At 45.0% G+C, this 246,714-nt stretch overlaps 6 protein-coding genes and 1 long non-coding RNA gene across 17 annotated transcripts; 2 read left to right on the top strand and 5 right to left on the bottom strand.

Annotated features, from left to right (window-relative positions):
• Positions 1–4,065: 4,065 nt before the first annotated feature.
• On the bottom strand, positions 4,066–52,448 carry ATP2A3 (ATPase sarcoplasmic/endoplasmic reticulum Ca2+ transporting 3). Of its 3 annotated transcripts, XM_084493539.1 has the most exons (23): positions 52,253–52,448; positions 36,800–36,817; positions 36,223–36,305; positions 32,286–32,390; positions 31,760–31,898; positions 29,262–29,342; positions 28,614–28,699; positions 27,279–27,743; positions 22,166–22,254; positions 20,261–20,363; positions 19,783–19,914; positions 18,301–18,426; positions 16,920–17,138; positions 16,096–16,431; positions 15,805–16,025; positions 14,924–15,126; positions 14,750–14,835; positions 14,113–14,246; positions 13,767–13,884; positions 13,088–13,205; positions 11,128–11,200; positions 5,747–7,768; positions 4,066–5,552 (listed from the first exon to the last, which is right to left on the bottom strand). In XM_084493539.1, the coding sequence occupies exons 1-22, from the start codon at positions 52,368–52,370 to the stop codon at positions 7,693–7,695; spliced, it is 3,129 nt and encodes a 1,042-aa protein (XP_084349665.1). In that variant the 5' UTR covers positions 52,371–52,448; the 3' UTR covers positions 4,066–5,552; positions 5,747–7,692. The 3 variants fall into 3 exon arrangements, with proteins under 3 accessions (XP_084349665.1, XP_084349666.1, XP_084349667.1); XM_084493540.1 differs by lacking the exon at positions 11,128–11,200; XM_084493541.1 differs by lacking the exons at positions 31,760–31,898; positions 32,286–32,390; positions 36,223–36,305; positions 36,800–36,817; positions 52,253–52,448 and adding an exon at positions 29,740–30,233.
• A 3,193-nt stretch (positions 52,449–55,641) lies between these two features.
• Positions 55,642–64,845, bottom strand: LOC311421586. Its single transcript, XR_014684912.1, has 4 exons — positions 64,729–64,845; positions 57,893–57,960; positions 57,707–57,792; positions 55,642–55,728 (listed from the first exon to the last, which is right to left on the bottom strand). It is a non-coding gene; the product is annotated as an uncharacterized lncRNA (long non-coding RNA).
• Positions 64,846–73,380: 8,535 nt separating this feature from the next.
• On the bottom strand, positions 73,381–133,371 carry ZZEF1 (zinc finger ZZ-type and EF-hand domain containing 1). Of its 2 annotated transcripts, none has more exons than XM_084492848.1 (55): positions 132,835–133,371; positions 128,398–128,542; positions 127,092–127,286; positions 126,005–126,176; positions 125,132–125,331; positions 123,836–124,046; positions 122,320–122,436; positions 121,157–121,335; positions 120,019–120,117; positions 118,892–118,983; positions 117,716–117,864; positions 117,067–117,178; positions 115,586–115,801; positions 114,522–114,622; positions 114,014–114,183; positions 113,100–113,233; positions 112,743–112,813; positions 112,173–112,287; positions 111,345–111,504; positions 110,319–110,440; positions 110,125–110,235; positions 109,054–109,220; positions 108,326–108,407; positions 107,506–107,707; positions 106,181–106,329; positions 105,652–105,892; positions 104,007–104,086; positions 102,636–102,729; positions 101,575–102,070; positions 100,742–100,906; positions 100,038–100,157; positions 99,064–99,225; positions 98,290–98,419; positions 97,898–98,036; positions 97,526–97,691; positions 96,670–96,932; positions 95,488–95,660; positions 94,758–94,911; positions 94,033–94,172; positions 93,195–93,472; positions 91,906–92,080; positions 91,240–91,372; positions 89,357–89,553; positions 88,701–88,820; positions 87,659–87,847; positions 87,192–87,292; positions 86,554–86,689; positions 85,112–85,471; positions 83,158–83,301; positions 82,088–82,256; positions 80,093–80,191; positions 79,109–79,274; positions 77,612–77,762; positions 77,006–77,077; positions 73,381–76,501 (listed from the first exon to the last, which is right to left on the bottom strand). In XM_084492848.1, the coding sequence occupies exons 1-55, from the start codon at positions 133,216–133,218 to the stop codon at positions 76,427–76,429; spliced, it is 8,943 nt and encodes a 2,980-aa protein (XP_084348974.1). In that variant the 5' UTR covers positions 133,219–133,371; the 3' UTR covers positions 73,381–76,426. The 2 variants fall into 2 exon arrangements, with proteins under 2 accessions (XP_084348974.1, XP_084348975.1); XM_084492849.1 differs by having other exon boundaries at positions 94,033–94,169.
• A 152-nt stretch (positions 133,372–133,523) lies between these two features.
• Positions 133,524–140,259, top strand: CYB5D2 (cytochrome b5 domain containing 2; the record flags this gene model as incomplete). The annotated part of the gene is made up of 4 exons (XM_084492912.1): positions 133,524–133,749; positions 133,828–133,968; positions 134,290–134,476; positions 136,047–140,259. 4 exons carry the CDS (start codon positions 133,524–133,526, stop codon positions 136,258–136,260), a joined length of 768 nt encoding a protein of 255 aa, XP_084349038.1. The 3' UTR covers positions 136,261–140,259.
• ANKFY1 (ankyrin repeat and FYVE domain containing 1) lies at positions 139,265–172,600 on the bottom strand. Of its 4 annotated transcripts, none has more exons than XM_084492909.1 (25): positions 172,515–172,600; positions 167,346–167,538; positions 165,686–165,804; positions 163,103–163,238; positions 161,579–161,702; positions 160,092–160,241; positions 159,174–159,339; positions 157,251–157,455; positions 156,441–156,509; positions 155,528–155,727; positions 154,943–155,040; positions 154,338–154,560; positions 153,122–153,220; positions 151,711–151,864; positions 150,298–150,466; positions 149,646–149,764; positions 149,125–149,281; positions 147,663–147,863; positions 146,426–146,602; positions 145,852–145,999; positions 145,503–145,593; positions 144,508–144,632; positions 144,155–144,301; positions 143,587–143,677; positions 139,265–143,130 (listed from the first exon to the last, which is right to left on the bottom strand). In XM_084492909.1, exons 1-25 carry the CDS (start codon positions 172,522–172,524, stop codon positions 142,998–143,000), a joined length of 3,504 nt encoding a protein of 1,167 aa, XP_084349035.1. In that variant the 5' UTR covers positions 172,525–172,600; the 3' UTR covers positions 139,265–142,997. The 4 variants fall into 4 exon arrangements, with proteins under 4 accessions (XP_084349035.1, XP_084349036.1, XP_084349037.1 ...); XM_084492910.1 differs by lacking the exon at positions 172,515–172,600 and adding an exon at positions 172,076–172,100; XM_084492911.1 differs by lacking the exon at positions 172,515–172,600 and adding an exon at positions 169,030–169,181.
• A 3,184-nt stretch (positions 172,601–175,784) lies between these two features.
• UBE2G1 (ubiquitin conjugating enzyme E2 G1) lies at positions 175,785–200,960 on the bottom strand. Its single transcript, XM_084492939.1, is given in 9 exon segments — positions 175,785–176,974; positions 179,076–179,199; positions 182,864–183,042; positions 184,127–184,224; positions 187,063–187,165; positions 200,612–200,669; positions 200,672–200,743; positions 200,746–200,846; positions 200,849–200,960. Coding segments are annotated over 8 exon segments (795 nt in total). The 5' UTR covers positions 200,946–200,960; the 3' UTR covers positions 175,785–176,974; positions 179,076–179,112.
• On the top strand, positions 200,910–245,050 carry LOC311421246 (protein spinster homolog 3-like). 5 transcript variants are annotated; one of them, XR_014684765.1, is made up of 17 exons: positions 200,910–201,009; positions 201,405–201,608; positions 203,264–203,386; positions 204,948–205,020; positions 210,235–210,374; positions 211,851–212,092; positions 217,031–217,408; positions 220,952–221,017; positions 221,448–221,584; positions 222,086–222,237; positions 223,116–223,182; positions 224,489–224,679; positions 226,596–226,748; positions 231,305–231,494; positions 236,742–236,807; positions 238,119–238,286; positions 242,827–242,925. XR_014684765.1 is itself a non-coding variant. In XM_084492931.1 (17 exons), the coding sequence occupies exons 7-17, from the start codon at positions 217,201–217,203 to the stop codon at positions 244,900–244,902; spliced, it is 1,497 nt and encodes a 498-aa protein (XP_084349057.1). In that variant the 5' UTR covers positions 200,910–201,009; positions 201,405–201,608; positions 203,264–203,386; positions 204,948–205,020; positions 210,235–210,374; positions 211,851–212,092; positions 217,031–217,200; the 3' UTR covers positions 244,903–245,050. The 5 variants fall into 5 exon arrangements, 4 of the variants coding, with proteins under 4 accessions (XP_084349057.1, XP_084349059.1, XP_084349060.1 ...); XM_084492931.1 differs by lacking the exon at positions 238,119–238,286 and adding an exon at positions 244,735–245,050; XM_084492933.1 differs by lacking the exons at positions 236,742–236,807; positions 238,119–238,286; positions 242,827–242,925 and adding an exon at positions 233,119–233,565.
• The last annotated feature ends 1,664 nt before the right edge of the window (positions 245,051–246,714 follow it).

Here is a 246,714-nt window from a genome sequence, read left to right as displayed (position 1 = left end):
CCGGACCCCCAGGTGGGGGCACTGAACCCCAGCAGTGGGGAGCCAAGACCGTGGGGCAGCCAGAACCCCGGCTTGGCCCCCTCCCACAATGAGGTCGCCCTGCTGGGGCTTGGCTGCTACCCAGTGCTTGCCCAGGGGCTGATCCGGGCACATTTCGAAGCATTTTCAGCATTTCCAGCATTTCCTGAAAGGCCCCTGGGAGCAGGGCTGGCGGGCACACCCTACAGCGAGGGATGGATGCTGCAGCACCGTGGTACGTGGCCAGCACAGAACAGGGCTGGAGCTGAGTGTGCCAGGCTGAAATCTGGGGCCTGACATCGCCGCAGTGGGGTTTGGGCTCAGCGCTGGGCAAACCAGAGAGCTTGTGGGTGCAGGACCCCTGGGGACGGGGCACTGGTGGGGGATTCCTTTGTTGGGGAGCACTGGGGCCGGCTGGGTGGAATGGAGGATGCTCTCCCCAAAATCCAGACCACGTCTGCTGACACCACCTGTCACAGCCCAGGGCCCTTGGCTCGGCGTCGCCCCGTCGGCACAGCCCCGACCAGCGTGAAAGCAGCAGAACAAATTGCTTGCAGTGCTGGGCATGGGGAGTGTGGTGGGGAGGCAGGCCAGCCATTTATCTGCGGCCTCTGGGCACCCCAAGGAGCTCGGGTCTCCAATTCCTGCACTCCCACGTTTCCAGTGGCACGGCCCCATCCCAGCTCCCCACCGCGGGGCTACGCGGGAAGCTGTCAGATGGGCGGCCAAAAGCAAATGCTGATGCTAATCGTGTCAGATTGAAGGCTGATCCTGCTATTGAGCAGAGCAGACAAACCTTATAAGCTTAGATATCTGTCAGGAGAGCAGCAAATAACTTACTGTATGAAACGAGGCCTTTTAGGGAAGGCTGCTCACCCTTGCCAAGGCCATGGGGATAATGAAAATAGGACAGCTAAATTTAACAGCAAAATGACTTGTAAAAGAGTCACTTCTAACCTTCCTCTGGTACTTGGAGTCAATAAAATGGTTAGAGCATGGATTTAGCTAAAATAGTTTCCATCGGGGGATAACGGGCAGTTAAACTGGGGGATAATCTCCCAGTTTAGTCCCTCCTGGAGCCGTGGCGCAGACCGCGTGGTGGTGCCGGCACTGGGCATCACCTGCCCGTGAAACCCCAACATTTGCAAACCAGCTCCGAAACCTCAGCTCCTGCTGCGCCCAGCTCACGTCACTGCCGTGCACACCTCGCCCCCGGCTGCTCCCTCCCCAGGTTTAACGCTCGCTAAATTGCTTTACAGCAGGGGTTTAATGGCCAGGGGCTGGCATTGCGACGTGGCACAGGCGGTGCCAGCTGGCCGGCAGGCCCCGGTGCCATCCTCCCCTATTTGCAGTGACGTTTCCCCCCATGATAACGCCATGATCTGTTATCAACACCCCGTCTGCAAGGTGCTGACTGCAGGGAAGCGGTGTGCCCTGTCCGTAAATTAAATGGTGATGGTGTGGGGCCTACCTGCCTGCAGGAAGACGCCGAGTTCACGGGGCCGTAGTGCTGCGCAGGTGCTGGGGTGTCCCCATGCCGGGGGAGGACTTTTGTCTCCTCTCCTGTGGCTAATATCTTACTGCGAGGGTTAGCAAAAGATTTACAAGAATAAATCAGCGGAAATGGTGCTTTGTGGGTAAGGTGCAGCCCAGGGGTTGTGGGGACCTCGGGTGGCTCTGCAGCTTCTGCAGTGCCCGGCCACTTCCTTCTGCTGGCTTCGTGCTGGCAGCACCCAAAACTGGGACCAAGCAGGGCAGGAGAGGGACACATGGGGACAGAGGGCACAGCCAGGTATCGAGGAGAGCGGGCTGCACTTCGGGAGGTGAAGTGCACACAGCAAAAGCACGTGCAGCCTCGGTGACCCTGCATCAGCACCCAGGACCAGGCCTGAGTGCTGCCCAACCCCAGCACCGTGCTTGGCCACATCCAGTGCCCCCATCAGCTCCCCTGGGCCAGAGCTGGGGGCATCGAGGGCTGAAAACTGACCTGAGGGCATCCCTGGCCATGCTGCTCCTCCTTCCCTATTCCTTAAACTCTGCCTTTGTTGGGGCTGCCTAGAGAAAAATACAAAATGTAATAATATTTTTTTTAAAAAAGTATTTTTATATTTTTAACGGAGACATTTGGAAACATGAGGGCACCCTCGCTTCAAGCTGGGACCCTGGCGCAGGGGATGGAGAGCCACTGGGGCATGAAGGGGGTGTCTGAAAGCCTCCGTGCGGGGCACGAGCCCACCCACACCCCGAAAAGCAAAGCCAGGGTCAGAGCTCCCAGGGCTTTCCAGGCTCTCAGGCGCTGCTTTTTGGAAAAAAAAAAAAAAAAAAAAAAAATCTTGGGGGGGGTTGGAGTGGAGAGGGGGGAATAATAATAGATGAAGCTCATTACACAATCCAGACTCACGCTTGTCAGCTTCCAGCACGGAGCTCCGAATTTCAGCACAAAAAATGCACAGCACGCTGCAAATCTGGGGGCCGGGGGGGAAGGGGGAGAGAAACACGGTGGCAAGTGGATGTAAAATATGGTGGTGGGTGCAAAGGGGACCTGCGTTGGCCAGGTCACCGGGAAGAGCCCCCACGTGCTGGAGGCCGTTCCCAGCGATTTTGGCTGCCGCGGCCCCCTTTGCCCCTGCCAGCTGGAGGAGATGCTCCCACCGCCCCGCCGTCGATGGGGAGGGCGGGGAAAGAAAAACCAAAAACTGGCAGATGTGAGTGAGCGAGGGCTACGAAACGGCATGTTCAGCTTTCTTTCCAATTTTAACTTGTCCTTGACCTCCCTTCGCTCCTTCCCAGCAGTGTTGGCTCCTCTCCGCGCCCGCCCCGTGACGCCCCGGTGCGGATGGATGTTTTCGGTGGTGCTCAGCCCACGGCAGCGGCGTTTGCATCCCCGGTTGCCGTGACAACCCGCATCCCTGGCCGTGGGTTTGGCAGCTCCAAGGAAAATGGATGATGCTGGGATGCTGCGGGTACCGGCGGGTTTGGCGCACCCCTTCCCATCGTAGCCACAGGCGCACGCTCAGCCACACGGGGTACAGAGAGCCTTGGGGTTATTTTGGGGGTAAAACCTGTTTTGGGACTCACCTCCAGGGACATGCATGACCCCATTGGTGAAAGGTCCAGGGATGGGTTCAATGCAAAGAGGGGGATTTGGGGGATTTTGTGCTCACCGGTATGCGCCGAGGGGATGCCGCAGCCTCAGGAGCAGGCGGCATGAGGGCTACACCCAGCACAGCCACAGTGGTGCTGGTTGGTGCCGGGCTGGGGACGGCACATCTGGGGGGATGATGCCAACCAAGGTCCTCTTCCAAAATCCAGCCTTCATGGTGCTCCACGTCTTGGGACCCCATCAGCACCGCGGCACCTTTCTCCTGCTTGCAGCCTTTGGAAGGGGCACACGGGGCCACAACCCCCCAAAAATGCATCAAAAATGCATGGGGACGGATGCCAGCATGAGCCCAGATTTGCTCCAAAGCACGACCCCGGCTGTGGCAGGAGTTTCCATTCAAAACACGACCACGGGGAGAGCCGCGGGTGATCTGGAGATGGAAACACATGGCCCTGAGTGTCCTGTTCCACTCCCCAGAGGAGGCCAATCGCTTTAATTATCCTTTCTTTATTAATTATTTCTTTCGGAGATGATGGCAGGGCTTATTCAAACCTACACAGCCGGGGGAAGCTAAGGTGAGGACTATTCTGGATGCAGTCAAAATTAGCACTGTTATTTGTATTCTTGTGCCCCACGAACGAATTAGCTGGTACTTTAAACATTCCCCACAGTCGTATCATGCCACTCCTTCCATCTCGCCTTTGTCGTCCGATGCCAGAGACAAGCTCAGCTCCATTTCTAGTTTGGCTGCTCTGAAAACCCACAAGAAATCCCGATCTGGTGAGCACAGCTCCTTTTAGGGCTGAAGAATGCCCTCAGGCACCGCGCGCAGCTCCGCGGGCTCCCGGCCGCCCCCCAAATCTGCCACGAGCGGGCAGGGGAGGAAACAGCAGCAACACCAACCACCAACCAAACAGCAAACAACAACAGGAAACCCAGAGTCGTCCGGTAAAATTGCTTTTATTTCTGGTATTTCCGAAGTATAAAACACATCAGCCCAATATTGTATGGACAGAGGGGACGGTGTGTGTGTGGCTGTGGCGAGCCTGACCGCGGCCTCCCGGCACACCTGGCTGGCCGCAGCCGGGCACAGCTTGGGAAGGGGAAATTTAGTGGAAAAATATCTCTTGTATAACAAAATAGGAAACCTCATTTTTCTCAGTTCTATCCCCTCCTCCCTCCCACCCCAGATTGAATGATTTACCTTTTGCTATGAAGCACAAGCTCATTTTTCTACACCGCGCTGTTCAGGCAGCCCATAATGAACCCAGAGGCACGTTCCCAGCCCGAAGCCACCCAGTGAGGGCTTGCTGCTTGCCTCCCCTGGGCCCCACGTGCCCACACAGACCCAGCAGTGCCCACTGGGACAGGAGCCTGCGGTACCTGAGCCCCCATCACTGCTGGTCCATGCAGATTTCGGCTCATTTAACGCCCTGCTCCTACCAAAAGCTGAGTGGCACCAAGAAGGCAGGTCCAGGGAGCACAGCTGACCCCCTGCGTCCCCTTCCTCACTGCAGACACTAACCCAAAAAGCCCCTGTGAGCTCTGCACGGGGTGAAGCCCTGCTCCATCATCCCACACACCCCGCCACAAAGTGCCACTGCACGAGGGGAAAGAAAAAAAATCCCAGGTGGGACCGAGCGGGGACATCCAACCCTCTGGCACCTCGAATAAAGGACAGTGGCCATGCCAGGACCAAAAACCACAGTAACACCCAGAGCTGGTGCTGGGAACGGCTGTGCTGGAGCACCAGGAGCGATGTGATGCTCACCCCATGGTAGGCATCATGCTGGGACCCCAGGGGTTGCACAAGCACCCAGCAGGTGGCACACGCACCACCACCACCACCTGCTCTGCTGCTGGTCCTGCCCCTTCGCCAAGCAGAAAGGAAAGGCAAGCAGGTCTGCGGGTATTTATCACCACAGCTGACCTCTGAGCCTCTGTCACCACGGGGTGGAAGCTGGCCCCAGGGGATGAGCAATTAAAGGCTGGGGGAAGAGAGAGATGTGGTTCAGCTGGGGGGAAGGGAAAGGGGATGCCTGTTCCACCACCTCATTTTCAGATGAATTTAGAGGTTTACAAGGAAAAAGCAAATGCTGGGAGAAGAAGCCTTGCCTGGGCCACAGCTCTGCTTTCTCACCCGTGATGGCTGGGGTTTGGTACCTCGTGGCACAGCCAGTGATGCTAAAATAACCCAAGCCTGGCTGCTCTGTTAACAGTAAAATAACCAAAACTTGACCTCTCTTCCCATTGTCTTTCTGCTAATGGGTTTGGGGATGTCTGCTCCAATCACCCCCCTCTCTCTGGTGTCAGAGGAGACCAGATGAAAACCACCTACAGGAGTTTAATAACGAGTTAAAATGTCATCAGTTCATCTCTCTGACCTGAACCAGAGCTCCCGAGACAGCTTGAGGCAGAGACCCCCACCCATCTCTTGGAACCCCTTACTGGGACCTTTCCACAAGAAACTCTTCCAAACACGTCTGTATTTAGGTAGGATTAATAATCCCACACCTGTGAGCGATGTAAGGCATGCGGTGCCATGCGGGACTGAGCAGATCCCCGCAGGCACGATGGATGGATGGACGGACGGATGGGTGGATGGACGGATGGACAGAGGCAGACACGTCCCAGGGAGAGGCCAGCGGGCAGCTGAAAGCCCCACTGGGAGCAAATGGACAAGGCTGGGATGCTCTAAATTGGATCCAGCCTCTCCCAAATTAATTTCCAGCCCCAGGGAAACACAAAAACAAACCTATTCTGAAGTTCCTGAGCCGGTACCAGTTGGGTCCTGGGTGAAATTCCTGCTGGTTATTTCCCCAAACAGAGGGCTGGAGGTGTTCTGTACCAAACCAAGGTGAAATCCACCCATTTGGGGAAGGGAAAATCCACATTTACTTACTAAAGCCTTCTTTTGAAGGTTTAGGCAGTACCTGGGGCATGCCCCGTGCCCCTGTGCCGGGCTGAGTCTCGTTCATGGGAAAATCGCCTTTAAAAAGGAATTGGTTGCCCCCATGGGATCACCAATGAACTCAATTAGACATCGTATGTTTGAAAAATAAAACTTCTTCAAGACAAAGTATAATAATATTTTTAAAAAATCAGCAACACCCTTCTTCTAACCACAGAGTAACTATAAAGACCTTTTTAAAGAGCTCCATATTAAAATTTCTTGAATACATTATATATTAAATACAGTAACAACATTTCATGCAAGGTTTTCTGTACAAGTAGATCAGCTCAGTAGTATAACAATTCTGTACATTCCCATTGGTCTGGGGGCTCTGCTCATCTTCTTCAATGCTGGTGATGGAGAAAAGAAAGGAAGGATGACTTTTGGCACGTACTGTCCAGAGAAAGATGCACTCTTGCCCACGTGAAAGAGGAACAAGAAAAGCGCAGGAAGCTTTTAAGAGGCAAAAAAAAAAAAAAAAAAAAAAAAAGTAAAATAAAAACCCCAACAGCAAAGAGCAAAACGCTATCCCGAAACCTGGCTCTAGTGCTGCCGCATCCTCCAAGCTGGGATTTAAGAGAAAGCTCAGGCAGGAGTCCGGCTGGCCCGACACCGTCAGGAGGGATCGTGGGGAGAAGCGAGGATGGCAGGAGGGGGCCCTCGGGGGCTGAAGAAGAAACCACCCCCAGTGGCTTCCCCCCTGGGTGCCCTCCTGGCCCCAAGCAGCAAAATCCCAGGAGGAAACTCTGCTGCTGGTGCCCTTCAAAAGGGATGCTACGAGAATACCACTCCCGGAGGAGGACCATGGGGGGCTTGGGGGCACTGCTGGCTTGGGGGCAGCTCACCGCTGCCAGGGCTGTGCTGTCCCCTGAAGATCTTACACTCTACTCACTACTCCTGCCAGGGAAATAGCTGAAAATCAACCGAGTGAAGGGAGCGTGGCCAGGAGCGAGGGGCAGACATGAGGAAGGCCACGGGGCTCATCCCCTGTGCCTGGAGCGGGCGCCTCTGCACGAGCCTGGCTTTGATTTAGCCAGTACTGGAGGGACCTCGGGGGGCATCGGGCAGAGGACAGGCAAGCCACCACCTCACTTTGGTGTGGGATGAACCTGAGAAGGAGCAGGGCTTTCCACGGCACGGGGATCACACCAGGGAGCCCTCCAGCCTCCACCGAACACGCGGCCGTGAGAGCCTCAAGGCCACCGGCACCTGGCCTCGCGGCTACCTTCAGGCCACCACCGCGTGTCCCCCAACCCGTCCCTCCAGCCGGGCAGTGCACAGACCCCACAGCACCCCGGTGACCCCCCGTGAAGGACGCCTTGACCGAGCTCGCTCCACCAGGGCAAAGATTGGAAAAAAGGGGGTCTCAAATTCTGCAGGAAGAAATCCCCAAGGAAGAGCGTTGCGATGACCCTGTGGCCCATGTAGAGCTCCATCCCCAAACCCTACGCCAGATGTCCAGTAATTGCACTGTTATGTACAGGAAAAAGAAAGCTACGAAACAAAACAAAACAAAAAAAATTGGTATTTTTCTTTTCGACGATTCACCCGCTTTTGTCTGGTAGTCGGACACATGCATGTCCTGCTGGCTTCTAGCGATGGTCACGCATGCAAGACTTCAGTCCGAGTTACAAGTTAGGGGTCCTTTAGCTAGGGGTGCCTCCTTCGTGTCGTTCACTTCTTGTCCTCTTCTCCTAAAACGAAGGAAAATGAGAAAAACAAAGTATTGGCGGGGGGCTGGAAGCAAAGCAGCTCCCCGCTTCTGGCATCAGGAGAGGGTCCTTCCTGCTCGGGCTGGGTGAGGAGGAGGAGGATGGTCCCTGGGGGAGGAAGGGCTCAGCATAGGGAAAAGGAACGAGCCAGAGGCAGGCAGCTGGGGATGGGATGGGACGGGATGGGATGGACAGGATCCCTCGGTCTTGCCCCCAGGGAAAGCAGAGCAGGAGGCTCTGCTCTGCCTCCCCCGCTGTGTCCCGATGGATGGATGGGCGCTGCTCAGCGGATAGGCACGCACTGAGCATTTACACCCACGTACAGCTCCGGGACAACGAGCAAGGACTGAACTACCCATCACACTTCTTGGGGTTTTGCAGGCGCAGCTCTGTGATGCTAAATCAATCCATTTTCCTGCTTGGGAAACCGAGGCACGGCCAGCAGGTGAGACGGCTCCAGTCCATGAACACTTAGCAGAAAGCAAAGGAGCAAACCCAAAGCTTGGGACTGCCACAGCCCCAGGGCTGCCCTTCTTCAGCCTGAGCTCATGGGAGCAGGCTGCAGACCTCAACTCACACCCACCTGATCCCTGATTTTCAAGCAGCCAAGAGCAGATTATGGAGGTGGGAGAAAACCAGATGCCCAGTCTGTGCAGTGGAGTTACTTTCCTGTATTTCCTTTTACTTTTTTAATTAAAAACAAACAACAAGGAAAAAGGTAGCACTTCCTGAGAAGAATTATACAATCCCTGCCCGTGAATCTTTGGGCTGTATCTCTCTCTCTCTCACCCCTGCATGTGACAACAAACACATCTCTGGTGGGCTGCTGACACTGTGCCCTTGCCAACATGGGTGCTGCCTGAGCTTACGGCCAGGGAAGTGAATAAATAACAAGAGAAAAAGGAGGAAAAAAATAGAACAAAAGAACATAAACTTTTCCCCAACTTCTGCCAGAATACCTTCCCAGAGCTGGCTGCAGGATTCCTGCCCGAGAAGACACGGATCCCACCAGCAGCATCCCCTGGGCTGACCTGGCACTGTCTGGAGCACGCCAGGGATGCTGCTGGAGCCCAGGGCTTGTGCTAAAACTTCATTGCAAAACCCCCAACCCCTCTGCTCTGAGCTGCAGGGGCATTTCAGGCAGGTGGGTAGCTCGCCAGCCGCATGGCTTCCCCCACATGCTTTATGTCACAGCACAGGGTGTGCAAGGAGGCAGGCGCGGGGCAGGGATGGGGACAGGAAGGGGACCCAGCTGCGGTGCCAGCAGCGACCGTTTAACCACAGCCTTGGGCCCCCAAACCTCGGCTGATGCTCGGGGAAATGTTCCTGCAAGCAACAGAGCCAGCACGCAGCGTTTCTGCAAGAACTGAAGCCAGAAATGGGTCTGGCACCTGCACAGGGCCAGCGGGACCCCGTCCCTCGCTGTGGGCTCTGCCCCAGGGACACACTGTGGGGGCTCAGGACCGCTCACATGGGGTGGTCACAATGTGCTCACACCCATCTGGATCCTGCCTCTCACCCCCACGTCCTTAAACCCCTGCAAATCTGCATCCAGCCTCCGGCAGCTCAGCTCCTCCGAGATCTGCTCTGCACCAGGCGAGGCTCTGGGATCGTCCCCTCGTTTTTGGCTTTAGTTTCAGTGTGCTACTGGAAGGGGTGATGCTGGAGGGATGCAGCCCAGCACCAATCCCTCCCTCCACCCAGGGAACTGCTGCAGCTGTAGGGCTCTAAAAATCGCACAGACCCTGCTGCAGTGGGGAAACCCACAGCAGAGACCCCAGGAGAAAGGGAACCCCCTCGTCCCCTTTTGCAATGCCGGGGCAGCGGCACCGCGCGCTTCCCTCCGCTCTTCCGTTTCTAAAGTGCGTGCACAAATGCCAAAAAAAAAATGGGAAAAGAAACCAAAGCAAGGCAACAGAGCTGTAAAACCCCATCCAGAGAGACTCACGCACTGAAAGGTGCAGCACTGACATCCCGTGCACACACACACTACCCTACAAGGGCACGCCAGGATGCTTGGGGCTCTCGCTGCACTCCCGCAGCAGGGACAGCTCCAGGGAAAATGGGGCTGTGGCAGCCCCTGGGCTCCTGAGGGAGTTTTAGGGACTGCGACTGTCCCCAAGGTGGGTACACGGGGGGTCTTGCTGTGGCTTTTTTGTGAGCAGACACGGAGATTTCAGTCCCTGCAGGTTTTAGGCTGGCTCTGGTTCAGGCTGGGATGCGGAGCCCTGGTGGCAGGGACAGTGGCACGCTCATAGCACGGCCTCCTCTGCCAAGTGCCCTCCTCTCGGAGCACCCAGCACAAGGATGCCCCGGGCTTTGCAGATACGAGGGGCCCAAATCTCCCGTGGTGGTGGTGGGGACGCTCACACAGCTGCAATCCCAGCTGAGGTGGCAGGAGGCTGCGGAGCGCGGCGTCACTGCTGGGGAGGGGACAGGCACCAGTGGCACGGCCACCACCTTGGAAATCCTGAGAAATCAGCCAGGAGCAAAGCCAAAGAGCTACATAAGTGCTACAAAAATAGCCAAGGTGCTCCTCGGGCAGGGCATCACCTCGCTGCCACAGCAGAACTGTCCCCAGAAGCACTGCTGGGGCATTGGGGTTTCCAGGAGCAGCACCGCTTCTCAACTGCCCCGGCTTTTATCATGGCACAGAGGAGCCCCTGCCGTGGCTGCGCTTCCAGGCTTGGAGCCAGCGCCTGCAGTTTGTACCTCCTGAAACCCACTCGGACAAGAGACTTCTGCAAGATCCAGGCACAGATGGCTGGAAACTTCTCTTCTGCACACCACAGTGCTCACAAAGAGCAACACGCTTAAGAAACAAACACCAAAAACATCGGGTCAAGAGGGGGGGGCCACGTCCCTGTGCCAGGAGCAGAAACCTGCGAGGGCCAGAGGTGGATGCAGGCAGCGACCCTACACCCTGCCTGCGAGATGGAAGCAACCTGGGGCTGGGGAGAGGAACGCAAAACACGGAGACCACGGTGAAAACCACGAGCCTCAGCTTCCTGCAGCTCCCAGGACGAGGAAAACCCAGCGTAATGGAAACGCTGCTTATCTCAGTCTGATCAAAGGAGAAACTTTTCCATGCAAAACCCGAATCAGCAGAACCCACAGCTCAATATTTGCACCTGACAAACAACCGCCCTTGGCCACCCCTTGGGTTTTGGCCTCTCTGCTGGCAGCTGCAGGAGGTCCCAGGCTGGAGAGCGACCCCGAGCCCTGCCCTGCACAGGGCTCAGACTGGCCCAAACTCCACGCCACCTTCACCCAGACGTGCTCTGGATCCCCCCCGACACGACCAAGGCTTGGCAGGGGATCAGACCCCAGGGGACGCCCACCCTTGCTCTGGAGTCCTGCAGGTTTTCAACTGGTGCTCCCCGCTCCACGTGTTTCTTACCGTCCTGAGAATGCCTGGTAAAAAAACCACAACACCGCATTTAAAAGTGGCTTTTTAAAAAAAAAAAAAAAACACGTATCTGCCCAGAGAAACTAGGATGATGTGAAATTTTAATGATTTCTTTCAAATGCGATGATTTAAGCATGATTTTTCCCCGTAGCCATGACTGAGTAGCTGCATCCAAACCCTTGTGGGATGAGACAGAGCGAACCAAGAGCATGCACATGCTGTGACCGAGGGGATCAGGGTGCTCGGAGGAGCCAGCGCTGTAGGAGCAAGGCCCCGGGGGGAACAGAAGCAGGGAATACTCCAGGCTGCTGTGACAGGCTTCAAAACGATCACACCTTCTCCAGAAACCGCCTCCAGACACCCCGCTACGCTCGGAGCTGGGCTGACAGAGCCGATGCAAAGCCCTTCCTCCAACAGCGCTGGGTTGTTATGAAGGAACACAAAGTGTGGGAGCAAGAAACACTCATCCCCGGCTCACAGATGGTGGAGCGAGGACCAGGGGCATGCAGGGATGAGGCAGCCAAGAACTGAACCAGCTCTCCTACGTCCCAGCCCAGTGCCACGCCGGCATCGCTGCTACACGACAACACATGCCTGGCTGGTGCAAAGCATCTAGCAGCCCATCGAGAGGGGCAACAATTGAATAAAAATAACCCAGAAACGCTTTCCATCTGGTCAGTAAAGGCAAGAGCACCTCCAGCTCTCAGCAGAGCCTGGCAGGATGCTGCTGTGGGCACCCCCAGCGTGCTGGGATCTGACGAGGGGTGCGGTGTTTTCCTGCCTGCAATCATTCCCCATCCATCCTCTAAAATGCCCGAGATCCCTCCCCGGCAGGGCTGACAGCACCTGCCTTTAGCCCCAAAATGCAAAAGCAGCTTTGGACAGTTTGCACGGGTCATTGGTAGAAGGTGAAGGCAAAAGGAAGGGATTGCTAGGATGATGGTTGCTAAAGGGGTGGGAAAAAGCCTTGGAGCAAGGTGACGATGTGGAAGGACCTCCAGCCCCTGCCCAGGTTGCTCATCTCTCCCCTGGCTACTACCCTCACCCCACAGGCAAGGATGGGGTTTTCCTGCCTTTCTCCCCACTGCTGTTCCCCTATCAGGTAGCAAAAGGTGGGGGACAGTAAAAGAACACCTTTAAAAATGAAAAAAAAAAAGAGTCTGGTTTCATAGCAAGGGGCCACCCTGTCACAGGCACAGTGCTGCTCGGCAGCCCCATGGCCCTGAAGGCTTAACTCAACCCAGAAATGACCCACAGCAGCATCTTCTGCAAGAATTTTTGCAAGAAATGAAAGAAGAGGATGATATCATCCTCTCAGCAGGCTGTCTAAACACATGCTGTGATTTATGGCGCGTGGGAACCACTACCCCGGTGCAAACGGGCTCCCATTGTGCCTGCCCTGTGCCAGACCCCAGTGGCAGCCCCATTAAAACCAGTTTGCACATTGCCACAGCTCCCATTTGGTCTTAAAATAGATGTGGCAACATGAGACAGGGACAGCCACGGAAGGGTGGAAAAATCAAGGGGAAAAAAGGAAGGATTCCTGTTGGAAACCAGTATTGGACTCCTTTTGCTTTAAAGGAAGGGATCCAGTTCCCCGAGGTTCAAGAGGAGCTGGATAAACACGCATGGCAGATTTATCTGTTGTTCCAGCTCCCGGGGAGCATTTCCAGCAGACCTGAGCATCAACTGCTCTGCCTGGTGTGGCAGCTGGGGAGGAAGGGGGTCGGAGGAAAAGGCCCTTTTTGGCAGCTGGGAAAGCGGGGCGCAGGGACGTGCAGGCACAGACACCACATCAGCAGGGGGCACGGGTGAGGTGCCCACCAGGCCATCGCCCGCCCAAGCAAAGCACCACGGAGCCAGCAGCCAAGCACCGTGCAGCCCCTGCTCACCGTCCAGGTGGTTGCGGGACAGGTACTTGAGTCCTTCGTCGAGCAGGATAACGGGCAGGGAGATTTTCAGCACCACCACCCACTGCGGCCAGCTCAGGGGGGTGACCTGGAAGATGAGCTGCGAGGCAGAAAAGGATTTGACATGTTAATAGGGAAGGAGACGGGATTTCCTTTTGTTTAAGATGAGCTTCTGTTGCATGACACAGATTGAGAAAAAAAAATTGTCCCAGGTACAAGGAGGGATTTCCTTAAGGTTTGTCATGATCCCAAGGAGGGTCAAAATGATGCCCCTCACTTCTCCCTCGGATGGGAAAAGTGAAGCACAAGCTAGGACTGGGTGCACATGGTCACGGAGGTGCTCAGCAGCAGCACGAGGGAGAACACCAGCTCCCGGGATCAGTGACCCTCTCGATGTCACACACCCTTGGGAATTAATCGAGATTGGACTGCAAAGGGAGACGATGCCTCCAAAAGGGGCTGAGCCTGGAGGCAGCTACATGGCTTTGCCTTGAGGAGAGGGTCTGACTTGTTGGGCCATGGGGACTCCTGGGCCCTGTGCTGGTTTGAGTCACAGGACCTGGCCCTGAGGGCACTCCAAACCCCAAGGTTGCCCCAGGAGATGTCCTCGCCCACAAGCAGAGTCCCCAAGCTGCACACAGAGGTGGCGCAGGGCACTCACGGGCATGGGCTTGACGTAGAGGATGAAGAAGTGCAGAGCCATGGACATGACAATGGCCCCCAGCAGCCAGATGTTGAGCCATGGGGGCATCCGCAGCAGCGACTGGTTCTCGGAGACACTGCGAAAGCAAGGGGACAGCGTTGGTGCAAAAAGCCTCCTGGTGCCCACACAGCCCAGCTCCTTGCTCTTCCAGGCTGTTCAGCTTCAGGCTTTGCCATCATTTAGATCCAGACACCCAGCAGAATGGCTCTGCTGAGCCAAAACAAAGCCCTCGGCCACTAACAGATGCCCCAAGAGACCCTACAAGAAATGGGTTGTGTGCAGCATGATCCTGTAGCCTCCCCACCTGTTCAGAGCGTTGCACATCTCGATCGTCACCAGCACGGACAGAGCCATCGTGGTCGGGTATCGGGACTCGAAGATTTCACAGTCAACTCCTTCAAAGATGGGGTTGTCCTCGGTGCACCTCATGAAGTTCCTCTGCCAGCACAGGAAACCGCTCGTAAGAAGCTCGTGGTAGGGGAAGGCAGGGAAGGGGAAGAAGGAGGCAAGTGCTTCAGGGCAGCTGGGGAACCTTACCAGGGCCACCAATAAACATCCAACAGCTCGGAACAATTGACAAAAATGTCCTCAGCTTCTGTATTGTGGCTTAGAGATTTTCATGGGTGGTTAATAGGGTGCTTGAGCATACACAGATCTCCAGCAAAAAATCCTTTTCCACTGCACGCCGCACTGGGGTGAGGTGGCACACGGTTCCCCACCATCCCATTCAGAGACGGCAATGCAATAATTGACCCCATTCAACGTGGGTTTGGGACCACTTTCAGCTTCTTGGGATCAACTCCCCCCCATGCTAGTTGCTACCAGAAGTGAGGCTGGAAACAAGGCCCCGAGGGGGTGAATTCGTTTCCTGAATGACTTTTCCATCAGGAAGGTGGGAACGTCACAACCACAGACAGAGGCAGGGGAAGACCCCAACTCACCAGCTGATGAAAGGAGACCTGCGGCCCCTCGGCGTCGTACAGGAACCACCAGGTAGCTGCGCCCACCGTGGCCAGCCCCACGTACACTGCGGCCAAGAGAGAGATCCCTCAGCTGGAGCCCCCACCACAGTCCCCCACACCCCCTGCCTCATCCCCCTGCCCACCAGGGCTCACCTCCGATGGCCAGGTAGCGAAAAAAGAGCCAGCCGCTGATGAGGGGCTCCTTGGGGTTGCGGGGCAGCTTGTCCATGATGTCCAGGTCCGGGGGGTTGAAGCCCAGCGCGGTGGCCGGCAGCCCGTCCGTCACCAGGTTCACCCACAGCAGCTGCACGGGGATGAGGGCCTCGGGCAGGCCCAAGATAGCCGTCAGGAAGATGCTGCGGGGGGAAAACACCAGAAGCTGAGTTAGACGAGCTCCGGGGGCAGCCAAAGAAAGTGTGTGGTGTAAGGGGAGAGCGAGCAGGAACACCGAGTCCAAATGAACATTCGAGCAAAGCTCTGCGGATGAACTTGTGGCCCCCAAGTCAGCAGCCTGCAAGCCTGGGCTGAGTTTTGCAGCTATGATTATTTTTGCTGGTAAAACGTGCTTTGCAGCTGGAAGGAAACCACTGAGCTCGTTCCCAGTACGAACACACCCAACACACACTCAGAGGTTGGTGAGGCACTGGAGCAGGCTGCCCAGAGAGCCTGGGGATGCCCCATCCCTGGAGGTGCTCAAGGCCAGGTTAGATGAGGCCCTGGGGAACCTGATCTGGTGGGTGACATCCCTGCCTATGGCATGGGGTTGGAACTAGATGATTTTTGAGGTCCCTTCCAACCCAGGCTGTTCTATGTCTCTATGAAATGCAAGGGCAAAAGATGCTCAAGCTCTCCCTGCCCTCTGCAGGGCTGCAAATGTGCTGCAGGGGATGGCAGGGAGTGGCTGGCAGGGACAGGGACAGGACCTGGTGAGGAGGGCATTGGTGCCACCCGTTGCCACCACCCCACACACAAACACCCGCCTCAGGTGCCCGAACCCACGTCCCCACCGCTGCTCCCCGGGACGCGGTGCTCACCAAACGACCTCGCCGACGTTGGAGGAGATGAGATAGCGGATGAACTGCTTCATGTTGTTGTAGATGGCCCTGCCCTCCTCCACGGCCGACACGATGGTGGAGAAGTTGTCGTCCGACAGCACCATCTCAGCAGCCGACTTGGCGACGGCCGTGCCGGACCCCATGGCGATGCCGATCTCGGCTTTCTTCAGGGCTGGGGCATCGTTGACGCCGTCGCCCGTCTGCACGGAGCCGTAATTAAAGGGGTGCGAGGGGAAGGGCCGGGCAGGGAGGAGGAGGCCGTGGACTCACCATGGCGGTGATCTCGTTGAAGGACTGCAGGTACTCAACGATGCGGGACTTGTGCGCCGGCTCCACGCGGGCGAAGCAGCGGGCGTCGCGGCACGCCTGCCGCTGGGCCTCGGGGGACAGCTCGTCGAACTCCCGGCCCGTGTAGGCCTTGCCGGCCACGTCCTCGTTCTCCGAGAAGATGCCGATGCGGCGGCAGATGGCCACCGCCGTGCCCTTGTTGTCGCCGGTGATCATGATGACGCGGATGCCGGCCTTGCGGCACATCTCAATGGAGGAGGTGACCTCCTTGCGGGGGGGGTCCAGCATCCCCACGCAGCCCACGAAGGTCAGGTTGGTCTGGGGGGGGACAGCACAGACCACGTTAAACCCCGAGAGAATGCAGCCACATCCCTCTGCACCATGAAACCGTCCCAGGCACAGCGATACCGGGGCACTTGGGGACTTCTCAGGGTAGGAAACCCTTGGGACATTTCCTGTCAATGGACGCACCCCGTAATCCCAATGCAAGGGGATGTTCCCACCCCCTCCAGTGCTCCTCACACATTTCTACTCTGCTCCCATCCCTCCTGGAGGTCCCCAGATCCCTCTCGGCAACCACCCCATATGGATGGACGCCTGATGGGACGGCGGCACCATTGGCTTTGGGATCAGCCTCACTGCACACAGCTCTGCAGTGGGGTTTGCAGAGAAAGAGCTGAGCCACCACACCACCTGGCACCACTGGGGAAACCAAGGGAGAAAACACTGCTGGGGCAGCGGGAAGGGGGTGGGAGAACTTTGGGAATAAGGAGAAAAGCCCCCGGAGCCGGCCGGTCGCTGCCTACCTCGTAGTGGACGAAGGCGGCGGAGTCGTGGAGCTGCATGGTCTCCCTGCGGACGGGCGAGTCGTGGGTGGCCAGGGCCAGGCAGCGCAGCGTGTCGATGCCCATGCCCCAGTCCCGGATCCGGCTCAGGATCTTCTCCCGCACCGGGGCCGTCAGCGGGACCCGGGCCGTGCCCACGCGGACGTGGGTGCAGCGCTCGATCACGCTCTCCGGGGCGCCCTGAGGAGGAGCAGGGGGCTCAGGAGATGCCTGCTGGGGGGTCACTGCTGGTCCCCCACCCTCGTCACCCTGGCACAAAGCGATTCTGTGCACAGGGGATAAATCCTGCCGCGGGCAGAGCATCACCCCCTGAGCGTGAGCCTGGGAGTGAAGACTGAGAAAGGGATCGACACGACGGGAACATGAGCCCAGAGATGGAGCATCTCCTGCCAGCACTGTGCCATGGGGCAGGGAGGCACAACATTTGGGAAAAAGAAGGAAATCTCCCCAAAACGGGAGCACGCATGCAGCCTGGTGGCACGGCGCACTAGATGGCAGCCTCGACTCGAGCACACGGCCAGGAAGGATGAAGCTGCATCGGGTCAGAAGGCATGGGATCTGCTGTGCGGGGATCAGCCTTGCTCCTTCCAGCCCCCCGGCTGCCCACTATGCTCCCAACCCCCTGTCCCCAAAGGGGCAAGGGCCGAGGGGGGCTGCCAAAAATACACACTTCCCACAGGATGCTCAGTGTGTGCTTGCAATGCCTTTGTGATTTAGGAGAACACGGCCTTTAGCACTGCAGCATCTCACCCTGTCCTTTTTTGACCCTGGCAAAAGTTCCCCTTTCAGACGAAACCTGCAATCTTTCCATTGCTCCCCTTAAAATAGTGGGGCAGGACGGTGGCTCCACTCAGTCCCGACCCAACCCAGAGGACAGAGATGACCCCAAACATCTCCGTATGGGAACACCAGGACACAAAGCTGCTCAGGGGCAGCGGAGTGTAATTCCTGCTGCACCTCCTCTGCCCTTTTCTCTTGGGAAGGAAATGCCCTTTAAGTACTATTTTATTTCTGGTTCCAGTGGAAAGCTGAACCCTTTGAGCTTTGTTGGTGTCTGCAGGGTCCAGGCATAAAAGCAAGAGCTGACTTTTGGGCAGGGGCAGCTCCCCTGCCCCCTGGAACCAGGATGCTCAGAGGTTTTCCTCCCTCTAAACCCATTTTTCTTAGTTCTTTTATTTTTTTCCCCCCATTGTTTCTGCAAAGACTCCCCCCTCCCTGGCCACACCACTTTACCTGATGGTTAAACACACAGCAAGGCAAGAAACAACCCCCAGAAAGCACCAAAACCTGCTGGGGTGAGCACTGAAACCTGCTGGGGTGAGCACGGGGACCCTGTCCCTACCTTGACGAACATCTTGCTGCCGGCAGAGTTGTGGCCAGGGCTGGTGGGCGTGCAGTACACCGACATGGACTTGCGGTCGCGGGAGAACTCCAGGGTGCACTCCTTCCTCATCAGCTGCTTGATCACCTGCAGGGACAGCACAGGGCTGAGCTGGGGTGGCTGTGGGGCTGCCGCAAAGCAGAGAGGCGGGGGCCCATCTCCACCCACCAGGTGGAAAATCCCCCACCTGGGCAGTACCTCGAGGTCTGCACAGTGAGGGCTGTGTTGGCAGGCAAGGCAGGGTGCACACACACATGGGCAGGGGCACACCAACTGGCTCGTGCACCCCGACACCCCAAAAGCCAGGCCAACGTTATTATTGTTGTTATTATTATTATTATTGCCAACATTATTAATTTCAGAAGCCAAACGCACAACAGGACAGCAGCCAGTCCTCATCAGACCAATCCCCTTCGCGCACCAACATCAGCATCACAGCAGCTGAGCCAGCTCCTGAAAGGACGCTCCCAAAAAAGCCATTTACAGGGCATTCGAGGCCAATTTGAATTATTTTCCAGTAAGGGGAGCAGGGATGCTGATGCCTACCTTGCTCACTGGACTCTCTGCATGGCTGCACTGTTTGTGCAATTATTTTATTTTTTGTTGCTAGGAGGGTGTCGTTTGCGACTGGACACAAACAGCTGTTTGCACAGGACTTTTACAGCTACTTAAATCTCGATAAATCAGCAAAGGAGTAAAAAAAAAGAGCTGCTTTTGTGGCAAAACCTTGCAAGTTCAAAGTTATAAGGGCACAGCCCTCCTCATGACGCTGTGTGCAGGAGCAAGGTGGGCACAGAGATGTGCAGGGAGATGTGCTGTGGTTAATCATGCACAAAGGGGGATGCTGGCGCCTGCATTTGCTGCCTGTGGATACAGCAGGCAGGCAGCGAGGCCAAAAAAACAGTGCAGGAGCAAACGGGGATGAACACAGCAAGCGCACGAGGCCGGGAGAGGCAGAGCGACAGCACCGCATAACAAAGCAGCTGCTGGACTGCCAACAGATGGGAAACTCCATTTTCCTCCTCAAAAAGCAGTCCAGGGATTTATGACAACCTGCTTGGACCTATCCACGGGACAAGCAGCACAACCGAGCGCCCTTCCTTTGAGCAAGCAAAGACGTGGAGAGGCCTAGCGGCACGACACCAAATCCAGCTGGGAAACCAAGGGCGTCTTCACAGGAGGACGGGGAGACCCCCGTGAGCTGGAGCAGCAAGAACTGAAGGTTCACATGGAAACCAGAGGTGTTTCCCAGAGCAAGTCCCAGGGGTGGAACTGGGATTTGGGTCGAGACCCCAGGGTCAGCCTAAACTGGGCACCTGAGGATTACTGAGGCTCGTCCCCCCGTCGGCCCAGCAATGGCACCCTTGTGCCCGATCCGTCCTTTTTTCAACCCAAGTGGCCATGGCTCATCCCCAAGCCCTCCCTCCCTCCCTCCCCGCTCACCGAATTGCAGGCGTTGGCTCGCTCCACCTTGGAGAGTTTGCTGGTGTCGGTGTCGAAGACGTTCATCTTTTCCACCAGGCACGTCAGGGCTGTTTCGGTGGCTTCCCCCACCTTCTCGTAGACTTTTTTTGACTAGAGAGCAGGGAAAAAAAATAAGTAGAGCTCAAGCTTTGGAGCACAGCCCCCTAACACATCTCCAACCCAGGGTGCTGATGCTTGCTGGGTCATCCCAGAACACCATCCCCATGCGGGGGGACAGGCTGAATCCAGGCGGGGGCTGTGGGTAATCCCCAGGGATGGAGACCAGGAGGTGCCACATCGCGTTGGTAGCATCCCTGCTAAGGATGGGCTGCGCTTGAGAGAGTGAAACCCTTGGGCATCCATCACAAGAGGCAAATCTCCACTGATTTTACCCCAAAAAGGCCCGAAGGGAAGGGAAAAGCATGTCAGGAGCCAGAAGTGACCCGGCCCCACGCACCTCGTTGTAGTCCAGCGAGGAGTCGTTGCAGAGCGCGCAGATGGTGGCCAGCTCCACCAGCCCGTCGTACTGCCCGCACCGCACCGGCTGCTCGTCCTTCAGGCTGCGGGGGGAAAGCAATGGCTCAGAGCCCGACGCTTCGCCCAGCCACACCATAAATACTGCTTAGCTTCTCCCCACGTAGCCCGGGGAAAATATTCTGCAGAGAGGGGGAAAGAGCCTGCGTAAGGCTCAGGGCACGGCGATAAATGCTTGGGCTCTTGTTTTGTGCTTTAAGAAGCGGGGCAGGACTACGTGCCAATAGATGCACTGAGCAAATCACCTCCTGAAGTGCCCCAGAATAAAAGGGGCTGCGGAGGAATGGTAAGGACTGACAGCAGCCTCTTACAGCTCCCCCTGGGTCACTGGCTGGCTGGCTGTGAAGGTGATGGACCAGAAAAGAGGAAAAAGCACCCCGGGGTCTCCAAGTGCTGGGTGTCCAGAGGAGCTGCGGGACCTGCAGCGTGTCCCTTCTCCTCCCTGCTCCATGGAGGGCACCCGAGGGAGACAAATTTCACAGCGGCATCGCTGGGGCTGTTTCTGAGCAGGCAGCAAAATGTTGCCTCGGGTGAGGGCTTCAGAAGCAGCAGCCCTGTGCTATGTACAGGAGCACAAATGTGCCTGGAAGCAAGCAGCACCGAAGTTGGATGCTCCTCCTTGCCCGCCTGCTGCCCAATGGTGGAAACAGCCACAGAGATTTTCAGGGGAAGCGAAAAATGATCCGGGCTCCAGGAGAGGTAACTGCAGGTTAGGGCTGTGCAAACCCAGCCGCTCGCCCGCTCGCTGGAAAAATAATTTGTCAGGCATTTATTAGGATCAGTTTATTCCACTGCTGGTTCCCAATGGAAAGAACATTTTGGAGCCCTTCTTACAGCTCGGGAGCGGAAAACAGGGAGCGGCCAAGAAAATCTGAAAAATCTGTTTGCACAGGGACGAAAGCACTTTGGGCTGCATTTTGGTGTTTGAGAAAGCAGAAACATTTGGGATGGTTTTTGTGGCGTGTGATGCCCTGGAGAGAGCTGGGAAGGGACAGGGGAACATGCCCATTGCTGGCTGTCCTTGCCTGGAACCGGGTTGGATCATGCTGGGAAAGGCCTTGGCCAAAGTGCTGCTGCCCCAGTGCTGTGAAAGAACCCAAAAAAGGGACACTGCAGCTGCACAGGGGACCTGACCCCAGCACAGCTCCTCGATCCTTATTTAACCAAAATGCAATGATTAATACCAGCTTATGACCTGGCTTGCATTTTAATGGAGATTCTTACTGGAGGATCAAATTGGCTTCATAAATATTCATGAAATTAAGTCTGAGGCTAGGATGAAGTGCAGCCTCTGCATGGCTCAGCGGAGGGGAGAGCGGCAAGGATGTGTCAGGAGGCATCTCCCCACACCAGGGGGCATCTCCCCGTGCCAGGGAGAAAACCTGGGAAGCTTTTTGCCTCCCCCAGATCCTCCCCGGATTCCCTGCACTGATTGCATCTTCTTCTGGGAAAAATAACCATGCTCCCTAAAATGCATAGTTCCTTCCCGGAGGGATGCAGCGGGGGCAGAAGGGTGCCCTGTTTGACCCAAGGACAAGCTCAAAACAGGCTGGGAAAGCTCTGCTGAGAAAGGAAGCAGCTGAAAACAGCTTCTCCCAGCTGCCACCAAAAGTGAGGAGCACGAGGAGCAGCCACCTGATGCTTGCAAGCCCAGCAGGGCTGAAAACCAGTGCCCAGGTGGGGTTTCCGTGTGCGGTTCTCAGTGTGGCTGAGAAATGAGAGCAAAAGCCCAGATTGCTCGCAGCCACAGGGGGTGAGGCTGGGGTCCCCCCGGCGTGGCCACCAGCTCAGCCCTGCCCCGTGTCCCCACGGTGGGGACCGTACTCACATCTGTCCCTCAGGGGCGTAGGTGGAGCCGGTGATGCTGAACTCATGCAGGCTGCACTGGGTGCCCTCCACCTTCTCCATAATGAACATCTGCGAGGGGGACAGGCAGATACGCAGCGTTAGGCGGCGATTTTTGGGTGCCCACCGCTCCCCGAATCCTCCCAGCTTTCACACCCACCTCCTCCAGCGATTCCTGCCTGTTGCAGAGGAGCAGGGCCCAGCCAGCTTCTAAGCAGCCGCCTCTGCTTTTCTCGGAGCAGGGGTCACGTCCCTGCTCCTGCTCCAGGAAAGGAAGGGAAGGATCCGGCCAGCTGTGAGCTTTGGGACCGGGCTCCCCGTGCCGCCCCCTCTCCAGCCAGCTCCCAGCCACCAGCTCGCCTGGTGCACTTCTGGGGTTATGGCCTGGTTAATAAAGCCCCAGGGAGATGTAAAAGTCCCACACGCTCTAATTTTAGTGATTTTTGCCTTTCAAATGCCTTCCAGACACTCCCTTGCCATTACAGTGAGAGCAATGAAAAAAATAGAAAATGAAAACGTCATAAAAACCCGCCTGTCCCCAAACTCCCCTCGGCTCCATCCCAGCACATCCCATGCTGTGGGGCAGCTCCCGGCACCAGCAGCGCCCTCAGCATCACCTCTGGCACCAGCAGCACCCGACCCAGCCGGGGCAATGGCTCAGCACCACTGCTGGCTGCCTGATTGTTATTTGTGTCCCATGCTGGAGCCAAAAACTAACATAATTAGCAAAGAGAATTGGTTTGATGAATGCATGTCCCCAGCCATGGGGGAGCAATGCCCTCCTCGATCTGCTTGGTGGCTTGTGAAAGTGGTGCAGGGACAATTGTCCTTCATCTCCAGATGATTTAATTAAACCCTTCCCACGACCCATCATTAAGGCACAGCTGCATTTAGGACACCTCCTGCTGTGATGCTTGCCCCGTGGCTGAGCACTAGCAGGCACCCATCTCCCCGGGAACAGCATCTCCACATCATCCAAGGCACTGAAAATCTCTTTTTGGTTTTTAATCCCTTAGGAGAAAATACCATCCTGGATGGCCACACTACCACGGTGCAGTCACACCTCATCGGTTCAGCAAACTCAAAAAGTGGCATTTCATCAGAGGATGCAGAGGTGGTGGGCTGAGGAAACCTTGCACGTGGAAACCTTCGCAAGCTGCCACATGTCCCATGCAGCAAATCAAATATTTTGGCTCCACTCCATGCTGCAGTAAGTGTGGGGCCAGGTGGGACCTCATGCTGCCAGCACAGTACTGCTAGGGGCACCCCGGGCACCACTCGTGTCCAAATTTAGGGTGCTCCCTGTCTCAGCAATTCTTCCCCATTTATTTTCCTCTGCTCATCCTCAGCACCAGCAGTGCAGCAGCTCCACGTGCCGCCCACGCTCCCTCCGGCAACCAACAAAGGTTAATTCATTGTTATTATTATTAATTATTGTTGCTACGATTTTTAAGGCTCCATTTCTGAAACGGCATTTTAAATCAGCCAGGAGGAATTCACCTGGGCCTGAACTTCCCCCAGACTGGAAGCCCCAAGGTGTTTGCAGTTGAAAGCTGAAAACAACCAGCCGGTGGTTAATGGGGAGCTGGGCTGGGGTCTCAGCCCTCACGTCTTGGTCACTGCATCCCTGCTCCACCCTGGGATGAAGGCAAACCCCCAGTGTCACAGAGAGGGGTTTCCTGTGCCGGGATGAGGCACACTCACATCCAAAATGAGCCACAGTCGGCACAGGGCACTCTGTGTTCAAAACGTGCATCCCATCTCCTAGGGGAATCCTTCTGAACCCAGCCCAGCCTCCACAGCAGACTAGCCTTTCCCTGAGCCTGTCCTCGAGGCCTCTCAGCATCCCTGAGGGGTTCTGAAGAAAATCACGAGGCAAAGGGTGGCAGAAGAGAGCTGGGACTCCACGGGTCCTCCACCCAGGAGGCCAAGATAATGAACATCAGAAACAGAGGCAGAATGGCTGAAATTTCCCAAATCAGAGGCTTTGGCAATGCATTACCTGCTCTGAGACAACACCGAAAGCGATTTTTGAAGGGGGAGCATCCTTTGTGCATTTTTGAGATGTCCAATGACATCAGCCTTCAGCTGAGCCAAAATCTTGTGGGCCCTTCAGAAAATAGATTCCCATGCTCAGAAACACAGACTGGACTCTCATTTATTAAAAAACCTGAAAACGTCCACCCCAGCCACTGGTGTTTTTGCCTGATATGAGCTCTTTTGTTTTCAAGCACAGCCACAAAACAATCAGCACTTCCACAATAGCAACTTTCTTAATAGAAAAGGAAAAAAAAAAATCATTCCATGCCCTTTATTTTTCCATGCCTATTTAAAAGAGGTGCCGTGAAACCCACGGCAACCAAAGGTTACATCAGATTTCCTGCCTGCTCCCAGCTTGTACAGCCGACAGAGTGGCAAGCTGGAGCTGAGGGGGAGGTGGGCAGTTTTTGGGTAGGTGTTGTCAAATTTCCAGGTTGAAAAGCGGGTAAGGCGTGAGTGATACATGCCCGCATTTACGTATTTTCTGTGGCATCTTTAAAAAAAGCACTCATCAAAAGGCAGACGAGGTAGGAGAGCTGTCTGGAATAGTAGAAGGTTGTAATCAGCATCATTCACCCATCTGCCAGCCCACGGAGCAGCGTCATTTTCCTCCCACGCTGGAGGTGGCCCCAGCTGACGGCGCCCACCCAACGCCAGCACGGCACAGCCGGCGATGCTGGGAAACCCCCGAGCACGACAGGCACCAAGTCATAACCACCCGGGGCTGTTCAGACAGACGAAGCTGCTGAATCAAGGCACAGCAGCACATCCGAACCTGTGCAGCATCTCTGCCTCACTGCCTAACTTCCAAACACCATCGTTGTGCTCCTTGACAATTTAGTCGTGGTGCGTAAGAGCGTGCTGTAAGATTTAGGTGAGTATGATGGAGAGTAGGGTAGAGTAGAGTAGAGTAGAGTAGGAGTTTCATTTGGAAGAGCCCCACAAGGATCATCGAGACATACCATACCCTCTTCTGGATGTGCTCAAGCACCTCGTGGACCTTTTTATACCAGGGAGCGCAGAACCACTCAGGGCAGCCCCCCAGCCCTCACCCCCTGGCTGTGCCCATGCCCAGCCCTGCTCCGTCCCAGGGCAGCACCCGGCGTTCCCTGTGCTCAGCTTCATTCCCCTGCTCATTGCCCGCTGCCCCGACCTGGCCAGATCCCCCTGCAAGGCCTCTCGTCTCTTGAGAGTGAACAGTACCACCAGCAAACTTGCCAAGGATGAACCCCGGCCCTGCACCCGGATCAATGACCATGACATTTTAAAATCCAGCCCCAAAGCCAATCCCTGGGGAACGCAGCCAGCCAGACATAGCCACCACAACCCTACCAGTCCGCCAGCTCTTCACCCAGCATTGCATGAACCCACTCATCTCGCAGTTGGGCATTTTGTCCAGAAGGGCACCATGAGGGACGGCATCAAAAGCCTTGCTCAAATCCAGAAAAACGGCATCCCTTCACCCACAGAGCAGGCGCTCCGATCACAGAGGGCTATCAACTGCTATTAGACACCAGAGAGCCCAAGCCGACCGTAAGGTGAGCGATGCAAACCACAGCTTCCAGCTGACACACGGAGTGGGTTTGTGGCTTGACTGCCTCACCGCAGCACTGTCGGCTCCAGCAGGTTTGGGGCTGGTGTCTGGTGCACCGAGACCTGACCGCCCCGTGCACGGAGCACGTACGAGCACATGGGATTAACACGCTGCATCCCGCTGAGCTGCTCTGCTGGCACCTTGGCCGCAAGCACCCCTTGGTTAAACACCGATGGATGCTTCTCGTGCGCTGAAGCCAGCCTGGCTGTCAGTACTGCACCCTGCGATGCAGAATTCAGCCAAACAAGTAAAAGGGATATCGGAAATGTGGCAGGGAGCAGGATACTTTGAATTTTATTTTTTATGTATTGCAAACGCACTCTTCTGGGCAAATTGATATCAAGTTTGGGCTGAGCTCAACAACAACTGATGCTAAAACCACCTCATGGCATCGCCCTGCTCTGCCTCCCCCTCCCAGGCATTGCTGCTGCATCCAGCTGCACCTCTGCCCGAGCCCAAGGAGCAGGGTCCTGCAGTGGGAAGGGGCCGGGGGGCAGCACTGCCACATCCTACCTGCCTTGCTGCAGAGCCCCCAGATGCTGGGGGTGTCCATTATTTATTTGTATTTATTAATTATTGATTATTTGCTTAGAGCTGATGGGAACCTCCTCCTCCTGCATGGGCAGCCCCTCACTCCATTGGGGTTTCCTTTTAAATCCTTTATAGGGCAGAAACATCAGATGTTTCCAGCCAGTTGGAGTTTGTGCTGAGCAAACCAAAGCTTGTGGTCGGTTGCTGCTACACTACCCAAAATTCAGAGAGCAGGGACAGTGGCCAGGGCCATTTTTCCCCTTGGCGACACATTTTCCAAGGTTCTCCTATAAAACTGACGTGCCAAAACCATGAAAAAAGCTTTCCTGAGGAATAATGGGGAAACTGAGAAGCACTGGGATGGCCCAGTCTTTCCTAACAAACCACCACGGACAGCTGGACCCAGGCCTTGCACTGACCCTTCCATTTTGGCCTCGCAGATCCAGACTTCCTAGTTTTGCACAGTCCAGAATTTCTCACTGGCTTGGTCAAAAACAGAGGGAAAATGGGCAAGAGAGCAGAAGCGGTGCAGAAAACGTTGGCTTCTCCAGGAGCTTTGCCTTAATACCGAAACCCAGCCAGAAGAGATGCTCTGTGGAGTGGGAGCCATGAAATAAGTCAACAAAACTGCACTTCCATGCTGGTGCTGATGAAAAAGTGAGTTTTATATTCAGACCCCACCACAGTAAGCCATAAACCTCACCCTAAGTTGGGTAGGAAGGAAACTCGTGGCTCCTTCCACCACCCAACAAAACATCTTTCAAGCACACCTTGAAATTCCTACTGAGCAAAACGCAACGTTTGCACAGGGACAAAACAATCCTGAGCTTTGCAACCGGCTGGTGGAGACATCAAGCCCCTTAATCCCGGGATGGGGACGGGGCCATCCTCCAGCACCCCCCTCACACCCCAAAACGCCGCCGGCACTCACCCGGCAGACGGACATCTGGTTGGTGGTGAGGGTGCCGGTCTTGTCGGAGCAGATGACGGAGGTGCAGCCCAGGGTCTCCACCGAGGGCAGGCTGCGCACGATGGCATTTTTCTTGGCCATGCGGCGCGTGCCCAGCGCCAGGCACGTGGTGATGACGGCCGGGAGGCCCTCGGGGATGGCAGCCACCGCCAGGGCCACCGAGGTCTTGAAGTAGTAGATTGCACCTCGAAACCAGGAGCCGCCGTGGACGGGGTCGCTGAAGTGGCTGATGTTGATGACCCAGACGGCGATGCACACCAGGAAAATCACTTTGGAGAGCTGCTGGCTGAACTCATCCAGCTTCTGCTGCAAGGGGGTCTTCTCGGGTTCTGTCTCCACCATCTGGTTTCGGATCTTCCCGATCTCCGTGTACACCCCTGTTGCAATGACGACCCCCACGGCCTTCCCAGCGGCAATGTTGGTGCCCTGGAAGGGATCGAAGGGAGCAGAGTAAATACATGGGCACGAAATCTCCCAGCCTGAGCAGGGAAATGTGTGGCTTCTTGTGAAGGGAGAATACGAGATCTTAGGGAAGGAGAAAATGAGACACCAGGCCCCACAAGTTCTCCATCTGCTAAAACGTGGGACAAATCTTTGTCCATCCTAAACCCACACACAGTCCCTGCCATTACTCGGTTACGGAGGAGTGAACTTCATCTCCTAATTTCTTTCAGTCATAATGAGCCTGGATGATTTACGTTGAATGGCATGAGTCCCGCCAGCACGAAGCGAGGGGCAATCCAGCTCTTCAGGAACCCCAAAGCACCCAGGGCAACCTGCCCGTTTCCCAATCCATGCCAGGAGGAGTTTCTATTTCACGTGGTTCATGGCTGTTTGGGACTCTATAAAAAAACACCCCGAAGCAGCAGGTGACTCCTGAGAGCACTCTCATCCCTCCCACGCTTGACTTCTGTCCAAGGGGCATGAGCAAGGAGGAGACCCAAACCTGCAACAGCCCCAGGTTCAACCACAAACCTTCTCTCCTTCTTAGGGTAATATACCCTAATAATACACCCTACATATAATAAACCTTCTTAGGGTAATATACCCTAATAATACACCCTACAAGATGAAAAAACAGCTGAGACTGCTCAAGGTGTTTCAGGGAACCACATGCCACAACCCAAATGAAGTCCTGTGGAAGCAGGTCCCCATTTTTACGGATTTGGGACCCTTTCTATGGACCTGGGTCTTGCACATGCAGCTTCTACTGCACCCAGCCCAGAGACATCCTGTGTCCATGGGGCTCTTTGCCCATCATCTCTTTGCAAAACCACGAGTGAGGCAGTGACTTACAGAGAACAGCATGTTCTTCTTGTCCTGGTTGACAGCACGCAGGTCGGGGATGGGGTCCGCGTGTTTGATCACTGACATGGACTCCCCTGCCAAGACAGGAGCGGGGAGATGAGCTGCTCAACGCCTCCATCACAACCCCCACAGCAACACTCGGCCACAAAAATCATCAGAAAATCCACCATGGGGATGGCAGAGTGCTCTGAAGATGGGGGCTGCAGAACAATGACATTTTTATCTCCAGGATGAGGAGCCTTTATAATGCCCCGCTTGATAATTTTTGAAATATTATGGGTTATCAGCTTTAAGGGCTTTTCCACTGCTTATCACAAAGATAATGTAATTAAAAGAAAGCCCAGCGGTGTCACATCTCCCTAATGTCATGAGGTCTCGTGCACCAGCGGCTCTCATGGGACGGCTGCACAGGGGGGCTGGGAACCCCTGGTTAAGCAGCGCATGGGAACACCTGGGAACCCCCCTCGCTTTGCATTTAGCTTTAGGTGAGGTGCTGAGTCCTCCCCAAGCCCCAAATCTTCTTCTTCCACTTGTTTCTCACCCCAGCAAAGCGCTCAGTTCAGCGTCAGCCCCCAAAATTTGCTCTTGGCAGAGGATGGGGGGGGCAAAGTGCCTTCAGCACCCACCCCAACGCACCTGTGAGGATGGACTGGTCGACCCGCAGTGTGGTGGAGCGGATTTCGATGATGCGGATGTCTGCTGGCACCTTGTCACCGACTGCAAGGAAAAGAGCAGGACAGCTCAGTCAGAGGCCAGGAAGGGGCACGGCGAGGCCCTGGAGGTGCTGCAGAGGCACCAGCCTGGCCAGCAGCTCTCCAGAACCTTTTGAGGCCAAGACAAACAGCCGCCCGTGGGTTCCCCGGCACGGCGGTTGCGGGTGAAAGCAGCCTGGCCGCCTGACAGCCATTGTTTGCTGCCCACCGAAGCACACGTTAGCAAACAAAACAAAACCAAAAAAAAAAAAAAAAAGTGTTGAAAACTGCTTTTCCTGCTGGGTTTCCTCCTCCCGGCTTCTTGGCATGTCACGGCTCTTCCTCGTGCTCCCTTATCGCCTGAACGCAACTGCTTTTCGGAAACACTGAGGTCAGCAGAGCCCTCGCTCGCAAGGACTTACATCACACCGCGCAGCGCCTGGCCGCGAGCGAACGGCGCCGGTCCTGGATTTCAAGGAGCAGCTCCTCACAGGGCTCATAAACCCTGCTGAGCTCAGGGCCGGGCTGCCCTGGCGCTGCTCCACGCTGCAGCTGTTTATCCCAGCTGCATCCCCACACTTCTGGATGCCAAACGGGGACCCGCAGACTCCCCCAGACCCATCAGGCGCAGGCTTTGGAGATGCTTGAGGGAGCCAGAGCCACTCAAAAGGGGCAAAGGGCTCGTCCTCCCCCGTGGGAAGGGCAGAGAGGGTTTGCAAAACCTGAGCTGGACGTGCAGGCTAATGATCTGCTGACGGCATCTCAGGAGACCGTGTCAAGCTATAGGGGTAGCTCCAACTCCAGGGCAGGTAGCATGAAAACCTTGCACGGTACACCAGGCACCCTGTACCAACCCAGCAGCTGCTGTCTGGGGGATTAGCAGAGATGTGCCATGCTGAAAGCCAAGGGAACGGGAAGAAAACAGCAGCAAACACTGGTTTCTTTAAATGCTGTTCAGCTGTGATGAGTTTAACCCATCTGCAGCTGCCTGCACAACGACTTGCTTCAATTGGCTTATTATGGGCTAAGTTGACTTGTTTTAAATTAATTGCCAGTTTTTCAAACCAAGAAAGCCTCCTTGCCACTGCCCAGCCCTGCTTGTCTTAGTTTCCAGCTTTGCCAGCTGTCTGTCCCCTGCAGCCAGGAAAGCCTCCCCTGCGTGCACACACCACACACCTGTGTCTGGGGATGTACGGGCACATCATTGGTACAAATCTATCTGGAATTTGTGGCCATGGTTAGGAGCAGAGCATCTTGTGTCCCTGGTGGGCAGGAATACCTACCCACCTCTCCCACCAGGCAGCCTGGCAGCCTCCTTGCCCCGTGCTATAAACCTGCTAAAACCAAAACTTGCCAATTAATTTGCTATTAATCAGCAACCCCCTCCAGAGGCCAGCTCAGCTCTTTCCCTCCCAGTCATGACACAGACAGTGCCATCAAAAAGAAATGTTCAGCAGCTGATGGGTAGGCAGCCAGCCCCTGATTTGGGGCGAGGTGGCAGGGCTGAATTAAGCTGTCCTGTAGCGGGCAGGCGGGTGCAGGTCCCTGTGCTGTTTGCAGTATTATTTCTCCCCTGTCTTGGTGAACAGAAAGAAATTGGGCCTGGGAGAGCTTGTGAGAGACACCCGGAGCCAGTCCCCAGGTGCCACAGGTCTGTCCCGTGTCCCTCAGAGCTTTTTCAGACCCCAGGGCCATGTCAGCAGCTGGGGCCCGTGGCTGGAGGCACTGCTCCACTCCAGCCTCCGCACAGTTTTTATGTGCATCTTCCAGCTGAAGCACAACTGGAAGACATAAATAACAACGAGCTGGCTCGGGGCGGGAGGGATTGCAGCTTGTTTCCACTAGCAGGGCCACGAGGAGGAAAGGGGAGGATTAATACAGGGGCTCTGGGGGTTTACAGCATAGTTTAACGCACAAACAACAGAGGATAACTGGAACGCATCGCTTCCTAACTGGTGGGGCAGGTAGGAGACGCTGAGGCACCCTTAACCAAGGGCAAAGCCCAGACAGGAGAGCCGGAGGGGTCCTGCCATGTCAAAATCCAGATGATAAGCTTGATGGGCAACGCGGGGGGAAGTCTCTTTTCCCAGAAGCCTCCCTGAGACACAGTACCTGTGCCTGAAACCCCCTCTTTGTTGCTGCTCTTTAATCAATACGCACCCTACAGATGGGGTGAAGCCCTGGCAGGTTGATAAGCCCTGATTTTGGCCCAAATGTGTAGCTGGATTTGACAGCAGCAACTAAAACCTCAAGTGTGCAAAACCAAGGGGACTCAGCAGCTGGGCCACCCCGTGTCTCCCAAGGGCATGCACCCCGGTGCTGCTGCTCTCACCCTACTATGACAAGGAGCCACGGGGCACAGGGTGCCATCATCCCCCAGCCAGCATCCCCATCCCATCCCCAGCTCCCTCCCCTCCGTGCCGCTGGGTGACGGAGCCCTACCTGCCACCTCCACGATGTCCCCAGGGACGATGTCCCGGGCACGGATCCTCTGCACCCCGCTGCGGTCGGCGCGGATCACCTTCCCCATCTCGGGCTCGTACTCCTTCAAGGCCTCGATGGCGCTCTCGGCGTTCCTCTCCTGCAAGAAGCAGAGGAGCAGAGCTGCAGCAGGGGGGCCATCAAAGCAGGGAGGCTCCTTCAAGCTGCAGAGATGGGTGCACCCCGACCCCAACCCCACCTTCAGCACCCATTGGCACCATGGCTGGGAAACATGCTATGCCTTCCCGAGCTGCCCCTGCTTGCTCTGAAATGATCTCTGCTGGGTTAAATCACAACAGTTCCTGGACACCACCTGGATCTTTGGGTCTGGTTTTCCCACTCTTGGTTTGGGAAGCAGTATTTCCCACCTAGATGTATTTTTCACCAGCCAGCAACGTACTTTATCGCCTCCAGGAGCCCCACTTCCGATAAGGTGTGGATAAATAATCCCCCACGCAGAGCAGAGAGACACGGGGCTGTCCCTTACCTGCCACACGCCCACCACGGCGTTGGCGATCAGGATCATGATGATGACGATGGGCTCCACGAAGGCCGTCATGCTCTCCTCTCCTTCTTCAAACCAGGCCAGGATCTGGTAGCAGAAGAAGAGGAGAGCAGAGCAGTTGAAAGAACAAGCACCAACGTTTTAAGAGATACGCAGAAAAGGCAGCTAACACATGGCAGGGACCGACCCTGCAGCTCCTTACTGGTGAGATCATCCCACTAAGACCCAAGGTAAGAGACATGAAGCGTGCACACACCAACATTTTCACTCCATTTAACTGCTTGTCAACCCCTGCTGTGTCAATACAACGCCACCAGGCTGCTCTGCTGCAGCGAGCACTGGCACAAAAACCTTTGCCATGGGGCTGTGTGTGTGCTCTGAGAGCTGAGCCACGCCAGGAGACTCAGCCATCGAGCAGATCACCAGCAAATATGTCACCATGTGCTATTGTGGGAATGTATTTTTATCTTTTAGGGGTCCAGCCTCCCTCCTTACCTCCCCACAAGTCCTACCCCCGCCGTTCACTTTTCCCATGGGTGCCCTACCAGCTGGGTGCCCTACCACCCAGTGCTTTCAGACCAGTGGGACGTACAATGCCGGCACTAAAACCTTTATTCAAAATGTCATGACTACATGAGGTGGGATCCCGAAATAAGTGTCGCACGACTTAGTCCAGCAGGAGACAGTTCGTGCTGCCAGCACCAGCGCTGCCCCCGCTCTGGGCTCAATCACAGCCCCACGGGAGAAACACCACTGGTGGTGACATCTGAAGGGCGCACTGCAATGTGTCACTGCAGAGGTTAGCCCAAACACATCCCTGCACAGCCTCGAGGGGATTTGGGAAACCTCCCCATGTCCCTTGTGCCCCATTAGCTCCAGTGTTTCGCTGCCAGGGATTCATTGTTTGGGAATTGTAAAAGCATCTTCTCATATTCACCTAGAAAAAATCTCGGTTCTGTGCCTCTCCTCCATGCACATGCCGAGGAGAGGGTGAGCATTTCAGCTCTTCCTCCAGCAGAGACAGTAACATGGCCTCCCTTTCCTGGGAAGCTTAAAGGAATTGCCTATTTTTTTAATTAAATATAAATAAATAAATTAAATTATTAAAATGAAATTGGTCAGCTGGCTGCTAAGTTAGCCAAAAGGAGGAGACACGAGACACGTTCTGTCATCCCACTGCCTTAGGTGGCAGAACCCAAATCCCACATGTTTCTCACCAAGCTGATGGAGGAATATCTCCCCACGGAGCTGCTCCCAAGGTAAATTGTGAGCAAAACCGAGCTAATGGCAACCCCTGGGGAAAGGTTTCCATGAGCAGATTTCACAGCAAAGGAAGCACTGCAACCTCATCCAGGCACAGCCCCGCCAGGAACCACTCCCCAGTTCAGCTCATGGGGAGCAATGCTCGGGCACCACAAAAAAAGGACTAAAATCAGCCAAAAAAAGGATGCTCAGGGTGGAGGTAGTGAGGCTGGGAGCATCTCCCCCAGCAGAGGTGGGCGAAGAGCCCTGCTGAAGCCGTGCTGCAGGAGAAGGCAGCGTCTGGGGACAAGTGACAGCACCGTGTGCTGCCGTGGGGCTGAACGCTACCAGAAGCTGCTCCTGGTGACATTCCCAAAAGCAGAGGTTTAAAGGAAAGCTGTACCCCATGCATCGTGTCTGCCCATAGCCCTGCCCCTTGGATCTGTCCCGGGATGCCCGAACCCTCCCGGCCATGCCAGCAGGACGGGAAGGACGCGAGCAGCAGCAAGAGGCAGCTCCCACGCGAGCAGCCGAAACGCTGCCAGGCCAGAGGAAGAATAAAAAAAATAAAAATTAAACAACAGATTGGATTTTCATTTTGAATCCAAAATCTGAATGCCTCCACGCAGCAGCAGAAGGGCTTCAAGAGGGAGACATTACTCCCAGGAGAGAAGCCACAGAGGGCTGGAAATGCTCCCAGCCCCTCCTGGCCTCGGCACGTGCATCAGCCCGGTGCCCATCGCTGCTGGCAGCACCTGAACACAGCACGGGGAATTTCGGGGCTCACTTCACGTATCCATGCTGCTGCCCTCACCTCTCACCACCCACCCAATGCCTCCTCAGGGCAAGACCAGGGGGTTACTTCGCAGCCGAGCTTTGCCTCCTTCCCTCCTCTTCCTCCTCTCGTGCTCTCCCTGGGGGCCACCTGGTGTTTGCTTGCCAGATAGGTACAGATATTCCCTGAGCACTCGCAATTGCCCCGTGGACAGACATCTCCGCAGACCCTTTGCCTTCTCTCCTGCCCTCAAAACCCTCACTCCATCCTGCATCACCATTTTTTGCCAGAGAAAAGGCGCCGTCCTACCTGACCCCAGCAGCACAGCGACGGCTACCGAGTCATGGCCAGGCTCCAAGGCAGGTGCTGCACACACACCTTGGGATGTTTTTGTGCTGCCAGTCCTTACTTTCCAAAGCTCCCAAAGAAAAGATGCAAAGGGAAGTGGTTTTCCCTAACTATTTAACCTCCATGCACGCAGAGGCACAGCACACGTTGTGCTCGATGAAAAGTAGTGTTGAAAAGAAATTCGGGAGAATTAGAAGCAGCGAAGGGACACCAAAAGAGGCTCTTTGGGCCTAAATCAATGAAAACATTTAGCACAGTGCTAACAAAGTAAGGGGAAGAAGGCTGAAATCCTGAAAAACATCAGTGAATGCGTCACAGATTCACACGGGCTGACAAATGGGGAAATCAAAATGCTTCCCTCAGCCTAGGAAATTCAGGAAAAAGGGCTGATGCATGTTCTGAGCCGACAATGAGAACACACACAACCCATATTGCTCATCAAATTAGGGTCAGACAATACAGACAAATCACATGAAAAAGTTCTGGGCCCATCTCACTGTCCCCTGGCAGCCCCTTCCCAACCCACTCCGACTGGGACTCTGTCCCCAAGCCCCAGCCCTACAACCCCAGCACCGCAGTCTTCTGGTAGCCCCAGGGGGACACGACAACAGCCTCCAGAAGAACACAGTCTGCTCTGCAGCTGGAAACACACAACGGGATCTCCTTGCCCAGGTCTGAGGCAGGAAATAGCACCAGGGCTCAGCAGGCAGTGCGGCAGAGCCAGGTGTGATTACTGCCAGGGTAGCGAAGGGCTCGATCCACCTCTGTCAGGTCTCCACCATCGGAGATCCCCATCAGAAGTTTTGAAAGACACTCAGTGAGCAACAGGATGGGTAGCTCTGACGCTTCCCTTGGACTAGGAGTCATCTCCAGATCTCCCCTGCCCATCCTTGGTGTTATTTAGTTGGGCTCTGGGTCGTGTCAGAAGTCCCAAGCTGAATGAACGGGTGGGGACAGAGCATCTTCCAAAGGAACTGAGAGAAACCATCCAGCTGTGCCTTCTTCAACAGCTTGACATGAATTTTTCAGCACGGATTATTTGAATGAAAGGAGTCAAGGCTGCCAAGATATCATTAAACTGCGGCAGAAGAATCTGGCAGTGGCAAAGCTTCAAGGCACACAGATGACTCCAGGGCTTCTAATTTAATTCACGCTATTGGCATTAACTTTAAGTAGCAACACTGGGATCAGCTGATGGAACCGTGCCCCTGGGCCCCTTTCTGCCTTAGGGTCTTAGGGAAATGTAAGGAAGGCTGGAGAGCTGGGGGATATCGCTGTTGGATGGCTCAGCAGTGCTGGGAAGTCCTCCAGCCTCACCTACGCACGTGCGGTGCCATCGCTACGACCGCTGTGCCCGGCACAACCACATCCCCTCCATCCTTCACGTGCACCCCTCTGGCCTCTTTATTCCCCCTAAAAATAAACAACCCCGTCCTATTTCACCAGTGCTGACCTGAAATGCGATGCTCTGTTTGAACACGGCACCTTTTAAGCCCCCCTCACCCCAGCTCCCACCAGCACCCAGGGGTGCCGCAGCCCGCCCGCGGTACTCACGAAGGAGAGGAAAGCGGCCATCAGGAGGATGCGGACCAGGAGATCTTCAAACTGCTCCAGCACCAGCTCCCAGAGGGACTTTCCTAGGGGGAAAACACACGAGCTCAAACACCATCGGTGCCCAAAATGCCCCAGAAGGCAGGGAATTTGGAGGCCAGTAGGGCCCACAGAGCCTGCAGCATCGCTGCTCCGGGCACTGCAGGGGACACCCAGTGCCAGGGGCAGCGTTGAATCAAATGAGAGTAAACATTCATGTCCTGAATCTGCCGTTGGCATCACCAGCTCCACCTGCAGCAGTGAGGGATTTTTCTCTCTAATACGAAATGCCTTCCTTTCTGGCATTGCCCTGTTTCTACTACACTTGTTTTTAACTAAAGAAACCAAATCCTCTGTGTTCCTACTCCCACCTGGTAGCCTTTCCGTCAGAGGAAGGCCCTGTTCTCAGCCCAGCTGTCTCTGGGATTAAAATTGAGATTAGAAGAAATGACCCCGCACACTCCCCTTCCTCCAGCAGCCTCATCCCCAGCTTTCACCCCCCCCGTCCCACCCACACCTCCGGGCACGCACCCCCACTTACCTTCTTCTGCAGGGAGCTCTGGGGGTTTCCATCCATACCCCAACCAGCAGAAAGGGAAAAAAATGGGAAGAGAAAAAAATATATATTAATTTGGGAACAGCGTAGCAATCCCTTATACCCCAGCAGTTCACCAAGTACCCCAAACGCAGCTCGTGCTGCACATATTGCCACAGGAAGGCTGCTTGTGATCAGACTTCAACGCCTGACATCAGGCAGGCAGCGCCGGGTGCTCCCCGTGCCAGGAAATGTCATTTCCCTGCTGCAGCCGGGGCGCGGCAGCATCCATCCCTGCGCTCAGCCTGCCTAAAAACGCTCGCCTCCAAAGAGCCCAGCACCCTCGGGAGCTGCCCTCTCCAATCCTGGGGCAGAAAGCTCTGAACATCCCATAAAACGCACTGCCAGGGAGCAGTAGGGACCTGCCGGGGCCTGTAACTTCCCCACCACGTTTCCTATTAGCCCCTTGTATTTCACAGCCCGCAACACGCTGGGAAGGAAATCCAATGCTGTGCTGGTCCAAGCCGTGCTCCTGCCACACTGCTCCCAGCAAGCCGAGCCCAAAACGGCACCAAAACACCCCAATAGCTCCATGCACCCGTCACAGCCCACCTGTCCAGTTTGCCTTACCCTATATCAATAAGATACCTGCAGCTGTCTAGCAAACCAAGGCGTTCCTCCAGCTCCTTGGGTTTTTAAGGGAATAGGGGGATGAGGGCAGACGCGGGGTGCCTCCGGCCACCCCAAGCCCCCCGTGCAGAGCCCTACGTGTGAGAGCAGGAAGCGAAACCAGCTCGGCTGTTTTCCACCCTCTATTTTCATTCAGAGAAATGAGAAAGGAAAAAAAAAAAAAAAAAAAAAGAAAGAAACACACAACAAAAAGCCCCAGCAACCTTCACTGAGCAAAACGGTGAAAACAAGCACCCTGCGTGTTCACCCCTCAACTGCTGGCAGAGGCGCTCACTGGGAGGTTTTTTAAGCCTGAGTCCCTCCAAAAATCCTAAATAATGAAGCTCCAAAGCCCTGCCACCATGAGGAGGGCACAGACCCCAACGTAACACCCGTAGTTATTCTCACAGTGAAAAAAAATGAAATTCTTGGAAGGGTTTCACCATTTTGGCTTGTTCTATAGAGCACCAGAAGGAGAGCTGCTCTTCTCCCTTTTGCAAGCAGCTTCCTCCCCGCCCGCAGCTTCCTCTCCCCAACCCCAAAATGAAGGGCAGGGGGCACCCGGGGCCGTTTTCCCCATCCAGGCTGGGTTTTTAGGGGTGCGACCACGCAAGGTGACAGACCAAGGGGCACCTGGTGCTCAGCCAGGTCCCAGCTCCACCGTGGCACCCCGTGGTGACGTTGCGCCCCGAGCAGCCGTGCGTAACGCCGCCGGCCCGTTGTGCCTCTGCCGGGCATCGTTTGCATGAGGAGTCGCGGCGAGGCTGTTTGCAGAGCGGGGACTTTGCATGAGCTCTGCAGAGGGGGCAGGAAAATGGGTTACCATGAACTCAGGAGGAAGCCAACACCCCGCCGGCAGCACGGGTCTCACCGCCACCAGGGTGACACAATGACACTGCTGCCACCAAACCCCAACCAGCAGCAGTGCTGTTGCAGCTACTTCCCCCCCCCAAAAAGTTGATTTTGAGCATACTGGGAACTAGGCAAACCTCCTCTGGGTGGTGCCCCTTTCCACCTCCCTTCACACGACAGCTCAGCACCCACTTTGCACCCTGCAAAAAAGGGCTGGAAGCCAAAATGCACTGACATTTTTGGGTCTGCATCCACCTAAAACCACCTGAAAATGAGAAAATTTGGGGTTGAAGCCCCCTTCTCTCAGTTCCAGCACCCCACTAGAAATAAGAGGATTCGCCCTGCTCTCCAAACCCCAGGTTTTATCGGGTCAGCCCCGTGGTACCAGGCAGCGCAGCGCAGCCGGTGCCATGCCGTGGCCACAGTGCTGCCGTGTCACAACAAAACCCAATGCAGAGCAGCAAAAACCCAAATCCACGAGTCCCGTGGGACAGCACAGTGAGTGCAGACGGGCTGAAATGGGAATCCCTGCTGCCAGACTATATGGGCGTGGGATGCTCCAAGGGCAGGCACGAGGCAGAGGTGGGGCGGGCAGGGGGCCGGTATCGCCAGCTCCTGCCAGCTCAAACAGCGCAGCAGGGCTGGCACCGGTGACGTGGAGGGCACGGTGAGCAGGTGACAGCGAGGCAAAGCAGCCCAGGTACCACCTGCTGGCAGCGCGGTGCCAGCTGAGCGCCCTCGGAGAGATCCGGCCTTGTTTTCCGGGTCAGAGCAAACAAATAAAACACGGCAGGGTGGCACGGGGGGCACTGCAAGGAAACGTTTCAGGTGCACACTCAGACCTGGAGCGTGACCCCTGACAGTGAGCATCTGAACACCTTTTTCCCAACATTTCAGTAGCTTCCCCAGAATAAAGTCAGATTTCCCTTATGGGAAACAAGCCTGCTACCGAGCAGGGAGGGAAGGGTGATGCCCCAGAGCCAGGCAATGCGAGCACCGTGCATCCCCCTGCGCGCAACAGAATCACAGAATCACAGAATTTTCTAGGTTGGAAGAGACCTCAAGGTCATAGAGTCCAACCTCCAACCTAACGCTAACAGCCCTCCACTAAACCATATCCCTAAGCTCTACATCTAAGCGTCTTTTGAAGACTTCCAGGGATGGTGACTCCACCACTTCCCTGGGCAGCCTGTTCCAATGCCTCACAACCCTTTCTGTAAAGAAGTTCTTCCTAACATCTAACCTAAAACTCCCCTGGCTCAACTTAAGCCCATTCCCCCTCGTCCTGTCACCAGGCACGTGGGAGAACAGGCCAACCCCCACCTCTCTACAGCCTCCTTTAAGGTATCTGTAAAGAGCAATAAGGTCACCCCTGAGCCTCCTCTTCTCCAGGCTGAACAAGCCCAGCTCCCTCAGCCGCTCCTCGTAGGACTTGTTCTCCAGGCCCCTCACCAGCTTCGTCGCCCTTCTCTGCACCCGCTCAAGCACCTCCATGTCCTTCTTGTAGCGAGGGGCCCAAAACTGAACACAGTACTCGAGGTGCGGCCTCACCAGAGCTGAGTACAGGGGGACGATCACCTCCCTAGCCCTGCTGGTCACGCTGTTCCTAATACAAGCCAGGATGCCGTTGGCCTTGTTGGCCACCTGAGCACACTGCTGGCTCATATTCAGCCGACTGTCCACCATCACTCCCAGGTCCTTCTCTGCCTGGCAGCTTTCCAACCATTCCTCTCCCAGCCTGTAGCTCTGCTTGGGGTTATTGCGCCCCAGGTGCAGGACCCGGCACTTGGCCTTGTTAAACTTCATGCAGTTGACCTCAGCCCATCGGTCCAGCCTATCCAGATCCTCCTGCAGAGCTTTCCTACCCTCAAGCAGATCGACACACGCACCTAACTTGGTGTCATCTGCGAACTTACTGAGGGTGCACTCGATGCCCTCGTCCAGATCATCGATGAAGATATTAAAGAGGACCGGCCCCAGCACCGAGCCCTGGGGGACGCCACTAGTGACTGGCCTCCAACTGGACTTGGCTCCATTCACCACGACTCTTTGGGCCCGGCTATCCAGCCAGTTTCTAACCCAACGAAGCGTGCGCCAGTCCAAGCCAAGAGCAGCCAGTTTCTTGAGGAGAATGCTGTGGGAGACGGTGTCAAAAGCCTTGCTGAAGTCAAGGTAGACCACATCCACAGCCTTTCCCTCATCCACCCAGCGCGTCACTCTGTCATAGAAGGAGATCAGGTTCGTCAGGCATGACCTGCCTTTCATAAAGCCATGCTGACTGGGCCTGATCGCCTGCTTCCCCTTCAAGTGCTGCATGATGACTCTCAGGAGGATCTGCTCCATGAGCTTTCCTGGTACTGAGGTCAAACTGACAGGCCTGTAGTTTCCTGGGTCTGCCCTCCGGCCCTTCTTGTAGATGGGCGTCACATTTGCTAGCCGCCAGTCGATTGGGACCTCCCCCGATAGCCAGGACTGTTGATAAATGATGGACAGCGGCTTGGCCAGCTCCTCTGCCAGTTCCCTCAGTACCCTTGGGTGGATCCCATCTGGCCCCATCGATTTGTGCACATCTAAGTGCCGTAGTAGGTCACCAACCAGTTCTTCATGGATAATGAGGGCCACATCCTGCTCCCCATCCCCTTCCACCAGCTCAGGGTACTGGGTATCCAGAGAACATCCGGTATTGCCACTAAAGACTGAGGCAAAGAAGGCATTGAGCACCTCCGCCTTTTCCTCATCTCTTGTAACTAAGTTTCCCCCCGCATCCAGTAAAGGATGGAGATTCTCCTTAGTCCTCCTTTTTGTGTTGATGTATTTATAGAAACGTTTTTTGTTATCTTTAACGGCAGTAGCCAGATTGAGCTCCAGATGAGCTTTGGCCTTCCTAATTTTGTCCCTGCACAGCCTCGCTACTTCTTTAAAGTCCTCCTTAGTGGCCTGCCCACTTTTCCAAAGCTTATAAACCTTCTTTTTCCTCCTAAGATCAAGCCACAATTCTCTGTTGAGCCAGGCCGGTCTTCTTCCCCGCCAGCTCGTCTTTGGGCACGTGGGAACAGACCGTTCCTGCGCCATTAAGATTTCCTTCTTGAAGAGCGCCCAGCCTTCCTGGACCCCTCTGCCCTTCAGAACCGCCTCCCAAGGGACTCCACCAACCAATGTCCTGAGCAGCTCAAAGTCAGCCCTCCGAAAGTCCAATACAGCGGTTTTACTGGTCCCCTTCCTGGCCTCGCCAAGAATAGTGAACTCCACCATTGCGTGGTCACTCTGCCCTAGACAGGGATCAGGTGGGACCAGGACCTGGCTCGCCCTGCACAAAGAAGCACAGCACCCAGCCTGGGACTAAGGACCAGCATCACCCCCACCCTCTGCTCCAAAACTTCCTTCAGGCTGTATTTCTATGCTGTAAATTCTTTTTTTTTTTTTCCCCTTCCTCTAATTTATTTTTCTGTACGCAGTGAAGGGGAAATGGAGGGGTAAAACAAGCGACGCATCCAATTCCCAGACTTCGCCAACAGGCAGGAAAAAAGTGGTATAAAGAGTAAAAAAAATAAAATAAAATAAAATAAAATAAAACATCCCCAGCTGGGACAGCAGCCTCCCCCAGTGACACAAAGCAGGACTTGCTCTGGGATCCTTCACCCCACAGAACAAATTGTTATTTCCAGCAGCACCACAAGGCCCTGCTCCCTGCCCCGGTGGCGGCCGGCACTGTGCGGGGTTTTGCAGCCCCCAAACCCCTCTGCTGGGTTTCCCCATCCCCTGCTCGGTGGGAATCCCACCTGGGGACGGGTGCTCAGGTGCTTTTTCACCACCACCCTTGAGTTGCAAGAGCACAAAGCGACGTGTTTGGAGGCTGATGCGTTGTGGTAGCGTTATCGTGGATGACAAGCACCCGGAGGCTGATGGTGCGATGCTCGCAGGGGACAACGCAGAGTTACCCCATTCGGCTTTCCTTTCACGTGCAGTTTTGTGCTGGAGCCTCCCGAGCACGTAACACCACCCAGCCTGCTCCCAGGTGCCACCCTCCCCATGGGGACAGCCCCAAAAGCTTTGCCACCCGTTCTCCCCCCCTCCCTGTAAGCAAAGCCCTGGGTGCGCCGTGCCGGGGGGAGCCTGATTTGCCTACCGCACCGCACCTGCCTCCTGCACCCCCAGCACCCACCTGGTGGAGCAGGCACCGAGATAAAAGGGCCAAGGGATGAGCACCCCTCCCACGGCAAACACCCCAGGATCGCTGCTCCGGCAGCGTCCCCAAGCTCTGCAGGATCCCGGCATCCTGCCTGGAGGGGCGATGGCAGCCCCAAAATAAGGAAAATAAATAACTAAATAAGGAAGTGTTCAGGGCAGGGCGATGGTTCAAGCAGCGAGGGTGGCCCCACAGACCCAAGAGCTCAGCAGAAGGCATCAGGATAAACCTGCCTGTCCCACCCCAAATTCCTTTTCCTTTGCTCCTGGGAATGGCTCATCCCCAAAATGTTGTGAGCATCCTGCAAAGGGCAGCTCCCCTCCAATATCGTGCACAGGGATCCTGCAATGGGGCCACGAAGCCCCACGCATCCTCCTCCATGGAGGAAAGCAAATTATTTTGTACGGAAAACCCACATGCAAGTCCATTCTCCTCCTCCTCTCAATGCTAAGAGAACAAGGGGAGAATATTTCACCCATTTCCCCTGAAAAATCAAGTCACCGGTCAGGCCAGCAGCCTTATTTGCAAAACTGAAGTCCCTTTAAAAATGCCTGGGGAAATTTTGGGGAGAAACATGGGGAAATGGGACTCCCCAGCCCAGGGCTGCACCTGGTGGCCTTGTCCCCCCGGTGGTGCCTGCTGGTCCCTGGGGGACAGGGGGTGCGTGGCAGAGGGAGCGCACAGCCCTGGCCTCAGACGGGCGATGTGAGCAGGCTAAAGGCAGGTTTTGTTCCCTCCTGCACCAAGGCAGTGGAAAGAATTTCCAGCTCTGGCTCCTGGGTGGAAAAGCTAAAAATCTGCATTTAAATAGTAACAGCTTCGGGGGCATTCAAAAATAAAATAAATTAAAATAAAGGCAGGGGAACAAAATAAAGCTTAAGATGGGGCTTTTTTTCATCCGATTGCACCCCAAACCTTGAGGGGACAATCCCCACAGCCAGGCACAGCTTCCCCTGCCCAGCTCAGCCCCGGCTCAGCCTCACCCACGGGCTCGGTGAGGGAGGCCCACTGCCTCCTGCGAGCCCAGAAGCACTCTGCGATCCTCTTCTTGCAGGTTTCATTTTTTTGCCCTACAACTATTTTTTTTTTTTCACAGAATTTCCCCCTGATGCTCCAGTGCTTGCTTTTAACTCAGTCGGTTCTGTTGGCACAGAAATGGATTTCCATCCCTGCGGGCTCTGCCCTTGGCCACCATCACCATCAGCGTGATGCCTCCACTAAAATCCTTTTTTTGGGGAGTCAAAATCTCCCCAAAACAGCAAATGTTCAGAAACCAAAGCCCCATCCATGCCAAGGCAAGCAAAACACCAACTTCGCAACACTTCTGGGACTGCCACACCATGCTGCAAGCCAGCCAGCGAGTCAAACACCCAGCGGCATAAAATTTAATAACGTTTAGGATTAAATAATGCTAACATAACAGCTTAGCAAACCAAACACACCAAGCTGCAGAGGCGGTGGTGCCCGAGCCCTCACGATGCTGGCTCAGCCCCTGCAGGCTTTAAATATCCTTGGGGAGGGCATTTGGTGCTGGAATTGCACTGCTGCCTTGCAGCTGAGTTCCGTGAGATCTGGGGAAGAGCCGGGCGGAAACGTGCTCATGGCTTTTTTTTCTTAAAAAACAGGAGAAATGGCTTAGTGGGCTGCAAAGGTAAGAAAAACAGGCAGGAAAATGAGAGCAGGGTGCACAGCCAGAATTGGATGCACTTGCTCCTGGCGGAGCGATGTCGCTCAGCACGCAGCGAGGGGCTGCTGCGGCATGGGGCAGGGGGACAGAGGCAGAATGAGACCAAGCTTCCCCCCTCACAAAGGGCTCTTTGCAGCACTCTTGCCCACCAAAACAACCCATTTGCTTTTCCACATTTTTTTGCTTGACCTCTGGCGCACTGCAGGCTTGGGACTGAATCACAACCAGCGTGGATGCAGCGCTACCAAACCAGGGGGGGATGTTTGTAAGGTGTAACCCCCCAAAATTCAAAGCCAGCAACCTAAGTAAATACCTGAAGCCCTGAAATATATTGCTTTTCAACCCAAACACTGCTTGTTCCCTTCCTCATCAAGGGAAAGCCTTGGCTGAAACTGTGGGCTGCCGGGGGCTGACCCCATCCCAATACACACAGGCTCGGATGGGGTACGGTGTGGATTTTATTTTTGTTGTTCTCCATTTGTTTGTTTTCTGGAGGAAACGCCTCCCACTCCTGAAAGCGTTTGTGAAATCCGACAGCCGGAATATTCACATCTCGAGGCGACTCCCATCTGCTGGCAGAGCAAGGCGGGCTGGCAACACACGGCCAGGCTAAGGCAGCACAGCGCCCACCGGCCCTGCCCCGCACGGCAGCTAATGAGCTGCTTTTAAACTCAATTAACTTCAGCAGAGATTATTATTATTATGTTTTGCTATTTTTTTTTTTTTATTATTATTATTTTTTACAGAACTCCTTGCCCCAGCCAACCCCGCTCCCCAAACACACGCTGGCTTTTCCTACTCCCCGCTCTCTGAGCTATTTTCAGCGATCGCCTTGGATGGGTGTTCGTGGAAAACGAAGTATGCACAGCACTGAGTTTAGATTATATCAGAAGAAAAAATAAAATATATATATCGTGCAGAATAGAAAAAAAAAAGTCTTTCTGGATGGGAAAAAGGGATGAGCTGGGCAATTAATACTTTCAGGGATGAACTCTCCGGGGATCACGCATCCCTGTGTAGGTGAGCCCGTTCCCTTCCCACAAGGAGGCAGGTTGCTGGAAGAGTTGAGCCCATTTAATCTTATTTCTGTGACCTTCTTCCCATTGTGTATAATGTGTGCATGTAAGGGATGGAATTTTATTTTCATAGATACACACATATGTACATGATATATACACATATCTACAGATACAGATGCGTATAGAGTAGACTGGTTCAGTTGGAATGGACCTACAAAGACACAGATACCTACGCAGAGACCTATACACAACAAACAAGTTTAAGACTTAGTGTTGAGAAGACAAGTGTCAAGAAGAGGTGAAAAAGGGAAAAACCATGCAGGAGTGCAGAAGAGCAGCAAAACCCAAACCACGCGGAGCCCTGGGGAACGCTGTCCTCCACGGAGCGAGCGGGAGGCTCAGGGCCACCTCTCCCCTGCAACTCTGTTTTCCTTTTTCCACTCGCTCACCACATTTTCCTTATTTTAGCGCGTTTTGTTGACTTGGAGGTTGCAAAATGGAAAAAAAAAAAAAAAAAAGAAGGGAGCGCAGGCAGGTAACGGCGCCGAGCAGCATGAGGGGTGTCCCCACCTCGGATGCTGGCTCCATCGGTCCAGCTTGGCCAAGGGTAAGCGCGGGCAACCAAGCCAATGGTTTTGGGGCAAAACCCTGGGGATTTGGCTTCCCTGGGCAGGCAGAGGGGACCGAGTCACTGCTGCCCGAGTTCCTCCTCGCAGCTCTGCACTTTGCTCCCCGCAGCTAAGGAAGAGAAGAGAATCTCCCCCGCCCACGCACCCCTCCCAAAAAGGAACCAACCGATTTTTATCAGCCACAAGTGAAAAAAAAAAAAAAAAAAAAGTTTCCAAAGCAGAAATAATAACAATTAAAAAATAAAAATTAAAAGGTGGGCACAGCGCTGCACAGGCTGGGGTGAAGGGGGTGATGGCAGTGGGATGTGGGGGCATCTGAGGCATTTTAGAAAGGAAAAACAGGATAAAAACATGGGGAGGGGGAACCACAACCAACCATCACCCAGCCTTAGCTCCTCATATTTGGCTGTACCAGGGGCAGCCCTGCCCTGTGGCCCACAGTAACACCCATCCCTTCTCCGCCTCCCCCCCCAGGGCTGGTTTAAAATACACCCGGTCACTAAATAGCAGGAAACACCCGATGCCAAAACACCGCCGACAGGAACCCCGGGGCGCAGGGGAGGCGCAAGAGCAAGGAGCGGATTTCCTCCCCAAAACGTCGCAGCGCCGACGGTGCCCCCAGTGTGCAGGGCATGCACCCTCCGAGCCCCAGCCGGGCACGGGCACGGCAGCTCTGGCTAGGAAAGAGGTCTTTTTTTTATTGCCCCTGGGTTGTTTCCCCTCCGTTAGGGGATCTTTGAGCCAAAAGGCCACGGTGATTTGCAAACGCAGCCCAAGCGTGCAGGGGGGGGGATGAAATAATCAAATGGGGTGACCTGCATCAGCATATCCAGCTGCACGAGCAGCAGGTATTGGAAAATTTAAATTTTAGGAGAGTTGCTGTGAGCACAGCAGGGGTACCTACGTTTTGGGGTGCACGAGGTTCAGACATCCCCAGAGAGGCTGGGGCTGGCGTTTCACCCCAAAGAAGCACGGTGCTGGTGACTGCACCCAAGCGCACAGCCCACGGGGACGTGCCTGAGCCCGGGGGTGCTGCAGGTAACGGCAATGGCGGGGAAATAAATAGGCAATAAAATGAAATAAATAGAGAGAAAGGGCTTTTATAGGATGATAGCAGCCAGACCTCAGTGCTGGGAGGTTCCCACAAACACCAGCTACAGGCACGAGGTGAATCGCCGGCGAGGATTCATTCAACACACAAAAATCCCAACAAAAGAGCAAAATTCGGGACACGACCCCTCTCCCCTTTCCCCCATGGGCTGCAGAAGGTGAGCAGCACCCCCCCAACCATGGCTTCAAGCCCCCGGAAAATATCCATTAGCACTAATTGCATTAATCCCAAGAGGAGCAGGGAGCCTCCCGCCCCGTCGCCCATCGCAGCAGCCCTGCCTGCAGCCGGTTAACCCACGGGGTTCGACGCCCACGGAGGCGGCGCGCTCACGTCATGGAAACACTCAAGTAACCACAATTTTCTCTATTGCTTTTTGGCTCCAGCCCCTCAGCACTTCCAGCCTTCTCCCGCTACCTGTTTTACAGTGCGATAATCGCTGCAGACGCTTCGCTGCGGCGCTTGGCAATTTTATTTTAGTTTCTTTTTTTTTTTTTTTTTTTTTCTTAATGTAGGTTACTGTTATAAGTTCTGCCTCCGATACTACAGCACTGAGATGTTGGGAAAAAAAAAAAAAAAAAGATTGTGAGTCATGATACCAACAGCATGTCACACACGCAGTAATAGAAGTCGGTGGGGACGGGGTGCCTGGGGGGCTCAATGTGCTGCCCCATGGACCCCCCAAGGGGGTGCTCCCTGTCCAGCACCCAGCTGGGTGACAGGCATGGTGTGCCCGTGCTGAGCTTTGGGATGATGGTTTGCAATGATTTATCCTTAAAATAGATAGATAAATAAATAAATAAAAGACATTTTGGTCGGGCATCACCATCCCACCCAGGTCTGCAAACACTGCACGTGGGAGAAAAATCGAAGCTGGTGCCCGCAGAGGTTTGAGCATATGAAAAAGCACCAAAAATTCTTTTAGAAGCAGATGAATGAAAGCATTACAGGGCAGAGAACCAGCTGGACGGGGGGTCACCCAACATGCCATGTACACGTGGTCCCAGGGGACATGTGTGGATAAAGGGCTCTGCAAGCCCGGTGCTAGCAGCACGTAGCAGTGGTTGTGCAAGCGGTGATGCCGGCCACACGTGTGTGCAGGGCAAGGATTTGCCAGCACAGAGCGAACCACAGGACAGGGAGCTGCATCGGCAGCATGGGGCCCTGCTCTCCCACCAGCAGGTCTGCAGCAGGAGAGAAAGCACGAAGCAAAAAACACAGCGATACGCACGCTCCTCCGGCAGAGAAAATCTCTCTGGTAGAAAGAAATCCAAAGCAACAAAATTGTTTTGTGTTCGAGGAAGGAGAAAAGTGAAAATATTTAAACTAACTTGCAACCTAAACATCAACAACATTTTTTAAGGCTGAGCAGTGAGAGATGATTGTAGAACAGCGACTCGGTGGCTCAGAACTGGATCTGGTGACTGCAAGAGGCTGAAACAGGCAGACAGACCAAGCTGCAAGGGGGGGAAGAGCAAGCAGGCTTGGGGCTGTACGGCACAAACGGCACCGAATGGGCCAAAATCACTCAGCTCTGTTAAAACAGACACCTGAAATACTGGGACAAGAGGATCCATGTGCGTGGGGTGCACTTTTGGGAAGCCGTAGTGCACCCCGCTCCTCACTCAATGCTCTGCAGCACAGCAGTGACCAGCCCCCAGACCAGCAGGAAAATACAAATATTAAAGAAATAACACCGGTGCAAGAAGTTCGGGGGGAAACCCCAAGGGTAAACCCCTAGGTAAAGGCAAGGCCCGTGGGTGCACCTGCACAAAAACCCCTTCCACACCAGTGCTGCCCCTGCCTCTGCTCGCCCTGGATGGATTAAACTGCTGCAGGAGCCAGGCAGGACAGGGTGGATGACAGGTTTTCTGAATGTTGCTCCTTATTCACTTTTTTTTTTCCCCCTCAATAAAAAGGTAGGTATGGAATTGGGTAACCCCAGAGGAAGGTGTGGGGCTCAAACCCCAAATTTCCTACCGTCCAGTTAGGAAAATTACGTGGTCTCTCCACAACCCTGAAGGTGCTCACACTGTTTGAGTGCATCAGCATTTCTCCTAAGGGAAAGGATTTGGAGGAGGAGAAAAAAAAAAAATAAAAGAAAGAAAAAAACACACAAAAAACCACGTAGCGTGTTTATGAATCAGACTGCTAAGCGTGTGTTTCGGGGGTGGAAAAGGTGGGCGATGCGCAGAGGAACAGAGAGCAGAGTGAGATGAGTCAGAAAATGCTGCTTTTCCCCTCCTTGCCGGCACCTCAAACGTTTCAGCACAAAACAGAAATTTCTCTCTTTTTTAAAACTGTCAGGAGTGAGCCGGAGCGATAACCCGGGCTGGGAGGCAGCCGGGGTGTTTCCCCGGTGCTGGAGCTGGCTCTTAATAATGGTCTATTAATGATAATAACCCTTAGGACAGCCAGCAGGTAATGCCGTCACTGTCGCATCTCGCAACGGGGTGCACGAGGCTCTGGAGGCCACCAGGCAGGGTTTTGGGGTCACCCCTGGCACCGCTGGGGTCCCGCAGAGGGTGGGTGAAAGGCCAAGGAGAAGGGCCTGATCCTGCCCGCTGCCATCGCCACTGCAGAAGGGATTTTGCTTTGGAGCTGGAGGAGGTGGCACGCAAAGAGATAAATGCCCCTATGCTGCAAACATCCCGGCGCTTGACTCCGCTGACATTCACAGTCCATTTAGGTTACTGATGAGGCAAATAAAATTATGCATATGCATTAACGTTGGCAATACCGTGCCCGAAATGTGCGCTCATTTACACATGGAAATCCATTTAGGAAGAGAAATCACGGCTATATTTAAATCAGAAAAATCACTCGGCTGGCCGCGGGGCAGCTCCGGCTTACATCTGTCACTCCTCGGCAGAGCTGGAATCATTTCAGAGCAAATTCAGCCTTTGTTTTTTAAGTTCAGAAAGAAAAGAAAAAAACACATTGGCACTCCCGTACCCTCCAGCCCTGTCTATTATAAAATTAAAAAAAAAAAAAAAAAAAACACTAAAATAAGAAGGCAGAGCTCTTGTTTCAGGTGGCCTGAAAGCAGCTGCAGCGCGGAGCTCGAGGGCTCGGGAGCCTTTTGCCAGTGGCCACGGCGAGACCTCAGCGCGCCGCGGCTCCTCCAGCTCCCCTGGCAAACGAAATCGCCGTGCTGCCAGCGCCAATGACAGATTTGAAACTCGAACATGAGCTCTTCCGAACAGAGAAATATCTTCTCCAAGCCCAGTAATCTATAGCGCGCTGCTCGGCTGCCAAGCCGCTAATTGGAGATATTAAATAATCAGCACTGCGCTCTGCTTCCTCCTACAAAGGGAGCTGCGAGCGCTGGAACTGAAAAGCAGTTTTAGGCTCCTAAAGAATGTGCCCCCCCCCAAAAAAATACATATACACAAATAAAGGTGGCCCCCCAAAATACCTACACACACTAAAATAAAGCACGCCAGCGGCCACTGCTTCTCGCTCAATGGTGCAGCTCGCTGCAGCTCTTATTTCTGAAATGCATCAACCCAATCAGAAATAAAATAAAATAAAATGAAGAAGGCAGCTCCCCAATGTATGTCAGGAGACGTTTTTACGGAAGATGCTGTATTTCGGGCCGTGATTCACACCGCCACTGGCAGTTGGATTTCAGGTGTGGAAGGAAATGAATGAACGTGAGCCGGGAGGGTGCGAAAATGAAACCCGCCGGAGCCGCGGGGCTGCTCCGCGCTGCAAGCGACGCGAGATTTGAATTTTCTTCCCCCTTCTGAGCTCTGTGCGAGCTCAAGCGAGACGCCAAACTGCCCCGCACTTCCGCTGCCAAAATTTAATTTAAGCTTAAATTAAAATGCAATTTAATACGAGCCACCTTCGAGCCCACCGTGCTGCCCCACACTGCTCCCGCAGTAGACTGGGTACCCAGGGCGTGCAGGTGCCGGCTCCTGCGGCCAGAACACAGCCTGTAAGCCCTCACCGTGCTGGAAAAAAAGGCCCTTTGCTTAAAAATGAGCTTTTAAAACAAAAAGAACAAGCCACACAGGGTCCCATTCTTCACCATTTTAACACAAAAGCAGTCACACCTGAGCCACACACAAGAAAAATCCAAGATTTGCACAAATGCGCAAAAAGCCATTATTTTTTGAAGCCTTCTGCCACATTTGCACCCATGCTGCTGCCCACACGTTGCACTGGGCAGCAGGCACAGGACTGTGCCGTGAAGGCGACAGCCACGGGACATCCCCAGGCGAGAGGCTCTCACGAATCACCACTTTGTAAAAAATTTGTGGTCTGGAGCAAAATTTGCTGCTCCGCAGATGGAGGAGACGAGCGCACGGCCACTGCTTGAGGGAGGTGAGGGGGTGAAAAAGAAACAAATTCAAAGAGAAAAATTTATTGCCACTGCTAAGCCTTTGCTTGGCACCTACGCCACACGCTCGAGGCACCTCTCTGGAGGCAGAGAGCCCGGTGCCACCGAGCAGCCTGACTCAGGGAGGATGATTCACTTGGGCAAACAGGAGCAGGCACCGCGAGCCCCGCAGCGGCCAGGCCTGCAGGTGACACTGCCCCACGGCACGGAGAGCCCAGGGGCCGCCCTGGGGCCGGGGGGAATTTGGGGAGTGATTGTAGCTTGGGATCAGGACCGGCACTTTTGAGGGGTTCTGCCCCCAAAGCAGGCAGTGGGTGGGAGGCTCTGATCCCTGCGGCTGGGGGGGCTCAGGGCTGGTGCTGCTGGGCAGGATGGGACCCCCTGGGGCTGGGGTGCTAGCCAAGACCCTGTCCCCACTCAACGGGCTGGGGGAGCCCAGTGGGTCCCTGGGCTGGTGGTCGTGCTGAGAGCTTCCAGAGAGATGCTGCCCTTCGCTGCTCGCCCAAAAGGAGCCGCAGCAGCACCCGATGGCCACGCAGGGACCCAAGCCCTGCTGCCACCCCACACCTTGCTGCCACCCTGTGTCCCACTGCCACCCTGCTGCCACCCCACTGCCACTCCACGTCCTGCTGCCACCCCACACCCCGCTGCCACCCCATGTCCTTCTGCAACCCCACTGCCACCCCGCTGCCACCCCACATCAAGCCAGCAGCGGGCCCTCTCCGGACCAATTTCGGGGCAATCCCCGCACCCCGGCCAGGACAAAAACTTCCCCCAGAGCCCCCCCAGCCCCCTCCACACCCACCCCAAACCTCCCCCCAGCCCTAGCACAGCGCTCGGTGCCCCCGGCTCCCCCCATGCCCACCACCGGGAGTCCCTCGGGGTCCCCCCGCGCATCCTCCCACCGCACCCCACAACACCCCACCCCGTAACCCCGCACCCCACGGCACCCCACGCTCACCATTAGGGCCGTACTTCTCCCGGCTCCTCCGGACCTGCTCGGGGCTGAGCCCGCAGCTCTCGGCCACGCCGAAACGGCGCAGCACGTCGAGCACGGGCAGGCTGTGCGCCGCCTCCATGCCCCAACAACGGCCCGGGGAGGGGAAGGGGGTCCGGGGATGGGGAGAGGAAGGGGGGGGGGGGACGCAGGGACCGGCCGCCGGGCTCCCGGGACCGCGCACGGAGCGCACTCGGGGGCCGCCGCCGCTCGCCCTCCGCCGGCACCTCGGGGAGCGGAGCCGCCGCCCGGCCCCTCCTCCCGGCCCTCCCCGCCCCTCCCCGCCTCCCCCGGCCCCCCCCGGACCGTGCCCGGGTCGGCCCGGGACAGCGCTGCCCGGCCGCCCCCCTCCACAAGCGGCCCGGGGGTCCCCGCTCCCTGCTCCAAATGTCCCCCTGTGCCGGGGGGGCTGCGCTTGCCGGCAATGCTCTGCTGGAGTGAGGGGTTCTTGCAGCCAGATGTCAGCTTCTGGTAGCCAAATGTCAGCTTCTAGTAGCCTACTGTCAGTTTCTGGCAGGCAGGCATCAGCTTCTAGTAGCCAAACGCGAGCTTCTACTAGTCAAACGTCAGCTTCTAGCAGCCAGGCATCAGTTTCTAGTAGCCAAATATCAGTTTCTGGCAGCCAAACATCAGCCTCTAGTAGCCAAATATCAGTTTCTAGTAGCCAGCCATCAGCTTCTAGTAGCCAAACATCAGCTTCTAGCAGCCAGACATCAGTTTCTAGCACCCAAATATCAGTTTCTAGTAGCCAAACGTCAGTACTAGAAAGTAGCCAGACAACAGTTTCTAGTAGCCAAATGTCAGTTTCTGACAGCCAAACATGACTTTGTGGCACCCAAATGTTACTTCCTGGTACCCAAAGTCACTTTCTGGCACCCGAACATCCCTTCAGCAGCCCTCCATGTGCACAGGACGAGCTCCCCTCGCCTACACACACGAGGCTGCCCCAACCCCTGGGTACAACCAGCCAAGGACAGTGGCCAGCCCGCACCCATGGTGGCCCAAACCCCGTGCTCCAGCGGTGTCCCTGTGCCCCGGCCAAGGTGGGCTTCCAGCAGCCTCCCCCAGCCTCTGGGTACATCCAGACCTCACCCCACAGCCTCTCCAGGAGGAGGCTGGTGGCAACAGGGGCTGGTGGGCGACGGAGCCGAGCCCCACACAACCCCAGCCCCACACAACCCCAGCCCCACACAACCCCAGCGGGTGGTGAGCAGGAGGAAGTGGCGGCGCGCAGCGCAGGGAGGAGCTCGGGTTATTTATTTATTGGTGCGTTTATTTATGGAAAGCCTTTCGCCGATCCCACCGGCGTGGAGGTCCTGGAGGAAGCGTGGCTTTTCGCGTTTCTCAGCCCACTAAATTAAGTTTTCCGGCGGGGTGGGAGGCGCAGGGCTGCGCGCCGCGGCCGGGCCCCCCCTGCGGCCCTGCTGCAGGAAACGCGGCTCCGAGCCCTGCGGCCTGGCCTGGCTTCAAGCGGTCGCCTGCCTCTCGTTTGGGGGAGAAAGTAGTGTTTGGGTGTTTTTTTTTTCTCCGTGTCGCTTGCCCTGCCCTCGCCGTGCTCTCCCCTCCCCTGAGGGTGCCAATAAATAGAGCACGGCAAGGGGCTCCCCCCGCCTCATCCCACTGCTCCAGGGCACAGTTTTTGGGAAGGGGAGATCTCGATGTCCTCATGGACACAATTTAGGGATGCTCCCACACCACCAGGGACCAGCATCACCTTCCCTGCACCCGCCAAGGCCCGTTTCGGTGCTGGGGGCACAGAGAGGCAGAGCCCCCCCGGGGCCATATGGGTACAGGCAGGAGACCCCCGCTCCCTTCCCCAACATCCCCCAGGGATTTACCAGCCGAGGTGTGGACACCAAGCCCCTACCCCCGTATTTTCCACCAGCACGTGCCCTTGCAGCTCCTCGCGCTTTCCACGCCTGCTGCATTTTGTTTGGGACCGCCAGAGGATCCCCCCTAAACCCTCATCTTGGCAGCCCCTAGGGTGGAGAGCATCGTGGATCTGCTGGGCACAGCACCCAGACCATGCTGGGGCTCCGGGCACCTTCCAGTTTCACGAGCTGCTGCCAGTCCTGGTGCTGGAAGCCAGCAGGAAGGCGATGTCCGGGCCCCAAAGGTTAAAGTTTCACCGAGTGGCAAGCAAGCGAGAATAGATTTACACAGGGAACCAGCTGGCAGCCCTGGTGAATGGCAGCACCATCGACCCCACCTGTAATTAAGCAATTCCTGAGAATTATTAGCAGCTTGGAGCAGTAAATTAGTCCAGTAATGAGCAATGAGGGAAAATGGTCTGGAGGGAAAACAGCCTCAAAGTGGCCAAGGAAGGGCCTGGGGGTGCTTGAGCAAGACCATGGGGTGGGGGACGGAGCCCCCTGGTTTGGGATTCCCCCCTGCAGCACATCAGCCCCATGTTTCATCACTTTCAAAACAAAAGGCAAACCTCCTTATTTGTCCTGTCTTCCCCCTAGTAGTAAATTTTGGAGGTAGAAAAGCTTAATGGGGTCATTAAAACCCCTAAATTAACAGCATGATTTTAACACCCCCAATCTCGTGAAGCCCTTCAGCCAACACAGCACCAACGCTCACCCAGGGCCTGGAAACCTGCCCGTGGTTTTGATTTTCCTCCTGGTTTTACAAAGGGAAACCGGGAGGAACTCTACCAAAACCCTGGGATTTGCAGTGCTGGAGCCAGCTCCTGATCCCATTAGATATTGCAGGATTTTTTGCAATCTGCGGGAGATTCTGCATTTATCCTCATGCTGCTCCCAGAAAATGGGGAAAAAACGAGGTTTTCTGGCAAGGCCGAGAGCAGCCAGTGCCGGCGCCAAGCCTAGGGCTTTGGAAGCAGGGGCTGGCAGCAGGGCTGGAGGACGGGGACAGCACGGGCCATACTTCACCCGTGTCACTTCTGCAGCATCACACCCGAGGGGCTGTCCCTGTGTCATCCCACCAAAAGGAATTATTCCACAACAGGAGGTGATGGGGCCACGTCTCCCACCCCGCTCCCAGCCCACCATGTCCCCTCTCCCTGTGCCACGAGCCCCCATCCACAGGGGAAGGCCGGGAATGGCTTTTTTTTTTCCACAGGAGCTTTGATATTTGCTTTTCCTACGGAGAAAAAAAAAATAAAAACCACCTTGAAATAACAGTTTGAGGCTCTTCTAAATGTTACACACCGGCCGACCTTTCGGAGCCAGGCTTCGGGTGTTATTTTTAATCCCCCAGCCAGGACTCCCAGCAGCTGCGGGTTCTGCTCCCAGGGGTCTGGATCCCAAAAACCACTGAAAGGCACTCAAAAATGGTGTCAGCCCTCACCTCAGCCATGCTCAGGGCTGCAGCTCGAGTATTTCCATCCCTGCTGGAGACATATCCTTGCGTCCCATGCTGTCAACATGTGCAATCCAAGGGGTCGTAGGAGCATGGGTATCATCAGGATTTGGCTTCTTGGATATAAATACATATATGATATAATATGCTATTATCTTAGAGAATAAATTTGGCTTCTTGGATAATAAATTGGATATAAATAAATATAAGATATAATAAATTAGTCACTTGGATAATAAATTTGTCTTCTTGGATAATAAATTGGATGGGGCAGGGCAGGATTCTCCAGCTGTAAACCACGTGCTTTTTTCTGGGATTAAACTGAAAGTGGGGTTTTCCTCTGCCCTGATCGGGGCAGATCTGGAGCACCCAGCCAAGTCCGGAGGCTGTTTCCCGGTGGGAAGCTCCCCAGGGCTGGCGTGGAGTGAGGATCCCGTGTTGTGGCCGAATTTCCTGGCATTTGCCCTGAACCCAGCAGCAGCACTTCACTTAGGAGTGTCTGTTTACAACTCCAGACCTATATTGGGCCATAATTATTGTTTTTTTTCTACACCGTATTCCGATCTCTCTCAAAGGTAGGAAAACCCATTAATATCCATTGAGGGGGAGCTCCGTGACACTCGCCCTGACGCTCTAATGCTTTTTTTCCCCTGCTGTAAAATACCTCCTGGAAAACAAAACAAAACAAAACAAACCCCAAACCTGCCTTTCTGGCATGCCATTCCCAATGGTTTTGCTGGAGTTTAGGAAGCAGCAAAAGCAAACAGCCCCAAGGAGGCTCCAAGGTGGCGGCGAGCCCTGCGGGGCTGCTGCACGGGGAGGTTCCCGCAGCCCCCTCGCTGCTCCAAGCCTTCCCTCCACATCCTCCTCCAGTGAAAAATTCCCAGTTTTGGGCTGGGTGAGAAATTTGGGCTCTCCATGGAGATGTGATGTGCAGAGGGTGGGTAAGGGCTGCCTCCTGCTTCCTTTGCAGCTGTGCTGCTGCCCTCCCTCCAAGCGAGTGGGACCAAAAGCCATGCATCAAAAACCATCCAGGATCCCATGGATGGACGATGTGCTGTGCCCTCCTCTCCTGGGGGATGAGCAGCCACGCCAGCACGGAGTGACCCTTTTGGTGGCAGGATGGCCATGGTTGTTGCCTCATTGTTAAGGGCTTGCAAGCAAAATGGGGGCAGGGAGAGATGCGATCTGCAAGGAGCCCAGCGCCCTGCTTGCACCACGGGGCCGGGACAAGTGACCTTTCACGAGCACGGGAACCCCGGCCGAGCCCACACTGCTATTTTTAACCCCGCATCAGGCCAGGCGATGGCGGGTTTCCTTCCTCTTTCTCTTTCGTGCGCGCCGAACAAAGGAAAACCAGATAAACCTCCGCTCCGAGGCAGGGAAGCCCATGAGAAAAAATAAAAATAAAGAAAAAAAAAAAAAAGGCGATGGGCAAAGCACGCTTCGGTGCAGCTTCAGGGTGGAGGGGGCAGGCTGGGTGCTGGGGGAGTGCACGGGTCGGGAGAGCACGGCCAGGGCTCTGCCGCTGCCTTCTGAGCAGAAAATGCACCCAGGGGTAAGAGGGTTGGGTTTGGTTTGGGGTGGGGCTGGTGGGGGCAGGCACTGCAGGTGGAAGTAAAAAACAGCAGCAGAATTTTGTTTCCAGCAGTCCAAGGATCTTGTTCCAACCCTTCCTAAATGAAGGAGTGGGAATTTTTCACTATCAAGACACGCAGATTAAGCTCTGTTTAGGAAGGGTAGGGATCCACCGTGGTAAAAATTAAAAGTTGTGTTTGGTGTAGCTCCCTTTCCTGAAGTTTTTGCCTTATTTTTCATTCTGAGAGTAGAAACCAAAGCAACCCCACACCACTCTGATGCCTGCCCCTTTCTTTCCTCCAGCAAGTTTCTCTCCACACTTCGTGCTTCCTAGAATTCCCTAAATACCTGCTGAAAAATCCATCCTGTGTTACCAGCATGCATCTACAACCCCAGAACCTTCCTCTTAGCGCAGCAATATCCCAAAACGCAGGGGTCACATCCCCCCCACCAGCTGGGACAGACAGGACCCAAACCCCATTGGTTTTCCCTGGAAAATAAAAAGTTTTGTACCAAAAAGCTTTAGAGAATTGCCTGTCAGTCAGTGGTATGATTCCTGCGTTTATGGCTTGTGATAGTGTCTGTGTTTTGCAGGTAGTCTGCAGAAAAAAAAAAAAAAAAAAGTGGAAACATTACAAGGAGGGAGATATATATGTATTTATCTATATATAGCTCACAGATACAGCCAGAGCTACCTACGCGCAGCACAAAAGGAGCTGTTTGCCAAATACTTCATGGGCTGCTGTTGCTTTCCCCGATCCTTCTCCCTGGGAAAAAAAAAGAAAAAAAAGAAAAACAAAAAAGAAAAACACAACTTCTGTTGATCAGTGAGCAAATATATATCATTAGCTGTATAGGGCTACAGGAACAGATCTGGGCTCGGCGCAGGCGGCACACATGCGACTGCTCAGTTGGCGTCGCTTTGGATGATGCCAGGGCCCTGCACATGGCAGGCTGCAGAGGGGAAGCTTTTTTTACACCATTTTTGGCCTCCCCATTTCCAGCTGGAGGAAGCAGTGGTGTTTCCAGCCATCGCCCCAGCACCCCTCCAAGGCAGGAGCTCTGGAGGTCCCTGGGTTCTGGGTAAGTGGGTCCAGGCTGTGCCTGCGCCTCCCCCAGCAGCCAGGGGAGAAGGAGGTGGAAAATAAAGATGATGCCCCAAAAAAACAGCTCATGGCTTTGCACAGCTGGGCTGGGGGAACGTATCCCCCAGATGTATGGGGAATCCTGAGAAATGGCTCCGTTGTTGCCCAACACTCGGAGCCTAATCTGAGGGGCCGTAGCAGAGCTCTGGGGGACCAGCCAGCTTTCTGTAGCACAGACCTGATCCCATTTCTACTGAATTTCTGCTGGTCCTGCCCATGGGACAGATCCCAAACCCAGTAGGAGTGCAGGTGTCCACCAACAGCATCACAGCCTGGTGCTCACCGTCCCTAGGCCAGGGCTCTGCACAGACCCAAACCTCTCATGGAGCTGTTGGGGCTTTACTGAAGGGAACCACCGCCTCCCATCCTAATAAATCCATGGGGCTGATTTCAGTTCCTTTTAAGCATGGCCAACTGTTTCACTCCCCCCTCATGGCTCCTTGTCCTCCTAAACCAGGGTGACCCAGTCCTGCCATGGCCACAGAGGCTTCTCATGGCTCCTGCCCTGGCTGCAAGAGCAGAAACGTGCCCTCTTGTACATGTGGCAGTGAGAATCAGGCCCAGTAGCCATGGGACTGATCAACTTCTGCTGATTAAAACAGGCTTCCAGGTGCTCACCACCAAGAAAGTGATCTCCTACACCCTGGGGAGCCTCTGCTCGTGTTGGATCCCAAAATGGGAGGTCATTGTGGTGCCCCAGGGGTGATGGGGAGGCTGGGGGTGCTGAGCTCAGCACAGGCCTTTGGGGCCATTTGGTCCCAACCTGTCCTTCTGGAAGCCTCCCTCCGCACCCTTGGCTTTTGTACTCTTTTTAAATCCCAAATTTGTGGCTGTAGCCATGCAGCAAGCGCTCTCTGAATGCAAACCCCAGGATCCATCTCCTCAGAATCCAGGTTTTAAGACAAAAACCCCAACACATTCACTTCTGTAGGCCCAAACTCATATTCTGGAGGACAACTCCACCGGGAACAGAGGTCCTGGGCCTTGCTGGGGGGGACGTGGCCATGGGGCTCCCCCTCCTCGGCCTCCACAAACGAGGCCAGCTGGGGCTCGGGACACATCACCCCCTTAGTAGGCTGTTCCCCCAAGGCTGGGTTTTCCTGGGGATGGTGAACGCTGCAGGTGAAATCGTTCAGCCCCAAAACACAAAAGTAAAGCCCACATATGTTCCTGTCCATGTTCCCAGCTGCGAAGTGCCTCCTGCCTGCCTTCAGGCTTTCCTACTGACCTGCAGGCCAGAAGCTCTCGCTGTCTGCTCAACCTGAATGTCACAACCACAAAAGTCCCTGGGAGCACGTTAAGTAAAACACAAAAGAGACAAATTCACTTTCCAAAAGCAGGCATCCCAAGATGCACAAACCCCAAGGGAGCTCCTGAGCTGCCCAGCTCTCATCCCTGAAGACCAAGACAAGTTGAGCCCCTCTTCTCCTCATCAGAAGCCTGCGATAAAGCCAGAAAAGGATGAAAAAAAAAAAAAAAAAAAAAAAGATCAGGAGAACATTTGCTGCTGGAAACTGCTGAGGGGAACGGCGCGATGTCTGGGAGGCGTCTGAGCACGCAGCGTGCCTCTGGGCGTTTGCCAAGGACAGGACGAGAAGTGATGGCAGAGAGCCCCAGGGGAATTTGGGGCCACCCCGGGGCACCCGAGCCCCCTGCACCCCAATTCTTCATAAGAAAACCCTCCCGGGGAATGTAATTTTAACGGGGTGAGTGGGAGGCTGTCTGCAGATGGCATCAATAGCAGACCCGCTGCCAGCTCGGCGGTGTGTCATCGCTGCCGCGCAGCCCTAAGGGATGCAAATATAGCAAACAATGTCATTGTTGCTAGGATTTTCGGGCTCTGGCTGCCTGGCCAGCCTGAGAGCGGGTGGTGATGCTCGGGGAAGGACGGCCACGAGGAATGATGTTGTTCCAGATGAAGAGGGAGATGAGTAACTTTTCTCATCCAGGGTGTGAATCCATTTTTAGGCAGCTGGGCTCTCAGGTGTTGGTAGCTCTTGTGCTGCAAAAAGCTGTGGATTCCCCTCCGTAACCCAAAAGCAGACACAAGTAGCTGGCTGGAGCACTGTTTTTTAGCAGCCACAAGCAGTGGATTCCCCCTGACCCCACAAAGCACAGAGCTGGGTGCTGGCACCCACAGGGCCGGAGTTTGGGGGTGTTTGGGTACCACGAGGCTCACTGTGCTCCTGGTGCTCCAGCTCCTAAAGCAGCCACACAGGCTCTCAGAGGAGGTTGGAGAGTTTTTGGAGTCTCTTCCAAGCTCCCATTTGGCGGGGGGGGTTGGGGGTAACACCATCACTTATTCAGAAGTGGGATTTGTTTTTAATTCAGCAGGAAAAGCAGCGCCAACAAGCACTGACCCCAAAAGCACTCGGATGGGACACATCTCCCGGAGGCAATGTCCCCTCTTCTGCACTCCCCAGGTGCCCGACCCCACCGCAGGGCTGGGGCAGGTGTAAAATAATTAATTCCTGCCCAATTAATAGCAGATCCCTTTACAGAACCGGGGAACAGCAGCAAGAGGCCAGTTTGGGAACCAATTCACTCCTGCCACCAGCAGCAGGACGGCGCGGTGCTGGGCGGGGAGGGATGGGGCCGGCCTCGTGCAGGGAAAGAGTCCAAATATCTGACATCCAGCCCCAGCCCCACGGGCTTTTTCTTCTCGAAAGTACACAATCCTGACCTATTTCCAGCACCGTTTAAACAAACCCCTGATAAATGAACACGAGAAACCATTTCCTCCCTATTTCCTTCCATTAGAAACGAAACACGGCCATTAATCACCAATAAAGAAATAAACCCCCTAAACGATCTGCGAGGGACTGCGTTAGCCTGATCCCTCTCCTCCCAGTGCTGCAGCACCCGGCTGAGCCTGGGAGCAGCGGGGCCAGTGCTTGCCCTGCTGAGCTGGCCCCCAGCTCTCTCCCACCGCCCCTCTTGGTGGGAATAAAGCCAGGATGCTCCGCTGGGTGAGGATGGTGCTGGGCTAGCTGGTGCTCAGCCCCCTGCACACCCTCCTTTATTACTCCCATCAGCATTTGAATTGTTTTCGTTCTGTGCGCCAGAGCCCTCTAGGAAAAGAAAATAATAAATAATAATCAGCAGGCTTTGCATCAATACCAGGGATGTTAATGAGAGCTGCTGTTCTGCAAGCTGTGCTGCAGCTGGAGGCACAGCCGGGCCGTAAGGACCGCTCGCTCCTCCAAAAGCCTGTCCCCAGCCCGAGGTGGCCACGCCAGCAGGGAGCAATTCTTGTCCCCAGGATGTCACGGTGGTGACGTGGGACACACATCCCAGCTGAGGGCTCTCCGCAGCAGCTTGTTGGTAGATGGAGCAGCTTTCCCCAGCCTGTAACTCTCCCCCGTCCAAAACTGGCCATCGGTGGTGATGCTGAGCACACGGAGGTGTCCTTGCAGCCCGTCCCTTCCCCCTGCATCCTCCAGCACCCCCCGGTCACACTGTACCCACACAGCACACCAAGCCCTGGGGATGCCCCCACTGTCCCCACCCCATTGTGGAGCTCCCAGGGCACTGCCCTGCCCCACTGGGGAGCTGAGCAGCATCTGCACCACGCTCTGCACCAGCACAGCCCCAGCAGCTTCCTGCCCCGGGCTTATCTCTGCACCCAGGCGGCCCCGAGGAAGCCCAGCACCCTCGTGGCATCGCTCCGTGCATGCACAGACACCGCAGGCCGGGGCTGGGCATTTCGGGGGCGATGCCAGTCCCCAGCTGGAGTATTTCAGGGCAGCATCTCAGGGCAGCAGCCTGACCTCCCCCCATGCACAGCGTGGGTGTCGTGATGCAGACTGGAGATAAATATTTTGGACTTTATCTCGCTGGTGTATCGTGTAGATCGGCGGGGACACGTCCTCGCTGCTCACCCGGTGATACTGAGTGACCAGAAATAGCCTGAGAAAGGCAGAGGAGCTGTCGGCCTCCTCCCAGGCTCCTGGGGCACGGCGGGTCCTGCAGAGGGACAGCACCACGTATTTTGGGAGGGAACAGGATGCGTGTGCCCTGGTGTGGGTCTCTCTGGGGACCCCACGGCCACCCAGGACAGGGTGGTGGCAGTGTCTGCAAGCAGCTGTGAGCAAGAGGAGAGCACGAACCTCTCAGCAAGCCTTGGCTGGCAGCTTACAGACAGAAATAGCATGGGATTTGCTACATCAGTCGTGCAGGAGGCACTTATCTCTGCGGAAATACCCACAGGCAGGGTGCACAGCCCCATTTGGGGACAGCCCTGCATCCCCAGGGATGCACCAAAGCCAATGCACACTCCGTACTCACGGTTATAGAGTGGGATTGCATCTTTCAGATGCTTTGCAAAGCAATGGAAATGATCCCTAAATCCCAAGGGCAGCTGGGGGAGGATCAGGCAGAGCCTGTGGCAGCGATTCACCACGCAGCACAGCCCTGTGCCCGCCGGCTCCATCACTTCTTTGCCTGCTATCTGCCCTGCCAGCACACAGCAGAAGCCAACAGATACAATAAAAAAGCATTTGGAAAAACACCTGGAGCCTCTGCTGGCATCTTCCTCTCCAGATTAATGGGAGGGGAAAAAAAAAAAAAAAAAAAAAAAAAAAAAAAAAAAAAAAAAAAAAAAAAAAAAAAAGAGGAAAAGCAACCCCCATCAAAGAGCACCACCAGCTTTGCAATTCTCCAATGAGTTTGACATCCACTTCCAGGGCGGGGAAACCCTGACCCCGCGGGCTCTTTCCTCATGGCACAGCTCCGGGGGGTTACGCAGGCAGGTGCCGGGGGTGGCACCCCGTGCCCTCGGGGACACAACCTCACTGCAAACAGCTCTCAGCCCCAGCACCAGCTGCAGGCTGAGCGCGGCTTCGCTCTCCCCTTGCACAAGGGCAGCGGCACTCTGAGCCGCACGCTGTGCGCCCTGCAACCGCCCCGGGGCACGAGGAGGTGCCAAGAGCATGCAGGGCCCCGATAAGGGCGGCGGGTAGGAAACGCGGCTGAAATCCTTGGGTTTCATAAGTCGTGTGACAATAGCGCGAGGCGCTGCCAACTTTCCTCTCGCGCACGGAGCGACAAGTGCTCGGAAACGGCAGGGCCCCGCGAGGAAAAGAGCAGAAAAGACAAAGAAACCCTGCCAAAGAGGAGCGCCTGGGCATGGTGCCTTTTTCTGCCATTCAGGTCCCTCTCTTGCCTGAGCTGGGACTGTCCCCGCTCACGGGAAATAAATGCCTTGAACCTCAGGAGCTGAGGGAAACACGAGCTGCCTGCACAAACCCCGAGGCTGAGCTCCGAGCTCCCCGCTGCAGCTCTCTGCACCCGCTCTGGGTGCCTTTTGCATGTCAAAGTCAGGATTTTCAATGCAAATGCTGCTGAGCCCCAGCCCCGTGAAGCTCAGGTGCTAGCACAGACTTGGCCCCGCTGGCTGCAAGCCACACGTTTCGCTGGGGGTGAATCCTTGGACAACAAGGGGCAGGCTGGAGGCGTGGGACGGTGCAAAACCCTCCTTGGGGTCCGCTTGGGCAGAGCCAATTCTTGGCCCTGGGGATGGTCAGGGAGGTTGTGCTGCAAGGAAAAGGCAACTTCTGCCCCCAAAGCCTGCATCCAGAAGCAGAAATGGGCTAAAAAAAAAAGCATCTTTGGGAGTGCAGCTGTGCAGCAGGACTGCACCCCAGGAGGGAGGCCGGCATCCACAGGTCGCATCCTGCCCCTTCCCGGGGCAAACGGCATCCCCAGCGGCAGCGATCACCATCTGCACGGGGCTTGCAAAGTGCTTTGGCTTCACATTTGCCTAAAATCAAGTGCTAGGGAAATGAAGGCACGCCGGTCCCTCAGCACAGCCCCACAAGAGCCCCGCGGCAGCTGCAGGGAGCAGGAGGAGCAGGGCTGCGACCTGCAGGGCGCTGGGGACAGCTCAGAGCTGGTCAAGCTTCATCCTCCCCGCTTCGGCACGGGATTTGTATATGGAAAAAAACCTGCCAGGAGAAGGACAGCAGCCCCGCTCCGTCTGGATAAATAGTTAACCAAGCAGTCAAAATAGCCGGTGCTACGAAACAGCTGCTGGGACAGGAGGCAGGCGCCGAGGGGAAGCATCGCTGTCAGAGCGGGATGGGAGGAAGGATGAATTTGGGAACAGGGGTGGCAGAAGGGGCACAGCCCCCAGGTGGTCCCTGTGTCAGCCTCTTCCCATGAGAAGCCCAAAAGCAGGTGCTGGAGAGGCTGTCCTACCCAGCTGCTGGTCCCCAGCTCACGCTGCTGGTGTGGGGTGCCCCATTGTGCCCCCCCAGGAGCTTAGCAGTGGGGGCTCACAGGGGGATCAGCGCTGAGTACAGCTGCACCATGACCCCAGGGCCCTTTTTGGGGCCTTCAGCATCCCCAAAAACCTGCATGAAGGACCTAGGGTGCATCAAAGAAGCTCACCATAGATCTGGAAGCAGCAACATGAGGCAGCACAGGACCCATCACCACACAACCTCCTTGGGGACATCCCAGGGGGCATCCAGACCCTGTGAAGGGCTTGTAAAGCCAGGAATCCCCCTTCTCCACCCCTGCTGAATGGGCAGGGCTTTGCCCTAAATCACGCACCTGAGCCAGAGACCCACACCTGAAGGCTGTGAGCAGCTCTCCCCCACCCAGCACAAGGGCACGTTACCCCCAAAAGCATTTTTCCAGCACAAAGCTCACCTACCCATGCAGGATCCAACCCAACCCCAATGCCCCGGGCCATGTGTGCATCAAAATGTGCTTCAATAACAGCAGGAGAGACTTTTGGGTGGGAAGAGGTTGGGTGTGCAGGAGCCTGAGGGATTCTCTGCCCTGGGGATGGATGAATTTGGGGCTGCAGCGCTCACACCCTTCTTGCTGCATCCCAGGGTCAGGACGTGGGAAGCCACCTCCCAGCCTAAAACCCCGGGCTAGGACACAGACTTTGCCACGACGAGACCCCACCGGAGCCACTTTATGTGTCACCATGGCATTCATCTTTCCACTTCACCCAAATAATTAAGCCTATTCCAAGCCCCAATTGCACTAATTACCCCAACCCCCAAATTGCTCCCATCCTCCCCCAGGCCAGGAAAATCATTGCTGCGACTCCCACACCTGGCGGGACGGCGCATCACCTGCGGGGGGATGCACACACACTCCCCAAACCTGCTGCTTGGATTTGCAATCGGGAAAGATTTCCTATTTAAACCGCGTGCTCTCCAGGCCCTACCTGCAGCGCTCCCTCCTTGCTGGCTGGTGAGCTATTTTAATGAATTACCGAAATGCCACCCAGCCACGAGCAGCATATGCTCCGGGTGGGTTTGAGCACAACGGGAGGAAGCGCTACAGATGGCTCCGGGCCGGAGAAACCGGCAGCAAAACTGCCTGACGGCCGCCAGCATTGATTAAGCTCCTCTGAAAGCCGTCATTAACCCCCGGAGAATTGCCATCATTCCTACAAGACGCAGCCGGGCAGCTGGGGGCTGGAGACTGCGCTGAGATTTCGGCTTTGGAAAAGGCCCCGAAATGTCAACTTTCCCAGGGAAAATTCACAGAAAATGAAAAAAAAAAAAAAAAAAAGTCATTCTGCTTCGGCCAGAACATTGTATTTCTGCAAAATCACTTTGTTTTCCCTTTGGTTTTTTTAAAGTGTGGTAACGGAGTGCAAATAAAACAAACGTTTTCAAAACAAGGGTAACTTTACAACAAAAAATGTAAATATTTGTCCTGACAGAGTGACACGGGCTGCTCCGACATTGTCAAGACCTTTTCTCACCCCTGTTTTCCCCCCAAGTGTGTTTTGCTTTAGTTTTTATGAGAAATCAACAGTTTTAGAAAGCTTTTGGATTTTCCAGTGGAAAAGAGCTCGAGGGAAGCTTTTTCAACAAGTTCCGCCAATTAGCTCTTGGCTGCCGGGCCCCAAGGCTGCTGTGAATTTTCCATTACTGGAAATCTTAAATATCAAAACTGGATGTTTTTCTACAAGATAAATGGGGCTGCGGGGCAAGCCGGCAGCTGCGGCTGCACAGCGCGTCGGCCCGCTCGCTCGCCGCTCCCTTCAGCCCTCGCTGCTTACAGAAACACTAAAATAAGAGCGACCAATTTCTTGCAAAGAGCTTGGTTTTGGTGTTTTCTTTCACCTGAGATTCACAGGGTGAGCGTGTGCAGGAGCGCTGGGGCAGTGCTGACAGCTCCCAGCTGTTCCCACCTCCTGCCTGGGTTGTGCACCCCAAACCTCTCCGTGCAGCCCGCAGCAGCTGCCCAGATGTGCAGCTGTGCTCCAGATGTGCAGCACCACAGAGCAATTCCCCAAGGGCAGCAGGTCCCGAGCAGCCAGAGTTTCAGGCCAGCTTGCTCAGAGGCTCAGGATGGATGCTGAGCATGGGGCTGGATGAGGCGCAGTGAAACCCGTGATGTTTCGTGAGGATCGTGGAAGGTTTTTATTTCTGCCAGCGGTAACGCACACCGTGCACATCGCACACCACGTTCATCAAAAAATACAATTTCAAAGGCATGAAATATTTAGAAGCAGCAAAGCAGCGGGACATTAGGTAGCAGTAATATTCGTGGGAAATAAGGAGGAGGTTTGGTTTAATTATTGCATTCCCAGCTCGCACCTTTTTGGCAAAAGGGCAGCCAAATCCTGGCATCCTGCGCCTGCCTCCAGCCCGTGCCTGGCTGTGGGGCCACGACGCCTCGGGGCTGGGGCTGTGTGCCCGTCAGAGGCTTCTCCCCTCTCCTTTGTAGCATCCTTTTGGGTCTCGGCTAGAAGGACAGAGCCCGGGGGTGGATTTCTCTGCCGGCTCCGGAGGTTTCTGTGCGATCTCAGCGCTGGTGTGACTCAGCCTGACTCAGCCTCGCCGAGCTGTGGCGCAGAGCGGGGAAGGCAGAGGCTGGCGGCTCGTGGAAGTGCTTTCAAGGGCCCTGCCTGAAGCTGCTGTGTATACGGATGCTGGGTTTGGGAGGGGGATTTTTTAATGTTCCTAAAGGGTGATGCCAAGCCCTGGGAAGGATCCTGGTGATAGGGCCAGCACAGGACCGGGTGCCCAGTGGGAAAGTTGCGCGGTGCCACCAAAATCAGGTGCTGGGGCAGATCCTGGGCAGCTCGGGGCTGACGTCCCCAAAGCACCAGTTTTGGGATCATTGTGCAGAAGGAGAAAAAAATATTCCACGAGAAAACCTTACAGTGCAGCTGCACAATCCCTGCTCCACCGCTGTCCCCTGACCTTTCCGAAGGGGACCTCGGCCTGCCTGGGGTTGCACTGCAACCATGATATCCTCAGCCCCGTGCCACCACGAACACAGCACTTTTAAGGGTGAAAACCAGAAATAACGAGAGCTGTGCCGAGGGCAGCTCTCCGAGCAGGCTGTTTTGCCTGCACAAAACAAGTCCCAGGGGAGCTGGGAGTTTCCTTAGGCGGGAAGGGCCATGAGAGCCACCGCGCAGGGCCAGGGCAGGGCTTTTCTCATTATTTTTATTTAGGTGGCAGAGAAATCTGACGGCAATAGAAAGGAGCTGGAAAAACAAACAGGTGTGTCCGGCACCGGAGGGGCCGTAGCTATAGCAATGGGACAGCCCTGTTGACAAAAGGCTGCACAAAAGACCTTCTTTATGGATTAAAAGTGGCTCGTAAGCTGGCCATGCAGGGCTGGGGAGCCAAAAAAGCAGCGCCGGGCGAGCAAGCGCTGGGTGCCAACCCACTGCGCCCGGCATCCCCTGGTGGCATTTCTCTGCGGTCCATGGAAATGGAGCATTTGTGCAGGGGGGGCTCTCCCATCACTGCAGGGGGGTCCCAGCTCTGCAGCAGGCAGGGAAGGGGTTATTTGGGGTGTCCCCGGGCACTGCTCTTCCACTTCCTCCTCTTGTGGTTGCAACCTGGGGCGAGTGCTCGCAGGCTTTTTGAGCTCTCCAGATCCTGGGTGCTGCTCGGTGCCTGAGCTGGATGCCTCCCCCTCACCGCTCCCACCACAGGCACCCCTAACAGGAGAGGCAAAAGGCTCCCGAGGGGCCTTTGGGTGCTCAGACAGCCCCAGTGCAGCTCCCAAAGCGAAGCCGTGACCGACACCAGGGTGAGGCAGTGCCCTGGACAGGGGACAGTGCCAGCCTCTGGGGCTGCAGCGTCCTCAGCACAAGAGGATTCGCATTCGGGGCGAGCTTTGCCACAGACGAGGGCTCGTGAATAATGAACCGAGCCGCTCGCAGGCTGGGGCTGAGCCGCAATTCTCCGTTTTGACTTATCTGAGCCTTACCCGAAGACGGGCTCGTAATTAAAGCCATAGATCAGCGCTGACATCTGCGTGACTCCGCATACAGGCGCTCGACGCCGCTTGAGCGGGGCTGAGAGGAGCCCAGCCCTTGCTATCCAGAAAATTTGGGGTGTGTGGGGGGGATATTTGAGAAAATGAGCAAGTGGCAGTGCCTCTCCCTCGGGCCCTGGCAGCCTGGAGGGCAGTGGCTCCGTGCTGGTAGAAAAGGCTGTGTAGGTGACCACAGAAAGGAGGAGGGAGCCGGTCCCCAAAGAGCAGGGGGATCCTGCCCACAGGAGGCTGCCTCCCCCAGCAGCCCTCACATGGACTCGGGAAAAGGGGGAGGTGGAAATCAGGAGCTGGAAGTCACCTTGGGCTGGACCCCTGGGGCTGTGCCAGCAGTGTTGCATGTCCCTCATCTCCTTCAGCTGTGCTGAAATGGTGCGAGGTGAGGGGAGAGCGGCGGTTCCCCAAAATCCTCACAGGAGGAAAGGGGCAGGAGCTGGGGAGTGCCCCAGGGGGTGCCTCGGGGCATCGAACCTCGCGTCCTGGGAGCCAAATCCCGGGGGGGGGGGGGACACAAACCTGGCCCAAGCCCAGGTAGCACCAGCACAACTGGGGCAAGGAGAGGGGAATTTCCCTCATTTCAGTGGGGAAATCAAGACTTCGCCCCACCACATTACTCAGGAGCCAAGAAATCAAACACGGATGGCGAAGCTGTCCGAGCGGTGACACTGGGGGGTTACAGCACTGATAAACCACAGATCCCGGGGATGCTCCTTGCTCCCGGTGCTGCCGGCAGCTGCTCCGGGGGCGTGCAGCCCCGCGGGGCCGTATGCTGCTGCTGCCGCCGCACCGGGAACAGGCGCTTCCCGGGCCCGCGGGGACAGGCTGTTCCCAGCCGGCGAGCCCCGGCGCTCGGCTGCCTGGCGAGTGCTCTGGGTGCTTGCAGGAACAAGCTGGGAAGAAACTGTGTGATTTTTTTTTTAATTATTTTTTGCAGAAGAAACCTTCTGACAGCAGCAGCCGGCGGTAGCACCGGCAGCTCCTGCACCCCGTGTAAGCTGTGCTGGCCCCGAGGGCACGAAGGGGCACTGAGCACCGTACAGAAAGTGGGTGAGAACCCAGAAGGAACAGAAAGGATCTATCTTGTGTGCTTCTGGCACCAATTCTGGCTGCACAGAGCAGAGCAGTGTCTCTACCTCCTGCCATGCATGTGGTGGGGCCAGGCTGGGCAGTCGGTGGTGGTGCCACCAGGCGGAGGAGACCTCCTGGGCACCAACCCCTCACCCATGGGCAGCCCCTCTGGGTGCTGTGCAAATCTAATTAAAGCAAAGCTATAGTCCGTCAGCAGCCTTAAGCATCATCAGAGCAAAATTGCCCAGTGAGTTCATGGTAAATAAGCAGCTATTTTAGGCTCCCTGGGTCCTGGCCCTGTGGGAGGTTTGCTTTCCCCAGTGGGATGGAAATGCAGGAACCTCAGGGCAAGCAAGGAGCACGGCCTCAGAAACACCAACAGCATTGAGGAAGCTGAGCCCCCTTCTAGCAAGCGAGGAGCCAAAGCTCAAACTCATCTTGGTGTACTTTGGACCTGGCAAACGAGTGGAGGAAAATGCTGTTCTTCAAAGCAAGGCAAGAAGGGTGGCTACTGGGGGCAAAGCCATGTTTAAAACCCAGCAGCGTACCCTGAATTGACCAACAGGATACGAAACACTCTCTTCTCTTTAAATATTAACGCTCACAGTAAGAAGGAACGAAAACATTTAAGAAAGAAAAATGACAATTGTTAGGAAGAAAAAAGCCCGGCCTGCCACTCACAGGAATGTGAAACCCAGGGTCTGAGTGGGAAGACGGCTGTGAAACCATTGACATTTTTGATTAATGAGCTTTCTGTGGGTGGTTTATGTAAAGGAGAAGGGTAAGAAACGCAGACATGACTTGTCTGAAGCAAGCTGATGAACTAGAGGTCTCCTAGCTCGAGAACTCATCCTGCCTTTTTTTTCCTGCCTGGCTGGATGTGAGAGCAAGTCCCACAGCCTGTGAGCTTCCTCTCAACTGCTCTGCTCGGGTTTCAGGGCAACAGGAGCAATTTAAAGCCTACCTTTGATCACTTAACTACATGTGCTTAAGATTATGCCTTGGTTCCTTGCTTAATTCAGTGTAAAATAAGTGTGAGGAGGGATTGAAGCCCTACTAAATGCCCAGCTTTACACGCACGATGAAGTCTCCTCCTGCGCCCATCGCAGGGGTGAGACTCCTGCTTGGAGAGAGAAAAAGCTCTGTGGGGTGGTTTCATGGATTAGAAAGCGTAAGGTCAGAAGGGGAAGCGTTTCCTGCGGTTCCTCAGGCACAGACATGGGATCTTTCACCCCAAAACCCCAACAGAGCCTCAGCAGCCCGGGGGCAGGAACGGCACAGCAAGCCACCGCCGCTGAACCCACTGGCAGAGGAAGTTCTACTGGGTCTGGCTAAAAATGCAGGGGGAACACATTTAACCAAAATAATTCCTGGTGTGGCACAAAGCCCAGCACACCACCTTGTCTCTCACTTCTGCATCCTTTTTGCTTTTGCCCACACGCATGGTGCCGGCACCAGAGGAGCACAGCAGCAGCAGTAGCTCCTTTGGGTGCTTCCCCGAGCTGCTCCATGGCCATGTGCATCGAGGAGGCCAAAACCTGTGGGTGCCACAGCCCCAGGAAGGCAGTGAGGTGGAATTTGTGCCCCCAACACCTCCACAGCAGCTCCTTAATGGTGACAACTCGTTACAAAGAGCTAGAAACCCTTTGCAGGGCAGACATTCGGGACAGCACAGCAAGAAGGGGGGCTGTGCTCCGAAGCCCAGCACGGCTCTGCCACCTAAACTTCAGGCCCTGGGAAGTGCCAAAATCCTGGAAAGCAGCTTGCACGAGAGTGCAGACACTTTAATTTTATATTTCTCTAGACTTTTTTTTGTGCAATGCAAGCTCACGTATTGCATAGTTGCAGTATTTATAAGGAATGAAGCAAGAAACCAACTTCAAAAAATTATGTGAATTGCCAGCTGAACACCAAGAGGAGAAGCTCCCCAGCAAACCACCCGGCTCAGGAGTGGAAAGACCCCGTCTGTGATGGTCCTGGAGGCAGAAGGGGAGAGCTGCTGTGTGCAAGGTGCTGCTGAGGGCAGAGGCAGAACAGCTCTGGTGCCCTGGCCATGCCCTGGGTGTCTGGTGGGCCAGGAGCCCTGCACCTTTGGTGCACCCCACACCACCACCCAGGGAACCCCATGGCCCTCTGAGTGGCACAGCAAGGTCTACTTTCAATTTGAACTTTGAATTTCAGTCCTTTTTCTACGTGTTTTCATGCACATCCTAAATCTAAATGCGCCTCCCAGCCCATGAACCCAAAGGGAAACAGCTCTAAATGCATAGGGCTGCTACAAAACTATGAGGTTTCCATCTCTTTGTCAGGAATGCTTACTGATGTTTCTGGGTAGAGGAAGGGAGATTTTTTTTTTTGATTTTTTTTTTTTAATGTATATTCTTCCCTGGATTGCGTACTCGCTTATGAGCCCCAGCACAGTGCTGCAGCCTGGCTTTGAGGCGGGTGGCAGCTTTTCATTATTTGTGCTTCCTTCGGTAGAAGGACCTAAATAAATCAGACCCGACCATCATGGAAAGAATGAGCTTTAATCTGATTTCCTTCACGTCTTGTTTAACTCCTTTCCTATTCACAGCAGCTCTCCCTTGTTCACTGGGCTGGGAAATGCCTTCTTGGCTCTAACCCCGGGGCGGGTTGTGCTCCTTTCCCCCAGAGCCCCGCGGCTCCTGCTGGATGCGGCCCCGATGCCCTGTGCACCCCCGGGGTGGCTGCAGGAGGGTGCCAAGCGCCCTATTTATGGCCTTACACCACTTTCCCCTATTCCCCTATTTACCTAAGGGCCAGTGGCTGCCTCAGCAGAGACCCAGCATCACTCACTCCTGTGTAAGCAGAGCGTGGCCGGCTCCTGAAGGCAGGTTAACAAATCTCCCCCTGTAAGCTGGCTGACAGCCTGAGCTGGAGCTTTTGGGAGAAAAATGGTTTTGACTCAGGGCATCCGAACAACAGCTCCCAGCCCTTTTGGTTGTGAGCTTTATGTTCCAGGGGCTGGGACCAGGCTGACTGTAGCTGCAGAGGGAGCTGAATCTGTTCCCCTCGTAACCTTGCTGACAGCACCTGAAACCTCAGACCTGGCTCTCAGTCCCCACTCTCCCACGACCCCTGCAATTTATTTGTATTTAGTGAAATCACCCATCGAGACCAGTCTCTGAGCATGTGGAACCAGTGGAAACAACTCAGGGCGTTGGGTAAATACAAGAATGGTGTTGGCTTCCTTGCTTACCCTTCCCTGACCAACTTCCCTCGAGCTAAAACTAAGCCACGGGTGCTGTGAAGCTAAGCCCAGGCGACGAGGTAGGCACCAGCCCTTGACAAATCCTGCTAATTAGAACAGAGGTCCTGAGACAAATCTCAGCTTAGCAGGAGGCAACACCTGGGGCCCCAGATTTGCATTTCAGGCTTGAAGGCAAACAACCACCGGCACTGAACCCCAGGGGTATCCATGGCAAAACTTTGTTTTTAGGATAAGGCCACTGGAATGTAAACAGCAGGGCTGGAATTTAAAAGAAGACTCCAGCTGTACGTGTCCTGCATAGTTTGATGCAATGGCAGACGTATTCCCACTGGGTGAGGATAAGCAGGTTTACTTACGGGCACCAAAAATGAAGATTCCTAAGAAAAACCTTGGATCTCACTGCAAATTCAAACCTTTAACACTCAGTGAGGAGAGGAGAGCAGGAAAGCAAACAAAAAACAGACGCTGTGTTGTTACTTTGTTGTTTTTATATAATTTTTACAATATATTTCTCTTCATTTGCATATTTTACCCACATCTGTAGCTTTCTTTTTACATGTTGAACTGAACTGGAATAAATCTAAAGGTTTGATATATTTTAACAACTGATAAAAATTGCAAAGTAGTAAACCCGTAATAAAAGAAATTATAAAACTTTTTAAAGTGTTTAATGAAAGCAAGTCAAAGGTATCATTACGAACAATGTGGTTTGTCTTAAACACATCATAGGTGATTCAGGCAGGACAACTATTTTATTTTATTTTATTTTTAATATTAGGCACATTTTTTTTTTCAGCATACCTGTTTTCCAGCCAGTTTTATACTACTCAATAGCATCATCACCTGCATCCAACTTGGAAGTGCTGGGGGGATTTTCAAGATGTGATTGATCATGAATATTCATTATTGGTATTCTCTTCTTCTTTATAACTACCAGGAAAAAAAAGAAAAGTGTTCCTTGTCTCTTAAAAATTCGTAATGAATGATTGAGTCGTAAGGCAGCAACAGATTCAGTGTCAACTCAGGTCACAGTCCTTCAGTTCCATCTAGTGGGTAGAAATAATATTTAGTGGACAACGTTTCTAGACAGTCCCTTCAGGGCAAGATGACTGACTCAAGGCCAGTTACTGCTGGTAGAGTAAGTAGGTGGTGCGCCTAGTAAGGAACACTGGCCACTCCTGTGTCATCCTTGCAGCCTCGTGTGTCTTCGTACAGAAAGCAAAAAGACAGTCCAACTGAAAATCGTGAGTATGGTAGAGCCGTCACAGGTTCTATGAATGGTTTATTTACAGTCTTCATCCCTGATGTGAAAAAAGAAAAAAGCCTTCTTTCGACTAAAACATAGGAAGATCTCAGCAGCATGCTACATGCCCTAGCAAATCAGCCCGTTGCATATCCTTGACTGCTTGGCCCTCGATTCCCACTGAGGCAGTGAATAGGAAGTCCTACTGCTCAAGAAGAGCAATTTCAAAAGCTCACCTGTCCCATTGATGCGACTCCCTAAAGCAGGCTTAGTAATAACATCTCGTTTTGGTGTAGCAACTCAGAATCTGTTCACGCTCCCAGGAAGTGTGAACTCGTTGGTTTCTCACGGATGGGTCTCTCAGACACCCTTGCAGTGAGACTGCAAACTCCAATACATTACTCAGATGTGGGAACAAAATGATCCATGCGTTCAGCATACGCCACAACTCCGATAATTCCCTTCCCATCACAAGCTCCTTCTGGAAGGAAGAAGGGCTTCGACTTTCAGTTGCAGTATACTCAGAGAGGGGCTTCAGAGCAGTATCTCTGCATCCTTTCGGTCTTTGATAAATGGCATGTTTTTCCTGAATTCTGGCATTCTCACTTGCCAAGAGGGCCTCTCCATTCCTGAAGGTAACTGCTTCAGCACAATTCGGTCTTCAGCTTTAAATCTTTCAGGCAGAATAATGACATCCTGATTGAACCTCATCCCCTGAAGCAGCACTCACTTTACACTCCCCTGGCTGAACAGAAAGAAGTCAAGACATCTTTAACTACAGCCCTAGAGGCTGAAGAAAAGGGGATGCATAATGCACAATTCCATCTCAGAGGGAGACTGGACCACCCTTAAAGTATGTCCAGACCCAGCTGCTAAGACCATCAATTCAGAGGTCACCCATGGAAGTGGTGCTGCTGTGCTCATGGCACAGTGATATTTAGGCACCACTTACCTTTTCACCAAGCAAGGTCAAGAAGCATATTCCCTTCTCACAGAGCCACTGCCTTCACCCAACTTGAATCAGTCACCTAGACTCCACTACTGAAGTTTTTGGTTGCCTTTTTTTGTATTTTATTGTTGAAGTGGGGAAGGGAAGAAGAAAATAATTCTCACTGGAAGTTCTCTGAATTGATGGTTGACAAGACCAGCTATAGGTACTGCATAATGGTGTACAAAATTCATCCCTAAATACTTCTATGTTCTTTGTAACTCTTTGGAAAGGGAATAACCAGTGTAGCTGAGCAGGAAGAAAGCCAATTTATTTCAACATAGAAGGTCTGCAATTCATTCCACCTTCATTAAGAGTAATGCAGTTATTGCTGTGTAAGACAAGACCAGATTGATAATTAACCCCCACCCTGAGTGCTGGGAGTCCAGGTTCCCACCATTGCTGAGAAGGACCTCCTTAAGCCACTAGTACCCAAATAATTAAAAGAAAAAAACCCTCATGAATAATTTCTTCAATGATCTTTGAGAAACATGCAAGTTCCTCAGTTCTTCATATCACCACTGCTTAGTGAATGGAGGCCTGCCTTTGCTCTCTGCCCTAGAATAAAGTACGATTTAGAATAATACCATCGGAGATAAATTAAGGTAAGAACAGATGATCCAGCTGATTGAATCAAAGAACAGGAGAAACATTAACCTCTTGCACAAGGATGCTCTGAAGCTGGAATTCTTTAACTGCTATGCAATCACCCGGCATTTGTTCTACAACCTGTAGTTTACCAATAATTAAAGTTCTTTTCCCTGGGTAGTAGCCTTCAAGGCAAAAGTAAACACAACAGGATTCAAGCGTGGACCATTTCTGCATCAGCCCACCAGATTCTGGTTTGCCTGTTTCACTCCAATGATACACAGGTGCTGCTGACTGCATCGTTCTAAGTTCAATCTTTTCAAAGCTTTCAGGTTTCATCAATTGTTTCCTTGGGAGCAGATGATACCAATGGGGGGCCTTCCATTCTCATACTTCAGCTACCTTCTTTCATTTACTTTCTTTGAATTTAAAAAAAAGGAATTGTTCTGTTTACTCTAACATGCTACAATATGTGCATACATAACTGTAGGCGACGCGTGAGTTACTTCAAGATGTGCTTTTTCATTGAAGTGCGCTTTTACTTTTACAAATTCTACATCAAGGTGGAAGGAAGGAAGGCTGCAGAGTGCTCATACACTGAAGCTGAAGGAACTTTTCCTGAACGGAGTTAAGATGTTTGTTCCAAGGTTCCTATGGACAAACTACTCTATCCCATGCACTCCGGCCTGAGCCAGTATTAAACATTCCAGAAACTTGTTGATTTGTTTGGGTAGTTAATGGCAAGGCTGATAGCAGCAATGTTTTTCAGGGCCTAGAAGAGAGAAGAAAAAAAGCTAAGTCACGTCACACATTCTCCCAGTTCAAAACTGCGAAGAAATTCTTCTATTAATTTAAAAGAAATAATTAATTAACCATCCTGTCTCTACCTGGTTACCTCCTGGTACTGCATTTATTGTCACACATCCACACAGTTTCAGTGAGGCAACTGCGTTTTCAGTGGCTGAAAGATCACCCCCACCCTACCCCCCTTTCCACGTTTTGGCAGTTGAGGGGTCAATACAATTAAATTAGATAAACCCTATTGAACTACTTGTATTAGAATGAGTTAGTGTTCTTTCCCAACAGTCAGTTTGTGACACATCATCTGACTATTAAAGGAGAAAAGCATTTGTGCACAGTTCATCGCAGACAAACTTCAGAGGCCTGTCATGGTATAATAAATGCCATTGGGCTATCAGAAATTGTTCATTATTTCCATCTGCCATAAAAATATTACAAAAAACACATCTCCGGGGTTGTGCAATCTTGTAATTACCTGTGCTGTGCAGCGATGAAGATGATCTTCAGTATTTAAGGCAAGCAAATACTCCTGTAGAGATCCAAGCTCCTGCAGGCACAAAGCATTCAATGAGCACCAACACTTCTACCAAAAATATCATCCTACTAACGAACATTAAAATGCTGATCACTAGCAGTCCCTACGAACCAAATGCATCTGAACTACACACAAGACTCTTAGACTAGAACAGAGTTTGTGATTACAGAAATCAGTTAGTTACAGACTGTTCATATGTAATACCCAAAATCAGCTGAAAGGGAACCACATTCAAATGCCTTTAAATTAATTATTTATTCTGAGAGGAATGCTGATTTAAGAGTGGCTTTATGGCCTATGCCTCAACTGCACAAGGAAGAGTCATGACTATTACTTACAGACCATGACAGATAAGGCAACTACATTCCCCTTAATTAGAATTTGCTACCAGACTCCACAAGAGAAAGCTGCTCATATTTCTAAAGCATACAAAAGCTCTGATGAACTTGGCCAAGATAAAGGAAAAATGCATTTAGTTTGACACTGAACTACATAACATTCCCCAGCACTGGGGAGAGGAGAGAGATAAATAAAGGAACTGCTTACAGTAACTCTGTTTTCTGTAACAAAAAAGAGTTCTGCAAGTGCACGATGAAGAGGAAGGAGAATACCAGGCTTGGTCACATCATGACACAAGTTGTTTTCCATATGGGTGAAAAGCTGCCAAAGTGGCTTCAACAAGGTGAGGTCACAGTCCCTGAAAAAAGGTCATTTAAATGAAATAGTGAGTAACCATGATCTTAAGCCTATTCGTAGGAGAAAACAAATCAACCATCCCCTCCCCCCCTCCAATTTAAGGGAACAAAAACATGCATTTCTGACAGTTAGATGTATAAAGCAAGGGAGAAAAACAAGAACCATTTTAAATCCAAATTCAGTCAGGTGTTTCAGCACAATGAATTTCATTCTGAATCAGTGAAGTGAAGAAAACCTTATATTCATGGACACATCTAAATGGCTCTTCTAAAATCGAGTAGCCTCCTGAAATGAGGACTTTAAAATAACTACATACATCATTTTGCTTAATGCTCTAGCTCAGCTGCTTGGAATTGTACAATATCAGCCTGCAGCACGGGGCAGCTGACATCCTGGTTTAGGGCAGACAGATAATTCTTTACAAACAGCTCCAGTCCTGCCTCCTTCCTACTCCCGAGTTAAAGCAAGCCAATTCAAATGTCACTAATTATACAGACAGAATGATAAATACAGTTACATAGAGGGGAAAGAATCTATCAGAATCTGTCATCAGATTAATACAAGGAAAGTATAAAATATAAGCACAATGGAGACTTGATCTTTCACCAGTTGAATTTGTTGTCCACAGGACAAAGCAGGACAAACTTTTTTAATTTTCTAATTAAAAAAAAAAAAAGAAGCTAAAAGAACTTGAAAATATCATAAATTTGTAATTACAAATAAAAACAAAATCCGTTTTTCAGACTTTGATGCAGATTGGTGTACACAAAGAGGTAAGCAATGGTTCTATGTAATTGTCCATTTTTATTACTGTATGCAAGTACACTTTGACTTCTTTTTATCAAAGTAAGCTAGTAGAATGCTGTCATTTTATTGGTTTTGTTTGCTCTAAACAAAGAGGGCATAACTGAGGTGTCAGCCGTGATGTGCTAATGAGTTAATGCAACAATACACTTTTTCAAGACTTTAAAAACTCAGTATCTTTTACAACATCTATTTTCAGAAATACTCAGGCCATGCATACTTGAGCACTATCACACCTATCCTTTCTGAAACTCAATTACAGGCTTTGCAATGGTACAACTATAATAATCATTAAAAAGTTATTTACTTGATTAGTGAATCAGATCATTATTTTCACCAGTTTATGATTTCATCCTCACCTTAATTCTGGAGGACAACTAATAGAAAGAGAATCAATTTCTAGAAAATCAAGTGGAAACTGTTTCGTTTTGTTTTTTCCTGTTTTGGTTTATTAAAAAAAAATAAAAATGGCAAAAAACAACAACAAAAACAAACAGCATACAACCCTGCCTTCCAGTGTACAAGGCAGAACAGGGTGCTTACCTCTGGGCGCTGCATTGCACAATCTTCAAGAGCAAGTGAATAGCCTTCAAACGCTGGTGACCAGTCTGGCGGCACGCTACCCCAACCTGCCATTCCCAGATTTTGGCCAGCGGGAGGTGAGGAACTACCCTTTCCTCAGACAGCATCTGCTTTAGAATTTCAAACCCTGGTAAAAAATAAAATTAAAAAAAAAATAAAAAAATCAAACAGCTATTGCTTTGTAGGGACCCATTTTGCTCATACACCCTGTAGGGACCCATTTTGCTCATAAATGGTTTTCTCCATATATTGAGCATTGCTCTGGCAAGCAAGAATAAAAATAAAGAACAAAAATCTGAGATAACTCCAGACTACAGTCTGACATAGCCAGTCTTTTCTGGGACTAAAATTAAGTAAAAATTTAGCAAGAATCCTATCTGAAATTGAAGTTTTGCCCCCAAGTAAGGAAAAACAAACACAGGTCCTCAATATTATGTGATACTCAGTAGAGTTTTGCTGATTACAAATCACCCACTATCCTCAATTCTATTAAAAACATCTAAACTCTAAAACAAACTAACAAAGCCTTCCATGCTATATCTACAAATTAGACCCAGAAACAGCCTATTCTAATGGACAACTACTTTTTAAAAAGACAATTAAAATGATATCTGTTTCCAATTATGGCACCTGGGAGTGCTTACTAAATCCTGTGTGTAATTACTGTCCTATAACGAGGCTTTGAATGCAAGTAATGTTATTATAATTGTTATCTCCAAGCCTCTATAAAGATTTGGTATTTCTAGCATACAGTGACAGCACATAAGAGCCATTAGCCAAGTTGCAGCTTGAACAAGACAAATTACATATTTCCAAAATTCTGAAGGAAGCAGATTAAAAAAAAAAAAGCCAACAACACCAAAAAACAGATAAACACAAGTCTGTCAAAGCTCCTGCAAAATAACTCCAAGAAGTCCTTTCAGTTACAGTCTGAACACCACTCACCTGTCTGAAACCTTCCAAGATGACCTGCGGTCACTGTAAACTTATAACCCCACTCAGTGTTACTCATGTCAGAAGTAAATCGGTAATACAGCGTGTCTCCTGTGTATGGGGGAAGGGGGAAAATACACATTACTACTGAGTTAGTTTTGCTATCAGAAATGCACTTTGTCATTAAAATAAACTAATCCTAGATATTGTCATTCAAGACAGGTGATTTTTTTTCCCTCTAATTATGAAATGTGCAGAGACTGAAGCAAAATACAGAATGATTTCCACTGTATAAAAACACTTGCAATGTCTCCTACGTTTTTGTCAACTACATAAAAGATGAGGGAGTTAAAGAACACAACTGAACTTCACTTTTCCCACTTGTGTAATGGATCAGTTATGATTTACGAAGAAACAACCTCTGAATGGGCAGCCAAGTTCACAGTCCACTAAGCAAAAGGGAAAAAATTGTGAAAGTAAAGTTGCGTTACTCTTATGTGTCAGAAAACAAAATTGCAGACTTCCACATTACAGAACAAAATAGTTAGCCACCTGAAGCTGGAAGAACTACCAAAATGCTTGACCAGTTTACAGTTGTGCAGTGGGACATTCAAGAAGTTTTTGTCATTGTAGTTATCTACAGCTTCACAAAGACGACTACTGGTAGTTAGCTGTAGTGCTAAACAAAACAGATCTTTATCTGTTGTGCTCTGTAACGTCAGATCTGGCTAAAACTTACAATTTCCTTCTTTTCCATTGAAAAGTCACTCTGGGCAGACATGCTAGTTTTCACTGGGTGTGGAATTTTCTAAGTTTCAAGTGGAGGAAAGACTTCAAAAACATTTGAAGAAAACCAAAACAAAAGATTTAAAAAATAATAATAATAAAAAAATAAACAAATCCATTCATTTTCCCCTTTTCACTATGAAATGGAGTCACTGTTCTCTCCTACTCCTACACAGCAGTGACTGCCTGGAGAAAGCCCTGCCATCAAACGTAAAGCCCAGAAGCTGCCTTCAAGTGCCTGGATTCAGCTAGACCCTGCTGAGTGAAATCACGAGCCTCAGTCCAGAGAGCTGTAGCTGGAACTGAAGTTTCACAGGGTGAGACTCAAGTTTCACAGCCAAGGCTGCTCCAAAACAATGGGCCTCAAAGTTCAGTTTCCTGGCAAACCTCTGCAACTACTTGGGAGGAAGAAGAGGAAGGAAAAAAAGTTCATAAAAAATCCAAAATATTTCTACAGAACAGACGTTGATTTCCAACTTGCACCCTGTAACCCAAACTCCTTTGCTGAGAAAGTTCCTAGATCTATTTACAGCTACTGACAATATGCAATGTCAAGTTTCCAGCAATGCCACAGAGCATTTAACTCGGTAGTTTAAAGCAGCTTAACATCAGAAGCATGAGATCTGTGCTGCTTTCTCCATACAGCCCCTCAGATCACTGGCATTTGGTACCGTGTTATAAAAAACGTGCTTACAGAATACAGACCAAAGTTGTCAGTGAAGGGACTGACTTTTTCAGCTATGCTCAGTGGCAACAACTGCAGACAAGGCATTGGCACTCTCTCTTTATTTACTCTGAGCACTAGTGTAGTACGGAGACGAGAGATAAGCCTATCTGTTTAAAAAAAAAATGTGCTTCCTGTGGAAAGTAAGACAAGGCAGAAACAATGTAAGTGAATATCATGCAGAACAAGGACTGTGTTGGAACAGAATCAAGATCAAAATTTGTTTCCAGTAGCTAAGTGCTTGCTTTGACTGAGGTGGGGAAGAAAAGGTCAGAAATAAAACAGTATGGAATGTGTCAAGTAGCAAAACAACAGATAAGCCCACTTCAAAAAAATAAATGCAGGAGATGCCTGTGAGAGCAAACACACAGGGACAAGAAAAGGAGGTTTTTCCCTCACACCTCTCAGTAACATCTGCATTTTCAGTAGTTTCTCTCAAGAGTGCCAGGTACCAGCAATTCCCAATACTTTTGTACTTTAAAACACTGCATGTTCACCTGGAAGCTCAAAATCGTTCCATTTCTGCGGAGACCCACTGAAGCTGTGCCGATCCTGCTGGAAATCACTGCTGCTGGACATGAGCAGCTCATCACAGCCTTCTTCTGTATTACACTGAGAGTCAAATTTGATTGAGAGGTAGATAGCACCGGGAATTTGAACTTTATCCTGAGAAATAAACACGTTATCTTCGTATACTGTAATGCTGTATTACCAAGAAGCTATTTAACTTTCACCTTACAAACAGAAGTGGTATAGAGAATATTACAGTACCTCCATAGCAAGAAAAAAAAGCCTTTGTTAGTTTAATAGGGAACTAATCTAACAAATGTAAAGCATGTCCTGTTGCTTGCACTAGATATTGAGTGTAAAAATTAATTACTAGCAATGCTAGTGGTGGTATTCGTTTCTGATATTGATTGTATTGCCAGATCCTAAAGGCTTACATGCCTTTAAAAATAAAGAAGAGAAGAGTCTTAGCTGCAGGGAAGTAAAAATCCCAATGCTGCCCAGAAGCTGTAATTACTTACCAAACTCTATTTCCATGAGCATGCTCAGAAAAATGCTTTCAAACAATACCAAGAAAAGAACAATCAGAAACTGTGTCAGAATATACTCTAAAATGAGAAATATAGCGAAAAAAAAAAAAAAAAAAGATTCCACTCCTAGCTTTCACCTAACAGCACAACAAAGTAACAGGCCAATAGAAACAAACATTTGGATGAAAAGTAGAAATATTTGCTCATTAAAGCCCTGATACCATTTAAGAATATGAACTGCTTCAAACACATGCATATTAAAACCATTTAAGTTATGGGCTTTTCATATGATCAAATTAGTATATTAAAGTGGCTATTAAAGTGCCTTAGTGAACATATTTCTTTGCAGGGCAAGTCTTCAGCTAACTGGCACTGACTTCAAAAACAACAGGTTATTTCACAGGTACTTCAAGCACAGAAGTCCCGTGGTTATACATGTGGAACACAGCCACATTTCTGCTTCAAACACCTTGATATTTTTCAGTCTTCAAGTCATGTAAGCCCATTGCACTGCAATAGTTATAACTTACCTCAAAATTCGTATTGTTGTTGTAAGGATGTTTAGACTCACGCATCTGGACTGCCATCCCAGGTTCCTCCATGAACTGGCAAGCTGTCAGCGCCATCGTTCCCAGCATGCTCCCACTGCATCCATGCAGCACTTTCTGCAGAATCTGAGGAGAAGCAGCATATTGTGTAAATGCAATTTGCTATCTAAGCAACATCTGCAAACTTACAAGCTAATGACTGATGCATTTCTAGTTGTTTAACATTTCAGAGTAGAGAATCCAGGTACCAGCAAGAAATGAGACAAATTCACATGTCTACAAGCACCTAGAGGTGCAGAAGATTTTACTTTGTCCTCTGTTTCAGACCTTTCGGCCTTTAAGTGATAAAAACATGACAGCTACTACCGACGTCTCTTTCCATAAATGCTAGAATAAAGGTTAATTCACAGTGAACTGAAGCTGTAAACAAGGAAGGTCATTTAAAAACTTTGTTAACATGCTAAACAGACACTTTTACCTTCCATATCTACAGGTTTTAATTTGAACAGAATGCATCCTATAGTTGTCAAAATGTACAAGTACACATATAAAAAGGAAGGATTAAGTATTAGTCAAATGGTTTCAGTGTTTGAAAGAGCTAGATGCAAGAGTTGTATCATCAAAAATACACATAGATGCCGTTCAGTCTACACATTAAGTAATAATTCAGAACAACCTTAACTCTCCACTGTTTCTTATTTTTCAAAAGTGCACAAAAGTTCTTTATCAGGAGTCCTATTACTCAAGGTCCTTCACAGGTCGTTCCAGCAACCCATTGCATTGCCTCACCTGTTATCTCCTCCAATAAAACTAGACATTATTAGCTCAGGCCAAATGTTTCTCCTCCAAATCAGCCAGTAATAGATTTTTTGAGAAAAACGAATATAAAAAACACAGGAAGTACACAGCGTGGTTCCATGAATACATTCTTTGCCTCCACAAACTTGTAGAATGGCCTAAGTCAAAGGCTACGCCTTTGTATTTTATATGCCTTAACAGATTTTTATTACATCAGTTCATCCTGTCATTTTCTGATCCTATATAAACACCCTGTGGTAACAACTTTAATGACATACTGTGTCAAACACCAGCTCTTTTGGTTTGTTTTGGACTTTCCACTGACTACCTTAATCTGACACTCCTTTGTTTTCTTACCGGGAGGGCCAGTGAATAAGACTTGATGTTTACTTTTTCTATGTTGCTCATGATTTTAAGACTATAGAGAAGGAGGAACAGACTTTTTATTATTTCTCCTCCCTCAGTACCCACAGGACAAAGATCCAGGGTCAAGAAAACTAGTTGGTTTCTCACATGGAAGTTATTCCATGGCTATAATAATCCCTGCCACTCTTCTGCAGACCTTTTCTAGTTGTACTGCATCTTTTCCTTAAAATGAGGGAGTCAGGTTGTGTGGTGCAGTCCAGATGAGAGCATAGTATTGGTTCAGTGGCATACTGATGCCTTCAGTTTTATTTTTAATCCCTTTTTTGAAGATTTCTAGCACTTGATTTGCTTCGACTGCTGTGAAGCATTCAACTGACATTTTCATTACAATATTCTATTCTAATTCTGAGATCACTTCCACCACAGTAACACTCAGCCCATCAACGGCGTAGCAGGTATTACAATACACACATTGAGATCGAACAAAAATCAGCTTTCAAAATGGACTGCCTAGTTTGCCAATTTCTCTACAAGATTTATCGCCATGTAACTGAAAGAGTTGTCTCCAAGGAGCTGTTTTTTTTCATTTTCTGTTTAAAAAAAAAATCAGTACATTAAGACACTGACAGATTCTGACTGCTTTTTCAGAACTAATTTAAATTTTGGAGTTTCAATTTAGCTGAAAAAAAGAACTGCACGTATTTTTGTTAGTCAGAGGCTTGTGGAATGTAGGCATAGGGCTTGCTCACATGCACAAGTGAAATTCACTTACTTTTTCCCATAACTGCTTTTCCTCTAGCTGCATAAGCATGTCCAGTATGTATGTCATATGGGCTGGGCCACTAAGATCTAGGATATCCTCATTTATTGCCACATCATCCGGCCATTCGGCTAACAGCGATGCCAGCACGTGCCTGGCATAAAGAACAGCAGTTGCCTCATTTACACGATACAAGTAGTCCCTCACAGACTTTTTGCTTCTGGAGTCCAGCTCCTTATGCAAGAGTATGGAACTCTTAGTGCGACGCTGCTTGGCATAACTAAGCTGAAGATCACTCTCCGTGTTAGTTATCAGTTTCTGGGCAACTGGATTGGTTTCTTCTGTTGCTTTATCACAGAGCACAGGCTTTGACTGAAAAAGAAAGAAAAAGTTTGAATATACACTCTCAACAATATCCTTCCTTGATTATGTTTGGATATCTGACTCATCCATCAGACTGCAAGCTGAATTTACAAATTACTGTATTTTACAAACAGAAAATTATATGATCAAAGAACACAAAGTACAATTTCTCATGTACTTGGACGAAATTTCTCAAAAAAAACTGTTTATATCAAGAGACTTCACCATACACTGATACTTTCATGATTGTACATATGATCAGGAACAGCAGTTATAATTCTAACCTGAAATGCTAATTTAAGCTGAACTACAGAGGTAAAGCAACATAGTCCCACACTATTTGTGACCCTAGAATAAAATCACAGAATGATGCAAGTTGAGAGGAATCTTTGGAGACAATTTGGTCCATAAAAGACCTGAAGCTGAGCCATATTCAAAATTATATTAAGTTCCTCAAGGCTTTGTCCAGTCAAGCTGGGAGCGTTTCCAGGGGTGGATATTTGACAACTCCTGTATGAACTGTTGTAACATCTAAAATTTTTTCTTCTAATTACTTGAAACTACTTCAGGAAGTCCTCAAACCAGTTCACTATGCAACTGATATAAAATTGTGCTGGTGATACGACCTGGCCAGGAACCTGCACCCAAATAAAGCAAAAAACTGGATAACCACACTATTGAATATAAAACCTCACCGTTGCAAGTGTAGTGTCTACTCTGCAAAACAACATTACTTCCTTGTTCTGCTGCAGTTACTGTGAGATAGCATTGCAATGGTAAAACAGTAACTGCACAAGCTTACAGCAATTAGATACAATCTCTCCTGTATAAGGAAAGGAAATCACAGCATGCAATCATAATTTGTTCTCCTGACCTGAGAATCAAGTTCTCTTGCTTCCTTACAGAAGAATTTAAAAGGAAGAAATGCTTGCTTCTTGTTGTATCTGCTCATTCATTTTGACATAAAACATTAACAACAGATTACTCCAGTTGTTAAAAAAAGCACTCTGAAGTTTCTAAACAAAACTGAAGTTACTAAATGCCGAAACTAATTATTTATAAACTGTGCCTTTTAGTGGAGACATACACACCAAACATGGTAAGATGATCATATCTGTATCTACTGCTTTTGAACTCTGCTCCTCCAACCTCAAACGCTTGCTGGGTTGCCATTTCTGAGCCAGTGTTCGGATCTTCTCATCTGTTGTAATTACATCTCCATCAAACCTTAAAAAAAAGACAAAAGAAAAAAAAACATATAAATGTGTTTGAAATTAATACAAATAAAATTAACACCATTAAATACAAATTAAAGTCTTTCCACTGCCTGTCACATTATGTTAAGTAACTTCCCAGCTTGAACAAGTAGAGGGTTTTACATGACATAAAATCGCTCATCTCTATGAAAACACAATGGCTCCAAGGCATGCTTTGATTACTAGAAGTCACAGGAAGGTCTGTTCATTCTTTCTCAGGATAACTTAGAGATATAGTAGACCTACATATGGGAGTTATTGAACTGAAAAGAACATGCAGCATATTTCAGAAGATGGTGACTTGTTTCCATAATTACAACTAAAACTCAACAGGAGTTCAATTCTTTACTTTTCACACATGTAAACCAAGTCACATACTTGAAACGATTTCTATTCAGCACCTTGCACATTTTAAGTTACAACCTCTATCTTACAGTAACCTTGTTTTTGATTGGACCCAGTCTTTCACATACCTCTTTTGAACTTCTAGGAAAAAAGAATCTGTTCTTTTCATTTGCAACTCATACATGGCTCGAAGAATATGTAGAGGTGCATTAAGTGCATCATGCGTCATCTGAAAGAGATTTAAAAAAAAAAAAAAAAAAAAAAGACATTTCAGGCAAAGATGAAAAATGTGTTTCTTTATGGGAGACCGAGGTATTATTTTCTATTTATCATATGCATTAAAAATTAATGAATTTAATAATATCTGAATTAGTAGAAATGAAGAGTAGTTTAGCAAAAACTTTTATAACGATTTTACAGCATTCATTATTGTGTTCTCAGTATGAAGTTTTATTTTCTGTTTCCTTCCTTTTTATTTCTTGAAATCACAGACCTACAGAATATAAATCTAGAAGAAAATCAGCCATACAAACTACCAAATATTTTATGCAATTAGCAAATCTATAGTGACTTCCAAGGAGGAAAAAATAAGTACCAAGAAACATATTTTGGTGGCTTCATCCAAACCCTCCAGAGGATCAAGTTTGTTCTGCTCTAAATCAGCAGAACCAACAATGGATTGCTCCACATCTTGATCTTGTTCCCTTTCTTCCAGTTCAGTATCCTCACGTTCAGCCAGGGAACTGATCTCTTTCTTTGAGGAATACAGCATTATTGACAAAATCTATACAAAAAAAGGTAGCATATGGTGTGACAGCTGTAGATATCATTAGTGTATCAGCAATCAGCATTTTAAGAACATTGTAAGACTTGGACAGAGTTTAGCACATACTATTCTAAAAGGAAACAACACCTAAATCAAACAGAAAACAACAGAAAAGGAACATGAATTTAAACCATTTCCCACTTCACAAATAAGTTACACCTTCCAGGTTACTAAAGACAACTTCAGTAATTAGCCAAAAGCATAAAAAAATTGAGAAAATATTTAACCATTTCAGAACATCAAAGGTTTCAGGATTCTTAGACAAAGACAGAAGAGAGATAACTATCACTAATAAGCCAGAGCTGCCCATACACACTCTTCATGCCCATGATAAAGCACAACTAATGATTGAACCACTTTTATCTTTCTGCAATTAAATATTCAGAAACAATGCACCCACATACGTATTGATGTCCCTATATCGCACAGCAGTAATATCTTGCACATGCCAGTGAGTAACACAACGAATATTTTTCTTTTAGATAATTTTTTTTTTAATTGAAGAATGGAATCTTCAAGAATAGTCTAAATAAAATTTATAAATGAAACTGAGTAGGTGATTAATGCCTCATCTTCCAAAATTCTTTCAAACATGATCAGATTAATTAATATCAGCTCCATCTTTAATAAAGTTAGACTATTATCTATACAATTATGACAGAGAAAGGAAGACCCAGGGATACAGGAAATGAACATTTTTTCAAAAATATTCTTAGCACTTTCTTCATAGAAGGAAAGTGCAATGCCATTAAAATTTCACGTCACCCTGTGAAGCTACATTTTGCAAGAAGTCAAAAGCTTATTTTCTCACCTCTAAGTCTCTGAGAAGCCAGGTCTTACTGAAGCCAGTTCCTTTGCTACATTTCTTCACAAGAAGCTTGAGTAAACCAGACTGAAGAAAAGCAGCTTGGACCTCCTTAAAACCATGAATCTGCACATACAGACAGACAACGTATCACAATGCTTGCCAGGCCTTAACACACAGCCTATCTATAGTACAAGTAATTTTCCTTTATTTCCTTAAAAACAAAAAACAAGTAAAAAAAAACCACAGAACCCCACTTCAGATACTTTAATAGTATAAACCATGACACACAGTACTAACTGTATGTCTGTTTTGCTCTGACTGTCCAAAACACTACAGACTTCTCTCATCATATAAATTAGGAATAAGAAAAGGGGCAAGTGAGTTTCAGTCCGTGAAGCATTATCCCTGCAATTTCTTCATCAATTTTCATGAATGATCAGCCCTCACAGAGGAAAAACAACCCAACTTTAGACTCACAAATGCTGTGTAATCTTTAGCTATAGTTTCAACCCCTACAGACAGGGAATAAATGGAGACAGAAGATACAGGAGCTTATGTCAGTTTCCCAATGGGCTTAATCAACATGCAAGTTGCTGTTGAGAAAGACAGAATACAAACTTCTGACACTGAGCTAATTCTACATGTCAGGCAAAAGATACCTTAAGTGTTCTGTAAAGCCCCTTTAAAGCAAGTGACAAGACCCATGTTGCTTCCACTGCCTCAGCATAACTGCTGTCCATGCTGGTTTGCAAAAGGTGCGTGGATATAAGAACAAAGTGCTGGAGGTATTGTCTCAGCTGGGTCTGGGAATCGCTGCCTTCTTGTCCACATTTCTGAATCAACTGGTAGTCTTTCACTACAAGAAAGGAAAGACAGAATTCATTAGGTTCATCTTAAAATGTTATGAAGTCATCTCTTACCAGTCCGTATTAGTAAGCCGAGACGCAAACACAACCCACATGTGAAGTGCATACTAATAACAAGTCCTATTAACAAGACTGAAATATTAACATATTAACATTATTAACAAGAACCACCTCTCTGCTTTGCTGTGGCAAAATTATGGCCTTGTTCAGAAATTATTTCAAATTCATTGAACAGTTAAGAAAATATTTTTATCTAAATAGAATAGATATCTTCTTGCAACAGTTGATTGCCTGCACGTACCCGAACACACACAGCTCAGTATACAAATCAGCTGGTGTCCTATTTTACAATTACTATGGGGAAAATTCTGACCTGCAATTGATATGATGAAATAAAATGTGCTGATAATTACTGCTCAAGGTATCAATTAAAAAAAACTATATATTTAAAAAAAAAATCAAGCTTTTACATTCAAATCTTTCCTTAGGATCAAAATGCAGTGTAGTTTGTTGGGTTTTCCAAGTGTCTTTTAAACGACTTCAATAGTTAAATTTGGACAACCTTTGCTTTATTAACTTCACAACATTAGGTCATGAATGCCAAAAAAAACCCTTGCTCCTATGAATCCAACTGATTTGCTGTATATTAAACATTTAGCTTGACAGAACCATTTAACAAGGTGAAACACAGAAAGAAAATTCTTTCTGGTACAATGACCCAGGAAGCAGCATCTAGAGTTTATTTGTTAGGTTGTTATTATTCTTCTTTTATTTTAAAAAAGCCTCTAGACACCGTAATAGCCAAAAGAGCCCATTGATGTATCCTAGAATGGTCTATACTAGAACACCCAGACACTTTCCCTGGAGTACACACTATTTCATGTCATCTAGCTCTTGACTTTTCTGTCTCAAATTTTAGGGTTATCAAACTGTTTTGAAAAGTTCTTCCAGACTGGAGGAAGGCAGAGCAAAACCAGGCTCCTGACACTTTATAGAAGACGTGATTAAGTAAGTTGGGCCTATCTTCATGGCATACTTTCTTACAACACCAGAAAAGAACAGCCAAGATGGCTTTGCTTCACATGGAAACAATAAGTAATGAGCTTGCTTTTGTTTGCTTTTAGTCTTCATTTGCTAGTTGGTAGCACACATCTTGCTGACAATGGAAACAGGCACTTCATAAAAACTCAGAGCAACAAAATGGACTATCCCATACACATTCAGGTTCTGCGTAGCTTGCCTTCACATAGCAGCACTTAACTACACAAAGGGAGCATGTGCATTTTTAAGATTTGCAATTGTTTTAAAACTTTAAGCACATGTTTACAAGTGATAAGATATAAGTAACAAGCAAACCTCAAAACAGAAATAGTTGCTTAATCAAAGGCCTATTTCTGAAATTACTCAATTAATAAAATGGTTGACAGTTTCCTAAAGCCTCTCCTGAATAAAAACTAATATCAGAGTTTTAAAAAGAAGAGAGATTTCCATAATCTTTACAGCAGAAGTGTCACAATTTGGATTAAACTATGAGCAGAAAACCAGGTGACTCAATAATAGAAGTCAAACTCTGCAGACCTGAATGAAGCGTTGTATTTCAAACATGCTTTTGGGTATTCAAGAAAGTGCAAGGAAATACTATGTAATCCCTTAATAAGATAAGAATGTCACAGAACCTGTTTTCCTCTTTCGGGTTTTGATGTCTACAACAACTGCCCTGTTTTTCTCAGTGAAATGTTTCAGGATGATCACATTATGAGGCTCGTTAGCATTATCCATGTACACAGAACGAGTCCCCATGCACAGCACCTGAAATTGCAACAAAAGATTCAGTTATGATTTGGAATACTTATTTAAAAATACACTGCCAATTTTTATGTTGGTTACATTGGCTTATACTTGGTGTTGTATTTTTTAGCTGAACAATCTGCTTGCTGCCAGATATTTGCTGATCTTTGGAAAACAGCAGTTAATTTCTACAAAGAAATGGCTACGACAAGTAACTTAATCCTGCACAGGCAATATATCAGAGTTACAACTATCAAGAATGAGATTATTCATTTCACTTGTACAAAAAGCCCTTTTTGATACTCAAATGTACTAAGCTGGTTTTCTCAATGTAGTTTAAAGCAGAACTCAAGGAAGCACGAAGCAAAAACAGCTACATTATTCTTCATTAGACAAACATTAATTGTGCGCAAGTGGAAAGATGTGAGCTCTGACATGCACCGTGTTTTAATGGTTTATAATGGATGTCTCCAATTGATAAGATCTGTAGTGTTAGAAACAAACCTAAAAACTCTAACCAATTTTGTTTCCTTTACTATCGATAGGCCACTTACCTCAGGAAACCCAACCAGCACCAATAAAGTGAAGATATTGGTGTGCTTTAGCTGGAAGGGCAGCTGCTTAATGCAATGGTCAGTGAAAGCAGCGATCACATTATGCCACTGCGCAGAAGAGTTCAAAGATCGGAGAATATCTGCCATGGAGCTTGCCCAGTCCAGACCTACACGACTGGAAAGCAAGAGCAGTCTGTATTAGGAGGGCCGACTACGCACTTACCTGAAACTATTTTTCCTCAAGACACCACACCACTGTTGATCTGTCAGAGCTTTCATATCATTAATACCAGCGTGCTTATCCAAATATTTGAGGCTTTCATGTCAGCTGACACATTCTCTTTTGTTTTTCATCATTAGAGCATAAATACTATTCTATTTTTGTTAAAAGGTTTACAGTCCCAAGTCAAAGTTTGAATAAATGCTGTCACCTTGAAGTCCTAATTTTAGTTTAGAGCTTGAGATTTTTTTCTTTGCACAACAGCAAGTGGTCTATTTCCCACACACATGACTACCTACTTTCTCTCTGTGGGCTACAATCTCTAGAGAGATTGGCCTCCTTGCTCTAAAATGAGTCTTTGAGAAACTCCTTTCTCTCAAATGATCCTCTGGATATTTTGCCTTTTACATGCTTTTATATTCATTTATGAACTTTCCCATAAAACACAGCTACAACAAGAATGAATACTGTCATATTTAACAGGCAGAATATTAATCTTAGAATGCTTAAGAGCTTTCTCAAGATCTTCAAAATGGAACATACTCCCTGCCCCTCCTGTTTCCAGTGCAATTTTACTATACAAAATCTCTGTCTCTAATACTCTTACATAAAAAGGCCAGATCCAGAACTCAGCACTTGTGACAGCTACCACATGACACTCCTCTTTCCCAAGTCACAGAAGGAGTATCTAATTTAAAATGAGAGAATTAACATCTAAAAAATAAAAAAATAAAAAATGAAAAAATGAAAAATAAAAGATAAAAAAGGAGGACTATCTTGTTTCCCCTAGAACTTCCAAAACCTTGCTTTCACCATAACATGCTATGTACATAAGCACATGAAGTTAAGCCATTCTTCAACAGACAGCCTTCTTTTGGAAGGAAATTAAAATATTCTGACTGCAACAAGGGCTGCAGATGCTATGCCCTTCCCATGATCAAGACGTAGGTTTAACTGACTTTCTGTTAAAAAAAAAAAAAAAAACAACAAGTGTATGCATGAGGCAAGCATGAAAGAAAACTAGTGCTAGTCATCAGAGAGCAACTAATAGGTTTAAATTAAAAAGCACCTGTCTAAACACACAGCTCCCAGACTGAAGAGAAGATGAGTTGTCTTCCAGCCTTCTGGCATTGTAGACCCATCTCCCGCAGCAAACAAATTATGTTTGGCTGAAAGGACTTTAGCCACTGCAGCATCCACTTCTGCAGGCATAAGTCTCAGGATTAACTGGCCCAGAAGTCCCAGTGTTAAATGGTAAGTTTCATTTAGGTGGCCAGCATTTGAGATGACAACCTGAAACATCAGTGGAAGTATCTGTTCCAGGTTAATCAGAGACATTGTAGAGCCCTATGGAAAAAACAAAACAAAACAACTCAGTAAGGCAGGGAAAGAAAACAAGATTTTTAGTCAAAATCATAGCACGTACAAAACCTTCTGTTCTAATGCTCCTTCCAATGGGACAAAAGGACATGAGAAACTAGGTTTCAATACACATTCAATACAAATATACATTGTCATAAAACTGCAAATCAAACATCTGTACACAGCTTTCTTACATCAGGACCTTCCATTTGAGAAATGTTCTGTCAAACTGAATGAAGGCACAGTATAAACTGTGTTTAGTAATAACACCTGACACGTAAATCTAAGGTGATGCTTTAAAGTTTGCAGGTGTTGAACACTTAAGGTAAACTTCTAAATTCTAGTTCCCTTCCCTCTCTCCCCACACAGGAACAAGGCTTACATTCCTTAGTAATGCGAAACTGTTTAAGACATTCTGACATTTGCATTTTGCTACACATAAGCAAATAAAGCCCATTTCCCACAACAATTTATTTGCTATGAATTTTATTCATGTTATTTGTAACACCTAGCAAATACAAGGATAGAAAGTAAAAAGAACTAACTGATTTGAAAGGTGGTAACATAGCAGCCAGCAATCCTAAAATCCTCTTCTGAGAGCATTCAGCAAAAACTTGTTCCTGGCTAGGTATTAAAACCTTCTCTGCTTGCTTCTGGGCTGAATCCTCTGAAGTGCAGTCATCTGCTTTTTAAATTAAAGCAAAAGAAGAAAATCCGACAAAATTACATTAAAATAAAAGAAGACGGTGATATTTATTTTTTTATGGTTAAAAAAATGCAAGGATGATTTTTGTCCAATTTTTTATTAAAAAAAATGATAAATCTTTATAAAAGTTAATAACATATCAGGTAAAGATATTTCCTTACACCATTTATTTAAAAGTGTATACAGGACAGCACTATGTACAGATCTGCTTTCTTATCCTAGTTCTAACAAGACTAGTCTTTAATAGAATAAGGCACCTATCTTCTGGTTCTGAGTATGTAAGACTACACAAGTATTGCGTTAGATCAGCAGGAAGTATCATCTCCCAGCATGAATATACATCGCTGGAATTCTACTCTGATTTCTAGAATCCTTTAAACAGATTGCAAGGTAGCAGTTGTTCAAAGAGCTATGCTTGGCAGGTTTTTACAAAGCAAACAGCTCACTTGCATTAAAGACATCTGCAAATACACAAAAATGGGTTAGAAATAAAGAAATACGGCTGTTTTCTTTGCATACGTACAGATATTCCTGTGATAAGGAAAATGAGAAATAATCTCTTACCTGTTGGAGAAGCATTATCATCCACAGACAAGTCTGATTCTTGTCTCAGAACAGCTTTCTTTGCTAAGACAGCGCTATGATTGCTTTCACTTCCTTGTTTTTGTACTTTATCTTCTGCAGGAGACTGGATTTCATTGTGAGTGTCTCTTTTCCCCTAAAATAAAACAAAGATACTGAAAGATTAAAACAAAATTTAATACTTGCAGAAACAGCCATGAAAAGAGAAAACAAGAAATCTGCTCTCAACAAACGTCTTTCCTAGAATACCAAAACCTTTCATTGGTTAGCAATTTCTTGACATATACATGTCTCAAGCTCCCATACAGTGAATATATATTTTTCTATTTTGCTTGTATCTATGCATAAAGTTATCCTGTCATAGCTTTACACACCATACAAAACCATAGAAGATCTTTTTTCATACCTAAGCAGTGCTAACAACTAGGGGAACCACTACCCTTTCAGAAATTATGTCCTTTGCCCCTTTCCTCCAAAATTTTTGAGAATCAAAGTTGCCTACGAGAACATAAAGTGATGCCTTAGTCTTTGACCAGTTGGATTTAATTAAAAACAAACCAACCAATCACCTTCCCCTTGCCTCCCAACTTTTACCTACAATTAAAATCATTGTTACCCATCATTTTGGCTACATTTCTGCAATAGGACATTTAAGCTTCTGAAGATAACACAGCTAATTGGTATCAGGGGTCTGCGTATAATGGGTACTTACATTGCAGTGCATATAAGAGCCTACACTTGGTTTCTCATCTTTTCCCTTCACTTCTTTATCACCAACACAGCTTTTTGGAGCACCATCTGTGGGAGGACTGACTGATACAGTGTCATTCTCTGAGAAGGATTCACCTTCTGGTAACATGCAGAGGAGAGCTAAATTTTTCAGACCTGAAAGCAAAAAAGTTACAAAAGCTGTTTAGCTTTTGAGTGGCAAGATAGCGAAAAAGCAGAACTGAAACATATTGAAAGAGAACTGCAAACTTCCCCTCACACTATTTTTTTTTTGTTAACATTGTTGAGTACAACTCCATCAAAAAGATGTTCCCCACCATGTTCACTTAATTGTGTAGTTCAATTAAGTGCTTCTGTGATGAACAGGTAGTGACATTTTTTGTCTGCCATCAGGGCAGAAGTCCTAATTAATTTTAAAAAGTATCAGGGATACCTCCCAGCAGTGTGAATTATGAGGGTTGACTTGTCTTCATTTTAATCTTCTGACCACTTAAATATTTATAGAATAAAATTAAATCGCATATTAAAAACAGATGAAATAATGAGTATGCATAAGTGTTTGGTGGTGGTGGTATTTCAGCAGTACTAGTGCTGCTCAAAAAATGCCAATAAATTTGAGTATCAGATTTTGCTATATTCAACATAGGTCTCTATTTAATCACCCTATTTTCTGTAAGTAGGTCTCAGTTCACAGAAATCCTCATTTCCAGGCAAAGCGACATCATCCCCAGCAACTTATCACAAATAAGGTTAAAAAATTCTTGCCAATACATAAGGAACAAGAACCATTTTGCACCAAGCTATTTGCTTTCCTTTGAGCCCTTCAATTGTCAGTAACACATTAGTAACAGAACATGAAGCTCTATTGATCCATTTACAACATTCATGATGGGAAGGAAGGGAAAAAAAAAAGAAAAAAAGAAAAATTACCAAAGAGTTGCCAAGTTGTCTTCAGCATTTATGTAAGTAGCACATTAATTTTCTCAAGCACCCTATTTTCCATGTCTCCAGTGACCCCGAATGACACTTGTTCTACATAAACAATTATTTTCAGTGAAGTACACAGTACCTTCCCCTTTCCTTTGGAAACTTCAAAGTGAGTAATCACAGACTTTTCTGACACTTGCTAGAAGCCATTGTTTCACTGAAGGAGGAGCTGACTCACCTTTTCCGTGCTGTGCTTTCATCAAACAATCTCCAATGAGCTGTATGCACTGATGTTGTAGAACTCTGGCATGACTGAGGACCTGTGAATCTAGTTTTTCTCCTTCTACTTCCTCCCCATTTGCCAGATCTGCACTGTAGAGAGTCAAAGCTGCAAACAACAGCCAGGAATAGTTGTGGACATATGGTTGGATGAGCCTCTGTCGATCACTGATTCGAATAGTCACCATTGGATACACTGTGATGCTGTGAGTGGGCAAGTGACTGAAAGAAGAAGGTAAGAAGGTATATAATTTTGAAATGCAGCCACATTCCTGACAACCAATGTAGTTAGTAACAAAAGATACCTTTACACGAAACTATGAAAAACCCAACTCATTCCATGGTTTCAAACTGTAGACCTTCAAGAGCTGTACACTATCAGCCCCTCACTGACATCAAGTAATGCTCATTTAACAGAGCTCGTACTGTGCTGCGAACTCCTGCTCTAGAAATAAAATTTGTGAACATCTTCGGTCAAACGTTGAAATCTATCTCGTCTAACCACAGCACTGTACGCACTCCTTCCATCCTATCATTCAGGGTGTACAATCCTCCCTCTGCACCTTACACAGCCATGGCTAGAAAACAGTCACAATTAAGTTACTTCAGAACTTGGGGCACATTTGCAAACTACAGAATTTTTTGCTGAACTGGTCCTACATTTGCTAACTTTCCCCTGAGGACAGCTATTAGATGTTCTGATGTCAGACACAACCTTGTAGGATGTGATATGAGAATGACTGACTGTATTTAGTTGCTAATTATCACTTCTGGCAAGTAAAGTGGAAGAGAAAAAAAAATGTCACATTTAATACCTGTCAGAGTATTTCTTTGCAGAGTAACATCCATAGCAAAGGTCAAAGTCATCACACACATTGCAGTTCATTCGCCGACCTATGATGACCCCTTGGCAGTGATCACAGGCATACTCCATGTTAACCATTTCATGGTCATCCTCATGTCCCTCAGGTTTAACTCCACCTGTAAAGAAAGATTTTACAATTCCCCTGAAAACCTTTGTTGATAAAGGATCTTTCTTAATTTCAACTTTACATTCAGATTAGGAAAAGAAAAGCCTAACATTTCTAAAATATCCGAGAAGAATCTTTGACTTTATATGTAATTTAGAAGATACTATTTTGCCTTCAACTATAGGGTATTGAGGGAGTCTTTCAAAAGATTCTTACCAAGAAAACAAGTTTTGCATAAATCCATGTCATTGCATTGCAGACAGCGGTAGCGATGCCATGGTGCGATTTCATCACAGCCATCACAGGATATGTCCACATTTAACAGGTCACAGTAACGGGCGACAAACATATGCATCTAGAGGAATAAATGGACATAATTTACTTGAGCATTATTTTCTGAGAGAGCGCTTTCTAGACAGAAAGCAGAACGCTCCCCCTGCTGAAAAAGGATGGGGATCTTTTAATCATTTTAGACTTTTGAAGGCCTACAGGGAGCCAGGGATCCAACTCATAAAAATTAGTTAAGCCAGATGCCTTTCTCTCCTTTATGCTTTTAAAAGTCTCCTATTTACCCCTTCTGCAGATAAATAAGCAAATCATGAGGTCACCTTTCTCTGCTTCTCTGGGTCAGCTTGAGCTATCTTTTCATACCAGGTCTCAAACATTACATCCTGACATTCATCCATCCACTCACAGTTTTGCTTGTAGTCTGCAATTTCATCTTCTTCACTCCACTGACTAAAAGAAAAGCAAGCTCAAAATTAAGTTTGAATGCAATTAGGCTCCCTTCTAATATAACTAGATATAACTAGGGATACCTTTAAAAAAAAAAAAAGAAGTGCTATAATATACTAGTAAAAACAAAACTGTAAGAACTTGTTCACTTGGTTAATAACTGACCACATAGACACCACCACCTTGCCTCTGTGACAAGTTCTTACATATATATGCAGAGCATAATGCCAAAATCAAAACTGCTTTTGGTAATGCTGGCAGAGCAGGTGAGAAGTTTTTAAAGCTTCTTGGCCTTTACATTTGCTCAGATGTAAGATATACAAGCACTATAAAAATATAACATGCAGCTGCTAAAAACATTTTATATTTATCAAGAAGAGAAACAGCATTATATATGTCCTTGTACACAGCCAAACAAGTGAAGTGTTCCAGCAGTAATCATATTAAAGACAAGATTTTAATGTTTTTAGCACCAGTAAGTATTTGAATTTTTTTCAGTATTAAGCACTTGAACACTGGCCAGGTTTTGCCATATTGTTAATAGTTAAACTTTTTACTTCTTGCTCCAACACAGTTCAGGACTCTTTCTTGGTAAAAATGGCATCAATAGTTAGTACCATGTGAAGGTTGCATTGTTCCTGACTCACCAAATCACACTATCATGAATACTTATGTTTTCTTGTGATGTTGTCATCAGAAGCTGGGGTAACTGAATCTCAACAAAGAAGGAAAGATCACTCGGTTCCCAACTCATATCCAAAAGATGAAGGAGAGTTGTCTGCACACATGACAAGGCAGGAAGTAATGATCTAAAAACCAAAAAACAAAACAAAAAATAGTATGTTATGAGAATTAAAAGGGGTCCAATTACTATCCACTGAGTTCCAAGGTTTACTACACATTAAAATGACTATGTGGCAGAACCTCAAGTTTACTAATGCACAAACTTATACAATTTAACAAGAAGCACAGCCAAGACATTTTGAAATAAAGATTGAATAAAATCCTATGGACTGAGTTGATATTACGCTATAGCCTAAGCATTAGCAAGAGGATCTGTCTTCTCTGCAGTACATTTCCTCAATACCCGTAGGGACTTGTTCTCTTTGAAAATGTTTGCCATTTCCAGATGAAACTGGACAAAGGATTTGGAAGTTATGAGTAGAGAAATTGGTGTAATATTCCTAAAATCCTCATTCCTCTAGGACACCTAGCTATAAATCCCAACAATTCTAATCAGAATATTACCAAAACATACGTTTTAAAGTTAGAGCATGGCTGCAGAACTGTTTCTCATTGCAATACTCCTGCCAAAGTGTTTTGCAATAAATTTGCTATTTCTAGTATGTCATTACTAAGCTTCAGAAACATATGGCAGAATCGTATCTACAAAATGCCATACTAAGTAGAAGTTTTAACACTGATAAACGTATTGCTCTTTCATAGTTTTAATAAAAATGTAATTTAGCATTCTGGACCACAAGATCAAGATTCCTTATTTAGTTGTGTAGGTAATGCAAAGTATAATCAAACTTCATTGAACATTAAACAATAACAAATGAGAAGGGAAGGGGTGAGGAAGAGAAAAAAATGTCACATTACTTAGGCAAAGTGCTTATACCTGTCATTAATGGTACTAAATCCCTTCACAGAGTTTACCAGGAACAAAACAAGCTGATAGTAGGACTCTCGAATTTCTTTGTGTAGCTCTGCACCACAGCCTTCCAAGTTTCCAAAGTAGCTAGAAATTAAAGAGTCAGTTTAGTAGTCTAAAATTCACTGTCACATCTTATATAAAATGCTTTGCGCAACTTTTACCAGTGGGCAATATTTTCATCACTTGCTGCAAGTGGAAAAGATGTTAACTTTGTTTAAAATGTAGCCTGTCACTTTCAAAGGAAAGTAAAAGAACCCTGTACTAGGAACCGGAAAAATAGGTTGGATTACCTCAGCTTTACTAGATGAGAAAGAAACCAATCAACAATTAGACAAAAATTTACAATAACCAGACCCTACAATCTTTCTGAGCTTGCAGGTTGGAATTGTAAAGGTGTGTGCATGTAGGCATCCACGCTGTGACTCAACTGCATGATACCTTAGAGCTTGAATAGGTCCAACTGAGTCCCACTTGAAACTAATAATTAATTTTTTTAGTTAAGCATGCAAAATATGCACAGTAGCCTAAAAGCTAATCTTCATGTCACATTTTAATTATCCATATGAATAATAAGCAACAACATTTTACCATTTTGAGCTTTCATGACTGGGAGAACACAAGACTCAAATAAATAGTATTAGACAAATTATTTTCTAATAATTACTTACTTTGTAAAATCTTTCTGACAGGCTAGAAGTTCTAAGAGAAAAAGTACACAGGGTGGATGAAAACAGTGTGGTCGCCCAAGTGAGTCTAGGCACTGGTGGATTGTCTTGAGCACTTCCATGATACTCTGCCCTTGGGATTTTCTCAAAGCAAGAACCTTTAAAACACTATGAGCAAAAACAAAACAAAGAATGAATGAGGACTTCAAAATATCTTGCTTAAAGTAATGCCCCAAAAAATCACAATTGAAGAGATTAGTACCTAAATTTTCAATTGTATTTCAGCAACCTTATATTACAGCAGTGATTTATTACACAAATATTCACTTTTACAACAGTTGGAATGAACAAGAAAACTTCAGATAGAATCCAGCATCTCCTGCACCAGTCTAAGTTTTAGAGACTGTAATACACACTGGAGGTTTCATTCTCCATTTACATTCTCAGAATACCAGGTAATTTAAGGAAAGGTACAACTAGCCTAGAATTTGTTATCAATGATTTCTAGAACTGATATACCATGTCTTCCCTGTTTGTAGATAGGAAGCAAAATGCCGCTGAAAACAGATTTCAGGAAGGAAGACAAGAAACAACCAGATACTGTTTTTCACATTCTGAAGATCTACATGATAGAAAGGAACCAAAGGAAATAATATTCTCTACAAGGTTTTACATGGATGGAAACAACAGAGGTTTGAAACATAAATCTGAAAACTGTTTAAGTACAAATTGTTTTTCGATGCCATCTTGCAACTAAAACACGTTTTATTCCATCTGAAGAGGTCTGAAGACAAGTTTCAGTATCTTATAATTGGCAGCATTTTCAATTTGCTTACCTTTCATGGGAAAGTGATTGATCCTTAATAAAGTCTAATATGTTTTTCAATATGGGATATTTCTCCTTCACAGTAGGCACTGGTCTTGGCTCTTCAATTGATCTAAAAGACAGCAGCCTTAGTCTTCCACGGCTGAACTGAGATTTTCGTGTAGGAGTGGAAGGAGGTGATGATACATCTTCTTGCTGTGAAGTTGCATTTTCAGCAGGCTTGCTATGAAATGCAGATGCTTCTTCTGTTTGGAGAGGGGCTGGAACTTGTTTAGTCTTTGTATCAGATTGTGTTATTTGCCCCCTCTCTATTGAAACAGGATGAGTTACTCTACTGGAAGACAATGAGGGTGCTGCCTGGAAGTCTGTTTCCACAACAGAACCTATTCTTTGGCATTTATCACTGACAATATCTTGGACTTCCGAACTGTCTGAAGAACTTTTCGTCTTTGCTCTCACAGGCAAAAAATTCAGTAACAAAAGGCTCTTCTGCATACAAAGTTTTGCTGCAGGATAAAAATTAAAAGAGTTAAACTCATGACAGCAGAGCACCAAACTTCCTATCTTTTGCCTAGGATGAAAGCAGTTTATCTTGTTCCTTCTGAGCCAAAAGAGACTGAAAATACCGTTCTTCTTATTACATTGGTCATGATTTTATCAGATATGTAATTCTAGATTCCAAATGCCTTGAATAATCACATCGAACCACACAAAGCATATAGTAGTCAATGTGAACACATTTTATTCTAATAACAATCAGCTGCTACTCTAACAGCAATTATTTGTGGTAATGAGTATCTCCAAAAATAGACAAATATAAGTTCAGAACTAGGGGACCCAAGTGATGGGGCATGCCCTGCAGAACTTTCTCACATACTATTCTCTGCAAAGAACAGCAAAACGCAATCTCAGATAGTTCATATAACGTACACTAGTTTCTCTCTTAAGAAATTAAGAAGTAACCCATGTCATTAACTCACCTTTCACAGGAAAAATAGTGACTGAGATTTACAAGGTAATGCTCTACTAAACCACATGGAACGCTTATACAAATGGAAAAACACCACTTACCAAGAGTTTCTGGGTTCACCTCACTTGCTTCTGTGTTCTGCTTCTCCTCAGTATCATTTCCCCTAGCCATCAGGGATTTCTGTTTCATTTCCAACTGTAGACAGGATGTTAAAATAGTTAAAATATGACTCTCCCCATATATCTATACAGCAAGGCAGTAAGAAGATTGCATTGCAATAAAGGAATTTAACTTTCGGGAGCAGATGACAGTATTTATTATTCCCTAGCACAGAAAAAAAAATTAATAGTGTAAAAGAGCTGTACCTAAGCTGGCAGAGCAGGTAATATAGCCTTGTACCAAGATGCTCACTGCTTGTTGGCTGTGAGCCTTCCCTGTCATGTGCCTGGATGTGCATCCTCTGCCCTATAAAAAAAAAAAAAAAAAAGGCTTCCCTACTATCCCTACTGCTCAGGAAAAAATGTACATCTAATCATGAGATAAGATCCTCCAAAAGCATCAAGTCATCTAACTAGAGAGCACTGTCAGATGTCATTGTCACTGGAGCCTCACCTACTATGTAAATGGACTGCAAATAGAATGCAAACATCACCTGTCATGTAACAGGTACGGTGCTATTACTCATCTTAACGTGCATCTGCACGCATCGTATCACCAGCCTATATTCATGCTGCAGGGAATTCTTGCAGGCAAGAAAGAGGAAGGAAGAGGTCACAAGTGACTCAAACAGTTAAATCAGCCAGCCTATGGCTGATGGGCTCACAAGAGCAGCAGCAGCAAATTGGGCCATAGACTGAATTAGCTGTTCTCAAAGGCCACAAAGTTGTTAACATTTAGAATTTCCTGCAGACTTCTGAAATTTAAGTGAAGTTTGGCTCTCTGCAGCTGCAGGTGGTGACGCAGACACCTCTCACCAGGTTGTGAGCTGATGACACCAGCTCTTGACATGAGCCTTATGTTTTAAAGGAAAATTATGTGCAAAGAACACATCCTGAACTACAGCCAGTTACTTGCTTGTCAAAGAAGCAATTATTCCCTTTCCTGTTAGTGCTGCAGAACTGAGGAAATGATGTTTAAGACAGATCTCTAAGCTATACCTCAAAAGAACTCCCAACTGCTATGCAAGAATATTCCTAATTAACAACACACATTCCCACTGAAAAATAACACAGATATAACTGATTTTGAGTCCAGCTCATGATCAAACATCTGGGGCTGCAGAAAGGAGGGGAGTGTAAGAAAGCATTTAAATGTTTAGTTCAAAGTTTAGAAGTGAATACATATTTTTCCTAAGTGAAAATATTTGACCTAGAATCACTGCTGGAAAACATGGCTCCACACGACTCCTTAACAGTGCATTGTAATATATTAAGGTAAACGACATCAAGAGATAGCCTCCTGAGCGATCTTACCATCCATATTCTAATTGAATCAGCCAGGGAATATACTTGTGCAAACTCATCGCTCAAAGGCACCTTGCCTCCACTGTTGACTGGAAATGAGAGAAAGAAGAGTCCTGTTTATTTACAGCTCCATTTTTACACAACTTGACTACTTAACTAAAAAATTATGCTAGAGCCTTTGTCTCTTAGTCAATACTTGGAATTATGCCTGTAAGAAAAATAGGGAATAAGAACTGCCAACTTTTCTGAGCCTTGAATACATTAACTGCACCACGACAGAGCTATTTGCAAAGTTAAATTATGAATCTCTCTCATCTCCTCCAAAATTGATGCCTGCAGTCACGGAAAATAAAAACTTCTCCCTATACATGCAAATATTACTAATGCAAACTGATATCAGAACAATCAAAACTGCTTAGTATTAACTTAAAGCTCTACAGATATATTTAGTTATCTTTTTTCCCTTTTCTTTTATGCTATCGGTTTCTAGAATAGACCTTCAAAATCAATTTACAGAAATTAAATACATGACAAAACAGTTCCCATCAAGAGTGGCCTGACAATGACTATGTGGAAAAAGATGTCTCAGGGTCCTGCTCAGGGTCTTCCCTCTCCAATTACTCAAATGTTGCCTTTTTTTTCCTCTCTCTCCCCCCACCCCCCTTCTTTACAGTATCAACTGTTCATATTTAACATTGCACAGGTCAACATGGGTCCTTAAATTAATCTGCCCCAGCAAGACTAAGACAGATGAAGATACTAACATAATAGTAGGACAGATATCTTATCCACTCCTTGATATATTCCTGAGTTACCAGCGTTCAATCTTACTCAGAAAATATCATCTGTCAGGCAATAACCACTTTAGTCATCAAGTCAATCTTTATGTCAATCATTTTTACCCATAACTTTAAAGTTCAAAAAGATGTTTAATTTCAAGATTGTGACAGAAAATGAAGGTGATTAGCTTCTCCTAAAATAAAACCCTTCAAAACCAAGTAACACCTTATTATCCAATATTTCAAACATATCAATAAGCTTCATGAAAATATGATGTAAACTAAGAATTTGTTTACTTTACCTACTAAAAATATACAAATTGTAATAACAAAGGACATTATACAAGTTAAAAGCAAATTGTTTTCTTTTATAAAAAACAAAAATCAACCAAACGACCAAAAAAAAAAGCTTTTGAGGGCACCAAACATGTTGGGAGATAATTCACACCTCCTCAGGCCCCAAAGTTTAAAAATGTGTACAAATTGATGGTAGCTTTTTAGGAAAGATACTATGAGACTATGAAATTATGTAAGAACTTCTAATCACTGGGATCCACATGCCTCTGAATTAAAACCACAGGGGAAATCACTGCCCGCTTTGGCTCACTTTTATAAGAAGACTTAGTCAGTAGTTTATGATGGTTATTAATATTTGGACAGAACTCTGAAGATAAAAGCATATATTAATAAAACAAACACTCTAAAGATAAGGCTTACCTAGTCTGCCTAAATGATGACTTCTTTGTACAGGACAAAACATCTTTTTAAAAGTCGTCACGCTAAACTGTTTTTTCAAAGTTTATAAACTGAACTATAAGACAGCCTCTTACAAACTTTAAGTCTTCATTATTAAGATAGTCTAATGTTAGAGTTACCATATTTTTGAAGCTTCTCATATAAATCTGGAGTGAGATACACCAAAGCAGCAAACGTTGAGTTCACAGCTTGATCAACAGTAGAACCAGCAACTATATCTGTCTTTGGGGTCTGTTTTTTACATGCCTGTATAAGTCCTTTGAAAAGTTCAGATTTTTGCCCACTGAAATCCTGGGCAGGATCTGATTTTGCAAAGTCGATAAGAAAGTTACGGCAGTCATCTTGGTGAGAGTTCCTAGCCTGGAAAGAACGTTAGAACACATTTACTTTAATATTGTCTGAAAAATTGCTGCAGCTTGTTTCTACAATTAGGTCAACTTGCAGTAAATCTACAGCAGTTTAAGTGGAAACTAATAAAAGGGCACAGAACAACAGTTTCCCTCCTCCTTGATATTTATGCAGTGCAAATGGTAACAACTGTAGCACAACAGCATATACTTAATGATGCATCAGCTAATTAAGGCTGAATGAAACTATGTCATACACAGGGATTTCAAGCCAATGAAATAAAAGCAATGGCCAAAGTACCTCTTTTTTATTTTGGTGCAGTCTACTGGTTTGACTGGCTCCTGGTATAGCCTCAGGACACATTTGATGCCTGAAGACAGGTTTCCACAAAGGAGAATTAAGAACTGATGTTACTTTCAAAGGAGGCAAATCTGCTTCACTACCTAGTTCTGCAAGAAATTCAGAACAGACACTTCAGTTACTAATTTTTTTCATTCATTTTTACAGAATGATGAAAATAAGATACGTTGAACACCCATTGGGGAAAAAAATAAAGCAAATAGACTGAACAAGTAATTGAAGAACATTTTCTAACTCCCATTTCTCTAGTGTGATACAGAAAACATGTACTTTATGACAGCATCAATATCTTGCATCACAGTGACAGTATCTTGCATTATGGAAGGATTTTCACAAACACTTTTGCTTTACTTATAACCATAGAAACTCACTGAAAAATTGCAAGTAGCTTTAAAGTTTTTATACTTCTCCTACTAAATACATACAATAATTTGCTAGGTGTAAGCATATTAACAAAGGAGTAACATATTCCATGACAAGAACAGTTCGGTTGGTTCCCTAAATTCACAGGTAAGAACATGACTGATTTTCCAAGGTAAGTACTGACCACTCGACTGCAGCAAGAACTCTAACACTTTAACCACTCTGAAGTGGTGATTGAATACAGATTCAGGAAGCTACCTAGAAGCGTTCTAGTTTTGAAATTAAAGAATAATCTATGTCTATTTTTTCTTACGACACCCATCTTACATCTTGTTATTTTCAGTTACCCAAATCCTAAGTGTGCTCAACTTTTGGAGTTAGCCAAAGTTTACTTGTGAATTCAAATTTAAATCAATACCAAATGCTCACATGAAGTATTTTAAATCACTGAAATTTCTGTTCTCTGTTCTGTATTTTTTTCAGCTTTCTGGCTCCATATTAACTCCACCACTAAGGGGTGAATCACAGCACTAGGGAACAATTTTAAAAGAAAAAAAGAACAGAAGGAGATTGGGCGAACCCTGATATTAATTTATAAATATAATGCAGCTTAATATAATGACTTCCAGGCGTCTGTCTCTTCCTAATACTGGCTTCTGAACATTAGAAAGATCACAGTGAACCCTGAAACATTCCCGGTAGTCAAGCAGAACAGCAATCAAGCTTGCTACACAGAGACCGCAAAACCAGGCTTAGCCCAATAACCAAACTTCGTTAAGCAGTCTTGCATCGTCAGTTAAGAGATAAATAAAAAGGAATTTCATCCTCACAAGGGATTCAAAACACAAGGTACCTTATCCTTATATGACACCACAACCTCTGGAGCTATCAAGTGCACTCACCTCGTAGAGATTTCAGTGCCATGCTTCGGGAAGCCAAGCGCCCCATCAACCGGGATACAAGAAGCTGTAAATCCAGGCCCCAAGAGACGGCAACATCTGGTAGGCCATAAGCAGTGACGGAAAACTTGTAGCCCCACTCATTATTACTGCTGTCAGAGTGAAAGAGAAACTGCAGCCGTGGGCCAGCCTTAAAGGTCACTTTCTACAGAGCAACAAAACAGTCATTTTGCCAAATGTACATGACAGGAAGACGTTTCAGGGTAATGAATTCCCTTCAGCAATCGTGGTTTTTCAATATTATCTTTTCTCCATAACGGATCTGATTTCCCCACCATGCAAATGAGAAACCCACAGCAATAAGCCAGTAATATTTCTAATCAATAGCTTAATAGGAAATTTTATAGTTGATTGAGCTCTTGAAGCTGGACCCATAAAACAATACAGAAGCAGTAGGTTTTGTCAAAGAAAGGGAGTAGCCATGGAAAGCATGTAGCTCATCTCATGATGTTAAAAATCGTGAGGGCAGAGTATCAAAGAATAAATTTTGCCCATGTAAACAGCTAAACGTGATTATTACTTTTAATTTTGACTGACTGCTCCTTCTGTAACAGGAACAGAAAGGGATTCTTTACTCATTTGCTCCTTTTATTTGCATCATTGCAGAACTTCTTCCCCACCTCCTGCCCCCATCTTGGAGGGAGTCTAAGCACACACATGCAGGAAAGCAGACGTATTTTTAAACAATAGGTTTTCCACAAGAATTGTAAGAATTTCCAAAGATTAGATATGTCACTGGGTTCAGAATTTTAAAGGTGCTCACCTTAGGCCACTTCTCAGTGCCAACCTTTGTATCGTAACGAGTTTTTGCACCCCTGGCATCAGTAAACTCCAGGTAATCATACCTGTGAAAATTGCAATTCATTACTTCCAAATTTACTTCTTAAATTCTGGGGGAAAATATTTCCTTCTGCATTTTCACAAGTGCTGCATCTCAGAGTCCAAGTATCCCACCACATGTCTCAGAACTACAACTGCATTGCTAAGGAATTTATTTCATGCCTCAATGCAATAGTCCTGGCAAACACAGACTTGCTTTCCTGTAGAACTTTCCCAATTCTTCAGAACTGGTAACGGGTACTAATTTTAACATTTGTCATATGCCTTAAGGAAACAGTAACCTACTATGTTATGAAACAAACAAACAAACAAAACAAAGAGTTTTGTCTAAAGAAGGCAAAATAAACACCACAATGAGAAATTTCATAAATTGGAGTAGTCACTACAACATTGCAAAACAGATCAAAGGATGCAAAATTCATACAAGCATCATGCCTGCACATTTGCCAGGACAGGTGCCTTTCAGCACAAGACTAAGTCATTCAAAATAACACCTTGTATATTAAGCAGCACATTGAAGAAACTGAGAAGGCATGCTTGGGGTGAAAGAAGTATTCCTTGCACAGTGGAACATGACTTGCCCCTCTGCACGTAGATACTGGAATCCTGCAAATAGATATTGATATCTAACACAGCACAAGATCAAGTTACCTCCTTTCAGTTTCACACTTTTCATCAAATTCCACCTCAAAGTAAGTTGCCCCATGACATAGGAAGACTGAGACCTCATGGCAATTATTTTCATAGTTATGAGGAGATTCCATTGTCCATGTTCGTAATACCACAGGCTGTTCTTGCTGCCAACTTTCCATTTCCATCTGTATAATAAAAACACACTCTTGAGATACAAATGGAAAGCATTAAAACAAACAAACAAACAAAAAAACCACCATACTAGATGTTTGTGTCTATACATTTAAGCTGCCAGATGTACATACGGGGTGGCATTTAAAAAGTTACAGCATTGATTTACACCTAGATCAGTCACAACAACATCCCTGATAAGCAACGTAGAGAAGCACTTCTAATGCAAGATTTATCTAGTCTACCAGTGGGGGAGACAGTCTCACCCCAGAAGTTCCTGTAAGTCTCCAATGACAACAAAAGCATCTGGATGACTAATGCAGATTTAAACATCTACACTACAGACATACAAACTCTATTAGCATCGCTACAAGCAATGAAGCTAAAATGCTAAGCATATGCTATTTTTAATTTTACTTCCTCTTTCATTCTCAGACTCCCTCCTCCTATCCACCTTCTGTTCTCATTCCAGTTGCATCTTCTGGTCACTTTGCTCAACTTCCATATCCAAAGAGAGAGATTTCCAGTTCTTTACTCAATATATCACTGCACATCCCATTACTTGTGAAAGCTTTCCAGCTCCTTTCAAAATGCTCAGTAATAGCTTTTTGAGAAACTCATCCGAGTTTCCTATGCCTTTCTTGCAATTTTCCTATTGTTTCACTGTACTTACAAGTGCTTTATTGCGTTTTGCAATGCACTGCAAAATTTTATGGTACAATTAAATAGCATTTATGCACACATATTATTAATAAGCATTAAAAATCACTTTTAGAATGCCCAGAAAAATTGACCAGAGTTCCAGTCAAGCAAAATACTCAAAAGCATTAATAAAATTTGTAGGGAGTAGATGCTCACAAAGAACAACCAGAGCATGAAATACAGAATTCAGAACTGTCTGCCTATATCTTTAGTTACCTTATGAGGCTCACTACAAAGGTTTTTCAGTGGTTCTACCAGAGTGCTGAATCCTTTTAGCAGAGTACAATACGGAATGTCTAAAGTGCAAAAATCCAACAAGAAGATGACCTAGGGGAAAAACACAGTTCTTGTTAAAACACACACGTAGCCATGTAACCTGGGTGTAGTACAAAATGCCAGTGGTCACTTACCAGCTGACGAGTTGCCATTGCGAAGACAGAGTTACTTATTTTTTCTACTATTGTTTTGCCACTATATTGGGATAAAAGTGACTGCAGAATCCTTCTCATATTTGACAGGAACTGGCCTACATCTAAAGAGAAACAAAAAACAACTTAATAGCCACCTTAAGGATGGTGGATAAACCTGTAGAGATTTGTTACCACAACCTGCTTTACTGAACACTATTTAAAGTGCACGGTGACGTGCAGAACAGGAAAGACAACCGGGAAGGCATCCGCTGCCCCATAAAAACTGACACTTGGGAGAAAGTTCAGAGACCTTTTCTGTGATATTTCTATCATGGAAACAACTCACACTCATCCACTAACTTAAGAAAAAGAAGAATGACCAGAACTTAAATCAAGCACTCCAAAAATGATGATAGAATCTTTGTGTAACCAGCCCCTCTTCAAAACTAAGAAAAATAACACTAATAAATATTAACTATAGCCTTACAACATTTTTAAAGGCAATACAGAGAAACAATGAACTTATTTATACAAAAATAACATAAATAAGAAGTGACTTTACATAAAATTCCAAGTACCACTTCTCTATTAAATACTTGGCCAAATTAACTATTCAGTACCGTACTGCTGCATTAAGAAAAATAAACGTAATTTTAAAAGATGCTGTTGAGATGCTGTTGCAGAACATCCGTTATAAGTTCCTTTTTTCTTGCTATCACAAACATCTAGGTTAAAACATACTACCACAACAGGAACCTATCAAAATAAGGGACATATAAAAAAGCCAAAATGTTCAAATGATATTCTGTAATTGCATTTTTTCTTTCAATTGTAAAACCCCTAACCTTACTGATATGTTTTCTGAATATTCTTCCAACTTAAAATTATCAGTACAGATAAAATTCTAAGTTGCTTGATATGCCAGGCAACTGCTGGTGAACCTTTACTATACTGCTGTTAATTAAATCAGATCATAAAGTCACATATTGTACCACATTTAATTCTGTATTTGGTCCCAGCACTTACAGTTTTTAAGTATTTCTACAGCAAGATCCTTGGCTGAATTATCACTTCCCTTAAGTTGCAGGTAGCACCATGAAAGGAGGCTACCTTGAACAGACCAGAATAAGGAAGACAGGACTGTACCACTCTCTTGCTGTGCAACATCCAGCATCATCATTTCACACTGAAAAATAAATATAACAAACGAATATTTTCTTCTGCTGCAGAATGACACATTGTAGAACTAGGTAAACTGTGACGGACGTAATCAGCCCACTCTTCCCACATAAAAGATGAAATGCAACTGACAAACTGCATATAACATCATGAAACCATATAACTTCATGAGGCAAGTAATGTATTTTGTTTTGATAAATCACAATTTTAAGTAGGAACAGATACATGTGAATCACTCGATGTTCTCAGCACATTTTTCTGCATATGTAAATGACTCTCCTCCATTTACACCTCCCTTAGAGGCACGACCAAATCTAACCTCTCAATATGGAATGACTACTTCTGTTTCCTAGTGTTGATAGGGTGCCATAGATTTTCTTAAATGCTACAGAAAAAAAAAAAAAACAAACATAAAAGCCCCACAAAACAGAAACAAAACACCTTATCCCATACATTACTTACCCTTCTATTACAAAATTTTAATACTTGAAGGAAAATATTTCAGTCATTTGGAAGACCTAGCCCTATGGCCCTTAGCAGATATTAATAGCTTCATCCAGAGGGACATTTTGGAAAACTAGTTTCTTTAAGCACACATCTAAGGCATGCAGCTTGTGTTTGCAGACAAAAATCACAGCAAAGAAGCAGGAAGAGGAATAATGCAAAGACACTTACCTCTCTTGCTGCCACTAGCAGAAGGGTTTCCATGACTGACAGCACTTCACTTATGTCAAAATCTGCGGAAACTCCCTTCTCTGGTAGCAGTAAGAGTCCACCTGGATCTTGATCACTACAAAACAAAGACCTTCTTACTAACCAAAATCAGGTAGCATAGTTCCAAAATATAAATGTAACTATCCTTGTGACAAGGATAAACCTGTAGAGATTCTATTGTATCATTACTATTAAAAGCGACTGGGTTCTGATGAATCCAAACTGATTAAAGCAATACCAACCATCAAGAGGGACAAATAATGCAAATAGTCACTTAAAAATTTGAAAGATAGCCTAGCAAAAGCCTTTGAGCAGCATACTGTGATTTCAGCACCAATGGTAATCCTTGAATATTTTATATCGCTATTCCATTAATAAATATCCTAACTGGCAGTATTGTCTAAAGCAAATCAGTTGACTATTGTGCAGAACTGTCTTCCAATTGAATTACATTTATAAAAAGGATTAAAAATAAATTTATTAACAGATGAGGGGTATCAGATAAATATTTTCAATTTCAAACCCCCTTACCTGAAGTGGGTACACAAGGATCTGAAGGCAAGATGTACAGATTGCTTATGTTCTTGCTCTGTGATGTTTTTCTAGAAAATGAAAAACATTTATTTTTATGACATGTTCTGTTTCCCTTGTCTATGAGAAAGAATTATAATTTCTGAGCTTTGCTATTCATTTTTGGTATCAAAAAGGCAAGTATAGCTTTTCTTTCTTTAGATAAGCTACAGGGGGATGGGGTGGTAAAAAGAGACAAAGAACATGTCACTTGAACCAGACAAAGCATACAATATTTGACAACAAGAACTCAGATTTGATGTTTTCTGCATAAAGAAAGCAGGTACTAAACAATCAATTTCTCACTTAATGGTTTACCATCATGGTGAAGAGCTGGTTTCGCCTGGTCTGTCTGTCCGGGAAAAAGATTGCTGCTCCACTGAGTAAGGTGTTCTTAACTTCCTGTTTTAGCATTTTCACTGGCATGAGGTTACTGTCCCCCATATCCACCACTGCTCATACAAAAAGAAAACAAAATGGTAAGTTCAAATCAATACATAATACGTTAGCGGCACAATTGAATTAAATGTGTAATTGTTACAACTTCAAGTCTTTGCAGTCCCATATTATACACCAAAAATGGGGGAAAACGTTTTGACTTTTAGCAAGAAAGATTTCTCTAAGGATATATTTATTCACTGAATAAATTAATTCAAGGAACATTACGGCTTGACAACTATCAAAGCTAATAAAGCTTTCAAAATGTGACAGATTCTGTATAAACTGGTTTATCTCCAGCTTACTTTTCAGGAGACTGTCAGCTAATTAACAAAAAAATTATACTTCAATAAAGAGGGTAAAAACCTGTTTCCAGCCAAATCTAATGTGTAATTGCAATTCTCTTCACTGGCTCCAGATTCTTTCATGTTTGTGTACACATTACAGGCTCCTCCTAAGAGCCTGTATTTTTATATACATGAAATATGTGAACTGATTGAACTTCATTCAGTTAAAGGATCACATTCCCTGCTGGTTTGAGCAGGTGACAGGTTCAAAAGAAGTTTCCTATTGCAGCTGCTTCCAAGCCATAAGTTGTCATAAAGCCTATAAAAACGCCAAGAGAAGTTTCATTGTGATAGACTAATTAGTACACACTGACCTGAAGAAGAAACAAAGGAATAGAGTGACTGGCTTAATCTTTAGAAATAAATAGATTTTCCCAAATTCTACCTACTGTAACACACTTGCAAAACAGAACAGACAAAACGGTTAATACATTCAATATACATTACCTTCACAGAGATGTCTGTAAAGCTCTTCTGCAGCTTCTGTGTGACCAGGTGTTTTGTTCTGAGAAGTTTCTTGAGGTTTAGCAATTTTATTGTCTCCAGTAAGTACAGAGAAGCAGCTCTGGAGCAGCTGCAACAGCAACGTTTGAGCAAAGATGCATTCTTCCCTTGGGCTGTAAGAACACAGAAAACAAACAGAAGCAAAAAGTAGAAAGGAGAAGCTCTTATATAGCAAATAAATAATGCTATGAGATTTACTATCTCAGATAGATAAAAAAAATGCTGACAGCATAGCCAAAAAAAAAAAGTGTTGCTAACAGCTAAATCTACATCTCAAGCTTCTCTACAACATCATAGTTAAAAACCCATATGGCCGAAGGAGGAAAATGTTATTTATGTAAGTGATGCACTTTAGGAAAAAAAACAACCTGCTGCAACACAACTAAGCATACTTTACTTACACATGCACACACAGATTAGTGCTTCCCCACACAGTAAAGATGCAACTTACTTTTGTTGAAGTTTATTGTAAAAATTCCAGAACAGCTGCAGGTCAAGGCCTGTGAAATCTAAAAATGACTTGTATTTTAATCCACTCTCCTTCTGATGAACCTTAAAAAAGACAAAGAAAATGCAGGATAGGAAAGTTAACTCTGAACAGAACAAATTCACAAAAAATAGTTATCTAAGCACTAGATTTAAAGCAGCCTACCTTGCTATAAATTTGCATCTCACATGAGTTCCAGTATAAGTTCTCTCACCATCAAAAATATTCTGGTGACTTTGGCTGAAATCTTTCCCTTTACAGAGCTACTAACAGGGACTGTCTCCTCTTTCCAGATGTCTAGTACAACATCCCTATCCTGCGCCACCCCATTAAGAGTCTTTACAACCCCTACCTCTTTTAATTTAACTAAGATTAAGTAATAGACAAAATAAGACCACTCAGGACTCAGAATCTAAGTTGAAAAGTCACTGAATCATGCTTGATATGAACAAAAACATGATTTTGACATGTATCCTTGAAGTAGGGTACATCAATGCTGACATAAATCAGTGCATACCAGCACTGATATACCTCTTAACTACATAGATCTCACCTTGGACACTGATGTTATTTGAAAGAAGGAGAACATGTTTTAATCTATACAACTTGCTTAGCTACCTCCCTACATATGAGGGTTTGAACTAGATGATTTTTAAGGTCCTTTCCAACCCAAGCCATTCTGTGACTATACCTTTCCCATACTTGCTTCAGAAATAGTTACACTAATAGACTGTGCAGTGTCCTTCTCTTGCATCTACTTCACCTAGCACTGATATTTCAGCATTGATGCTGAAAAATAGTTCTTAACTCTCTCCAGAACCCAAGGTGAGCATATTGCCAATCAACTTCAGCAACCATAACAGAGTGCCTTTTTCCAGAAAGCACTTTTTTTTTCCACAGCATGGTTCTAATAATTATTACTACTCACTTGTAAGACTTTGCTTCGTCCACTCACAGTTACTATCAGCATAGTTTTATTACTTTTAGCATGGAAAATACAAGCTTAAACAGAACAGAAGTGAAAATACCAGGTCTTGTGCAAGCTGCTGGATGAAATGAAGTGTCTTCAGGAGAAGAGTTGTGCCACACACTGTATCATCACTAGTTTTCCTGCACTGCAAGCAGTTCATGCTCCTGTTGGGCTCCTCTCGCATAGGCCGAAGATACCCAAGAACATTCAAGCCCTGAACTCCGAGCCTTTCTGCTGTGTCTTGTCTTGTGCAGAGGAACTTTATCATTAAGTACTAAAGGAACATAAAACACAGCACAAGAGTGGGTTTTAAAAGTTACTCTAAACTTGGCTTTTACAAGACATGGGAGCACATGTGTGAGGAGACTGCAGGTTTGGGAGAGAGACAAGCATGCCGTGTTCCCTGCCTACCACCCCCAGAAGTTCAAAATAATGAGCTCAAGATTCAGGCTAAACTTGGACTCTCGGAAAGTCCCAGTACTGGTTCTGTAACCTCTGCATGTATCTGCAAAGTTAGTTAATTAATTATCAGTTCCATTCATTCTGTATACTCTGTTTTTTGGCTCTATAGTTACAGCATTTTTGCAGGTAGAAAAACGTATTATCCGCATTTAAAAGCAAGCAGAGCATCAGCGTGTAATATCTAAAACAGTTTTATTCACTCTGTCCACATTAAGATACAAAACGTAAAGCTGAAAGGAAGAGCAAGTGTTGTCATCCAAAGGTATTTACTAACTCCGCTCACTCAAAAGTCTAAGGGGTTAATGGTTCCACAGACAACAGCCGAATGCTTTAACAAGCAATGATGGTTTCTGAGAAGTCCCACAACCACTTCTGCTAATTTTCAGAGTCCAAAAAACTTCAGGGGAATTATTCAACAGCTTATACCAGAAACAAGATAAATGCGACTGAAAATCAAAGCTTCCTACTTAAACATTATAAATCGAAACCCATTTTCTGCCCCTCTTGAAACAGGGAAGTCCCACATTCCTCAAGGTATTCAATCTAACTCATTGAACTGCTTACTAATTATTTGTCCCTTAAAACAAGGGTTGAAGAATCTGCCTCTAGAAGAATAAAATTTGTAACTATGCAGTTAAGATACTATATATTTCAACTAGATATCTAGTTAGCTAAATGTGTATCTATCTGTATAAATATAAAATATAAAAGTTAAAATATTTAAAATATAAAAACAGAATATAAAATAAAGATACTAGAATAAAGCAACAACCACATCATCCTTAGAAATATTCACTCATAAAACCACTGATCTGTGGATAATTACATAATTTTGCATTAACTCTAAACCTGAAGTACCATTTAACTACAACTATATATGTGTACATGCAGAGAAAAAGAATGTAACACAGAACAAAAGTCAAATCATCCTTTTATCTAGAAGCCATTTGACTCCTACCCAGAAGAGTTCTGCTTTAACAAAAAAAGTTATGTTTATTTCAATTGGCATAACAATAGAGCACAGTGATGAGCCTCTGGTCACTGTGACTGGGCTAATGGATTTTCATCATTTCTTACCTGGGAAACTATGCATTGTTGCATTTTGACATCCACTTCATCCCACTCTTCTTCCACTTCAAACCAGCCAACAGGATCATCATCTCCCAAATCATCACATGAACAGCTGCTTCTACGTATAGAAGAACATAAACTTTGTAAAGAAAAGAAACTGCTGCAAAGCTGAATATGCTGCCAAAATATTTTTAACACGTTATGGTTGTAAAGACGACAGAGAGGGAAGAGAAACTTTTGCATACCTTATATGTGCTCCAGTTTGTGTATTACAATGAACAAAGTCTTCATAGTCATGGCCCCTAACCTCCCCTCAGTCCTAAGCAACAATTCTGATAAAGTAACTTAATAAAACTAACTAAAATACATCTTTCTATAAATTATCAGAGATCTGCACTGTAAGCAGAGCATTTGTTTTGTTACATCTTTTTCTAAATAGGTTTTTAAATCAAGAGGTTGAAATCAACACCTACGTATATATTTCCTCAAACACATCAAATACATCAAAGGCTCATTAAAATCAAACAGGTAACCATTAAATGACACATGCATCATTTTTAAGTCATTTGGAGCAATTCTCAGTAGCTCAAATGCCATTGCAAAATGACCTCATATAGCATTTATATTCCCTTCATTAGGAAAAGTGCCCCTTTACCTGTTTTTTAAAAATTGTTTGAATTCCTGTAGCTTCCATTTGTCATAGCTTTCAAATCTTTTGAAGTGTTCCTCTGCATGGAACTTTTCTGAAGCACTATTGTAAGCAAACACTAGCCCACATTGGGCTCCAATAGCACCTCTTCGAACCTAAAAGAACAAATATAGAGAAACATACATAAAAATTACAACAAAAGAAGGTGGTGTTTTCACAGAAAAAAAAAGTTACAGTAAGCAACTAAGTACTAACAAAACTGATATAACTAGAATAACTGAAAACTGGAATAACACTTTTTAACCTAAAGAAGGAAATGAAACAGTTTGGAGAAGTGTTATGGAAGCTTTTGTAATCCATTGGATCATGTGCATGATTAATGTTTGCTACAATTATCACTCTGCTAATAACCTAACAATAACTACACTTCCAAATATTAATTTTCATTCTAATTTTTGTATACTTAAAATTGAAAAAAAAAAAAAAGAAAAAAAAAAGAATTGTATCCCAATATCCCTGCACTGCTTTGCAACAGTTCAGTTGCCTCTATGGCTCCAGTTTGAATTTAATTGCCAGAATTCCATTCTTATTTGATTCCCTTGGACATTAAAATATGCGTTCTTATTCCAGGAATTCAATTATTTCTTTGCCTTAAATAAATAAATTCAGCTGCAGAAATCTCACTGAAGATTTCTCCTGGCCACAAGATTTAATCACAAGATCTTGTTTTCAAACCAGATAAAATTGCACTGAGTGTTCAAATTACACTGATGTCTTTGAAAAGAATTTGAGAAACCCTTCATTTAATCTGAACTCACATACTATATCTTGAAACTCTGCAATTCAGAGTTGAAAAATTACTTTAAATACTATGTATATGATCTTACAAGTAAATTAATACTCTACACCTTAATAACTTGAGTATAGTACAAGACATAGACAAAAGCAAGAAAATAAATGTCTTGACTGCATGCTTGTGGCACTCTGAAGCAATTTTAGATCTCTGTTTTCTTCAGATCCCTGTGATTTACACAAAAGTAAAACCCCAAAATACCACTGTTTCATGATGAATTTAAAATTTAGTTGATACAAAAGAAAAAAAAAAAATCAAATTCAACTCTACCAAAAGGAAAAGAGAAAAGAGAGAGCCTTCTCCTTGAAAAACATTGAGAAACTACATACCTTTATTCTAATCTGTGTCACTTGAAATGAAGATTCAGTGCCAGTAGAAAGAATGATACTTGCTCTGGTCTTCCCGGTTTCAGTAAGAAAACCTAAAGCAGCAGTGGAAACAGAATGAGGCTGGAGGGACTGCTAGGGCAAAACATTTGAAAGAGAACACCAAGATGGTGGACTCATAAGGGGGAAACAAGAACAAGATGTGTTTCTAGTGAAATTCTGTAGCTCATTAGGACATGTTTCCAAATAACACAGTGAAAGACAAGTAAAAAAAAATGTATCATGTTAGTATACACTCCCACAGAGCATACATAGGTCTCTCAAGCAGTGTATCTCTTGGGACTGCAGTATTTGCAGCTACTTTCCGAGTGTTACCCATTAAAGGTTATTAGTAACACCCAAATATTACTTTAGCTTGTGGTTCTGCTCACTGATACAACTCACTGTTCTTCAAACTGACCTACAAAACACCAGAAACAAACCACAAAATAACTAAAAAAATAAATAATATGCCAAAGTATACAAAGGGGTAAAATAAATATTTAGAACATGCCTGATTTTCTGTCATGATAGCTTTCATTTATAAGTAGCACTGTACAAGCTGATATACAGGGTTTTTCTTTCAGAAAGATTATGTGACATTTCAGTTCACATAAGGTCAAGAAACACAACTCTCTTTCTTTAGGTTGTGTCCAGTACATAAAAACATTCTGTTAACAAAGATAGGCTTTAGCGAAGAATTAATAGGTATGCACAGTCAGTGAAAATCTCAGTGATTTCCACCATAGTTCTCCATCAATATTTGGGAAACCATCAGTGAATGATTCATGACTTCAAGCCACAAAATGTGCTATAGTGTAATTTTGTATGTGACAGTTTATTGCTTACTTTCACGCGAAGTATCACTAATTCTCCCCTAGATCATATCCTTTTGTTGTTTTGACAATAAACTGGTTCCTGAGAGATTCACCTTGTTGTAAAACAGAATTTTCACATCGTTTTTTGTTTGTTTGTTTCCATATCATAAAACTATTGAGTATTGCCAAATATATATATGCAATAGCTCCGCAGCCTTGTTAACAGCCTTTGTGTATGGTTGAATGTTCTGGATTTCAAGTCCAGGCTCTTACCATCCCCAGTCCATGGCTCTACAAGGAGGTTTTCAGGCCCTGATTTGTCTTCTTTTCCCTTTACATCACATGCTTGCAAAGTTAGTCGTAATGGTTTTCCTAAACAAGAAAAACAAGGTTTCTCAAATTCATAAAATATATAGCTTATTTGCCTGATTTAAGTTCTTCATACAAAGAGCAACTGAAAATATTGCAATACTATGAGCTTTTTACCACTGTCAGACAGAAAAAGTAGAAAAAACCTTATGTATAAGAAGTCATGTTAGATTACTATAGTTAGAGCTTTAGATATGTACAGAAGAAGGAAAATCATGACAACTATTGGTCCTTCAAGTGTTTGGAATTCTACATGATACTACACATGACACACCACTCTTGCCTTGCAAAAAGCAGCAGCTACTACAGGAAAAACAAAATGATTTTCAAAAATTTTGAAAGCAAATACTGATACTATAATTGTAAAATAATTAATGTACTCTTAGGCACAAGCCAAAAAATCCTGACAAAAGGTACTAAAAGGCAAACAAAGGGGAAAATCCTTCAAGAGATACTAATGATAATCTCAGGAACTGATACCTGAAAATACAGACTTATCAAACAAGCACAGTCTATACAGCAAAATCCTGCTGCCTTATGCCAGAGCATTTGTGGCTCTACAGTTATGACAAATACTCAGATTAATTTATAAAAGTAAAAACAAAAGAACTGTAAATAGATGTTAACAGCATTATATTTAAAATATTTTACATTTGTGTATGTGTCTGCAAGAGAGACCATTTACTCAGGCTAAACATACAAAAAATTAAGTGTGTTAGTGGAAGAATAAAAAGAAAATGGCATCTGATGTTTTAACACTATAGAAACACTGCCACTGTCTTGATAAAGGGCTCACTGCCTACAAAGTTCATGTCTTCTTCCTCAAGATCATGCCACCCGGTTCAATTCGTGGATCACAGAAAGCTTATCTAATCACAAACTCCTAGGGCAGTTCAATTGCACAAGCTCTATTTTCTCGGTAACAGTCATTACCTTGTAAGTCTAATATCACTTTAAACCCCAGCAAAACAACAAGTAAACCAACTGTGAAAGCTATTGTCTTACATACACACAGTAAAAAAACCAACAATTATTCAGTTACCGTATTTATACAGCAGGTTCTGTCTAACTGTTGCCATAGAAGCGATAAGCGATGAAGCCTTGTATGGAGTGTCCAGATGATCGGTGATTGTACAAAGCGAACTTATCACTTTAGCAACACTCCCCCTGGCTAAGGCAAAGGCCAAGAGTGTAAGTTCAACCTCTGGAGTAGTACAGCAACTGGGAAGAGGAAAGAAAAGAGGGGAAGTGGAACAAAAAAAAAAAAAAAAAAAACAAACAATATGAAAAGAAAACTCAGGACAAGCGCATCAAGTACAATTTTAATATGGGATATCTGTTTCTTCTGTGGTAACCTAATTGCTGATGTCATTAAACCACCAAATTATCAAATCTAGTAGCTGCGTGGCTTGTTACAGTTGCTATAATAAATATTGGGTATTTTAGAGAGAGTTCTGCAGAGGAATAAAGCATCCTGTTCTGTGCAGACCCAGTTCCCAGCAGGGAACCTATGACCTGAATTTGGCCATCTGGATGCTCCAACATTTCCCAGACAACATCATGACTAGCAAACACAGCCTGAACTGCCTGCATGGATGGACACTAGGTTCTTGGACTGGGCTTTGCAACAGTCTCTGTGAAAGAGTGGTTTCTTCAAACAGCAGTAACACAGTAATATTGGCACAATCTTTATTCCCTTTAGTATTAGCAGCCAGGCTCTGAGGACTTGAGGATATTTTTTTCTTAAACAAACAAACAAACAAAAAACAACAGTTATACCAGCTCAGTTTTCTTTTTCGTATTACAGTAGTCCCAGCTTGGCCTGCTGTCATTGCCTTCGGTGCTCCATCACAGTACAGCACCACGCAATCAAAACTAGTCTTTGACCTTTGAAATTACTAGGAGTTGAAATTTCTTTTCGTTGATCAAAGCTCCTCTAGCCCCATTTAAGCCACTGCACACCATCTTAATATTAAACTACATTAGCACACAACATTTCAAGCCAAATACAGTGGAGCAGACACTGCTTTTAAAAGAAGACAACCAACGCTCACACAGGAAATCTAAGGTACCTGTTTCTTAATGCCTTTAAAGTTTTCAAGATAGTAAAATAAAGAGCAGGTAAGTAACAAACAAGATACATTTGCTATACAAATTCTTCTAAACCCTTTTCCACTGTATCAAAATACATTAACACAATCTTACCTTGTTATTCTTATAAGGAAGCTGTCTACTTCTTGCAAAACATTTGGAGATAAGAAGCTTGAAAAATCTGTAGATCCTGGCGTTAGGGACAGAGGTGGCATGTGTTGCAGTGCTTTCCTAGAAAAAAGGATGGAATGTAACTTCAATCAAAGAAAATAGACTTCTACAATTAGACATTTAAATCTTTACACTTTTTACAAGTGGGTCTCTACAAATAGCTTCTGAATGAAGAAAGAATCTATTTACACAGATAATCTTCTCAAAAGTTAAAAACAGTGTTGTGTTGAAGGTAGGGAAATTTCAGTGATTGTTAGGTAGTCTCAATCTCACATTTAATGAGAAATAAATCAAGGTGTTTTGAATTAAATCTATGAAAGAATTAGAAATAACTTAATGTCTAAACACTACCTTATTTTAAATAGTTCCAGAATTGAGCAAGAACCCATTAACAAGGGGGAAAATTGATTTTAAATTCATTCAGACCAATTTCAACGTGATTTTTTGTTTGATTTCCAAAGGTAATTTAATAACCCCTGAAAATAGGAAATAGGAATTCTAGTTGGTTACATCAAAGGCATTCTATCCAACAACAAAGTTTGGTCTGGGACTTTATAACTCCAAACACTGAATTTCCAATTCCTGAATGCTTATATTTTTGCCAAGATTTCTCTTTTAAAACTGTTTTTAGGCCTTATTAGAAACATAACATAAATTCTGAGCTAACAAATACCTACACTGTAGCAAAACTGAAGGCCTTCAGTTTCAGTAAATCCAAACTATGTAGGAACTATGAACTACAGTAAAGTAGCTATGAACATTCCTCGAGCAGACATGAACACATATAAAGTCACCTACACTCTAAAGACTTTGAATAGATGACAGAAATTAAAGGTAGCATTAATGGACTTCAGCCTGCAGTATTCATTAGCTAATGACAGCGGTGCTCTTAAACGCAGAGGTATCACACTAACTAAGCTCTATAAAAGTCAACGTGGGTGTGTAGCGATGTTATTAGGATTCCAATCCTTCAAGTCATCAGGCAGAACTGTTTGGCAGTCAAACAAGGAAACGTTACAGAGAAAACAGCCAATCACCACAAGCAAGCATCTGCAGAGATATTGCATACACACCACCGTATTCCCATGTAATGAATGACAAGGCGTTACGCAGGCAAAAAATGCCGAAAAATGGGCTAAATCAAGCTCCGTTCGTAAGTGGAAGTTGTGCAATAGTTATAATCAATGAAATTAACAAAGAGAAATCTAATTCTAGGCTTCTTGAAAACATTACGAGTCAAAGCCATTCAGTCATGGCTTAACAACTAGATTAGTTACAACAGATATGAGAATTGTTCTGGTATGTGAAGGTGAAATATAAAAATTTAAACAATGTGATAGCTAAAAAGACATTTAAATACCTTAATGGAGGGAGTGGAAACCAGTTACACAAGGTAGATTAGTTTACAAAAGCTGGAAGTAGTGGAAAAAAAAATCCAACTATGAAGTTTGGTACTTACTGAGTATTTTGTAAGATAGTGTGAACAAATGCTGGATTTGTTTCCATGGAAGCTGTTACCAGAGAGGTCAGCAGAGACCAGTACCAGATAGCCGAAGCATCGCAGACTGAGACGCCCACCTTCTTAACTCTTTGATAACCAATCGCCCTGAGTCCATGGATTCTAGTGTCGCATCCATCACTAAGGCAACGCTTGATGTTTATCTGTACATCTGTCAAAACAGAAAGCAGATTTTTTTTTCCATTGCTTCTGTTGGATTAGATGTAGAAGAATCCAGATATTTAAAACCACAAATACTGCAAAACCTCAGAGAAAAATAGCAGCAGACATACAAGAGTACTCCCACATATGGGCAACTAGCACTTGTATGCTTCTTAACCATGCACACTGTGATTTGGAAAATTCAGCCTCTGAAATTGCTTATGTGATCCATTATATATTATACTACTACAAATTAGGAAAAAAGTAGTAAAAAAAAAAACTCAAAGTAGAAAATTATTACAGATTATTTCACCACTACTAATCATACCTTTTTACCTACATACATAGGAAGTGTCTTGGGTCAGGAGGGGCTGGGGAAGGTAAGGAAAGAGTAAAGCCTAAATGCAAACCATTAAATTACATTAAAACATTCACATAAGTTTTTGACCATTTCGCAAAGGTAACATTCTCTTAGTTACTTTTGAGGAACAACAACCCTGTTGCCTGCTTCTGTGGCCCTGAAAGTTTGTCTTTGGGAAAAGTATCTATTTGAGCTGAAGGCACAAAGATTCTGAAGCTTCAGAAAGGTCTTAGGAAGGAGCAGCTCTCCTCTGAGTGATTACAAGATAGCAATCGCAGATCTAACAGACTTAAAAATAACACTACTTAGAAGTCCTTAGCATATAAACTGCTTTACGAGAACCGCCTAACCAACTCTTCAGACTTTTGGTACAAAAAATAGCCTCCCAGATACAATTTTTTGCTTGATACTATTATCTAACAGCTTTCACTCTGCAAGCAAAGATATTTTAACATTGCCTGATGGCTTCAAACTGAGAGGCTAAAAACGTGTTTTAATCATTTTAGCTCTTTAACCCTTAACCTGAGTTACAGACAACGCGACAAAGGCTCAGAAGACTCTCTTACAGGCAAGAAATTAAACTACAGTTAAAACAATTTCTCTGACTCAAGGGTAAGGCCAAGAGCTTCTGCTCTAATGATCGACATTTCAACACATCATTCTGTAACCTACCCAAACTTTCACCTTCAAAAAAGCAACGAAACAATACACCAATGGTATCTTTATTGACTCACACATCTGACTAATGTTAGCGTTTTCCAACAGTGTTACGTAGCCAGTGATATTGCTTGGAATGTGAACATCTCGGACCTCCTGGAGACTGCTGGCATTCCTTCCCACTGCCACTGTAACTTGCTGTGGCATGTAGCTCTGGTCATTAGCTGCCACTGCAATGGACAGATGTCTCAAAACAACATCTGGTTTCATCTTTAAACTGCAAAGCAAAGAAAAAACATTTTTTGAAAAAGATAAATCAAGCGCTTCACTTTAAGCAGAGCCTCACCCAGTTTCCACTTTTGCAAACATAAATAAATCCACTGGGAGTTATCTAATGCTTCATAGGCATTACCAACCCTGTATCGTGGTATAGGTGTTAGAAAACTTGTTGTTGGCTTAAAAGACCATCACCTCTGATAGACAGACCGTATAATTTTCTATTGTTGAGCTTTTCAACTGAGAATTAATTCCTCAGGAATAAAAGTGTAGTGCTAATAATGGACAAAATTGTTTTGTTTTTAAATCTAAAACAAACAAAAACAAAAACAAAAACAAACAAACAAACAAACAAACAAAAAAACACCTAGACCAAAGAATCACTAAATATTTCTGTTTCAAGGAGCAGTAACTGTCTAGCTGGTGTCAAAGCACTTCCGTTCAAGCACTAACCACAGTAATATGGGTTGGAAAGTTTAGCTAAACAACCATGTGCATCAGCATGGAAGATGCTTGGCCTTTAAAGGCTTCATTAGGCCTTTAAACTTTATGCAGAAATCCATGACATGTTTTCAAATAGATTCATCTGTCACTCAGTAATTCTCAGATTTTTTCCAGTTACACTCCTGCTGTGAGACCTACAAAACTCAGCTGGACATTGCTGCGACACTCACCGTATCCAGTGTGAGCGAGCGCTCCCATCTGACTGCCAGAAGGACGTTGTTTCTCCATTTGTCATCTTGTCAATATCAGCAGAATTGGATGAGGTTTCTATGTGAGTATAGCACTTTGTGACAGACTTCAGTTTGTCCAGCTCCTGATTGCCATTCAAGTCACTGGGGTATTCTGAAAAAAAAAAATAATAAAAGAAATCACTCCTAACATTCTTATTTTCCTTGTTTTCAAGAATCATTATACTTTTATTATAATATCATATGAATTGACTTGGTGGCATAGGACGGAGCTCCTGGAGAAGTGTTTCTGACAGAAAATAAAAGACAGAAAACTTTTACTTCAGATGAAAACGCAATAGTCCTAATTTACCACTTGCAGTATGAAAATACCAACTTTATTTCTAGTTCCATCTCTATCTCCTCATTTCCTTTCTGGTCTCATCAGCACTTTTTATTTTTATGCCAAAATCCAAAAAGATGAGAGAAAAAAGTAACTTATGATGGAGAAAACCTTAATCCAGCTATTCTAGGGAAAGGACAAAGCAGACTGTTTCCCCAAGATGACTTGATCTGTTTCAAGAAAAGCGCAGAGATCTGAAAATACCATGAAATCAAGCTTCAAGAGGAAGAAAAGGATCTCTTCCTCTAGGGAAACCACCAAGAAAGTCTCATCTGAAATATAACAAAAGTTTCACTACTGCCACCCCAGAACAGTTACTTTAATACTGAACAGTCAGCTTCAGAAAACATTCATCCCCATATAGAAACTGTTTCCTGCAACTAGTAGAGATATTTGACTGGATAAAGAATAACACAAATTAGCAATTGCCATTCTGAAACGGGTCACCAAAAAGAGGAGAAACACCCAAGTGTGTTACTCGGAATGCTAGGCAGTTAGGAAATTAATTTATGAGCCTCAAAAATGTAAATAAAAAAAATAAGAAGTGTGCAGATCAACTTCATAAAAACATGAAGTCATGCCTGTTAAAGATTTAACAGTAAATAAAACTTGTTAATGTATCTGCAATCTCTTCTTCAAGCTATGGTTACACTACCATTCTGGAAAAAAAGAGAAAACGTTACATACCTCTCTCTTTTAGGAGAAGTCGATCTAAAGAATCCTTCAACACAGACGACCGCATAGTACAGATATTGTTGAAGTACTCCAACACCGGGTATGGGATGGCAGTACTAGAAATTCGATTCCGGTGCAAGAATCTCAATATCATTGATGCATGAAGACCAAGGCGCTCTTTTGATTCAGAAAATATATCAATGAAACCTAGAAAGAGATATTATTTCCACTTTTGTTGCAACATCTGGCTTGACCTTTCAGCAATCAGGTCATCATTTTTCCCCTTCACCTCTTACTACCCTGTAAATTCAAATGAAGCATGAGAGCTGATACTGGAACCATATTCCACCATATGCAGTAGCTCAAGTTTGCAACCTCTACAGCAGGACTGTAAATAACTTGCCAATTAATTGAAATGTCTGAAAGGGTTCAAAATAATCACCAAAAATCTTAGTTTTATACTTACTTTTCTGTCCCAAAAGTTCTAAACCCTTACCTTGAAGCATGCTGCTTGGCTGAAGAGGTGATGTATTCACATCACTCACCTTGAGCTACACTAGGCACTAGTGAATTTTGGCACTATGGATTATTCTCAAAGAGGTGCCTAATGTTTTCTACCACCTACGTAAGAAATTTCAGCTTCTTACCGGTGGTATTCTGAATCACAGCATATTTAGATGTATCAAATAATACCCCATAAGTACTCTCCGCTGACTTCCTTATCAGCCAGTTCTAACACTTCTTGTCTGATCCTCTAAGGCAAATCCCCTTTAGCCACTTAGCATTAAAAGCTTCGAAGGAAAGACAGTAACTGATACTTATCCCAGAATTCAAATTCTGGAAACTGACGCTTTCCAGAATATATGCTATCAAACGTGAAATATGTTTTAGCAGGATTCCAAAAGCTACATAACAATATAATGATAAAGTACATGACTCATCACCTCACAGACTCAGTGGAGGATTTATTCTTCCAGCTAGCAAGTACAAGACTATTACTGCATTAGTTAAGTACTCCCCAGAATTTTGCAAGAAACTGTTTTCTGTCTGCAAGATAAAACTAAACAAGGACAAGAAGCTCCTCAGTCACACAGAAAAGAAAATAATGGTTACTTATGAAAGTAAGTCAGCTGGATGTATTTATAGGACATTTTTAATTTACAATTTCACTTGTCTGATACTAGGGAGGCAAGAACAGCTCGGACTAGAGGTTTGACAAGATTAGGACAAGAAACACTATTAAAGCAGTTTATTGAAGCAGCATTCCTTATATAGAGGCAGGATTTGGGAAAACATTTTTGTGCCACTCTGTTCTCACCTGGAACAAGGGAACAAGCTTGCAGCTGCCTGATGACATGGCTCAGCTCCCCTTGAAGATTAGCTCCACTAGAATTCTTGAGAGCCTCCAGCATATTCTCCACATCCACGGTGCCATCTCCTTCAGCATCAAATTGTGCAAAAGCCTGAAGAGGAACAAAAAAAGGAAAATTTATTTCAGCATGATTACTTCGAGCAGAAATTCAAGGTATTGCATATAAGCCTTAACAGTAAACATTAAAACACCATCAAATGAAATCAAAATAATCAGTTTTCTGCGGTATTGAGTTAAAGACAATGGCAAACAGCCTCGTTGAAAATCTGCAATCTTTAGCAAGTTTTAAGGCATTTGCACGGCCTTCCTATAAAAGTCAACTGTAGTTATACTTAGGTGGAGACAGCACGTCTTCTATACCAGTGAATCAGCACTATCCATCCACCCAGCATCTGTGACTGAGAAGGAGCTCACAAAAGAACGTTAAAAATCTCCTCCATTACATGGCAAGTTTCTTCTAGAAGCAGTACAATCCATTACTCATTAGTGCTACACCTACCTCACTTTGAATGCGCCCATTCAAATTCTTTCAGGTTTTAAATCTTTATTTAAAAAAAGAAAGTATCCCTAGAACCAGGCTTTTAAAGTGCATTTCCTTCCATATGCTGTCCTCCTGCACTGAATACTAACTTCAAATAGTTTATCAAAGTATTTATGAAAACATTGGAACAAGTTAGAAGTCCGTAAGATTTCTATTATTATTGAAGACAGATTTATAAACTTTGACCTGAATATAAATTCATATTATAAAAGGTGTGTTGAGCACCTATAAAAAGTAATTTACACAACTATTTATTTCACGTCTTTGTGGTAACAAAATTACACGACGTTTTTATCCAGCTTAAGTCTATAAAAGAGAACTGAGTTTATAAATGTAAATGGTTTAAACTAGCTACTTCAGAGAACTCGTAAACCAGTGAAACGCTGAGATATATATATATATATCAGTATACATTATATATATAAACTAGCTATATTTTCACAAGTAATTTTGAAATGACCTTCTGTTTGATGCTCAAAAAAAAATAATATCTGAGCATACCCAAAGAAGAGAAGTGAAATTTCCAGAACCTTTTTTCATATAAACTGGGAATGGGCTTATAAAAGAGATTTAAAAAACAAAAAGAGACTCAAGTCTCCCAGCCCTGCACTCGGTATTTCACGTTCAGCTACACAGCCAGGTCAGGGTGGCTTCTGAGGAGGAGGCAGCTCGCAGGTGTCGGACAGGGCGAAGCCACGGCTGCTCTTTGGGCAGAAGCTTCTGCCTGAACCTCCGTTTCGCTGGCTGACTATCAGACCTCACGTACCATTAAAACACTATCCTGGAGAGAAATAATCCGAAGCGATTAGATCAAAATAAACCTGCCAATTAACCATGACATAATTACAGCACCTTAATGAGAGCAAAGTCCTCCGGAGGTAAGAGGGCTCAGTACCGTACCGGAGTGCCCACAGCTCCAGCAGTGTGTGGGTGTGCGGAGCCGAGCAGAGCCCGGCACGTTGGTAGGCTCCTGTCACAGCCTGGCCCATGCTAACACCCAGCCCTTCCCAACACGTCTGGCTGGCAGAGGGGGCTGGAGCTGGCATCAGGTAGAAAGCAAACCAGACCTTTGTTTGAGGTCTACAACGCAGAGGAATTAAGTTTAACATAGCTGCTGCCCAAGCAAATCAAGGTGCAGTTTCGTACCAAGGCGCTCTTGCCACTGCCTCACTTCTGCTTCTCTTACTTGAAGAGAAACTGTAATGTAATGACTGCAGCACGAAGTGAACAGGTGAGCAAGTTTTGTGATGCTACTGGTGAAAACAAACCGCAAACAAGACGAGGCTGGAGCTGCTGAGCGCTGCTTTAAGCCAGTATCTGGCGATTTCACCTGCAGAGAGATTGCCACGTGCACGCCTGTCTTCGCACAGGAACGCACCGGTCTGTAGCTTGCTTTGCAAACTCTTCCTATGACCTCAGCAGATCTATAATCTCACCCACCCTAAAGCCTAAAACTATTTTTGATTGTTTGGGATAACTAAAACTCTGTATTTGACAGAAAGCATGCGCAATTCCCACCGCTCAGCCAAGCTGCTGGGTGCAAGGGCGCTATGCACGGGCAGCCAACAAAACACACGCGCACAAGCCAGCACCTGGAGCTCCCACGTCCACGTGTGGGCCATGGTACAAAGGCAGGAACAGCTTTATGACGGTCCAGATTAATTTCTCTCCTTAATAAAGGCATTAAGCCTGTACGCTTCCTACCAAGTTCAACCATGCCCATGGAGAGAGGCGATACGACAAGGCAGCCATTCTCAGGAACGCGGCACAGGGATAAAGCTCCCCGCGCAGGGCAGCACCACAGAGCACTGCAAGTGGGACAGGAAAATTCTGTGTTCCGTCCCTTGCTCTCAGCAGGACCAAAGCATTCACTTCTCAAGCAAGAGTCAGGTATGTTACATGACAGCTGATGAAGCACTACCGGACGAAAAAGGATTCTGAGGTTCGGTTTATCCAGCAAACAGACTGTGTATTTTAACAGACGTACATGCTGCCCATAAGGCATTCAACATGTGTTCACAAGCCCCACGCTGAGAGCAGAAAAGCTTAATGGGAGATCAAAATGTAGTCCACGTACACGTCAGAGAGCCACACGCTAATGTCTCATCCCCATAAAACACATCCCAGAAATGTGAACTGCTCCAGCCCATGGGCTAGTGCCAGTTGCAGAAGCAATGACACCAAGGTTTCCCACACAGCTCCCAACATCTCCACGTCGCAGGATAGACGAGATGTGGCCACAAGTCTGTGCCATCATAAATCCTGCAGCAAGTCTTTTCCCACTCCCAAGAGCATGGAAAAACCCTGGACTCTCCATGCCGAGGAGGATCTGCACTACAGGCAACCCCCAAAGTATTTTTGCAGCCTGCAAAGCTCAGCTGCTTGTAGTACCAGAAAGAATCCTGATGTACTAATTTCACGCTTTTAGTGTTGTGACAAATGAAGAATTGTTGTTTATCGGTTCTTGAAAAGGAACTGGAAACTCAGAGGCAGCGTTTTAGCACACTACGTAAAACAGTCTGGTACAAATGTACCGACTCGTACCACAACATTAATCCCTTCCCAGTTTCCAGCAGTCTTGTTTCCATGTCAGCACTGACTTCAAGGAGTGCACGTGCAATTTAATACTCAGTTTACCACGCTGCTCTGCTACTCGGGAGCACGACAAAGGCAGAAGGAAGTCACTGGTGAGGCTCAGGAACTGCATGCAGTAAGAAATCCAGACACAACCACTTCCTTAACTGAGTGTGAAATTCCCAACAGGGCAGTCCAGCTGGGCTTTAAACCTTAGCTAGAGAGTAAAGCTGCACAACTAAATGCTCTAAATGTTAAGTTCCCCATACCCCTTCCCACAGGTGAAAGGAAACTGCTCTCCTCTACCACTAAAACCTTATCTTAAGGCCTTCTGCCTGCCAAGGGAACTGGTACTCTACTTGCTTCCAAGTTGTCCAACACTCTTACTTTCCAGCAAGTGACAGGATGCTGATGGGACAGTTGGTAATTTCACTGCTGGCTTTGAAAAGCAACAATAACTTTATGTCTACAAAACTTGGACTAGCTGCTCCCATTACGAGGTCCCTCTGAGGAATCACTCCCTGGGCTCTCCTGGCTGTGCCACCTGCAGTGGGGGCATCCTCAGGGGCACTGCTGATGTAAACGGGCTCCAACTGAGGAGCGGCTGCTGAGCACGGTCACTGGGAATGGGAATGAGTGGAAGGGACGGAAGGGACCTCAGCAGGCTGACAGCCGGCCCAACGGCAGCGTGGTGCCTCCTGCCTCACTGAGCACAGCCCTTTGCCCCAGGCCTGCTGTGGATCCTGGGTGGGGCTGACCGGGGTCCCCCCGGCCCCTTCAGCTCCCTCTAGACCCTGTCAGCACCCCCCAGCCCCTAAGGAATCCTAAAATTATCAAGGTTGGAAAAGGGGAAAAGGCCTCCAAGATCCTCTGGTCCATCCATTGCCCTACCACCACCATCACCCACTGAACCATGTCCCCAAGCACCACGTCCAGCCTTCCCTCACACACCCCCAGGGATAAACCACGTCCTTAAGTACCACACCTACCTGTTCCTTAAACACCCCCAGGGACGGTGGCTCCACCACCTCCCTGGGCAACCCGTCCCAGTGTCTGACTGCTCTTCCTGAGCAGAAATGTCTCCTCATTTCCAACCTGAACCTCCCCTGGCCCCTATGATCCCCCCGGAGACCCTATGAAGCCCCCAAAGCCTCTAACAGCACCCCCAGCGTCCTCTCAGCACCCCCAGCCCCTCTGAGGCCCCAGGAACCCCTATGAGCACCCCGTAGCCCCTCTCACCCCCCTGACCCCCCCCCCATCCCCCTCACCTCCTCGCTCTCTCCCCGGGAGCCCGCTGCCAGGCGGGACACGCTCTCCAGCACCTCGCAGAACTGCTCCAGGCTGACGGCCTCGTCGCCGCGGCTCAGGCGCTCCTCCAGCCAGCGCACCAGCGTGCTGTGGTGCCGCGACACCAGCGGCTCGGGCAGCGCCGCCTCCCGCAGCCGGGCCGTGGCCTCCCGCAGCCGGCCCTGCTCCAGCAGCACCTCAGCGGGCGGCAGCGGCGGCGCGGGGCCGGGGGGAGCGGCTGAGGAGGAGGCGGCGGCGGCGGCCGGGAAGGGGGAGCCGGGCTGAGGCGCGGCGGCCGCCCCCTCCATGCCTTCCTCGCCCCCCTCCTCCTCCTCCTCGCTGCTGCGGCTGCCCGCCGTCCCCATCAGCCCGCCCGGCTGCCCCCGCCGCTTCTCCTCGCCCTCCTGCCGCCGAGCTGCGGCTTCTTTTCCTCCTCTTCCTCCTCCTCCTCCTCCTCCTGCTCCCGCTGCCTTACTCAGCAACTTCCCGGCCCGGCCGCACCTGTCAGCGCCCGGCCGGCGGCGGCCCCGCCACACTGCCGCCAAGCGCTACCGCGCGCTGTCGCAAAACCGCCCGCCCGCCCGGCCTCGCGACACCCTACGGTGGAGGGAGGGAGGGAGGGGAGGCGCCACACCGCCGTGCGGCGAGGAAAGTGTCGCAAAGCGCGGCCATGTGGAGGGGCGCGGCGGCGGCGGCCGCGCTGTGCCTGGGCGCCGCCTGGCTGCTGGGTCGCGGGTTCGAGCCCCGCGGCCGCCTGCTGAGCGCGGCCGAGCTGCGGCGGCACCGTGGCGCCGAGGGCGAGCCCGGCCTCTACCTCGCCGTGCTGGGACGGGTCTTCGACGTGCAGAGCGGCCGCAAGCACTACGGCCCCGGCGGGGCGTACGAGGGCTTGGCGGGTGCGTGGGGGCAGCCCCGGGGCGGGCGCGGGGCTGTGCGAGGGGGCGCGGGGCTGACCCGGCTCTGGCTGCCCGCAGGGAGGGACGCGAGCAGGGCGCTCGCCACCGGTGATTTCAGCCCTGCGGGTCTGGTGGATGATGTCTCGGAGCTGAGCCCGGCCGAGCTGGCCGCCCTCCGCGGCTGGGTGGATTTCTACAGCGCCCGCTACGCCGCCGTGGGTAGGGACGGGGCTGCGGGAGGGGGGAGCGGTGAGGGGCAGGGGCTGGGGGACGTGGGGCTGTGGTGTGTGGGGTTGTCTGGGGGTTCCCTTTGGGGTCTGGGGGGTCCCGAGCTCGTCCTGCAGGGGTTTGGTGGTGTGGGGGCATCGCTGCGAGGCTCACAGATGGAGGGTGTAAGCCCATCTGCTGGGCCCGCTGGGAAGATGCTCTGGTGTAGTTCTCTCTTTTTTCTTTAAATAATGATTAAAAATAAAAACTAGCTATTTTCTGTGCCTTGCTGCGTTTCCACGTTACGGCGTTAATCGGCCCCCTCTCTCCAAGGGAAGCTGGTGGGCAGGTTCTATGACGAAGATGGGGCGCCGACAGAAGCCCTGCGGCAGGCGGAGGCGGCGATGGCAGAAGGCCAGAGGCTGAAGGCAGAACGCGACCGGCGGCAGCAGCAGTTCCCCCCCTGCAACTCGGAGTGGAGCTCTGCCAGGGGCAGCCGCTTCTGGTGCTCCAGGCAGAGGTAAACTTGGCTCTCCTGCCATTGTGCTCGGAGCCTGTGGAGCAGAGCAGGGCGCTTCTGCCCCTTTGCTTGGACACCCCGAGCTTTGTACTAGCAGCAGCGGCATGGGAAGATGTCCTGGCTCCTTCAGCCACCAGGCTCTGTAGTCTTGGGTGAGCTCTAGACGCTTCCCCACAGAAGAGCATAGGTTGGTCCTAATCTTTTGAGCGCTGGCAGGGCTGGGATATGGCAGCCCTGGTCCCTTCCACTGCCTGTGTTCCTGCGGCTGTGCTTTCTGGCAGAGGCAGAGCTAACCTGGAAGGAGCAGCAGTGCTGTTCTCTGCTGTGCCAGGTTTAACCACTGCTGCTGTGTGAACAGAGATTTCCTCTGCTGGTTCAGCAGGAGCTGAAAGCCTCCACACAGACCGGAGGAGCACACACGTGCAGGCTTGGCTGGTCAGTGTTTTCAAGCGGGAGGTAGCAGGGAGGAGCTCTGCTCACTGACCTGGTAAGCGAGCAAAAGGAAAATAAATTTTCCTCCTGATAGTTGGCGCTTCCAGGAAATTTGTTTCTGAGACAAACTCTTGTTGCACTGGAAGCAAAATCATGTTTCAGAAGTTGCCACACGTGCACGTGATCCACCTGTTCTCAGGGAAGCAAGCCAGAAATCCCACTGGGACTGCTGGCAGCAGTCAGGCAGGCTTTCTCACCTATCAGGAATCCAAGGATCAACTCATGTTTTTCAGGCTGTTTTGCAGCCCGTCTCACAGGCTATAGCCACAACAGTTTTCTCTTAAAGCTACATTAAAGTGACTTTGAACAGTCATTTCCTACTTGTCATATTTAGTTGTATACCTCCCTCAGTTTAGGGACTGCTTTGTTCTTAGCTGAAATCATGTTGCAGACTGCATTGCAGGGTGCTTGGGCTTCACTTGAAGTACACAAGTACACATTAGCACTGCGTACCTTGGGAATCTGCTCCTATACATGAATGAGCCTCTTTGCAGTCTCTGGACTGGGTGTTGTGCAGTGGTCTCTTGTGTAAGAGTTCACTGCATCTTTTTTTAAGCCAGGAGTTAGGGGAACAGGCAGGATTTAGCCTGCGAAGAGACACTATGAAATACTTGGAGAAATAATTGAGGCTTTCTTTGCTTTTGCCCTAGTTCTCAAAATCAGTGTTCACAGAAGAAGGCATGTGGTCATCTGTGAGCAATTAGCTGCCCCAAAAAAGGCATTTTTCCATTAGGCGCCCTGTGCTAAGTAGAGCTATATTCCTTTTCCAGTAATAGAAACAAGGGAAGCAGAAGTTAGTTGCTCCCAGAAGGGTGCGTGTAGCAGCACTGATGAAACCGGGTTCAAGCTGCAGGTTTCTGAAGTGCAGCCAATAACTGGGTATCAGAAGGCAGTGAGATGTTGGGGGGCAAAGTCTACCCCAAGAGTACATATTGTTTATTTGCCTCTCCCAGATGGTCTGTCTTTTTTTTTTTTTTTTTTTTTTTTTAACCTAGATGATTCTGTATTTACTGGAAACATTTTCATGGTTTTGAATTGGGTGTTTGAGTTGTAATTGATTTTAATTTTCTGTTTGTAGTGGGGGAGTGAAGAGAGACTGGATTGGAGTCCCCCGGAAGCTGTACAGCCCTGGTTCGAGGGGGACTCAGTGTGTGTGCGTGAGAACTACCGGGCCCCCTTGGGGACAGCCAGACTCAACGGAGCACAGTGACAGAGGTGACCTGGATAACCCTCACCTGGAGGAATATGATGGCTGCCACCCCATGGCCGAGCAGTGCGTCCTGGGTGTGTGACTGAGTACGGGATCTGAGGGCCGTGGAGCCCTCCGGTGAAACGTTGTACTTGGGGTGAGCGCTTCCAGCTCTGTTCATTTCCATCTGTGCAAAGGGAGTGATGGCAATTCCGTGTTATGTGTCACTTGATGTAGAGATAGAGTTGAGAGAAGGAAGAAACACATTAGCCAAATCACACAGTTACAGGCTAAAAAATATCAACAATTTTTTTCTTAGTGTTTTGCTTACAGTATTTTTACATCTGGTGACAAACCATAGGATGCACAGCCTGAACTATACTTAAAAAGTGGGTTTCTTGTACAGTCAGAAAACAGCTGCTTGTGTGCATGACAGGGAGGGTAACGTGTTGTGGTTCAGGACAGTAAGGCAGTGAGCACAGGAACTGCTGCAGCAGCACTGGTTCAAGCACAACCACCCACTGTCACTTGAAATGTGCTCAGTGCATCGTAGTGTCAATGCTCTTTCCCAGTCACCTGCTTTGCTCCAAAGAATTTACAGGTAGGAGGGAAAAGCCTCACTTTCCCCTGCAACTGAGGTACGGAGCATCTAGGAGCTGGTGCGGTTGTCACACATCAGCTCTGCTTATCAGATCCTTGGAATACAGGAGGCAAAGGTCAGAGCTGTATTTCCTCATTTGGTGTTTGTACTAGATAGGGAGCAAAGAAGATATTGAAGCCACCTATGAGGATTGCTGCTTTAAATTAACCTCACCACCCCGACCCTCTCATTCACTGCTTTTAAACTTTAGGAATTGGTAGTTCGAACTAGGCAATAATAAAAGCTATGTAGCAACATGACCCTCCTGCTGTAATTTGCCTCCTGTTTCCATCCTGGTTTATAATCTCCAATTTACGTGTCCATCAGACTATAACCTTGATGTATCCTCACGAGGCCCAGCTCCCTTAAAGGCTGCACATATTTTATCAGAGCTGGCAGAATTTGTTAACCAGTTACTCCCAGGAGAGCAAGTCAAATCATCACAACTTTGTGCAGGGCTGAGGATGAGGGGCCTTGGTGCTGTTAACACAGACTGGGGGGAGGCAGTGGCTGTTTACTGGTGGAATGGGTTGGTGGTGTAGCTGCAGGAGAGGCACTCAGGTTACCTACAAACCCACGAAAATCTGTGCTGTATTCAGCTTTCTCCTTGAGGCAACTCAGCACCTATTTATAAACAGCTGGGACGCATTTATAAATTAATTCCATTTTGAGCTGCCACTACCCCTAAGGAAAATCTCACAAATTTAAGTAATTAGTTAATAAAGTAGTGGGATTATGGGAGACAGAGCAACAGTCCTTAAAATAATCATTGCAGTGACAGCAGGAACCTGTTACAGCACTTTTCACCTGTTGTGTTTAACGAGGCTATAGCTGTCATGGATGAGAACCATACAGCAATCTAAACATGTACATACTGCATTGTAATAAATGTTTTTTTTTTTTTTTTTTTTTATTTTAAACCTGGTTCTGTTGTGTTTCTTTTCCACCACCATCTTTAAGATAAGCCCACTGTGGCTCTTTCAGGATGATGTGCAAGCTCTTACTGCTTGTCACTGGCACGTCTAGGTTGGGGCAGCGGAGCCATCACACTGTTCAAGTCCTCAGTCATCCTCCACAACTCAAGTGCTGCCTTGGGCTTAAGCCATCTGTGGGAGTGGACTGGGTGACTTACTTCATGTAGCAAACCTGAAGGCACTAAAAGTGTGTGAAAGCTGCAGGAAGGGCTGCAGAGCAGTGCTGCTTTGTCTCAGCTCGGTGGGAGCACTATAAAGGTCAGCATGGTATTTGGTTTGAGACACGTGCCTTCTCAGCAACAACTTGCTTTTAAAGGTCAGCAACACAACTGACCTCAAACCACCCTCAAGAATTCATTTGGATTACAACTGAAGCAAGTGACAAGTGTCTTTTGAAAACACCTCCATAAATTTAAGAGATGCTGAAGTATTAAATATTAAAATCAGTAGGATTTTAAGTGCAAATCACTTTCACAAGCTGGAGTCCCAGTAAAGGTACCAGCTCTGTGGCTTCTTAGCAAGTTTCATCATGCGTAGCTGAGACTGCTCTTATTCTTCAGTAAATAGCACTGAACTGCTGAGGGGAAGGAACTGATCTTAACAGTTACACAAAAATAAGTAAGGCAAGACCGACTTTTAGGAACTGTGTTAGTGTTGCTTTAACTTCCAACATATTTGTCAACCAACTTGAAAACTAATTCACAGCTTACTCCTCTGTTTAGCTGGAACCACGAGAGGAAAAAATTTGTCTTCTACCGGGAATAAGTCATCTATTAAAGCAAACAAGGAGACTCCCTTACTGACCTGAAGTGCTCCAAGATTATCTTATTTCTACTATTCTACTTCAAAAGCTCAGCTAAACTCTCCCGGGGGAGGGAGTTACACAGGGTCAAGTAAACGGAGACAACGCTTAATAAAGCTCACAACACCTCTATTAGCTGTACTTAAGTGTTGTTTTTTTTTTTTTTTTATTATTAATAAGACTAATGCATCACAACCTCAGAATGTTTTGGTTGGTCTTGCTACTGCTACTTTCCTTTTTCTGGAGCAAAGCGACAGCAATTGCATGCTCTGAGAAAGAGGAGGTGCCTGCCAGTTCTTGACTGAACGCCCAAACAAATGCTGCTTAGAGGCAGCTTGGCTCAGCGTGTCCATTTAAGTGCATCTGGGCTGAGCAGCTCAGTCAGCAGAACAGCTCTGGCCTGTAGGAAGTTGGGATTGTTTTAAGGATTATAGGTATGTCTTCTATAAGGCATTCAAGATGACTTACATGGTATAAACTAGGAGAACACCAGACCTCGTCAGCCAGAAGGACACTGTAGCAGTTAAACAGCATGGGAATAAATACCTAGAATAACTTCAGAACAGAGAATAAGTTGTCATGCCTGATTGGGTGTTGTATCTCTAGCTTTCCTCGTGGGTTGTCAGCCTCAGTAACCATAGCATGGGGCGGGGCAGCTGTCTCCACAAGAGAAAATACTTTCTTAGCAAGGTTTCCACCTCATGATGCATTATCTAAGTATGCATTTTATTACAAGTAGAATCATTACACAACAAAGTAATGCATATTGGAAAAATACATTTTTACAATGACTCCAGACAAACATTGCAGATAAAATGCCATTGTTCTAAGACTTCCTTTTCTATTCAACAGAGGGTATTAGAAGGTTCGGTTACTTTTTAATCACTTATACATGCTTTGATTGAACGGAGTTTGCTGCAGTATTCAACTCTGCTGGTTAAAGGAAAAAAAAGGAGTTGCCTACTAACATTTGATCTACAAGAAAAAAAATCCAGCCGTGGCCTCCCTTGTTGTTAGGTGTTAATTTATAAGCACTATGTGAGAAGTTGTACAAGCCATTGATCTCCAGCACAGGAAGTCATTAAGGCATCTGTCAGCTTTTAGCAAGCAACTCGCCACGCTCTGTTAGTACCTTTAACACTAACATTCTCACTCCACTTAGTGGTGTGAAACAGTGATTACGCCTTCCTCAGATAGATACACAAATTAAAATTTAAGCCAGACCACATTTTGTGCTTGTATAAAAGTGCTGGATGACTACAATCAAAAGGAATCCAGACTCGGAACAAAAAGCTACATTATGAACTACCACAGACTTTCCATCTAGCCCTGTTGAAGTGCCTTAAGCCTGGTTTGACAGCATCTCTTTCCAGGGACAGAAAGTTTGTTTTCTTTATACCCTTTTGTTCAATGCTTGGCAGACTCAAGTCTCAAGTTATAAGACACCGCTTAAAGACAGCGGGGATAAGAGGGGTGGGGTTTTTGGTCACAACTGCAGTATGCTACAAAAAGGAAGTGCATTTGCTTATGGAGCTAGAAATGTGTTGACCACTACTAAATTACCAAGTGCCTCCATTCACATCTGTACTCTGCAGTGGAGCATTGCCAGCAAAACTCCAAAAAGAATCTCAGAGATCTGAGCTTTGGACCAATACTTGGCAGACTGCATAAAGGACTGACCCCACCGGTTGTTTGGCAGGGTCGGTCTCTTTAGCTGGTTAGAACTAGAAGAAGAAAACTAAAATGGGGTTTTGGTTCAAGTTGTGAGGCTTTTCCCCTTTAACTATGACAGAAAGCAAGCTATTGAGAATTGGCTGTAAGGAAACTATCACAAAGGCACTTTAAAAATGATCAGATTTGCTGGATTTCGTTGCTTTGAAATTGATGAATGCTTCAGGCTGTCTATTAGCTTATCAATAACCGTAACTTTCCTTGCAGACTTCAGTAAGAAAGATAAAGCTAGCAGAATATTGGCTGGAAAGGACAAATGGAGCATTAAGTACAGTTTCCCAGATCCTCGTCAAAGTTTCAAGCAGTCTTATTTCATATTCTACTTTTAAAAAATCAACCAGCCAGCCTTCAACTCACATTCAGTTAAGTTGAATCTTCACAAGATCTGCATTTTTAAAAACATTTAAAAGGCTATTTAATCTGTTGGAATAGAGCCACTGTTCCCTTGAACTTTCCATCAGGGAAGTCACTGAAAAGGTCAAATTTAAGTGCTTTAGCAATTTCGCATTGTGCAGCTTTCCAATTAAGTTCAAGTCCATCAGCTGCAGCCCTGGAAGAACGCTCCTCTATCACTATGTTCAGTCTTTCAGTCACTTACGACTTCACAGCATCGCAGCTCCAAGCCAGGAAGGAAGTTAACGTGTTATCATGGGATGTGTTACAGCCAAGAATTCTGAGGCCTACCACACTCTATCCATCACTATCTTTCATTGCTAGAGACTTGCAGTCAATGGTATTTTGAAACACGGAAAGACATGGACTAGAAGTACAATCTTTTCCACAATCTATTCCACTCAAAAAAAAAAAAAAAAAAAAAAAAGCTTTAGCTTGCAGTTTAATGCTTCAGACACCATTATTTACCATCTCATTCATCTCAGCCTAAAATGCAGTTGACAACAAAATGACAGATGCATCATTTATATTAGGATTTGTGTTACACAGACCAGTTGCATTACCCAGGGCGTTCTATTGGAACATGCCAGCAGCAGACATAAAATAGTGAGGCAAATTTGTATTGCATCATCCATTAGTCTTTTCTAGTGTTACAAGAGTGAGATTCCAGTTACAATATCTGCATATTGGAAGATTGAAGTGCGGATCAAATGAAGTTGATGTGAAATTCATTGTGCAAATGACAGTGTTTATACCCTTTCCCATCATTTTTTGTACAAGTTTGAGAAAAACCCTCAGGCAAGTCTCCTATAAAAGCAGCAGTCTGGTTTATCATCATCTCATCTTACTCTTAAGACTGACAAGTCAGTATTCCAAACAGAGCAACGTGTCATCATCTTTTCCATACTGCACACCTCATGTGCCAGTCCATAAGTAAACGTACCAGTTCATGGAACAGAGATGAGGAATGCCAAGTTGAGTCTAAACTAGATTTATCTCTTGGGATGAAAAAAAAAAACACCTGAACATGCCATGTACTTTTGCTTAAGCACACATTTTCTTCTGACAAGCCTTTGCCCACCAAACCACAACCCTGTTTATCAGCAAAGTGATTTCCTGTTTACCTAGAAAATGTGGTGTAGGAGTTTCAGATTCAGCATGTTTAAAAGAACATGACCAGCTTCAATTAAAACACTGCAACTTAATCCAGAATTCTTCCTTCAAGGCCAGAGGCTTTATGTTAATAGGAAACCTCCAAATATGCTCCCACTTGCTGGCAACCCTGCTGAGACTGAACCCAAATTTAATGCTTAAAGGTGCAGCACATTCTACACTGGTAGGGTTATTGGCTCTTCTGCAGCAGTTAACCAGGGTCTTTAAACCAAAGGAAAGTGCTACTCTCCCTCACGGGATTCATAATGCACTTCAGCATTTATTGCTGTATTGCGAGTTAGATTACTCAACCAGTTTTAGTGTTTCTCCATTTAGCATAAGCTTAGGCCTTTCAGCACATTTAAGGTCATTCACACAAGTTTTATGACTTGGAAGGACTAGCAAGGTAGATATGAAAGTGCAACAAGGTAGGCTCTGACAGCTCTAGCAGGTACGAGCAAGAGTATTTACTGGTTAAACAATCTTGCACTTCTCTTGAACATGCTAACACTAATGAGGAGGTATCAAGATGTGGATCTGCAATTCTGACTGCTTTGCATCAGATGTTGTAAAGCTTTCTGTTGTAAGGCCACAATTCTTGAGCTATGCTTAGAACTAACTCCCATTTTTAAAGTTTCTTGAAATGAACAGTGGTTGTAACAGCTCAGCCTAGCTTCACAAGAAGTCTTCTCTAGAGAAAGGGAACGTTAATCTTTAAGACAAAGCAAAGAAAGATACCTGGTTACCCTGAAACTTAATGCCATCTCTACTAAGCAGCCTGAAAGCAACAGGACTTAATAGAGTTGCTCAGTGCAAAGCACCATATCAAGGACAGACCTGTTTTATGTCAACTCAAACACCAGCCTTACATTTCAGCTTCCATACCCCACTGCAACTAGAAGAGGGTCTAAATTCTCTTGTCACTTGGTTTCAACAATCCACTCGAATTCCTAGTGAAGTCTATCACAGCCCAATACATTTACAGTCATACAAAGTCATTTATACCGGAATATATCATAACAGGGTCCTTAATTAGTTGAGTCTATTGCAGAAGACATGTATAGGCCTCCTCTTCCCTATCCAGAGGGCTTGTAAGCACAGCTGCTGTCAGGAGAACTGACCAGGAATCCCTTTGCTTCCACAGCATACTAGGAAACTCCTCCCAGAGTCAGGACATCAAAGCAGATGTTGCAAACTCGAACTGGCTTGTTCAGATCAAATTTTATGATAGGAATCTCCTTTGTTGAGCACTTATGGCAGAGCAGGCGTCCACAGTGTCGGCTGTTGAAAGAAGAGGGGTAGGAGAGAAGTGAGCTCTCCTTGCAGTAAACACCAGGGTTTTATTGCTTGATATCCTTTATCAATGACAGCATCATTAAAAAGGTAGAGTAGCGAGTGAAATGGTATGTTTTTGTCACCTCTTTCAGAGCAAGTCAGCCCCACTAATGAAAATAGGCATTGAAGTCATCTATTCTATTACAGGAACTTTGACATGACTTCTAATTTCCAGCAAATCCAGAGTATTTTAAGTGCACAAACTGCTTAAGATACGACTTAAGCCAGAGCACAAGCTAGACCCAAGTTAACTAAATCAGGGTGGAATAACTCAACTGGATTACTGGTTATACACCTACATTAAGATGGAGGCTTTCTAAAGCACCAGAAGGAACAAGCCTAGCAACATTTGGAATGGGAATCTGTTTCCTCGTAAGCACAGCAAGATGTGTCACACATTACCAGTGATGCTTTCTTGTTGTGACTCCAAATTTGGCAGTGCATTCGTAGCAGTTGGAGCCATCACACCAGGGAGGTTCTTTTGTCAGCATATCTGTTAAGAGGTAAAAACGTAAAGGCAAAATGGGCTCTGACGCCTCCTAAGTATACTGTAAGATTAAGGGGAAATTTCCCACAGCTTTAGGTAATACTCAGTATAATTGATTCACTTGCAGTAGCTGCCATCTTGTTTATTGAAGATGTAGTCACTGCGATGAATACAGTACAAGTTATAAAGCAGCATCTAGCTTTAAGCTACATTTGACTACTATACCAGCCAGCGTTCCCTGTGAACATTGCTTCATTTTTCTGGAAGGATGGAGAAGTCTGACAGGGCTGCACTGGACAATTTCTCAGTTTATCGTTAGAAAATGAGTATTTCTACCTCTCATTTAAGCACTAGAATACTCAGAAGTTCAGCCTGTCTGGAATTAGTGTCATCTAAATCAGCTGTCCAGAGTTCTTTTTCTTTATCTCGGAATCTCAGAATCGTAAGCTAAACCACCTTCCAACCATAGCAAGCAGTACTTACCCAGTAATCTAAAGAGAAGCTGTTTTGTAGCAACTTGGTAGTTGAAGATATTTACTCCCTGATTATTGTTAACTCCAAGACGAGCTCCAGCTCTCACTATTGCACGGCACAAATTAGCATTTCCCTTCATATAAGCCAAGAGAAGCACTGAAAAAAATAAAAGCCAGGCATGTCAGAGCTAATGGAGTGGAGGTAGTGTTATTTTACTTAGTCCAGAACAGGAGAGTTTCAGCGCAATGTTTGCATCTTTCTGTATTTAACATACTACTGCCAACTAGTGCAGCTTTAAAATGACATACCAGTAATATGACTTGAGTGACTTTCAAGCTTAATAGCCGTTCAGTCGCACCTACCTGTGTTTCCTTCAGCATCAGGTTTGTCTAGAGGGTATTCTGGCATGCACTCCAAGAAGAGATCACAGATAGCTGCTGCGTTATCTTTTCCGTATTGTCCCAAAATATGCATTGGTGATTGGCCTCTGGGGAAAGGAGTTTATTATCTCAATCAAAGTCTGTTTGCAACTACAGTTACTCATCCAACTAGCCATCATCTTTTAGAAACTGGTTCACACTTAAACAATGCTACACTTCACACATATACACCTCAGAACCTCATATACAGCTGCCTACTTTATGCATGCCAAGAAGGAGTTAATATCTATACTGTTTACACACAGCATTGTCTGTGCACTTCACTGTGAAAGTGGTGTACAAATAAAAACAAAACATTTGGCTTTGGTTATAGAATCGTAATATCCTGAGTTGGAAGGGACCCACAAGGATCAGCGTCCAACTCCTGGCTCCACACAGGACATCCTAAAATGTAAACTGTATGTCTGAGGGCATTGTCCAAATGCTTCTTGAACTCTGGCAGGCTTGGTGCTACGACCACTTTCCTGGGGAGCCTGTTTCAGTGCCCAACTGCACTCTCAGTGAGGAACCTTTTTCTAATATCCAACCCAACCCACCCCTGTCCCAGCTCCACACCATTCCCTCGGGTTCTGTTGCTGTCCCCTGAGACCAGAGCTCAGCGCCTGCCCCTCTGCTCCCCTTGTGAGGGAGCTGCAGGCTGTCATGAGTCTCCTTTTCTGTAAGTTGAACAAACCAAGGGACCTCAGCTCTTCCTCATACATCTTGCCCTCTAGATCCTTCACCATCTTTCTTGCCCTTTCAGACACTCTCTAGTAGTTTTATGTCCTTCTCATGCTGTGGTACCTAAAATTGCATGCAGTACTTGAGTAAAACAATCACTTCCCTCAATCAGCTCACTATGCTATATAGTATCCACTCACACCAGCACACATTTTAATTAAATCACTCTTTTAGCCTATTAAGATTACAGTAGTTACCTAACATTAAAGGCTTCAGCATCTACATTGCACTCTGTGAGGAGGACCCGGATATTGTTTAGACGGCCGTGCATTACTGCCAGATGAAGAGCTGAAAAGTAGAAGAGAAGCTTCAAGAATTTGCGTAGTTCATGTCAGCAGTAATTACACCCTGATAAAATTAAGTGGTCCCTTTCTACTTCCCCACCTCCCCTCTCCAAAGCTCCTTCCACCAGCTTTGATTTCTTGGATTTTCCCCTTATTCTTTAAGAAGTGAGCCCATTCAATGGGCTCTTTCTACCAGCAGGAGACATTAGTAGCAGGCCTACTGAAGTTTTGTACATCTACTTGTTAAACTTTAGAAATTTACCATTGTTTCCATTTTCATCTACAGCTGCAAAGTCTACTCCGTTCTCCAGAAGGACTGAACAAATTGTGGGCAAATCTTGCTGAGCTGCTAAGTGAAGAGCAGTCTGACGATGCTTTGTCAGTTCATTCACCTGGGCACCTGCAAGCAGCTGTCAAGATGCAAGAAGGAGTATGTTCAATGTTTTCAGGGCTATGAGCCAACATTTTCTTTCTGAATGAAGCCCTCAAGACTTCACTGCACAGAAATATTTCTAGGCCTCCACCCAATATACACAAAAAAAATATACACTGAGCTGCCGCATCTTGTGTACACGTTCTGATCTGCAGCAACTGTAAAGTAAGGTTCCTGCTTTACACTGAGCCACATCAGTGACTGCTGTAAATCAAACGTATTCATACAAAAGCCAGTGATGCAGCTCAGCTGACAATCTGAGCCAAGCTAACTTCATGCAAGACAGAGTTCTGCTTCAGAAGTAGCACCACCCTCAGCTGACTTCTCCAGCCTATAAGCAATCTGCATTAAAGCAGAATATGTATTTCTAAGCAGAAGGGAACAGTGATTCTCCAGTACATACCAAATTACGCACAATGATCTCTGAGCCAGCTTGTACAGCCAGGTGGAGAGGTGTGAGTTTGGATGCATCCTGGACGCGAGAATTTACATTAGCGTGTACACTTATCAGGAACAGCACACTCTCAATGTCAGAGTTCTGAACAGCTACATGCAGAAAATTTCGGCCTTTGTTATCCACCTGTGGCAAAGAGGACAAAACAAAACCCCTGTTATTTCTGTAGAACAGCAAAGAGTTATGCACAGAACACACTTCTACCAAGACGTACAATACTTACTCCCTCTACCTGATGTAAACTGTACTCCTGTTCCTTTTGCTGCTTGGCATTAGAGACTTACTTATGTCACTAGCAAACACACTGAACTAAGAAATTATCAGCTGCATGGGCTCACTCTAGTCTGCTTCAAACCCCTTTATTTCTAGTTTAACCTTGTCATTTCTTGACAACACACTGGAGAGTATTACAAGCAGCTTTTGTAGCTATTTTGTAGCTACTAGCTTTAGTACTAAGTATGGAGCAACAGTTGATGATAAACTCAATTAAATGAGATGAACTTCAGTCAATCTGGCAGTTACTGCAGAAGGAAGCAACACACAATTCTGCCACACTAATGCAAAATATGCTCTTTTTTTGGCTAAATGCCAAGGGCATGCTGTTCATCTTTGTCCTGAGCTGATGTTAAAGCATATTCAGAACTGGCTGTGTATGTGATACATCTGAAACATGGATACAAGAGCTCCCTAAGCACTCTAGTAATCACTAGTAATTAAACTTACAGTGTAGGAAGAAATTCCTGAACAGCTGCCTGAAGTGTCACACTAGAAATCTGAAGATACAGTTGGAGGTTTTCCAGTTCATCAGTGCAGTGTTAACACATATTATTCAATTATTACAGGACAGTTTGTTTTGGATAGCTTTATAAGAGCTAGGTCATACACTGTGATGTGCTATTACAGAAACAAGACATGCGAGTAGTTAGAACTTTCTCCTCATATTCCTCTGCCCGTACCTCAGTTTAGTACTGACAAGGTTTGATGAAACACTAACCCTCGACGTTCTCACTCGCACATAGCATGTGCCTATCTAGTTTCCTAATAAATCCTGCCATAGAAAATTGAAGTTTGGCAAACATTGTGACATATAAAGCCACAAAATGCAGCAGAACTTGCTTGTGGAATGCCTGTCACTGTAGACTTGTACAGCAAGAAGACCAGTATGCTTTAAATGCTCCCAGTTTACCTGTTCAGCAGCTCCTGGCTCCCTCTTCAAAATTGCTTCAGCCGCCTTATTATTTTTATATGTCATCGCACATGCAAAGGGAGTCATTCCTTGTCTGTCACGCACATTTAGCTTAATTTCTGGATGTGAAATCATAAGCTGAATTATAACATTATGTTGATTGCTAATGGCGACATGGATTGGAGTTCTTCCTTCTGCATCCTAGAAGGAGACCATGAAGTTTATTACATGAAGATGCAGCAATAAACAAATCTTTCCCATGTCTGAAAAACAAAGGAAGCTTTTTGCTTAGTTCTTGTGACATACCCAGTAGCCTTCAGCTGGGACAGAAAGCACTTGCAGTGGGAGCTCACATCCACAATGTGAGGCAAATTGGTATTTGCTCCTCCAAATAGGCTGACCTCAATCCCCTGTGTTATGTAGCCTTTTAAGTAGCTCAGGGTAACTTTTCCCATGCAGTCAGACATTTTGGGAGCAGAGATGAGCATACATTCATGACAGTAGGCAAGCATTCTAAGAGAATGCTTTAAACTAATATTAGTTATTTTTATGTTAACACCTTATATTATTAAAAATTTGTAGATTTTATTTTTAACTGAAAGAACAATGTACAAAAATAGCATTAGATTCTGAGGTATCATTTCCATACATTCACCAGATATTTCCCTGGCTTGACTCTCAGGCACTTGTGCTAAGTTTTCTGAAAGAAGCTTGACACTTGGAAGTTCACTCACTGAAAAATGTTAAGTGTTCGGCATGTTTGTTATGCAAACAGTACAGTCTATCAAATTCAAATAAGGCCTTTAATCATTTGCATCAAGAAAGAGTTTACAGCCACAGCAACTTTGTGACTGTTCTGTTGCTCTTTAACGCCACTTTCAACAGCATCAGCACCTGGAAATGCTACAAATTTATTTCTTTTGTTGCGATTTGTCTAGCTTCTATTTAAGGACTACTGTATGATCAAGAATTCTGAAGTGTAGCTCACAATTGCTTCACCTTGTTTTATTTGATAGCAGGAAATGCTTCCCAGATAAACTAACAGTCCAATATTCTGGAGTTTTATACCACAGCTGATCTAATGACCAGTTGCTGCAGCATACAGCCCTACTCCTACCCTTCATTCACACTAAGAACAGAAGAGTCCAACTTGGATCATAACATCACAAAAAAAAAAAAAAAACACACAAAAAAAAACCCTAGCATTGTAAGTTTTTTTGTATCACTGTTTTCCTTCACTATGGCTTCCTGAAGGAACCATACATGTAGACAGATGACTACCAGACCTGGTAACAAGGGACAGGAAAAAAGCAGAACTGCAGCCAGTCCTTGCACTAGCTCAGTCATAGCAGTAGGCTGTTCTTTGTCTATGAAGCAAAATACACAGGTAAGGGAGATTTGTTTTCACTGTATTGAAGTTAAAGAACCAGCTTCAAAGAAACTGCACCATTTTAATACGTACCTGAGCATTGACATTGGCACCAAACTCTAAAAGGCACTGGATCACTTCTTCTAGACCCCAGCAGGCTGCCAGGTGTAGGGGCGTCTGTCCATCATGAGCTTCTTCTTCTCCCTCTCCATTAGGGCCTGGCTTTCTGGGACTGTTCACATCACAGCCACTAAGAGAAGCACAACACAGTCAATTTAATACATTTCATCTTGACTTAAACAGTTCCAAACAAAGGTCAGAGAAAGATTTCCACAAGGGCTGATTCAGCATCTGCTAACACATCCTATATAAACACAAACTCCTACTTTTAATTTGACTCATCATCAAGAACATGACAATTTAGATAATATTATGTGTCTGTGTCTTCAATACTAGTCAGAATTCCATAAGTGCCATTCACTCACCAGAAGTCTAATGAAGCACACACCTGTTACTGACCCAAAATAGCATTCGATCACATTAGGAAAATAAGTACAAGCACATTAGAAAGTTTGCATTTGGGAGGGGGAGGGGAAAGGTAGGGAGTGTCTGACCTGCGAATAAGAAAGCATGCTATTTGTTCACTGTTTTCATCAATAGCTCTATGAAGAAGAGTTTGTAAGCATCCACTCGGTCCTGATCCCCAGCAGGTGGAATCACAGCCATGTCTAACCTGGAAGGAAAAGCACAATGAAGCAAGTGAAGTTTTCAATATGAAGTAGTAGGAGTCTGCTGGAGATAACATTTATTAGGAGTCATAAGGAAGTTTGACTAAGTTTCCTCCTGGATTACATCTGAATAGAACCTAATTTTAAAAGGAATAAGGGTGAGCCTCTAAAGGCCTTGATGGAACTTTAAGATGCAATAAAGTCCAGGTTCGTAGATGTTCCGTTTTATTCAAGAAGCTGGTCATTACACAAGCCAGGCATGCTACAGCCTGATGCTTTTGGTAAATCCTTTATCTGTTTTGCAGCATCAGGAATCCAGATGGCTTATTCTATGTTATTATAGCGGCTGTGAGGTATTTGGGTACGTAAGCTACAGTGTTTATAAAAGATTACCCGAAAAAAAGGAACTTCTGGTGAAGGAAAACCTCTAGAAGTTAAATAGTATAGGACTACTCTGTTCTTTTCAGGCATTTGAATTCATTTCTGCTGGTGAGACACTCAAAGAACATGACTAAATTAAGTCAACTAACAGTCTTACCAGAGTTGACGCAATATCTTCCAGGTTATTTTCTAAGGCAAGCCACAAAGGAGGATTTCCTTTTTCATCTGGCACAGACATATCTGCTCCCCTGGTACAAATAGCATCAACCACAAGAGGGAGCTGGTTTTTTATAGCTAGCTGTAATGCAGTTTCTCCATCCTGTGTTCTGCAATAGGTATAGTTTAAAGCATGTTACTACCCCATTAAAGAGTTAGATCTCTGTTACAGTAAATTCTCTGCTTTTCCAGTAAATATCTCCACATTTTTATTTTTGCTGTGGTAATATGTTTAGTCAGGCAAACCTACCATGTTAGGTTTTCACTGCAGCTATGTAGTTTACCTTTTTTTCCCCCTTTAATAGCAAAGGAGTGACTTCTAAAGTTTGAGAACCGTGTTAAGGTTCTTGGTCTAGAGTTACCTTCCTTTCCTTAATTACAGCCATTGTTTGAACAGAGTTCCCTTTACCTAACATCACAGAATGTAACATGTTTATCTGCACTGTGGTAACACTTCAAATGGTTGATAAATACCAACTGTTAAAGAACTGAAGTTAGTTAGCCCTATTAGGCAGTTTGTCCCCTTGACACTCATTAGGCATAGCTAGCCAAATTTCAAAGACTGCCTGTCGGTCATGTAAGCACATAAACGTTTTGTTAAGTCTAGTATCAGTTGTCTAGAGATACTCATGAGACTAGTTCTATCTGAACTTTGTTGTTGGGACTACATCTAATTAGTTTAGACAGCAGAACACATGCAGCTCCAACAAGCTGGCAAATAGATGAGACTACAGTATGAGCAGATAGTATAGATCAGACAGTACCATGGCTCTAGGAATTGAGTCTGTTACAGAAGATTGTAGTCTACCTAGAGCCAAATTTCCCTCTGCAGCTTCAACTGGACTGATGGAGCTGTATGTAGACCCATGTTCACATAGGATCCCCAGCATTAACTAGTGCCATAAAAAGGGTCATATCCAGAACTGTGCACAAACAAATTTCAAAGGCAAATTTCAAGCCTCTATATACAATCTTAGAATACCCTGATTTGGAAGGGACCCACAACAATCATCAAGTCCAACTCCTGGCTCTGCACAGGACCACCCAAAGACCAAACCATATGTCTGAGAACACTGTCCAAACACTTTTTCAACTCCAGCAGGCTTGGTGCCCTGACCACTTCCCGGGGCAGCCTGTTCCAGTGCCCAACCACCCACTGGTGAAGGACCTTTTCCTAGTGTCCAGTCTGAACCTCCCTTGACACAGCTTCATGCTGTTCTCTTGGGTCCTATCACAAGTCAGCATGGAGAAGAGAGCAGCATCTCCCCTTTTGCTCCTTCTCGTGAGCAAGGCAGTCATCATACCTGCTGCTAAATATATACCCTGTTCAGTGTTGTATCAGTTAAGATCTTACCTGACATTTATATCTGCCTGATGTTCCAGCAGGAAGAGTGCACTCTTACTATCCTGTCTCTGTATTGCCATATGCAGTAGAGTCTGTCCGTCTGACATCGTGTCATTGATGGATGCCCCAGATCCAAGCAGCTGAGCTGCTATTGTGTGCATGCCTGAAGAGTTACAGCTCATTAGTATTTTGCCTTCAGTTCTATAAAACAGACACCCTCTGAAGCATAAAAAATAAAACTTCAAGCTTTCAGTTTCAATAATTACAAAAAAGTGATGTATTGAATCAGCGTAGAACCTACTAAAATACACACACATGAGCTAAGCCAACTCATGACTCTACCCAGCTTAAAAATGCATTTACAGACCTGTCAAATACTGGTTACTGATTCCTTTTGGCCTTGCTTTAAGAAAAAAGTTATGGTATGATACACAGATTCCCCGTTAGTTTTGCCAACCTAAACTTAATATGGTCCTCCACGACCACACCTAGCATAATAATACTTCATACCACCTCAGACTTTTGTCCAGCAATCATATTAGCTTTTAGTATTACGTTCATAAGCCATTCACATGAATATTATTGTATTTAGATATTTAGCTTAGTCCTTCCTTACCTCACAGGTGGATCAGGACAATGTTAAGGATAAAGGTATGTTTGTTTCCTTTCATTGGAAATGGAAGAAAAAACAAGAGCCTTGAGAGTAAAGATGTTTGTTACACATGGATGACATCTAGTACTTTTGTGCAAAGCACTTCATTAAGCTTTCTGCCTCATCTCTTAAGCCCAAGATATGAGCAGGCATTCCCCACACAGCTACTGTCTCCAGCTCAGTAGGACCACACTGATCCAGTGGTGACCACACAACCACTCTCATATGGGCATAACCTAGTATGGTAGAAGCACCACTTGTCTGCAAACATCTGTTTTTCCACAAAACATTCCCCTTCACATTTCAGAGAAGAAAATCTTCTGAAGTTGTATTCCAAGTTCCATTCCACTTCACAGCTACTTAACGTAGCTCACCTTCCCTTAGTGCTAGAAGCTGGATAATACATTAATGTTGACCTTTACAGAGTTAACCGTGAAGAGACAATATAAATGGATACAAATGAAAACCACCGAAAGTTTGCAGTGGTACAATTCTACACAACTTCAAGTACAGTTGTAGGCAAGAGGCTTCAGGCTATCCCCTGCTGAACAAGTGAAGCTGTATGGCTGGAAATCTATTGGCAAGCCAGATGTGAACATCATTTTAGAAGCTAAACAATCATCTAAAGCTCTCCTTGACAGCTTTTCATTAGCAGCACAAGCCAGGCCATGAATACACAACAACCACTGGCTTGTCCCAAAAATCTCACTCACATCATAGCTCCTTCATCATAGTAAAGTTTATCTATCTTGTTCGATAGGCACATACCTGTCCAAAGAGCCAATCCCAGCACAGTCTGGTCCCTCGAGTCCTTTAGACTAAAGTCAGGAATGATTTGCAAGTTATTGGTAGCATGAAGAGCATTAGCTAGGAAAAAAAAAAAAAAAAATCATTCCATTAGAGCATTCTTGTATTTGACCTGCAGTTGCAGACTGAAGGTTGCAAGAGTAGCAGTGTCAAATTTTGAAGTGCCATAGAATCATTTAGGTTGGAAAAGACCTTTAAGGTCATCAAGTCTAACCAACCACCTAACACTAGAAGTCCACTGCTAAACCATTTCCCTAAAAGCAGAATGTTCCTTTAGTCAGTCATCTTGAAAGATCTCTTCCTGAGCAAGTTACTTTCAATTTCCTAGGTGCTAATGTTGCTTGTGAAGACCAATACTACCTAATCTTAACACTTATACTAAAAACCATCCAACATTCTGACTAAGATGCTTAACCTGCTTCCCTTGCTATCTGTTTCTAAACAGACACTTACCCAAAGCTCTGAGAATGAAGACCTCACTGTAAGCTATACTGCAATATGGTGGCAGCATCTCTCCTTCTCAGCTCCCTGGGATGGAGGATATTCTCCCCAATTCACCTATTCTCTCCAAATGCCATCTCTGGTAGGAGATAAAATTAATAGCTGAAGCAAGGTCTATTTCACTTCCTGGTGCTGTACAGGAAAAGCTGAACTAGTAGCATCTAACAAATACCCCAGGTCCCTTAAGTGTAGAACTGTCATCTACCAGTTTTTCAGTATTTGCAACTCAACTCTGTCTCAGTTCTAGTACTACTCTGTACAAAACCATCTTACTGAGAATTGAAGGAGGCAGAAGTCTCACCACAGAAAGATGCCTTTATCTGTATTCAATTCCTGCATTTACCTGAACCATATACTTGGACAAGGAGAGAAAGGGAATCTCAGTTGTACAGTCAGAATACAACCTGGGGCTAAAATTCAAGTCCGTTATGTACAGTGGAAAGTTTGGAGAAATCAGTAATAGAGACTATTAAGAGCAAGTTAATTTTCTAGTCTCAACAAGCAGGCGATTTGAGTTTTAAGACAACTGTTTAACCAGTCTTGTTAATTGTTCTACTTAAACAAGGTTTACAGGAAAGCATGTTTGATTAGTAGCTTGTCGAAACACAGTTTAGATGGCATCTTGACATACCAATATGCTAAAGCATCAATATAGTTTGAACTAGTAAAACTTTACCTTTTTGTTCCAGGATGACTGATACCACATCTGGGTGATTGTGAGCAATAGCCATGTGAAGGGGAGTTTGCAGATAAACATTCTCTGCTGTTGGAGAAGACGCATCCTTCTGACCATGCGCTGCTTCAGCAGTCTGGATGTTTGGATTGGCTCCTTGTTGCAGAAGTTCTGCTGTCAGGTTTGCTAGGCCATGCCTACAGGCAGTATGCAGTGGTGTTTCTCCCTTAAACAAACGGGGGACTAGGTTAACAGCTGGAGAAACCAGAAAGATAGCTTTTCAACTACTATGCCCACAAATGGGTGTGAAAAAACTTAAGCGCTAGTAGTTGAAGCTTTTTCAGACCTTCAGCTACGTGAGTTAATGTATACTAAGGACTTTATTACAACAAGCATTGAAGAAAGTTAAACTTGCAATGCTGCTAGAACAGTGCTAGAACTGTTATACTACAGTTGTCTGATCACTAGTAAATACCTGAAAACCTGCAGAAGGCTCAGCAGATGTTTAAACTTGCTTTAAGCTAGGGTTAGCAACAAAGATCTCTGCCATCTTATTTGTGAAAGGAAATAAGTGAATTTTCAGACAGTCTAGAAGTTTCTGTTTTTACCCATTTGTTTTGGTGGTTGACTTTCGCTCCATGAGTTGCTAGGAAGAGAGAAGCTGCCTCATTTCCTGCACCAGCTGCCCTCTGAAGCAAGCAGTTCCCTAAAGAAAAACACAAATACTATTAGAGTACTATTGCAACCATACCTTGACACTAAAAGTGTTAGTTAGCACATTCCCCACTACCTTAAAACATTGAAGCTTGAAGCCAAAAAAGAAAATCCTACCTGTTAGTAATGCCTTTGAAATGCTGGACTGTCACATACACTATTTAGTAGTTACACATTTTGAAACTGTAAAGAGGACGTTAGGACCTAGCAAGGAGTCCAGATTTTCTGTCACTTCCTGCAGGTCAAGTTCTGCTCACAACCTGTCAGTGTTGCTGCTCTGGGTAAAGATATTACCACCTACCCATGCCATTCATTACGCAGCAATAACCGTCAAAACTTCATTCAGCTCCACAAACATTTTTGCCTAGTTCCACGCTATTTGGACAGGCTGGAGTAATTTGGACCACAGAGTGCAGCCAACACTAGGCAGTTAACTCACAAGCCTTCCACCTACACGGGAATACAAACCTCTGTTTTACCTGTTACTGTGTCTGGAGCATCTGTATTGCTGCCTCGTTGGATCAGCCTTGCTGCAAAACTGTTCTCATCGAACGAAGTTCCATTTACAACAGGGGCATCCTCAAAAGGGTTTACAGATTGATCAGACGATACAGTGATATACTGAACCGCAAGCCACAGAGCTGTGCTTCCCTCATGATCCTTCAGCTCCAGGTCTAGTCTAAAAGTAAGAGTTAATATTCCTCAACTTATGCCTTAGAAAGTGGTCCCAGATGCTGCTTAAGTTTCAAGTGTCTGAAAAGCTGTACTAGTTTATTCAATACCTCACTGACAACTTCTGCTTACTTAAAAACTTCCAAAGTAACTGGAGCTACAGTAGGATTTGTGAATACTCTGAAACAAGCAAGATGCCTTTTATTGACTACAAAATTTAAGCCCATGACTCTTAAGAGAAGTGTGGTCTTGCTAGATTTGGCTTGTAACAAACTGTCTCAAACAGGCAAGTCCTCTTTTAAGTAACATACAAGAACTGTAAAGTCAACGATGGAAAAACTGAATTAAATGAAGTATTTTGCTTCCTGGCCCTATAACGTCACACGTGATAGCTTTAAGCATAATCCAAGTTGAACTCATGACTTAAAATGTCTGATTATATTCTTATTACTCTTTTTGGCTCCACTACAAATGAAGATATTGCCACATTTCATCTAGCTCTCTTAGAAAAACACTGAGATGCAGTTTGCTTCCTCTTTACAGGAGGTTAAACTTGCTTGGCTTCTGCCATCTCAAGTTACGCAGAGCCTTCACAGTTTTGCATCTCTAGGCTACTGCTAGCCTCATGATCCAACAAAAAGGTCTAAAGAGCTGTTAAACAGTTTTCATACCTTCACTGAAATAGGTGCTCAGTGTATTTTACATGTAAGCAGAACTTACTGTTTGCACTGGAGAAGCTGACTGAATACAGGTTCATTCCTGACCACAACCGACACATGTAATGGGGTCCTGCAATTGGAGCAAAGTACAGTTACATCAATAAATGAGGCATTTAAGATTTGTCTGTGCTTGCCAACATGCCCCTATCACTTATGGTGCTAACCTTCACCTCTGCTTTCAGGTGAAGAGCCCTAGTACATCCTGACAGAAAAGCAAGCTTCCATTACAGTGGGTATGGTTCCAGTGGATTTAGTAGTTAGCAACCCTTTACCCTAATAGAAGAGATAATCTTCAAGGAAAGAGCACAGAAGCCTGACTTATCCAAATTGAGTAGCTAATATACTCTGAGGTTTCTACACCATTTTATGTACTTGTTTACCAGTCCAGTGTAACCTCTAAAGCAGTTTAAAGACCCTACACTTCTGATAAACACACTGCACATATTGGCTATTTCAGATAGTATTGACAGCTTTGAGGAGGCAGATTTTTAGGAATGTCATTTGTCATCGTGGTTAGCTTACTTTACTGTTCAGTGATCCAATAAAGGCAAAAAACTGCTTGCCATCTGTTCCAGCAGTCAACTCACCCCCCAGCTTTCTATAGGGAAAATTGGTCATGACAGTGTACCGTTCAGCCTGCAACAGCTTCTGCTCTGGGTGCTACCTGCAGGTCTCAAACTGAAGTAAATGACTTCACCTTCCCTGCTTCCACCATCACCTGAGACCTGAGAAGGTTCCCAGTGGGCTGTACCTAACAGCTGCAGTGTTATCTGTTAAACCGGTAGCAGACTTTACCCCGTCCAGTATTTACCTTCCTTTGCTGTCTTGCATATTTGGATTGGCTCCTGCCTGTAGGAGGGATTCTGCTATCTGTGCCATCTCTGCCATGACATCTGGCAAATGCTTCTTGGGGCTGTATGACGCCACAAGGTGCAGAGGGGTCTCCTGGTCTCCCAGCGTAGCAGCATTCACACGGGCACCGTTTTTAATGAGAAAGTTTGCAGCAAATTTATCTCCTTTTGTGAAAAAGGATAAAGTTATTTATGGATACACTGTGAACCCTCTACATTCTAAATAAGCCTAGAAAATGGATACGTGACTTCCTTCTATATGATACAATCATTCCAATAGAACAGTCTGCTTTTAGAACACCTTAGTAATAGATAATTTCAGGAACACTCCACTGCAAAGCCAGGATTAAGATATTTCATAACTCTCTCTCCCTTTTGTGTTTTGCCCTGAAGTTACATGCAACTCAAGTTCACGCACTAGTTCACTTGGTATGGTGATACTAAGTTTGTTAGTTTCTGTGTCACTGCAGCTTTAATGCACAACCAGGCAAGTTGTGAGACTACCCACAGTTCTGAATGAAAGGTACTATTCCTATTCCAGGGCAGTCAGAAGAATGCAGAAGTTAGTTGCAATCTGTTCAGTGCTGCTATATAAACAAACGGTAATGCAGTCATTGATCTTGAAAACGTAGGCCCCCATGAAGTAACAGCTTCAACAGCCAGGACCTATCGTGAAAGGCATTCCTAAGAAATCTTTCCTTAGATCTTTTCAGAAGTCAGAACTTAGGCCTGCTTCAAGGTGCACAAGACCTTGCACTTGAAACAAGACATCCAGAATGCCTTCAGCATATTACTAGTTTCCCTTATTCCAAATACTAGTTTGAGTACATGCATTCATAAGTTTTTGTCCTGACAGCAAGAACAGACAACAAAGAAAACTGCCTGAAAAAGCAGCACAGATTGCTGTCATCTTTGGCATCAAGAAGTAAAATCCAATTCCCCCCCAAATTCCTTATCCGATATTCCCTCACTCTTTAGTGATCAGAAATAAGAATCACGTGGCAAGTTCAGACAATTTGCTTAAGCTCCATTTCCAGAACACGACTGTTAACAGTGATCGACTCACTGAAGCTTTTGTTACTGAAAAGCAAGCATTCTCAGAGCTCTAGCTTAGACTGAAAGCAGACATTAGAAGTGGAACACAAATGCTGGTATTAAGAGAAGCCTGCTGCAAACTTTTCAGTGCTGCAGCCACCACAACACTGACCTATGCCTAGAAGACCTCCTACTCCTGCTGCTGAAGCTTCATTCACCGGACCAGACTCCAGCACTACCCTGTTTAGATATGTAGGAGATTAAAGGAAGAAGTTGCAAGCTGCACTGAGCTAACAAAATTTAAATTTGTAGATATTTAGATTTGCCTAGCACGTCCCTCTGCTCCTCATCTTTTTCCAGAGGGTTTTTCCTCCCCTCAAACTGCTGTTCAGTAGGGAGAAGTCCCTTGCTGTTAACAGTGATCAGTAAGAAGCAGATGCAGCATCTGCTTCGTGTTTAGAAGGCTTCATCTTCATTTATAGCTAGGTTGACCATGCTTGATTCAACCATTTGTCAGGGACATTAAGTGAGTTGCTGCATTAAAATACTATCTGCATCTCCCCGTATTTTTTCCTTCAGAATAAAATACTCTACTAGGATTGCTTCTTGATGTCATGTAGTACAAGTTTAATGCAACAGCCAGCAGGCTAGCTTTTAGATCCTAAAAACAAAAAGACTAAGAAACACACCTTTTTATATAAGTTTAGCAAAAAGAAATAGGACAATATTTATCTGTGACTACAGGTTTCTAACTAAAGTGTCAGCTACAGAGAGAGAAAAATAGACTACGGAATATATATTCCACACTGGAACTGCAAGTTAAAGAGCGTCATATCCTATTTACTTACCTCTTTGGATGGCTTTGTGTAATAGACTCCAGCCTTTCTTGTCTGCCCTATCTACATCAGCCTTGTAGTTGACCAGCGTAGTTGCAATACTCTCCAGTCTTTGGGAGAGAGCTAAATCCAAAGCGAGATCTCCATTTTGATCCAGTTCATTAAGCTTTCCAGGAAGCTACAACACAAATTTAACCAGATGACACTAGTTAAACAGGTATGCTCAACAGCTCAACATAACATTGTTAACAGCCCATTTCAACTACCGTAAGAGTAGACCTTCAACTCTAATTCTAAATGCCAGTGCTGCATTTAGGTAAGTACACTTTATACAGGAAATAATCAGACAGCTAGCAGAGTCACCAAATGCAAGTCTAAGCAGAAGACTGTTCAATGAGAAAACAGGAGCTCTACCTACAAGTCTTGTTTAACTCGCAGGAAGCAAGACTGGAAGTTGTAAAGATTCTGCCTATCTAGGCACAGTCAACATGGTAATAGGAAGAATTCTTCAAGTATTCCTTTTTAAGATGTCTCAAATCCTAAAATGTGCTGGACAGCTTATTTGCTAGTTTAGAATATTCATCTGAACACAACAGATGCCTGTTCAAAGAAATAATGCTTACTGAACTACCACGAAGTAGCAAAGTTTACTAAGCCATGCACGTCTGAAGTCGCGTGGTATAAATATCATGTATTGATTTTATTTAAAACATCTTGCATGCAATGGATTACATCAGAAGTGTTGACTCACTTCTTAATTATGTCTTTATAGAGCCTTTATCATTCAGCCTCTATCACAGCCATAAAAGTAGCTACAATAATAAACATACAAGTAAGAATTGGTGACAGAAATAGCTTACACTACCAGTCAGAAACTAGTTATTTAAAACATGGAGTTACAGAAGACAGTAAAAGTTAGTCTTACTATACCTGTGAATCCATCTCAATAAGATATAAGAAGACTACATCTTCTCTCTCAACTTTAATAGCCTTATGCAAAGGATATTCTGTCTTCGATTTGAACATTTTATACAATAACTGAGCACTCATGCTACTGAAGTCTTCTTTACGCAAGTCATCCTAGAACCAATAAAAAAACAAAGGGTAAGCAGTATTTTTGTTTTGTTTATAAACAAGGCATTGCACAATGCTATTACGAAATTCACAAAACAAGCTCAGTTAAAAGCTCCATTTTGATAACATGCACAACATTACAAAAAGCAGGAACAATCCAAGATATCCTGTTAAGACTAGGAGGAAACACTGAGAGGAAGTCTTACATTTTAGTTTTGAGATCTGGTACAGTGAGGTATTTTTCCTCCCTGTTGTGACAGGCACAGAAAACAAGCATTTTACCATCCATTACAGTAGATAAACATCTAGTTCCTAAAGTAATTCTCTATCTGGACTCTAGTCACAGATTAGTATTAAGCCTTATTGTCAAAGGAGCTATTGAGGAATGACAACTCCATGTAAGTTTGAAACTTGATCTCTGAGCACAAAGCAGTATCTACATCTGACCTCTGGATGTCTTATGCTGTCTTAAGATATAGAATAACCTAAATCCTCATACACCAGTCTGCTGTTGGCAAACAGACTTATTTTAGAGACTAATCCATTACACAATTAATCAAGGTTTCCTTAAAACATCAGAGCAAATGAAACTTCCAAGTCAGTTGCAAGATTGCTTGCCACTCCCCCTGCTAGAGAAGATAAACTCTCTCCTGGCTTGGCTCTTACTTACAAGGATTATTTTTAGAAGTAAATGCAGGCCTGGGATTTGTAATCTTATATAGACAGGGACCAAACTATGGGTGAACCTCTGAACAATTTAGAGTCCAGATTTGTTAATACAACCCTCTTGCCTATCGCAATGGCTTTGGTTTGTCTCATGTTTATGAAAGAGGCTTTTGACAGTGAACAAAACAACTCTTCAGGCTACAAGCTACTTCCCCCTGCCCATCAAGACATTTATACAAAGATGGACAAGGGACATAACCTCCAGAGACAACAATGAAAAAAACTTAGGGGAATAGCCATTTAATGTACATTGTTTCAAAAATAATTATGATTTAACACTGTATAAAATACTAAATAATGCACTGCCAAAAGCAGCATATTATGAAGATAAGTAAGAAAGAGGGGAAGGGAAAGTGATTCCTGTCTCAAGAAAAGCCCCTTCACTCACACTTAATATTCTGACCCCTTGAAAAACCTAAGGGTCAGGGCAACAGGTTGCCTTAGTCACTGAAAAGGCATCAGGAATCCATGTAATCCCTATCCCAGCTGGAATGCTTGAATGGTAGCATACAAAGACAAATTTCTGAGGTTAGACAGCACAGTAAGTGAAGTTCTAGTGCTTAAGTTTCTATTCTCTGTAAACATTTTTCCTTTTGCTTCCTTCTAGCAGTACTTACCCAGTGACTAGCAATTATCTCTGCACAATAATTGAGAAGAGTGCTAGCATTCAGCTCCTCAGCAGTCTGATAGAAACGAATGCAGTTCCTGACATTAACTAGTGACATAACTCCTTTTTCACATCTGTCAAAATAGGGGAAAAAAAAGGATGCAGTAAACAGCTTTACAGTAATCACCCTCCCATGCTGTTACAGGTTTCTATATACTCTTCTCCTGGATGCCAACTGAAGTAGTCCTGGACTTACTTTACTGCAATGCCATGGAGCATAAATATACTTTAATCAGAAGCCCTATAAGACAGTCCCCGCAAAAGCAGACTCCTATTAAGGCAGTTTGTCTAAGCTGAGGTCCCATAATAGCACTACTCACTGTAGGAGCCTGTGAGTAAACAGAGGCATGCCAGTTCTCCCAGGGGAACAAGCTGCAGCTCTTAGACATCTTCCCTACTTCTAAGTACTACAGTATCACAAGCATGCCAAATAAATGTTTGTTTCATGAAGAGAAGGGACAGGGTGTAACAGTAGATCCACTACATCATCTTTAGAGGTGTGAAACTATTAGTTGAGTTTGTTAGAAGAAAACTGCAAACTCAGCTTGAAGTTAAGCATTGCAGTGAACTCCGGGTAGTTTTCAATACAAAAAGGAAACGCTTTTCTTTGGGTGTCTGCACCTAAAGGGAACTGCTAATCACCAGCAGCATGCTGTACTTGGGCTTTTTCCTTGCCACCAGACTACCATGCTGAGGAATATTTTGGTAGTACAAAGTCTGAAGGCAGTTTCAGTACTGGCCCTATAGATGTCAAATACTTGTTCTAAATTACTATTAACGATTTAGCTTGCTTCACATTGTGTCACAAATATTAGATTGAGTAAGGACCTTAAGTACTACTACAGAACCAGACACCCCTTAGGCAAGAGATTATCAAATGATACTGCACCTTTGCTAAAATTCAAAGCTTCAGAGTTGAACAAAACTTGAAGAGGTTTCATTTTGTACATTCAGACTTGTCACTAAGTGGTTAAGAACATTAGACATTTAAGATAACAAGCTATCTCCTATTAAAATGGTGTGATCATCCTCTCCGTAACGGGGAAGCATTTAGTGTAACATTACCCTTCTTTGTGAAAAGTTGCTATCAAGACACACAGCTATTTAAGTTAGTTTTCACCTGTGGCCTTTTAATATTACAAGATACTGTCACTGACTCTTCCTTTCCTGCAATTCTTCAGAGCTTGTTATTAATATATTGCTCTCTGCTTCATCTCACTGGCAAATTAGGGTTATTAGTTTGACTGGACGAACTGGGAAGTAAACATAAGAGGTGTAAGGAAAAACTGCTACAGCATAACTATAGCGCAAGGCTTCATTTCCTGTGATCAGCTGAATGTTCTGCTGCATTACCAAAAACCTCAAGTCTTTGAGAAAAGCAAAGCTGCAGCCAACTGCTAGCAGCTGTCAACTTATTTCTATTCAAACAAGGTTAAAGAGTTCAAGAATAACCACTGTATTTACCAAGACTCACCTTTCCCTAAGCAGCTGGAGCTGAAATTTATTAGCTAGTTTCATGAGCTCTGTCAAAAAGATATCATCTTCTCGTAGCTCAAGTTCATCTGTGTAGATCCAGCGCAGCATTGCCATGGTTACCTCTGGGTCAGCATCTGGTACAGGGAGCAACAGGGATTAATAAAATACCCAAAGAACAATCACCTATTCAAGTAGTTGTTATTCCTCTGAATGTTAAAGTCACAGCTACCAGGAAAAATATCATCTCATTGAAACCACACTGCTTTAGCTTAATCAAAATGGCAAAATAAAGAGACAAAACTAGGCAGAAGTCAAAGCTAGCAGCAGTGCTGGCACCAATCAGGAAAACCTTTCTTCCATTGGAACACTGTGCAGAATACAGGGAGCCCTGTACTGTCTCCCAGTTGCTAAATGAACATCACTTTTAAGGGCCAGCGATGCCCCTTTGAAGTCTTCGCTCGCTCACATATAGCTAAATCCACATCTATATGTGACATGCCCAAATCCCCTTTTCACTTTAAGAACCCCTTTTGGCATATTGCAGTCGTGTGTTATAAACTGTGGCATGTCAATAAGCTTGCTTACATCTTAGGAGCAACTACAAAGTACTTAGAACTGCTAGGAACCATTTCTAAGAAAGATGAAAGTCAGTTTAAGAAGCTGGATAGACTTCAGGTGTTTGTAATACTGACCCCAACCAAGCCTGCATGTTGTTAACACAGCAAAATCTACAGAAACCTATCCACAGGACACAAGCGATGCAGGCCCAACAGCCAGGGCCTCGGCACCCAGGCAGAAGCACTGTACTGACAGTGCTGCCTACAAGGATATAGATGAGAATTACTACATAACATCAGATCAGACCAATTTCTAAACTAATTGTGGTTGGTGGTTGTTTTTTTTCAAAGTAACATTAGTCTCTTAAGCTGTTTTGTTTTTAAAGATAAAAGATAGATGTTCAAGACTGAAAAATCCATCCTAAAACATCTTTACTCAGAGTTGTCTCAGATTATTTGCAGAATACCAGACAGTACTTGACATAGCACACAGACTGTCTCCTAAGAAACAGGAGGCTTTAATAAGGCAAGTATCTTTGGCCTAACTCGAAGTTATCAGAAAAGCCTACTTGAACTGTAATATCAGCTCTGCCTTGGCACAGAAAAGAGTACATGTCCTCCCTACCAACACGAGAACCTGTGCTTATCTTTATGTTCATTCCGCAGAATACATGAACTCTGAAAATACTCAGATTCAAATGCTGCCTGTATTTTGAAATTAGGATTTAGGCAATCTTAACTTGCAAGTTCTAGAAAGGACTTTTTTTTTATTATTATTATTTTAAAGAAAACCCTGACATAGTTTTTGGGGGAACAGCTTGTTGCTTGCTAGAACTACTTCATAAAACTAATCTTTCTGCTATGTATCAAAGTGTTGTTCTGATGTTTTTGTGTTGTTTTTTTTTTTTTAAAAAAACTTAGTTCTGTAACAGTAGGTGGTATTCTTTACACAACTTGTTTTAAGCATCATTCAATAAGAGGAAGCGTTTACATTGCTAAACATGCAAGACCACAACTACATTTGAGATTCTCAGATTAGCATGAATGGAAAGCTACAAGTGCTATGGACTACCACTTAAAGACTTGCAACAAAGCCACAATTAGCATAAGGGCTTTTTGGTAATAAATCTTATGCTAGCATAGCACTCAATTCAAAAAAAACTCCTTGGCATATGTTCTCTTGCAGCTGCAGAAAGATCCTTAAATCCTTCTGCAGGAAAGTTGCTATGCTCTCACACAGAACTGGCTTGCTGTGACTTGCTTCCTTCCAGTTTGTCTGCATTTAGGAATCATGATAAGATACAGCACAGAAAGTGAGGTCAGTGCTTGGTATTCAACACGCAAGCCTGCAAACCTGCTTAACTTCATACCCATTTTTATTGCTCACAAATTAATTGTGCAAGACTTTCCCATACTGTTAAGTACAGAAGAAAGTCTCAATTTGCAGGAATGCTGCCCAGTGTAAGCATATGCAAGAAACAGCTACACTGGAACAAAACACCATCTTATAGAAGACAGCCTTTCAAAAATTTCTTTTTCCTTAACCTATTTACCAATAGTATCAAAATGCCAAAGCAAATCACTTTTGTAAGATCAATATTTGTATTTATTTCTTCCACACACACTGTTAACAAGAAGCAAGGTACTTCCATTACACACTTCAGAAAAATTATGCACGCTACCTCAAAAAGCCCTGTCCTTAGAAAGGAAGAAGTCAAGCTCCTCCATATAGATTTGATTGTCATTATGTTTAGTGGACTCTAGAAAAGACAAACAGGCCACCATTCTCAACCCCTGTTCATTAAAGAGAAAGAAGGTAGGTTATTGATTTAACCAGCACTAGCATCACGTTCACAAGTCTACCACCATGTTTCAGAGAAAGCTTCATTATCAACTGATTAAACACCACTTTTTGCGGACAGCAGTAGTCCAAAAGGTGCAAGAGTGACCTTTTCTCAACAGGCCCTTTCACCAGTCATCCCGAAGACAAGTGAAGCATCACGTATTACTAAGCAATGACTGACCTGACAGATCCAGCTCCTCTGTTGAGGCAAGGTTGGCTAGACTCCAAGCATCACTGCGTGCCGCTAAGACAAACTTGTGAGCCCTGATGTGCTTGTCTTTGACCTTTATCTTCAGATCACTGATAAGAGGAGAAAAAAGCATAGCCATTTATAATACAGGCTTTCCCCGTGCTTAGATATGCAAGGATTCAGCATCTCCTAGTAGCTGTCCTTGCATCCACATTTAGATTCAGATTGTTTGAGATATCAAAACACATTTGCTTAAGTGGAATACTTCACCAAATGACGCAATTATTATTTCTATACGAATGAAATGAGTCTCTAGTATTTAAATGTTTAACAGTTTCACAGTAAACTGCTAGGGAACTACTGCAGAAGACAGGAAAATCCAGCAATTTCGAGGTTCAATATTTAGGTTGCAGAGTCCATTCTAGCACTGCCAGCTAAGCACCAAAGGTTTCGTGCAAGAGCAGCAACAGAACAAACGATGTTTGACAGTAGTCTTGAGGACAACGCAGACTCCAAGAATGCCCAGTTCCTTGGAGACCAGCTGTCAAGAACACTTTAATTTCATACTAAACCTTTTAACACCAGGTTATCCTTTGTACTTAAAAAGCACTTGCCCTGTTTATTTTAAAGTTCCACATCTTGCAAGTGTTATTCCTATGTAGGTGTATTTTCCAGACAATTTTCTAAATCAAAACACCACTATGAACTGAAGCACAAAATACACAGACGTTACTTTAAGCTTTCACTGGGACTTGCTTCCTTTCTCCTTTTCTTGTTCGGCCACTATTCTACGACTTTAAATCTAAAATCTGAAGAGAAATAAAGAAGAAATAATCCAACTCTGCTGACATAAACCATCTAAAAAATCTCATCTTTTACCCAGCATGCTATTTTAAGTTTCTCATCGGACATACAGATTTCTCAGAGAAACACGAGACACGGTGGGAACACATTTTAAACAAAACTACGTTATTTTCCCTTACATTCCTAGCCTTCTATGCAATACTAGAGTTGGTTTCAGTAATAGCAAAGAAATTGGTGTCAGGTGTGGTCTTGGCACTAAATCCATTGGGGCATCTAGAGTATTAACATTGATCCTTAATGTTCATATGGAAGATAAACGATGAAACCTAATTTTACATTAAAACTCAGAAATATAGTATCATTTACACTGGCAAGTCACAACTGCCCAAGGCTTGTTACGCCATACAAACAGACAAGTCAATTAAATCAGGCTTCTTTACACATAAAAAAAGAGCAGAGAACATGCAGGAGATAGTCCTTCAAAAACGTAGGGCTTTCCAATTGTAAGATACACGGCATAATTAATGTGTCAACTAGCTGTAGGACAGTGTAAAATAACTTCTGCTCAAAGGAAGCTCAGCCATTGACCGTGAAAGCAATCAACTTTCTTTAAGCTTGTCTTAAATGCCAGCCTCAAAGATAAACTTGAGCTTAGAGATCTTGATCTGAGGACTGGATTCAAGATACTGCCTGATCTTAAGAGTGCTTTTGCAACATCTACCTGGGGACCCTGCTCACACCAGGCAGAGGTGAAAGCATTTTTCTTGTCCAAGATTAGCACATATTATGAAGTCATTAAAGCCAAAGCTTCCTGTAATCCCCCCTTCCCCACAGGAACATTTCTTACCTGTACTGCTCCTGCTGATAGAGTTCAGATACAATGGCAAGAAGTCGACTGATGAAAGTGTCACTGGCGTTGTCTTGGTTAGCCTGGGCAGCCAGAAGGTTGCATCTCCTTTCTGTATCAGCAAGTTTCTTCTGCAACTTCACATACTCCTGGCGGAGAAGCATCAGGTGCTTCTCCAGCTTGGCCACCTCCTCTGCAGGGGCACACAGTGTTACTACAAGGCTGAAATGTTGCACATCTGTGCACTGCATCTGAGAGTAACTTCACTCTACAGGTGCATTACACATATACTTCCGTCACGGGGCATTCCAGTAAACACTTCTTCCACACTACTTGAGTAATTCATCCCCAGTATTAAACCTTTTATTTTATATCTCTGCTAGCCATAAGTACATTGAAAAAAAAAAAAAAAACAACCAAAAAAAAAAAAAAAACACACAGAAAAACAGAACACACTGATAAAAACTACTCCTAAATAGAGTTCCTGAATGCTACCCAGTCAGGTGCACCACAAGCTTTCTAAAGCCACGGAATTGTGGTGGGGTAGAGCACAGACTCGCTCAGCAGCAGTTACCAATCAATTCAGTTACGATGCTACCTGCCTTGACAGCAGTCATCGAGCACAAGCAAGCATCAGAACAGCTGCTGGCAGTGCAGCATCTAACCCAGAGCACTTAACTTACCTGTCTAGAACTCTGCACTGTCAGCTAAGAAGCTCCTTAAGAAATAGCCAGAGTGGAAAGCAAAGTTTCCCCAAAACTTGCGTTTCTAAAGGCCAGTCAAAAAACATATAAAGCCAGTTACTCTGCATCAACACACTCCCCCAGTGGAGGCTCTGCACTGACGAGGCATCGTGGTGCAGAGTTGGGCCTGTGGTGGCTGCTGCAATTCACAGTTCCCATCCCACTGCAGAGCCTGCTCCTATACCACACCGAAGAGCTGTGGTGAGGCACTCTGCTGAACAGCTGTGTAGAACTTGATCAGGGACACTCATATGAAAACCCTCTACTTCACTGCTGGATGTAAAAGGCTTTACAGGTGCTTAAAACCAGACTAACTGAGGAGCATTCATGGATGAGGTGCACAGGCTACACGTAGCTATCACTGTGGTTAGCTGATTATTACCCACCCATAACAATCCAAATCAATAAGGCAAGCTTCCAAACAAGACACATATCCAAAGCCAGACCTAACATGAGAATGGAGCAGGGAGGAGAAATTTGGAAGGTAACCAATGGGAAAGTCTTCACAAGATTCCTCCCTGCTAGCCAGGAATTCACTGTTCAACAAGTTTTCCTCAAATATTTACTAAATGTAAAACAGTATTACAAACAAGAAGCCGAGCTCTGCGACCAGTGTTTTCTTTCTGCTCCTAGAGAGAAGTTCAACAGCCGAGCTGGCCTTGGCCTGGCTCCAGCAGGTCCCCAGGGCAGAGCATCCTCCCCTCGCTCAGCTGCGGGCTGAATGCCTCATTTAGCCTCTCCTCTGTGACTGCTGTGGCAAACACTCCCTCGTAAGTCTTTAAACTTAACAACAGTAATGGATAAAGAGGAGGTAATTTACCCTGTTTGACTCTTCTGTTAATACTGCTTAAGCAAGGTTGGCAGTGTACTTGCTTCAACAGCCATTTATTCAGCTCCATCCTTTACCAGTTAATAGATATCTCCTCCTCTGGGATACTTACTCTGCCGAGGTAACGCTGTGATTCCAAAACTGTGCTACCAGAGCAGCCCTCAAAGGGAGCTGAAGCTCTGCTCTGTTCCTTCCATCTGAAGATGCTGCAGCGCCCGTGTTCCCAGAACTAGGGGGACACGTCTCTGAAGCAACCGCTCCTTCCTGAGTGATTCATAAGGAAGGTGCCAAGGGTGGCACAAAGCAAACCCTGCTGCTACAGGAAGGAGAGCGATGCCTGGTAAGAGCCAAGAGTGATCCTGAGAGACACTTCCAGAGAAGTGCTGCAAAAATGAGTGCACCAACACTGCTGTTCATACACTGAGATTCCGAGGAGCCATCTCAAGTGCTAGGAATAAGAAGTTGCCTGCTGAACCTCCCAGCACATATAACCTTAAATAAGCACTGCCTCTTCAAGCCAAGCAAGGGAAGTGTGAATGGGGGAATAAAGAATCAGAAGGCTCTCTCATTTTACCAAAGCCACCTCACTGGCTCCAAGTTCCTTTAAAGTCAATGGGACGTGATGCAGAACTACCTTGCAGCTTAAAGCAGCAGCAGCTGCTTCAGTTTTACACAGAAAATCAAGCTCATTTCACTGCTACTTCCAAGGCAACCCTAGACAACCGCTACTGGCAGTGAAAACACCTGAAAGACCTGAAGCTTTTAGAAGTCTTGTTTCCAGATCGATGGCATAGTATCATTAGGGTTGGAAAAGCCCTCCAAGATCCTCTGGTCCAACCATCCCCCTACCACCCACTGAACCATGTCCCCAAGCACCACATCCAACCTTTCCCTGAACACCCCCAGGGATGGGGACTCCTGTACATACTTCCTGTAACCACAGTGAGACAGATTGATCAACACTCACTTGCTGCAAGGGCTGCAGGAGCCATAAACCCAGAGTTTCTTCTTCTATACACAGGAGCACGCGTATATAACAGCTATGTACTACCTACAGCTGCACACCTGCAGAGCACTGGATCTTACAGCACCTTTCAGGTGCACATACATTAAAGGCAGTCCTCAACATCCACCTAACCAGCACTCGGTGCAAAAGAGCAAACCAGCAAGTTTTCCCCATATGTTGTTCATTTGAAGAGTTCACACTGCATTATCACTTCGAAAGGGCTGCACGCTGACACTCAGGGAGAAGCATCATCTGCTTAAAGCAACGGCACCACAGCTCCAAGCTTGCTATTTACAGTCCTCAAATCTCAGGGGAGGTCAGCACTTAAAAATCACTGTAAAATGACCACTGCATCTCCAAGCTGACAGTCACTTTGATACAGTGCACGTTATTGCCAGTCCACGTTAAGTATGGACATTTCTCTGGCTGTCTCCCAAGCACAGATGCATGCACCTATGTGTGCAGTAACTGCGCATTAACAAACAGCCTTGGATCAAGGCCCTGAAAAGACAGCTTTACTTGCAGGGAGGTCTCTGGCTAAACACAAACCCGGTGCACACACGATCAGGATGGCTAGGTTTGGCAGAGAGGTGTACACAGAGCGACTCCTTTTCGGAGCTCATACTCTAGGTGTAGAGTTAACAGATGGCTAGACAAGAAAATAAAAGCAGCATTTGTTAACACATTCCTGGCAGATGCGCTAGGATCTCATGAACTGGCAGAAGTTTCAGGTCCTTATCACAGACTTCAGAGAGGCTCGGGGAGTTTTCTTACAGCAGAAGGTACAGAAGTCTCGAGAGCAATTTGTCAGCTGAATCCAAAGAGATAAGAAAGGAGGCAATAGGCAGCGGGGTAGCAGATAGCATGTACCCAAAACCAGAGGGAGGGCCTGGTGGAAGCCATTGTGCTGTCCATCCCACCCTTCCAGAGCAGCACAGATAAGCTCTTTATTTCTGAAGTGAGCATCTCTGGGAAATATTACAGAAAAACACATTTTCTTTCCCAAAGTCAGGTCTATCAGCCAGCGCTCCACTTTGACCCACCTCCTCCCCGCAGCTGTCCAAATCACGGCTTCCTTGTTCCCCCTCAGTTTTGTCCACTTACAATCTTTACCCTGATGACCATTCCAAAAATACCGCAGCATGCTTCCTGCTGCTCTAGACTCAAGCATTACTCCAACAGTTTTTACTCCTGCCTGCATGCCCTTAGTATCCTCTGACATTAGTGGGACACAACTCTTACAGAAGCTCCAAAAGCAAGCTCTGCACTCACTTTTATGAACTTTAAATAATTTGTAGCTATTAATTGCAATAAATCTAATTAAAGATTTCCGTGCACAGGGAAAACACCTCCCCAAGAAAAAGCATTCTGCCTGCTTCTGGGCTGATGACCACAATCTGACAACCTCCCTTCATTAATAAGCCTTAATTTCTGATTTGACTCTCCAGTATTATCAGTTCATAATTATGAAAAAGCACTGCTGAAGGTAAGTACTTTATTTGAAGGGACGAGTCCCTCCACACAGGTCTCATAATGAAGTAAGTGAGGAGAGCTAGAACTCCAGCTTACTACTCCTGTTTGCACAGGCTCTCTCAAATGATTGTGTGCTTTCTTCAGCTGAAAGCTCAGGGAACTGCTAGGGAGGAATCTTTGAGAAGTGTGTACGGCGGAAACAGGGCCTGCCTCAGCCACAGGGTCTTTTGCCAGAGCAGGATCCCAGACCACACCTTTCAGGGTCTTGGTGAGGAACTTTTATCACCTGCTGATATCTTTGCCATCAGAGGTGGTGGGCCCCTGAGGTTTCAAGGCAAGCCCAATAAGCTGGTCAGGTAACTACAAGTTAAGATGTTGCTCTAAGGATTTATTAAGCAAGCTTGAGCACAGCATCTTCCCAGCTGATGCACACCAGATCAGCGTGTAGTGGTTAACCTTTAACAAGCACTTCTGAAGTTCTACCAGTCTGATCACTGGAGTTTAGGACTTGAAGGCAGTGCTGTTAAGACTGGAAGTGGGAGCTTCTACCATGCCTGTAAATTGGGACTTTCAGCTCAGTTTGCTGATTCAGTTTCCTCCAAGAAGGAAAAGAGGAAGCTTCTGCCTCACGTTAAGGAAAAGGACTTTAGACATCCCAGCGCTTTTCCAACCCCATTACCTCGGTTCATCGCAGAAGGGGGTCACTGACAACCTGTGCGCTGCACAAAGCAGCTGGGGCGTTCTGCAGGGGTCACAGCTCCAAGCCGAGCCCAGCACCAGGAGGCCTGGCAGCAGCAGGGACCCCCTCCCCGCCCCTCCCGGCCCCCCACCCCACAGCAGGTCCCTGTGGGCTCCCGCACCACGAGCTCCCTCCCGAACCGCCCCCGGCCCGCGGGGCGCTCCCTGAGGGAGAGCCGGCAGCCGGGGCGCCCCCCCCCCGCCATTTCACGTCCACCTCGGGGTCTGCTCGCCTCAGCCGATCCCAGACCGGCCTCGGCGGGCAGGGCCCAGCCGGCCCCACACGGGGGCCGCCCCCGGTGCCCCCCCGGAGCCTCCCCAGCCGGCGGCGCTGCCGCTGCGCCCGGCGGCCGCGGCCCCGCCCGGGCTCCCCCCCTCACCTTCCGCCATCTTGGGTCCGCGGCCGCAGCTCTCGCGAGAGCGCCGCGCTCGGCCGGCGGGGCGGAAGGGAGTTCTCGCGAGAGCAGCGCGGGCACCTCCCGCCTCGGGGCGCTGAGGTGCCTGAGGGCTCGGCGCCCCCCCGAGCAGCGGGCGGCTGCTGCCCGCTAACCCGGCGCCGTCAGGGAAAAGGGACGGGCTGCCCTGGGTTTGGAGCCGATGGGTGCCTTTGGCTGCCCCTTAAATTATCGCTACTTCAGCTCCCGCACGCGGTTTTCACTTCAGTTTCGCTTCAGCTGCTGGATCTGTGCCCGGCGGGTGTAAAGTGGGGTTGGGACCGAGACGGGCAGAGAGCAGCAGCGAGATCCTTGTCTTAAAGCTGCTGTGTGAGGTAGCTCACCATCAGCTGCTCCCAGTGCTCGTGAGCTTCCCTGCCCCAACAGAACAGAAACACCACCAGGCTCCATGCGTATTCACCACCTTTCATATGCCTGACCTAGCAGCAATGTTTTGGTTTGCTCCGAAGAGCCATTTTCAAGTAAATATTTTATAACAGTATCATTTTACAATTGCATCATTTTCTCCTGACTTCATTAAGCAATGGTTGAAAGTCCCTCTGCCTCCTGTCTTAGCTTTCTGCCCACATTGGACAAAGCAGCACAAGTAGAATTGGCTGCAGGAGAGCCGCAGACCTGGTGGGGTTTCTGGACAATTCACAAAATGTGCCCCACCTCATTTTTCACAGCTCAGTGACAAATACAGACACAGCTACCATAAATCACTGTTTGTGGGTGCTATTAATCATCTGTGAGGAAGCAGTCATTGCCTGATGAGCTTTAGTCTTGGTTCAATTTCTTTGTAACAGAGCTCAGGTGTCAAACTTCTGCTATACTTTGCATCTGGAGAATCAACAGTCATGTCTTTTATTAAGGATTTGACAGGGCAGAAAGCAGCCTTACAACAACCTCACTTTAAAACCCAAGCACCTTCTGTTTCAGTTTGAAATCACTAGTGCATACTTCTGAAGATACTCAGAAGCTATGAGCTGTAGTGCTCCCGTTTGCATTGTGGTGGCACCATACCAACAACCGTGCACCAGATGGTACAGATGCAATAAAGAGTCCATCCCCCAGCAGCCTACAAATAAAAGTGACTCTAACAAATGCACTTACACTCATTCCAGAATTAACATTCTATGTTTATTGATCTTCTAGTTTCAGTAAGCATCTTCCAGGCATCACAGCAGCAGGAAAGAATTTTAGAGTAACAGCTTAACAGCCGGATTTTTACAGAGGTCTTCTCTGATGCATAAGGGACAGCATGGAGAGAGATAAAAAAGAACTAGGATGGCCATAATACTTTGATATTTATTAAAATTCCATGCTTTTCCTACCCCCTCCCCCAGCAATGCAGTATTATCTGGAAAGCAAGCCACTGTGTGTTGGGAATAAAAAACAGAACAAAACCTCAGCCAAGTCTCCAGAGAACTAAGAAAAGATTAATTAATCATCCAGTACTCTGATTGTCTACATAAATCAAACTAAATGCAAGATCTTGGTACAAGTGAAAATGATTTAAAATGCCTGTTTACTTGATTGCTCAACAAGTATTCTGGTACTACTTGCACATGCTGCATTTCTTCAATGGTGTTCATATCTTGAGCTAAGTCAGAAATTTCTGGTCCTATCTATCAGCATCGTAGCCAGATCCCCTTGATGTGCGGGCCAGGAAGAAAAAGCCAACTGTAATCACGGTAAAGTTCAATAGGTCCCTCCTGTGCCTGTCAGAAGCTTTCTACAAACTAGACGCTCAGCCCGCAATATCTTATATGCCTCTTTCATTAAGTCACTGATCATCAACAACATCTGCACCTTGCACCTCTTAACAGTATCTCACATTAGCACTCCTTCCTTTGGAATGTCTGGGCTGTGTAGAATCACAAACCATCTTGGTTAAGCCAAACACAAGTGCTTTTGTATTCAAATAATTTACAAGAGAAGCAACCCTGCTATGGAATGAACAGTTCTTCCATACAACTGGTGCAAGACTAACATTTCCAGGCCTTCCCTAAAAGGAAGACACTAGTAGCTCTCCTAGAGAAGAAATGAGAAAAACAAAAGCTTTGAACTATTTTTGTGAAGTCTACAGATGAATCAATTCTGAACTATGTATGTTACTCAGCAAGACAAAGCATGGAATACTCATCTTGATGGAAGCAGCACGTAACAGTTATCTTGCATTACTGCCAGCTCTTTAGATATACTATGGAAAGGTAGAAGGGCAGCCAGTGAAGTAGTCCTCCACTACTTGATTCAGGAGCAGCAGCTTCTTCCAATACTTTGTTTATGGAAAGAATAGCACCATGCTGCTGGGATCCTGCATAGTTCTAACTCTTTACTAACTGAGAAAGGGTAGCCAGCTGGTAGGCAAGAAACTTCCTCCCAGACAGTTTTAGACAAGCATTCAAAAGGGGACTAGAATTAGCAATTGTTTCTGAGCACTAATAGATCTGAAATACTGTGCATATTTCTCTCTATATATGAGGAAGCTATCCAACTATATTCCTTATATTCAACTATAAGTAACAGCAAATATAAATAATGGTTTCTCAAAATACTTTGTTAGCAAATACGTAAATATGAACATTAAACATCTGTTTATCTAAAATACCTGTAGGAGGAAGTAGCGTCTCCACTTCTAAGTCTTAATTATTATACTTCAATGGCTTTTTTTGTCCCATACCCTACCTTGCCACTGTTAACCATCTCCTTTCTCCCACCTCAACCCTCCCCACAAGAAACCTGCAGCTATGCCTTTTAGTATATGCACAGTGCAACCTGAAATGAAATCCAGCCACAGCTAGCAAATTAGTATTGAACGCTTCTTACAAGATAATTCTTAACACTGAACTCTTTATTTATTAGTAAGTTACTCTGCTGTTAAAAGCTGTGATAAAACAAACCTGTGACAGAGCAGAGAACAGTCAGGTAGTTGCAAAATCTTCTGTCAAGTTTCTTTGGTAGAAATGTGTTTCAGGCATGCTTGAGAAACTCCAGTATCAGATACTCTGAGATTAATATTTGCTCACTGGAGGGACAAGGATGGTTCCAACTGGAAAAGTTTTGTTTGTTTTTAATTTCAAGATTAAAAACAGTATGTCACGTTAAATAAAAGTTTGCTTATGTCAGGTTGCTGAAGATGTTCAGGTAATCTGCACTCTAACTGCAGCTCCCCCTTCCTATTTAGATACTGAAGACAGCCAGTTTGACACATTATTATTGGAAAAAATTATATTTTGGAAGAACTCACTACAGAAGGTGACAGAATTCCAAAAATCAAATTACATGAAAATATACATCGCAATTTTCTTTGTACATTAGGTGAGGAAACTCTGAAGTAGAAGGCAAAGAATATGAAGGGCCACAGAAGAGAGAAAAGGGATAAGGAGAAAACTATTTTTGATACCAAACCCAGAAGTTAGTCATTTGAAAGCCTACAGATGCGCATGCTTGAATTCAACCTTGAGATAAAACAAGTCTCCCTCACACACCCCACCCCACAAACAGGCAATGCAAAAAGGCAAAAAAAAAAAAAAAAGTCACCCATAAAAAAAAGCAGCTCATCCCATCTTGGACTAACTTAGTCAATTCAACTTCCAAATGAAAACACTCAAGTCCCTGGAAAGGGAAAAATCCAGCAGGCTGCTCAAGGGTGCTCCATGGCCAGTTTATTGCTATACCCAATTCAAGAAGCATGTGCAATTGGGTTTCTTATTAAAAAAAAGAGGGTTGAAGGAAAAAAGAGCACCTTTGAGACTACAAAGGTCATCATAAAAGAAGACACAAGTAATTGATAGCAAATCCCTTCAGGTTTAATTAGGAAAATTTTATGTTCTGATGAGGGAATAAAAGGGAGCACATTTCCAAAAAACAAAAGAGATACTAAACTTCAATAAGCAAGAGATTTTAATTAAGCCTCAGTGGGTCAAAGGAAAATTAAAGTGGAAAAAAGACTTTAATCCTAATTGGTTTTAGTCTGACATGCTTCACAAGTTGTTGTTTGTAGTTTCGATTTTTTTAAACTGATAGGAAACAATGAATAGGGAAAGAAAAACCTGCTAAAATCTTTAGAATTTACACGATTCTATTCCTAACTACAGACAGCATTATTTGGTACAATGTGTATTTGTGGATGTACATGAACAGTATATATATTATCCGGATCATGTTGTGCTATGTACACATCTTTACAATTCTTCCTGAAGGTTAAAGCAGTTCATTAGATTTCAAAATGCGTAATCATCTTGTGTTGGCACTTGTTAGGCTCTTGTCAGCATTGATAACTGGCATGTTTTATTGCAGCCCAGTTCCAGCCAGTGTTTGCCAACTTGTAACAACAGAAGTCCAGCAATAGGTGGGTAGAGTGCAGGAAAAAAACAGTGCCATGTTTCTCAATTGGAGACCTACAAAGAAATCACAATTATTAGAATAAAAGCACTCACGATCCTTACTTAGTTTTAAAACTTCAGTGTTTCAAACTCAAGGAAGATACTTATTACTTATTCAAGAAGTCTACCTACCTCTATACAGAAGATGCATACATCCAAAAGCATCACCTGAGAAAGACTCGAGTTAGGTTCAGCATACTGTGCGACTCAGCCCAACTATCAGACTTTCAGGCTCCTGTCACTTGCGTTGCTTGTGAAGTTCATAGTGTGTAAGGGTTTGATTATTCACACAAAACTAAACACCTGTAGGTTTTTCATCGAAGCTTCCGTGCACCACTTACTGTGAAGGATGGATGCTGCTTTGACAGCGAAGTACAGTACAAAGTGGCACAGCAGTGCTTCATTAAGCAGCAAGCAGTGTTTGAAGCCAGCTACAAAGCCCCTTCTCATCCAATTCATCATCCACAGCTTACTTAGGAGTCACCAGGATTTAGAAAAAACTTTTGCCTTCCAAAAAAGTACTACGACTGATTTCTTAGTATTTGTCATAAGCATTGTTTCACTATAGCCAAGTTTAACATGGCAACAGAGTTAAGGTTAATTCAGGATATTCTGGAGTATTGCTCACTTATTCCTTAAGGAAGAACTGCCAGTTACATTACAAACTATTACACTGTGGTTCAGGGCAGTTGTATAAGCCATTCAATTCCTTTGCCTAGTCTTTTGACAGAATTATGAACTTCTCATGCTTTCTCTATTCTGGAGAGAGTTCAGTTCAATCAAAGCATTTCTTCACAGGATGCTGCAGTACTACTTTGTCACAGAGCACATACACACCCTGACTCCTCCCAGAAACAGTACTACCAAGAGTGTAAAGCAAGCAAATATTTCCTATGCAACTTTGGTGAAGAAAAACCGTGAGCAGTGGGAACATCTGACAAGATTTTCTAGTTGTCCAGACAGCACAACCCTTCCGCACGACACACAGTACCGTATTCCCCCCCAACCCCAGCTTTGTATGGACACTTTAGTGTTACATGTTTTTGGGCTTTCCCAGCAAAATGGGTTAGAATAGTTTACTTGCCAAGCCAACCATTAAGAAAGGGCAGCTTCAACATGAAGTTCTGTTTTGCTTTGAAAAAGCAAGAGTGGAAAATTAGCTGGTTGAATTTTCTGGCGTACCATGGTTAAAGTAACCAAAGGCCATGTATTTAAAGGCCACATTTTAATACAGCATTTTCTATGAGTATTTATTGTTTAAAAAAAAAAAAAAAAACATCGAATATGGGATTGTTCAAATTACAGTAAGCATCTGGAATCAGGAATTCATTTTATCAGGGTGAAAGAGTGTAAATACCACATCAGCTACTCTGACATGAAAAGTTAAACAGGTTCTCAGATACGCTAGTTCAGTTTTCAAGCAGAATCTTTTTCTGAAGCTATTCCTAAAGCTTCCCCAGTGAAAAAGTCATTCTGGGGCTGCTGAAGAGAATACCACTTTTCTTTATATAATCTATGGCTAATATCTCAACTTAATTATTTCTGATATACTAGCAGACTTTGTTAAAAAAAAAAAAAAAAAAAAAAAGCCCCATAGATACCTGAAACAATCTTATCTGAATAGTTCCTAACAATGGCAATGAAAGCGTAGTTAAAACAAGCGACACACCACCAATATCTGCAAGAGAAGTGCCACATACATGCATATAAACTTAAGGTAGCAATACAGGATGTTTTTAATATTTAAAAAAAAAAAATGTTCTTCACAATAACAAACATGAAGGAATGAGTATTCCTTTCTAGTACAACACTAGTAATCCCTAAGTCCTATTAGGGAAGCAAGATGAATACTGCTAAAGGGAATCGCAACTTCTCTAGTACTCTTGTATTTATCCTATTCAGAAGTTCCCCAATCTAGGCAGAAGGGCTGTTACTGCACTAGAAAGTTTAAGCAGTGCTTTAACTATGAAGTCATTTGGCTGCACACAGCCAAAGAACTCCACTAAGACCAAGCAGCTGAGAAGATTTTTTTCCTTTCTGAGAAAAAACTGAACTCAGCAACACTTAGAAAATCCTCAACTCAGGTAAACTAACTCTTCTTCAAAAGGATACTTACCCTGAAAAAAGTGAAGCTACTAGCTGCTGAATAAGTGTCACTCAAAAGCAGTTTCTTGGCTTTTTCTTACACAGCGGGCAACTTTTCTTTTAAATTCTCCATTTCTGTCTTCTCTCCATTCTTTCTGTAATTGAATAGACAGCTTTCAGATGTCAGTGCTATAACCATATACAAGCTCTAGGAAGAATCTTGGTGTTTGTTTTCAGACATTTACCATCTAGTCAACACCTAAGTTTGCTTACAATCATTGAGCTATTCACTAAATAACATTCAGGGCTTGAACACTTGCTCTGGGTTTTCATGCAAGTTGCTCACAAGACAGTGAAGATTTAGTCTCCCCCCCCCCCCCTTGGCCTTTAGGCATTCCCCAAGACTAACCTAGTAGCTACCAGCATTTTGAAATGTCTGGGCTGAAATCCATTTATTTCAGCCTGACAAGCAGAAGCAGACTGCAGACCACAAGCTATTGTTACAGGTTGTAGGAACTGGCTTGAACTGCAGTGATGAACAAAGGCATACAGCTACTGTAGAGCCGGTAGTTCCGCAATTTTTAGGACAGTCCAACTCTCTACATCTAGCTAGTACACTCCAGGATAGAAGTACAGAAGTCACAGTATTCAGAAGAGGCACAACAGTATCCTTAGAAAGAAAAAACTCCTAGTTGGCTGCAGCTGCACAGTATCATCTCCACGAGGAAGACCTTAACAGAATACTCAGCATACCTACGGAGATGGTCCCTGGGACATGTACTTGATTTCAGAACTACACAGATTAAGAACAAAGATGAACGTGAAGATAGGCAAGAGATAAGTCTGAACGCAGAGATGTGCAAACCATAGCATCACTAAAACCTCACAGGAAGAAGTGCAGTCACTCGAAGCTATTTTGTGTCAGCTTCACCAAGCACTCAGTTGAAAGCATGGAGTTAGCACACAGTGACACCCAGGTTGACATCTTGTGTGCTGCCTTACAGTTCAGCAAGGAAGTGACAGGAAGTATTTTATGAAATACAGGGTTCTTCAGAAGTGGTTTTTTTTTTTTTTTAAATAAATAATCAACATTCTTATGGGGCTGGAGAAAAAAAAAAACAAATCACACTTTCTTCCTTCTGAGGTAACCTGGCAGGCAACACCTTTCCACCCCCTGCATGGGGTGAAGGCACATGCAAGAGAAAACTGGGATAACTGGTACATCCCAACATGAACCACCTCCACGCTCACCTAACCAGTTAACATCTTGGAAAGGCCAGCGTGTTTTATCTTTCCAAAGAAAGCAGAAACAAGGCCACTAATTAGTTTGTTCTCCATTTTCAGTAATTAATCCTGAAGCATGTGGTTCCTTGGATGGGGACACAGGACAGCTTACACAAGAGTTCTTAAGGCCAAGAAAAGCTTTGAATTTGTGCTTTCCCAGCTTCAGGCTCTTGGTATTTTGTTTTCCTACCCTTTATTTGTAGTTCTATGAGGCAAGTGTTCAGTATTAAGTTAAGTTCCCAATTTGACAACGCTCTCCAGAACTCTCATTTCAGGTTACAAACTAGTTCCATCTGCTTCTCACAGCATGTACTCAGGTTCCCGTCCCTCACTTTCCCCACCCCAAGAGAGTATTCCAACCCACATTTTTCAGTTTTCCAGGAAGCGGCTATTTCCCCTGCTCTTTACTGCCATGACCTGCCTGTAAACACCTCATTTTCTAGATTCACTGAAGATGAGAAGTTAAGGAGAGCAAAATAACTTTTAGTAACTGCCAAATGCTGTTGCTGCAGTAAACTAGAAGACTCCTTGATAAACAGATTGGAAAAGAGGACGTGAGCCATCAAGTCTTTGCTACCCTGATGAGGATGTTCTGGTTAACATGGAGGGGATGCAATCTGCAGTCCAGCAAGAGATGCTAAGCTGCTGAAGCAGCACACTAAATTTAAAAGTTACTTAACATCTTACAGTCAGAAAAAGAGTTACTAGCATCCAAAGTTATATCAGTCATTCCTTGGTACTGTTGTCAGTCTGAGATGGGTTCTGTTCTTTCAGGCTAGGGTAAAAAAGTTGTTTCCTTAAGGCATTTTCAATCTTTACCCTTAGGTTGGACCAACTTACCAGCCAGTAAACAAATGAGACAAATTAAAAAAAAAGATAGCTCTCACATACAAAGTTGCTCCTGAGGCAGCTGATAGAGTGGGTTATAGTATAGAAAGACTTAAAAACAAAACTTATGATGCCAGTTGGTGATAAGTATAGGTAGAAGCACAAGCTTTCTCCAGCCTTAGGTCACCTACATTCAACACACAGCAGTTTGTAAGCTGAGGAATTCTAATGGTACTTTTAGCATTTCATTAATAACTCGCTCCTTCCAGTGCTCTCAGGTATGCCAGCAGAAAACATCCGCGTGTCCTGGGTATTTGTTTCCACGAGTGTTGTGAGAAGGGGAGGTCCAACACAAAAGAATATTAAATGTGGAAATTCTTCACTACAGTTTCTGGTGGCTTTGTTTTTCCTTACCCCATTAAGTTTGTTTTACATAAGACTGTTCACAAGATTTTTCAGCAAAGCTCAACCACCTCTGGAAATGCTAACAGCATAGCAGATGAAAGGCTTCTAGAAACTAAACTCCTGCCCACCTTAGGAAGGAAAAGCTAACTTGATGGAGGAAGTTAACATGCTTCTAGAAAACTTTGCGTCTTCCAATTGTTATCTCCCTTTCCTTACTCTTCCAGTTAAACCTGGAACTTCTCTTTTGCAACCACATTGCATGCATTAGTCATTTTTGTACTGCAATTCAAGAGTAATTCAAAGGAAAGTAAGTATGTTACCATCTCTCAGATGAATGGGGCCAGAAGTCTGTTCTCCCACTTCCCCCAGAACTGAGCATTTTCCCCTCCCCACCACAGTTATTAGTCTGATTGCTGTTCTGCTATAAAAGCGGCTCTTCTAGAGATCCGATAGCCATGTTTATACACCCACGCAGCACAGGCCATGCTCCAGAAACATTGTGCTTGCTGCACGCAACTCCTGCATCAAACACTTCTGACAGGATCCTCACTGCAGATTCACCCCAGCCTCTGACTATAAATTGTGCCCTTCTCCCTTGCTCAGGCATTCAAATCTGGGAGAAGACCAGACTTAAAGGCTGGATGCTCAGTGAGGCCTTCAAGTACTTTCTCTAGCAGACCTGCACAGACAAACCTACAGCTTTACTCCATGTTCAGGTAACACTGTTTTAAAGAGGTGAATACAAAAAAAAAATCACAACAAAATTATACTAAGGTACTCCCACTGAATTTTCTCCTTCCCTTCAAAGTGAGTTACTTAAGCCATTAATAGATTCATTAAGACAAAATGTTGCTAGTTTACACAAGTAATGTATTACAAACAAAAACAGGTTCTAGAATATGTCTATTTCCACAGCTAAACTTAACAGCACTTGTAACACATATATAACCAGACAGGATTTTATAGCCAGCTTCCAAAGCAGCCAAGGCTTATTCAAATACATCTGTGCTCAAGTTATTTACTACAAGTAACTGCATTACTGCATAGGGGAAATCAAACCACTGCCTATGAAGCTTGACAGCATCTCTCCCTTGCATTCTCTAAGACATTTACCAGGGCTAGCTGGAAATTCTATTTCACAATGAGTGCTTTTCGCAACAAAAAGGTAGCCTTAGTCCATGCTGTACAAAGTTCACCTGAAAAATTATTGTACTGTTTGTCAAAGTAGAAGCAAAACACTATCTCAAGTTTGTTTCTACACTAAAGACAATTTGCAGGCTAAGAAAAAAAAAATAATCTTACCGCTGCATCAACATTAGCAGGAGAATCGCCATTGGGATCTGCCAGCATAGAAATTACACTAATCATTATAGTTTCCACTGTGTGAATAGGAAGCCAGCGTTCCTCAGGTTTTTCATAGCCATATTTGTCTTCTCCAGGCTCATGAAGAATTGAAATGCAGACATCACCATTCTTGTCAACTACAAAATAGAACAAGGCATACTTCAGTAATGAACAACAAGCTGGCATTTCTTCAGGATACTTATGGAACCGTTAACCTTCACTCCAGCTAGTCTAAAAACATGTTGGTGAAATAAAGTTTATAAAAAGGAAAGTAATTATATGTTACAGCGCTCAATCTCTAAGAAACAAGGCTTGGTTGAAGTCTTACTATGCCTAGACTTTTGGGGGAGGAGGCAATACATGGGTGGGAAGAAATTATTTTTTAACACCAGGCTAACAACTCTCAAAACTAATTTAACTAGGCTTCCACTGCAGGTCTTTTTTTTCTTTCCTGTTAAAGTTTAACAAATCAGAGGATGACTTCTTCCACGGCATAAGCATCAGCTGCATACTACTGCTGTGTATTGGAATATCACTTAAGTTGCTAGAATCACAAACCACTGGCAAGTACTCTGACATTTCCAGAGCTGAAACTGACACAGCACCAACATACTCACATTCCCTTATGACAGGAGCACTGTGCTGGTCTCCTCCCAGCTTTCAACATCTACATCTCCACCAGTGACTTAAAAACCTAAAAAACATTCCTACTTCCCAGTAAAAACCCTCTTCCAGTTTATTTCACCTTCCCATCTATGTCCAGCAGAGTAGAAATAAAAGAAACCTTAGGAAGAGCCATCTTTGGAGGGACTAAGAGATGCAGTTATTTCCTTTCACGCTTCACTGAAGGAGGACAACCTTGGGCCTTCTACACTGAACTGTCAAATTGGTAATACAGTAAACATGAAGCACTTGAAGGTATAACAGAAGGCAGGTATAGAAGTTAACACTCTCCTCAGACCAGAGCTTTGCACTTAAGTATATACATGTAAAAAAAAATCATAAAAGTTATCTAGAATCCAATAAGCTATTGAAAGATACTCTAGGAGCAGTCTTTCAGAGCAGCACTATTAAAAACTCTGCCATGTTTAGTTATTGCTGTCTTCACATAAGAAAGATGTAAATATTTTAATACTTCTAACACAAACAAAATTGTATTCATTTGTCTTGCTCATATTTTCATTCTTAATTACAAAAAGCTGGAACTTTGACATTGCTTACCATTCGGATGCCAGATTTCTGTGATGAACTTCATTTTTGGTGGCCTCAGTGGATAGTCTTTTGGAAAAGTAAGATGAGCCTTGAAAACACCACCTTCACTGGGGAATCAAAAATATCTTAGTAGAGTTTCTTGTAAATTTAAGCTGATGGCTGGAACTTACTGATGCACCAAAAGCTCTACATTTACCCCTCATGCAGCTTAGCATGTTGTTAATTAACAGTACCAACATTCACATAGGCAATGCAAGGAGTTTCTAGACTGAGAAGATCCTTTCACAAGATACTGCCAGTTCCCCAACATTTTTTTTTTTTTTTTTTTTTAAGAGCTAGAATGATGTTCCATAGGGAAAAAAATGACAGGGAATTCACTACCTAGAATTACAACTCACATTTTTCCTCCCAGCACATTTGTTAACAACAAAAAATATTGCCAATAACTCTCAAGTACAGCCCCACAGGTATCTGTTTATATTCTTCCTTTAAACGCCTCTGTCTTAATCTCCCAGTATCAGCCTCAGTGAAAAGTTACAGAAAGCTTTATAGTTCGTGTCTACCAGTAATACCTTTTCAATACTCATCTAAATGGACTCAGGCATAACAGCGAAGTCTTCAACATTACATTTACCCACTAAACTGGAGAACAATAAATGAGACATCCAGTTTTTATGTGGGAGTTGCATAAAGTCAGGTCCACATTTAACTGAAATAACAGTTTAAGTAGCTAGGTTTCAATACCCAGAAATACTCCTTTCTGAGAAAAGTGAATCCTGTATTCAAAGGAAGTCTTACAGATGGAATACTCAGCAAATATAATCATTTCTTGTAACTGACGTTTGTTATGAAGTTTGAAGTTGCAGAGGCAGAGGTTACAAAACTAGAACATAACCTCCAAAGAAGGTGGCATGAGATATGCAGTATGACAAAGCTACTCGTCAACAGCCACTCCCATGAGAATTGGAGTAAGAAAGAGCTGTTGTGTGCATCTGGTTTTCTCTATTCATAATGGAGTAGAAGCCTGCATCCAGAGCTCACAGGCTACTGAGAAAATAAGTTTTAACCACCAACAATAAAAGAACATGCATAATTCTAGCAGGTCTCAAGAAACAACACTATATCTAAATGACTTGGCTCTTAAAAGAGCACAGCTGAGGGGATCTGAACCCACAACACTCATTTTTAACAAGTTTCAGGAATGCAAATTACAAAAAATTATTACTCTTCCTAGGAAGGGTAAGAATTCCAGAAACACCAGATATTTTAACATCCATACTAGGCAAGATAAAGGGAAGTTAAATTACATTTGTTGACAGCCCCAAACCAATTAAATTCTACATTTCACAATGAAAGGAGTTCGTCCTTCCCTTCTTAAAGGAGCAGATAATAAATCCAGGCTGTAAACCAGGCTGTACCTGGTTGCCCTTCATCAACAACATATAAATAAAGTTGTACCTGGTCTGTAATGTATATCCAATTGAGTTGTCAATCAAGAGAGACCAGTACCATTTTTAGCAATATTTCTTATAAAGGAGCCTCTATCAGTAGCATCATGCACTAAATCTAAAGTCTACTTTTCTTGAGTTTACAACAACAACAAAAAAAAAGTGACTAAGGACTGGAGCAGAAGAGAGCTTGCTATCTAACAAACCTCAAAATGAGCTCAGCACCTTACTAAAGTGGGGAAAAAATGCTACTGCAATTTTAAACATATAAGGAAAAGGTCAATTAAAAGCAATATGTCTTTACTGACAGTATTTATAAAGTGGCCATGAGAATATAACGTAGCCACTACAACACTGTTCAAAAAGAGGTCAACACAAGTTGGAGAATTCCTCTCATGCAAGACTTGAGAATCACAATGTAGCGAGCTTGAGAAGCCAAAGCAATTTGATTGTTGTGCTTAACTACTTACTCAGAAGCCTGCAGACAAAGGTATACAATGATTTGATGTTGGAACTAAAATTGACCTCGAGTAAATGCCACTAAAAGGCTTTCTGTATCAGTAATTTACCACTGGAACAGCTTAATAAAGAAGAACAGAGTTCATCTTCGAGAGCTACACTTTAAGCTGACCTTTTCAGGGCATAAAATCTTTTCCCAGGAGCTAGAATAAATGATCATATGCAACCTCTGAGAAAAAAAGTTATTCTCTCAATTAGTCAGAGGTTTGGTTTTTTTGTTGTTTGTTTTCTAAAGAGCTACCACACTACATGTGCCAGAGTGCTTCAGATACATATATATATAGATAGATAAATAGATAGCTGGACAAATGCAGCAAACTCAAGTCCAGCAAAGAAGTTACAGTGTGAAGTGCACACATTTTTGTGCAAGTGTCCATTAAAGAATCTTGCCCTTCAGAGCAAGGATAAAGATTCAAGCTTTTTGAAGCCTACCATGCAAAGTTTGCCTACAACACAAATCTGATCAGCGTTAAAGTACTCTAGGTCACATTGGGAAATTCTCCTTCAGCAAACAGTGATCGCTGTACGGGTTGACCCATCTCAAACTGCGAGGACTTGAGGCTTGTTCTGTGGCCTGCTGCAGTTTCCCAACTGCATCCTTCTCAAATATTTTCCTACAGTGGCCATCACGAAGTTGGAATGGTTTGAAGTTGTGCTATCAGCTAAGCTAGAGCCTCACAGCAGTGACAGCAAGCAGATTACACCTGCCTTACTGCAATGTGTAGAAACCAAGCTGCCCCTAAGCATAACCTATCCTCTCTCTTTTCCATACAAGTGCACAATAGGATCAGTGCTGCAGCTTCCCAGGGGAGCAAAGAGGTTTAGAACTTCACAGCAAATTCAGCTATTTACAATACTTTACTAGCAACTGAACAGCATTACCTAACTTAGGAAGATGTAGGTCATCTCTACTTAGACCAAGCTAGAACTAGCAAATAAGAGTTCTACTTAAGTTTCTATATAAGTAGCAGTACTTACTATAGTGTATCTGGAGGACCAATAATAAGGACTTCCCATCGATAAAGATCATTGTCATCTATTAAGCCCGCTGAAAAGCCTTCCACTGGATTTTTGTTGAGCTCTGTGTAGGAAAAAGAATTTAAGAGTGACTTTAGGTGCCTATTGTATGTATTCGCTGGTTTTGCTCATGCCTCTATAGGTGACCAAAAAAACCCCATGACTTTCAGCGACCTGGTGTCTACTGACGGATTTATGATCTGGATGAGTATCCTCAACTCCCTGCCACGTACAGCTGCGTGCTGCCAGAGTGGAGACCCAGCCTGACGCACACCACCAGCTGAGTGCATCAGGAGCAGGATGACCAAGCTGTACTCAGCACCTTCAGACATGTTCTCCTAAACTATCTGCCACCAGGTGTGCATGCAAATGAAGAAATCCACACATTTGCTACTAGTTAAAGAGCCACACTATTTCACAAGAACCCTGAGGAGCCAGATTAAACTCAAGTGTATTTTTAGGTCTAGAAAAATGTTAACAGAAGAAAAGAGTCACACATATTCTTTATTTAAAACTAACATCCTACATCCCTTTAATGATTCTTTTCAGATTCTGAAAAGATTTGAGATATGTGCCCAGTGCATTTTGGAGATAATAATTTACTGAATTCTGAACTATTAGAAGTGAGCCTAGAAGTTGAGCTTGTTATGTTTTTTGTTTCTTTGTTTCACAGTTTTATCCACTAGTGACAAGCACAACAGGATTCTAAGTTTGTAAGCCACTTCGTATAGTTACAGCCAGATCGGAAGTTATCTGGAAATAGCTATGCAGAAGTCAGGCCTGGATACAAACTCTACCAACTGTGCTCAGCCTGCTCCAGTAAAAGCACAAGATCTAGGAAGAAACACCTTAAATGAGTACTGCCTAAAGAGGGAAGTTGGGGTAGGGAAAAGAACGTCTCAGCTGATTGCTGCAGGTCAGACACCAATTTAAATCCCAAGTGGTGCCAAATTTAAGATCTTGATACAGCATTTCCGACAGTGCAAACTCGTGATGGATGGATCTTTGGTATTTAGAATAGGGCAGGGGGAGAAGAAATTACTCATTCAACTGGTCTGTCTTCCATATAGCATCAGGGGTTGTTTTGTTTTACAGCTGCTACTGCAGGCATTAAATCCTGCCAGGCATCACACAGCCCCCACTAGTTACAGGTCACTGTTTCCCCCCCAGTACATTCCTTCTATGTCAAATCTATAGCAACAGCTGTATTTTGTGTTGGTTTCTAGGTATCAGACTGGAGTTTAGGGCACCCTGTAAAGCCCTCAGGTACACAGAGAAGAACCTCAAGTGAGAGCTTTGTACCTTTATGGAAAGGAGGCTACCATTACATCCAAACCCAGTTGTCCATAAGGTTGCAGTCAATGTTTGCTCCAATTAAGAATTAAACTATTCAAAGAACCATTAAAAAAAGACACAATAATCAATTCAAGCTCTATACAGATAAGTAAGTCCAAACACTAAGAGCTCTCAGCTCATATGAAGGATCAAGATCCTGAGGAGGTGGATAGCAGGAATATTGACTTCACTCAGCCACTGGTAACTCAGAGTCAAGTTTATCCACACAGATGAGTCAGTGCTAAAATCCCAAGAAATGTTTCATTTCTTGGCAGTATGTTGGAAGGGCTTTTCTTAGAACCTACACAGCAGTGGTTCAGTCAACAGATGAAGTCAAACATTCGCTCTGAGTTACAGCACAGAACAGACTGAGGTGTTGAACCACATCATATTTTCATTAAACAATGCCTAAAACAAAGGTAATACCACAGGCTGCCTAATTGAGATGCAAGTTTCAAAAACCCAAACCTATAGCACAACCACACCTCTGCTAAGCAGGCCGGTTCTCACCCTCCAAGATCTCAGTTGAAACAACTGCATAAGCTTGAATAACAATCACATCCAATTTTAGGTTAAAGGGACAGAACGAATAAGCCTGTCACGTGGAGCCAGAAGCAGATGCTGCAAGAGCAAGCCCACCCCTCCCCAGAAATCCTGTGCTTCACCAGTCCCTTACCACCTCCCTGCTACAGACATGCCTTCAGCACCAGATATTAAATGATCTATGACATTAATATTTGAACGTGATCTGCTTTTGCTCATGGGGTTTTATTAGAAGTTGTCTATTGTTTGTGCAAAAAGAAAGGATTTGTCCTGACACCTCTGTTCAGGATGCTGAAGTTGCCCACTAGGGTATGGGTAGTGTGATGTAGGAAAATCATCCAGCATAACTACAGGAGCCAACAGAAAGTGCAAATGTTAGGTTTCAGTATTGCATCCTAAGACTTTCAAATTTGAAAGCAAGCCTCCAAAACAAGTTCCCTCATTTCTACATCTCCAGAGAGAGAAATCAGTTTATGGCAACTTTCCTGTGTAAACTGCTAACGTTGAGCTGTTTCCATTTAGCTTCCTTACTGGTTGCCAGTTATCACTTGTCAGTGATAACGCTGAACAAAAAGTTAAAAGTGGAAAATTAAGGATGCTTCTGAATGCTGAAGTATTCAGCATGCCACACTATTTTAAAGTCCAGCAGCTACATCTTCTCTTCTTTCTTGATTTGTGCTACTTCCATTTCTTTTTATATCTGTCTCAGCCTCCAGATAACAGCTTTTTTAATCCTTAGCTCCTTTGAAGCATTTTTCACATACTTGTTCCCAATGAAAGCCAGCTCTTGCATTCTGACTCATACTGAAGACCTTGCAGCACTGTATTGCAAGAGATCTTGTGAGAAGGAGTAAGATTGCTGGATACCAACTGTTGTAACGCAGGAACCTGTAAGCTGTATGAGAGGGACAGCCATTGACAAATACCCTCAGTGGCAGTGATTAGGAAAATCTGCTTAGGGGATGTCACCTATAAAGCAAATTGTGCTGTTACTTCTTTTACTGGAGATGGCATCAGTCTCTGCTTGCAAGAAATAATCCTGTTCTCTTTTCTCTGTAGCAATAGCAAAGCATGGTGTAAATAGTTACTGCACAAACGCTTTAACGTGAGGGAGAACAATGGCCATAAGCTCAAGCACCTTCTCCACTAGAGGCACTTGGTATCACCACAGGCAAGTTAGGCAGTCTGCATGGAAAAGCTAATTTTATGCTAAACAGAACATCCACCAACGGCTAGTGAGAAGACAAAAAAAGGAAAGCTCAGCCAAGTTCTGCACTGGGATGTGAAAATCATCGTCCCTGGTTGTTTTACTGTGGACAGTTACAAGCTGCTACTCATTAAAGCTTGTGAACACCGAAGCCTTGTTTAATTATTTTTCCTGGACAGAGCCACCGCTGCGTATCAGAAGAGGTAGGAACACCTCTCTCCCCATGAGCTGAGGCTCACAAAGCAGCAAAATCTTTTCCCCAATCCACGTACCCTCAGCACAGCTCACACAAGGATGTGAGGAGCAGAGACTCCAGGCTGCGGCAGGCTGCTGCCAGGCGGAGCGGTGACACTGACACTGCTCCCGGAGCAGACACCTGTTCCGTCTGTCACTTCCCACCACCCCCGGCACTTAACTGCTTGTGGACTGAACGGGAGGGAGCTTTCCCAGACAAACCCGTGGACGGCGAGCAAAGGATTCGCTTCCCTCCTCCTGCCAGGCAGAGGGAAGCAGCGCTTGGTGCAGGTCCTCTGCAGAGCCCCGCTGGAGAGCAGGGCTGGGCTCTAAGTCCTGGAAAAGCCGAGAAGCCAGACACCTACAGAGAACTGCGTCCCTCCAGGTTATTTTTTGGACACAATATTTCTCTGCAATACCTTTATTTAACTGGAGACATCTTGCATTTTTTCAGTATAAATCCATGTGCACTAACACATCCCCATCACACCCATGCTCAAATTCCAGTGCAGGTTACTTGCTGCTATGCACTGTACACTACTGTTTAGTATTTAGTCCAAAATGACCTGCATTTCTAATAGTTTAATGTAACAGAAACTTTCCTTCCCAGTGGAAAATTTCTTACATTCCCTCTAGAAGCACCCTCAGGTAGAGTCCTCAGCAGCTCGAGCCGCAGCTGACAGCCAGCACACACCAGCCTGGGCAGCTGCCAGGCAGCAACGCGCAGGGAGAAGAATCCCGTGGCTGCTCATAAATCAGGCTGTCGGTTCCTTGAGTCCCAGTCCTGAATCAATACCTGTTTTGGGAGACGCCGGCAGGCCCATGACAGAGTTGTTTAAGTCCAGAAGAGGCTTTAATGCCCAGCGCCTGGCTTCCCACACCGCCTGCCAGCACCCCGGTGCTCCTGCAGTGGTTTAGCTCCGAACCAGATCCCATCGCCCTAAGCTGGAGCCGATGCCATACCTTACCCCGTGCTGCCAGCGTGTGTTCAGTTTACACCAAGCTACTGATATTTCCACACGCTAAAACTGCATTTATTGAAACCAGGAGACTTTTAGAAATCCAAAAGCAACAGCGTCAACAGAAGTGACTAAGCAGAAAGAGCCCCGTGGCTGCAGGCAGCAGCTATGTGCGGCATCTCAGCGTTTCAGCCTGACGCTCCGGCTGCCAACCGCTGCACACCAACACCGCCGAGGTTAAGTTACACCACCGAACAAAGCTTGCAGAAGTACAAGCTTCTACAGTATTTTTAAACAGCAGCCTCTTCAGCGAGCTGCACAGTGGTTGAGGTTTGTGCTGCCAGGGGACTGAGTCCAAAGCAGGAACAAAATGAGGACAGCCCAAGTCCCAGCTGAGGCTGCTGGAGAAGCCATCGCCCTGACCCGCAGCCAGTCCCTGCTCAGGCAGGTATGGGCTGTACCAGAGACATACATTTGCTACAGATTAGGCTTGGTTTTTCTTGGGTGCCTTCTGCGAGTCCAGGAGCTTCTAAAAACAGCTGGTGATCCTGAACCCCCTCCTTCCAGGCTCCTCTCCTCCATACCCCACACTGTGATTTCCATGAACCGAGGTCAGGTAGGATTTCCAAGACTCTTCCTTCTGCCTACGTACGCAGCTGCAAGGCTTTGAATCTAGAAGATGAGTGCTGGATACTGCTGAAGTAACACGATCTCCTCATACAGACCTGCTCCCAGAGCTCTCCATATTATCTGCTTTCATCATGTTCGGTCTTGCTCCACGAGCTCATCCAAGAAGTTCAGTCAAAACATAGCACATGATGCACAGCATTCCTGCCTGCCACTCCAGCAGTGACAAACCAAGCAGTTAGGACAGAACAGTTTTGTTCTCAGAAGGACATTTTAATTTATTTTGCATCAAGACCGAAGCAGTAAATACAAACCTGCCCTAAGGAGAGATCTCTATCAACCAGTTCAGCAGCAACTCTAGATTTGGCTCTTAACTTCAGCCTGGCAACTGATTAGCAGCGCTCCACGTGCTATCCCCTGTTGAGGAGGGCAGCATCACACAGCCCTAGCTCTCCCCTGGGATCACAGAATTTGTCGGGAGGGTACATTTTTAGCATCAACATGCAAGCTGCTCAGGGCATCAGCCCAACGCAACGCTCCACAGCTGCAAATTGTGCTCCTCTTGCTGCCTCCTCAACTACACCTGCACAGCCTTCCAAGGATGTGCGCAGCAAAGCAGGTCTGGGAAGGAGGGAGGACAGAGTTGGAGGTTTCTTGTTTGTTTGTTGTTTGTTTGTTTGTTTTCAGCCCTAATAAACTTCCTAGCCAGGGCCACAGCTGACCAAAACCTCTGAATTTCCAAGTACTGTTTAAGGCTTTGAAACATGCTTCTGGAATAAAGACTCTCAGCAGTAAATGTATAACCAGTGTTCAAATTACAATGAATACTCATTTCGGTAGAAATTGAAAAACAAACCATTTCCTCAAGAGCCCCTGTGACTAGACTGCTTGAAGCAGGCTTTTCTATTCCAGTCACACCAGAACCCAGCAGTTACCTCAGCCGGGTTAATACCGAGGTTGAACAAGCCTCTAAGAGCAAGGTCTGAGCTTTGGGCAGGAGGGAGGATGGGAAGAACAGGGAGTCAACAGGAGTGGAAGAAGCTTGATTCTCAGGGTCAGTCTTGAAAAGAAGCGGGTTTTTCACCAGAACACATTCAGCAGGTTTGCCTAGAGTCAGTCACAGCATGGGGCCACATTCACCCACTGTACTCAGTAATAACTGAAGTGCCACCCTCATCCTGCCCTTAGTGTGCACTCTGAAGAGTCACAGAAGTACGAGGTGGGTACACGCACATTTGAGATGCTCCCTCAGCAGCACTCACTAGAGACCTCATCAGGATAAGGAGTTCAAGACTCCAGTTATCTCATCCCAAAGCAGATGTCAGAAACAGGTCAGATGAATCATGTTCCACAATTGCTTATTTCTCTCGCAAACAAAGGAGCCTCAAGAGCTTCAGATGTCTACCGCATACACTGCTAGAATTCTGCAAGGCAACTGTCATCCTACATCTCACTCGTTCGTATAGTTGACGAGTTTGCCATGGATAGTAAGAAAATTTTATTAAGCAGCTGTTTACAAACTACTGACAGCCTAAAGATACAAAAAAAATCCATCTAAGTGTCTTCTGAACAACCCTCACATGCATCAGTTATGGAACAGCACTGCTGAGCAGAGTGAAGAGCTCTAGGATGCGGGTTTACATCCAGGAATAAAACACAATTCTATGGAGTGTAATAGAAAGGCTGCAGCACAGCACTGCCATAGGGAGATGCTGACACGTGAAGAGTTCAGAAACCTTCATCACATGTGTAAGCTGGTGTACAAACCAAGGACACGCTTCCAGTTTGTTTTCTTCTCTCACTCATATGGATAACAGGTTTGCATCTGAATTTGAATTACGTTACTATTCCGAATTGTTTAAGACACATGCCTTTAAGTGACTCTCGACAGCATCATCTTTTAGATCAGTACCAAGAGCAAGGCAACGAAAACGCCAGCCGGGTTGATGTACTAGGTGGTGTGATGACTGCATGAAAATGGGTTTCCCTTCACACGCATCACATATGGGAGGAGTGCATGGGAAAGCTTTAACAAAGGGCTTCTATCAGAGCCTTTACTATCGATCTAAACCAGAACAAGCGCTGCTAACATTCACCCCCACAACAGCAGTTATTTTTACAGAATCCTGTTTCGTTTAGATTGCTATACTTAGTGTTCTTACAGGGTCTGGATATCTGATCTCTGTTCCAGCTGATGTGCCTTGGACCTGACAGCAGGAAGGAGAAGAGAACTAAGTACAAACACTTACACTGGCAGGGTAGGTAGCCTAGAGCACAGACCTCCTAGATTCCGTACGCAACAGATCTTGCCAAGACCAGTCTAGTGACAGATAGCCACACACCCCTGAAAACTGAAGCACAAAGCAGGTGCAGCATGGTGATAGCACAGACCTGCAACGTGAAGCGTTACCAGATTCTGTTCCCAGACACTGGGACAAAAGTGAGACTGTGAGAGTTTCAAGAGCTACATGCCCTCCTTCCTCACCCAAAGCACCTGCTCTTCCTTCTCCAGGCATCTGACTTCACACACGTTTCAGTATTTGGTTAGTTCATACTTTCAGAACAGCAGCAGCCTTCCAGTTCAGAAGTTCTGCTTCATCAGAACCCAATCTTTACGCTGAAAAGAAACAGCTGCATTTTATTTTTTTTTAAATGCTTCCATCCCACTCTGCACCAATACTTAAAAGCTTACTTCTGCAGAATACCTCACATGCTTAAAGACCTTCATAAAACCCCCGCCTCGAAGGTGGCAAACAAAAACACCTGGATTAGAACAGAGATTACAGTAAGCACACTAGGGGAAGAAAATTTAGCAGAATGCCTATATGAGGCAAGCAAGTTTCATCTACGAAGTCCACTCATTCTCAAACTGCTTATAATAACAGGACTTCAGAAAAGAGTTGTGTACCAACCATGAAAGGGCACAAGTAATCCTATCTTAGTTGACTGTGCATGTGCTGTTCCAAGACTTGCATAAAAAAGTGGCATGAGATGCAGAAAAATCAAAGCAGAATCCATTATAGTCACAACATATTTTATTTGAGGACTACTTACTCTACTTGGTCCATCTCAATTCAATTTCTCTTAGACCAAAAAAAAGAGTAATCTATGGCAAGACAACCAATCTTTACAGTTTACATTTCTACAGCAGACAACTCATTGACACTGAAGTTGGAATTATTATCAACAGTTACACAAGGCAAGACATTTTTTGCAGGATTTGGACGATTTAATATCTCCAAATAAAAATCTTATCGATAAGTCAGGAATTCTAATTAAAGTATTTTATCAACAGGTATTATTTCCACTCCTTATTTTACAGCATCTCCAGTAGTACTCTCCCATTCCAGTATCCCCTAACAGAACAGAAATAAGTCACTTGACTGTCAGATCCAGATACGTCCACAGTGTGGTGCAAATTACAATGCCCCACCTGGGGGGAGCAGAGAAGGGAACAGAACTGTTTGCAGTCAGCTTGGTTCTTTCCCCAAAAGATTATTACTAAACTGACCTAACCAGAGCCAACTGGCTGTGACCACAGACAGCCCTTCAAGGGGCAACGTGCTGAAGCAGGTTGTTGCTGGTAGCTCATCTCATTTGCTCAAGTAGCTGGTTGAGTCATCAAGCCCCTCCATTTTGAGGTTTAGCTAGACCTCACTCTCTAAAACTGCCAGCATCCCTGGATTTTTTGCTGTTGTGACTGCAGTCAAAAAAAAGCACCGTTCAGCTTATTCATGCAGCAGGAGCATCTGAAAAAACAACATGTGTGGCTAGTAAAGTTTGCCACAAGTCACATCCATTGTGTTACTTGTGGTGCAACAGAAATTCAGGCTGCTCACACTGTTCAGACTGTAGTCACTGTAACAATGCTCGTCTTTTAGCAGTGATGTTATCTATAAAGCCAGTGACAGCGAGGTAGCTTTAATGCTTCAGCCACTTTCTTACAAGAAAACAGGATTATCTGCTACGAAGGGGGGGCCTACACTAGGAGAGTGTTAACATAATCAGTATGCACATGCTATATCTAAGCACCCCAAAAGCACGACAGCAATGAAGACTGATTCTCATCTAAAAATGAAACTTTTTTTTTAAACACAGCAGTCTTACAGAATTTAAGTGAAACTAGAGTTAAGATTCCAAGGTCCTGCAGGTGTAAAACTTAAGTAATATTCTGTGATATCATGAATAGTTATCACAGAAACAGACCTCTCCAAGGAAGCTAATATGAAGGTTAGCATCAACTTATTACTTTGAGTAAGTACCACTCAGATGGTATTATCTCATGGACTAACCTACTCTAAGGCAGAAAGTAGCCAGTATTCAACTGTAAACAAAGGCTTCTTGTACTACCAGCCAGCCAAGAGATACGCCATCTCAACTTCGATCTGTAAAACAATCTCAATTCTGTAATTCCCTCAGAATTTACTACTAAAATATTTTGAAGGAAACCCTGTGTAACTGCCAGAAATTCAGCTAGCCCAGTGTCATACCACAAGATTTTTCCACAACAGTAAAAAAACTGTTGAACTGCCACGTTAAGTATTTAATATAGTTTTCCAAGTTGTTAATTTTTAACTAGACGCTTTTGCTTTGAAATGAGTTATAAACACTTGAAACTGAAGTAATGCTGTGTTTCTCACGTTTGAGCAAGTTATTAGCATGATTTTTGGTATCCTAAGTTGGAGAATATATATACAGTACAGCAGAACTTTGGCCAATGAGGGCAAGGTTATTCCCCTGTTTTTCAACAAGCCGTGTTTGTGTCAGACTACTCGCACTTCTGGTTCCACTGTACACCGCTGATTTAACTGCATCCTCCCTACACAATCGTGCCAGATGAACTAGACAAGTCTGCCTACTCTGTGTCAGCAACAATTGTGCACAAAGATGGAACAAGAACATTTAGAGAAATGCCTCAGTCTACAAAACCCTTGGGCTCAACAGATCTGGAGACCTGAGAGCGTAAAGCTGCTCTTCTTTGTTCCATCTCTTTTTAAAGAGCTTGATGTGTTTGGACTGTAGGGAGAACACATTTTACCCCATTGCCTCCTAGGGGGATAAACTCTGCTGATCCAGTGTTATACTGATCTACATACCTGATCCTGCATGCCTGTCTGTCTGTCCATCATACCCCACCCCCCAAAGTTCAGAGGGGCTTCATGCTTTTAATTCCCCCTGCACCTTACCCATAAGAGGAATGGGTAGGCCACAGCTTCTCTTCCACAGCACTAGCGATCCAAAAATCAGGATTGAACATACATCTGCAAGAACATGTTTATTGAAGTTTAAGAGATTTCCAGAAGCTGCTAGAGCTTACAATTAAGTTGATTTGAGAAGAAAAAGACATTTAGCTTCACAGACATTCACACAGGAAAACCTCTAGGGCTCCATTCTTAGTGCCAGCACACTGCCTGCTTTTGGTAGTCAAAGATCCTGATTCAGCAGCTCCTTTGAGCACTTTTTAAAAAGCGCCCGAAGTTCCAGCTATCTTGATTTGAACTGTTCTTGTGCCTAGATGGTGGGCAAGCACACAGATACTGAAGCAGATACTAATTCCCTGGCAATGTGGCTATTACATTCACAGAGACACTGAAACTACTTAGTATAAAGAACCCACATCTAACTTTACTCCTACTTCATGACTGTTGCTGAATATCCCTTCTTAAGAGTGTTGTCAGCATCCAGAACATGCTGCTTATAAGGACAAGCACGTTGTCCATATGGTACATGGGTACCAGGTCCCTGCTCAAGTTACAAGGCTCTAGAGGAGCAAACAGTTTTTATACACTTACTGGAAAATCTTGGGACTACATTGCCACGTTTCCCTAATGCGCTCTGATAAAACCCTTGGCTTTAAGTCTCAGTGACAAAAAAAGGGCTCACCAGCTGACCTTCATTTTAACAGAGGCTTCAAGAACTAAATCAACTCATGGAAGTGCTATGTCACAGATTCCTAATTTCCCCATCATTTATTTATTTATTTATTTTTAAGACAAAGCATATGGACAGACAACAGTTCTGAGGACTACCGTTTTACCTTTCTTTCTCCGTTGGAGACTTTTTATTTTTTAACCTCTTAACATTGAGAATAACTATCTAGGGTCTCACCACCCATTAAATAAGTTCCATATTCCTCAACTGCTCCACAACTGCATGGGCTTCATGTCCACCCTTCCTCCACCTCCTGATGTCTTGCTCCAAGTCTAACAGCTCCAACCTCAGACCTCTTGTGGTTTGACTACAGCCGCCTTGATAAGCGAGTGATCTAGAGCTATTAAAACAAGTTTAGATCACATTAACTCACCTCCACTGCCAGTTCGCTGTCCTCCAAAACCCAACCACTAAGTACAACCCAATGACTCACCACACTTGATATAATGCAAAAGCTGCATGTAGCAGAAGGGCTGAAATACCAGCCCCGCCAGAAGAAAGAATACCACAGTGTTGATTTTTGTTTTGAGGTAGAACAAGCAGTGTGAGTGTAAACAAAGAGACACATTGGAGCAGCTGAGACTTGGAAGAAGACAGTCAGCAGTAGGGTAGGAAGATCAGACATCATGAAGCTCAGTCTCTGCATTGCGACTTCAAGTAGCCTGCCATCAGAAAAAGCAGTGTCAGAGTCTAGTTTCAGCTCAGTTCAGGTTATCAAATAAGGAAGAAACAGTTTTCATTCTCAGGTCAGTAACTCTTCCAGACAGGACTCTAGAAGAATTCAAGGCTCTCCTTCAACGCTCACCACAATCTCTTTTAACACTTGTTTCTTTTTTAAGAAAGTACATTAAGAAGAATACCAACAGCACTGACAGTACTTCAAACACAAAAACCCCACACAGGGTTGCACACCACACAAACAGCTACACTACTTGAGTCAGCACAGCTGAATCAGTAAGATGGCAACTGGAAAAGCTTACCAGCTTTTGCCATTACACACAAAACCTTCAGAAGGCAGCGAGAAGGATGGTTTGGGGGTTAACGGCAGTCTACCTAAGAGTGTGCAAGCCCACTTCCACATCCAACTGGCCCATACTTACAGATCATATACCTATTGTTATTGTCCCGTGCTTACAGCACGTACACCTCCTGTTATTGTCCTGTGCTTACAGAACTTACACCTCCTGTTACTGCCATATCTGACCACGTGGACACCTCACCCGATGCCAGCAGCTTGGGAGCCACTGAGACACTCAAGAAGTACGTGGCTACACTCCTGAACACGGGCACACATTAAGGTAAGCTTGTTTTTATGAAAAAGAACGTCATGTTAAAGGGATTAAAGAACTCCTGTGCTAGTGGCTGGCTATACTTCAGTTTTTTCTCACCCTTATTAGCACCGAGCACCACCGAAGGGAGCCGCTTACACAACTCTCCCCTCCCTCCCGCTGACAGGGCAGTAGGGGACCACAGGATCCGAAATGCCCACCCAAACCTCCCCTGACCCCCCCATGTCACCCCAAACCCTCCCTCTGGGCACATTTAGGCCGTGTTTGGGTGCACCCAGCAGCGTGGGCACGGCGGAGCCGTGAGGGGGGCGCCCGGAGGCGCCTCAGGGGCTGAGGTGGTGGTGGTGGAGGGGGGGGGAGGGGGGGCTCCCGGCCGCGTTTCTCTTTAAATCTGGCAGCGGGCGGCACATGGAGCCGCATTGTGCGTGCCGCGCATGCGCAGCGGGGCCGAGCCGAGCCGGGCCGAGGCCAACCGAGCCGGGCCGAGCCCAGCCGAACCCGGCCGAGTCCACCCGAACCCCCCTCGGCGGCGGCGCGGCCCGGCCACAAAGGGAGGGGGCTGGGGCCGCTCCCGGCCCTTCCCGGCCGCCGGCTCCTCCCCCCGCCGGCGCCTCCAACCCCACACGCACAGCGGGGGCAGCCCCGCTGCGGCCCCCCCCGGGCCTCCAACAAAGGGGGAAGCGCCGTGTGCCCCCCCCCCCTTCCCCCCCCCCCCAGCTCCCGTCCCGCCTCCCCGGGCGGCGGGGCACGGGGGGTGAGGGAGGGAGGACGGGGGCACCTCAGGTCCCCGCGGAAGGTGCGAAGGCCCCAAGTAGTGTTTCTGAGGGGGGTGGAAGAAGATAAATAAATAGATCAAGCACAACCACCAGCGCTCCCTTCCCCGCTGCGCTCCGGCAGCTGGCAAACCCCACCGAGACCCCCCTCCCGCACTCCCCCCCCACCCCCCACCCCTTGTCCCCTTCCTCCGCCAGGCTGAGGGGGGTAAAGGGGGGTCGGGGACCGAGCGGGGCCGTTGTGTGCCCCCTCCTCAGCCACCCCCCCGGGGCTGGGGACAGCGGAGGAGGCTCACACCCCCACACCCCCCTCACCCCCCGCCCTGCCGGCCACTCCGCACCCCTCCCCCCGGCCAGGCAGCTCCCCCTCCCCCCCTCGGCCTAGTTCCCTCAGCTCCCGGCTGGGCAGGGGGGCGGCGGGAGGGGGATTTGGGGGGGGCTCAGGGGGGCTCTCCCCCCTCACACCCGCCCCCTCCCGCCCCCCAAGCGCAGGCCCCTTCCCTCAGCGGCCGCTCTCCTCCTCACCCCCCCCCCACCACCTCCCGGGGCCGATCGCCTCTCGCCTCCGCCCGGTCTCCCCCCAGCCGCCGGCCTCTCCCCCCGGGCCGGTACCTGCCAGTTGCCTCCGCAGTAACAGGGCGGACTGGAGCTCCGTCATTCTCCCCCTCTCCGCCCGGGGAGGGAGTCCCGGGGACGGCGCGGCTCCCGGTGCTGCGAGCGCCCGAGGAGGCGGCGAGTGGCCCTCAGCCCGCCCGCACGGCGCCCCCCGGGGGTCTGGCTCGGCGCCGGCCGCCGCCACAGCACGCAGGGTCCCTGCCAGGGGCGAGCGGCCGTGGCTCCGAGCCGCCCTCCTCCTCCTCCCCCCGCCCGCCAGGAATTTCGCTGCACTCCGGGCCGCGGCGCGCAGGCGCACTCCACGCCGCCGCCGGCCCTTCCGCGCCGCCATCTTGAGAGGGGAGAAGCGGGCGGGGAGGCGGGGCGAGCCTGGCTTCGGCCGCCATCTTGAGAAGGTCACTTTTCTCTATCTCACTCTCTTTCTTTTTTTTTTTTTTTTTTCCTTCTTTTTTTCTTCCCCTTCTTTAAAGCCCTAGCCTGCAGGTAAGAAGGGAGCCTGCTGAGGAGGACTTGCGTCTGGTGGGGCTTTGAGAGGTGTTCTCCGGCCGCTTTCTTGGCTGCCTCGCTGAGGGCAGGGGGGCTCCTCCTGAGGGCAGCGGCAGCTCCCCGAGAGCTTTCCTCAGTTTCCTCAGCGCTTTCCTCAGTTAACACACTGCACGAGACTATTCTCAGGTTCGGGGCTGTGTGTAATAAAAACTATCGGAGCATTCTGTCCCTGCTCAAAGCCCTGCTTCCTTCTCACACTGCTGCCGTTTCCCAGATCCAGTGAAACACACGGGTTTTTTCGCAGGGGGCTAAAAAGAACGGCTTTGTAATGAGGAGGCTGCTGCTGGAAAAGTTGCTCAATGCAGTCTGTGCAGGATTGCTGCAAAATGTAGGAGGATTTGGCTGTGGGTGTGATGGGGACGCTCGTGTGAGGGGGAGCGCGCTGAGGAGAACGGCGGCGCCCGGCAGGCTGCCAGCGCTGGAGGTGCGCCCGGGAAGGAGAAAAAAGGTATAAAATGCTGAAGTAAAAAAACCCCTTGTTGCACTTGTGAGGTAAAGGGGGTCTCCTGGATTGGTTTCTCCTCGGGGAACGTAGTCTTGAGTTTGGATCTCCACCAAAAGCCTTCAGGAGGTGACTGCAAGTCTGAGGAAAGGAACTGCTGAGGGGAAAAGCTAAAATCTGGGGTAGTTTATGCCAAAGAATGAAGTAAATGACCAAAGGAGGACTGTCAGAAATAAAAATTGTCTCGATATTCATGTGTTGTCTGTAACAAATGCACTGCGATAAATTGGTGCATGAGATTGAAATAAAAAGTTTGGGCTTTGCTGCTCCTCTGCATAGGCTGTGAGCATCCTGTTGGATTCTCTGATTTTGCATTTTAATTGTCAAAGAAATGCAGTTGCTGGCTAATTGTGTGAATAATTATTATCAGTGATAGAAATTAGGAAACTCCTTGCTATATTGCAAGAATTTACTAAAAGAATTTATCCTCTAGCAGTTCATCAAAATGCTCAAATCCATTACAAAACCAGACCTCTTTATTTTTTTTCTGCTACAAGGACTTTAGTTCGTTGGTGAACATCAAACTTGACTTTGCTATGAAAGCAGATAGCTAGCCTATAAAAGATGGTTTTAGTTGGCAATGCTAAAATCATTTTCCCTGCTGCAATTTGGAAGTCCTAGTATAGTCTGCAAGTTTCATTACTGTACTAGTACAATTAATCAGCATACTATTCCCAGATATTCTGGCAACTCTGATTAAATCTGTGTCCTCTTCAATGATTAAACTAGGATGAAATAAGACATCCCACAGCATATGCTACTGTCACTGAAATTCATCTCTGAAATGGTGTTCGTAGCCAAAGAAAGTCTTTGTGAAGGTCTTTCTGCTTTGTCGGTTAACCCTAATTCCCAAATGTATTTTGTGTTTGTATTTTGTATTGCTTCAGTTAGGCACACTTATTCAATCTTAAAACAAAACAATCTACCTATTTAAACATAGAAGGCTATGATGTGCAAGTTCATTTTATAAACTTAATACGCTAAGAGACAGTCACCCAGATTGGAATCCAGGCATGTTGATGGGAAGTGACACGACTGTGGATGTATTCCTCTTTCAGGAATAAAAGGTAGGCTTTGTTCACAATGTCAGTTAAGCCAGCACTAAATTCAGTCAACTTTCTGTACCTGATATCAATTCAGGCATGAGCACACATTTCTGACAGTTCTATTAATAGAGGGCCTAACTACAGCATTGCAGACTGAAAGGTTATATAAAACAACTCTATTTCTATTATATCATAATGAAAAGTATCCTGAATTTCACCATTAGGTCACTTACTGGAAGTCATCTTACTTAAAAAGAGAAGATACCTATGGCTTATGTATGAATTCCTTATGAGGAACATAGAAGATTGTGGGCTGGGAGAGAAAAGATACGATTTAAGCTGGCATGGATGACCTGGATTCCTTTATTCTGGTAGCAGATTCAACCTTGGAATATAAAAGTAATGCGTGTTTCTTTATAGGAAGCTCTGGCAACTTAAAGTACCCTAACCTTGCTCTGTCAAATCACCTCACAACTCCAAAATGTAGAACATGTCAATTGCTGGTCAGGGCAGGTGTGTGCCTATGACATAAACTAGTTTAGTGTTTCCTTACAGCAATAAAGACTCCATGGAATCCCATCATGGAAATGAAGCTGTCATGCCACAGCAGAATGGGCACTCTGTTGGCTTGCAGTTCGTGTTGCCTGTCCTTGATCACAACTGGCTATCTGTAAAGAGGTAAGAGCCATTCAGTGGCTAGATGAAGTGATCTCTTATGTTCATATCCTACTTCTGTACTCCTTATGCACAAACTCCTTCTCCCTATTGTTTGCTGAGGAAACATGCAGTACATTTTAGAAAAAGGTCTCAAGATAGGAGAGATTGTTTTCTTAAATTTGTTTTCCCATCCCTGACACGCTGCTTCTCTGCAACAGTCTCTCCCATCTCTGCATTAAATGGAAGGACAACAAGAATTTAGATTAATTTCTCTTTCCTGTGACCATTCCTTGTATGATGACTATTCCGATCTTACAGCCATTCACTGTGGTCCTTTCTGCATCAATCTTTTCCCATGGCAAGGGCATATTCATAATCATTCATTTTGTAGTTAGAATAGGAAATTCTAGGAGTTTTTTGTCACCTTAAAAGGGATCAAGGTTTCACCTTCAGCATCTTACTTTGTTTGAACGTCTTTTGTTTGACTTTCTCCCCCAGTTCCTCAGACACAACACAAATCACAGATTACACTGGTAGATAGTTTCTGTTCAGTAAAGAGTCTTCCGGCTGGATTCACACTGTTAGCAACATCTGCTCCTCTACTTCAGCTTCTTGGCAAAAACAATAAGCTGACGGTAAGATAGACATAGCTCCCTGTAACATGTTCAGCAATGTTCATCGGATTTTACATGCTGGAATCAGCAAGAAGACATTTTAAATGGTAACAACATGAGGTATCAGTTTTAGGCTTTAAAAAGGATCCTCTTAGGCAAATGGGGACCATATTGTGCCCATTAGAACGCTTGTAAGTTTGAGTTTCATGCAGTCGATATCTAGCAAACAAGTTGTTTTCTTAACAGTAAAGGTTATATATTTTTCAGGGTTTATATTCTGGATCCAAATTGTTACCAGGAAAAAGTACGCGTTTGCTGAGCTGTGGTGTACCATTCCGCCCCTTTACAACTGTTTTGGCTGTGCACTCCTTGATATATAAGGAGATCCTTTTTGACCAATCCTCAACTGAGTTTGCATGTGAATAGTAAAATCCATATTAGCTCTTCATACGCCAAGGTAACATTCCACCACTACCATGGATGTGTATCATAAATTTAAATCCTCTAGAAATTGCTTATCAGAGAGAATTTGAGGAAAAGGAGACAGCAACTCAGTTATTTTGTCTTTGATTCATAGCTCCCTGCCGTCTTGAATAAGAGTGTAACAAAAAACTAAAAGCCGTTTTGTTTCCAATTAGGTACGAACTATAAATAAAGTAGGAGACTAAACCTGGGGCTGAACACTCCAGTCTGGCCAGAAGTATTTTGTGTAAGTTCAAGGCTACTCCTACAGAGCAGGTTCAAAAGTTTAACTGTTACTCAAATGTTGTTGGGCTCATGTTTCACTGGGAAGTGTGTGTGCATGTGAGGAAGGGGGGTTTCCTGGAAAAAATGGACCAGTGAACCAGTAGCATGGCAAACAGAGAGAAACCTGGTGCAGGAATCACTGCAGCTGCTACAGCGCATCTCTTCAGAACATACCTCAGTGCACAGCATGATGAAAATGTTTATATTTACTTGTATTATAGCAATGTTCAGATTCTCCAACTGAGATCAGAGTGCAGCGGGGTTTACACTAATCCTCGATGATCTCCTACAGAGGTAAGAATCTCCGTTCTTCCATAACTGTCCCAGTAGTTAGACTGGACATGGGTGGCAGTCTGTGGTGCTAAAATGACTTGCCCAAGATGCCAGAGCAAGCTTGCACTGGAGCCAGAAATAGGAGCTAGTCCTGTCTTCCATTCCCTGATACATGAAACCACAATGGCTTTGATGTTCAAACCTCACCATGTGTCTGTCTGTCATTCCCTAAACCCAGCAGTATTCCACCTAGGTCACTGACCACAGATAAGGGTTTTGGTAGGGGCATGAAGAGTGGAAAATGATTGCTTGAGCCAGGGAGAAAAGTTGTGGATGTAAACTAAGTTGTTCACTGAAGGGTGACACCTAAACAAAGCATTTTGACATGGCTTTTGGATAAGATTCCTGGTTTGGATCAACCTTTAGGGGAATGGTCGTGGTAAAAGTGTCTCTGGAACTGCAGGAAATCCTTACGGAGCCTTATGGTGGTGTTGACTCAGACTCTTGGCAGGGTGGCTCTGTTTAATACTTGCGTAAACCAGAATGACCTTGTTCTAAACTTTATTTGTATAGGCTTATATTATTACTTAAAGAGATAGCCCTCTCAGCTGGGAAATGGAGGATTTCCTTGCTCATTAACGTTAGAACTAGGGCAAAATGCCCACTTGAGAGGTGGTCACTTTAGATAACATGGACATGCTTTTTCGGCAGCACACTGCATTTCTTCCTTCACTATTAGCGAGAAACAGTTAACTTCAGAGTCAAACAGAAGATGAAAGCAGCAGCAATTAATGATGAAATGACTGCCTTGAGTGCCAAAATAGTTATGGGAAGTGTTAAGCTCAAGTGGAAAATGCAGTTTTCTAAGTCATATTTCTACAGAACTGAGTCTGAGAAATTTTTGCTTTGCCACCTGCAAAGCTTGACCTAATTGACAATCAGTTTAATATGCCTGATGGAAAGCAGTCATGAGATCCACTGCTGTGTCAGTTTTCAATCCTTGGAACAAACACAAGGATGTGAAATATGAGGCAGATAGTAATTGATTTGCCTTTCCTGAAATGCTGGGATGTTACTGGAAGGAAATAAACATCAGTATTCTTACTTGAAAAAAACAATGGCACGTATTTGCAAATGGTTATTTGGATATAAATTTGAAGCCAGAGGTTAAAATACAGTTTTCATGCTTCCTTTTTCTACTGTAGTCTGAAACTAGATATTTAAATAATTGATTAATGATTTAAAATGGCAAGTAGGAAATCTTAATTTACATAATTTATTTTCATCATATTTTACATTTATAATTCTTAACTCTTTACTTGAACAAAAGCAGACTCCTTGTGCTTTGCAGCATGTTACTTTTAGTTGGAAGGACAGGAGTAGTCCTTAATTTAAGCTATGTCAATGTGTATCTATTCACACTTCTGTTTATGTCTTTTAGTCATTAAGTACTATTTGGTATCCTTTATTTATTAGTTACTGCGATTTTTTAACTGATTATTTCTGTTCAGTTACATCTAGATGGGATCTAAGATTCAATTAAAATGTGCAAAGGAATTAATGAGAGATGAAAATTTGTCTTTAGCCCCCCAACTTCCGAAATATTAATACCAGCAGATCTTGTCCTTCCGCATGTTTGAGCTAATCATCCTACTGCTTGATTCTACCCTACCCATAGTTTGGAAAAGGGAATGGCAAGCTGTCTTCCTTTTTCAAATCCCTCTCGAGTTCTCAACTCCGAATGAACTAGTCACCAAAATTAACTTGTTGAATAAACTGAAATGAAGAATTCACTTTCTTTCTGCACCTGCAGATGAAGCCACTGTTATAAAAAGCTGGTTCAGCGCTCAACAAGCTATTTCTAGTCATTTACTTAGCAACACCCACCCGTTTGGTGTTCTGACTTTCTCTGAAATTTCTGCAGCAAGCCTGGACTGCATGTATATTTTGTACTTAATGATTCTAGATTTCACTTTAGTGTTGGCTGTCCTGATTTCACATTTTATTTTAAATATATATATATATATATATATATATATTTAAAGGACAGACATGTTTGGTTTAAATCAAAGCACGACACTTTAAAATTTGTTTTGCCCTTTAAACTGGTAAAATTTTATTTATTTCTTTATTTATTTTTGCTCACATTTTGCAAAGTGCTCATCACTTACTTCAAACTGTGGCTGACAGCTGTTGTTTAGGAGGTATATAAAGTACTTGGCAAGGTTCTTTTTTTTTTCCTGGAATAGTCTAGAACGGCAACTTGCAGTTCTTTGAGATATGCTCATATTTGTACGTGTGACGTGTTCTAGTGCCTTTCCTAGTACAAAAATAGTACAGTGCACAAAAGGGAAGAAAGCACATATGCATGATGGGTATGCATTTCATAGCAAATTGCTATAGAGACTGATTGAGCAATGGATATAATTGTAACCTGCACAGGGGTAGGACATGGAAACAAGCAGCACGGCCTATGCTGCTGTAGTTCAAGGGGCAAATCCCTTAATGCGAATGCAGTTACACAACACATGAAGATTAGTCCCACATGGGAAGCCAAATGGGTTAAGATAGTGTAACTACAGACATCTATGGGCTGTAGTATTGTCATATAATACAACATTTGCGTCTACTGGAAAATTATACTGCTGTAATTATAATGTACACAGGTACTCTGGCAACGAATTTAATTTCTACAGGAGCCCAGGTAAAACTGGGCTTTGAAGCAGGGAAGGAAATACCAGCTAGGCCTGTTGCTGGAAGCAGGTGAATGGACGAAAGGGAGGAGTACCTCCAGCCTAGGGATTTCTGGTCACTTCTTGCTGCGATCTTGCTTCAGCACTGGATTTTTCTGATCTTAATTTCTTGCTGTGTATGACTGGTTTGTTCTTGCGTAAGTACTAGGCTGTGAACTTCTCAGAGGAGGAGAAAAAGGGGGAGGGAGTAATGGAGGCAGTGAAAACACAGGTGGCTTGAGTTATATTTGTCTTTTTTGAACAGATTAATCACTCTGCTGATTTATACTGTCCACCAACACAAGCCTTATTGTGAGGTACTGAAAATATTTTTTTTTTACTGATTGGAAAATTGAGTGACTGCAGTTCTTCCACAACTGATAGTTAGATAAACTCCCGCAATTGTTCTAAACTTCAAAACAAAGGTTCTTCCTACCTTCATTTAACTTGCTGATTTACTATAATAAATTTTCATAGTATTTTTTCAAGCGGATATACCAGATGAAGTTGATATCAGTGCTCTTATTGATAAGAGTTGTAACCTAATGTGAGCATTACTTTCTGCTATGCATTATTTTTAGCTTAAGACAACAGTGTTACATAACAAGGGAACATAACTGAAGACTAAATATTGGCTATTAATGAGAAGTATCTGTAGTGCTACTTTGAGTACAGAGCAGGGACTTTGCCAAGCTTCTGACTCATAAGAACAAAGAGATGGTAGATGGTAGTTCCTTCACTGGTCCTGAACTTGTTTGAGACAGAAGATGCTACTCGAGCCATGAAAATAAAATCCTGTTACAAGTAGCCTGATAGTCTGTATTACAATGTTGGACTGAAAGTGCACAAAGTATGCAAATATCACCATGATTCCAGGCAAAAAAAGAAAGAATGCTCCCATTTTGTTCCCACACCTTTTAATTTTATATGGAAGATCTTTTGAGACCATCTTCAGACCAGGTAAAACTACTAGTAGTATAGAGGGTAGATGGATGGAGGTTATGAATTGAATGATTTGACTGAAAGGTGTAAAATACGAATTTGTCTAGACTTCTAGTGGAATACAGTGCTACAAATACTGGTCAGATGGTGTGAAGGAAGGTTGTTGGATACTTACGTGCCTTTTATACTTGATACCACCTGAACATCATTCTGTATTTCACAAAGATGAAATACCTTCATGCAGTGACAGAAGTAAGAGTTCTCTCAGGATGGGTACCTGGAAAGACCTTTGTGATTGGTCAGTGTTAGATACACACAGGCCCTCTCATGAAGCGAGAATCCCTGGCAATGTCCACCAATCGTTTTTTAACAGAAATATGCAATTGTCTTACTGAGGGAAGATCTAGAGATACTGAATGCCTTGTCTACAATCAGAAACTAAACGGCAGAGCAGTGATTCAAATCCAAGGCTAGCACCCTAGCTTTGGTTGTCCTTCCCTGATTTGCCCCCAAATATTTTGTAGCTCCCACATAATCAGAATCCGTGGCCTGAGTCTTCTCCAATCAAGACTAAGTTCTAATTCTTATTTTAAATAAGACTCAGATCTAGTCTGATGTCTTGTTATGAAGCATCCCTGGCTTTCCATTATCTGTGTTCTACATTAGACTTATTTCCACAGCTCCTTTACCACTGAAGATCACAACAATCTGTAGGCAGTGTATCGGTTGAATACATTACTGAGCATCTTGCAGCGTATGTTGGTGTTCAGAATTTTATGGGCTTGGGAATAGTGCAATTGTATGAGATGAATTAATAAAGAAAAGCATTATAATAGCAAAAGATGCCAGAGAAGAGTCACATCTTACTGTAGAAATAAAAAGAGACCTTTTATCATAGGGAAAATGGAGTAAATGACAATGGAATCTTATGTAGACATAAGAAAAGTGAAGCATGCAAAGTGAAACACTAAGTATGTGGGAAACAGAAGAATGAAAGACACAATAATTATTTTCTAAATAAGAATAAAGGGTCCTCTGGGCTACACTTCTTTCTCTCATAACACAGAGAAGATGGCCATCCCTAAGTACTGCCAAGAGTATGTAAGCAATAATGCATGTTTTTATTGGAAATGATACCAAGGAACAGATTTGTGTTAGTGATTGCTTGCAAATGTTTACCATTGCTGAGTATTTAATAAATAACAATGATTCATATTGTGGTTTTACTAGTGTGCTTGCAAATTTTGTAAAGAATAGTATATGCAAAACAGCCTGAAGATCCAAGTGCTGAAGTCTGAAAATGTCTTGTGCATTAATTAACAAAAATCAGAAGCTAAGCAGGGCTGTGTAAGTGTTTCAAAGCTTTAGTATTTATTGTTTTCTTTCTCCCTGTTAACTATTGGTGGTACCATTCGCTTTAGAGGTATGGACCAGAGCAAGGAATTCTTCCCAACTACTCTGCTGCCAAGTTACAAATATAACTGATAGACTTCTGCCCGCACGTAATGCTATTTTGCCCCATTTTTATGGTTTTGTTTTTTCTTTGTTTCATTAAAAGCAGATGTTTGACCGGGCAAGGTTTTACAGACTTCATTACCAGTAGCTGATTAAAATCAAAAGATGCACAGGAAATAAGTGAGTCTGGCCACTTTCTGCATCTGCTCTCATGTTGGAATGGAAGCTGCGCACTGCCTAAGGAGGGTAACTATCAGGGATCCTATAAATACATTTTAATCCCTATTTTCTCTCTAGATCATTTTATAAGTCCTTCCAAATATTTTTTCAATAGCTGTGATAAGCAACAGCATCCTGGGGTTATTATAAGTAAGAGCCTGGAAATGACAGAAGTTTTCTCAGCTCTTGTCAGAATTTCCCAGTGCTGATGGGCAATGCATGGCAATAGAGTTCATGTACTTACCCTTACCAAAATGGTGAATAGAGGTTGCCTTTGGCCTTACTGGAAGCATTAAGTGACAGTAAATTTGCTTTGTGCAGGACACTCTTCTGGGAAATAAAGGCATTCTCAACACTAAATTAGATTATTCTTAATTTAAATCTATGTTTATGCAAGTTTTCAGTTAACCTTAGGTTTAACATTTTAGGTCTCTATTTTGGTCTGAAGCTAGCAAGCCTAGGAAGAGAGAGACCTCACGAGGAAAGGCCTCTATTTTTTGTTCTGTCAATGTTTGTCTGTGTGTCATTACTCACAAGAAATGGCTCCTTATCTGTTATGCTGTCTTCTTAATTAAGAGGGCTCTGGTGTATAAAAGTGAAGACTGCAATGATCACCCAGTGGTTCTTCTGGGGATTAATGTTTCACTGTGGTATGTGTTGGGTCTGTCTGGGATGGAGTCACCTTTCCCTGCAGCAGCCCACACAGTGCTGTGCTCTGCACTCGTAGCTGGAGCAGCACTGGTATCACTCCTGTGTTGTGTCTATTGCTGCATAGTGCTTATTGTAGGACTTATTGTTTCTTTTGTTTCTTTTTCTCCCCATTCCCCTTCCCTTTAATTAAACCATTCTCATCTCAAACCTCAAGCTCTCTGTGTTGCATTTTCTCCCCCTTCGTCTTCGAGGAGAGGGGGAATGAGAGAGCAGTGGAGCTCGGCTGCCCACCCGAGTAAAACCACCACATGGTAGAAAGGTCAAAACATAGGTTAAATAGACATTTAATCCCATAGTTGTTTGTTTGTTTGTTTTTTCATTCCCAAATCCATGCAGATTTCACAGCCATTTTCTGCTATAATTGTGACAGAAGCATCTGCAACCCTCAAATGCAATAAATCCAGTTATCAGGTATACCAGTAAAAGCAATTTCAGCCAAAAAAAAAAAAAAAGTACAGGCAAAACCAGTTAAGTTGGTTAGCAAGACAGTGTCTTTGATGCATGTTAACTATAGTGCCTCACTTCCCTTGACCTCCACAAGCTGTTCTGTGTTTGAATAAATCTCAGCTACAAGAGGAAGCTCTGTTCCAGTGATGTGTTGCTTCCTCCTTTGTCTGATGTTAATGCAAAATGTGCTAACTCACAAAGGTTTTTCCCTTTCCCTTCCCTTTTCTCTTTTTCCTTTTTTCTTTTCCTTTTCCTTTTCCTTTCATTTATTTTTTTAAATTTATCTTTATTTTATTTTTTATTTTGAGAAGGAGGAAATAATTAGAGTGTCTTTCTCCTTTACAGCTCCGTGAGCATGTGCTGGAACAATAATTTCTCCTGCTATAACTTTTGAGGCAGAATTATGTGGATACAAATGAGGAGACTTCCCTATGAAATGAGTTATTTGGATAAATCCCTCAAGAAGTTTTCATAAAGTTGCATTTTGTTTCTTGATTTAAAATTGTAGGAGAAGACTCTGAACTAGTGTCCTTCCCCAGACAAAAGCATGATCTACATGCCTAGAAGTTTGGATATATGGATTAAATGTAAGTAATAATGAAAAAGGTGGAATTTACAGCATAGAATGTGTAAAGTTTATTTGCTCCTATCACAAGGCTAAAGTATGCTTACACTGAGTCCACACTGGGTTTTATGCCATTACCCAAGCAACATGAGAGAAAACATTTCAAAGCAAAAATGCTGGCTGAGGTGGTAAAAAGATGAGGTTACCAAAAAAAACACGTGGTATTTATTAAAACTCACAGAATGAGAATCTTCCAAGCAGATGTTTTCCAATTAAGTCTATAGTGAAGCAGGTGGTCCAATCGGTTTTGTTGGAGTTTTCTAGTAAGAGAGGACTGCTTGTGAAGCATACTTGACTCATAATTGTTGTTAGTCTGGATGGTTCAGTCTCTGGTTACATATTCGTTCCATAAAAAAGGGAGAGACAGACAAATTAAGTAACGGCTCATATTGTTTGTTTTGCCTGCAAAGCTTTGGAAAAAAGTTGGCAGGCCTGTCATGTATCGTTAATCCCTGATTATTCAGCTACTAAATTTTATTCTAAAATACTAAGTATTTCATAACACTATTTTAACCTATTACCTGTTGCTGCCCTAATGTTAATTACATCTAATTGTGGCCACAAACAACACACTGAGATAGAGTAGATTCAATAGACTGCAGGTGCAGACTTTCTCAAACTTCAGTGAGAAGTAGAGCACTGAGGTTTCCTTCTTTCTGGTCAGGACAGGATGTATAGCTGAAGGGAATAACAATTTGGTAAATTCATCAGTCAGGAGGACCATAATGCAAAAGTATACACGTTAGTAGATGAGTAATCTCTGGAGATTTGCTCTGTGGTCTTTTACGAGAACAGGGTAGACTATTGATTCTATAATACATCTGAAACTGAAAATCATGCTGAATTTTGCGCATGATTACATTACTTGAGTAGCTTGCTCTCATGACAGATCTGTCACTCTTTGGTTTAAACTGTAAATCAAACTGCCATCCCTACAGACACGCAACCCAGATAGCAATGTGTGAAGTCCAAGTCTGCCTTTACATATTATCAATGCAGAGTGGGTTCAAAACCAGAAGTGATTTATTGTGCAGTTGTGGTTCGGAAACCACAGTGACAAACCTTAAAAAGAAGACAGCCTCTTACCTAAGTTTATTTCCTTCTGCAGCTCCTTCATAGTTATCATCATTGTCTTTATGTCTCCTTGGAGTGGAACATTTCAGGCAGGTCCAGGCAGCTATTTGTTAGGCTCACTGCCTTGCTGAATTGCATTGTTTTATTTTCTGAACTTGTCAGACACTAAATTTACTGAGTCTTGTGGCAATCCATATTGCAGTTATTTGTAGAATCTTAACATTTTTGGATTTGTTTCCATCACATAGGTATAAAATACATAATGGCTATGCCTCAAAATGCTGACCATTTCCACATACATGTATAAACACACACACAAACATATATTCTCTTTTGGCTACTTTATGGTCTTTGTCTGCATGATGCATGTGAGAAGGAACATAGCACATGCAGCTTGATTCATTCCTCTTAAAATCAGTATTGGTAGACCTGGTCAACAATGAATGTTATTTCCATATTCGGTTCTTTCATACACTTTGTTGCTGTTTGCTGGTCAGGGGTTTAGTAAGCTTCCTTTTGTTTTATGAATAGAAATGCTTTGGAGTTAATCAGGATAATGAAATATTCCTCGATTTATATTTTATGGACAACTAGTTTCACTAATAATGGCCCTTCTGACCTAGCTCTCTGAGAAAGCTCTGGCAAAGCCTTCAAAGCTGTTCGTGGCTGTGACAGCCTCAGTATGCAGAATGTTTGATTTTGAAGGGGTATTTGGATGAATAAATACATTTGAAGGCTTTTTGCAGTAGATACTTAAGAATCCTTTCAGGGGAAACTGGAGGCTCTTACACCAGTTGTCTGTGAACAGCCCTGTCTAGATTGCAGGCACAGCATGTTTGTTGGCAGCGTCTCACCTGGATTTAATTAAACTGACAGGAGCACACCAGCGGCTGCAGTGCAGGCTGCTCCTGCGAGCCTTGCTTGGTAACGTAGCACTGCCTGTGAGCGCGCAAGGCACCTCGTTGTGAGCTGCCTCCTGCTCACACCACGGCCTTGCTGCTTCCTAATGAGCATGGCAGCACAGGTTGGGTTGTGGCCACATCAGGGTGGGTGCCTCAGTTCCACATGGAGCATACAGCACCAAGTGGAGCCCCACCAGGACCGCTGCCCAGGCGCTGAGTGGATGCCCGAACAGCCAGGACACGCTGGGCGAGTCACAGCTGAGGGCTCTGGATGAGTAACAGCCAAGAACTCAGTTGCACGCTCAGTTTGGAATAAGCCAGCTTCATAAGTGCATAAAACTGCCAGGGCTTGGCCTGCTGAGTGTCTGCCGACCAGTTCACCACCAACAGTGCTGCTTCCCCCAGCTGGTTCCAGTCGCGCTTCTCAGGTTCAGCCCTCACCACGTCTGCTACCACAGGCAGGTCGGGAATGGGGTAAGAAAATCTGCTGTGCGCATGGCTAGTGCCAAATGCCTCGCATAAACAGGGGCTGACTTGCTGCTGCCATAGAAGGATTTGGCTGCTGGTGGCCTCTTGCGTGACACGGCCACGAGACCTCGTGCCTAAAGGCACCGAGGGGAGAGGCGCTGCTGGAGGCAGTCTGCTGGGGCCAGCGAGCTGTGCCTGCACTGCTCGGCACTCCTGCAGGTGACACAGGCAAACACTGCCAGGACGTGGCATATCCTGACCGACAGAAAGCAACAGGTCAGCCAGAACAATACCTGGCTGTGAAGAAACGAGCTGTAAGCGTGCCTAAAAAGAAAAAAAAAAAAAAAAAAAAAAGTGAAATGACAGCGGGCAGCGCTCTGCAGCCCGCTTAGTAAAAGCGCACTGTCACAAAGCTCCGCAGAATTATTTGGCCTGGTGTGGCAGCGTGTGTGCATGTGTCTGTGTGTCTGTTTGTCTGTCTGTGTGTCTGTATGTCTGCGTGTGTGTCTGTATGTCTGTCTGTGTGTCTGTATGTCTGCCTGTGTGTCTGTCTCTCTGTGCCCGTGCCCTTGTGCGCGCTGGGCTCTGCCCGGCCGCCGCTCTTCGGGCGCCTCCCCGCGGCACGGCCCGGAGCAGCCCTGGCTGAGATAAAGCAGATCTGGTGTTTGCCTGCCCTGCCTTTAAAGCCAGCTGGTCTTCGGGCTAATTTCAGCATTTCTTCATTTATTTTTTTTTTTTTTACCCGCGGTTGTGGCTGCAGATAAACTTTTTAATTTCTACAGAGCGGCGCTGGTTCCTTGTCGCTTCCAAGCATAGTCAGTTCTTGACTTCGCTGCATTAATCAAGCAGTGGGATGCGTGGGTAGTTGCACTAACATCTACTTGCTGGAGGTTCTCTGGTCTGTAGTAGAGAAAAAGTAGCAGGGAAATACTGACTAGACGGCAACAACTGAGTACTGGTGTGGTAAAATGGCACATGGAATTGTTTTCAGAAGCAAGCTGACTTCAGTGGAACAACAAGTTGCCTTGTTGGACTGGGGGAGATGCCCGTAATTTATATCTAAATCCTCCCTTAGAAAGTTGAGAGCTAAGATGTTACCAAAAAAAAAAAAAAGTCCTCTCTTGAAATAAAATTAATGTAGATTTATTCGCAATTAAGTTTCACTGAACAGGACCGTGCCTTCTGGTTCGTGAAATGAGGATAGGATGCAATACTGCACTGTTAAGCACACAAAAGTAGGGAAGTCCAGATTTCACAAAATGGCCAAGAATGCTAGATGCCATTTCATTTTCAGTTTAGTCTGAAGTGTGAAACACATGGTCTTCAAAAAAAAAACCCAAAACACCACAACATAGACTCGTCTTAATCCATGAGTCACAAACCAATCTGTAATTGTTCCAATTAGCTGCCTCACGCTTAAACTCTTACAGTTTACTGTTGATTTTCACTTTAAACTTTCTTAACAGGATGCAAAAATAAATTACCCTCTGAAGCTGGTAATCCACAAAATGGCTCAAAAGACATGTGACTATTTTTCTAAAAAAAATTATATAATAGGACAAATCATGCTGGCAAAGTTAAACAAAAATATTTTTCAAATCTGAGTGGACAGAAGAAAGGCAGGGAAGAAAGGCATCTGCACAGAACAGAGAAACCAGAATGCCTTCCTGTGTCCTTTCTTCCCCTTTCAGTCCCCTTTTTTGGGGAGAAAGGGGAAGAAATCCTGTTGCTCTGTTCAGAACTGTGGAACATGCATGGTTCCAGCAAGGGAGCAGAGGAGTGCAGGTTGCTTTTTTATTTGGTGTCATTCCCACACCCCTACCCCAAACAGAAAGTAGTCTGCAATGTGAGTTGTTTGCTTAAATTGCTGATTTAACCTAAAAGTTCAGGATCTTCATGGAAAGGATTCTGTCCTAGGGGCAGATCTGGCCACTGCAAAGCAGATGGGAGCTAACAGGGAGAAATGACTGGTTAGGTGGCAAGGACAAATGTTTTTGTTTGTTTGTTTGTTTGTTTGTGTTTTTTTTTTTTTTTTTTTTTCTATTTTAATGGAGACAGATATGTGTGTGAGTGTATGATGTGGTGGTAAAGATCTGAGTTGCAGAGAAAGCAAATGACTTGTCCAGAGCAGCACAAGAAGTCTGTGGTAAAACAGGGCTCAAGTCCACAATAGGTAACTGGTCTACTGAACCAGCTTCTCTAGCTTCCTTTTTTTCTTTCCCTCTCTTCTGTAGAAAGGCTGCTTTTAGCTCTAACAACTCACTGAGACCTTGGCAAAGATTGTTAATAATTTTTTTCATACATGATGTCTCAGATCATTGTAGAACTGTGCACTTTTATTTCTTGGATGCACAATGGATTATTTTGCTTCTGTTTAAGTTGTCTTCTTCTATAGCACTTTTGATTAGCAAAAACACAGGACTAAAGCTTTTTTTTTTTTTTTTTTTTTTTTTAAGTTCTTCCTACAGAGAGGAACATTTAATTTCAGTTTTTAGTGGCTGGGCTTCATCACCGGAAATGACTATAGTGATTGAAGTTCCTCATAGCTTGAACGCAAAATTGACTTGTAGCTTGTTGCACTAAGGAAGCACTTTATAATACATGGTGCCTTTCTGCGCTGGGAAATATGCAGAACCCGAGTGCACATGAAAGCACAGGCTTGCAGTCCCAGCCACATCCTGAGGAGCAGAATTATGGAGCTACTGAAGCACATGAGAGACAAGGTCCATTTGTGTCAGTGTTAAGGAACAGTCCAGCAAAGAGAGATTACCTGACAGTTGGTGTGCTATGCTATGCGAATTTAATAAATTTCATGGACTGGTTTATTGTACCAGGTGAGAGTCTATTTCCTCTTTCTAAGGAAAAAGAAATTTCTCAACAATTCTACTTATTCCTTAGCTACAAATGTTTCGTAATGTAATGGTATACTTCTAAATGTCAGTTTAATCTTTCTTGCTTAACTGCTTTAGCCTGTTGCTCATGCTCTCTATGAAATTTGCAACTATACATTTGAAAGATGAATAAATGATCTATTAGTTATTAGTTGTTAATAGAACTCTTATACAAATCATGTTTGTTAAATGCTTAAGAGTCGTAGTTTTAAAGCTATGTTACAAACAGACTTTGGTATACAGAGCAAATAATCTATTTTCGTGTCTGGATTCCAGAGCTATGACTAAGAAACTTCTCTTTATTGTGTACAGCAGCTTACGAAGCCTTCCTTGGTTTAAATACATTAGATGTGGTATTCCTGTATCTGAAGTGATGACATTCCCTCCATTGAAAGTACAAAAAATTATGTTATCATTGTACAAGTTTGTCTAAGGAAGATTTAGCTTCCTTATGAGCTTGTGGAATGTGTGTGATTTCTTCAATGAAAAGTGTAACGTGACAGTGTAAAAAGAATGGAAACCCGTTTCTCTAAGGATCACCTACCAAATTTAGAAGTTGTTTTCTAATAAATAATATCCTTCTTCCAAAACATTTGTTTTTGATCTAACCATGAACAACAAAGCATTTCTTCTATTAAACTAATGGGATTTTTTTTCCACTCATGTAAACTGTGGCCTGTATGAATTCTTTTGCTTAGAATCACCTCTAAGCATCTATCAGGCTTCCAGGGATCTTATTCAGAAACGTACAGGAAACACTTGCGAGCTCGCTGCATTTTACTTCTGAGTGTCCTGGAAATCATAAATGTTTTAGAACCTTGTGAAAACCTCAAGGATGGATTACTAAATCTGGAATTAGTATCTAGTGTTAGTACACAAACTAGTTATTTTTACTATTTAGACCATTAAGAAATTTAAGACATTCAGTCAGTATCTTTAAAAATTGAGAGGCTAGTGGGTTTAGGAGTTAAAACTTTCTTCTACTGAACATTTATTAACCGCACATGTAAGAGGGAAGGAAACAAGTAGGGGTGCACGCTGAATGATATTGCAAGACTGCTTGTGAAAAAAATCCTGTGTATGAATGCTGTTGTCGAGTAACTTTCCCTGGAGAAGGGTAGGGGACAGGAGAGGACAAAAATACCTTTGAGCAAGAACTGGAATGCTAGGAGGGTATGCACTTGGAAGTATGAAGTGTCAACAGTCATTTGGCTCATTCCTGGCTTTGAACTATTCTTTGACTCCCGTACATGCAGAGTTTAAAATTTTTAAGAAGGCCTGCGAAGTAAAGGTGGCCTACCAGCTGACACGCTCAGTTCCCTTTGGGGACTTGTAAAATCCAAGAGCAGAGGTGGGGGTTATATCCAGGCCCTTGAAATAACAGGCATCTATTTTAATTATAATATATGACTAAAGCACTTTTTCATCATCTCTGTGACCTCTTAATCCATGAGGGAATTCTGTTTACAAAACGCAGTCCGTATCACAGCAATCTACTCTTATCTGCTAGAATTTAGCTGCAGTGCCGAATTCTTGCATCAGTACTTTTGAGTTTGGCTCCCATAGATAAGATATCTTGTTAAATGTAAGTTAACAGGAAGGTAAAAAAGCAGAGGCTCGAGTACTTGTTTAAAAGTAATCTGGTGGCAGTTAAGAGGTTGTGGTTTCCAGGCAGTTTTGCTCACAAGATTTGACAGAGTTTTAATTGATCTTCACGTGGTAAATAAGCTCTTCCATTTAGTTGTCTGCTAGAACTGAGACTTCAAGTCATTAAAAATAGTGATCGTGCAGAGTTTTGCCCCTCTAATCTGTTGCTCTGTTCCAAGCTGCTCACATCAATGCCTTGGCATTTGCCAGTATCTGGTCAGGCCAGTCGTTCAGTTGTCTGGAGGGGATAATGTTTTAATGGTGCTCGGTTTGAACATCGGTTTGAGCTGAAATTGTGGTTCAGACCAGGTCTTTTAATAGCTGTGGTTTGTAACAAATAATCCAGTAGTTAACAGCTGAAGTTCCTGTAACGCAGTATTTCTGTGTGTTGATAATCACCTACCAGGAGAGTAGATACTGTCCATTGCTGTGTTTTAATTCTGCCAATTTCCCTTGCCTAAGGCAGGCCTTTAGCAGGTATTTGCTGTTCTGAATGAGGTCATAGACTTTAACTTCTGAGACCACTCAGGAAACTCTAAATATGTTCAATAGTCATTGAGAAACAGCTATAAAACCCCCAGTGCCGCTGTTAGGCTAGACCTTGGTCTGTACTGACTTGAAGTCCCATCAGTAAATAGTGAGGAGACTGATTACACTGCAGCCACGAGGGCTGTGGGAGAGCACGCATTTAGCTTTAAACTAGCTGTCTCAAGAGTGCTTTTCAGTTGGCTGCAGCAGTACAGGACATGGCATTACATTTAAAATCCACTGTAGGAGCAGAGGAGATACCTCTTGCTAACCACACCCTGAGCTCCATTCTGCTGCAGATCAGCTTCTAGAGGCAGGGCCGACAATTTCACAGAATGCGTTGTCTTAAGTGGTGGCTCCATCCCTGAATAACATTTTGATTTAGACTATAACAATGGCAAAAGTAAAGCTGCATGAGAACACACGTCTGTGTTGAGATCTTTCAAGGTCATCAAAGTATGGTCATTCAAAATAATATCTTTGGCTGTTTTTACTTTCTGTTTCAGAAATACAATGCAAAAATGCAGGCTGGGTGTGATGGTAGATCTGCAGCCTTGGAATGACAGAGAGATGAAAATGAGCTTTTTGTCTCAGAAGCATTCATGCATCCATGAAGTGCCTGATCCATGGATCTTCCCTCCGATTATTACTTTTGTATCTTGCTTCCACACTTTTTTACAATTCTTCTAACCTTTTCATCAGCTATTGAATAGTTAGAAATTGAGATAGAATTTCTGTCTGCTATTTATCACAAATAGAAACAATCACTTTTGGAGAAGTGTGTCTCTTCACCATCACCACTAAAAAAATGTTAATTTGTAAATCCACAGTTATTTACATCTCAGCTGATCTCTGCAAAACTGTCATGGAACCATAGTCCAATCAAAATAACTTCTCTCTGAATTACAGTAGTATTTCCCTGGCTGATTTTGCCACCATTGGCTAATGAGGACTGTAGCCATCTGCATTCTGAAAAATCCAATACTCATTAATTTGAATGTTGTATATTCTGAAACTGTTAGCAGTTTCAACAAGAAATACAACGGTTGTGATTGCAATAGTCAGTAAACTGACTCTTGTAAGACTATATAGATAGTGGAAGATCATGCATTTTATCTACAGTGATAAGAAATTTTAATTCTCTGTGTATCTAAGTTTGTGGTAATGGTTTACGTGTAAACTGGGAAGCTAAATGTGCTGCCGTTCTTGCAAGCCCTCTTCTTGAAATGAATCTTTGAGTTGGCAAATGAATTTATTCACAAAGAATAAATAGTGTACTTTGCTGTCAATCAGTGTTTGACTCTGTTGCAGGGATCCTGTTGGATATACAGAAATACTTTAATCTCAGAGATGAGGAGGCAGGTCTACTGCAAACAGGTAATAAAATCTTTTGAATTCAGATAGCTTGCTTTGCCTAGTGTCTATATGGTCTGTTCCTAAAATACAGTCTGTAACTTATCATTTCTAGTTCCTACTTGTGTATGGTATTACTCTTGTGGGCAGGCAGACTAAAATGTGAAACTGAAAGTCTTTGGTTCAAGAAAGACTAGGCTTAAGTTCTTCAAGAATCCCACAGCATGTATTAAAGAATTTCTCAGTTAAGAAATATAGAACTTGAGCAATTCATGCCTGTTTTATTTTATATGTATATATACATCTATGTTCTTGTCTAATTGCCTACTATTTCTTCAAAGTCAGCCTGCCTTCAATCTTTACACTAAAAAATAAATTGAGTTTGTCTGAGGGCTGAGAAGAACCATAAGAGTAATTTGACCAATATTGTACTTGTGCCTTCTTGGATTTCTAGCCTTCATCTTGTGTTACATGGTGGCTGCCCCCTTCTTTGGATACCTTGGTGACCGGTACAACAGGAAAATCATCCTTGGAGCTGGTATTTTCTTCTGGTCTGTTGTAACATTAGGAACCTCATTCATCAGTGAATCGGTATGTTGCTTTTTTAGAGGATACAAATAAATCATCTGCATATATCTGCAGGACTTGATAGAGTCCTCCTTTGATCACATTTGGAAAAGCTGTCAGTGAGCACTTGCTCCCCAAGCCTGGACTATATGGACTTTGTGCTGGAATGCTTTATAGGATGGTAAAGTCCAGCCGAGGCAATGGAGCACCTACACATTACTGTTGCAATTGATGGGATCTTATTTCTCTCCCGCATTCTATTGATTATGACATTAGGGTGTAATGCATTTTCTAGCAAGCCTGGATAATTTATTGACCATATCCTGAAATTCTGTTAGTCTGTCACTGTAAGAAGGAAACAGCAGTGGGATGTTGAGGGAAGTAGGTGTGAACAGATGGGCTATAGACAAAAGGCAGCTGAATTCTTATCTGCTATGCTATATTTGACCCACTAAAATACACCTCTTTAGCAGTAAGATTTCTTTCTTGGACTTTTTTGGACTATAATATATCTTTTGTCTGCAGTATCACTGGATGTTCTTTCTTTCACGGGGACTAGTTGGCATTGGCACAGCCAGTTATTCCACAGTAGCACCTACCATCATTGCAGACCAATTTGATGAGGGAAAAAGGACCACAATGTTATCTGTCTTCTATATCTGCATTCCAGTGGGAAGGTTGGTTTTCTTGATGGTAATTGACTTGCCTTTTGAAATTCTGTGTGACCAGGCCTGTAATTCAATATACCCTCAACCTTGATTAAACACATTTTTACATATATCTGCATTGGCAAAAGGATTTGTCACTTAATAGCATCTTTAAATAGCACTGATTAGGTTTATTTCTGTATTTACATTGAAGGAAAAATTGCTTTTTTCCCTCAAATTTAAGGGAGAATCTAAACTCTGAAGACAGATAAGCTTTGTATAAAACATTAAATCAATTCTGAAAGAAATGTGTGTGTGAGAGTAGTTTTTTATTTGTTTGTTTATTTGAGAACAAGCTTTCAGATATTTGTTTACTTTACTTGACAAATTTTTGAGATCCCTTCATTAAACATCTTCCAAGGAAGAACTGGCACTTTCCTCTCCTCTTTTAGTTAAAGTGGCGTGTGTGAAAGAGAGGCAGAAAAGGACTTTGTAAATGGTTCATATTCTTTATTAGAGCAGGCAGTCAAGGTTGAGGCCTGAAGCCAGATTAAAACTAAAGGAATTCCTGCAGGGTGTATTTCACATGGCTAGCGCAGAAAGGAGCAAATAATAAAGCACTTTGTAGGCTGCCTAATCTAGGTTTGCAGTGTCATCCTACAGAACATATATTCCCCGTGAAATCTGGGACATTATTACCACTGTCTAAAGGCTGCTCTGACTTTAGACTCTCTTTTTAATACCCATTTGGAAACACACTAGCACAGACCATGGGGGTTGTTTCTGCTTACCTATTTTGAAAACTATGACAGAACACTCCCCAGTGCTCTCCTTAGCCAGTGAGACATGTCATGTCAGCCAGAAGAGTTCATTAGTGCCTGCTGATAATCCCTTTCTGTTGCTTACAGTGGTCTTGGTTATGTCTTAGCATCCAGCATGGCAAATGTCACAGGTGACTGGCACTGGGCATTCCGGGTGAGTTATTCACTTTCACTCATGGGGCTGAGCTGTTCATTGTAAAATCGTAATTTTGGCTGGGGTTTGGATTACTTGTGTTCTTTGTATAGAGTTGAGTGGTGGAGGAGCTTTCTATTCTCTGACTGGTCATGAACTTGGTGTTTAAGAGAACTCTTCCTGCAAGACAAATGGAATACTTATGCCTAGCTCCTGCAGAATGAAAGCAGGCATAGGGGAAATTGTACAGCAGCCAGGGCAGGTGTTGTACCTCATACCTGAGGACACGCTTGGAATGGTTATCAGTGCACCAAGATATCCTCAAACAGAGGAAACTGAAGGTAAAATGATCTTTGTACTGGTAGCACCAGTATAATTCTTCAGGAAAATAAAGGGAAGGTAGCCAGGTTATTTTTTTATTTCTTTTCTGAGATGCTGTTAGGAATAACTTCTAGTATTTGAGGGTTTCAAGAAAAAAAAAACAAACACTTCTGTTTTGGTCATGTCATCACGATGTCTCCACATATTGAGCACCTAGTGCTTTGGAAATACTTTTTCCAGATCCTCCTAACTTATCTATAAAGTTAAGTACCAATTACAGGATATGTGAGGAAGAATGTTTACTGGTATGACAGTCTTTTATGGCTGCATCCTTTGTGATCAGAGTACTCCAATATAGTTTTCTTTATGTTTTCCTCCAAAATCACAGAATCACAGAACCATTAAGGTTGGAAAAGCCCTCCAGGATCCTCTGGTCCAACCACCCCTTCTACCACCATCACCCACTAAATCATGTCCCTAAGCACCACATCCAATCTTCCCTTAAACACCCCCAGGGATGGTGACTCCACCACCTCCCTGGGCAACCCATCCCAATGCCTAACAACTCCTTCTCAGAAGAAATTTCTCCTAATTTCCAACCTGAAACTCCTCTACCACAACTTGAGAGCCATTCCCTCTTGTCCTGTCACTAGTTGTCTGTGAGAAAAGGCTGATCCTCAGCTCCCCACAACTTCCTTTCAGGTAGTTGTAGAGAGCATAAAGTCCTGAGCCTCCCCTTCTCTAGACTAAACAATCCCAAGCAATCATGTATCTGTATGATGGGGAGAGGGAATCTATTGTCCTTCCTCCAAAGTCACCATAAACTACCAAAATCCACTCTTCTTCTTTACAAATATGACTTGTAGACAGAAAGTCACATTAATAATTAATTCTGATCAATCTGTAATTCTCCAATATGTAATTCTAGCATTGAATCTAAATTGCTGTGGAGTTTTTTTCTGTAAGAAAAAAGGTATCCTGGACATAACCACCTTTGTGTCTATAGGTAACTCCTTGCCTGGGAGGTATAGCACTGGTTCTTCTGATTAAACTGGTCCCTCACAAGATCCAGAGAAGGACAGAACCACACAGAGCATTGAGCATCTCTGGCACAATACGAGTAGCAGCTGAAAAACCTGGTGTCCAGAGATCTGCCAAGACTACTTGGTGGCAAGATGTCATATCACTTGCCAAGAAGTAAGTGATTTAACAACAAAGGTTTCTTCCACTGAAAAATGACCGTTCCACTATTAGAAATATGGCCTTTGAATTCTGCTCAGCTCCTCTGTACTACATGCTGTATGCAAGATGTTTGACACCATTAATGAAAGCTTTCTTCCACTCATTTACAGAAGTAGTGTGTAAGAGATTCAAATTTTCTTTTTTTTTTTCTTTTTTTTTCCCCTACTATCCTGCCATTTTGAGGAGGGCGAGGAAGGAAAAGTTATGATGGCAGTGTGCTCCTGTTTAAATCCAATTCTACTTTTCTACTAAGTTTCCCCTTCCCTCTTGCTTTAACATGTAGGGTAGGCTAGATAGGTAAAAGTGCACATTTTGCAGGTGTAACTTTATCTGTAATTCTTCGTGCCCACAGAAGGTTATCAGCATGTCTCAGGCAATCTTTATATGGTATTGGAGAGCCTGCTGTGCCTCTGATAAAAGAGGTCAGATTCTGCAAGACCCCAATATGGTTTAAAAAGTAATTGTATGTGTGTTTCAACCAGCTAACCCGGGTTAGGCAGATGACCTCTTGCTTGTAACCGCACAAAACTTAAAATCAACACCATCTGACCTGCAGGATGAAGTAAAACACTGATTGCAGCCAGGTTACCCTGTAGTTAGTGAAAACCCTCCCAGGGTCAGGGAGTAAAAGATGGATCTGGTTTGAGAACAGCAGGTGCCGCTGTGCACCTGCGCCAGACCTGCTCGACACTGCCTGTGCCTGCAGGCTGCTTTCCCAGGAGTCCCGATTAAATGCTTTTAGTTAAAGACATGCACCTCTTGCCTCCCTGTGAGATTTTTTTGGAGTGTTCCTCTTCTGGAGGAGCCAGCATTTTCTAATTGGTGATTAGATTTGCATCCAATTTGCATCTGGAACAGCAAGTACATTAGAAATCCTGTTTGTTGGATCACAATTTGAAGGCAGCAGCAGTCTGAGGTGAATCAAAGAGGAACCTTCCTGACATTTCAGCAGCCAGACTAATGTCAAAGTTGTTTTTCCTGTGACAATGTTCCTTATAACCTCCAGCAATGTTGTAAAAATAGATTCTCATTTTCTTTTCCTTTTGGTACTGATTCCCAAAGCATAAGGACATACTCTTTAAAGCCAGGTGGTTCCACACTTAATTAAGTGCAAGAGCCATTTATCTTTAAAAGATGAAGAATTAGATTCATATCCTAACAAATCTTCTTGTCCAGTGGTCAGCTGGTCATTTGCAGCACTGTGAAGCCTTAAGGCTTCAAGACTCCTCATTGACCTCAAAGGAGACTTTCTATAAACTATTAGCTAGAAAAGGACCAGTAAAAAGTTGATTTTCTACTACAATGGGGCAGTAAGGTGACGTGGTTTGGACAATTTAAAAATGTTTCTTCTTTTATCTGCTAGTTCTCTGTGCAGACTGAAAGTCAATTTACTCAAGTAGAGTTAAGCAGTGATCGAACCACTGCATCTTAACAGTTTGAAAGACCCAGAAGTTATTCTCATTTATATTGGTTACACAAGCACCTGAAAACCATCCTAAGGCATTTAGGCTTGCACATAGAACCCTTTCATTTAGCTACTAAGCCACTAAATTGTTGCCCACTCTCTGTTGTTGCAGTTCTACTAACAAAAGGTCACAATTGTTTTAGCAGAAGTTGACAATAAAATCTGCAAAAGACCATGGCTGGGATTTAACATGAAATCAATGGTCATACTCTTCACTCTAACTAGTATTTTGCTGTCAAAGTTCATAGATAAAGTGTCATCAAAATGCCTATCTTCAAGTGAGTGCATTTTGATTATAAGATACCTAAGTGGACTGTTTTGTTATCGCTTGAAATCCTGGATAGTGCACATAGGCACTCACATCCCATTCTTTAAAATTCTCTCATTTCTTTCTTTTGACTTTCAGTTGCAGTTTTGTCTGGTCCTCGCTGGGTTTGACTGCCATGGCCTTTGTTACTGGAGCGCTGGGAATGTGGGTACCGATGTTTCTTTACAGGGCTCAGGTTGTCCAGGGCACTGTATCACCATGCATCGAAAAATCATGCAATTCATCTAACAGGTGAGGTGTGTGCAACTGTGGAAATACACATGGAAACACTGTACAGTGCTAAATCACAGTTTGTTTCCAAAGACAGAAGGTAGGATGTGACTGTGAATACTTTTTGTGAAGGCAAATGGGTGTGAATGTTAGACTAAATTGCTTCCAGGTATGCTGAGACACTCCTATTTATTTGTTTGTCTATAATCATGCAGTTAACTGGAAAGATGCTGCCAAACCTATTTAAGTAAAGAGGAAATAAGCAGTAACAGCAACATTTACAAGGAAAAAACCTCACCTGTAGAAAGGAGATTTCAGTTGACTATTGACTCTGTACCCCAACTAACTTAAATACGCATTTAAGCATGTTTAAGTTTTACATTTTTGTAACTTTGCTATTACCTTCCTGATAGTCTGTTTTTAAAACTACTCTCATGTTGGCTAGATGATTGTGAGTCCCAGCATGAAGCAAGCTTGATGAATTTGATCTAGTATCGTATTGCATCAAAACAGGATAATTTGTGAGGAACTGCCAGCAGAGCTCAACTTACAGAGACAGTCCAGACCAATAGAGATGCATGAAAAAAGTGTCAAATGTTGAGCTGGCAAGGTGAATTTGCAACAGGAGAGGAATCTGAAGTAATCATAATACATGTACAACTTGGTGGAGGTCTCTTTTGCCCAGCTTGGAAGAGAATTCTTTTCCTTACAGTGTGTTGTCCAGAACAGAAAAAGATATTCAGTGTTGCCCTTGAGTCTTCATAGCTGACCTTAACAACACTGAGCACTGTTGTACTTTTCACCTATGTACTGACTCCCTACCAGTGGCCTCCATGCAAGTGTCCCTACATTTCTTCTGGAAGTATCCAGATCTGGTTTCAGTCCCTATCTTCATGATGGATTTCCAAGAACTGCCTGCTTACAATCTTCTCTTTCCACATAGACAAGTAAAGGCAAAAACAGTAACCAAAAACTGTTATTTTTTTTTCTTCCCAAGGGAATAACCAAGTCAACTCAAAAGTTGTTTCTGAGTTGTAGCATAACGAGATGACTCGCCTGATAGGAGACAACCACTGCAGCAAGGCCTTAAATGTACACATTTTCCCCTTCCTGCTTCATTTTCAATACAGACTTGAGCTCAGTCTGAAGGGAGCTGTCCAGTCATCCACAGGTACCTCAATGGGAAATGCAGTTGTCCTTCCATGGATACCACCACTGGCACGTTATTTAATAGTGAATAATGCTGAGGAAATGAGTGAATTAGGAGTTTGGCTCAGGGTAGGCAGAGAGGGGAAGCTGAACCTTCAGATACCGTTTAAATACTTCATTTTTTAAGCTGATGATGTTAATCTTATGCTTTCTAATCCTCCTTCTCAATTATTATTCCACAGTAGTGTTGTTAGAGCAGACATAGTCCCCAGGGAAGCAAAAGGGAGCACCTGATAGTTTAACCTCATGTACTGCATCTTACAGGATGCTTTAAAAATAACCTTGGCATAAGCTAGTGCCAGAGGCAGCATAAGGCTGATTTTAGACCGTTATTCCAGGGGGATAGAAAGAAAAATAATATAAACAGTTATGTCAGCCCTGTAGCTGACAATGCTGGGAGAACTGAGATGCACATTCCCAGACCTGCCCAGGGATACTTTAAGGACGCTGTCCCCTCTGGCCATTCAGCAGTTGTAGGCTTTTATTAAGGATAAGGCCATGTCACTTGGACTCCCTGGAAACACAAATTCAAATAGCACCACAGCTGACTCAGGTCTCAATCCTTTCAAGGTAGATGAATAGGCACTATGAAATTTTTATTCTGGTCTTTGTGCAGACACCTTCAAACAGATCAGAGAGGTGTGTGAGCATTCTCAAACCCTAAAAGATCCCATAGAGTCCTTTCCCTGGGATTAGGCTTCGCTGCTTCCCTTTTCCCTGTCAATTGAGCTGTGCTCTGGTTTAGTTTTGGCTGTTCCCTTTTCTTCCAGGTGTAGGTTTATTTCAACTGAAGCATATAACACATAAGTTTTCTAAATACAATTACACAAATGCTTAGATAAAGTAATGTCACCTTGTTACTTGCCTCTCCTGGACAAATCTGCAAATTACTTATTCTGTCTGTTCAATCTATATTGTCACTAATAAGCTATAGTGAGTGACGGATCAGGATCATGAAAAACTTACAGAGTACAGCTGTGCTTAAGATTTGTTACCTAGTATAGCAGTATTGTTTTTTCTTGTAGAACTACTGAATTCTTCCTAATCAGCCAGAAGGAGATGAAAAAGAGGAATCACAGAATCACAGCAACCTGAGTATCTCAGGTTGGAAGGAATCCACAAGGATCATTGAATCCAACTCCTGGCTCCACACAGGACTACCTAAAATTTAAATCATATGCCTGAGAGCACTGTCCAAATGCTTCTTGAATCCGTCAGGCTCATTTCCTTGACCATTTCCCTGGGGAGCCTGCTCCAGTGCCCAACCGCACTCTCAGTGAGGAACCTTTTTCTAATATCCAACCTGACCTCCCCTGTCCCAGCTCCATGCCATCCCCTCAGGTCCTGTCGCTGTCCCCAGAGAGCAGAGCTCAGCGCCTGCCCCTCCACTCCCCTGTGAGGGAGCTGCAGGTCGCCGTGAGGCCTCCCCTGGGCCTGCTGTGCTCAACAAACCCAGGGACCTCTGCTGCTCTTCATATGTTGTGCCCTCTAAACCCTTCACCATCTTTGTTGCCCTCCTTTGGACACTGTTTAATAGTTTTATGTCTGTCTTATATTGTGGCGCCCCAAACTGCACACAGTACTCGAGGTGAGGCTCCACCAGTGCAGAGCAGAGACAGTCACTTTCCTCAGCTGGCTAGCAATGCTGTGTTTGCTGCACACCAGGATATGGTTGGCTCTTTCTCACTTGTATTCAACTTGCCTTCGACCAAAACCCCAGATCCCTTCACAGGGGGGCTGTTCTCCAGCCTCTCATCCCCCCATCTGTATCTATGTCATATCCAGGATTACCCTGTCCCAGGCACAGGTTGTGGCTTTTTCTCCTGTTAAATTTCATATGGCTGGTGATTGCCCAGCCCTCTAGTTTACCAAGCTTCTTCTCTGCAAGGCTTCTCTACTCTCAAGAAGTCAACAGCTCCTCCTAATTTATTATCATCCGCAAACCTAGTATTCATTCAAGTCTGGCTTCCAGATCATTTATAAAAACATTGAAGAGAACTGGCCCTAAAATGGAACCCTGGGGAACCCCACTGGTGACTGGCTGCCAGCCTGATGTAACCCCATTTACTATAACCTTTTGAACCTGAGCATTCAGCCAATTGTTCACCCATCATATCATGTACTCATCAAGGTATATGCTGGACATTTTATCTAGAAAGATAGAGTCAGAGACAGTATCAAAAGCCTTGCTAAAATCCAAAAAATCACATCTGCTGGCTTCCCTTGGTCAACTAGATGGGTAACATTGCCCTAAAAGAAAATTTAGATAATTAAACAGGACTTTCCCCATGTGAACCTGTGTTGGTTATGACCGATAACTGCATTGTCTTTCAAGTGTTTTTCAATAACTTCCAGAATAATAATTTTACTAGGCATTGAAGCAGATGCACTGTAAATTAAAGGAACAGATCATATCCTAACTGGTTACTTTGCTTTGCATTTGGAAAAAGCTTAGGGCAGTGTACAAAAACTTTCCACATAGCGCTCTGAAAAATTTAGAAGCACTTGTGCTCAGAACACTATGCTTCGGTCACCATTCGCCTCAGGGGAGTTATGATGCATTAAACAATCAGTGGCACCACTAGTCTTGTTTCAAGAGACTTGCTTTGTCATTAGGATCTCATTTGGGACAGAAAGAAAAGCATATATGGAAGTCCCTCTGGAACCTGAATCTTCTATGCTATTTGAACACATACTTTTAATAACTTGCTGTTCCTGCAGAACACGTTTGCATTTGCAGACGCACAAAGCTGGGTGGCACTTGAAATTTTACATTCAGAAAATGTGACATGGACCTCCTATTGGTTAACTATTCTTTGAACAGTTTTGGGTAGTGGTAGCTGTTTCCCATAATCAGAGAAGTGAGTTACCTCAGCTGTGCTAACCGGAGGGCTGTATTTTAGATGTATGTAATTCCACGTGATAGGATCTCTTCCAGGACAGCAGATTGTGATACAGAGTTATTCCATCTGTGTTTTAGGGATGACTGGGTAAATTTGTTCCTAGGCTAACCGACCTATGTCTCCTCTGAATCACTGGGTGTCCAAAGCAGATTGTACTCAGAAGAGTCCTCCTCGAGGCTGGTTGTGTAACACCTGCTCTGTAAATGGGAGAATATCTGTTCTGCAAGATCAAGTCTCAGTTGCAGGGGGCGTAGCTGCAATTGAGGCATTGGGACTAAATCCATTTGGAAGGAGTGGGAAGGTTAGGTCAAGTAAAGTAAAATCCAAGTTGCCCACTAAAGATTTCTCTGAAACTGAAGGTATAACTTAAGGCTAACAATGGGCTAACAATGGGACACCCAACACCAGCCTTTTTGCAGACTATGATTTTACTGTGCTCAACTGTCTCCTGTGCTTTGTCAACAGCCTTATATTTGGAGGCATCACCATTGGGACAGGAATCTTGGGTGTTGTTGCTGGGGCAGAAGCTGCAAGAAGATTAAGGAAGATAAACAACAGAGCTGATCCTCTGATCTGTGCCACAAGCATGTTTGTTTCTGCTCTGTGCTTGTTCATAGCGCTGATGATGGCCCAGAGGAGCATCACTTCCACTTTTGTAAGTGCCAATCTGTCTATCGCTAGCAAAACGTCTTCTGGGATCCTGGGGAGACAGGGAAAGGGGGAAAGGAGGAGAAGGATTGATATTGCTGGATTCCTGCAGTCATCTAGATCATTACAAAGGTTCAGCAAATGAGACAAAGTGGCCCACTCGCTAGGCAATGTGCATGTTGCTCTGGTATTACCTGCAGTGTCAGTCTGTCTTGGGAGGGCCCCCAGTGTGCGTTACTTGTCCTAGTAAGGAGGGCAGTCAGTCAGAGCATTATAAACTGGAACTCAGGATCTATGCAATCTGCCCGGACTAGAGAAGAGGAGAGGAGTAAGCCTATGTAGTTAAAGGAAGTCTTGATCTTATGTTAATTTTTAATGCTATGTGACTGATTTAGTATTCTTGTGTCTTTTTGCTCCCTGAATACTTAAGGATTGGTGTACATGGGACTATGCAATACACACAGTTCTTGCTAACAATAACTTAGCCATCACCTGCAGTGCCCCAAGTCACCAGCTAATCTTCAATGTCAAACTTTTGGCAATGCAACCTGAAGTATAAATAACGTAAGGTAAAGGGAAAAACAGAAACTTACTTAGGAATGAAGAATAGTTCCAAAAACTCCCTGTGAGAGAGAACTGAATGTAAACCTTATTTTAACTATAATCTGGTAACAGCTAGGGAAAGACTCCAAGCTTTTTTTTTCCTGTGAATCCATAGCCACCATTACCATGATTAACATAAATAAGAGGATCCAAGTAAAGTTAATTACAGTAATCAACAGTTCTGTGCAAAAGGGTATTTTTGCAGCTTTTTTTGCTTCTAAGAATAACACTTGTTCAAAGAGGTTTTCCTTTTGACACTCCTCAGGAATTCCTGTGGAAAAACACCTTTAAACCAAAGCTAAAAACAAATGGATTTGCATGTCTGTGTGTATGCACACAAAGCAAAATGTGAAATTAAAGATTATTTTTGGGTTCAAGAGCAGATACCTCAGTGCCAAAAGAATTAGTCATTTTCTTTTTCTGCATCTCGGGCTCCCACATAGTCCTGCTCTGACTGTGTTCTTCAGTTCTCTTTTGTAGCTTGTGTAGCACACAAGCACAACTGCGTTTGATTTGCCAGTCTATACTAGATGAGTGAATCAATGTATCAGTTTTAAATCACCCTTTTCCAAAATATACCTTTTATTAGCACTGATAAAATTTGTTTAAAATACTTCTGTCCTTGCAAACAGCATTCTGTTTTCATGATGTTATCTGGGAGGAAGTTCTGAACTGGGATGTGGACAACTGTATTCTTTAAGTTTCTTCCCATGGGCAGAGCAGTTGGTCTTATAAACAAAGATTTTACCACTTTATCTTCTGTTTGATGTGCTTGATTCAGGTGTTCCCACATGTAATGTCAGCAATGCGCAGGGGTAATAAATTGTACATAATCTAAGCACCTGTTTTTTCTAATATTTTTACCACTGTGACTGTTTAACTGTTGCCTTCTCTGGCAGCAGCCGTGCCTCTCCTTGCTTTCTAAACAAGATCTGACACTAGTCATACTGGTGTGAGAATTGGAGTGGCGTGCCAGCTGGTGCATCTAATTTGAAGGTCCCACTGAAACAAATCTTCCATTTGTGTAGGACACTAGCAGGAAACTGGCTTTCCAGTCACTGTCTACTCAGGCACACCGATGTCAGCAGACCTGTCTCCATCACTTCACTTCTGTATGGAAGCTACTGAAGCAAAAAACATCCGTGCATTGGCTTGCGATTGTAGTAGGTTTCATATAATGCTTGCCGCTGTCTTGAGTGGATAATGAAAAGGAATGAGTGGGTTTCATCAGCCATGGACAAAGCTGGAAGAAATGTTTCAAAGCACAAGAATTCTCAAGTTAGCACGTAAACATGGCAGGATTTTCAGGGTCTCTGTTGGGGTAGATAAACTGAAATGTCATGAGATTTCTCTGTTCTTTTTGGACACACAGTTCTTGATTTCAAAAGCTATCTTTGAAAAGACAGAAAAATGATCTTTGTTATGTCAGAGGAGTCTCTGTCTAAATCTGTTCCCCTCTCCAAAAGAAAACAAAAGACGTGCTCTCTGCAGTGCAGCAGGTGCTTTGGAAAATCATGACTGAACCCTGCAGCTGGGAAAGTTGGACTGTATTTAGTGTTGGGGGAACTTTGATTTAAATGGACTTATCTTTAATGGTAATGCTGTCTCAGGATGCAGTCTTGCCCTGCAAGTTGCCTTTGAAGAAGGCATTCTGCAGCTCTTGTCTCTGATACACCTGCATGCTGGTTTTTTTGTTTGTTTGTTTTGTTTTGTTTCCTTTTTTAAAAACAAAACAAAACAAAACCCATAAAAAAACAGAAATGGCAGAAATGGTTGATCACATATGGTCCAGCCATGCTGACTCCCTTCTTTTCTGTCTAGATGTGCAACTTTTAAAAAGCAAATAGTGTGTTTGACATTGATTACAATCTAATTCTCTTTTAGCTTTGGGTATGAATGTAAACAGTCATCTACAAAGCAAAATCTCCTTAAAATTTGGGCCATTATTCTGGTTGCATCCTTTGAAGACCAACTTCAAGTATTCAGTCTGCTAAAAAGTTGGGGATCCTGGAGAAGGTGACAGCAATAAAATGCAGTGTTTCTGGATACACTCAGCAGATTAGAAAGGGCATGTCACAAACACAATTGCACAAATTCAATGGAAACATTTTCTACATTAGTTTCAAATAAGAAGTTGAGACAGTGGAAGGAATATTGAGACATTGTAGGAATTGAAGGATACACTTTAAATAGAGCATTACTATTGCTTTCCTGCCATCATCGGCCCTTCTACCTTGCCAAGTACTGTACTTCCAGGACATCTTTTCTTGTTTTAGAGAAAAGTACATATAGCTGTCTCATATTTACAGATTGAAGTTGTTTTGCAGTTGGCAGGGTGAGTACACAAGCTATTCAACCATATTGAATTTATTCTGCATGAGAAAGTACAAATTTGATATTGGTTGTAGAAAGAATACTTTAATATAGTTTGCAGAATGATTTATTGTTTTCCAAGACTGTCTGGCTTAATTTTTTTCTGGTGCCCTACAACTGTAATCCACACAAGATATTAGGAAAGAAAAGAAAAGCTGACAAAGCTGTGTCCCAAACATTAACAAAACTCTATATAAAATTCCTCTCTGGAGGATCACATTTTCTTATCATGGATAACTTTTCATTAATTTCCATTCATTTGAACTCCGGGTTGAGACCATAATTTGTTTCCCAAAGATGAATTTTACATTATTTTCTCACATTAGGCATGTTTCTCATACTAGGCTCTTGTTCTTAGGCACCTGAAGAGATGAAATAACTTGAAAAATCTTGAAGAAACAGGAAAACCTGAAACAACGCTTTAGATAGATCAATCCCTCATTTGGTGTGTGAAGGCAGGTAGTCATATATTCCATTGATGGTATCTAGGAACAATTTGGGAGATTTCAGAACCTTCTGCTCTAACCATTGTATTTGCATCTAGTTATATCTAAAGTGTCAGCCAGGATTTAAATAGATCTTTGTTCTTCGTTTCCTTGCTGTTTCACTTTAACCTGCCATATCTCTTGTTAGCTATGGCACGACCAACAGAATTTACTAAGTTCATGCTGTTATCGCTGTATAGCAGGGTACTACTGCACTTCTGGATTTGCCTCTAATTTCCCTATGAGTGCTGCTTTGACCACTTTGTAGGTTGTGATTCTAAGCACTGGCTAGTACTTTGTGGTGATTTGCAAGGTTTGACCTTTTTGGTCCTTATTGCCAGGCAGCTTGGCAATAAGCTGAACTATGTGATATTGCTAACCATGTTACCAATACATTTCACTTCGTGTTTGTCCCAAAGTTCTTTAATAAAAGGCTGTATCTCTTGCTCTGCAGCCAAGACTGGCATTAGAATCACTTCTATAGTCAATAGGCTGTTATTGCTACAGTCATGGAAGTGGAGACCGACTGCATTCTGCCTCTTGCAAGGGCAAGGTCCACCAAAGTCAAATCAGTGGAAAGACTTTGATAGTAGGATGCACAAATCCAAGAACTAAGGCATAGTCAAGGAGTATGTGAAACTGGTGATACCTGTTAAAAAAAAAATAATGAAAAGTAATTATATATGGAGGAATAGATTCAGCTGCAAATTAGAAAAACTGTATAAAGCATTTGGAAGGAAAAGATGTCTGGATAAAGGTCTGTGCTTGGTACCTCTGGTCTTCAAAGCACTTTTTCCCCAGACTGGTTTGGAGGAGAAAACACATCAATAGCACAGGCAAGAAATGCAGAGGAAGTAGGTGTATAACAGGAAGATGCAGTGATTCAGATGTACGTCTGATTCCTCTTGGGAGCATGAAAGCTACCCCTCTGAAAACATCTGATAGCTTGCACTGTGCCTTTCTTTCATCAGCCAGATAGAGTATCTTGATCAAGGCCCACCCAGTCAAGATGCTAGCACTTGTTATTATGATGGAATTTATTTTGTAGGTGCCATCTGGTGGCCTGTGTCACTAAGCAGATTCTGACTTCTAGAACTACTCCAGCTTTACAGTGTAGCTTTAATGTGTTCTTCAAGTATTGATTAGTCTGTACAGCCTGCTGAAATCCATGTCCAGGGCTGGCTGAAAGGGTTAATCTCCTATATGACCACAGGTGTAAGAACTATTGGGGGCCCTACCCTTTTCTCCTGGTGGCTGCATCTCCATCTGTGGTGAATTATGGAATTCCCACAGGACACCAAGACGTTGAGGCTGTCTGACTCTAGGAGTCCCATTTCATTTCAGAACTGACCTCTCTGAAGGAGCCTTTAACAGAACTTGTCCTGGCACAGAGATATTCTCTTGGTTTCATTTGGAAAACTGTAAAAAGGGAAATCTTTGACAAAATTTTAAACCTGTGTTGGAGGTTTCCCTTCACAGGCTTTTGTCTCCCTCTTCTTGGGTTCAGCAGTTCATTCCAATTTATTTGTGAGGGTGATATGTTTCCTCTTTTGGCTCTTCTGCTGAGGATACATGAACCAAAGCAACTCACATACCTTCCCTAGTTCCTTTCCTCTTATTTAAGAGGAAGATAGTGTTTGTGACTGTAGGCAGAGCAGATGTTTAATTTATAAAGAGATGGGTATGTACAACAACTCACAGAGATGAGCATAGTTGATAAGCCTGCCTTCATCTTCACACTAAAGAATAGCAGTGTCATGTGTATAGTCACTGCTTTCTTCTTTTTTTTGCAGGTTTTTATTGCATTTGGAGAACTATTTTTATCTGTAAACTGGGCTGTTGTGACAGACATACTGCTGGTAAGTGCTTGTGAAACTATTTGCTTATTTCCAGGTTTTCAGCTTTTCACAACAGTATTGTTCAGAAGTGTGCAACCTGGTGGCTAGGAGGACCAAATTTCTCCTTCCAGGAAGAGATGAGTGAAACCTAACTAAGAATACCTGTATTGGGAGCCTGCTAATATTAGGGTTGTAACCTAGTGCTGTAGTATAGTGCTGTGCAGATACCTCTAACAGTATGGGTGTAGTAGTGCAGTAGTCCAAGCTCATTGTAAGTCCAGAAAGGAGATGTTCTGGATGCAATTCATGCCTGTGTAACTATCTAGTGCTTCTGGTACCCACACTAGCCTGGATTTTTTGTACAGCTCTGTGTTGTTGGATGTCTGCCAGAAAGTGGTCTACACAAAAAAAAAAAATCACTTTCTGTCTGTATTCAGGGATTTTGTATTTATGCTCCAAGCTTTGTAAAGATGAGCCAAATGAGGGAAAGCCAATATTTTATAAACTAAAGTTAGTGAATCTGTTAGAATACTTCATTCTGTGAGCTATTTGCAAGTTCCCTCACTGCAGTTCCCTCAGTGCAGGTGAACTCCAGCACTTACAAGTCAAATTAATAAATGATGCTACACTGCCAAAGCATTGGCAAAACAGTGATGCTTATGATGCTCTTGGGGGTTCCAGGAATGCCACCACGAGCCCAAAGAATAACAGTGCCTATTTCATTTCAATTATGTCATCAGCAACTTTTTTTAAAAAGGAGTGATGTGAAAAGCACACACCTTGTGGCACAATTAGTTCAGGTATTAACAAGCAGCTACCTTTTCTATTAGTTATTGCAAAGGCTTTAAGGATTAACACTTTTTTTAATATCCTTGAGGTTTTACTCAAAGGAAGAATTTGTCAACCCTTGTTTTATGCTGTAGCTCCACAGTCACTAATAAATGTCTGTGTAAAATATGGGACAGATATTATGCTAGAAAGATTTTCTACCATCACTGAACTACACAGATTATCACGGTCTAACAAAGTAGTTTATGTGACTTTTTGGGGAAAGTCGTAGTACAAACAAGCTGAATATAGTTTACCAGTCAAACAAGCAAGGAAATAGTCTATCTTGTTTGTATCTAGTAATCTGACTGCAGAAAGCTGGTTTAAGTACCACAGACAGAGCTATTAGAATGACTGAAAATCCTTTCATTGTTTCCCATGGGCATAAGATAGAATATTTAAATTGGCACTGTCCTCTTCTACAAAGAATAAAGCACTGTATTGCAATGAAACACAGACTTCCTAATTTTTGGAATCTTCTTCTGTGGGGTGACTTTGTTGCAGAACAGTGAGCGTGACCAGAACCTCAACACTGAAAGCAGGATGCTACCTGAAAGAGAGAGAGCTGAGAGAGGTGTGGTACTGGCAAAATGCTGATGCAGTTGGTACTAATAGAAGACAAAGTAGAGAAATTGTTTAAAGCCCTCAGGACAGATGAGAGAAGGCACACAGGTAAAGGCGAAGCAGAAAAGAACTCTGAGTTTCCCACCTTCAGGCTAGTCATGGAAAACTGGTAGCTGAAGTGATCCTAAGCAAGATTCACATGAACATCTCCTGTTTTATTTAATAGTTTCTCATTTCAAGGGAGTTCAAATCTACATGCAGATAGCTAAAGCAAACTTCACTGTCATAAGAAATCTTTCATATAAGAACCACAGTGAATGCATTAATGTGTAGCACAACACATAGTGCTGCCCAATAACATGTCACAAGAATTTATGACAGTAAAGAAAACTTGCAGCCCATGGCTCATGATGAAAATGGTTGTCCACAAGGCTGCCATCGTTTCTTGCTGCCAAAGGAACTGAAAATGTACTCCTGAGGTTACTGTCACTATAGTCTTAGTTACTCGGAATATACAACTTGCTTGATATTCCTAACAGCTACCTAAAAATGAGTGGTAAAAAACTGTGCAGAGATAAAAGTATCTCTATTACAGTCTTTGGTGTAAAAGAAGGATGTGAAAGTATATAGCCAAACACTGAGCGCCTGCTAATGGCAAAAGGGACTAGCTGTGAAGCACTATAGAACTCTGCTTCAGCTGACTAGACCTTGACTTGAGCCTGTTTATCTTCAAACTTCATAGCTTGAAGAATCTTTCTTCACATTTTGATTGAGATAAAGGAATAAACTAACTCATATTTCATGGTTCTTCAACAAAGCACTGTTGTTGACTATTGTGTTATGGTCTCAAGTTACTCTTTCATGGTACTGCTCTCTACATGCCAGTTTTCTGCAGTCTGGAATTGTAAGAAAAAATAAAAATTGCAGTCAGCATTAGTGAATTGGTTGCCCGCTGAAAAGCTCAGTCTGCTGCAAGATGGTTTTGTTTCTTCTTTGACTCTCAAAGAATGATCAGAAACAATTATCCTTTGAGACAAGAGGTATAGCCTTGAAGCAGTGAACAGGTACAGAAAAACTATCACTGCTTCAAAATGATTTTTTATTAGTTTCTATTTCAGATTATTTTTAAATCACTGATTTTTTTTTTTCAAGAGAACAAAGTACTATTACAATTAGTATTCTTCTTACATCACTTGAGCCTCCATTGAAAGATTTTCTTAAAGTCTCTCAATTTACGTTTATTTGAACTCCTGCATTTGTGTTTTAATTCTCTCCTCTGTCGCTGTTAAAGAGGAAGATGACATTGCTCAGTTAGATACAGTTGATACAGGATGGGAAGTAAAGTACAAGTCAGGACTGTCAGCTCCTTCTTTAGATTCCTTTCTGAACCCAACCTGCAACATCTGCAAGGAGCTGTGTTTGCATTCAGTTCAGTCACTTAGGTCTCAGCTTGCTTAGGGAATGCTGCATCATATTCCAGCCTGCACAAAATCTATTTGGAGTTTCATTGCCATATCCTTGATCCACGTAAACTGAGAAGAGGTTCTGAGAAGAAGTTCTTGTCTCCCATGTGACTGACACACTTCTTTTGTATTTATATTAGAAAGCTTTGGTTTTAGGTGGAAGCAATACTGCATCAACCAGCAACAAGCAGGAAGGTGAAAAGTTTGGCAGAGCAGAGCTCTGTAGTGGTGTGCTCCCCTGAGAGCAGACACACAGTGTACTACTATGAATGTGCTTTGGGTTGGATCTGTTGAATTCTAAATGTTACTAATTGTTTTGTTAGAAAAACGATGGAATTTAGATGAATTTGTGGATGTCTGCTCATTCAGTGGCAATCTTATCTGAGTTTTGTTTCATTCTGCTGAAAATCCGTGGGTTCAGTGTATCACTGCTACTACATTGACTTAAGGATGCCATAGATAACAACAGAAATTTCTCTTTTTTGTATTGTTTCCTGTGTGAGCTGATAGACTTTCTGATATTGTGGCTGGATTTGTTAATGCATGTTCTTATTCTGCCGTGAAAATGACTTTTCGTTCTCCCTATATGGCACTGCTAGGCAGAGCGGAGCTAGGAATTTATTTATCCTGCAGCCTGTGGAGACAAAGACAAAGGAAGATGCCAACTGAATGATAAGGACTTTCTTCCTTTGTGGATCATACATCAAGATGCATTGCATGTAGCAAGCTTTGTGCCCCTTATTCAGCTGTAAACATAAGGTATCTACCGGCTGACTGCAATCAGAACGTGCGCGTAGGGAAGTGCTGTAGCTGCCTTGCTTACAGTTCTCTGGCTAAGTAGGAGGCTGTAATGGAGTGTCCCTAATGAAATAGCTGTTTACCATCTGTGAGGTACTGGTACTCTATATTTTAGGCTTTTGGCAGCTAAAGCATAAAAGCTGCTGGAACTGGAAGCTAATATTGGGCTTGGGAAGGCTACCAACATGTCCCTGTCTTTGTTTGGAAGTGCCCTGGGAGGTATAGAAGTGTTTACCAGCTTGTCTCTTCCATCTGCTTTTTTAGCTGACAGCTCTGTCACATAGTCTGCAGGAGGATCTCTAAAACCTCCAGAGACAGCATGACAGGGCTTGCAAATTATATTTGTGGGGGCACCCTGCTTATCTATCAAGGCATCTGGACTGGCATCTCCTAGGAGATGACAGTGCATGGGATGTCATCTGCATTGTTGATGTGGTGTGAGCAGCTGGGCAGTTACTGTGGACAGGCTGCTTCAAAGCCCAGGTTTGTGGGAGCGTTCAGGTTATTTTCCTAGAGAAGCCTACAGTGCGTTGAGCTTTTGCATACTGTTTCCATTGAGCAGAAGAACCTCAATAATAGCAGTCAGAGTTTGTGGGAGCCCGGTAACTATAGGAAGCTTCTGTCCTTCTTGCTCATTTTTCTTGTTACAGCTTTCTTCCATAGGTACAGGAATGAGAGATTTAATGCATGCTGCAAGAAAGTGGTGCAGGACACTGAGAGTGTGAAAGTGCATTTATATTCTCTGGTGCCTGCAATACCCACAATATGTTAAGTACATAACAATGTTTGATTTGCATTGCTCAAACACAACCTATCATTATCAATAAAAGAAAAGAAAACTGAGTCTAGGGCAGTTGGCAGGATAACCAAGAACAGTCAAACTCCTGTCTCGCTCTGTCATAGCAAGTTCTACTTCCCAACCTAGAGTTTTCTACTGTAATTTGTTTCTCTCTCTCACTCAGAGAGTGAGGCTTATATATTTGATACTCTTGTTCTCACAAGTGTAATTAACCTTGGTTTCTTGGACAGTGCTGCTTCCTTACCTTCCAGTTTTAATTTCCATTAATGCAGTTCCTTGTACTCACCCTAAAGATGTGGCATTGATATTGCTATTGGTATTGATATTTCCTTATCTAATATTGTGAGATCACCTTGTACATGAAGAGTGATAATATAACTCCAAGTTAAATGTGGGAGCAGGATCTTTTTCTTCTTCTGTGCCCAACCTGTTGTCATGCATGTTAGTGTTTCTTTGAAGGCAGCTATAAAGCCACAATACCTTGTGTTTGCCTCTTGGCCAAACACATCACCTTATTAATTAGTGTTTGAGATGTCTAAGTGATGCTCCAATCAATTTCCCACAAACAAACACGCAAACAAAACAAAAAACAAAACAGGGGAGTGGAGGAGTGGGGGAATATTAAGTGTTCTGTCTCTGATATGAGCAATTGGTTGGAAAACAAATGTATCAAGGTTTAAAATTGCCTCTGCCTCATTCTGACTGTGAATGCTTCTCCTTTAAGTGTGTAATAATGTAAATGCATTACTGAGAGAGACACAAACAAATTATATAGAATCATGCTGTACTTCAGGCATTGTTGATCTTCTTTAGTAGTGCAGACGTAAAGCTCCTATTACCCCCAAATTACTATATTTCATCTTGAAATTGGTTATAATCTATGTGATGCTTTGCTGTGTTCTGTACCTGTACCATCTTCTTCCACTTGTTATTTAAACTGCGTGCACTCGAAAGCACAATCATTTTGAGGTATGGTTATTAGAGTAGTTATATCTCAGGTGCTGGCCAGTTACAAGCAGCAAACTTCTGCTATCAAATCTGTCATCAAACCACCATCAGCCACCTTCTGGTCCCTCCCTGAGTCTCCACACGCTCTGCAAGGTCTCAGCTGACATCCCTTTTAGCCGTGGCAGCTCATTCTGGTACCCCAGTTTCCCAGCAGTCTAGAGCAGGCCTGCTGACACAGTGTTATGAGAGATTTTCTCAGAGGCTGTCACCGCTGAACCTCCTTACAAGTAAATTGGTACTAGTAAATTGGTACAACTGCAGGGGTTACTGGCTGGGGTTTTCTGTTAGTGGCATGGCCAAGTAAGTCCGTACAAGGTGCTGTGAGTCTGTGAATGGAGGCAGGGGAGTAATGTTTTTCATGCTTTATTGTCATTCCCTCTTTTGCGTTGCTTTCTTGACCATCTTCTTCCTAAATAAAACATCCAGTGTACTGTATTGCTCAGAAAAACCTCTCTGTCTCCAAACAGTGTTTGAATATGAAATATAAATAATTGAATATATCCATCCCTCTAGGTAGCTGCCCATTTTTGAGATTCGTTCTGTTAATACTCATTCTCTTGTGGGTTGTGTTTTGTTTCAGTATGTTGTGACACCGAGGCGGCAGTCTACAGCTATTGCCCTGCAGATTTTGGTGAGCCATTTGCTGGGAGATGCAGGCAGCCCATATCTTGTTGGGACTGTAAGTAAATTCTCTGCTTATCTGAGTTTTCTTTAGGGTAAAACCTTTAGAAACTGAAAGACAGACACACAGAAATCTAGGCACTTCCTGGTCCAAAGCTTAGAAATTACTGAAGTTGGTAGCCTTGAATAACCTTGATTCTGGAATCCAGGGGGACATTTTTGTAAGCGTTTTTACTTGCATGCAACTTCTGTTCCTGTGACACCGCAGGTATGTAGAATATAATCCTATATCTATATAGATATGCGTCGTTTCCTGCAGTGTGTAGAAATTAATTTTGATTTAAAATTTGAAAATTAATAAATTTTGAAGACATACATTTTTGCAAAGACAGTGTCATCTCTTTTACCCACTGTTCTTTGCCATCTTTGAGGTACAGGCAGAACTGAGGCTTCCTGCTGAATGTTCTGCTGCATCCTGCTAGTAACTATGCACAGAATACTTCTTTTGCAATACCTTGCATGCAGTTGCCTAAAATAGCAGCTAATTGAAAAGTATAAGACAAAAAAAGTTTGTCATGGTATATCCAGGTGAGATTATCCTCAGGTAACCTTGCACCTTTACAAAGAACAGAGATGATGAATCCAGGAATAGAACTGTTGTATATCCACGTGGGGTGCAATGAGCACTACATTGTGTTCTGGAAGGCTTCTGTGAACCAGTATGCCAACACTGCCCATATCTGCTGTTGATTAAACACCGTATCTTCTGTATTCAGGTCTGGCTATTGTTTGCTGACCTATTTCAACTAACCCTTTAGCTTATAAACTGTCTGGAGAATCTTTGAATAGTCTTTTTCAGGGTCTGTGTTTCTTCCCTTTGCACTCTAGAGATTTTTTTTTCTGAGTGTTTTTAAATTAAATGCATTAGGTTTGTATTTTGGCTGTTATATTTGCTGTAGTCCCTAGGTGCCCATTTAGAGTTGATCTTGCTCTTATCTCCTTAAACTGTCATAAATAATCATATTCAACCCAGCAAAGGTTGAAGAGTCTCATATTTGTGTATTTCAAAACACGAAGCATATTGTAATCAAGGACATATGTGGGAATAGCAATGACTGCATTCAGCATTCATCTTTTTGTTTGTACTAAGAAGAGGTTTTAAGTTCGTAGGTTAAGTATTGAACCTTATGGGTTTCTTGAAATCAGCTTTTCTTTCTGTCTGCAAAACTAAAATTCCGGTGTGTCACATATAGCTTTTACAACCTCATCGTCTAGCCAGTGCAAAAAGCAGCTGTCTGGTATCTTCTTCCCAGTTCCTCAGATTGTCATTCCATGACTCCTCAAATGCCTTTTGGCTCAAAACCAGACTCCACTCTTGTCTCTGAAATCAATTTCCAGCTCTTCCCTTTTTAATGTGTGTTGCTGCTCGTGGCTGCATTTTTGCCAAAATTTTTTTGCCAGTTTCTATTTGTTTGATTCTGATTAAGGATAGATAAAGTAATCAAACAGCACCAAGAAATGATAAAGGTCATTGCCAAATGTTTGTCCTGTGCTGGCTTTCTGGAGATGGGCTAGAAAATGGTAAAATGAGTTAATGTTTACCAGTCATGATAAACACTGGTTGCAGTATTTTGTGTTCTTGTGACTGGAGGCAGTAATAATATAGAAGAACAATATTCCCCAACCAAATGGAAATGGAACAGCAGTGCAATAGGTGTATTGGGGTTGACAAACCAAGGTAGCAAGCTTTTCATCCCTACCTGCTCAGTTTCATTCTATTCAAGGGCCACAGTGTAAAAAGCCTGCTTAAATCAAGAGAGAAACATGGTGTTATCCCACATTAATGACATCATTGTTCATTCCCTAGATCTCCAGTGTTATTCAGGCCAACAACAATCACTCAGTCCAGTGGAGTTTCAGGAGCCTGCAGTACAGCTTCATCATCTGTGTTTTTGTTGGTGTCATTGGAGGAGGTTTTTTCCTGCTGACATCTTTCTACGTTGAAGATGATCGTAAGGAAGCAGAGAAGCGATAAGGTTTCTACGTATCTTTTAAACCTTTATCTTATAACTTTCCTGTTTGTATGCCAGCCATGATATTGACTCTGTAAAGTTAAAACACAAATGTACATGTTGTGGTAATAATACAATAGTTTCTATAAATAAAAGAAATGTAAAATCCCAGCAAGGCCTCAGATTAAACAAATCTTCCCTATTGAAAAAAACAGACTTTGCAGAACACACAATGGTCACAGAAGTGCAGTTACTGACCCCTTCAAAATACGAAGGTAATAAAATAGCTTTGCTGCAGGTAATGCATCTTCATGAAAAGTGTTTCCTTCTCTCCTCTGGTCTTTGGAGCCCACTCCCCTCTCCCTGAAGGAAGTCATATACAAGGTGTTTGACTTACAGAAAATCTGTTGAATTGGATGGAACGCTGTCCTCAATCACCTTGATTCTTACAGCTTCCTTCTGCTTTGACTTGGTTTCCTAGGTACCAGAAATGAATGCTGTCTTTCAAGGGAAGATGAACTCCAGGGCAAGATTTGCAAAAAAGAATAAAATAATGTCCTTCTCTTTTTCTTTCCTTTCCTTTTTGCTTAATGAGATACAGCTACAGAAAAGGCCAAATAACAATTCCTCCATATGGCAGAAAATCCTGCGTACTGACTTTTTTGGATGCTTTTGACTGTGAGTCAAAAATTGCTGCTGAATTGGCATATGGCAGCCCTCCCTCAATCTGCAAAACGGGCATGAATATTCTGTGGAGCTGGGGAGCTCCAGAAGGTAGAGTATAGAGCTGTCACAAGCATGACTGTCAACCTAAACAAGACTAGCATTTAAGGCAGAATGTCTTGTGGAGATTAGGAGGGAAGGCCTATGAATTCTCAGCAGGATAAGATTTTTCTATAGAATCTGGAAAATCTAGATAGTTCAAACAATGTTTTCATTTGTCTGAAATGACCAAGGGAAGGAGACTACCAAAGTCAATGCCAGGTCCAAGAGTGGAGGGTTGTGGTCAACCTATATGCATGTCCTGGTTTTGGCAGGGATAGAGTTAATTTTCTTCACAGTAGCTGATATGGTGCTGTGTTTTGGATTTAGGATGATGAAAATGGTGTTGATAACACTGATGTTTTAGTTGTTACTGAGCAGTGCAGAGTAACTGCTCAAGAACTTTTCGGCTTCTCACGCTGCTCAGAGAGGAGTCTGGGGTTGCACAAGAAACTGGGAGGGGACAGAGCCAGGACAGCTGGCCCCAACTGACCAAAGGAATATTCCATACCATATGGCATCATGCTGAACAATAAAACTCGGGGAGGTGGTCAAGGGCACTGCTCGTGCATCAGTCAGCTGGTCATGAGCATTGTGTTGCGTATCACTTGTTTTTGTTTTTATTCTTTTCTAGTTTTTTTGTTTGTTTGTTTGTCCCTCTTATCAACTGTCCTTATCTCAGCCCATGAGTTCTCACACTTTTACTTTTTTCGATTATCTCCCTGATCCCACTGTGAGGGCCTGAGCGAACAGCTGTGTGGTGCTTATCTGCCTGCCAGGTTAAACCACAATATAATATGTTAACGGTCTCTTTATAATCCTTTGAGGCTCTTCAGTGCATCCTCAAGCTATGGGTAAGCATCTCCTCTAATGAGTGAACGGTGGCAGTTATAAAAACACTTAAATATAATTACCCATTTGAGGTCTGAAAGTGCACAGGACATTGGATGTGGTAACTATTGTCATAATATTATGCCAAGCACCAAATATGACATGATTGGTGTGGCCAACTTGCATTGTTTGTGGTGGTGTAGTTCCTGGCAACACCTTAAAGTCAAACCCTCAGTAAGTGA

Source organism: Aythya ferina (assembly GCF_964211825.1).
Source record: "Aythya ferina genome assembly, chromosome: 19".
Lineage (NCBI taxonomy): Eukaryota > Metazoa > Chordata > Aves > Anseriformes > Anatidae > Aythya > Aythya ferina.
The sequence above is the reverse complement of the archived record's forward strand: the minus strand, read 5'-3'. Positions and strand labels throughout refer to the sequence as shown.

Coding starts and splice junctions, on each gene's coding strand:
- ANKFY1 (XM_084492909.1), bottom strand. Junction 159,340..160,091: donor TTATTGAGATGGATTCACAG/GTATAGTAAGAC, acceptor TTTGTGTTGTAG/CTTCCTGGAAAGCTTAATGA. Junction 155,041..155,527: donor TGCTCCAGACACAGTAACAG/GTAAAACAGAGG, acceptor GTTTTTCTTTAG/GGAACTGCTTGCTTCAGAGG.
- ATP2A3 (XM_084493539.1), bottom strand. CDS start 52,370: ATGGAGGCGGCGCACAGCCTGCCCGTGCTCGACGTGCTGCGCCGTTTC. Junction 14,247..14,749: donor AGGTCTCCTTTCATCAGCTG/GTGAGTTGGGGT, acceptor CTGTGCTGGCAG/AGGAACTTCATGAGGTGCAC. Junction 11,201..13,087: donor GTCCCGCAACCACCTGGACG/GTGAGCAGGGGC, acceptor TTTTTTTACCAG/GCATTCTCAGGACGGTAAGA.
- LOC311421246 (XM_084492931.1), top strand. CDS start 217,201: ATGCAGAACCCGAGTGCACATGAAAGCACAGGCTTGCAGTCCCAGCCA. Junction 236,808..242,826: donor TTGTGACAGACATACTGCTG/GTAAGTGCTTGT, acceptor GTTTTGTTTCAG/TATGTTGTGACACCGAGGCG. Junction 242,926..244,734: donor GCCCATATCTTGTTGGGACT/GTAAGTAAATTC, acceptor TTCATTCCCTAG/ATCTCCAGTGTTATTCAGGC.
- ZZEF1 (XM_084492848.1), bottom strand. CDS start 133,218: ATGGGGACGGCGGGCAGCCGCAGCAGCGAGGAGGAGGAGGAGGGGGGC. Junction 114,184..114,521: donor TACAATAAACTTCAACAAAA/GTAAGTTGCATC, acceptor GTGTTCTTACAG/CCCAAGGGAAGAATGCATCT. Junction 99,226..100,037: donor TTTAGTACCATTAATGACAG/GTATAAGCACTT, acceptor TTTGGTTTTTAG/ATCATTACTTCCTGCCTTGT.